Below are 288358 nucleotides of genomic sequence, written 5' to 3'. Positions count from 1 at the left end.
TGGATATTCTTTGTACCTCTTATGGCCAGTATAGATTTTGCCCCCCAGAAGGCACTAAAATGGATGAGAACATAATAATTAACTCCAATATCATGCTGTATTTGAAGCTGAAAATTCACTCTCTACTCTAATTATGTCCAGCCACACTGTCTTATAAAAGTTATCAGGCTCTTCAGTGATATAAAATGACAATATACTCCAATAATAAAATATAACAACATCAAGACGTCCCAAGGTTGAATATAAACTCCTCTCATTATTAAGTTTCTGGGAACATTTAAATTCAAATATAATGCCTCTGTGGTTAAGTGCACAGATCCTGAACCAGACTGCCTGACTTCAAATCTCAGTTCTTATACTAACTAGGTTTGTGATCCTGGCAAATTTAACTAACCTCCGTTTGCTTCAGTTTTCTCATCTGACAAATGGGAATAATAATAATATTCACTCACAGAATTGTTGTGAGAATTAAATGAATTAATATTTATAAAGCTTTTAAAGATATCTCTGGCAGCTAAGAAGTGCTTTATAAAAATTAATTATTATTTATCATTGTACTTGTAAAGTCCCAAATTTACATTTAAGGAGGAAAAAAAACACTCCTTCCTCCACTCCCCCCACCCCCGACCCCGCCATTTTATTATTCTGCTCAGTGTCAGCTAACATTGTTTTCAATCTTTAGGTGCTTGAGGAGATCCATTTAGTGACTTCATCCTAGACATTTTTATTGGGAAGCCTTTTGCTTCTGGCTTATAGGGCTTTAGTACCTTTGAAGTTAACTCGTTCCAGCCCAAAGTCTCTGCTGTACCTCACTTTTGTCAGCTTTATTGAACTATAATTTACAAACAACAAAACTCACCAATTTTAAGTGTATAATTTGATGAGTCTTGTAGCCACCACCACGACAATGAAATAGTCATTTCCATCACACCAAAAAGTGCCTCCATGCCTCTTTGTAGTCAGTATCTTTTGCCCAACCTCTGGGTCCTGACAGTTGCCAATCTTCTTTCTATCACTATAGTTTTGCCTATTCTAGAATTTTATTATTAAGTCGTAACTCATTGTACAGATGTACCAACCTTTTTCACATCATTAAAAAAAAAGGCAAATCATAGGCTTTCTCAGGCAATTGGGATAAAAGGACAAAGATATTCAGAAATCCTGTCTGGCTGTTCTGAGAGCTGAGGAAATCAATATCTTGTCATACCTGTAACCTATAACCCTTTTGTGAAGATAAATACCTTGTCCATAATGGCTACATTTCTGTCTGCATTCAAAGACACCCTGATTCTGTATTGTATGCCTGTCTTCTACTATGTATTCAAAAGCATTCTGCCTTGACACCTCACTGAACCGACTACGGACGCCTCCAAATATCCTTTTTTCTACAGACGCAGCTCCATGTGTCAGGAATTCCCTCCCCTCCATTGTCAGTCTGTCAAACTCTTTCCTGCTTTTCCTTTACAGCTCAGTTGAAATATCACATTCCCTGTCCTATCTTTCCCGATCTCTCTAAGTAGAATTAATTACTTTTTTCTTGGTGTCCTCAAAGCACCTTGTATATAACTCTACTATATCACTCATTTAATAACAATTTATGACCAAATTCAGGTACATCTCTATTATGCAAAAAGATAGTGTTGTTCAAGTTTGTTTCCCCACCTGTAAGTTCAGTGATCAATACCAAAGTAGACAGTCAATAAACGTGTGTTTAATGAAAGAAAGAAAATAAATAAATGAATGAATGAAAGTGCCCTCCTGTTGATATGCATCCACCGTAAATAATACAAGTACATGAATACAACTCATTGCTCTAATTGCCCAGAAATCTACTTCTTTGCACCCCATGGGTTTTTGGTAGGACAGAGAAATCTGGTAATGCTCTGATAAATCTTGCTGAATTTTAAGAAAACAACTGCTATCCACTGAAAAGTACACTTAATTATTCACAGTTCGTAGAGGTTCCTGTGACGTGACTAGCAACGAGCTCCTGGCCGTCAGACAGGAAGGATGCATTCGTAATTAAAATGTGGCCCATGCTGTCTCCTGCTGCCAGATTTCCTTGAGTAGTCACTAGAGATGAAACTCTAATTATGACATTTGAAGAAATAAAACTCTCTAGGGAAAGCAGCTTCCAAAGACAGACTGTGTGTCGACAGCTGTTGTGGAAATTACTTATTTTAACCTTTGCCATAAAAATTGTAAAACTGATCCAGCTCCTTTTCTGTGGCAGACGTTTGGGGAGATGAATTTGTAGGTGCATTTGGGGGATTAGCCTAAAGCCAAAACAGCATCATTTTGTAACAGAAGTTCCATTAAAGTTTCTTAAATTTCAGTGAACTTCTGTTCAGGAAGTCCTTTTAAATTCTGATGAGCTGACATTTGAATGTTTCTGTAGCAGATGGCTATCAGCTAAAAGAAATACACAATATTTTATTCTCACTAGATAAAACCAAATTTGAAGACGATAAGATTTTTAAAATTAAAATCTTAGAAGCTTGGGTCATAGATTTCATATATTAAAAAAGTGGAAATTCAAACTGACCTGGACTTAAAATCAAGTTTCTAGGTATAATGGTTTTTGGCTTAAAACATGCCAACAGAAGCAAGATTCTCCAAGAAATCTATATTATAGCCATTCAGATCATATTTTAAAATATTACATTTAATCAAGTCCTGTTTACTAATTATCTACATAATAATGGCACAATAAACTGAGAGTAGATGTATCCATCAATTATTCTTCTATAAATCTCTATTCAAGGATCTCTTTTTCTAGTAGATAGCTAGTCTGTGCTGAATATTCTACATTCTGAAAAAGATTTAGAAGAAGAATTGGTCAGGGTGCCTGACCTACAGAGATTTCACAACCCTGGTGGAAAGATAAAGTTAATACACACAGAGAATCACATATAGCTAAAACAGAAAAGAAACGTTTAAAAAACTACCTTGCCAAATCTCAGTATTTACAGATGATGACTCAGGATGAAGATTTTAAGTTCTTTACCCAAAGATACACCTAATTAGTAGCAAGGTTTAAGACGTGTTTCTATCAGTTCTTCTCGTTGTGTTGTAATGCTGTATATATTCTGTTGCTTCTGCTTTTCTGACTGAACCCTGACTGATACAGAATCCAAGTTTTTATAACAGTGCAGCCTACACTCCTCCTAAAAATGCTTTTTTTTTCTATTTTATTGTGTTTTACCATATTAATAAAAGGGTAGACTTGAATATATGAAAGAACTTAAAATTCTCCCTTTCAAAATGACCTTCTCACCAAAATAGAGAGCCAAGATGCCTCATAAGTCTCTGCCTCGCTCAACTGTATTATCATCAACCACTAGTAAATAACTCCAGACAAGTAAAGTGCTAGCTGATTCAGAGCTTAATGAATAGCTTTATGGGCCCTTCTCGCAGCTGTCATTCTGACAGTTTGATTGAATACAGCTCTTGCACCACACCAAGGGGAGCTGCCCACAAAGGGCACCACATGTTTCTGAGTGCTTCTGGTTGCATGCTTCCAAGACAACGCTGCAGTAAAAGCAACAGCAACCTGTTACTCTAAGGGGAAAGTAAACTCTGACCTCCTAGAATCTAATGCAAATCTTCTATAAAAGATTCATATATCAAAACTCATCTCTTCAAACCGCATGCCTATATAGCCCTATAGAATTAGATCACGTTCATCCTCTAAAATCTAATCACCAAATAGTTATTGAGCAATGTTTTAATTCATTCCTATGAAGCAATTAAAAATTTAAGAAGGGGACTACAGCATTAAACAACAGCTTCCTTTCAATTCAAAAGGTTATCTGTCAATCTTGTCTTGTTTTTCTCTGCATCTGTGTCAGGTCTTCATCGCTCAATCTACTGGTGTCCCCACTTGCCTGCAGACTCTTTCCTGTTGCAATTTCTGTGCTAATCCTGACGTATGTAAGAAGTAGATCAGAACCCTCAATCTCCCACCATCCCTTTCCTGGTCTGGTCTGGTCTGTTGTAGTTTGGATCTAACACTCACTGAGAGTCAGAATTCAATGTGCCAGCCAAGGTTCTGGCTTACCACATTGCTCTTTAGATATCTTCACTAGCAATGAAATTTAGGATGAATGTCCCCCAAGGTAACCCCTGAGATCTTATTTGCCCTCTAAGTCAGAGCTCGCTTTTCCTTTTGTTGCTTTAATTACAAGGCTAAAGCTCTGCCCTAGTCCTTCCTCCTAATTTCAAGCTAAGTACTCTAAGCTGAATAATTTCCAGCTAAATACTGCCTGCTGCTCTAATTACCCTCTCTAAGGCTATATGTTCTGCCATGCCGAGACACATACCTTTTCAAGATGCTATCCAATCCAATGTCCCAGCCTCCAAATTGGGTCATGGTGAGAATGGACTCATGCACATAAACTTCTTAAGTCTCAAGTACTGATCCCACCTTTATTCTCTGCTATAGTGCTTTCTCCCACCGGTACTATAGGTGCTGGATTTGTACCTGAGAATTTTATGACAATTTAGACATTCGTAATCAGCTAACCATTACCTCCAGTCACTCTTCCTGTGTAGCTATGCATTCATGTTTTGAACTGACTCAGTCCATGACTTCATTCTACAATTGAATAGCTAAACTACTTTTTTTTTAAAAATTTTAAAAATAATTTTAAAAAATTTTGCTGCGTTGGGTCTTCATTGCTGTGCACGGGCTTTCTCTAGCTTTGGCAAGCGGGGGCTCCTCTTCGTTGCAGTGTGCAGGCTTCTCATTGCAGTAGCTTATCTTGTTGCAGAGCACAAGCTCTAGGTGCACGGGCTTCAGTAGTTGTGGCACGCAGGCTCAGGAGTTGTGGCTCACGGGCTCTAGAGCTCAGGCTCAGTAGTTGTGGTGCACAGGCTTAGTTGCTCTGCGGCATGTGGGATCATCCTGGACCAGGGATCGAACCCATGTCCCCTGCATTGGCAGGAGGATTCTTAACCACTGCGCCACCAGGGAAGTCTCTAAACTACTTTTCAAAGACACAGGAGGAAGACAGATATGTAAGAAATCGACAACTTGAGGTGGGAAGAATCCATACAACAATTCAGCACTGTATTCCCCTTTTTGACTACCTATGCACAGTGCTAGGATCCACGTCTAACAGAGAAGACATCCATATAGCCTATAAAGATACAAAGTTCATATTTCCCAATCCATAGCAACCTAACGTATAAATAGGGTCATGTTACCAAAACTATTTCTCTGGCTTCATCACCATCTGCTCCATGGGAATCTAATTTACACTCAAACACTTACCTTGTGGTTCAGGAAGTCCCAGTAATCTCTTGTTAACTGCAGTAACATGTACTGTTTCCTTCTCTTATCTAGCTGACCGTGGTGCTATGCCCTGTCAATAATGATTCAAAAGGCATGAGCCCTGTTACTGATGTCTGCTGATACCAATGCCAACAAAAGTTCTAGATGTTTGTCTTGAGGTAGCCAGTGACAGACGTTAAGAGCATGTGTGTTGTTGACAAAAATGTCACAGCCTGTTTTGTGCTTGCTCTGGTGGTTCTTGTGTCTGCTCATCAACGCTTTCTTTTTATTTTGGAAACATTCTCTTCCACAAAGAAATGCTCCTCCCCCAGAACTAAACATGAGTTCTGAAAGATTACATATTCTTAAAAGCATCCCTATTTCCCCATCCCCCAACCGCCATCTACATGATTAGCTTGTCATTGGGTACCAACTCAAGTTAATACTTTACCTGGATTTTACAACTTGACACTAGATTAAGCAAAGGTCAGCTTTTCCCAAGAAATAGGTGATGAGGCCCCAAAGATTTCAACAGCATATTGTCTGCCATGTGGAAGATTTCCAATTTGCAGCAGTAGAGAATGATGTAATAATAGAGAAAGAAGAGGAGAGAAGAGATGTAGAGAGATCTCTGGCCTCAGTAAACTTCCTTGGCAAGTGTCCCGCTTCACTTCTGCCTTTCTTGCAGTTACTTAATTCTTCACTGAGATCATTTGATTAACTTTCCTATGATAATTCAAATTGGGTTTGTTTCTCTTTCATCAGCGAAAAAGGAAGGAAGGAAGGTAGAGAGAAAGAAAGAAAGAGGGAAGGGAGGGATGGAGGGAAACATGCAAAGGGTTACATGTTTCTGCTGATGTCAGGAGAAGGCAGTATCAAATCTGAGCCTCTTGTTGCTGGATGTAGAACACACGTATATCTGAACTATGGGCTCTATATCCTGAATTTATTTCATTACTGAAAACTTGGTATCGATACTGTTAAACAGTAGGCTCTCATTTCAGAGCTACTTTTTTTCCCTAAACAGTCTCACTCAGGTATTTTAATCCTCACCTTAGGTTTTAATTATGAATCTGTGCAAGCTGTGACATATTCAGAATCATGTACTCTATTTTCTACCATCCAAAACTGGCCCAGTGACTCAGACCAAATTATTGTACCTTCATTCTCTCTTACCTGTCTCTCAGAAAGCTTTTCAGCTTCTAATAAAAATTCCTAGAATCTCTATTTTGTCAATAAAAGCTGGGTTATCTGATCAGCAATATAGAACTACATGGAATAGAATAGAATCAGGTAGGGCTTCACAGAAGAGGTGGTAGTGGAGACAGTTCATGAAAAATGAATTTGATTGTGTGCCCACAGATAAAATATGAGATTTACTAGTTGAAAAAAAGAGTTTAAAATGTGTACACTCCTTCAGTGCATCTCAGAATTCCTCCCTAGAAGAACAAAAAAGTATATTTTAAACCTGACTGGCTAGACAAAATTCAATAAAACTTGCATCATTTCATTCACTTTGTTTGAGGTTTGTCCTAGTTTTGTAACAATAAATTTTGCCAGGAAAAATAATAACAAAATAAAAACTCTCAATCGTCTGATTTCTGCTAAACATGTAGGTTTTTATTAGCATTATAGATTTCCTGTAACATTCTCTGCATATGCTGTTTCACTGTATCTTTACTTCATTTGCTAGAGCATAAAGTGGAATATAGATCTGCCTGTAGCTCCAGGAATGGGTGGACAAGTGAAAACAATCTGTCACTGTGTCCTTTTGTGAATGAGACATTGATATAAAACAGGCAAAGCCCCAAAAAGTAATGTGCAAGTTGGGTCAGTTTACAAAATGCATTGCAAAGGAGACATCCCATGACTTTTTGGGAAAAGAATCAAGAAATGGAAATAAGAGGATTTCATTTTTCCATCTGAGTGCAGACAATCGTAATTAGTCATCTCTCTAACGTCTTCACCTTCTTACTTGATGTCATCTGATACTCTAAATGTTTTGTCTTATTTTTCCCTAAGGGAAGTATTAAAAACATGTTAATGGAGGCGGAGTCAAGATGGTGGTGTGGGAAGACACAGAGTTAGCATCTCCCCACCACTAGGGCACCTGCCAGCAGCTGGTGGGGGACTCTGACACCCAAGGAGACGGGAGGAACCCCAAAGTGAACTGGTAGGATGTACGGGGACTCAAGGCAGAGGAGACATGGAGGCCAGACAGGATCAGCGCACCTGAGGCCAGGGAGGTCAGGAGAGGCAGGCAGGAGGGACTCTCCAGGAAGAGTGGGAGAGGAGAGGTGGGCAATCGCCTGGCCCACTCTGGCCGGGGAACCTGCTGAGCTCCCAGGCTGGTTCCCCCACTACAAAGCCCCATCCAGCCCACGTGGGTCCTGCAGGCATAAGAGGGAGTCTGGGGAGATCAGGTGAGGCAGGTGGGAGGGGCCTTCGCAAGCCAGAGGAGCAGGAGAGGAGAGGAGGGCGTTTGCCCCACCCATTCGAGACCAGGAAGCCTGCTGGGCTCCCAGGTGATGTCCCTGCCCTCTGAGACCAGGGGTGGGGGCCACGCCTGGGCCCCTTCTGTTCCTTGAGCTTAAGCCCCACTCCCCAGATCCCCTAGGGCCTTTTCCAGCCCTGTGGGTCCTAAGCATTGGCCCTGCCCACTGCCTAAACCTCACCTTTGCTTAGGCCCTGCCCTCCACAGCCAAGGCCTTCCCCCCCCACTTTATTTTTCTTCTTTTCCCTCCTCCTCTTTTTTACTATTGTGGTACCAATGTACCTTCCGGTTGTTGATTCATCTATATTTTTATTTTTATATTCTTTCTAACATATCTGTTAGTTTCCTGGTCTAATTTTATTTTTTAGTTTGTTATTATTATTTTTTTTGCCACTCCATGTGGCTTCCGGGATCTTGGTTCACAAGCCAGGGGTTGGGCCGAAGCTCCTGCAGTGGGAGCTCTGAGTCCAAACCACTGGAATAACAGAGAACCTCAGATCCAAGGAATATTCATCGGAGTGAGGTCTCACGGAGTTCCTCATCTCAGCACCAAAACCCAGCTCTACCAAATAGCCTACAAACTCCAGTGTTGGAAGCCTCAGGCCAAACAACCAGTAAAACAGGAACACAATCCCACTCATAAAAAAAAAAAAAAATAAGGCAGCAAAAAATATATCACAGATGAAAGAGCAGGGTAAAAACCTACAAGACCAAATAAATGAAGACGAAACAGGCAAACTACCTGAAAAAGAATGCAGAATAATGAAATGCAGACTCTCAGAAATAGGATGGAGGCACAGATTGAGAAAATACAAGAAATGTTTAACAAAGATCTAGAACTAAAGAACAAACAAACAGAGATGAACAACACAATAACTGAAATGAAAAATACACTAGAAGGAATCAATAACAGAATAACTGAGGGAGAAGAATGAATAAGTGAGATGGAAGACAAAATGGTGGGAATAACTGCTGAGGAGCAGCATAAAGAAAAAAGAATGAAAAGAATTGAAGGCAATCTCAGAGACCTCTGGGACAACACTAAACTCACCAACATTTGAATTATAGGGGTCCCAGAAGAAGAAGAGAAAAGAGAAAGGGTCTGAGAAAATATTTGAAGAGGTTATAGTTGAAAACTTCCCTAACATGGGAAAGGAAATAGTCATCCAAGTCCAGGAAGCACAGAGAGTCCCATACAGGATAAACCTTAGGAAAAACACACCAAGACACATATTAATCAAAATAACAAAAATTAAATTCAAAGAAAAAATATTAAAAGCAGCAAGGGAAAAATAAAAAATAACATACAAAGGAATCCCCATAAGCGTATCAGCTGATTTTTCAGCAGAAACTCCTCAGGCAAGTAGGGAGTGGCAGGATATACTTAAAATGATGAAAGAGAAAAACCTACAACCAAGATTACTCTACCCAGCAAGGATTTCATTCAGATTCGATGGAGAAGTCAAAAGCTTTTCAGACAAGCAAACCTAAAAGAATTCTGCACCACCAAACCAGCTTTACGACAAATGCTAAAGAAACTTCTCTAGGTGGGAAACATAAGAGAAGAAAAAGACCCCCCAAAACAAACCCAAAACAATTAAGAAAATGGTAATAGGAACATACATAGCAACAATAACCTTGAATGTAAATGGATTAAATGCCCCAACCAAAAGACACGGACTGACTGAATGGATACAAAAACAAGACCCATATATATGCTGTCAACAAGAGAGCCATTTCAGACGTAGGGGCACATACAGACTGAAAATGAAGGGATGGACAAAGATATTCCATGCAAATGGAAATCAAAAGAAACCTGGAGTAGCAATACTTGTATCAGATAAAACAGACTTTAAAATAAAGACTGTTACAAGAGATAAGGAGGGACACTACATAATGACCAAAGGATCAATCCAAGAAGAATATATAACAATTACAAATGTTTATGCAGCCAACATAGGAGCACCTCAATACATAAGGCAAATGCTAACAACCATGAAAGGAGAAATCAACAGTAACACAGTAATAGTAGGGGATTTTAACACCCCATTTACACCAATGGACAGATCATTCAAACAGAAAATAAATAAGGAAACACAAGCTTTAAATGACACAATAGACCAGATAGATTTAATTGATATTTATAGAACATTCCACACAAAAGTGGCAGAATACACTTTCTTCTCAAGTGCACATGGAACACTCTCCAGGATAGATCACATCTTGGGTCACAAATCAAGCCTCGGAAAATTTAAGACAATTGAAATTCTATCAAACATCTTTTCTGGCCACGATGCTATGAGATTGGAAATCAATTACAGGAAAAAAAATTGTTAAAAACACAAATACATGGAGGCTAAACAGTGTTCTACTAAATAACCAAGAGATCACTGAAGAAATCAAAGAGGAAATCAAAAAATACCTGGAGACAAATGACAATGGAAACATGACAACCCAAAAACTATGGGATGCAGCAAAAGCAGTTCTAAGAGGGAAGTTTATAGCAATATGATCCTACCTCAAGAAACAAGAAAAATCTCAAATAAACAATCTAACCTTACACCTAAAACAATTAGAGAAAGAAGAACAAAAACAAACCCTCAAATTTAGCAGAAGGAAAGAAATCATAAAGATCAGAGCAGAAATAAATGAAATAGGAACAAAGAAAACAATAGCAAAGATCAAGAAAACTAAAAGCTGGTTCTTTGAGAAGATAAACAATATTGATAAACCGTTAGCCAGACTCATCAAGAAAAAAAGGCAGATGACTCAAATCAATTGAATTAGAAATGAAAAAGGAGAAGTAACAACTGACACTGCAGAAATACAAAGGATCATGAGAGATTACTACAAGCAACTATATGCCAATAAAATTGAAAACCTAGAAGAAATGGACAAATTCTTAGAAAAGCACAACCTTCCGAGACTGAACCAGGAAGAAATAGAAAATATAAACAGACCAATCACAAGCACTGGAATTGAAACTGTGATTAAAAATCTTCCAACAAACAAAAGCCCAGGACTGGATGGCTTCACAGGTGAATTCTATCCAACATTTAGAGAAGAGCTAACACTGATCCTTCTCAAACTCTTCCAAAAAATTGCAGAGGGAGAAACACTCCCAAATTCATTCTACGAAGCCACCATCACCCTGATACCAAAACCAGAAAAAGATATCACAAAAAAAGAATATTATAGAACAATACCACTGATGAATATAGATGCAAAAATCCTCAACAAAATACTAACAAACAGAATCCAACAGCACATTAAAAGGATCATACACTATGATCAAGTGGGATTTATCCCAGGGATGCAAGGATTCTTCAATATACACAAATCAATCAATATGATACACCATATCAACAAACTGAAGAATAAAAACCATATGATCATCTCAATAGATGCAGAAAAAGCTCTTGACAAAATTCAACACCGATTTACGATAAAAACTCTCCAGAAAATGGGCATAGAGGGAACCTACCTCAACATATAAAGGCCATATATGACAAACCCACAGCAAGCATCATACTCAATGGTGAAAAACTGAAAGCATTTCCACTAAGATCAGGAACAAGACAAGGATGTTCACTCTCACCACTATTATTCAACATAGTTTTGGAAGTCCTAGCCACAGCCATCAGAGAAGAAAAAGAAATAAAAGGAATACAAATTGGAAAAGAAGAAGTAAAACTCTCACTTTTTTGCTGATGACATTATACTATACATAGAAAATCCTAAAGATGCCACCAGAAAACTACTGTAATTAACCAATGAATTTGGTAAGGTTGCAGGATAAAAAATTAATACACAGAAATCTCTGGCATTCCTATACACCAACAATGAAAAATCAGAGAGAGAAATTAAGGAAACACTCCCATTTACCATTGCAACAAAAAGAATAAAATACCTAGGAATAAGCTTGCCTAGGGAGGCAAAAGACTTGTACTCAGAAAACTATAACACACTAGTGAAAGAAATCAAAGATGACATAAACAGATGGAGAAATATACCATGTTCTTGGATTGGAAGAATCAATATTGTGAAAATGACTATACTACCCAAAGCAATCTACAGATTCAATGCAATCCTTATCAAACTACCTATGGCATTCTTCACAGAATTAGAAGAAAAAATTTTACAATTTGTATGGAAACACAAAAGACCCTGAATAGCCAAAGCAATCTTGAGAAAGAAAAATGGAGTTCGAAGAATCAGGCTCCCAGACTTCAAACTATACCACAAAACTACAGTAATCAAGACAGAATGGTACTGGCACAAAAACAGAAATATAGATCAATGGTACAGGATAGAATGCCCAGAGATAAACCCACACACATATGGGCACCTAATTTATGACAAAGGAGGCAAGAACATACAATAGAGAAAAGACAGCCTCTTCAATAAGTGGTGCTGGGAAAACTGGACAGCTACATGTAGAAAAATGCAATTAGAACACTACCTAACACTATACACAAAAATAAACTCTAAATGGATTAAAGGCTTAAATGTAACACGAGACAGTATAAAACGCTTAGAGGAAAACATAGCAAAAACACTCTTTGACATAAACCACAGGAAGATCCTTTTTTGACCTATCTCCTGGAGTAATGGAAATTTAAAAAAAAATAAACAAATGGGACTTAATTAAACTTAAAAGCTTTTGCACAGCAAAGGAAACCATAAACAAGACAAAAAGACAATGCTCAGACTGGGAGAAAATATTTGCAAATGAAACAACAGACAAAGGATTAATCTCCAAAATATGCAAACAGCTCATGGAGCTCAATACCAAGAAAACAAACAATCCGGTTAAAAAATGGTCAGAAGACCTAAATAGACATTTCACCAAGGAAGACATACAGATGGCCAAGAGGCACATGAAAAGCTGCTCAACATCACTAATTATTAGAGAAATCCAAATCAAAACTACAATGAGGTATCACCTCACACTGGTTAGAATGGCCATCATCAAAAAATCTAGAAACAATAAATGCTGGAAAGGGTGTGGTGAAAAGGGAAACCTCCTGCACGGTTGGTGGGAATGTAAATTGATACACCCACTATGGAAAACAGTATGGAGGTTCCTTAAAAAACTAAAAATAGAACCACTATATGACCCAGCAATCCCACCACTGGGCATATACCCTGAGTAAACCATAATTCAAAGAGAGACATGCACCACAATGTTCATTGCAGCACTATTTACAATAGCCAGGACATGGAAGCAACTTAAATGTCCATCGACAGATGAATGGATAAAGATGTGGCACATATATACAATGGAATATTACTCAGCCATAAAAAGAAACAAAACTGAGTTGTTTGTAGTGAGGTGGATGGACCTAGAGTCTGTCATACAGAGTGAAGTAAGTCAGAAAGAGAAAAAAAAATACCGTATGCTAATGCATATATATGGAATCTAAAAAAAAAAAAAAAAAAAATTGGTACTGATGAACTAGTTGCAGGGCAGGAATAAAGAGGTAGACATAGAGAATGGACTTCAGGACATGGGGTGGGTGGGGGAAGCTGGGGCAAAGTGAGAGAGTAGCACCTACATATATACACTACGGAATGTAAAATACTTGTATGGTGGGAAGCAGCAGCATAGCACAGGGAGTTCAGCTTGGTGCTCTGCAATGACCTAGGGGGTGGGATACGGAGGGTGGGAGGGAGGCTCAAGAGGGAGGGGATATGGGGACATGTGTATGCGTATGGCTGATTCTCTTTGTTGTGCAACAGAAACTAACACAGTATTGTGAAGCAATTATACTCCAATAAAGATCTATTAAAATAAAAAAAAACATGTTAATGAAACAAAACAGATAGATATTGAGGTATATGCTACTTCCTTGGTTAAAAAAAAAGAAAAAAAACTCTAATGGAATTCCTTCATTTATATAGGATCATGTTTCCTCCTTAGAATGGCATATACAACCCTTTCCAAGCTGGGCCTATCTTCATTTTCAGCCTTTTTTCTGCTTTCAGTTCCCCAATGCACATTTTATATTTCCATGATTTGCACTTTCTCTGTTTTTTTATCCCCAGAATGCCTTTCTCCACTTTCCCTCCTAAGAAACTCTGCATTATCCTTCAGACTCCACTCATGCCTTACTTCTTCTGCATAGTCTTCCTGATGTCTCCCCCCAGGAGGTAAAGTTTAACACCCATTCTGTCTGTGTTCTCACTGCACGTTGATCATACCTCTACTGCAGAATTCATGAAAATGCCTGTGGGCATCTCTCAATCATCAGCCTTTATGCTGTTTCAAGGCTGAAAAAATGTCCTCCGTTCAATCAGTTCTAAATATTTCTAACCCCTATTTCAACATGTGAAATGTCCTCAGATCCTCTGGTTTGTCGGAATCAACTTGTCCTTGTTACTTTAAATAAAATCGGTACTCTATAATGAAAAACTAAAGCCAGCATCTCCCTGGAAGGATTTTTGGGGTGGGGTAGAGCTTATCTGTCTTCTTAGCATCTGTTCTGATTTTCTCTTTGCATTGAGTTCTCCATCTCTTTTCTACCTTTCTCCTCCAGTTCATGCTGCCCAGTTGCAGCACTACACCCTACTAGACACTGCTCTGGCCACTTTACTCCCCAAAGCATACTGTTTCAAGGCTATGTGCAGTCACTTCACCAAATAATCCGGGAAAGGAATATTATATGGCTTTACCACAAGTGTTAACACATGAATATTTTAAAAAACAAATTCTTCACAGTCCCTGGATCATTCCCACTACTTCTACAGAATTTCCACTGGTCATCCTTTCCAGTGAGGTCCAACCTCCTGCCTTAATATTGTGTGTCCTCTCTTTCTTGATTTCATTATTTATCCTCCCTAGTCGAAGCACCCTCCAAGCCCCAAAACTTTTGCTCATATAGCTCTTTGGCTTCCTCCTAACTATACCGTTAGAACTATCATGCTACTGTTAGAATTGTCATCAAGGTATTTTATGAAATAAAAATCTATGTAGTTGTTCTAAAATGAGCTTCCATATAATTTTATTACCCCAACAACAAATGTAATGAGTATCTGATTATCAGACGCTGTGCTAGACTCAAGGAATGCGATAGTAAATAAAACAATGATACTCCTCACAATGACTTGATAACCTTGCGGAGTTCTGTTCATTTTTGATAACTGTAGTAACTGGCACATAGTAGGAGAATAATAAAAGGCAGTATAGGAAGTAAGAAATGGAGTCCACTTTTCAGGTGGTTAAAAGTAACATGGATTTTATCTGGAATCACGTGAAATATGACTAAAGGCAGAATAGTATGGTTAATGAACTTTACAAGTCCCATCCTAACGTCCAGTTATCTGATTCTTTTATTCACCAATTCTCCTAGACAAAAATGCAACCTGATGAATAGACAGTAGCTTCGGAATTTTCAGTAGTGAATTACACATTAATACAATGGAACTATGGAAAGGACAATATCTTTAAGAAGCATTTTAAACATCTTATTAAACAATTACTGAAATCATTATTTATTTATTTATTTATTTTTGGCTGCATTTGGTCTTCGCTGCTGCGAGTGGGGGCGACTCTTCGTTGCGGTGCGCAGGCTGCTCATTGCAGTGGCTTCTCATTGCAGTGGCTTCTCTTGTTGCAGAGCTCGGGCTCTAGGTGCACGGGCTTCAGCTGTTGTGGCACACGGGCTTAGATGCTCCGCAGCATGTGGGATCTTCCTGGACCAGGGATCGAACCCGTGTCCCCTGCATTGGCAGGCGGATTCTTAACCACTGCATCACCAGGGAAGTCCCTGAAATCATTAAAAAATTTACTTTCTTTTAAGGAATTAAAAAGCATAGATAAAACTGCCTTATAAAAAGATCATGAAAGATGGCCATATAAAGCTTAAGCTGATACTTATCTAATAATAGTGTAAATCATTCCTTGAAAGCCTTTATATTTTTGAAAAGACACCTTACTGAAAATGAATTACGTATTAAATCAACTGAGTTGATTTAATTAATTTAATAATTTCTAGTGTAGTTATATCTTTGAGAAAAGACACATAGCTTTCCATTCTCTGTATTTTGTTAAGAGTTTTCATTATTACTGTCATCATACTAATTGGCTTTTTAGTATCTGGCAAGCTTTATAATAATTTGGGATTTTTATCTGAAACTGTAGGTATGCCTTTGTCCTTGCTGTTATTGTTCATCCAAGGGATATGGCATCAAGCCTTCCTAACTCTCCTTCATCTGAAATGTTATCATAGGACACAGGGTCAACCTACCAAAAGTTAATGAAACTTAAACCTCAGGTCCCCTCAAATAAAGGGGTCCTTCAAGGGTCCTAGCATTGGATTCATATGGTCACATATTTTTTGCAAATTTTGCAAAAGCAGGATATTCTAACCTACTTATACCTACAGATAATAATTCCAGTTCAAGTGCTATTTCTTTCCATTCCAAACCTCCCTGTCTCTGGAATAACCAGAAAAATTGTAGAGTTTGGCTAAAAGGAGTTGAATCAGAGATATATTTAGTTTGGATTTGTTGGTATATATAAGTAATTCAGAGCCACTTCTGTTTATAGTTAAGGTATTACTAGCTATTTTGTGTAGAAACGGAATCCAGAAATATTCCTACTGTCCAGTGTGCCAGCTAATCCAGGTTGTATCATGAAGATCCAGGATCAGAATGATATTGCAGTATGAATATAACCTATGATACCCAGCATCAGATTACATGGGAGTAGAGAAAGAAAGATGGATTTAAATGTGTGGAGCATCTGTGCAGCTGGGAGGTAGATTGTTGTTGCTTTTGTTTTTTGTTTTTTTTTCCTGTGTCAGGCAATTTTTCATAGATGATGTATAATCTGCCTTAGGCAAGCTGAGTGTGTATGATGTACTCATTTCTATGTTTGGTACAAGCATGCACCCAAGGGGCAATAGGGGTAGCACCAAACTGATTGGACTCTGCATTGCAGGTTACAGCAACTGGTCAATAAATATTAGTTATAGGAAGAACATTTTGATTGGAATGAGCCCCTCTGAGAGTCCCCAAATTAGATAATCTCAGAAGAGATAGTCAAGGACTTCCTAGTATGGTAAATAAATTCCAAGTTTTGACCATCAGTTTTGTTGTCTGACTTATAGTGAGAAGTTGAGAGACAGGAAGATACATTTGAATTGTAATAAAGAATTTCAGAAGAAAATGCCCTGAATTATGGACTCAGTAACATATTATGGAGGACAATATTTTGGAACACATGGACCTTCTAGCAAATGCCCCCTCATACCTAAGGTTATCTGTAGAAAAGATATGATTTTCCAGAACCTTTCAGTGAGTTATAATATGAGGTCTATGAATAGGGGACTCACTCAAATAAGTAAATATGTGTATAGTAAATCTCATTTTGCTCACCGTGGTGCTTTATGTTCTGACTGCTGACAATGCAGTATATTGCTGGTTCATGCCCTTCTAGGAAAAGAAAAAAATAAAGTTCAACCATTAGGCTATAAATTCAAAATTAATAGAAAAATGAATTATTCATCTATATTTATAGCCTGTGTATAAGTATCTGGCCTTTGCCATTGTAGCTGTTTTTCTTATGTGAATTAATAATGGATAAAAACCTACTTGCTTTCAAATGCCAGAACCCTTTCGACTGGGTTTTTTTTAACTCTAAATTTTAAAAAAAGTATTAAGAAGGCTGGTGTACCATACATCACTTCTGATACCCTCAGGCTGTAAGATCACAAAACTTTCATCTTTAATGCCATTAGGCTGCAACATTACTAACTCTGTAAGGTAGATTTCAGTACAATGTCTTCCTCCTGGCTAGAAGTGGTCACTGAACATAAGATTTATAGGAATATACGTTTATAGGGATATAAAATGCTCTGAAAGTTACTACTAAAGACAACAAAAAAAAACAATTTTAGGATTTTTATTTTTCATACTTTATAATGGAGAGCTTTGGCTCCATCGTGCAATGGATACAGCATTAGACCTCTATAATGGAGAGCTTTGTACAGTGAAATAGCTCAGGATTCATTAACACCTCATCCTTGGGAATTCAAACCAGTATTTTAAAATAATAAAATAGTTGCAAAATTCTTCATCTGGTTAATTGCATCTGCCCCCTTATCTACCTATTAGACAAGGTGTAAAGGAAGGAATTTGTGTTTTGGATCTGGCTAGATCCGTTTAAATCTTGGCTCTCTCACTAATTAGATGTATGGTTATGGTCAAGTAATGTCATCTCTAATACAATTTTTATCAGCTGAAAAATGTGGATTATAATGGAGAACCTGGAAAGAATTTATACGGGTTATATATAATATAGCAATAAATTGATTATTACTAAAGCCTCAGCTCAGTTCCCTCTTTTTTTAAGAGCCTACTCTATTCTTTCCAATTTTATCTCTGCCAAATAGGGATACATACCTCCTCTCAGGCCCCTTGTAAAAGTGTTATGACTTTGTGGCATTAGTTTATATGGAAGGAACTTCATAAAAATAGTTTATCATGGTTATCACATGTGCTGATCAGTTGTTATAGAGAACACTCTTCAACAGATTACCCATATGCTCTCTATGAGGACCAATAAGAGAAATTCATTTCTGATTTCTCCTCCAGAAATAGATTCATCCTAAACATTTGGATGGGTTTTTTTTTTATCTTATGGACACTATGAATTATAGTATTAATAGTGGTTCACTAATTTAAAGCCAAATTACCATCCACGTTTAGCAAATATGTGTAAATTTACAATATATACACTGAATACTAACGTCATCTTCAAATCTATTTTATTTCCAACCTTAAGTCTCATCTGTTACTTAAATATTTTTATATTTTTTATTTACTTAATCCTAGCCATTCTAAATCCTTTTCATAACAAAGTAGAATATAAAAAATAAATCAGCAAATATGACCTTGTCTAGTCCAGAGTAGCTGTCAAGATTAAGAAACAGTGCATCTGGTGGCCCTATGTTTTGTTACTTGTCAAAAGTTAAATACTCAGTAATATATACTTTAATAGTATTTGTGTTTTTATATGCATCTCAATTCATTCAACTTTCACATGTGATTTTGCTCATTTGCTTCACTAAGTTTTGTCTGAGGGAAACTCAGTGACTTTTTAAATTCCTCTTAGAATTTAGCACACTTGTGTATTTTTAAATAGGTAAAATGGAACAATCCAAGATGACGAAAATTTAACTAAATTGTAGGCAACAAACTTATAGTCAACCAGACTTATTCAAAGTTGGCTGTGCTAAAAAGACAAAAACAAAAAAAATTTTAAATGCCCTTGCGTAGGGAATGTGAGAATGTACTCTCCAGGATGCCAGAATCTCCATCATTTTTTTTTTAATCTTAAATCTGGCTTGACTCACATATTTATGTTATCTGTTGGCCCTTAAGGGCTCTTTATATTGGCGATCTATAATATTATTGCTAACCACAGAATAAAGCTATATATAAAGACATCACTTTAAAGGAGGTCATATTTTTTGATCTTCCCTCATGTGCCAATCTATTTATCTCTGGCCTCGACTCCACTGTTGTGTTTCCCATGAAGAGAGCAGGGTTTTGACATATAACAGAGAAGTGGAAAGACTCTGCTGCATTGATGTGGGTAAAGGGAGCAAAAAGGAGTGGGACAAAAAGATAGAGCCACAGCTGGGGTTCCTTTCAGGGAACAGCATGGAAATTTTGAGGGCGGGGACCAGTCTCTAAGAGAAACCTCATACATGAAATGAAGCTGTAGCACATGAATGATGGAGGAAGATGACTAGAGAGATGAACTGCAGGTATCTTTCAAGGAGTTAATTAATGAACCCATGTGGCCCTGGAGTTTTGTGTGTGTGTGTGTGTGTGTGTGTTCTTTCTTTAGTAACAAATTCAATTACTTTAATCAATATAGAGCCACTCAGTTTTCTATTCCATCTTGTGTCAGTTATGGTAAGTTGTGCTTTACAAAGTATTTGTTCATTTTTTTTTAATATGTCCTTTTATTTTAATTACATTTGTTAACATATAGTTGTTCATAATATTACCTTTTAATCTTTTAACGTCTATTGGATCTCTAATAATATCTGCTTTTTAATTTCTCATATTGGCAATTTTTGCACTTCCTCATTTTTCTTGATCAATGTAGTAGAGGGTTATGAATTTTGTTGATCTTTTTTTAAAGATCCAAATTTTCACTTTGCCAATTTTCTCCAATATAAAACAATATGTTGTTTTATATTTCACAGATTTCTGCTCTCATCTTTACTATTTCTGTTCTTCTACTTTGATTTTACTTAGCTCTTCTTTTTCTAGCTTCTTAAAATAGAACTTTATGTCATGGCTGAGTAAAATTTTCGTTAAAGAGTCAAATAGTAAATATTTTAAGCCTTGCAGAGTGAGGATATTATATATGTGTATATACAGTATACATATATATATAATATATACATTTAAAAATTTTTAAACCATTCTTATTTGGTGGGCTATAAAAAGATCCCTACCAGGATTTGGCTCATAGGCCATAGTTTGCCAACTCCTGCTTTAGATCACTAATTTTATGCCTTCCTTCTTTTCTAATATAAGTATTTAAAGATTAAAAATTTCCTTCCAAGCACTGCTTTAGCTGAATCTCACAAATGATAATACGTTATAATTTCATTATCATTAATTTTGAAATTTGTTAAATTACCTTTTTGATTCCTCCTTTCACCATGGTTTCTCTTGAAGTTCTAAAATTTCCAAATATTTAGGGGAGGTTCTAGATATATCATTCTTACTGATTTTAAGTCCATGTGGTCACAGATGCACTGTCTCAGTTTTCAATCTTTTATAACTTATTGAGATTGTTTCTATGGCCTAGCATATGTCATAATCTTGTTGAATGTATGCTTCTAAAGAATGTCAATTTGGTCAAAATGGTTAAAGATGTTCTGTGCATTTACTGATATTTTATCTGACTGTTCTCTCAATTACTGAAAGAAGTGTATTAATATCCCAAAATATGATGTGTATTTATCTATTTTTTTCTCTTTATATTTGTCAATATTTACTTTATATATTTTGAACCTCTGTTTTTAGGTACATACACATTTTTTATTGTTTTGTTTTTCTGCTGAATTAATCTGTTTATCATTTAGAAATATCTCTCTTTATCTCTAGTAATAGATTTTGTCTTCATCATCTGATATTATCCTTATTATTTACTTGATATTTCTTTTTGCCTCCTCTTAATTTCAATCTCTGTGTGTCTTTATACTTAAAGTACATAACTTCTAAACAGTGTATATTAGTCCTTGCTGGGTTTGTTTTTCCTTTCTACTCATATCTACCTGATAATTATAGTAAATAGTGCATTTACATTTATGTAATTATAGATATGAATAGATTTATATAATTATAATTATGGTTGTATTTATGTTTCCCATTATAATAATTGTTTTCTGTTTGTACTATCTTTTTGTTCCTCTGTGACTCATTTCTAACTTTCTTTCATGTTAATTGAATTTCTTTTAGAATTTCCTTTTAAGTTGTCTTTTCACTCTTTGCTATTAATTTTTAGTGATTTCTTTCTGTAATGTTTCCCAAAGTAATTAGAGTTAACATTAGACCTCTTCATATAAAATGAAAGGACCTTGAAATCACCCACTTTGTGCTATGGTTTCTATATGTATTACATCTACGTATGTTACTAAACACATAATATGTTACAATGTTGTTTTAAATAATCATATATATTTTAATTAAATAAATAGAAAAATAGTCCTTTATGTTAACCTATATATTTACCATTTATGTTACTATTCCTTCCTGAAGAGCAAATTTTTATCTGGTATTATTTCCCTATAGCCTGAAAAACTTTCTTCAGCATTTCTTGTAAAGTAGACCTGATAGTGGCAAATTCTGTTAATTTTAATTTATCTGAAAATGTTTTTATTTTACATTTATTCTTGAAAGACATTTCACAGTATATAAAATTCTGTCTTCTGGCTGCAACTGTTTCCCATGACAAATCAGAGGTCATTTTTATTGTTATTTCCCTATATATAAGATCTGCTCTTTAGATTTTGTGTTTATCTTTGGTTTTCAGCAATTTGTCTTTTTTTTTTTTTTTTATAAATCTATGTATTGTATTTACCTTTTTATTTTATTTTTTTTTATTTTCAGCTGTGTTGTGTCTTTGTTGCTGCACGCGGGCTTTCTCTAGTTGCGGCGAGTTGGGGCTACTCTTAGGTGTGGTGCACAGACTTCTCATTGCGGTGGCTTCTCTTGTTGCGGAGCACAGGCTCTAGGCACACGGGCTTCAGTAGTTGTGGCACATAGGCTCAGTAGTTGTGGCTTGTGGGCTCTAGAGCTCAGGCTCAGTAGTTGTGCAGGGGCTTAGTTGCTCCGCGGCATGTGGGATCTTCCCAGACCAGGGCTCGAACCTGTGTCCCCTGCATTGGCAGGCGGATTCTTAACCACTGTGCCACCAGGGAAGCCCAGCAATTTGTCTTTCATGTGCCTGGGTGGTGTAGTTTTCTTTCTTTGTACTGCTTATGGTTTAAAGTTTATATGAAATCTGTGAATTACTGTTTTTCATTAACTGGGGAAATTTGGGCCATTATTTTTCTAAATATTTTCCCTATCCTCTCTCTTTCCTATTTCTAGGGCTTCAATTATACATACGTTAGGCATTTGATGCTGTCCCACAGATCACTGAAAATTCACTCCTTTCCCACTCTTTTAGCTCTCTCTTGTTCTGTTTGTATAATTTCTATTGATTTATTTTCAGCTTCACTGACTCTTACTTCTGTAATCCACAATCTTATGTTAAGACCTCCAAGTTTACTTTTAATTTTTTCAGGTATTACTTTTTAGGTCTAGAATTTTAATTTGGTTATATTTTATGGTTTCTATTTCTGTGTTGAGATTGTCTGCATTTTCACTCATTACAAGCATATTTTCCTTTACATTCTTATATGTAGTTATAGGAGCTGATTTTTAAATCTTTATATGCTAGTTCCAACATCCTATGTCATATCAAGGTTGGTTTCCATTGATTGCCTTTACTTTTGAATATAGGCCATGATTTTTCATTTTTGTTTAAATGAGTTGCTATTTATCCCAGCATCTTTTATTGACTAAAATATTCTTTCTCTAGTGCCGGGATATATTATTATTATAGCATAAATTCATAGCTATAACAAGGTTCACCACAGGTATATAATTGCCAAAAACTTGGAACTTATGTATTTCATATTTTAAAAATAAGTAAAATGAAACTACATCAATCAGATAACAAGATTTAGATTCACTTCTTCTCTGAGAATTCATTTTAAAATATTTGAGATCTAGTTCGTTTGCTTAATCTCCTATGGAAATCTTTTTATTCTTTTGATCATTGGACCTAAATCTCAAAGCATTTTAAAGATTTATTTTCTCTTCAGCACTGACCTCAATCCTTTGTTTCATACTTGAATAATATTTTCTATTCAACTCCAAAATGATATCTTTCTTACAAGTACATTTACAGCTTCTAATACAATGCAGGGTTTAGGGGAGAGAGGAAGCAAAGACCATGAAGTAAACTCGGTACTATGCTTTTTATGGAAAGAAAATTTTATTAGTGTCTGTCATTTTACACATGAGTAAAATTAAGTTGTTAGCTCTGATGGCAATGGTAAGAGGTAACACTCATAGAAAGCTTACCATATTTGAGGTACTTCTCTAAACATATCATATTCATTAATTCATTTAAAATTTTCAAAAACTGTGTGAAGTTGGTACTATAATTATCATCTCTATTTTACTGTTGATGAAATTGAGTCTTAGAAATATTAAATAATGTGGAGAAACAAAGATTTGAAATGAGGTAGTCTGAATCACCACTCTATCATTACCTAATTGCCAAGAAGAAGAGGAGGAAATGGAGAGGGAGGAAGAGAGGAAATTATTCAAAGTAGAAACAGAACTGTAGCATCAGTCTTTACAGTGTGTATTTAATTGTGCCCAAGTGCTTCCCCAAGCTGCAAAATAATTCACATGCCAGAGTGAAGGGATGGCTGATGACAAAAAGTTCAGCAAGACCATGAACATGGATATGTGGTTCACATGGGAGATAAATCTCTATGCTAGAGATTGAACCTCATAAAATCTTAAAATCAATAACTCATTCTACTTGCTATAAACCCTCACTTAGCAAGCAAATTTCTAAATGTAATTTTTTCTTCTCTATAATAATTAAGAAGAGTAAAAAAGTGTAACTTTCTAACTAAACACCTAAATTTTTATCACAAAATAATTACCACTTGTTTAAATATTTTTAAATTGTGTGTGTGTTTGTATATGTGTGTATGTGTGTACATGGGTTTGACCAAAACACTTTGCTCAGTGCTTCCATGAAAAAAACACCATAGAGGTCCTATAGTATAATAATTTGGGAAGAAAAATTATAACAACTGGGCTCTCTTTAATCCATAAATAAATGGGTAGACATTTAATGCACATTTTAAACAGTTTTTCTCTAATATGTTGACAAAATTAACATGTATTGTCCAATTGTATAATCAAAGTCTTAAAAGAGTAAAGGAAATTTCTTCTACAAAAGAATATCATTTATGTTTTGCCATAATATATTTTTCTCCAAAGCTGTTTCCAATTTGTAATACAATGTGGTATTGTGTTTATGTGCATGAAATTGAAATAAAAATCTCATTTTAGTTTTAAATGAATAATTTTATCTTTAATTCTAACCTTGCTGCTGGTCAAATATTTGATAATAAAATTTACTTATTTCTAGGGACACAGCAGATAGTATATCTCCCTGATGATTTATCTTAAGTTTTCTGAATCCATAAGTATTAATTATCTATGCAAAGAGCTGATTTTTCTGAGAAACTGTGTTCATCAATTTCACACATTTATTCTTCCCTATAGAAATATTCACTATGGACTTTGGTTAGCCTGAGAGAAATAAAAAGGTTGAATTTCCCCACTTACGAACACCACAGGAAGGTCATTTTCACCTACCTATCTCAGAACATCTCTACAGAAACTTAATAATGCTTAGTCCAGAAAAAAAAAAGTCTAAAACAGCTGATAAATTGTTATTCCTTTAAGGCAATCAACGACTTAATCTTGGAGAGTAAAAAGAAATTCTGATTTAATTTATTATGAAATCCCTACATTTGTTAGAAAGATGCAGGCCAGACCAATGTTTATGAATGTCTATTTGGAAAATGCATTTCGAAATTGCACAAATCAGTAGAAATATATTAACTTTGACCAACTAATTTTTATCAATTCAATATTATTAAGCATAGTCAAAAATGTACTGTAGATTAATCTAATCTGCAAAACAACTGTGAAAGACAATGCTATCCATGAAAACATTAAGGAATAGTATGAGTAAGATGCTGAGTTACTCTATTCTCCTGATTTCTAGTGTACTAGGATTTGCTATTTTAGTCCAGGAGAAAACCTTACGGCCTTTTGGTATTTGACTGAACTGTAGATACTAAAGCGACTCTGGCATTGCTGAGACAGTCTGTTCAATCTGCATTCTCAAAGCCGTGTCTATATTAGAACAAAGAAAAGCTAAAATACATGATTTAAAAAATTAAAAGCTCTGTTCCTGCCCTCGTCCGTCACGCTTACTAATGTAATGTTAAATTCAAACCTACGAAATTGTAATTTGGCTGATTAAACAGAGAATGTCTTACTGTTTACAATACCTATGAAAAGATCTGCAAAACAGACCAATTATTTTAACACAATTACTAAGATAAGTGTTCAAATTATTATACTTCAGAAATAAAGTTATTTTCAAACTTTCTAAACCATATTCTTTTAAAAATTGAGATATAATTGACATTTAATATTATATTAGTTTCAGCTGTACAACATAATGATCTGATATTTACATATATTGCAAAATGATCACCACAATAAGTCTAATTAACATCAATCACCACACATAGAGATTTTTTTCATATGAGAACTTTTAAGGTTTACTCTCTTAGCAACGTTAAAATGTACAATACAGATTTATTTTCCCCACTCCCTTCAGTGAAGTTATGTCATATATCTGTAACAGATTCTTTAAATTTTTAAAAATTTTTAATAAATTTATAACCTCTTCACTCACTTCTACCATTCCTCCACCCCCACCTCTGGCAACCACCAATCTGTTCTCTATATCTATGAGCTTGCTTTTGTGGGGTTTTTGTTGTTGTTTGTTTTTTGGGTTTTGTTTTTTAATGTCCACGTATAAGAGAGATATGGTATTTGCCTTTCTCTGATTTATTTCACTTGGCATAATGCCCTCAAAGTCCATCTGTGTTGTTGCAAATGGCAAGATTATGTTCTTTTTTATAGCTGAAAAATATTCTGTCATATATAATATATATATATTATACATACATCTTACACTTTATCCATTCATTCATTGATGGACACATAGGTAGTTTCCATATTTTGGCTATTATAAATAATGCTACAATGAACATGTGAGTAATTTTATCTTTTCAAGTTAGTATTTTCATTTTCTTCAGGAATACCCAGAAGTGGAATTGCTGGATCATATGATAGTTCTGTTTTTAATTTTTTGAGGAAACTCCTTACTGTCTTCTATAGTGGCTGCACCAGTTTACATTGCTACCAATAGTGCACAGGGTTCCTTTTTCTCCACATACTCATCAACAATTGCTATTTCTTGTTTTCTTTGATAATAGCCATTCTAACAGGTGTGAGGTGATATCTCATTATAGTTTTGATTAATAATGGTGATTAATAATGTAGAGCATCTTTTCATGTACTTGTTGGCCATCTGTATGACATCTTCTTTGGAAAAGTGCCTACTCAGATCTTCTGTCTGTTCATTAATCAGATTGTTTGTTTTTTACTGTTGAGTTGTATGAGTTCTTTGTATATTTTGGATATTAGCCCTTTATCAGATTTATGATTTGCAAATATTTTCTCCCATTCAGTAGGTTGGCTTTTCATTTTGTTGATAGTTTCCTTTGCTGTGCAGAAGCTTTTTTGTATGATGCAATCCCACATTTCTTTTTGTTTTAGTTGCTCTTCTTTTTGGTGTCAGATTAAAAAAATCATCATCAAGACCTATGTCAAAGAGCTTACCACCTATGTTTTCTTCTAGACGTTTTATGGTTTCAGGTATTAGTGTTCAAGTCTTTAATCCATATTAAGTTAGTTTTTGTGTATGGGGTAAGATGGTGGTACAGTTTCATTCTTTTGCATGTGGCTGTCCAGTTTTCCCAACACCATTTATTGAAGAGACTCTCCTTTCCCCATTGTATATTTTTGGCTCCTTTGTCATAAATTAATTGACCATATATATGTGGATTTATTTCTGGGTTTTCTATTCTGTTCCATTGATCTATGTCTGTTTTTATGCCAATACCATACTGTTTTAATTTGTATAGCTATGTAATAAAACTTGAAATCAGTGAGTGTGATGCCTCCAGCTTTGTTGTTCTTTCTCAAGATCACTTGGGATATTTGTGTGTTCTTTTTTGTGGGTCCATACAAATTTTAGGATTATTTGCTCCATTTCTTTGAAAAATTCCATTGGAAATTTTATAGAGATGGCATTGTACCTGTATATTGGTTTAGGTAGTATGGACATTTTAACAATGTTGATTCTTCCAATCCATAAGCACAGATATCTTTCTATTTATTTGTATCTAATTTCTTTCTTAATGTCTTGTAGTTTTCAATATAGAGGGCTTTTACTTCCTTGGTTAAATTTATTTCTAGGTATTTCATTCTTTTTGAAGGAATTGTAAATGGGATTTTCAAAATTTCCCTTCTGATAGTTCACCATTAGTATATAGAAATGCAACAGAATTTTGTGTATTGATTTTGTATCCTGCAACTTTACTGAATTCATTTATTAGTTGCAAGAGTTTTTGATAGAGTTTTAGGGTTTACAATATATAATTTTATGTCATCTGCAAATAGTGACAATTTTACTTCTTTTTTTCCAATTTGGATGCCTTTTCTTGCCTTATTGTTCTGGCTAGGACTTCCAATACTATGTTGAATAGAAGTGGGGAGAGTGGGCATCCTTGTCTTGTTTGTGACCTTAGAGGAAAGACTTTCAGCTCTTCACCAATGAGTATGATGTTTGTTGTGAGCTTATTATATATGGCTTTAATTATGTGGAGGTACATTTCCTCTATAACCACTTTGTTGAGAGTTTGTATCATAAATGGATGTTGAATTTTGTCACTGTCTTTTCTGCACTTACTGAGACAATCATATAAATTTTATCCTTCATTTTGTCAATGTGGTGTATCACATCTTTGATCCATTGATTATTCAGTAGCATATTGCTAATATCCACATATTTGTGAATTTTACAGTTTTCTTTGTGTAATTAATTTCGAGTTTCATTAAATTGTCATCAGAAAAGATCCACGACATTATTTCAATCCTCTTACATTTATTAAGACTTGTTTTGTGGCTTAATGTATAATCTATCTTGGAAAATGTTCCATGTGCGCTTGAGAAGAATGTGTTTTCTGTTGCTTGTGGATGGAATTATCTGTGAATATCTGTTAAGCCCATCAGATCTGATGTGTCATTTAAGGCTAATGTTTCCTAATTGATTTTCTGTCTAAATGATCTATCCATTGATGTAAGTGGGGCATTAAAATATGCTACTCTTTTTGTATTGCTGTCTATTTCTTCTTTTAGGTCTGTTAATATTTGTTTGATATATTTAGGTGCTCCTATATTGGGTGCATAAATACTTACAAATACTATATCCTCTCATTGGACTGACTCTTTTTTCACTATATAACACCCATTTTTGTCTCTTGTTACAGTCTTTGTTTTAAAGTCTATTTTGTCTGATATAAGTATAGCTGCTCCAGCTTTCTTTTGTTTTTTGTTTACATGGAATATCTTTTTCCATCTCTCAGTTTTCAGACTGTGTGTGTCCTTACATCTAACGTGAGCCTCCTGTAGGCAGCATAGAGATGGGTCTTGGTTTTTTATCCATTCAGGCACACTATGCCTTTTGATGGTAGAATTTAGTCCATTTACATTTAAAGTAATTATTGATAGGCATATACTTATTTCCATTTTGTTAATTGTTTTTGGCTATTTTTGTGTTTCCTCTCCATTCTTTTCTTCTTCTCTTCCTTTGTGATTTTACTACTTTCTTTTGTGGTATATTGATTTTCTTTTCTCCTTACCTTGTGTGTATTTTCTATAGGTTTTGCTTTGTGGTTACCATGAAGTTTACATAAAACAACTTACTTCTATAACAGTCTATTTTAAGTTGGTAACAACTTAACTTTGATCCCTTTCTAAAGCTCAACATTTTTACTCTCCCCTCAATATTTTATCTTTTTGATGTAATATTTTACATGTGTATCCCTTAACCAGTTATTGTGGTCATAGTTATTTTTATGACTTTTTTCTTTTAATCTCATACTAGCTTTATAAGTGATTAATCCACCACCTTTAGTATATATTTGCCTTTCCAGTGAGATTTATTCCTTCCCTGGACACAATCTTGCCATAAATCCCATCTCCACCAAATGATCCACAATTGGGAGAAAACAAAACCCAGAGCCTCTCCCTGAGGAGCAGAATGTTCAAACTACACATGAGACACTTCAGCTTTTGGGACCTGCATCTCAGGATTGAGCCCCAAATCATATAACTTGAAAATGAACAGGGCTTTCATTCCAAGACCAACAAGATTGTAGTGACCTGTGAGACAGTTCTTAAGTGCTCATGTGCTCAGACTTATCCACCCCAGATCCCGTCTCAGAGGTAGCCCATTGCACCTAGACTTAAAATGAAGAAGACTCACCTGCTTGTATTAAAGTGGCAGCCTAAAGGGCAGGCAACCCATTTAACACACACATCTAGGAGGGTGCTGGAACACTCTCTGGAAACAGAAACTGGCAAGGGCCATTTTCACATTCACCCTTTGCCCTCCTCCAGAACACCAGTGTCTCTCAGAAGGGAACTTTTATATGTATCTTGAACCTTGATCTCTGCAGCTGCCATCCAGGGGATGCCTCTTGAGTGCCTGGTTCTGGAGACCAGGGGAGCTTGCATTCCTGGTCCCATGGGACTGTAATAATAGTTGTCACCCAGAAAGGAGCTTGTACCCCTGTCTGGTGCCCCGATTTTTAAAGTTACTACCAGGGGACACCTCTATATTGCCTGGGTCTCATGGCCAGTGGGGCTTACGCTCATGGGTTCCACAGGACTGTAATCAATGGAGAAGAGTTCTTAAATAGCTACCATCCCCAGGGTACAGCAAGAGGCAACAGGTTGAGGAGACAGGTCTTTCTGTGTAGGAAGCTGAATAGCTAATCAGCATGACTGTGGCCTGGGGGGCAGGCTTCTAAAATTAAAGTTATATCTACAGGATAACTATAATCCTTTCTAGAGATCTTGGAATGTGAGTGGTATCTTCACCCTCTCCCTCTGCTATGTTCTAGTGTGCCAGTGTCTCCTGGAGGGGAGTTTTACACGTGGTTGGTACCCTGGTTTTTACATCTTGCTCCCCAGTATTTTCAGATGTTGACCAGGGGACACCCCTTCGTCACCTGGCAAACCAGGAGGGCTTGCACTCCTGGCTCCTATGGCATTCTGGCAGTTGAAGAGACAGTCCGTGGCAGGCTGCCACCCCCATGGCACTTTGCAGACAGCAGATGAGGCACATCCCCCATTCTCTCTGTGAAGGAGGCCTCTCGACTTGTCCGGGAGCTTCAGCAGGAGGGGCAGACTTCAGGTCTGGGATACATCTAATGGACTACAGAGCTGCTCTCAAGAAATTTAGGCTGTGGATGCCATCTTGGCTCTTGCTCCAGCTTGCCGGTAGCTCCCAAAAAAAGAGCTATACACTCATCTGGAGCCTCAATTTTTGCAGCTGCCACCCAGGGAATACTGCCAGATTGCCCTGGCCAGCAGGGCTTATGTTTGTGGACTAACAGGACTGTATATACTTGTATACTTTTAAAAGATGCTGCCTGAGGGTCTGGCTTCCAAACAGCCTGAATTTAGGTACTGAGATCCTCCCCTTAGGAATACAGACAGGTCTTGACACATCCTCAACTACTGGGAGCTATTAACAATATAATAGGCTGCCTGGACAAGCACAGCTTGGTCAAGTACCTTTGACCACCAACATATACTTTATATACTTCCTATACTGTATATTTTTGCATGTAAGTTATAATTGCCAATCAATCAACTTGTCTAAAATATTTATTTCCTTCCTTGTAAGACTGATGTTCACACATAGGTAACGATAGAAATACTACCAGGAAGTACGGTAATACTGACATTCCTATATATACATAATTATTGAAGCCAAATTTTTAACAAAATGATTAAATTAGTTTAAAATATTCCCATGATATTATGATCATTAGAGATGATAGTACTCAGGCCAAAAAAAGTAGTTAATTTAATGCATTCATACTTTGCTCATGTCAGTATAAATTAATGTAATGTAATACTTCTGAAAGGAATATGATAATATGTAGCAAAAAGCAAAGATTTTTATGAGTTTTGCTACAGCAATTCCACACGAGGAAATTTCTCCTAAGGGAATAATTCAACAAAAGCAAGAAGGTATGTGCTCAAAGAATATTCAGTGCAGCATTATCTATAGTACAATAAATGTTCAACAATAGGGAAAGGCTTACTAAATTATGCTACATTAACATAATGGGATATTACACAGCTATGAAAAATGATGATTATAAAAACAAAGAGAAGACAACTGTTTGTAATACAATTTCAAGTTGCAAAAAAGAAACCATAGGTTGTAAGTTATACTTGACATCAATTACGTAAAATAAGCTATTTGCAAATAACAACAGGAAAATAATAAGCAATAATGAAAAACACCTGCTATATTAGGATAGAAAGAGTCAGGGTAATTGCTTTTCATTTTTTCCATTGCATTTTATTAGTAGTAACAATGGTGATCATAGCAATGAAAATATAAACAGCAATAAAACATCCAAGGTGAAAAGCCACATCACATTCAGAAAGCTGAAACACTTTTAAAGATTTTTAAAAATAGACTTTATTTTTAGAGCAGCTTTAGGTTCATAGCAAAACTGAGCAGAAAGTACAGAGAGTTCTCATATACCTATACCTTCTGCACCCACACATGCACAGTCTCCCTCAGTATCAACATTCCCTACCAGAGTGGTACATTTATTATAATCTGTGAACCTACATTAACACATCATTATCACCCAAAGTCCATAGTTTACATTGGGGTTCACTCTTTGTGCTATATATTGTATGAATTTTGACAAATGTATAATGACACGTTTCCACCAATAAAACATTATACAGAATAGTCTCAGTGCCCCTCACATTATGTGTTCTGCATATTCAATCCTCCCCACCCCCACCCTCTGCCCATCTAAGCTCTGGCAGCCATCAATCTTTTTTTCTTTTCTTTTACACTGACCAGTTTATTATGAAGGATACAACTCAGGAACAGCCAATGGAAGAGATGCATAAGATAAAGCCGCAACCACAAAAACTCTGATCGTTTCAGTGTCTCCATGCTTTTGCCTTTTCCAGAATTTCAAATAGTTGGAATCATACTGTATGTAGCCTTTTCATATTGGCTTCTTTCACTTAGTAATATGCATTTAAGGTTCCTCTATGCCTTTTCATGGTTTTATAGCTCATTTCTTTTAGCGATGAATAATATTCCATTGTATGAATGTATCACAATTTATCTATCTATTCACTTACTGAGGGACACCTTGGTTGCTTCTAAGTTTTGGCAATTATGAAAAAAGCTGCTATAAATATCCATGTGCAGGTTTTTGTGTGGATATAAGTTTTCAGCTCTTTGGGGTAAATATCAAGGAGCATGATTGTTGGATCATATAGTAAGAGTATGTTTAGTTTTGTAAGAAACCACCAAACTGTCTTCCAAAGTGTGTGTACCATTTTGCATTACCACCAGCAATGAAAGAGAGTTCCTGTTGCTTCACATTCTAACCAGCATTTGGTTTTGTCAGTGTTCTGGATTTTGGCCATTCCAAGAGGTGTGAGGTAGCATCTCATTGTTTTAATGTGCAATTCCCTTAAGTCATATGATGTGGGACATTTTTTCATATGATTATCTGCCATCTGTATGTCTCCTTTGTGAGGTGTCTCTTAAGGCCTTTGGTCCATTTTTCAATTGGATTGTTCATATTCTTGTTGAGTTTTAAGAGTTATTTGTATATTTTGGATAACAGTCCTTTACCAGATATGGCTTTTGCAAATATTTTCCCCTAGCCTGTGGTGCATCTTTTCATTCTCTTGGGCAGTGTCTCTCACAGGCAAGAAATCTTTAATTTTGTTGGAGTCCAAATTATCAATTCTTTCTTTCATGGATCATGACTTTGGCATTGTATCTCAAAGTCATTGCCAAACCCAAGGTCATATATATTTTCTCCTATGTTATCTTATAGGAGTTTGAAGTCTATAAATCACTATGAGTTAATTTTTGTAACACGTATAAGGTCTGTGTCTGGATTCATTTATTTGTGTGTTATGTCCAGTTGTTCCGGCACCATTTGTTGAAAAGATTATCTTTGCTCCATTGTATTCCCTTTGTTCCTTTGTCAAAGATCACTTGACTGTATTTATGTAGGTCTATTTCTGGGCTCTATTCTGTTCCAATGGTCAATTTGTTTATTCTTTGCCAATACCACACTGTCTTGATTACTGTAGCTTTACAGTGAGTCTTGAAGTCAAATAGGGTCAGTCCTCCAACTTTGTTCTTCTGCTTCAATGTTGTGTTGGCCATTCTGGATCTTTTGCCTCTCCATATGAAGTTTAGGATCAGTTGGTTGATGTTCACAAAATAACTTACTGGGATTTTCACTGAGATTTCATTGAGTCTATAGATCAATTTGGGAAGAACTGACATCTTGACACTATTGAGTCTTCCTATCCATGAGCATGAAATATCTTTCCATTCATTAGTTATTGATTTCTTTCATCAGAGTTTTGTAGTGTTCCTCATATAGATTTTGTACCTATTTTGTTAGTTTACACTTAAGTATTTCATTTTTTGGAGTGCTACTGTCAATGACATTGCGTTTTTCATTCCAAATTGTACTTGTTCATTGCTGGTATACAGGCAAAGCATTTGACTTTTGTATGTTAGTCTTATATCCTCCAACCTTGCTATAGTTGCTTATTAGTTCCAGGATTTTTTGTTGTTGATTCTTTGGGATTTTCTACATAAATGATCATGTTATCTGAAAACAAAGACAGTTTTATTTCTTCCTTCCCTATTTGTATTCCTTATATACAATGTTGAAAAGCAGTGGTGAGAGGGGACATATTTGCCTTCTTCCTGATCTTACAGGGAAATACTCAAGATTTTCATCTTTAAGTATGATGTTAGCTGTCTTTTTGTAGATATTTTTTATCAAGTTAAGGAAATTCCCTCTATTCCTAGTTTACTGGGAGTTTTTAATCATGAATAGTGTTGGAATTTGTAAAAACCTTTTTCTGCATCTATTGATACAATCATGTGATTTTTCTTATTGATTGATGGATCACATGAATTGATTTTTAAATGTTGAAATAGATTTGCATATCTGGGATAAATCCCACTTAGACATGGTGTATAATTCTTTTTGTACATTGTTGGATTCAGTTTGCTAATACTTTGTTGAGGACGTTTGCATGCATGTTCATGAGAGATATTTGTCTGTAGTTTTTTTGTAATGTCTTTGTCTGGTTTTAGTATTAGGGTAGTGCTGGCCTCCTAGAACAACTTAGGAAGTATTCCCTCAACTATCTTCTGAAAAAGATTGTAAAGAGTTGGTATAATTCTTTTCATAAGCGTATTTTAGAATTTATCAGTGAGCACCTGGGCCTGGTGCTTTCTATTTATAAAGTTATTAATTATTGCTTCAATTCTTTATTAGATATAGGTCTATTCAGACTGTATATTTCTTCTTTTGTGTGAGGTTTGGTAGATTTTATCTTTATAGGAATTGGTCTGTTCATCTGGGTTATAAAGAGCATAAAGCTGTTCACAGTTTGCCCATTTTTCAAATGGGTTGTTCATTTTCTTACTTTTGAGTTTAAGAGTTCTTTGTATATTTGGGATGACAGCCTTTTACTTTTAAACACTTAGAGCCAGATGCGAGCATGTGACTTTTGCTAAATTAACCTCTGAAAGAATGTATTCACTATGGATATCTGGTAAAGTAGTTGCCTATAGGGGAATTCCCTGGCGGTCCAGTGGTTAGGGCTCCACACTTCCACTGCAGGGGCCACGGGTTAGATCCTTGGTTGGGGAACTAAGACCCCCACATGTTGCGTGGCATGGCCAAATAAATAAATAAATAAAAAGTAGTTGCCTATAGAAAGGGGGCAGTTAGAAGACATGGGTTACATTACCAGTTCTAACCTAACTTAGTTGGTGAGTTTTCATAAGTCACTTACATCTGAATCAATCCCATACATGTGTGAGTTCAATTGATGATAATGATCACTCTAACCCACAAATTTAATAAAAATTACAATCTAGTGAAAAAAAGTTTATGGGACTCAATATTTGGCAAATGATATGTGGCGTTGCTTTCCAAGTCTTTCCTAGTTTGCCACACAACACACTGAGATGGTTACAATGACTGTATGCCTATCAAGGGTGAAATTCTGACAGATGTTAGAAACCCAGTAGGGGCCTTAAAGCTTCTTATACTGATAGACACATATGCCTGAAGTCTCAAAACAATAATTTTATATTTTTAGTATTTCACATCAGTTTTCTACTATCAAGGTTTTAAGTATGATTTCTTAAGAAAGCACTAAAGTAATATTACTACACTGGCCATAGGTTATGCAATAATGAATAATTAATGATAAGTAATGAATAATCATCACATATACTCAATTGTTTACTACTATGTAATGGGGACCAATCTGAGAGCAAATCAATCACTAGTCCCTTATTTCACAGTGCCTAAAAAGGATTGATCATAACAGGCTGTACAGAGCTTAATGCATCACATATAAAAGTTTTAATACTTATAAAAATTTTAATAAAATAAGGAGTTTCGATGAAATAGTACCTTTTAGAGTTAATATTAAATCAAATCCTTATTTTAAATTCAGACTAGTTAACTAATTAATGTGGCCTAGCCTGTATGTGATCTTTCCTGGAGAATGTTTCATGTGCCCTTGAAAAAAATGTGTACATTGCATGGAATGTTCTATATATATCTCTTAAGTCAATCTGGTGCAATGCATCAATTAAGTCCAGTGTTTCCTTACTGATTTTCTGTCTGGGTAATCTGTCCATTGATGTAAATGAGGTGTTAAAGTACTCTACTGTTATTGTATTACTGTTAATTTCTCCCTTTTTTTCTGTTAATATTTAGGTTATATATAAGTTAGGTGCAAATGTTTATAAATGTTATATCCTCTTTTTGGATTGATCCCTTTATCATTAAGTAATGTCCTTCTTTGTCTTTTTTATAGACTATGTTTTAAAGTCTATTTTGTCTGATAGGAGTATTGATGCCCAAGCTTTCTTTTTGTTTGCATTTGCATGGAATATCTTTTTTGATCCCTTCACTTTCAGTCCCTAAGTTGTTAGCTCTGAAGTGAGTCTCTTATAGGCAGCATATAGATGGGTCTGATTGTTTTCATTCATTCAACTGTCCTATATCTTTTGATTGGGCATTTAGTCCATCTCCATTTAAAATGATTATTGATAGGTATGTACTTATTGCCATTTTGTTACTGGTTTTCTGGTTGTTTTATAGTTCTCTGTGACTTTCTTCTTCTTTTAGTCTCTTTCCTGGTATTTTGGTGATTTTCTTTAGTATTATGTTCAGGTTTTTTTCTTTTTTCTTTTTGAGTATATATTGTAGGATTTTGGTTTTTGGCTGCCATGAGCTAGATTTTATATGTGTGTGTGTGTGTGTGTGTGTGTGTGTGTGTAGATATATATAACTATATCTATATATACACATATATATTAGTTTTAAGCTAATAGTCATTTTTAAGTTCAAACACATTCTAAAAGCTCTTCCGTTTTTACTCCTCTCTCCACACTTTATGTTTATGATGTCTTATTTTGCATCTTTGTGTGTATCCTTTAGCTGTTTATTGTAGTTATACTTGATTTTATGACTTTTGTCTTTTAACTTTCCTACTAGCTCTTTAAAGTAGTCAATCTACTGCCTTTAACATATACTTGCCTTTAATCAGTGAGATTTTTTTCCTTCATATATTTTCTTACTCCTTGTTATAACCTTTTCTTTTTCACTTAAAGAAGACCCTTTAACATTTCTTGTAAAACTGGTTTAGTAGTGATGAACTTTTAAACTTTTTGTTTGTCTCAGATATTCTTTATTTCTCCTTAAATTCTAAATGATAACCTTGCCAGGTAGAGTATCCTTGGTTGTAGAGTTTTTTTTTCCTGCACTTTAAATATATCATGCCATCTCCTTATAGCCTGCAAAGTTTCTGCTGAAAAATCAGCTGATAGCCTTGTGAAGGGGGGGCTCCCTTGTATGTGACTCTTTGTTTTTGTTTTGTATTTTTGTTTGTTTTTGGTGCCTTCACAATTCTCTCTTTAACTTTTACCATTTTAATTATGATAGTCTTGGTGTAGATCTCTTTGGCATCTTATTTGTGATTCTCTGTGCTTCCTGGGCCTAAATATCTGTTTCCCCAAGTTAGGGGGCTTTTCAGCCATTATTTCATCAAATATGTTTTTGAACCCTTCCTCACCATCATTTATTTATTTTTTTAAAATTCATTTATTTATTTTTCTTGGCTGCGTGGGTCTTCGTTGCTGCACACAGGCTTCCTCTAGTTGTGGCGAACGGGGGCTACTCTTCATTGCAGTGTGCGGGCTTCTCATTGCGGTGGCTCCTCTCATTGTGGAGCACAGGCTTTAGGCATGCAGGCTTCAGTAGTTGCAGCAAGCGGGCTCAGTAGTTGTGGCACGCAGGCCCTAGACCATGCAGGCTTCAGTAGTTGCAATGTGTGGGGTCAGTAGTTGTGGCTCACAGGCTCTAGGGCACATGGGCTTCAGTAGTTGTGGCATGCAGGCTCAACAGTTGTGGCTCACGGGCTCTAGAGCGCAGGCTCAGTAGTCATGGCAGATGGGCTTAGTTGCTCCACGGCATGTGGGATATTCCTGGACCAGGGATCGAACCTGTGTCCTCTGCATTGGCAGGTGGATTCTTAACCACTGTATCACCAAGGAAGTCCCTCAACATCATTTATTGAAGAGACTGTCCTTTCCCCATTGTATGTTCTTGGTATCTTTGTCAAAGATTAATTGACCATAAAGGCAGGGATTTATTTCTGGCGTCACTGGTGTGTTCCATTGGCCTATATGTCTATTTTTATGCCAGTACTTTGCTGTTTTTATTACAATAGGTTCGTAGTACATTTGGAAATCAGGTAGTGTGATGCCTCAAGCTTTGTTCTTTTTGTTCAAGAGTGCTTTGGCTATTCAGAGTCTTTACTGTTTCCACATGAATTTTAGGATTGTTTTTTCTATTTCTGTGAAAAATGCCACCAGAATTTTGATAGAGATTGCATTCAGTCTGTAAACTGCTTTGAGTAGTATGGACATTAATCATTAAATTACTGAAACTAGTACGATAATGCTATGAACAACTTTATCCAATAAGCTTTAAAATTGATGATATAGGCAACTTCCTTGAGACACACATTACTAAAACTAATTCAGGAGGAAATTAAAAACTTTAATAGTTACACTGCCACTGAAAGTAATGAAAAAATAATCACTTTTCCACAGAGAAAACCTCAAGCCTAGATGGCTTCACTGGTCAGACCTATCAAACACTCAAGAAATTATTTCAGTCATATATGATATAGTCCAGATGATAGAAAATTCCAGAGTGTTATTCCCTAAAACATTTAATATATTTAATGTGACCTCTAATGCCCAAACCTGACAAAAACAATGAGAGAAAAGAAAATTACAAGGCTACCTCACTTATAAATACCAATACAAAAACATTTAAACAAAATATTAGCACATTGAATTCAGTAATATAAAAATTAATAGTAGATCATTAGCGTAACCAAGTTGAAAATTATATGACAGTAAGAAAACAACTTAATTCATGGGCAAATGTAAACTTGGAAATTAAAACTGAAGAGAATGGATTATCTTAATGTGATAACAGGTATTTGGAAAACCTAGATTAAACATTATATTTAACAGTAATATAATAGAAATTTTCCTTTAAATTTTGGAGATAAAAATATTTTCTTTTACTGATTCGATTTAATATTATTCTGGAGGTTCTTGCCAGTGTAATAAGCAAAGAAAAACAGATAAAAGATATAAAAACTTGGAAGGGAGTAGACAAAACTGTCATTTTCAGATGATAGAATTTATAGAAAGAAAATATAAAAGAATCTACTAAGAAATTATTCAAATTAATAATACTATGTAGAAGTTTGTGGATCAAAATCAGCATGAAAAAACAATCGTATTTCTATATACCAGCAACAAACATAAGATAAAAATCTTAAATATGGCTTATTTACAATAGAATCAAAAATATTGAATACTTGGGAATATATCTGATAAAAAGGTGCATAAAATCTTTGAAAAAATTATAAAACTTTATTGTAAAGCATAAATAAATATAGAGATAATATTTTCATAGGAGATTTAGTATTTTAAAGATGTCTCCTCTCCAAATTGGTCTATAGAATTAAGACACTTCCAATTAAAACACCCACAGGAATTTGTGAAACATAACAAGCTGATTCTAATTTTATATGGAAATGTAAAGAGCCCAAAATAGCTAAGAATATTTAGTGGATAATGTTGGAATCCCTTAGGATCCTTTTTTCTATTTTTGTGAATCCCTTGGTTCAAGTTCACTTTCACTTCCACTAGCCAGCAACTGCAATTCTTAGAAGACTTTCCTTGTCCCAGTACCCATAGAACAAGAGAGTCAGGGCAGCCATTAAGCAGTGTCAAAAACTGTAGTAGCATGAAAGACCAGCTTCTTTGCCAATGCTGACATCCATGAGACACAGTAGGCACAATGCCAAGGGCCCACAATAATTTTAGGGGTCTGCAAAAATGTTTTAATTTTATTTTAAAATCAGAAGAATAACATTAATATAATTATATGAATATGTAATAATAAATCTGGCCTGGACTGTATTCATCTTTCCACTAATGGAGCCATAAAAATATAAATTTAAACAATTTTAATAGAGAAAGGGGTTTATGGTGGTAAAAGTACCTAGGGCTCACAGTCATAATGTGACCTTGTTCTTTGCTCTGGGTCCCCAAAACTCTGAAGAATAAATTTTAATGCAAAGTTTTACCCTGTGTTTTCAGACTAAAGCTATCCTCTATGCACCTCTCCTTCCCCATTTTTTTTCTTGTTCTGTTTCCTTACTCCTATACCAGTTTCCCAATCCACTTCTGCTGAACTCTAAGGCAACACTCTTTAGAAAGAAAAATCAAATGGAAAAACTTGCTCTAAAAGATAACAATAAAGATAAGTATAGACAATAGACTAATAAGAAAAAAACTAGAGTCCAAAGACTGACTAACATATATGTGGACATGTTTTTTAATAAAGGAGGCACTGAGAGCAGTAAGTCTATTTAATGAATATTGATAGAAATATTAGGTATCTATACTTGGCCAAAGCAACCTAAAAATTATATTCAAGAGCACCAAGACTTTCCTCAAGAAGAAGAACAATGTGTGGAATTTATGCTATCAGATATCAAGACTTATTAGACTGTAGTCAGTAAGACAATATAGCATAGGCACAGGGAGAATAAACAGACCAATAGAAGAGACCAGAAACACACTCACGGACATAAGAAAATACGGTGTCTAATGTAGCTGGCACTGCAAATCAGTAGTAAAAATATGCGGTATTCAATATGTTGTTATAATTTGGTAATTAAAATGTGAAAAAATGAAACAGAATTATTGCTTCGTGCCAGATTCAAGGACAATATTTTTAAAACTTGTGACAAAAGTATAGGAGAGATGTTTATGACTAGTATAGGGAAGAATTATAAAAGCTCAGTAAGTATAAACAATTAATAAATAAAATCTGACAACAGTAACAAATTTAAAACTTCCTATTCATAAAATAATACAACAGAGGAAATTTTAAAAAGACAAATCTCAAAGTAGTAGCCAATAATTACAACTATTATTACTGACAGAATTGTGGCCAATATATATATGAGGATATTAAAAACCATAACCTGATTATCACTTTTCTATTCTTTTTATGGCCAATATTTAAGTTTAATCTTTTTTTTGAAACTGCATAAATTGGTTATTATTATTGTTTTGCAAACCAATTGTTGTTAGATTTTGTTTCCCATATAAGAAAATATATCAAAAGGAAAAAATCAAATAAGCTATTTGAAAAAGAGGAGGTAGGATCAAAGATGTAAAAAAATATATATTTTACAAATGAAGCAAACAGACATATGCAAATGTGTATGATTATTGCTAAATACACAATCACAAATCAAAAGCACAGTAAAATATCATTATATTTTATATTTCACTGGTAAAAAGTAAAAAGTTTGACTATACCGAGAAGTAAAGTTTTGATGCTGTGGAGACACTTATACACTACGAGCTGGACTTTATATTGTAAACCACTTTGGAAAACCCTTTGACATTACCTAGTAAAGTTGAAAGTATGCATATTAAATGAAATTTTAATTGTAGGTATATTCCCTTGAGAAATTCCTCCACATTTACCAAGAAGGCATGCATTGGGAACATCGTTTATTATAACAAAACACAGAAACAAATCCACAGACAGAAGAAAAAAATTGTGGTATATTTATATAATAGAATAGGATACAGCATTTAAGATGAATATACCTAAACTATATCTCAACATGGATAAATTCACAAATATAAAGTTAAACACTATTTTTAAAAAAAAATCAAGTCATAGAAGGATATACCAATTTCCTTGACTGAACACCAGTTTCCTTAATAGAAAATAGACATAATAATACCTATCTAATAGAGTCATTGAGATTAAATGAGACTTTATTTTCAAGGCACAACATATGCTTTCAAAAGCTTATATATTTTAACTTCATATTATCAAGGATATAAAAATATGAGAACTATTTCTATTTAAACTAATTTTAAAATTGTATTGAAGAAATGTAATAACTTTAGAATCACTTTAGAAGCATCTGCTCATATGTATGATTGATATGGTAATTTTTAAAATTTCTTATTCTTAGATTAATACAATCTTCTAAGTACCTATACTTTTCAAATACGTAAGTGTACTTGAAAGAAATAAAACCATATTTCCTTTAGCAATATAACAAATATCAAACTTTTTACTTATCCATGTAGATCTACTCTTTTTTTAGTCCAAATTATGTCTCACTAAATCTTAAAGGCTACTACATACATAGTGAGTATAGGTTATGATAAAATCAGAAAATTATTATGAGTGCATTATAGGACATAAAATTTTGGATATATAGAAAAATCTCTTTATGTAACAGTATAAAGATTTGGAGAGAAGGGGTAGGTATTCATCTTCCTGTGATGATTTATGGAAAATATTGTACACATTGGAATGATTTCAAGGAATTTTAGTTTTGAAAACAAAAACAGTTATCTGTACCACTGGAATCATGGAAAGTAGTACACATAGAAATTGCAAATCTTTTATTTTTCCTTTATTAAAAAAATTTATGTTGTTTTTTCCAGTTATGTATGTGATGCCTATAGAGGTAATCTTCTAGAGCAGTTAAGGGCATGGACTTTGCAAGTAGAGAGGCTTGCGTTTAAATCTGACTCTAGTCTCAAAACTAGAATGACTTCGAACTAGTTATCTAAATAAGTTTCTGACTTTGGAAAATAATGCTGGAGGGAAGAGGAGTTAGCATAACACCAAGCACATCATTGGTTTTTAGGCAATGATAGATATTTTTAAAAATTAAAGAAATAATTAGTCTATCTAATAATAACAGCTGTATTTTTCTTTGTTTTTTATTTTCAAATTACTTGAACAAAAACAAATATAAAAAGAGTTTACCCATTTTTCACATACACCCACCCCCTGACTCTGATAACCGCCAATCAGTTCTCTGTTATCTATAAGCTTGGTTATTTATGTATTTCTATCTTTCTTTCTTTCTTTTCCACACAACAAGAGAGATCATTGAATATTTTTCTTTCTCAGTCTGGCGTATTTCACTTAGCATAAGGCCTTCAAGCTCCATCCAAGTTGTCACAAATGGCAAGATTACATACTATTTTATGGCTGAATAATATTCCATTGTATATATATACATCACATTTTCTTTACCCATTCATCCATTGACAGACATATAGGTTGTGTCCATATCTTGGCTATTGTAAATAATGCTGCAATGAACAGGGGGGTGCATATATCATTTCAAGTTAGTGTTTTTGTTTTCTTTGGATAAACACCCAGAAGAGGAATTACTGAATCATATGGTAGTTCTATTCTTAATCTTTTGAGTAACCTCCATGCTGTTTTCCATAGTGTTTGCACCAGTTTGCATTCTCACCAACAGTACACAAGTGTTCCCTTTTCTTCACATTCTCACCAAGACTTGTTATTTCTTGTCTTTTTGATAATAGCCATTCTGACAGGAGTGAGATGATATCTCATTGTGATTTTGATTTGCATTTCCCTGATGATTAATAATGGAGAGCATCTTTTCATGTACCTGTTGGCCATCTGTATGTCTTCTTTGGGAAAATGTCTATTCAGATCTCCTGCCCATTTTAAAATTGGAATGTTTAAGGGTTTTTTGCTATTGAGTTGTATGAGTTCTTTATGTATTTTGGACATAGCTCCTTACCAGATACATGATTTGCAAATATTTTCTCCCATTCAGTAGGTTACTTTTTCATTTTTTGATGGTTTCCTTTGCTGTGCAGAAACTTTTTAGAACTTTGTAATTCCACTTAATTATTTTTGCTTTTCTTGCTTGGGTTTTGGGGTCAGATCAAAAAAGCTCATCATCAAGCTCAATCTCAAGGAGCTTACTACCTATGTTTTCTTCTAGGATTTTATGGTTTCTGATCTTAACATTGAAATCTTTAATCAGTTTTCAGTTAATTTCTGTGTATGGGGTAAGATAGTGGTCTAGTTCCATTCTTTTACATATAGCTATCCCATTTTCCCAACACCACTTATTGAAGAGACTGTCCTTTTCCCATTGTATATTCTTGGCTCCTTTGTCAAAAATTAATTGACCATCTATGCATGGATTTATTTCTGGGCTTTCTATTCTGTCCCGTTGATCTATGTGTCTGTTTTTATGTCAATACCATACTGTTTTAATTACTATAGCTTTGTAATATGGTTTGAAATCAGGAGTGTGATGCCTCCAGCTTTGTTGTTTTTTCTCAAGATTGCTTTGGCTATTTGGGTCTTATATGGTTCCATACAAATTTTAGGATTGTTTGTTCTATTTATGTGAGAAATGCTATTGGAATTTTGATAAGGATTGCATTGAACCTGTAGATTGCTTTGGGTAGTATGGACATTTTAACAATATTCATTCTTCCAATCCATGAGAATGGAATATCAGTCTATTTAGGTGTGCCTTGTTCAATTTCTTTCATTAATGTCTTGCAGTTTTCAATATACCTTTCTTTAACCTCCTTGGTTAAATGTATTCCTAGATATTTTATTATTTTTGAAGCAATTGTAAATGTTATTTTTTTAAAGATTTATTTTTTAAATAATTTATCATTAGTATATAGAAATTCAACATTTTTTTGCATATTGATTTTGTATCTTGCAACTTTACTTAATTTTTAGTTCTAACAGTTTTTTGATGGAGTCTTTAGGGCTTTCTATATATACTATCATGTCATCTGCAAATAGTTTCAATTTCACTTCTTTCTTTCTTATTTGAATGCATTTTATTTCAATTTCTTGCCTAATTGCTCTGGCTAGGACTTTCAATACTATGTTGAAAAGAAGTGAAGAGAGTGGCCATCCTTGTCCTATTTATGATCTTTCTGGAGAGGAAGGGCTTTCAGGTTTTCACACTGAGTTTAATGTTGGCTGTGGGCTTGTCAAATATGTTCTTTATTATATTGAAAAGTATTACCTCTATGCTCACTTTATTGACAGTTTTCATCATAAATAAGTGTTGAATTTGTCAAATGCTTTTTCTGCATTGATTGAGATAATATGATTTTTATCCTTCATTTTGTTAACGCAGTGTATCTCATTGACTAATTTATGAATGTTTAACAATTTTGACATACCTGGATTAATCCCAATTGATCATGGTGTATGATCTTTTTAATGTATTATTGAATTCAGTGTGCTAATATTTTGTTGAGGATTTTTGCATCTGTGTTTATCAGGGACAGTGTCATTTAATTTTCTCTTCTTGTGGTGTCCTTGTCTCTTTTGGTAACAGGATGATGCTGGACTCATAAAATGAGTTTGAAAGAGTTCCATCCTCTTCTATTGTTTGGAAGAGTTTGAAAAGGATTGGTATTAATTCTTCTTTGAATGTTTGGTAGAATTCATCAGCGAAGCCGTCTGATCCTGGACTTTTGTTTGTTGGGAGGTTTGGGACTACCCATTCAGTCTCCTTAATAGTAATTGGTCTATTCAGATTTTCTATTTCATTATGATCCAGTCTTGGTAAGTTGTATCTTTCTAGGAATTTATCCATTCTCCTGAGTTTCCAATTTGTTCTCATATAATTGTTCATAGTAGTCTCATAATCTTTTGTATTTCTGTGGTATCAGTTCTAATAACTCCTCTTTCATTTCTGATTTTATTTATTTGAGTTCTCTCTCTCTTGCTCTCACTCTCACTCTTGCTCTTTTATTTGGTGAATCTAGCTAAAGGTTTGTCAATTATGTTTATTTTTTCAAAGAACCAGATCTTAGTTTCACTGATCTTCTATTCTCTTTTTAGTCTCTATTTCATTTATTTCTGCTCTAATATTTATTATTTCCTTCCTTCTACTAACTTTGAGCTTCATTTGTTCTTCTTTTTGTAATTCCTTCTGGTGTAAAATAAGGTTGTTTGAGACTTTTCTTGTTTCTTGAGGTAGGCTTTACACTATGAATTTCCCTCTAAGAACTGCTCTTGTTATATCCCATAGATTTTGGTATGTTACATTTCCATTTTCATTTGTCTTAAGGTGTTTTGTATTTGTTTTTTGATCCATTGGTTGTTCAGTAGCACATTACTAATCTCCATGTATTTGTGAATTTTCCAGTTTTCTTCATGTAATTAATTTCTAGTTTCATAACTTTGTTGTCAGAAAAGTTCCTTGATATTATTTCAATCCTCTTAAATTTATTAAGACTTGTTTTGTGGTCTAATATATGATCTATCTTGGAAAAGGTTCCATGTGCACTAGAGAAGAATGTATATTTTGTTGCTTGTGGATGGAATATTCTGTAAATATCTGTTATGCCCATCAGGTTTTATGTGTCATTTAAGGGAAATGTTTTCTTATTGATTTTCTGTCTGGATGATCTATTTATTGATGTAAGTGGGGGTATTAAAGTCTTCTACTGTTATCATATTGCTATTAATATTTGCTTTATATATGCAGGTGCATACATTTTTACTAATGTTATATCCTCTTGTTGGATTGACTCCTTTATCATTATGTAATGCCCTTCTTTATCTCTTGTTACAGTCTTTGTTTTAAAGTCTATTTTGTCTGATATAAGTATAGCTACTCCAGCTTTCTTTTAGTTTCTATTTCCACAGAATATCTTTTGCCATCCCTTCACTTTCAGTCTGCTTGTGTCCTTACATCTAAAGTGAGTTTCTTGTAGGCAGTATATAGATGGGTCTTGTTTTTTGTTTAATCTATTCATGTACACTATGTCTTTTGATGGGAGAATTTAGTCCATTTACATTTAAAGTAATTATTGATAAGCATATACTTATTTCTGTTTTGTTAATTGTTTTTTGGCTGTTTTTGTAGTTCTTCTCTGTTCGTTTCTTCTCTTGCTCTCTTCCTTTGTGATTTTATGACTTTTTAAAGTTGTATGCTTATATTTCTTTCTGCTTTCTTTTGTTTATATAATATAGGTTTTGCTTTGTGGTTACCATGAGGCTCACATATAACAACTTATATCTATAACAGTCTATTTTAAGTTAATAACAACTTAATTTTGATCCCATTTTAAAGCTCCACATTATTAATCTCAACCCAATAGCTATTTCTAATGACACATTTACTATGCATAAGTCACTGTGATGAGCAATTTGTGTCCATTATCTCACTAAGTCTTGGGGAAAAAAACTGTATCAGAAAGCTACATTTATTATTTCTATTTTACAGAGACACAAAAACAAGTCTTAGATAATATTGTTAAATAAAAAACTAATTAAAAGAGCTTTCTCTCCCAAATATAATCATTGATAATATTTCAAAGTAGTTTCTTCAAAACTTCTGCTTTTCACTAAATATTTTCATGTATACATTTTTAATGTTAATTAAGAGTCTTCTAAACATTTTTAAATTACTTAAACTTCTTAATGATGGATATTTAAGGTTTTTGAATATTTTAGTCTCTAGAAATAATTTTGCAATGACCATCTTTGTGAATAAAACCTTATCTTTATCTCTATCGGATGATGTCCTTAGGATAATTAATGAGAGGAGTTATATTTTTCATTTTTTAAGATTTTTGATTCAAATGGACAATTTTTTTGTCTGGAAAGTTTGTACCAGCATATAATATTTAATGTGTATATTTTAGAATATACATATAGGTGTATATGGAAATAGATATATAATTTTAAATTAGCTCAACATGTTTGTAATATTTATTTTTTGAGATGAGATTTGTAGACACAAGCCAATCTGGTATATGTGAATGAAAATTTCAGAAATCACTGCTAACATCACCCTACAGAAAATAAGCTTTCAACTCTCTGTTGGGATAAAAACCACTGAAGCAAATAAAATTTCTCCTTTCATAGATTAGGGAAGTAAACTGGTCCAAACAGATAAACAAAAAGCATCTAAGCTAATGAAAGAGACAGATGCCAGATAAGAAGGTGAGAGTATTGAATTGAAGACTAATGTTTTTAGGCTTTAAGAAACAGATGACTAGAAATTATAAGACTTCTTTTTCAGGGCTGTCAGGGTGAAAGTCCTTATAAATAATCATTTTCTCTTTTGTAAAGTTAGAAACAGAGGATTACTTTGACTGACAGCCAAAGAAAAGAAAGGATACTGAAGAAAAGGGAAGCATATTGATAGTAGGAAATGACTAAAAAAAAAAAAAAAGGCTGATTTTTGAGAAAAGTGTTTAAACTTCAAGAAAATTAAATAACAAGGAATAATTAATTAATCTAGAGAATAAAGAATAAAGATTAAGAGCCAGCAAAGGTTATGACCACCCATAAGGCAGCACATCATTTTTTTTATTCAATACACTAAATATTTTTTGATTACCTAATAGATGCTGAGCAGTGAATTAGACCACATTCTTCCTAAGCCATTGTATTGTAGAGTAGCCTATTCCTTCTTAAGGAACCCAGGGTGAATTCTTGTACTACCTGTGGAGAACACTGTGGGTTTTTCACTGTATGATGCATTTCCTCTATGAATCTCGGTACAAGAGTTAAGGAGAAATATCTTCTCAGATACTGGAGGACTGTACAAGAGTTAAGGAGAAATATCTTCTCAGATACTGGAGGACTGTTTTTTTCATTCTTGGGTGGTAAGTGTCTGAGTAGATAAACCCTTCTGCCTCTTCCAAACAGACACTGAAGGCCCACTATCCTCATTTTACAGATGTGGAAACTGAGATCTAGGGTTAGTTTGGTGGTTGCTTAAAAAGAAAATCATTAATTAGAGATAGAACTGGGTCAAAGGCCAAGGTTTTGACATCCAAGTCTGTGTTATTCTTAGTAAACTAAACCAGTTCTTTTTAAAGCCTTATCTGTCAAAAAAAAAAAAAAAAAAGCTATTTGAATCACTTATAGTAGATAGGCACACAGGGCTTTCTTTCTGGGGAAGTCATCTGGAATGAGATAGGCAGGTATAAATATCAAAAACAAATAGACCTGTTTTCATGTAGAGGGGAAATCCAAAGCAGGAGTCCATCTGTGAAATGAGTCAATGTGGTATGTGAGACCAAGAATGGGAGATACTGCAACACTGACAGCTCAGATGGACTGGAATTTCATCCATGGCACACTGCATACTGAGCCTGCAAGAATCAACATAAATTCCAGGACTGGGTAAATGGTGAAGTAGAGGTGGTTGACTTAACCAACTTGACCTGAGATTACAGTTGAGTTTAGAGACGCAAGGTAACAAGTGATACCTTAACTATAAGACTGGGAAAGGCAGTGGATGACTATGCACCATTAACAAGGAGAAGAATAAAAAATAATTTTTTGAACAAGCATACAGTTTGTATTTAAGGATTTTTTCAAAGATTCTTTTAATGAGTGAGGAATATTCAAATACATGCATATAATTTTTCTGTAGTTCATCAACAATACTGATCACTAGGGCTTCTTCAGAAGATTCTGATAGGCTATTCACTTGGCCTGAATAGCAAAATGTATGAAATGGCATTGCCTAAGGGCTTTATACAGAGAAAAATTTAAAACATATCCAGCTGCCAGATGGAAGATGTGTTTGCAGAGCTCAGAAAACTGCTGCAGAGCAAACACTGCTGAACAATAGCAACTGGGGCCTGCCTTGGCACTAGTTATCTATTTGCATTAAACAGGGCACAGAAGAGATATTGCTATGGTCTGCTAAGTGTTAGTGCTGGATTAAGACCTATTGTAAATTATGAAAAACACTACAACACAAGCAGCTATAATGATTTAAGAAAATATGACTGCTGCTGTTGTTTCATCTAGGAGGATGGCACTTATAAAAATACAAATTACTTCATATAACTGATTTCTGATCTACATGGAATCATACAACCGCATCATGCTATCATGTTTTGCAATGATATATACTACTATCTTTGGCCAGGTTTATGGAAGTAGTCTCAGAAATTATCTTTCCTCAAGGTATCAATATGTAAGAAGATAGGACCTTGGTTTGTGCTTAATTTGCCTAATTACCTTGGATTACTCTACGCTACCAAGGGTTATTTCTGAAGTCAATTTATACAGATGCTTTGTGTGATATGGGAGATATAAAAAGAATGTCTCCAAAATAAGATATGTAGAAGAGAAGCACAGAAGTTGGAGTCAGACAAAGGAAAGGTTTTTACCACTCTGTACCTCATTATTTATTGATCTATGAAAACTGATAATATGTAGTTCACATAGTTGATGGGATAATTTAATTAAACACCATAAAAGAAGGCTCTGATCATAATCTGGCTTATAACAAGGTAGCAATCATGACAAAAAATATTTGATTATTGTTAAAAAGTTCCTCTTAGACCTAGAAATATAAACTATGAGAAAGGAATGATGGTCTCTCCACCAGAATACCCACAGAGGGAAGCTGGCTACTCTTTACCACTCTCCAACCTCTACCCCATATCACCTGCATATCTCAGCATTAAGTTATGGCTTATTTAACCCCATCTGGGGAATGATTTATGCACCCCTGCAGGCTAAACCCCATCTAGTATGGACACTAGTCAAAAATGTATTAATAGTTTCCTTCCTAGCAAGTGGAATATGGAAATAGTTCACAGCTGCCATCAATGCCTGATGAATGAGTTTCTGGAGGTGTTCAAAACCCCAGATGCCTGTGAGAGCATCGTGCTGAAACTTTTTGACCTACACCAATGCTGTGCAGTATCTCTGCTTGACTAACTACAGACTAAACTCCCTCTAATAGGCTGGGAATACTGAGTCTCTGACCTTAGTTTGCGGTCATTACCCATCCTTCTCACAAATGTCCCCTCTGTTGTTTTCAAATTCATAAGGTCACACAAAATGCCTGCTCTGTTTAGAACAGAATTTTTTGGAACTGATGTCTACCTAGCTTAGATTTGAGTTTAGCCAGTGTCCCTGAGTTTTATGATACTGGATTTACACAGCCATTCACTCCTTCCTCACCTTATACTTGCACCTTGTCTTGGTTGTACTCTCAAATCCACATAAACTGTTTCCAGCTCACATCCATCTGGTTACTGGCTTTCCATTCTTGGAAGAGCTCCTCGTGTCAATAATGCAGCCCAGGCCTACAGTTTAAGTCACTCTTGGTTGCTTTATAATGGCTCATTTAGCATAAAATTCATGCAATGGGGCAAGTTGTGGCTTCTACTTCTTATGAAGTAGTTTGCTTAGGTTAACAAACTGGTTTTCCACTGAGACTAATTTCTTCACTTCTATCTTATGCTCCATATTCAGCAAATAAAAGAGTTTAAATGAAAAGAACCACAGTGTTCTCCACACGTAGTACAAGAATTCACCCTGGGTTCCTTAAGAAGGAATAGGGTACTCTACAATACAGTGGCTTAGGAAGAATGTGAGAACATGTATATGTAAGCCAACAAAGAATAATGTCTGACCTGTGTCCAGAAAAATAAAAGGCCCAGAAGTGTAATATGCTGCATTATAGAACATTATTGAAAAGTCTAAACTGTTCTTTAGAAAAGTTTTATTTTCCAAGTTATTTATACCTATTCATGCCATTTAGACTTCCTAACAAAACCTGTTGGGCCACACACTACTCACCTGCATAAATTTACTTGTTAGAAGCATCCAAATTAGGCATCATTAGGCAGATTACACTTTTAGAGTTTAAGACACTTGAAAATGTTATTTAAAAATAACCTGTAATAATTTTTAAGATATCTCTATTATAGGGGAATGTGTAAAAGAAGTAGAAAGAGGTAAATATCTCAATTTTCTAAAAAGATAATGGATAGATCTCAGTAGTGTGGACCTAAATAGATATATATTAGTTATAATGAAACAAAAACTAAAATAATACATAAGTGGGCTAGGAAAAGTCAAAAAGAATGAGCCTCAATTAATTGTAGAATAGATTAGTAAATATTAATTACAACTCATTGTGTCACATTCTGGGGGTCCCAATCTGGTCTAGCCCCGAGCATTGCTCAATAGATTATTGGGTAGGAATGGGCAAAGGACTTGAATAGACATTTCTCCAAAGAAGATACACAGATAGCTAATAAGCACATAAAAAGATGCTCACTATCACTAATTATTAGGAAAATTCTAATCAAAACCACTTCACACCCATTAGAAAGACTATTATAAAAAATAATAATAAAAAGGAAATAACAAGTGTTGATGGGGATGTAGAGAAATTGGAACCCTTGCACATTGGGAATGTAAAAAACCACTGTGGGAAACAAAAATTACCACATGAGCCAGCAATTGCTCTTCTGGGTATATAACCAAAAGAACTGAAATCAGAGACTCAAACAGATATTGGTACACAAATGTTCATAGCAGCATTATTCATAAGAACCAAAAAGTAGAAACAGCCAAGTGTCCACTGACTGTCCCTCAGTGGGTAAATAAAATGTGGAATATACACACTGTACTATTATTCAGCCTTAAGAAAGAATGAAGTTTTCGCACCTGCTATAATGTGGATGCACCCTGAAGACATTACACTAAGTCAAGTAAGCCAAACACAAAAGGACAAACGTTGTATGATTCTGTTTCTCTGAGGTAGCTGGAGTGGTCAAATTCACCGAGACACAAAGTAGAATGGTGGATTCCAGGGGCTGGTGGGGAGGGAAAAATGGGGAGTTATTGTTTAATGTGTATAGAGTTTCAGTTTGGGAAGATGAAAAATGTTCTGGGGATGGATGGTAGTGATGGTTGCACAACAATGTGAATGTATTTAATGCCACTGAACTGTATACTTAAAGATGGTTAAGACGGTCAGTTTTATGTTATGTATATTTTACAATAAAACAACAACAACAAAAACAACAACAAATAGATTATTGGGTGGGAATAGTTATCTCTGCAAAGAAGGGGTATGCCTTATCTGCAAAATGAGTGAAGTGGCCAGTCATGTCCTTGTATTTGTCCCCTATACCCTGATTATTCTCATTATCTTTCTTCTTTTTGTCCATATTTGTAGCCGAAATCATGCTGCCTGGGAACAATAAGGGGTCACAACCTATTTCCATGATGAAAAGAACAAGGAGGGAAAAGGTAATTAGTCATATTTTTTCTTTTTCCTCATTCCTCTTTGTTGTTACATACTTCCCATAGTGTTTTCCCTCTCTTTTTCTTATTTATTTTGTCTTCATTTACTTCTCCATCTACCTACTCCTCCTCTTCTTGATCATTTCTTTTCAATCATCTTCATCAATACCTCTTCTTTTCTCTCTTTTTCCATTTCTTTTCTTCTCCTCCTGAACAACGGCAAAAGTATGTATCAATCATTAACAAGCTTGGAGCAAGTATTCAGCATCTTCATAGGATTCATAGGTCAAGATATCAAAAGCCCACCACTAGGAATATTTTAAAGTCTTTGTGAATAAACATTGTCAGCTCCCTCACAAGACCACCAAAGAAACCTGTTAACCCAACTGAGTTCATTAAGCTTATTGAAGCAAGGGAGATCACCACCTTAATAGTTTCAATAATGTCTTAAAGGGGAGAAATTAGGGAAGGTTTTTGTCTTTGGAGTCTGAGCTGAAGTAATTTAATGAAATTAATTGGGGTTGGGAAAAGTTTGTGACATATCATTTAAAATTGTTGCAACAGCAGGTTGAAGGTCTTAAAGCAAATCTTGATAATCAAACTATTGCTCTCATAAGCAAGCTGTGTGTCTAAGTAAATGAACTGTTGTGCAAATCATTCACTCAGATATGTAGTTTAGTCTGTAAAAATTTATTCAAGCAAAAAAATGAAATTATTTACTGATTTGCCAGTTTATCTTTTTGGTTAAAAATTTCCTGAGCAAACAGTTAAATCATATTGACACAGATGGTCTCAGTTGCTAGTCCCAATAGTTAAATTACGTGGAGGCGATGGTCTTAGTTCTTACACAAGGAATGGTCTTAGTTCAACACAAAGAGACTGGATTTCAGAAAAGTAGTGAGTAAAGACTCCTATGATATACTCTGGAAAGAAGGTAAAATATAGGCTGGACAGTTCTCAATCAGGGAAGGTCTTGTATACTGGGGGCATTTGGAAATAGGTATAGGGAGTGCTATTTGCATTTAGAGAGTAGTGTCAAGGGATGGTAAATGAACTGCAATTGCAAGGCAGTCTCACACAACAAAGAATTGTGGAAACTAAAATACCAGTAGAGCCCATATTAAAAAGTCAATGGCTGGATAATAGTAATTTTAGGTAGAGTTGCAGTTGTTTTAAAACCACACTAGAAGACAGCAACTTGTCATTTTACATTAGTCATCTCCATTAACATGTCAGCAAATACTGTATTTTTTTCAGCATTCTGAAAAAGACATTAAGGAAGGACTAGGAAAAATGAAATAAAGTTGGAAGGGATAGCTACTATTACAGGTGACACAATCAACATTCAAATTTTTCTCAAAGAAAAAAAGAATAAAAGAAATGGGAAACTTAACAGAGATAACATATAGATTCAGTATATACCCACCAAAATGAAATTAAGTCAGCTTCTAAAGACCATGCTTAGAAGCAGTTTAAGCAAGGAAGATTTAAAGATTTTGGCAGATTACAAAATCAATATATTTGAGCACCAATTTCAAAGCATATTAGGAGAATTGTATTGAATTTTGTACATTATATTTTATGAGAGATATTAGCAAAACAAGGTGAAGCCAGGAGAAAATAACCAAGATGATGAAGGATGTGATGAAGGGTGTGGAGACCACAGCATATCCAAACTGTATGAGCAATTACTAAAATAATCAAAGACTTTTAGCTTGGTGATTAGAGAAACAGAAGTTAAGGAGAAATTGCTGTCTTCAATAATATATTAAGGGGACTTCCCTGGTGGCGCAGTGGTTAAGAATCCGCCTGCCAATGCAGGGGACATGGGTTTGAGACCCGGTCCGGGAAGATCCCACATGCCGCGGAGCAACTAAGCCCGTGCGCCACAACTACTGAGCCTGTGCTCTAGAGCCTGCGAGCCACAACTACTGAAGCCTGCGCGCCAAAACTGCTGAAGCCTGTGCGCCTAGAGCCCATGCTCCACAGAAAGAGAAGCTACAGCAATGAGAAGCCTGCACACCTCAACAAAGAGTAGCCCCCGCTCACCACAACTAGAGAAAGCCCGCGTGCAGCAACAAAGACCAATGCAGCCCAAAATAAATAAATATATTAAAAAATATATATGTGTATATATATATATATATATATATATATATATATATATATATATATAAAGAACCATCATCTTAAAAGAAATGTTTGACATTATTCGAGTCTTGAGACTCAATGTGTGGTCCACCTACCAGCAGAATTGGCATCACCTGGGAGCTCCTTAGAAATGCAGAATCTCAGGTCTCACCCCAGACTCATTAAACTAGAATCTGCATTTTAACAAGATCCCCAGGTGATTCTTTGTGTCTGCGAAGTGATTAGAGAAGTGTTTCCCAAACTTATCTGAGAGCAATAATCACCTGATGTGTGTGATAAAATACAGATTCCCAGAACCAAACTCAGACGTTCTGGTTCAGAATTTCCCAAGGGAAAAGGCCAGGTAATTTATAGGTTTAGCAAGTGCAAAGGGTGATATTAATCACACAAATTTGGGAAACTCTATTCCCATTCACAGAAATAGACCTAGAAAGACTACCAAAATCAGATAGATTTTGACTACAATTTCTAAAACTTTGTCCTATCATAAGAATAAGCTGCTTTGGGAGGTAATAAGCCCTGCTCATAGAGCTATTATAAGCAGAGGTTGACCATTTGTCAGAAATGACAAAGGAGGGAAGCTTATTCTTTGTGGGAGGTAGAACTTAATGAGTATATGTTTCCTTCCAAATATAAAATCTAGATTCTTCTAAATCCAGCTGTGATTTCTCAAACAATTTGTAGAGGCACACTTAGTAATAAAAGCCAGAGGCAAATCCAAGAATAAAAAAAAGTTGACCCCCATTTCTGTAGTGCATTCCCACTGATGCCTTTCATGAGCATTTGCTGGTAATTCATCTAAACTGTGATCCCAATGACACCAGGAAGTGAAAATAGATCCACAGGTTCCAGGAAGTAATTAAGGGTTTTTCTACTGAGCTCAGCTTGAATTAACTTCATGGGGTCTTGCAGCTGCCTAGATTTTTCACACCAAGTTATGTCATGGTACATAATTTGATGCTGTAATTTATTCACAGTTAATTCTTATTAAATGAAGCCCAGTGGCAGTTTTACCGTAATAAGGAAGAAAGTACTGCTTGTTTTATTGCCAGAAAAATGTTCACTGAGGTGAAAATCAAGACTCACCTATGATCAGTTAATATACAGGTAATTGTTATGTGGAGTTCTCAAATTGAGCAGCTACAAGAGTTCTCAAATTGAACTTCTATGAAATTCCACCCTTATTTCTCTTTTATTACTCTGGTTATTTGAAGATTAGATTCAATTAGAGTTTTGCCCTTCTGTTTCAAATTCTAGCACCAAGTTACACCGCTCACTCAGAATTTTGCAGCAGATACTGTAACAGAATCAGACAGCCGTCATTTCAGTCAGCCATGCTCTCTCTTTTTTATGTACGAAAGCTATTATAGAGGAAAAAATAGTTGCTCTGAGTAAGGAAGGAGAGTGGAGCAAAAGGGAGAGGATCTGACGGGTGTGAAAATTGACTTTGCCAGTCTAAGGTGTGGACCTTAAATGCACAACCTGTTATTCCATGCAAGTACACATCACTTGTGTGAGTATGAGATTTGTGTTGAAGGTATGGCTATGACTTGACAGAAGTATAAAGAGGGGAGAGGAATTATATGAGGTTCTGTGGTGTTCAAAGTCATTTGCTGATAACTTTTTTTTAAGGAACAGTCTTTTTCTTAAGTTTGAATCTAAGAAGTAACACTCAATTCGGTCTCATTGCATGGCATTACCACTCATCAAACATTTCATGCTAGAAATCTCCAAATCGTTCTCAGTGCTTTTTCTTCCCCACCCCATATTCAAATACTCACCACATCCTCATTATTTCACCTATTAAAATGCCCTTTAAAACAGTACATTAACACATTTCTGAGCACCAAGTATGTGTTGAACATAGTCTCACACTAAAGACTAAGATACCCCCTAATCAGCTAGCCCGCAAATTATATAACAAGCCTTTATTTCCTCTCCCTCTTTTAAATCTTTCTTTTCCTCAAGAAATGAATTTCTACCAGGATGATCTTTATGAAAGATCTGACTCTGATAAAGTCTAAATGACTCCCAACTGGCTGAAATGCAAAAAGTTTCCCATGTCAGTAATCATGAAAATTGCCTGAGTTCTTTTGAAAGACAGGGAAAAATAGAGAAAAAGGAAGGAAGGAAGGGAGAGTTTTACTCAGGCTGCTATAACAAATTACTTTAACAAATTGCCATAGACTGGTTGGCTTAAACAACAAATATTTGTTCTCACAGTTCTGGAGGCTGAGATGTCCAAGATCAAGGTGCTAGCAGATTTGGTTCCTAGTGAGAGACCTATTCCTGGTTTGCAGGTGGCCATCTTCTCATTGTGTCTTTACATGGCAGAGAGTGAGAGAAGCAAGCTCTCTCTTCTTACGAGGGCACTAATCCCATCATGAACACTATCTCTCAAAGACCCCCATCTCCAAATAAAATTACATTGGGGATTAGGCTTTCAAAATATAAATATGGCGGGGGGAGGGACACAAACATGCAGTTTATAACAGAAAAAAGAAAGGAAGGAAGGAAAGAAGGAAGGAAGGAAGGAAAGAGGGAGAGAGGGAGGGAAGGGAGGAAGGGAGGAAGAGAAATCTCCAGGCCCCTCCCTTGTCAATTCTTATTTGGTAGGTTTGGAGTGGGGTCAAGAAAGCTGATTTTTTACCAGTATCCTTGGAATTCTTATGATTAGGCATGTTTAGGAAACAATAAAGAATACAGCCAAAATATATACCTTGGCATTCAAACTTTCCAATCTACCCTGACCCGCCATCTACATAGTACTTCACATTCTTTAAGGTACTTTGTCTTCCAGTGCAGTCATTCACAATCTTGTCTGCAAACCAAAATAACTGTGAGGCTTGGTAAATAACCCACACATGTAGGTCTTATCCCTGTATCCCTGGAGTACATGATTCTGTAGATCTAGTGTGTAGCCCACGAACAGCCTAACAGGTGATTTTGATCACAGCCAAGATTGAAACCTGCTGCTCTAACCACATCACATTAGACTACCAGCCTTCACTCAAATAGCTAGTCCCTTTCCTTTCACCATGATGATATTTTCTTCTGGCTGGGGTACTCTACTTTTCTCCGTTTTCCAACCTGGGAAACTAATTTTCAAAACTCTCTTTAAATTTTCACCTCCTCTTTGAAGACTTTTGTTTCCCCCATCTCAGTCCACAAAAGATTCCCTCTTTTGAGTTTTCTTAATTTGCTCACATTGCCAGCCTCTTAGTGCATGGTCTCATATCTATTAGAATAAAATTGCCTCTTCTAATAGATTGTGAGAGCGCTCTTTCCAGAGATGATGACATTTCTTCCTTATATGCCTTGCATACTAGCAACACATCTGGAAAAGGGATGGAAAGTAGAATGGAAGGAAGGGGGCAGTCATTGAGAGGGGGTGCAATGGGGGGCATTTGGGGTGCTGGTACTATTCTTTTGATTTGTGTTCATTTGTTTATATATGTTTTACCTCAATGAGAAATTTAAAAGAGAGAAAGAGAGATGGAATAAAATTGTCCACCATAATGAAGATGAACCCATGGTTCAGACTCAGAAAGGAGGCTGCCTGGTTACTTGTCTCTCTTCTGTATTACACTTTGCCCTGACATCATCTTTAGAGAAGCTGAGGTCTGTGTTTCTCTACCTACTGGTTGCCTCTTTTACTGATTAGAGGCATGGAATTTATTACACAGTTTTTGCCAGTCTGGTGTGTCTTTTAACACAGAGTCAGGTTACTATTAAATAATTATTTAACTGAATCAAAAATTCTGAATATGATCAAATTCTGAGTCAAAAATTCTGATTTCTATGACTTTCATGCCTCCACAACAATTTAGTAGTTGTGAACTTCAAATATGTTATTCTGTTTCTGAGGCCAAGGTTTCCATAGGATGAAATTGATTTTCATTCATTAAATGTACTATATGATAAACTCTAGTACTATATGCTAGACTCAAGGTTCAACACTGGAAATCAGACAAGCTTGCTGCTCTTAAAATCCTTACAGACTATTAGAGGAAAGAATTATTACAATATAGAGTAAGAAGTATTACAAAAGCCCCCTTGGGAGTGTGCATATGCATCAGGAAAGATTATTATCTCCTGTCCAACCCACCTCACATCAGAGTCCTTTTGGGAACCTCTAAAGAGATATGTACTCTTTGGCCTCATCTGGGTGGCAGGAGAGGAAGAGGGACAAATCATAGAATGGAAAGCACATTGTAAAATTTAAAGCCTTGGGAAAGATATGCTGTTCCTCTTGTAATGTTGTCTCTTGACTGACTTTCGACTGGTGGTTGCCTATTACATTGGCCATTCACTACTTCAACTAATTTTTACTGAATCCCAATCATTTGCAAGGCACTATGTTAAAGACTAAAAATAAAGCAGAAAAAAGACAGTTCGTCTCTGCCTTTGGAAGATCACAGGAAGAACAGACAACCAGGAAATCAAAATAATGTGGCAAGTGCTATGATAGGGAAGTAGAGATTGTTTGCATGTTCATTTCTGAGAGAAACTGACCTAAACTTGGTAAGGTGGGGAAGTCTTTATCTGAAGGATAAAGCGGAATTAACCAAGAAAGGAGGGGAGTATGAAGTTCTGGGACAGTGATTTGGCCAGAGGGAATAGCACAGGCAAGGATCCAAAGGAAAAGAATGTGACAAATTCAGGGAACTGAGAAAAGTTTAGAATGTATGTGGGGAGATAAATGGTAACTTCGAAGGCTGCAGAGGCAGGCATGAACCTGTTTGTGATGGACTATCAAAAGCTTTGTAAACTTGGTTTCAGAGTTTTGATTTATATTCTGGAGGTAAACAGAGATAGCAGAACCCCTTTTAAGTATCTTAAGCAGCAGAGTGATATTATAAGAGTTATAATTAAGAGAAAAATATCACTTTAATTGCAGTTTGAGAAGTTCACTGTGGTTAGGGCCAGATTGGGGCAGGAAGGTAAACCAGGCTTCTCAGCAGGATATACTCACCACCTAGCAGATGGTGTGCTTGGGTATGAGTGAAGGCACCAGATAAGCATGGTGCATTCTTTTTAAAATTTTTGTTGTAGTATAGTTGATTTACAATATTGTGTTAGTTTCAGGTGTACAGCAAAGTGAATCAGTTATACATATACATATATCTACTCTTTTTATAGAGTCTTTTCCCATATAGGCCATTACAGAGTATTGAGTAGAGTTCCCTGTGCTATACAGTAGGTTCTTATTAGTTATCTATTATATATATTGTAGTGTATATTGTCAATCCCAATCTCCCAATTTATCCCTCCCCCGCTTATTCCCTGGTAAACATAAATTTGTTTTCTACATCTGTGTAGCATGGTACATTTTCAAGAAGTAAACATTTTATTTAGAATTTGGGATAAAATAAGTTTTGTGTTCTGTATTCCTAAGAAGTTTCACCACACACCTGTGCATACAAGTCAGCAGAACCTTGCTCTTCTCAGACAGCCAAGCTTATAATTTTCATCATGAAAGTTTGGAAAGTAGGACATTTTATTTGTAGCAACAGATTAGAAAACTTGCCATTTTTGTCTAGTCCCTGAGGCTTCCCACAAAAAAACAAAAAACCCAAAAACAAAACAAAAACTTGAAAGCAAAGATGATATTACTTCTCAGCCAGGATTAGTGACTCGGTACTAAGCAACAGACATCAACATAAAAAAACACAGGATGTACTGAGATATTTATTTAAAGTATAGGCTTTATTATTGAGGAGATGCAAATGAGACTAAATTCCAGGATCTGTTGTGTGAAAAAAAGAAACTGAACAATTACTGCATGAAACACTTTTTCAGCAACATTTAAAAGCCAAGCATGCAAATTTTGAAGGAAAAATCATCAGAAATTTTGGAGCTAAAAAGAAATGTCTTGACTAGGAGCAAAACAAACAAACAAAAAAACCCGATTAAAGAAACAAATGAAAAATTGTCTGATACTGCCTTCAAGATCAGTTTCAAAACCTTCTTGGAAAAAAATCTCTCATATTTAGAAGTACATTTAGAAAAGTGCTGTGCTGCAGATATGGCCAAATCTATTTGAGTCAAAAAGGGGAAACCAAATAGTTCCCTTAGAGACCTCACCAACCAACACTTTTTAATTTATTCTAAACATAAGAACAATTTGTTAAGAGACTGAGGTAAACCTATTTACTTTTGCAACTGCTTGAAAGAATATACCATAATGATTTGGCTGTTTTACTGGCTGGAAAACTAAGTAATTGAAAAGTACTTGTTAGTGAAGTCATTATTATTGTAAAGACATTTTCCACAATTTGATGAGTTTTTTAGTAAAAATGAGTTTTAAATTATATGTAGAAATTTCCTGGGTGAATATAAGATTATTTATGATTTCTGATTTTTCTGTGAGCCAAGAGTTGTCCCAGAATACTCGGTGTCATCAACACAGTCTGAAACTATTCCTGTTGTTCCTTCACTTCTTATCTTAAGCATCTTAAAGACCTCTAGACATTAAATAAGTAAAACACATAAACCCTACAGATAGAAATAATTTAACAATTTCTAACATAAACCTAAGTAATTATGTTTCCTTCTCATGCATCTGCAGAACCACTCCAACAATTAGTGCTATGATAGCAACAATCAACACAGGGCGTGGGTATTACACTATAGGTAAGCTATACCAGGGCAGCGACAATGTTATTACAGGAAGACTTAACTCTGAAGAGGGCTAATGAGAGAAGGCATGAAAGTGACAGAATAACTTATGTATATGCTTTAAAAGTTTATAAGTGATTTGGACTCTAAAAGTGTCCAGATCCAAATTTTAATTCATGAGGATGAGGTTAACCACTCCTCTTCCACCCCACTCCCACCCAGTCAAGCAAATTCTCTGACATCAACTGAGTGTCCTACAATTCAACTCAATTCTGACACTATCTACCCAAAGATAGTGTCACATTCCACAGGTTAAGTGTTCAGTCCTACAAGACTGCTCTCCCTCCCCTGCTTCCGATGTCAGTTATAAATCCAGGATGTTACCTATACTTCTGACCAACTGGCTATAAATCAGAGGGTCCCAAGACTCCCTCCTTGGGTTCAATTAATTTGCTGGAGTGGCTCACAGAGCTCAGGAAACCCATTTACTCACTAGATTGCTTGTTTATTATAAAAGGATATAACTCAGACACACAGTGAGATGAAAGAGATGCATCAAGCAAGGGATGGGGAAAGGGCATGGAGCTTCCAAGTTCTCTCTGAGCATGCCACTATCTCCAAATCTCCAAGCGTTCACTAACCCAGAAGCTCTCCAAACCCTGTCCTTTGGGGGTTCTATGGAGGGCTCATTACATAGGCATTATCCATTAAACCACTGGCCATTGGCAATTGAACTCAATCTCCAGTCTCTCTTCCCTCCCCAGAGGTGACCAAAAGTTCCAACCCTCTAATCACTGGTTGGTTCTTCTGGCAGTCAGATCCCCCCATCCTTAGGGTACCTAAGGGCTTTCCAGAAGTCACCTTATTAACATAACAAAAGACATCTTTATTGCTCTTATCACAGCAAATTTCAAGGAATTTAGAAACAGTGAGAAATATATTTTGGTCATCTGAATGACCAATATATGTTTCTTATAAATCACAATATCACAAATTTGTAGAGGTTTTGTTTAGTTTTGTTTTTTTGCTTTTTTTTGTTTTTTTTTTTTTGGTCGTGTTTTACTTGTATAACGTCTAGATGTATATAGGAGTCTTAAGAAAAGAAAATGAAGGCGCTCAGCATTGACATGGCTCTGAGGACTTCCACATATTGTGGAGTTAAAAAAGCACCTGTTTTGGAACACTAGGGACATGGTATTTCTATCAGTTTCTTTTATTTTCAGTATAAGCCTATTTTCCTCTTTAAGCCAGTGTGCCAAGGGACCCTTGAGCAATTGAATGCACAGGCCCTGGTGACCTTTTGGCCATTTGTCACGTAACTCCTTTTTCAACTACAAAGCTACACCACAAAATCGTAACTAGAAGAACATGGTACCCCCGGGTTGGGCAATTCCATTTCAAGAAATAATTTATGTAATTAACAATAAGGAAAAAAACAAAAAATGTGAGATATTGTACAGTTCTGTACCCAAAAAAGTTTTTGAATGCCTTTTACTTCATAGTATTTCTATTAGAGCCTAGTGGGGGCCTGACTCTCAGTGCCTCAACTAAGAAAAGTTATAAATTAGCTTGCCTGTAGACAAATCTTTTTTTTAACCCTACCTTTCTTAAAGCAAAAGGAAGTCTTTACTGCTCATATGTAATATCTGATTATGCTATATTAGGTGTAGCTTTTGACAAATTCATTTGATTAATGTATATCTCTGGAATTCTGAATCTTCTCTCACTACCTTATTTTTTTTTTAAATGAACCATCTAATTCATTTAGCATTTAGCAAAGGTAAAATTTCCTCTCCTGTGATCTTGTCTGTTTATGCCACTAGACTATTATTTGAAGGCAGATACTTGAAGGCATGTGTATACAGTTGACTCTTGAACAACAAGAGTTTGAAATGCATGGGCCCACTTATACACAGATTTTTTTCAAAGGATATGTACTACAGTACTATAGGATCCACAGTTGGTTGAATCCACAGACACAGAACGGCGTATACCGAGGGCCTACTGTAAAGTTATACTTGGAGTTTCAACTGTGCGGTGCCCCTAATCCCTGCATTGTTCAAGAGTCAACCGTGTATACATGTATATACAGTTTTATATATATATATATATATATATATATATATATATATATAATATATGTATAAAATATATTTATAAAATCTCCCAGCAGAGGTCTCACACAGAATGGCTGTGCCAATAAATTTTGATGAATGAATAAATGAAACAGGAAAAATTAATAAAAGAAATGTCTAAAGTATTGCTGAGTTAATGATACCTATGAAAAAGTTATTTGATATGCAAATTAGTGATTATAAGGTACATTACAAAGAATACCTAGGATGCTATTTTGTTCCAGTGGTTGATAAAATTTTGTCTTCTATGAAATCATCCTGAAAAAATAAATTGTGATTATTATTTCTAAATGACTCAAAAAATGGGAATCCCACAGACATTACTGGGGGGTGGGGGGGGATGAAAGAAGTTTCACAGAAATAAGAATAAACAAACAAAGCTCAAAATTATGATTCAAGAAAATTATGGTGGTAGTAGAATGTCTGAACAAATTATCAACTTTGTCTTGACTTCTGATGCTAAGGAATCTATATTTCAGTATACATAGTAATTTGTACATACAAGGCATTTCTTTCTCTGTCAAGCAGATTATGGAGTTCTTAAAGAATTTTCAAATGCAATCAAATTGTTAGGGTTCTGCTGTCAAAAAAATATATTTATGAGAGTGAGAAAACATGCTCCCAAATTGCCCTGAGCTTCCATTTCTGATATCATTCTACATCACAACTTTCTTCTTCCCTGTGGGTATCTCCTCCACTAGAACATAGACTCTAGTGGAAACTATGCCTGATTTTAATTTGTATCACCAGCAACCAGCTAATGCCTAGCTCATAAGGGGTTAAGTCAGTAGATATCTATGGAATGAATAAATGAAAGAATGAATGGGCAAAACATACCTCTGTAATATCTGTAGAGTTCAATTTCAAGTTTATGCACCGGCAGATGAAGCAAGACTACTGGAATCAATCAGAAATGAAAACTATATTCTACTATACCGCCAGAATTCAAGACATTTGCTGTGATTCACATGGACCTGAGCTTTACTGTCTCATTTCCCCTGCTATTGGGATTTCAACATGGTGAAGGAAAATTGAACACTTACAGGAAAAATTACTAGGAGACCAAATATGTGCAATAATATAACCACAAAATGAAGAGTAAAAATTTAGGCTACCTTATCTGAAATTATTATAAGTAAACATTTTGATTAAATAGCAATGCTTTTTTCAAATGGGAAAAAATGACCCACACAAGCTTTATATTATAATTTTCCAGCACTTTTCAATTAGTAAATCATCTTTTAAAATTAAAATTAGCAAGCATATATTTGATACATAGAGAGATTCTACATATAGTGCTATATATAGAGATTTTATTATATATTTGATAAAAATGAATATCAGATAAATATCATTTGAAGTTCATAAAACCTTTTGAGATAGCTGAGTCAGAAATATTATTATATTTACAGGTCAGGAAAATGAGTGTTAAGTTAAATTACTTGCTCACCTATGCAGGACCAAGATTCAAGCATTGATCCTGTCTCTACTCGGGTGAGAAGAAGCAGCTTGCCTGACCATCAATTTCCAGAGAGCTTATAAAAGGTATGTGGGAGGGAAACGGCATTTAGGTCTGACTTGCACCCAGACCTCTTTCCTGTGTGCTTGCTTGACTTGCCTATGTCTCCATGGCTTCCGATCCACTGAGGGCACCAGTTCTCTCACTCTTTGCATACCCATTTATCTGCTTTGGTCATACCCTCACCCAGCCTCAACCACAGCCCTGAATTAATTATACTAATCGTTTTGCTTCCAACTGGGAAAAGTAATCAGATAGTCTCCTGAGATGCTGGCATCCTGGACTGTCCTTGGGATCAGGTGTAGCATGTTCAAGATCAGTCCGGAGGCTAAGTTGTTTGCTGTTCCAGGGTGGAATCCTGGCACTGAACCTAGCTGTCTGCCCTCTGAGTTTAGGCACCAAAGATGGAGGCAAGCATTCCACTGGCACATCTGTGCTCATTTCTGAGAGTCTCAGGAAAGGGCATGACGCTACTCAGCTTCCTTCTGCAGAAACAGAAGCATGGACTTCAAGACATCCGTCCAATATTCATCAGGGACACAAGCCATGTATGTGCTATCCTCCTATAACCTGGAAGCCACATAGACTATGCCGGCTTCCTACCTCCCCAAGGATAGTCTTGCCTACTAAAATATATAAAAACAGAGTCACAATGTTTGTCAAGGAGGTAGAATCATCGTGAACCATAACAACTAGATTTGCTCCGATGCCCATCCCCAGGGCTTTGCCCCACCACTTAATCAGTGCCTTAACTTGTCCTACTTGCCTCCCTACCACCTCCTTCCAACACCATGGACCTCAGCCCAGAAGGCTTCTTTCTATGGTACCTTGTATCAAGGACCAGAAGCACCTGCCCCTACAGCTAGACCATGGGAACCTCAGGCAGCAGTGGGCTTACATATTATAACCCTCCTTTTAAAAAAATTTGTTCTCACTTCATCCTTAAAGAACCTGTAGTGAATTTTCAATATGAAAGTTAGAATTCTCAAGATTTCACAGATGAGAAAGTGGGCTTCAGAAAAATTGGAAAGAATGTCACAAAACGATTTTAAGTCAGAGCCTGAACTTAAATGTAGACAGTCTGATTTCCAGCTCTGGGGCAAGGGAAGGGGAGTAGGGGGGCCAAGGGTTACAGAGAATAGAGGCTTTACCTCCACAAGCTGATGCTCTGATACTCACCGTCTTAGGCAGTGACAAACACTGAGGAGATCTTTATTGTCATAGGGATTAAAGTTCAGCAATGCTGAATTAGAGGTGACCCGCTGGTAATGGCAAAAAGCACCAAGACAACATTTGGACAGTTTTTAATCCTGGTTGCTTTAGTCTTGGTGGACTGTTAGTGGAACCACACAGGGAGCGACCACAGATCAAAGGGCTTCAGAACCAGGACATATTGGAGAAATTCTGGTTTTCCCTCCAACAGCCTCCTTTCTCAGGAAAAACTCTCAAACATTTTGTGACAAGGATTTTTGCAGAAAACGGAGCATATTCAGTGCCTCCCAATTACCCAAGAGCCCAGTTCCCAAACATGGCTTCCAAGGCCTTTGTGCTCTGTCTCTGCTCACTTCTCTGCCTCATCTTTCACCTCCAGCTCCACACTGCAGTATGAACTGCCTGCAATTCCACAAAAGGTTTGTGTTCTCTCTTATTTCCAGGTCCTTGCTCAAACTTTCATTTCTGTCTGGAACATTCTTTTCTATTCTCTTTCTTCTTGTGTCATCTTTCACAAATACGCTTCGTCATTATTATGTTTGGAAAACCCTTCTGAATTCCCCTAATAACACATTAGTTAGCCTGATGTGTCTTTCTCTTATCATACACTGTACTGTACCTTCTTTGTAATGACATCACTCACTCAAAGGAAAGCTCCAGAAGAACAGAGATCATTTTCAGCTGCTAGAAATATGGCTGGCATGTAGTATGCATTCTAAAAATATTTATTGATTTAATGTTGAACTCTTGCTGTTAAAGAGAATTTTAGCTCCAGAGTTATCTACATTTATAAAAATGGGAATAGTAGCAAATAGGAATGGAAATAGAAGGATAGAACCAGAATAAATGGCAAGTTAATATAGAGTAGATTTGAAGTGGCCTTTGTGCTGGATATTCTGGTTGACCCCTTCCCGCTGCACACTCCACCTTAATCAACCCTGCTCTGGGTTCCAGGAGGCCAAATTTTGGGGACCATACATACCATGTTCTCTTACCATCTGACTTCCTATTAGGTTCTGCCAGTGGATGCAGCAGCAGGAGATTATGAGGCAGCAGGAATGACTGATAAATTGAGACATTTGTCTTCTTGGCTCCCTACTTTCCAGGCTGAATCCCAGCCATTTAACTACCAAAGTGACCATCTCCTACAGCTGCATGTCTCTCCCAATTCAGGGACAGAGGCTAAGGCTTAACCACCAAGTGTGAATTCCTCCTTACCCTTCCGCCCACACACCTTTGTAAACAGTTTCTTTGCAGTGTACCATCTTCCTACAAGGACCCTAATCCATAGAGCCTTACATTTTGTGAGATTTGGACTTAACTCTGCAGGAAGTGAGAACCAAAAGCTTTTAGAATATAAAGATATCCATACATTTCGAATATTAGCAGAAGAAAATAACCTATTACACTACAGGTTCCTCAGGAGCAGAGCCTTTGCCTTACTTGAGTCCATAACCAGTGCCTAGAAGAATGTATGATATACATGGCCTACAATACATACGTATTAAATAAGTAACGTCAAAAACAATTGATCAAATCTGTGTAGCCTAAAGCTTGAATTATAATCAAGTGCAGACAAAGCATTTTCTTAAAGAGCCCCTAGTAGTAACAAAACAGGTAGATTCCAGAGAAATCCTATAAACTAAAAGCAGGCAATCTAAATGAGTACTTCCCTGAGAGAGCAGGACCTGAAAAGGACCTCTTCCCGTATAGGTATTGTTCCAGCTCTCATACAGCCATCTTACCATGTCCACAGATAATTCCTTCTCGGTGATTAACTACACTAGGACAGTGCTGCAGTGAGCAGTTATTGCTTTACAATCCATAAGGACAGACTTGGAATTGAAGGCAGCATTGTCAGCAAGGCACCACTTACCTCATCCTGCAGATATCACTCTGATATCAAAAGGTGGTTGACTTCGATAAACTTTCCAAGTATAGAGCCTATAAGGGTATTTTGAGAATCAGGAAGCCTGCAAGACAGGTACAAGATGCCAAACAGAGCTGAGGAAGTGAGGGGGAAAATAGGGAAGAGAAATTAAACAAAGAAAAACACTGCTGGATCTCCTGAGCAAGTTCTTCTACCTCCCCCTTGTGGCCATATTTTCCTAGAACTAGGATTTTTTTTTTTTCCCCCCTCAAAATAACATTTATTAGTATTTAGGTCACATTATAAAAATGAAACTTGTTTATTGCAAAGAGAATAGAAAATTCACTGGAGTGGATAGGTAGAATACCATGTGAAAATGTGTAAATTCTGCAACCGAGTTTTAAAAATGAATTAATGTTTCAACAAAGGCTTAACCAAGAACAAAGAGATTCATCCAGAGTTTGACTGGTACAGAGTGGCAAACTTCATCTTCATAGAAACTCATGTAATTCTCATGATAACCCTTAACAGTAAATATAATTGTCCCCAAATTAGTAATCTAAGAGTGGATATGAAAGCTTTCACGTATTTGGTGCCTACTGTGTTCTATCTAGCATGTGTAAGAATTCTGCATAAACTCATTTAATTCTTAAAATATCCCTATGGGATTAGGTAAGAATAGCAATTTTTATTAAACTTCCCAAGGTAACGTAGTTTATACATTACAGAGATGGAACTTTAACCTGATCTTTGAACTACAAATTCTCCCGTATTTCCGCTATACCATGTTGTTTCATCATATTCTTTCTGAATTCCCCTTTACTTTCTACCAGTATTTCTTAAACTTGGACTTGCACACCTCCAGTAGGGATACCTATGACCTCTAGGAGATTCTCTTACCTTTATACTCTTCTATATATCTTATACCTGCCAAAGATGAGGTAGAGACTCTCCTCTTGACCTTATGCATTAATTACACATTCATGTTAATAATTAGTGTGATAATCAGAATTAGAAAGTACACATTGTTCTCTTTAACACTCCCCCCCTCCCCAACTCCTAGAGTAGGGAACACTCTATGGAGATAATGGTGCAGAATTATTCCCTTTAAAATTATAGTAGACGCATTTGGATTCAGTAAACAGTGGGAGTTATCAAATTTTCTAAGTTCAAAGTGGAATAATAGAGAGGTGAAGAACTTGTGAATTACTGAGTTTGGGGGCATACTTGAAAAAAACTACAAAATCACATATAGCTATTCGAAACACTATATAATAAAGAGGGGATAAAGGAATGTATTATCTGCTAGTTTATCTCTTTTATCTACACCAGAGACTCTTAATTCTCATTTTCTAGGACTTCTGGGTGTGTTTAAGTCTGCCAAATTATCTCATAAACTTTAAATGATAACTATATATTAATTAGCATTTTAAAAATATGTTATGCAGTTTATTGGAAGAGTTGTTATGGGCTAGGTGGATGGTAGTAAAAGTAAAAGACATGGGAGAAGTTATTATCAAATTTCCAAATGTTTAATAATTTATTTCTTCAGTGCAACTGATCACCCAGTAATGCATAAGAGTCAAATTCTGCTTGGGTTTCCTTCCTGGCTTTACAACTCACAAGATTGTGACCTTGAGCAAGTTATTTATCCTATCTAAGCCTCTTATCCCACATTTGTAGTGATGACAACAAAAATCTATTGTGAGGAGGCTCAAATAAATGAACAATGCCCTTAAGCACTTTAGTATAAGGAAGTTTCAACTGATGTTTGCTCTTTGTACTTGAGCTTGAAAATTACTTCACCCAAAATTCACCTTCAAGAGAGCATCTACTAACCACTGGCTAACAGTGGTTATACCATGGCTGGGATCAAAGCCAGGAACACTCTGGATAGCAGTATTTCTTTGGTGGATTTCTGCTAATGAGACTCCTTTTCATGCTTTCAAACCTTGATAATATATCTTGTATTTGTATAACAATTACATGTTTTCAAATGCAATTGTATACATTTTCTTATTTGGTTTGACAACCAACACTTCAGCTCCATGGCTACTGTGCTCTTTCTGTGGCCAGTCCTGCCACTGCATTCTGAAGCTTTGATTAAGTCCACGTTTACCCAGTACATGAAGTTGGATCCTAGGCTGGAATTTGGAAAATCACCAAAAGTACACATGGCACCTCCCTGACTTTTGCCTCTAAACACCCATGTATTTGCTAAATACTTGCTGGGCTATGAGATAACCTCCAAGAGGTTGCAGATTAAGTGTTTGACACTAATATTCATTGTGTAAGTTAAAAATAAACTAATATTATAGCATTTGTCTGATTACAAAAGCAAAGCAACTATAGAGACATATAGAAAAGAAAATAAAACAATCCTTTTGTTGGTGAGAGTAGATAGATCCTGTTAACATTTTAATGCATTTCATTTTACTGTTTTTCTATGAACATTTGTGGGTTTGCTTTCTTTTAAACAGGGGGATTAAAACACATAGAGAATTTTCAATCAATCAATAAGTAAAAATATACGTATCTTGTTACAGAGTCTTCTCAGACAGTGGATGTGATTATCTGAGGTTGCAAATTCAAATATAAATTATTCTTACAAATGACGCTAGTACTGAGGACCCTCGTACCCACCACCATCAGCACTCAGGACCAAAACATAGTTGTGTTAGTTTCCTCCTCTGTGTCCTCACAGTATTTTTGTCATGTATTCCTAACGGTAACAAATCTGTCTCTCTGAAACTATGCTGTGAGCTCTTTGAGGACAGCATCTATGGGTGGTTTATCTTGGGGAGATAATTCAGTGTAATAGTTAAGAGAGAGAATTCTGGAGTAAGATTGCTTGGGCCGGTTTGTTAACTCAGCTATCTGACACTTGGAGAGTTACTCAGCTTCCTCATTGGAAACTCCAAAGGCTTGTTTCAAGAATAAGATGAGATAATCCACATATGAAGAAGTTAGTCCATAGTAAATGTTCAGTAAACATAACGTTGTACATCCAGAACCTGACATTGAGCATAGCATGGAGAAGGTTCCAAAAAATTGTTGAAACAAATATTTTCAGCGTGAGCAATAATTATGAAGTTGACATCTAAAAGGTCTGATCCAGGCCTGTCACTGACTAGTTATGGGATTTTGTACAAGTCAATATCTCTGGGTTTTGTCTTTCTCATCTGTAACATGGGAACAATGAGCATTTAAAAAACTCAAACTGTAACAAGTGTTTTATAAAGACATTATGCTTGAACACCATGAATAGATTTTCCTGAGAATGAATTCTCAGAAGTGATACTAATGAATCAGAGACTATAAATGCTTTTGAATTTGGTGGGGGGGTACATTTTACCTCTCTCCTTTCCAGAAGGGCTATGCCAATTAGCAAACTCAGTAGAATTGTAACAGAATTCATATTTTACTCTCACCAAAAAGAGGACTGTTATTTTTTTAATGATTTGACCTGTGTGATGTTTTCTTTGGTTCTTGCCATTTTAAAAGATGCTTTTTTGTTGCTGTTGTTACTGTTGAGGTTCAGCTTTTCAGGTTTTTACAGATGTATCGACTATTTGTATTTTTGACTTGTTTGTGCACTTTCTCTTTATATCTTTTGTCTATTTTTCTATAGAACCATTCAATACTTCCTTGTCAATGTGTAATATCTCATGACATATTAAGAATGTTAACACGGTGTTATATTTTCTAATTATTTCTTTCGAGATACTGACATAAGAATGTTTACAAAATAGAACAGAAGAAAACACTAAACCATAAAGCTCTTAACAAACATTAGCTTTAAAAAAATAATCTCAAAACCCTAAGTACAAACCAAATTTAGATTTCTAAAACTCATTTCTGTTAGTCCTTATATCCCAGAGAGTTTATGGCCTTCTATTTATAAACATTATCTCATTAGGAAAATCCAAAATTTCTGGGGCACACATGAAAAATTTTGTGAAAAAGAGCTTTAAAATTGTCAAATTTTAAAGTTGTCACATTACCTTAAAATAGCCTGCTTTTGCAGTTAGAAGCTTGAGTGAGTTCTCACTGATTAAAGTTAAGAACCTCTTAAAAAATGTAATGAACCAAAACAGTTGTTCTAATATTAAACATTCTCTCAGTAAATCTTAGAGGTTTAGTACTGAACCAAAATAACCTGTTTTTTTTCTAAATTCAACCATTTATTTTAATGCATTTTAAAAGATTTTGAAACATTTTGGCAAAATAGGATTAGTTTTCTTTTTCCTCAGGGTTACCCCCCACCAGAAACCCCAAAACAAAAAACCCAAACCAAAACAAAAAAACCCGTAACTTATAAAGAGAACACTTGGCTTTTATTTTTTAAAATAAACCACTTAGTAATTGGGTTTCTCTCCTGAAAAGTCTTCTTTCTGTTAATGGATTTTTTTGTAGCCCTTAGTTCAGTGCTATTAGCGAGAGTTTTATTCACCTTCCTTTCTCTGTTGCCAGAATACCTGTGTTTTACGTGTTTATGATCCCATGAATTAATCTTGGGTTGGGAAGAAGTATTGGTTTTTGTATTCCTAGAGCCAGCACAGGACTTGGTCCATTACAGACACTAAGTAATGTTTTATTGAACTGGGTAATGGTAAAAATACATACAAGATCCAAGGTATGAACTTACCTTCTGCCTTCCATATCTTCTGAGGGCAGAAAAAAACAATTTTAAAAATGTTTAGCTAACATTTTCCAAATTGAGATTCCATGGAGTAGTGTTACAGGAGATTTTTGTAGGTCTCCACATGTTCAGCAAAAAGAAAATTAAGTATTTGGGAAACATTGCCTACTTTAGGAGATGCATTATGCACCCATGTACCTATGAAGCCTCTGAAGGGATGCTGTGGCATAAAAAAGGCGACTATTTCATACACACCTCTTTCAGTTTCTAACATAAAAAGATGTTTGATTGCTTCATTTTAAAAGTTACAAGAAGATATTGCCTTATGAAAGAAGAACTGAGAGCTAAAAGTGAGGGTCAGTAGAGAGAAGTATAGGTGAAGAAGCAAAGTGAACTCATTAAATTAATTAATAAGCAATAGAATTGACTTGCAGAAAAAAAATCAGTAATATGGAAAATAAACTGGAATTGGATAAACAAGAATGCAAGCTAAACAGATAGATAAATATGATGAGATAAACATTATGATAAACATTTTGAGGAGAACCAAGATTTAACCTATGACTCAAATGAGCTACTCTTGAAAATTAAGACCAAGATATAATTTAAATACTTCTGGGAGAAAAATGAATAATAAACTGGAAATTACACATTAAATGACTTACCAGTTTATGTGAAAAACACATAATCAAATAAACACATGATCAAATAAATCACACCCAGATTTATCCTGGGTCTTGGAATTTTTAACTACTTATTTTGGAAATGTACAAACATACACAAAAATAAAGTGAACAATATAAGGAAACTTCATGTATCCATTACCCAGCTTCAACAATTATAAACATTATTTTAGTTTTTCTTTAATTGTATCCCCTTTTCCTTTTGGGGGAAATATTCCATACTTTTTGTCTATAAATATTCAATACACACCTTCAATAAATAAGAACAGATTTTTTTATATAACCACCATAATATTGTCATATCTAGCAATGTTAATAGTAAACTCAATTTCCCTTTGACCTGATCATAAAAATACAGGGAGGTTAGACAACCATCTAACTGATTTCAGTTAAAATATCTTACCTTTGAAAAAACAAAACAGAGAAAATAGAAAATACCTTGTATACACATTCTTAAGACCCATCTTAAAGTATTAGAAGGGACTGTGAAAGTGAGGGTCCCTGAAGCCCAAGCTTCTTTACCTTCATGGTAAATTTACCCTTGGCTGGAATCTATATGCCACTCGACAGCACCCTGTTAAGAGGTGGCAAGGTTCCACAGGCTGTGTGATTATTCCAAGAGAGGTAGAGAACAGAAAATCTGTCTTGTTACTGCCTTTCCCTCAATATCTAAGATGATGCTTCATACTAAAGGATACTTAATAAATATTAAATGAATGAACAATGGCAGTAGAAACCCCCCAGACTCAACAAAGATTTCTATGCCTCAAATATCTCAGAACTACTGGATCTGAAGCAGCAATGCTGGGAAGAACTAGGAACTTCTCAGTAGTAACTAGTAAGGACCAAGTCCTAAAACAAGACAAGAGCCTGCTCCAATTCTTTGGCACAGCATAGGACCCAGACACTTTAGTATCACACCAGAAAGACTGAGCCCAAATCATGAAACAGAGTGAACTTCTTCAGGCTGGCAAGGCAGGATGAGGGTTTAAATTCTGATTATCTAGATTAAAAGGAAATAAATATTATTTTTCCCACACAGTTGAGGAGTCAGGCTAAGATTCCTAACTTCTTCTTTTATTTTTTTTTTTTAATTTTTAAAATTTATTTATTTATTTATGGCTGTGTTGGGTCTTCGTTTCTGTGCGAGGGCTTTCTCTAGTTGTGGCAAGCGGGGGCCACTCTTCATCACAGTGCACGGGCCTCTCACTATCGTGGCCTCTCTTGTTGCGGAGCACAGGCTCCAGACGCGCAGGGTCAGTAGTCGTGGCTCACGGGCCTAGTTGCTCTGCGGCATGTGGGATCTTCCCAGACAAGGGCTCGAACCTGTGTCCCCTGCATTGGCAGGCAGATTCTCAACCACTGCACCACCAGGGAAACCCCTAACTTCTTCTTTTAGATTGAGTGCTTCAGTTATGTTAGCCATTGCCCCATATATTATTCCATTTACTGTTATAGTGAGCTTCTGATTCTAGTACACAGGGGTTGGAGTCTCAGGTTTTGATCTCAGACAGACCTAATCAAATACTGGCTCTTCCATTTATTAGTGTATGACCTAAGGGAAGATTTATAACAGCCATAATCGTCAGTTTCCTAGTCTTCAAAATATGAATATTGCTACTATCTGTATCACTGGCTTATTGCTATGAAATAAGATGGCACATAGTAAATTTCAACATGTATTAGCTAAAGTTATCAAATATGTATATATAGAGAAAAAATGATACAGAAAATAACTTACCAAGGACATCGAGGTAGTAAATACACAGAAAAAATTTAAGCACAGGTTTTTTGGTCCTATGGCTAGTTCTCTTTCCAAAGTCGTTAAAAATAAACTCCAGAGGAGCTTCAAGATAGCAGAAGAGTAAGACGCAGAGATCACCTTCCTCCCCACAAATACTTTAGAAATACATCTACATGTGGAACAACTCCTACAGACACAGACTGAACGCTGGCAGAAGACCTCAGACCTCCCAAAAGGCAAGAAACTCCCCACGTACTTGGGTAGGGCAAAAGAAAAAAGAAAAAACAGAGACAAAAGAATAGGGACGGGACCTGCACCAGTGGGAGGGAGCCGTGAAGGAGGAAAGGTTTCCACACACTAGGAAGCCCCTTCGCAGGCGGGGACTGCGGGTGGCGGAGGGGGGAAGCTTTGGAGCCGCGGAGGAGAGCGCAGCCACAGGGGTGCAGAGGGCAAAGCAGAGAGATTCCCGCACGGAGGATCGGTGCCGACCAGCACTCACCAGCCTGAGAGGCTTGTCTGCTCACCCGCTGGGGCGGGCGGGGGCTGGGAGCTGAGGCTCGGGCTTTGGTCGGATCGCAGGGAGAGGACTGGGGTTGGCGGCGTGAACACAGCCTGAAGGGGTTAGTGCACCACAGCTAGCAGGGAGGGAGTCCGGGAGAAAGTCTGGAGCTGCCGAAGAGGCAAGAGACTTTTTCTTGCCTCTTTGTTTCCTGGTGCACGAGGAGAGGGGATTCAGAGCGCTGCTTAAAGGAGCTCCAGAGACGGGCGCGAGCCTCGGCTATCACCGCGGACCCCAAAGACAGGCATGAGACGCTAAGGCTGCTGCTTCCGCCACCAAGAAGCCTGTGTGCGAGCACAGGTCACTATCCACACCGCCCCACCCGGGAGCCTGTGCAGCCCGCCACTGCCAGGGTCCCGCGATCCAGGGACAACTTCCCCAGGAGAACACACGGCGCGCCTCAGGCTGGTGCAACATCATGCTGGCCTCTGCCGCCACAGGCTCCTCTTGCATCTGTACCCCTGCCTTTCCCCAGCCTGAGTGAGCCAGAGCCCCCGAATCAGCTGCTTCTTTAACCCTGTCCTGTCTGAGTGAAGAACAGATGCCCTCAGGCAACCTACACACAGAGGCGGGACCAATCCAAAGCTGAACCCCGGAAGCTGTGCAAACAAAGAAGAGAAAGGGAAATCTCTCCCAGCAGCCTCAGGAGCAGCGGTTTAAACCTCCACAATCAACTTGATGCACCCTGCATCTCTGGAATACCTGAATAGACAACGAATCATCCCAAATTGAGGAGGTGGACTTTGGGAGCAATGATATATATTTTTCCCCCCTTTTTCTCTTTTTTGAGTGTGTATGTGTATGCTTCTGTGTGTGATTTTGTCTGTATAGCTTTGTTTTTACCATTTGTCCTACAGTTCTGTCTGTCCGTTTTTTTTATTACTTAAAAAATGTTTTTTCTTAATAATTATTTTTTATTTTAATAACTATTTTATTTTATTTTACTTTATTCTTTTTTGTTTTATTTTATCTTCTTCTTTCTTTCTTTTTTTTCCTCCCTTTTATTCTGGGCCATGTGGAGGACAGGATTTTTGTGCTCCAGCCAGGCGTCAGGGCTGTGCCACTGAGGTGGGAGAGCCACATTCAGAACACTGTTCCACAAGAGACCTCCCAGCTCCACATAGTATCAAACGGCAAAAATCTCCCAGGGATCTCCATCTCAACACCAAGACCCAGCTCCACTCAACGACCAGCAAGCTACAGTGCTGGACACCCTATGCCAAACAACTAGCAAGACAGGAACACAACCGCATCCACTAGCACAAAGGCTGCCTAAAATCATAATAAGGACACAGACACCCCAAAACAAACCACCAGACGTGGACCTGCCCACCAGAAAGACAAGATCCAGCCTCATCTACCAGAACACAGACACTAGTCCTCTCCACCAGGAAGCCTACACAACCCACTGAACCAACCTTAGCCACTGGGGGTAGACACCAAAAACAATGGGAACTACGAACTTGCAGCCTGCAAAAAGGAGACGCCAAACACAGTAAGTTAAGCAAAATGAGAAGACAAAGAAACACACAGCAGATGAAGGAACAAGGCAAAAACCACCAGACCTAACAAATGAAGAGGAAATAGGCAGTCTACCTGAAAAAGAATTCAGAATAATGATAGTAAAGATGATCCAAAATCTTGGAAATAGAATGGAGAAAATACAAGAAACGTTTAACAAGGACCTAGAAGAACTAAAGAGCAAGCAAACAGTGATGAACAACACAATAAACGAAATTAAAAATTCTCTAGAAGGGATCAATAGCAGAATAACTGAGGCAGAAGAACGGATAAGTGACTTGGAAGATAAAATAGTGGAAATAACTACTGCAGAGCAGAATAAAGAAAAAAGAATGAAAAGAATTGAGGACAGTCTCAGAGACGTCTGGGACAATATTAAACACACCAACATTCGAATTATAGGGGTCCCAGAAGAAGAAGAGAAAAAGAAAGGGACTGAGAAAATATTTAAGGAGATTATAGTTGAAAACTTCCCTAATATGGGAAAGGAAATAGTTAATCAAGTCCAGGAAACACAGAGAGTCACATACAAGAATAAATCCAATGAGAAACACGCCAAGACACATATTAATCAAACTATCAAAAATTAAATACAAAGAAAAAATATTAAAAGCAGCAAGGGAAAAACAACAAATAACACATAAGGGAATCCCCATAAGGTTAACAGCTGATCTTTCAGCAGAAACTCTGCAAGAAGGGAGTGGCACGACATATTCAAAGTAATGAAGGAGAAAACCTACAACCAAGATTACTCTACCCAGCAAGGATCTCATTCAGATTTGATGGAGAAATTAAAACCTTTACAGACAAGCAAAAGCTAAGAGAATTTAGGACCACCAAACCAACTTTACGCAAATGCTAAAGGAACTTCTCTAGGCACGAAACACAAGAGAAGGAAAAGACCTACAATAATAAACCCAAAACAATTAAGAAAATGGTAACAGGAACATACATATCGATAATTACCTAAATGTAAATGGATTAAATGCTCCAACCAAAAGACATAGATGGGCTGAATGGCTACAAAAACAAGACCCGTATATATGCTGTCTACAAGAGACCCACTTCAGACCTAGGGACACATACAGACTGAAAGTGAGGGGATGGAAAAAGATATTCCATGCAAATGGAAATCAAAAGAAAGCTAGAGTAGCAATTCTCATATCAGACAAAATAGACTTTAAAACAAAGACTATTACAAGAGACAAAGAAGGACACTACATAATGATCAAAGGATCAATCCAAGAAGAAGATATAACAATTGTAAATATTTATGCACCCAACATAGGAGCACCTCAATACATAAGGCAACTACTAACAGCCATAAAAGGGGAAATTGACAGTAACACAGTCATAGTAGGGGACTGTAACACCCCACTTTCACCAATGGACAGATCATCCAAAATGAAAATAAATAAGGAAACACAAGTTTTAAATGATACATTAAACAAAATGGACTCAATTGATATTTATAGGACATTCCATCCAAAAACAACAGAATACACATTCTTCTGAAGTGCTCATGGAACTTTCTCCAGGATAGATCATATCTTGGCTCACAAATCAAGCCTTGGTAAATTTAAGAAAATTGAAATCATATCAAGTATCTTTTCCGACCACAACGCCATGGGAGTAGATATCAATTACAGGAAAAAATCTGTAAGAGTTACAAACACATGGAGGCTAAACAACACACTACTTAGCAACCAAGAGATCACTGAAGAAATCAAAGAGGAAATCAAAATTACCTAGAAACAAATGACAATGAAAACACGACGACCCAAAACCTATGGGATGCAGCAAAAGCAGTTCTAAGAGGGAAGTTTATAGCAATACAATCCTACCTTAAGAAACAAGAAACATCTCAAATAAACAACGTAACCTTATACCTAAAGCAATTAGAGAAAGAAGAACAAAAAAACCCCAAAGTTAGCAGAAGGAAACAAATCATAAAGATCAGATCAGAAATAAATGAAAAAGAAATGAAGGAAACGATAGCAAAGATCAATAAAACTAAAAGCTGGTTCTTTGAGAAGATAAACAAAATTGATAAACCATTAGCCAGACTTATCAAGAAAATAAAGGGAGAAGACTCAAATCAATAGGATTAGAAATGAAAAAGGAGAAGTAACAACTGACACTGCAGAAATACAAAGGATCATGAGAGATTACTACAAGCAACTATATGCTAATAAAATGGACAACCTGGAAGAAATGGACAAATTCTTAGAAATGCACAACCTTCCGAGACTGAACCAGGAAGAAATAGAAAATATGAACAGACCAATCACAGGCACTGAAATTGAAACTGTGATTAAAACTCTTCCAACAAACAAAAGCCCAGGACCAGATGGCTTCACAGGCGAATTCTATCAAACATTTAGAGAAGAGCTAACACCCATCCTTCTCAAACTCTTCCAACATATAGCAGAGGGAGGAACACTCCCAAACTCATCTATGAGGCCACCATCACTCTGATACCAAAACCAGACAAAGATGTCACAAAGGAAGAGAACTACAGGCCAATATCACTGATGAACAAAGATGCAAAAATCCTCAACAAAATACTAGCAAACAGAATCCAACAGCACATTAAAAGGATCATACACTATGATCAAGTGGGGTTTATCCCAGGAATGCAAGGCTTCTTCAATTTACGCAAATCAATCAACGTGATACACCATATTCACAAACTGAAGGAGAAAAACCATATGATCATCTCAATAGATGCAGAGAAAGCTTTCGACAAAATTCAACACCCATTTATGATAAAAACCCTCCAGAAAGTAGGCATAGACAGAACTTTCCTCAACATAATAAAGGCCATATATGACAAACCCACAGCCAAAACTGTCCTCAGTGGTGAAAAACTGAAACCATTTCCACTAAGATCAGGAACAAGAGAAGGTTGCCCACTCTTGCCACTATTAGTCAACATAGTTTTGGAAATTTTAGCCACAGCAATCAGGGAAGAAAAAGAAATAAAATAAATCCAAATTGGAAAAGAAGAAGTAAAACTGTCACTGTTTGCAGATGACATGATACGATACATAGAGAATCCTAAAGATGCTACCAGAAAACTACTAGAGCTAATCAATGAATTTGGTAAAGTAGCAGGATACAAAATTAATGCACAGAAATCTCTTGCATTCCTATATACTAATGATGAAAAATCTGAAAGTGAAATTAAGAAAACATTCCCATTTACCATTGCAACAAAAAGAATAAAATATCTAAGAATAAACCTACCTAAGGAGACAAAAGACCTGTATGCAGAAAATTATAAGACACTGATGAAAGAAATTAAAGATGATACAAATAGATGGAGAGATATACCATGTTCTTGGATTGGAAGAATCAACATCATGAAAATGACTCTACTACCCAAAGCAATCTACAGATTTAATGAAATCCCTATCAAAGTACCACTGGCATTTTTCACAGAACTAGAACAAAAAATTTCACAATTTGTATGGAAACACAAAAGACCCCGAATAGCCAAAGCAATCTTGAGAAAGAAAAACAGAGCTGAAGGAATCAGGCTCCCTGACTTCAGACTATACTACAAAGCTACAGTAATCAAGACAGTATGGTACTGGCACAGAAACAGCAATGTAGATCAATGGAACAGGATAGAAAGCCCAGAGATAAACCCACACATATATGGTCACCTTATCTTTGATAAAGGAGGCAAGAATATACAGTGGAGAAAATATAGCCTCTTCAGTAAGTGGTGCTGGGAAAACTGGACAGCTACATGTAAAAGTATGAAATTAGAAGACTTCCTAACACCATACACAAAAATAAACTCAAAATGGATTAAAGACCTAAATGTAAGGCCAGACACCATCAAACTCTTAGAGGAAAACATAGGCAGAACACTCTATAACATAAATCACAGCAAGATCCTCTTTGACTCACCTCCTAGAGATGTGGAAATAAAAACACAAATAAACAAATGGGACCTAATGAAACTTAAAAGCTTTTGCACAGCAAAGGAAATCATAAACAAGACGAAAAGACAACTCTCAGAATGGGAGAAAATACTTGCAAATGAAGCAACTGACAAAGGATTAATCTCCAAAATTTACAAGCAGTTCAGGCAGCTCAATATTAAAAAAAAAACCCAATCCAAAAATGGGCAGAAGACCTAAATAGACATTTCTCCAAAGAAGATATACAGATAGCCAACAGACACATGAAAGAATGCTCAACATCATTAATCATTAGAGAAATCCAAATCAAAACTACAATGAGATATCATCTCACACTGGTCAGAATGGCCATCATCAAAAAATCTACAAACAATAAATGCTGGAGAGGGTGTGGAGAAAAGGGAACCTTCTTGCACTGTTGGTGGGAATGTAAGTTGATACAGCCACTATGGAGAACAGTATGGAGGTTCCTTAAAAAACTAAAAATAGAACTACCATATGACCCAGCAATCCCACTACTGGACATATACCCTGAGAAAACCATAATTCAAAAAGAGTCATGTATGTCAATATTATGACATAGTATGAGTGTGTTTCATGTTTGGTAATTGAAATCATTGTTGCTTTTGTTGTGGTCATCCATGTACAATGCTTGGTGTCAGTCTATTTATCTCTTGTAAAAATAAAATACAGTGTGTGTGTGTGAAAAAAAAAAAAAAAAAGGGTCATGTACCAAAATGTTCATTGCAGCTCTATTTACAATAGCCAGGACATGGAAGCAACCGAAGTGTCCATCAACAGATGAATGGATAAAGAAGATGTGGCACATATATACAATGGAATATTACTCAGCCATAGAAAGGAATGAAACTCAGTTATTTGTAGTGAAGTCGATGGACCTAGAGACTGTCATACAGAGGGAAGTAAGTCAGAAAGAGAAAAACAAATACCATATGCTAACACATATATATGGAATGTAAAGAAAAAAAAAAAAAAGATCATGAAGAGCCTAGGGGCAAGACGGAAATAAAGATGCATACCTACTAGAGAATGGACTTGAGGATACAGGGAGGCGGAAGGGTAAGCTGGGACAAAGTGAGAGAGTGGCATGGGCATATATATACTACCAAACGTAAAATAGATAGCTAGTGGGAAGCAGCCGCATAGCACAGGGAGATCAGCTCAGTGCTTTGTGACCCCCTAGAGGAGTGGGATAGGGAGGGTGGGAGGGAGGGAGATGCAAGAGGGAAGAGATATGGAAACAAATGTATATGTATAACTGATTCACTTTATTATAAAGCAGAAACTAACACACCATTGTAAAGCAATTATACTCCAATAAAGATGTTAAAAATAAAAATAAAAATAAATAAATAAATTTCTGTTGTTTAAGCTGTGAAAAAAAAAAACTTTATTGCTAAAAATGCTAACCACCATCTGAGCCTTCAGCAAGTTGTAATATTCTGCAATAGAAACAGAGATAACTGATCACAGATCACTATAACAAATATAATAATGATGAAAAAGGTTGAAATATCACCAGAATTCCCAAAATGTGACACAGAGACAAGAAGTGAGCAAATGCTGTTGGAAAAATGGCACCAGTGGACTTGCTTGATGCAGGGTGGCCACAAATCTTCAATTTGTTTAAAGAAAAGAAAAAACACAATATCTGCTAAGTGCAATAAAGTGAAGCACAGTAAATGAGATGTGCCTGTATATACAGTGGAATATTATTCAGCCACAAAAAAAGAATGAAATCTTACACTTGCTACAACATGGATGGACCTTGAGGGCATTATGCTAAGTGAAATAAATCAGAAAGACAGATAATGTGTGATCTCACTTTTACATGGAGGAATCTAAAAACAACAAACAAACAACAACCCACCTCAATTAAAGAAAACAAGCTTATAGAACAGATTGGTGGTTGCCAGAGGTGGGAGGTAGGAGAAATGGGTGAAGAGGGTCAAAGGTACAAACTTAAGTCATGGGGATGTGTAATGTACAGTATGGTGACTACAGTTAATAGTACTATTGAAAGTACTAATAGTACTAATTTGAAAGTTGCTAAGAAAGTAGATCTTAAAAGTTCTCATAAGAAAAAAAATTTTTCGTGTGGTGATGGATGTTAACTAGACTTATTGTGGTGATCATTTTGCAATGTATACAAATATCAAATCATTATGTTGTACACCTGAAACTAATATAATGTATATCGATTATACCTCAATTTAAAAAAAAGAGAGAAAAGGAGGTTCTTTGGGGTTCATGCTGTAGTTTGGAAATAGATGAGAACATTCTTTTTCCTTAAAAAAAACAAAACAAAACTCCAGTTTAACAGTTGCCATCTTAAGACATCTAAATTCTGCCAGTATTTGATATTTCTAATTCTCTAAATTTTTAATAGTCCTATTATTTTATCATCTTTCCAAATATAACCACTGAGGTAAATTTTATCACAGACCAAATTTCCAAAGCCATGCCTCATCGAAGTGTTGAGTATTTTGTCTTGCTGTTTTCTCTAATTGCTTTAGGAGATAAAATAAAATCATTGTGAATAGATTTTCTGGAAATCAAGCCTGGAGAGTGGAGCTGTTCAACAATTCTTTTCATGGTCAATATATACTGTCATACTGTATTTTTCCTCGAAGCAATCACCACATTGGCTTCTGGCTCACCTTACCCTTCCCAAATCAGATTTCAAAAAGATTAAACTGAAATGATCTGTTCGGAACATTTTATTTCATCACCCAAATAGGTTGGCGTTTCTTAAGAGATTAGGTTCAAGTTTTAATGTATCTTCATAAAAGAGATGTCTTCACGTTAACTATACTTTCAGAAATACTTCCTAGGCTTTTTAGCAATCCTCATAGTTTATCTGTTGAAACGGCTGGCTGAGAGTTGCAAACCTGTTTGCTAAGAAAATAATCAGATCCACTAAAGTAATAGCAAGTAGTTGGTTCCTATGAACTACATTCAAGTATTCTTGAGAATTCTCAAGAATTTAAAGTACCTTAAAGTGTGCATACTTATCTGAAACAGCGTGGTGCCCCTTACAAGTTTCTTCCAATACACAAAAGAGTCCACTTGGGATCCTAGCAGGCAATACAGAATCAGAGGTCCCATTCCAAATGTAATATATCAGTATTTAGATAAATGGAACCCATGCTCCTGGTAACATTTTTACACATAAATTATTAAGTCTCACTCTAAACCACAGGAAATTTTTCAAGTGTTAAATATATAAACCTTTCAGACCCCATTTGCCCAGAGTGTTTAAGATTTCTCTTCCAGTCCTTAAAATATGATAATTCTGTGTCCCTTCACTCTCTTTTAATTTTCTGCATGCATCTTGATGTCTATCTGATACTCTTCTTGTTTATTTCCTGCCTCCCCCTTCACCTAAAATTAAACTCCATGAAAAAGCAGGAAATCTGTTTGTTTTGCTGTTGCTTTTTGTGCCACACCTTAAGCAGTGTTTGATCCTTAGAGGGTGCTTAATAAATATTAAATGAATGAACCTGTAAGTACGGTCCTCTGACTCTCCCTAAATGTCTGTGACAGAGGTTAGCTGCTCTAGTAAATCATTCATAGACAGAGATCATGCCTATTTGGGTAATAACTGATTTTCAAAATAAGTTGTTCTGCCAAAAATAAACCTGCTGAAAGATAAGCTGAGGCATATTAAAACTTTTAAGAGGTCATCTGGGCATTTAGTCATTCCGATTGGTGGTGTCAAGCCGGAAGTGGTTAGGGGAGCTCCATCTACAAGACCCAGGGTAGAGACGTATAAAGTGCAGAAGCATAGAAAGGAAATTATTTGATGGGCTATAACTTAAAGCCTAGCTGGCTATTTGTGATTTGTTTTCCTTAACATTTTGATTTCATAATCTTGAGCTATTTACAGGCTTAGATTTTGGTTTGCTTACGTAGACCATCATGGCATTAGAGCCACATTAGTCTAATAGCCTCCTTGTTTAATTAATTTAACACTGCATAATTAAAAATAAATTATAAAAACAATCTTTTCCATGAGGAAAGGAGGAATATGAGCTAGATAGTTTCAGAGTCACGATGAAAATATTTTTCTGACAGGTATTTCAATAAAGGTGTTTTTATAAGTGAAAGTATTGCTATATAATTTAGGTATCTCAGATTAAATTCTCTCAGGGTAAACTGGGGTCACAATATACAAAGAATTTTAGGCAGTGTAAAGGGTTTAGGTTTTCTGCCTGCATTGGCAGTAGTTGAAGAATTTTACGAAGGGATAAAACTGTATGGTTTTGCGTTTTTAAAATAAGTCCACCATGGCTCCACCCTGATTAAGGAAGGAAGAGTAAGTGTATAAGAACCCAGATTGGAAGTTTAACGAAGAAGCAAAAGTGAGAGATGATGGCGGGTTTGTTCTGCTTCTGTGCTTACCAAGCATTCTTCAGATTTTGATTTGCCTGCTGACTTAATGAACACATTCTAGAAATGCCAGTACAAGAATGCTACTTTATTTAAAATTTTAACTTTTCTTTTAAAATTAATATGTCAGAATTCTGATTTTATAATCAGTTTGATGAATTTAATTACTGTGATTCTACTTGTGTTGGAAAATAACATAAAATTCAGGTTTCTGAGATCAGAAGAATGATGCTCACCCTCTGGACATTGACAAATTCAACAGGATAATGATAATGGCACCTTATAAAGGCTTGTGAGACTTCTCAGCCTCCATAATTATGTGAGCTAATTCCTTATAATAAATTATATATATACATATATATATGTATATATATATCTCTCCTATTGGTTCTATTTCTCTGGAGAACCCTGATTAATACACTATTTTACTGCGATAGACATTTGGATATGAAGAATGCTGCTCTGGACATTCTTATATATGTATTGTGGTTCAGAGGTTCCCCAGATTCTTAGAGTAGAATCTCTAGGAGTGGATTTCCAGGTAAAAGAGTATGAATATGTTCAGTTGATTACACAGGTTAAAACCTTTTTCAAACAATCAATTCACACACTTACCAGCAGTGGATGTGAATTCCCATTGCTCCACATCCTTGCCAACACAAGGCATTGTCAATTTATTTTAGCATTTCTGATTAATTGTCTTAGTGTCAAGATCTTAGAAGTTTTAGTTTTCATTTCATAGGAACCTTCTTTTGTTTTTTTCACAGTGTTCATTACTTCTTCTGCATTCCTTTGCAGAAATAGAGATAATGCCCACCGCCCTCCCTTTATTTTAATGCTTTGCCTCAGGGTTAGAAGATATTTTATCAATAAATTTCTTTCACCTTTACTTTTCATTCCTCCTGTGACACCACCCCTTTATGGGATATTGACTATAAGCCTTTGTAGTGCTTAATCAGTATACACGATGGCAAGAAGACATACCGCAATATTTAGGGTTGTCCCTCCCCCTGGATTCCTGTTAACAGCTTCTTTGGATGGTTCTCTCTTCACTTGAGACATGCTTTCTCTCATCAAGACAGTAACAAAGACCAAGAAATAATCTTCATAACTAAATACACAGAACTCATGGAACTCCTTCCACATCTCCAGTGGCTCAAGTTCCACTCAAGTACACCTGTTCCTTTAGAAATGTGTAGCCAGTACTTCTTACACAGTGATTGCCATACTTCAGCTTATCACTTTGCATTGTTCCAATGGTGTGATTTTTTGAAATGTATGATCTGATCATTTGAAAAATCATTTTAGAGCAATTCCCAGATAAGTAATATTATTGATACAAAGAAGCAGAAAATTTCGAGATCAATAAGAGAATTTAGAAATATTTTACTATTGACTTTTTAAAATACATTTGACCTCATGTTACATGTTTATGCACTAAGTAGAAATTTATATTGCCTTTTCCATTTAACATTTTGAGTACAGCCTTTCTCATGCCACTAAAAATTCTTCCTAAATATTATTTTAATTCATTATATCAATATATATCACCATATATTTAATCATTCCATTTTTATGGGAGATTTAATTTTCTCTACTATATACAATACTGTAATAATAATCTTTGTGGATAAATTTAACATTTAATATCGTTTTATTGGAACTAGAAAACCTGGTCAAATGGTATAAACAATTTTTAAAATTTGGTACATGATGCTGAAAGCTTTTCCCTAAGTTTTATAGCCTTGATGTTTCTCTTAGTATGCAAGTATCTGTCTCATGCCATCCTTCCCAAAATTCAATACATTAGGAATAGAAATGTATTTTGTTTTGCATTATGTACTTTTAACAATGAATATTTTCTGTTGTTAAATGTATAATGCCCATTACCATTTACTCTATTGAGAATTATCTGTAGCATTGTACTGACGAAGCCTCTCCTAAGCTGGAGTTCTGGAAGGCAGGACTATGGTGGAATAGACTCGTATAAATGTAGGCTGTATCGTCTGGAGGCAAAAGACACCTAAAAGACAGCTTTTAGGAATGAAGCTTAGGTTAAGAAGTCAGATGAAGTATAAATCTAAGAGAGGCCAGGCAAAGAATTGTGCTTTTTTGTGTGTTCTCTTGGATCACTTGTTTTGGGAGAAGCCAACTGCCATGTTGTGAGATCATGAAAAAAATCCCATGGAGAGGTCCATGTGATGAGGAACTTAGATCTCCTACCAACAGCCACATGAATGAGCCATCTTGGAGCAGATCCTCCAGCTACAAACAAGTCTTTAGATGATGACAGCCCTGATCAATATCTCAACTGAAATCTCATGAAAGACCCTGAGTCAGAACCACCCTGCTAAGCAGTGCCTGTATTCCTGACTCACAGAAACTGGGAGATAATATATATGAGTTGTTCTAAGCTACTAAGTTTTGGGAGTTTGTTATGTAGTAATAAATATCTATTTTACCTGCTTTACATTCCTCCATAGCACTTATTACTATCATACTATATATAATTTATTTATTTTGATTGTTGTATAACTTATCATTTGTAGAGCATAAACATATGGAGAGAGAATTCCATCTGTTTTTCCTACTGATATATCTTCAGCATCTACAATTACAGTAATAATATTTATAGTAATAGTAACATAATGAACATTTATTTGATAAACAAGATGTCTATTAGGTATCTAAGGAGTGATTTCAAGTAGGCAATTAGATACACAAATCCAGAGGTACTAGAGGAAGTTATGGCTTGGATAAAGGTTTGGGAGTCCAAAGAACACTGAGAATGTTCTTGGAAATGAATGATGCCACTAGCACTATAGGTAGAAAGCAAAAGCTGTCCCAGGTCACACCTCTATAGTACTCTAACAGTTAGCAAAAAAGAGATGACCAAAAAAAAAAAAAAAAGACTGAGAAAGAGCAGCCAGTGGTGAAGAAGAGAAAATTATCAATTGTCAGAAAGTGACAGCAAGGAATAAAAAGAAAACAATAATTATAGAATGTCTGCTATTTGCCAATCTAGGCACTTTAAATACTTCACTTCAACCAGTTTTCAAAATAACTCTGTGAGGTAGGTTTTATTACTCACAGTTTGTAGGAGGAAACCACTTGGAGGCTCAGTACTTGCCCTTGCTCACATTTCCAAGAAGTAGTGGAACTAGGAGTTAAATCCAGATCAGAATATCATGTCTCTCCACTAAATCATTCCTGGGATTGGTGTATAATATCCATCTATTCTGAATATGTGACACTGTGTTATCCTTCTAACAATCACAGCGAAATTTTTTTCAGTTACTATGATACAATCACATATAGAAAAGTACCAGGCAGCTCAAGGTTACAAGCAAAACGTGAAATGTTACACCTCAAGAAATATCAGGTTTCCCAGAGGAACACTTTGAAGACAGTAGATACTTGACTTTCTCACTTACCTTGGCACATTCTGTGACTTTACCTGCATGCTGGAGTTCACCTGAGTAAACAGCATAAATTTTATTTGGTGAAGGTGAAAGCCCTAGTCATAAGTAATGATTATATCATACTAAAAGTGTAGTCAAGCGTGATGTTTTTTGGATGACTAGCAATTGAAATTATTAATCATTTAATTGAAGAATTCACTTCAGAGAAACTCGTGAACAGAGCTCATGCTAATATTGTCCTGAAGGTTCTTGAGCCCATTCTTGAGCCCATCCAGACATTCATTTTCATCATATTCCAAGATGTCAACAACAGCGAGATAGACTTTTAGTATAAAATGCTGTGATATTTTCAACGTAGCAATTTGCAACCAAACAGACTTCAAACGTCCATGCATGAGTGATTTTTCAAGTGGGTGACAGAATGACTAAATATGTTAGAAGTATCTCTGCAGCATTCCCAAAATTTATATGGCTAACCCTGAAGCCATTCTTGAGCCCATCCAGATATCCAGATGTAGCTTCCCAAGGAACCCAGATATGCCTCTGTTTTGAAAACACTACATATATGTATAGTACATATATAAAATGGGAGAAAGTAAGTCTCTGCTTAAAAGTTATATATAATACTTACATATTGTAAACATATAGTATGAATTTTATACATACACATATATATATATATATATATAATGCTAAATTCCTAAATTCTATTTCCGACCTAATTTATTTCTGAAAGAGCCTCCTAACAGGTTTCTGGTCACATTCTCCTCAAATTTACCAAGTGCATGGCTGCCAAAATTTGTTTTCAAAAATGCAAATATGGCTATCCACAGTATCTATTCAAAACCCTTCAACACTTCCCTTTTGACTCCAGGGTAAAATTCAGGTCCCTAATGTAGCGTAAACCATTCATTATGCATCCCCTGCCTTGTGTTCCAGCTGCATCTCTCATTACTTTCACTCTACCTTGCACTGTATGCTCCAACAGTTTCACACTATTAACAATTTTCTACTCAAACAAGTCTGTGCATTTACTCATGCTTCTTCCTCTACCTAGAGCAGCTTCTAATTATCTTCCCCTACCTGACATTTGCTTATCCTTTAAGATTCAACTCAGGCAGCACACAATCCTGGAATCCTTCCTGAGCTTTCCAGAACTGGTTGCAGCAAAATACAATTTACACATCCTTATCACTTTTAGTGATGCTGCAACTACTTATTTAGGCATTTATATCCCTTACTAGAAGTTGACCTCCCAGAGCTCATGATAAATAATTTTTGTTCTCTATATTCCCTGCCTAGTGTTAGAAATTTGGGGTGTGGTTTTGGTGCTGGAATACGAATACTTATTCTTCCTCCCTTTATAGAGTTTCTGCCAACAGAGCTAAATATGAAAGTGGTAATACCATAATAAATAATGAAGAATAAGGTTTGTTAATGTAAGGTAATTTTTTATTCTTCCAAGTGCAGGGGTTATCTGGTAAATGCTGTTGATGTGAAAGGATTAAGCCTTGAAGAATATATGGCACTTCCTTTGCTCTGTTTCTCTGGATCTGAAGTGGCCATCACTGTGGATGAGGATGGTACCTACTTTGTCTACTTAGCCAATGGCAGAACACAGGGAACCAGATGACAGCTGGGCCTGCTGAGGTAAGCCTTGCCGGGGGCTCTAACCAAATAGATTCAGAGAGTACCAGAGGGGAAGTAGAACTTAAGACCCTGTATTTTATATACAGTAATCCCACACTCCAATTGAATGAGTCCCAGTGAATGTCTCAGGCTTTGAACAGTTTAGTAATTCCTTGTCCCTTGTGAAGGCTCTAGAAAGCTGGTTAGACAAAGTGACCATGTTTGTTCCTTCTTGCTTCCTCTTCTATAATTCCTAATTTGTGTGCTCCCTATTAATAATACATCCTGATATTTTTATAACAATTTATAATATTCAAAGTTTCCTATACATTATGTCATATAATCTTCAACAAAACTCAGTTGTTAAACATTAATATGTCTATTTGCAGGTAGGAAATTTGAGGATGATAAATGTAAAATAATTAGCCCTGGTTATAAAGCTAATGAGCAGCAAAACCAAGAAAGTTCCCAGGTCATCTGAGTGTGAAACTATGATATATTCAACCTGGTAATGTGCAACAAAGCATGCTTGCAATGCCTATGCATGAGTGTTTCTCAACTCTGGTGACAGTAGACTGAACATGTTAGAAATACCTCTACAGTTTTCCCAAATTTCAGGTAGCTGTACCTGGGGCCATTTTTGAGCTCCTCCAGTTATCTGGTTCCAGCCACCCAAAAAAACTATTATGCCTCTGTTTTGAAAACTCCTCATATGCATAGTACACATATAATATGGAAGAAAAAGAATGTAAGTGAAAACAAATAGTCTCTTGAGGCTCTTTATTTATGAATGCATTTAAGTCAAGAATCCCATGTGTAGCCTAGTTATTTCAACATAGATTTCAGACAAGTTCCTACTGGCCTGTGGGACTAAAGGTTTGGATCTAAAATGTTGTTTACAGGAGAGACTGAGGATTCCTTTAAAAAATCTCAGAAAAGGGAAGTCTCAGTTTCCTAAGGACTGAAATTTCCCTGGGGAATCTCATCCTGAGAAAAGAGAAAGTACGAACAGGTTTAGAATTCAAGGAGAAGGTCTTGCCACTTTTGCGGACCTTGGGATTCGACTTCAGAAGAGAAGGAAAAGTAGGATCTGGGGGCTCCTTCACGTTGTTAATCCTAACCCACCAGGGCATGAAAGAAGCCAGAAACTTAGAACAGAATCTCTGTCCATGAATAAAAGCTGTAGTTGAAGTGAGAATCTTCCTACACCAGTGGTGTTTCAGGGACGTGAGTTAGCAAACAAGATGTAGGATAGTAAGAACGTTCCTCACTTGATAAGAACCCCCAAGTGATCTTATCAAAGAGTTAAAAGTTTGAAGCACAGTTTAGAAAGTCAGCAAAATGTGTAATGTTATTTTGATATATTTTCACCAAAAATGAGTAAAAACATTTTAAACTGTCACTTAAAAGGAATTATTACATGTGGTGGGAAACATGTTTTGTGAAACACCTAATTCTGTGATATACCAGAAAAATAAGTATAAGAATAATAAGAAAAGATCTTGAATACCTTCCATCTCAGGCCTTTGATACTCAGATCTGCCTGGTCATCATTGTGACATAAAAATGTGTTGAAGATCTTGAGAAATATGTAGGCCCATTAAAAACAGTTGTGAACTGACAATCTTCTAGCCTAATTATAAGACTGTGTTTCCCCTAGAATCTATGGCTTTCATCAAATATTCACCTCTTTGTTTGCCAAGGTGTGTTTTTTGCTTTTTCTCAACCTACTGATAGAGATATTTAATAATTTATAGTAAAAAATGTGTAAAATCATAAATTGGTATAAAACAAATGGAAAACATAATAGACACGAGCTACAATTTACATTAAATCAGCAAATTAGGAATTAGAGACAGTGGAAGAACCAACCAAATAAATAGTCATGGTTCTTTTTCTGTAAGATAAACTATCACCTACCTATCAGGAAAAAAATAAACACACTTGTTGACTGCTAATCTATATTACCACCAGGGATACTATATTCTATTAATCATCTCCCAAGCCTCCTTGGCTGTCCTTCTGAACTTATCAGTTATTACAACAATTGCAGTCTTCTTGCTGCAGCCTTGGCACCCTCTCATCCCCATTATTATTAACTAGATAAGCTTGTGACCATCGACCAGGGATGGTGGTGCCCATCCATCTAGTGCATTCCTGAAGGCCTTGGTGAATGGTATATTCCCTAAAGTTTCCCACTAGAACCTGTGATAGATCTTCTGGCCTCACATAATTTTTCTGCCCCAACATGTCCACATCCCTGAGCCTTTTAATCCCTTTCAACACTGTTGGTCACACATACCTCCAACTGACTTCCTGGAAGGCAACTTTCCTGATGTAATAGATAATCAGAGGGAAATTTTCATTATAAAAAAGAAATTTTTACATTCAAAAACTTAACTGTCCTCCTGTTGTTTTGCTGTTGTTATAACTAAATAAACCAATGCAAAACAAATTGCATAGGTTAAAAGTGAATTGCATTATGATTACTGTTTTTATTGTTTCATTATTTATTATACCCTTTTAAAAATATTTTATTAATGTTTGTATTTTACAAACAAGCCTGATGGTCCAGTGTGACAATTTTTGAAGACAGTATGTGAGAAGAAAGAGAGAGATTCTAGAGTTAGACCTATGAACAATTCCCATATGGTTAGTGATGAAGAATTACAATCTTCTTGGTTATTTCACTGTACCAGTACATCAAGGGAGACAAAAAGAAGTTCTTTCACTACAAGGGAAGCTATTTATACATGGATTTTCATGCGCTGGTAGTGCAAGTTGTATTGATGCATTGCATGTTATCTGTGGTAGGCAAGTTAAAATGCAGCAGTGCCTCCAGAAAACGTGGAAGGACACTTAACTACAAATCCCATGTATTCGACAAGAAAAGGTGCTGATTATTTTAAACATCTATCGGAATTTCAAAACAGAGTGAAGCTTTTGGCAGGAAAAGGTCACATTCAGTGGAAAATCTGAAAATCAAGTTACTGAGCAACAAAACATATTGCTTAGAAGAAGAAAGTTACACAGTTGGTGAGAAACTAAAAATGCCAGCACATAGTGAGTAACATAAGGTCCAGTAGGAGAAATTGAAAAGGTTCCACTCTCAAAAATATGTGGCAATACAGTGATGACATATCACATAATATTGAATAGGTTTTGTGTAATGAACAGAAAAACAAGAGCTTTTCTATCCAGGTTGATGAGAGAAAAGGATTTCACCAATAAATATCATGCTACAGCATTTGTAAGATTGGTGAACATTGGAGGAATTCAAGAAAGATTTCACTGCTGCAATAAGTTGCCCAAGCTAACAAAGGTCAAAATACATTTAATGTTTTGTTTTCACAGTTGGAAAAAAATAAAGATTTATGTTGGAGAAATTACATTGGCATTTGCCCTGATGGTGTCCCATCGATGGTTGGCTCCATGAGAAGTTTTCTCTAATTGTTAAAAAAGAAAATGCAAACATTGTCTCAACACACTGATGTCTGCAGAGAGGTGAAGATGAAATAAATTACATTCTGCTTGATGCTGCAGAAATCAGGCTTTATTAAGCAAAAACAAGTTTACTTGAAAATGTTTTAAAAACTGTAAAAACCTGGGGAAAGAGCATGTAAATTTCCTCTAAATGCAGACATCTGTTGGCTTAGCAGAGAAGAGTTCTCAGTATGATATTTGAACTAAAATATGTATTGTAGGGTTGCTAGTACTTAAAAAAAACCGTTGCTGGATTTTGCTGAGTGCTTTGAAGAAGAAGAATGCTTCAGAAACTAGCCTACTTAAGAGATATTTTGCTTCACATGAACTAGTTGAACACAACTGAAAAATTGTTGGACTTAAAAGGAAACTGAATTTTTTGGGGGTGAGAGGTGGAAATTTCATGTGGTAGAAGAAAATGTTGTAATGTTCCACTGCTGCTGGGGTTTGAAAATATAGGAAGGGAATCAAGTTATATTGAAAAACACCTAGGAAAATTGCAGGAAAAACATGAACAGCTTTTTCCTTCCTGTAACACATACGTATGACTGAATATGGTACTTTCTCTGAACCTTCTGCTAAGCCTGATAACTTGACTTTGAGAGGAAAGAAAAGAACTTTGTGAGCTGCAGACTGATCTGATACTCAAGAGGATATTTATTCACTCGCTTTAGACAAGTTCTAGATTTCTGTGAATAAAGAGCAACCTGCCATTCATTGGAAAGCAATGAACATCGTGCTAAAGTTTTCAGATTTTGACATGTGTGATCCAGCTTATTCATTTAGCAATCCTCAAGAGGACAGAAATTATCTTATTTCTATTGAAAATGAAATCTGTGTGTGCTCATCTCAAGTTTCATTCAGAACTGAGAAATCGTGCAGTAAAAATGAAACACAGATTCCACGTTAAAAGATAAAAGCAGTCTTTACTTCTAGTTTCTAAAATAACACTTCTATATATATATAAGCCTATAAAAGAGAATAAGAAACCAATACATACATATGTATAATTTTGCAACTGCTAGAATTAAAATAGAGCTAGGGTTAAAATTGACATAATCGCATGTCACTCAGTTTTAAAAAAGAAATGATCAAAACCTTGCATGAAATTGTATTTAGAATATATATTTTATCATATTATCTTGTCTTATGGTTTTAGTAACTTTACTATATTCAACATGGTCAATAAATTTTCCTGTTGCAACTTGCATTACTTAAATTAACATTATCTTTATTTAAATTAAATTTACAAATCTACCTTTAGAAAATTAAATCTTATTTTGACTTAAGCCAGTTATTTAACACAGGCAAACTACAGCCCACAGGCCAAATCTGGCCTGCATGAAAACATGTTTTCACAAATAAAGTGTTTATTGAAACACAGCCATGTCCATTTCTTTATGTATTATCCATGGCTGCTTTTCCTCTGAAACAGCAGAATTGAACAGTTGTACAGAAACTATAAGACTCGCTAAGGCTAAAATATTTATCATCTAGCCCTTTACAGGAAGAGGTTGTTGGTCCGTTTTTAAGAGAAGCTTACTATGTTTGCCTTATGAGTTTTTAAATCTTTGAAAAATAAAGAAAAATCTAAGCTAGGCTTAAAAATCTAGTTGGATTTTTTTCCCCAAGAGTTTTGGCTATAAAGTCATTCTTGATTTAAATAGAGAAAGGCCTGATTAGCAGCTTGTATAATAGAAATTTGTGCAAAGACTTTTAAGCCTACTTAGATAAAATTTTTGAAAATCAAGTAAGAAATTTAAGAAAAGGAAGACCTGAAATTTTCTTTATCAACGCTACTGACTTGCATAGAGTTTATTTCCTGTGTGGGGAAGGGGAACTACAAAGAAATAGGCTAATAATTTAGCCAAATAAATAGATCCACAGAAAAATATCATTCTCTATTCAAAAGAACATTGGCAATTATTGTAGGATGATCGCATCTACTTACTGGTAATCCTAAGGTACCATGAACTATTGCTATAATACGTTTTTTGCAGGGATTTCCTGACACCCTACTATATTTCGATAGTTCCTCTAGGGTAAGAAGATTGAGAAATGCTGCTCCAGAGGTTGTGGAACTAGACTGTAAGGGACCCAAAGAATCAGCTGTCAGTGAGTGGGATCCCCTCCCACCATCCTCAAATCACTGATGCACAGCCTGCCCTTCAACTGTCCTGGAAATATGTAAGCTTCCCTTTTATAAGAGCGGAGATTGTGGACCCAGGAGATGGACATGCATGGAGATGAAGGTAAGAAGAAAGAACCTCACCATCCCACCATAACAAAATCTGATAGAAGCACTTGAGAACGTCCCTAAGGGCAGCACCTAAGGAGGAATTCAGCTTTCCTGTTACAGAAAGAAAAGAGCATTCCCCTGACCAGGAGAGGGAATGGGGCAGATTATGAAGTATAACAGAACTGAGTCAATTCCTACCTCTTAACTCCCTGAGTGCAAGGATGAAATGAAACACAGAGACAAAGCAAGAGAGAGAGCTGAGAAGACGTAGAAAGGTAGAGTGAGGTGAGAGGGTTCCAGAGCTTCCCCCTGCAATACTTTCTGAGACTGGTCACATGGGTAAGTCATTTGCAATTAAGGGCTGAACAGCACCATATTGTATCATTATTTTCTTGGAGGGTTGGTGGGGTGGGGTGGCGACCAGAGGTTCCACAATTCCAACTCGGTAGTTGGATCTTAATGACTTAACTTCTCACAGCTGATACCAGCCAAGTCCTTGTCAACAAATGCAAATTACAAATACTTACTTAGCTACAGACTGACTTCATTTTGAGTCATATTTGTTTACTCTGTCCCGTTTGAGACTCTGAACAAGTTGCTCTGGAAAAATAGAAGAGGGAAAACAGTAAGAGAGAAAGAGAGAGCTGGTAAATTTTGGAAACAGATCCCAGAATTTTAATGATGCCAATAAGAAGGGAAGGCATGTAATTTGTAAAGTACCCACAGGGCCCTAAAACATGATTAGTCAAGCACATAGTAAACATTTTCAAACCTTTTCTTAATTGTAACAGATGGTTGAGCAATAAATTTCTATTTCAAGCTAAAGGATGTTCTGCAAATATATCTGGCTGGAGCCCAGGCTGGCCAGCATAGTATTGCATCGTTCAAGGAAGCTGGAGTCTGTATTACAGAGCTGTTAGAATTGCTCCCATTAGCTGCCTGAGTGGAACTATTATTGAAGCTGAAACCCTTAGTATTATAAAATTTCAGGCCTAAAAGGAAAAAGCCTTCCATATTCTTCTCATTTTACAGATAAAAAAAAAAAACAAAAACAAACAAAAAAGTAAAATCTAGACAGGTTAACTGATATTCCCCAAACCACAAAGCTAATTAATTTCAGAGCTGGAACCCAAACTTGAAACACCCGGTTTTTATTCAAGTGCTATTTCCACTCACCATTATGTGTGATGCCACCAGCAATAATGAACCGCAAAGAGACTAAAAACTTGTCCAAAGTCTCTCATAGCTAGTTTGTACAAAATTTTGTATATGTCCAAATCATCTCACTTCAGGTTCTATGATTTCTGCACTAGATCCCATATGACAGCTTATAAAATAATTCCCAGGACTATTAGTTCTCTGCATGGGGCAGAGAAAGAAACATTGACTTACGAATTAAATTGACCTAAATGCTAATCTCAATACTGTCACCTGCTAGCTGTGTGCACCTTAGCAATATATAGGATCTCACTAAGTATCAGAATATCGGTTAATCATCCATAAAATGGACATGTTAACACCAACATCTTAAAGCTGTTACGAGTTTTAAATAAGAATATATGTAAAATACCTAGCACTGTGCCTGTCATATACCAAGTACTCAGTAGATACTAGTTGGGTCCATTTTCCTCTATGTCTACATCAAAATGTTCATGTTCCTTAGGATATATGTTGCCAGTATGTCATTAATTTGAAGTGGGGAGAAGAAAATTTTCTACTCTGTACAAACCACATCATCCACCTACTTAGATCTTCAAGTCAGTGGTGGGGACTGAACTAGGGAGGGTGAACAGGAAAGTGAAAAGGGTATATCTAAAAAACGTGCACCTGCTCACAAGTGAAGGGAAACAAGAGAAAATATATAGGCGTTCAATTCTAGTGCCGTCTATTTCAGCCCCTGTAATTAGTTGTAATTTATGATAAGACCTGCCCCTGGGAAGTCTTTCAAACACCAACTATACCCCAAGCCTTCTAACAGAAATTCATTTCATGTCCTCACTCTCAGCCCACTTATACATCTAGAAGAAATACGGATCTCTCATCCAGCAGTCAGATGTGAAGGCTTGTGGGGTGAGAAAATAGCAACAAGAAGACATGTAGTCTGGGTATCTCTGGCAAGGAGGTTAGGAGAAGTGGGCTCTTACTCGGGGTACCCTGAACTTGGGTGTCTTTAAGCTGTTACTGCCTTATCAAAAAGCCAGATGACAACCTCAGAATCCTGACTCAGTCAAGTTGCCATTATTGTTCCCATTTTATGGATGAGTAACTGACCCTCTAACCCAGAGATTTATATATTGCAAGTGACAGAATCAGCTTGCAAGTGACAGAATCAGTCTTCTGATTCTGATCAGCTTGCAAGTGACAGAATCAGTATTGCTAGGGCATACGTTCAAGAAACGGGAGTCCAGGCTAGGTCATCAGAGCAAGAGTTACAGAGAAAGTTCCAGGAACTAGAATCAGACGACCCAGAAACAAGTGGCAACCATTGCCTGCCAAGGGGCTTTAACTTCTACAGGGCTTGTAGAGCTAGTGAACAGACATGAAGAATGTCAGCAACATTGGCCAAAAGCAAGCAAAGGGGACCCTAAGCAGAGATTCCCTCTTACGCATTTCGAATGTGGGCCTTTGCACAGGCTGTTTACCTGGAATAGTCTCATCTCTTCTTAAGTAATCTGAGATATAGATACAAATAGCAATGATACTAGAGAGTTTTATCTTTGTTCCATGGAGGAAAAAATACTGAAGTTCTTTTAGTTAATATGCACAGAAATCATCTGGATATATCAGATTGTAATGCAAAAACTTCAGGACTTAAAACAACACAAAATATCTTACGGTTCTTCAGGTCAGAATGCAGACGTGGGTCTATATTCAAGATGTCTACAGAGCTGCATTCCCTCTGGAGGCTCTCAGGGATAATTTGTTTCCTTACCTTTTCTAGTTGCTAGGGGCTACCAGCATTCCTTGCCTTACTGTCTCTTCTTCCATCTTCAAAGCACATCACTCTAACCTCTACTTCCATCATCACCTCTCCTTTCTCTGACTTTGATGTTATTGCTTCCCTGTCATAAGGAGCCTTGTGATTACATTGAACTCACCTGAGTAATCCAGGATAATCTCCCCATCTCAAAATCCTTATCGAGTCACATCTGGAAAGCCCCTTTTACCCTGTAAGCTAACATATTCACAGGTTCTAGAGATTAGGACATGGACATCTTTGAGGAGCATTATTCTATCTACCAAACAGTTCTTAATTTTTTTAATTTGGAGTTTTAAAAACCTATTCCTTTGTTTTTATTTACCCATCATAGCACCTTTCTTCTAATATCCCATGTTAGAAACTTCAAAACCAGCAATGATTACTCCCTCTCTTTCCTTCCCACATCCAAACTCTAAAACATCTCAAAAATTTTCTCTCTCTATCCCATTTGTATCCTTATTTCTGACTCTTTTTACCTATTGCCTGGATTTTTTCAAAGGCATCCAAACTCATCCTCATGCCACCAGTTTCTCCCTGCTCCAACCCATTTTGCAAAGTTCTTCCAGTTATGACTTAACACACAATTGTAGGTCAGACCCGTGTTTAAAGACTCCAACAGCCACTTATCATCTAACAGGGTAAAGTTACAGGGTAAAGTTACCCCACCTCAATTTGGCAATAAAAATCCCTTCACAGTCTTGCTGCAAACTTCTTCTCCTTCCAATTCCCTTTGATCTACCTTACATACCAGCCACACAGAACTTCTATTTCCCAAAGAGGTCTGTGAGCATTTGAAAATGCTTTGACTTTACTCATTGTGTTGCTGGGTGCCCTTAATCTCTTTCTCCAGTTAATGAGATTCAAGTCAGCCTTTTCATATAGCCACCGAGATACTGCTCAAATGCACCTTAGTTTCTCTGAGAATCTTTTCTCTAAATGCTGTACGCTACCAAATTACTCATTCCCATATATGTCCACGACAATACCTAGTTCTCTTTAATATTGCATTTATGACACTGTACTTAATTAGTTTTTATTTTCATCATTGTATGCCATTTCTCAAACTAAGAGCTCACTGAAGAAGGCAGGGACTGAGTCTCATTTTTATTTCTGATCCAGTGCTTAATACAGGCCTGGATCAGAGTAGGTGCTCAATAACTTCTTTGTTCTGAGTAAAACTGGGACTCAGACTGGTTCTTTGCACAACAGTGGATATGGGACACCTGGAAATCAATTTACTAGTACTGATATGCATTTTCAGTTTTACTTGGAATAGATTATAATACATAAAAAGAAAGAAAACCATTTCTTACTTTTACTTTTTTTCTTTTTCTTTTTGCACTGATATTTGGAGAGATAAGGAAATGCAAGACAAGGTACACCTGTTCTGATCCATCCTAAGAGCTAGATCTGACCTGGATAGAAAGAGCAACAATGGGAAGAAGCTAAAGGGATCATAAGAAGGAATATTATAAAACTTCGGGAAAGGAGTGCTGATTTAGAGGTCCTCATGGTAGAATTTCACAGAGGTAGGTGCAAAGCAATTGTCCTACACTACCGTAGTCTGTGGGATGAGAGGGTTAGGAAAAAATCTTTATTCTGACCAAGTAATAGGGGAGGACATGGCACCCAGCAAAATTCCACTCTTACAGGAAGTCCCCTCAGTCATGCTGATGCAGAGGGCCTTCCCTTAAGTGGCTTTTGGGCATCAGATCTTTGGCAAATAGATCAGAAGAACATGAAATAATTTATTCAGAGATCATATAAACTCCTTTTGGGGGATTCCCAGAAATAATTGTGTCTACTTAGGAAGTATTAAGCAAGTTGAGGTTCTGCCACCATGAAAATTAGAGCTAAGAGTCATGGGAAACTGAGTGTTAAAGTTCATGCAACCTCATACTTACCCAAAGCTGGTGAGACCTGAGGTCATTCAGGTTAAATTAAAAATTTAATGAATGAGTGAATAATAAATGCACGACAGAACTGAAGTCAGTGTTTGTTCACTTTTACCAAAATGAGGGTTTTATTTGTAGTACCTGGTCTATCCTTAGTAGGAAATTATGAACTTATGTTATTGAAGGTCTGTTTCAGATACGAGTTAGTTATTTTAAATGTATAATTCAATGGCTGGCACATATTCTATGTTCGATTCCTGAGACTGTCGTCCTTGCCTAAAATTAACTGCATCTTTTATAACATTATACAGCAGTATTTTCATCTGTGGAGCAATAGTATAAATGAACTCCAATTTATCCATTACATAGTATAAAGGAAAGCTAGATAAGTAATGTGATTGTTTTACTAGGAGATGAAGAAGCTGTATCAAATAAAGCATGATGATCAACTTAGCCTTGCTGTTAACTGAGGGGAAAAACACAATAGTTTAGAGTTAAAAAGTAAATGGAACATTAATATAGTGTATCTATTCTGTTGTGTAACTGCCTATGAGATGCTAAGTTGAAATATTGTCTAACATTTTGCCAGTAGGGGGAAAAAATAACAGCAGATGGGCCAAGCAGAAGGCAGAGCTAAATCATTTTGTATTCTTTCAATGCAGTTTTTTTCAGTTTCATGATAGATAGGACTGTGATAGATAATCCTACATCAGAAAATGTGTATCAGATATTCTCGTAATTATATTACACATGTTTCTTTTAGGGCTACTTTTACCAGTAGGATATTAAAATTAAGATCTTTTCTGGGAGGGATGGATGAAATCAGGAATTCATGAGTATTGTAAGAATTATGTAAAGATGGTAAAAATGGAGAGGCTTCTACCAGGAAACTGCACACTGTGACGCCACTGCCCTGCATTTGATGTAAACCGATTTTACCCATGAAGATGTTTATTAGTTGTCATGTACCAACTCTGATCTTGTTCAATTTGTCATCAGGAGCTAAGTGGTATAACAGCAAAGGCAACAGATGTTGGGAATGACAAGCCAAATTATTAGAAACTCAGCCAATAATTTCACCTCAAAAGTAAATGGTTTGACTTTATAATCTCCTGAATGCATTTCTTTCATAAGCGGTATACGGATTTGCATTGTTGAATTGGAATGCCATCTGTTTCCTGGACGCAGGTAACCTTGGTTCCTGCCCCACATGATAAGTCCACTCATTACAGTTCAACTAGCATCTCTTGTCATTGTAAACCACTTCTTCCAACTGCAACATTCTCAATCAGGATCATAATTGGAAGACAGATAACATTCCCCCAGGAAATTTACATATTTTAGTAGGCCCACCTCAGATCCAAAGCTTTGAATTGCACATTGTCCAGCATATTTTAAATGGTACAGAAGTATGCTTATAAAACATCTTCTGTAAACTTTTATACTGAGACACACTAGTTTATTAGTAACGGAAGCTAGTTTTATTTAAATAATAACACCTTATACTTGATTACTCTCTGCAAAATATATATTAATTCACATTGATTGTAACAACCCTGTGATCATTATTCATAATTTACAGAGGAGGAAATCAAGACCTTGAGAATTTAACTAATTTATTTTTCAATTCTTTTTTTTTTTTAATTAATTAATTAATTTATTTATTTATTTATGGCTGTGTTGGGTCTTCGTTTCTGTGCGAGGACTTTCTCTAGTTGCGGTAAGTGGGGGCCACTCTTCTTCGCGGTGCGCGGGCCTCTCACCATCGCGGCCTCTCTTGTTGCGGAGCACAGGCTCCAGACGCGCAGGCTCAGCAATTGTGGCTCACGGGCCCAGTCGCTCCGCGGCATGTGGGATCTTCCCAGACCAGGGCTCGAACCCGTGTCCCCTGCATTGGCAGGCAGATTCTCAACCACTGCGCCACCAGGGAAGCCCCTATTTATCAATTCTTACTGAGGATTTTCTGGGTGTTGGACAAGAGAGGCACCAAGGATATGCCTATGAATAAAACAGACATGGATTCAGTACTCATGAGTCTTAAATGTAATAGCAGAGACAGGAAATAAGTATGCTATATTATTAAGTATGGCAAATTCTGTGAAGAAAATAAGAGAGTATCATCAGAGATCACAGCAGGATGGTTTAATTTAGACAGGAAGGTCAGGAAAGCCTTCTCTGAAGAAGAAACATTGAAACTGAAACCACAGGGATGATTGGGAACCTGGGCAAAAAGTAAAAGGAAGAAAGGACTAGGCATAGATTTAGGAAGGCTTTAGGTGAGAAGGAAGTTAACCCTTTCATGGGGGACTAGTGTGCTGGTAAACCAAGGGAAAATTGACATAAGGCAAAACTAAGTAGGAAAACAGGGGACATATTATGAGGTCACATTAATGATCTACCTGACTTGCCCACTGTCACATAAGTAGAAAATGGCCTCACTGAGAACAGAAGTTGTCTGTTGATTTTTATTCTAATTCTAGTTCTATTTCCATTCACCTCTTTATGGTGCTTTCTTCACTGGAGAGAGAAATGAGGTGCTCACATAGGATCATAGATGTGTACAGGTGAATAGATGTTGCTATGAAAACAAACAAAAACAACAAAGCAGCTCATTGCTTCATGTCTGTTACCTGAAAATGTGTTTGTTGTTTCTGTTTTCTTTTGTTTGGTGGAGGACTTCAGTTGGTGGTGTGATGATGCATTGATGAATAAGCTTGTTTTCCTGCCGAATTAACTATTATAGGTAGAATAGTTACTTTACATGAGCAGCTTTTTGTCATTGTTACTCTGGGCCAGACAGTTAATTTCTTTGGGGACAAGTTCCTTCACCTGTAAGAAGAGAAGGCTGAAAGAGGTTTCTAAGAGGTCTTTATCGATTGCTCCTGGCAGTTATCTGCCAACCACAGGGGAATCAGCCTTAAGATGCAAACCTTGGTGAAATCATTGAGCCTTTGTACCAGTCCATATCAAAGCTTGTTCTACCTCTTTGCTTTCTGTAATGGGAATTAAAAAAGCATTTCTGACTAAGCTGATTGAGGTGGATTTCTCTATTTACAGGTGAAAGCATTCACATATGTATCTTTTCTATTTTTTTTTTTTTTTTTTTATTATTTATTATTTATTCTTGGCTGTGTTGGGTCCTCGTCTCTGCGCGAGGGCCCCCTCTAGCTGCGGCGAGCGAGAGCCACTCCCCATCGCGGTGCGCGGGCCTCTCACCATCGCGGCCTCTCTTGTTGCGGAGCACAGGCTCCAGACGCGCAGGCTCAGCAGTAGTGGCTCACGGGCCTAGTAGCTCCGCGGCATGTGGGATCCTCCCAGACCAGGGCTCGAACCCGTGTCCCCTGCATTGGCAGGCAGACTCTCAACCACTGCGCCACCAGGGAAGCCCTATCTTTTCTATTTTAACATAGATTATCGCTATATTGTGTGTGTTCTGGTGTATTCTGGACTTACTAATACAAATTTCAAAGGCATCTTTTTTGAGCGCTTAGAGTGCAAAATTTTATGCTAGGCAAAGATGAATGAGGCATATGGTCTTTTCCCTAGAGGAGCATAAGAACATAAAAGGGAATAAATGAATTATACAAATACCGGTTATCTAATGTAGAATACATATCTATTTTGAACATATGTAAGGTACCATGCCTAGTAATCCTACTTATGCCCTATTTTCCCCTTCCATGTTTTTTGTTGTTGTTTATAATATTTAGTAAGTCAAATCCATGTCTTAATTGAGCCTGCAGATATTTTGGCAGGAAAGGTATTTCATTTGCATTGCACTGTAAAACAGTAGAATTCTGAAAGCTGTAATACTTAGTTTCTTTTTTTCTTCTTCTTCTGCTATGCATTGTAATTCTTTTCTCTATTGTAGTGGATTGAATAGTATCTTCAGAAAATTTACATACACCCAAAACCTCAGAATGTAACCTTATTTGGAAATAGGAATTTTGTATGTATGATCAAGGTAAGAACTGAGGAGATCATATGGTAAGGGTAGGCCTTAAATCCAATGAGAGTGTCCTTATAAGAGACAGAAAAGGAGACAGATACACGGAGAGGAAAATGCAGAGTCAGTCTCTAGGGGCAGAGATTAGAGTTATGTGTCTATAAGCAAAAGAACACCAGAAGCTGGAAGAAGCAAGGAAGGATTCTCCCCTACAGCTTTCATAGGGAGTGTGGCCCTGCTGGCATTCTGATTTTAGGTTTCCAGACTCCAGACATATGAAAGAATATATTTCTGTTGTTTAATATACCAAGTTTATAGTAATGTGTTATGAAGCCCTAGAAAACAAGTACAACAGCCATTCTGTTTAAATGTTACAATTTGGTTTTAGCTGTGCTTTGGGATATGAGAGGGCTCTATGTTCACCTTAGACAAAGTGCTTTAAGAAAGCTTGGCTTCTCACTGCTTGAATAACCACTACTAGTGAGAAATGATCATCTATATAGAGTGTAACAGTTGCCAGAAGCAAGCAAGAAACAACAGGAGGGACTGAGGTATGTCTGTCTGAGGTGTGACAGGTGATTTTCTATTATATTCTGGATATTTTGTCTATTATGTTAGGAGACTCCGGCCTTACTTAAATCTTTTATTTTAATAGGCAGTCACCCTGTTTAAATTTAGCACACAGATCCTCGCCTACTTTTGTGGGCTGTGGTTCCAATAATGACAACATTTTCAGAGGCTTTGAAGTGTGATTTTGGTTGGCTTGGTTGCTTTGGTGCCTCTGGGGTTCCCACTGGTACTCTCATAGGGGAAAGAGTTTGCCTTGATGCCTCTAGGTTTGGAGAAAAGATCTGAGGCCCACAGAGCACTCTCACGACAGCCGCTATTACGGCAGGATCCCCAATCACCAGTGTCCCCTGGCCGCCCCCATATCTCTCACTGAGGGAGGGGAGTCTCAGCCCTGGGATAAAGAGACTTACTTGTCCCAGCCACTTGTGTCAAAACCCCTGGCCAGTGCCACCAAGCTTCTGGCTGTCTCTGGGTGGAAAAAGGGAGTCTCAGGCCTAGTGGGAAAAGAGAGAGCTTCCCTGGCCACTTATTTTCAGTAGGGCTCCCAGTGGATTCATCCTTTGTGGACGCTGCCTATTCTAATGATGGTGTCTGCTGGGCTCCATCAGTCTGGGTGAGGAATGAGCCTAGCTGGGCTGTCTTCTATTGCCAGATTGAGGGTGGGACATGCCAGGCACGAGTTGCCTTCTTCAGCTGGGTGGGAGTCGTAAGAGGCCCTGCTGCTGTGTCGCTCCTCTGGTCCTAGGCTCCCTAACCAATTCACCTTCCTCTTTCCACCATTCAGAGTTCTCTTTTGGTTGCCTCTTGCATCATTTCCAGATTTACAGTTGTACTTAGCGTGGAGAGGCAGGCAGAAAATGTCTGTTATTTTAGGCTTTTAGACCTAAAGCTTCCACTTCCCTCAGGGGGAGACAGCAAGAAAGGGTGTCAAATTCCCAGCCTTTAATTAAAAAAGCAAAACTACTAAAAAAATTAATGGTTAAGTTATAAGACAGAAAAATATGGGACAATGATGGCTGAGCTATTATTTCTCACCGGAGAAGAAATTTTTAAAATGAAAATCTCTGGGCTGTGGGTGGAAGATGAGCTGAGGAGTAGCCAGGTATGGTACTGAAGGGCGTCTCCAAGACTGGGCCCCGAAGGCACCTCCAGCTAGCATTATGAGAGAGGGTACAGGAGCCCACAGGATGTCTGGTGGCTCAATAATAGAGGAGAACTATATAACCCCTTCAGAAATAAGTAATTATAATAAAGCTGAGACCCTGAGAGACCACAGCAGGAGTTCCCCATGTCACATGGGCACAGTAGAGCTGGAGCTGGTTGGCTTTGGCCCCAGGGAGGCCCCACCCCTTCCCCAGGCCTCAGAGATAGACAGGAAGTTAACTGGGGATACAGAACTTTAGACCCTCTATCCTTAGACCCTCTATCCTATGATAGAGGTTTCCCAGATTCAGAGTGTTCAGCCCAACTACAAACATGGACACCTCAGCAGATACTAGACGACGGGATAATAAAGGCCAACAACGAGTTGGGACTCTGCATTTCAGTGGATATGGGTCTCTATTTCTTGTTAATTTCTCCTGATGTCCTGATGCCATGTATCTACCTCTCCCTACACCTAACATTCCCCCTGCCTTGAGACACAACTATAGGAAAAAGTGAAAGGGAAAAAATATATATCAATTTAATGAAATAATACTGAAGTGACTAAAAACAAACCAGAATTTACTGAGTTTACCTAGAATAACCCAAATTAAGTTTCTCTGCCATCAAGTTAAACAGTAGCTTAAAACAGAAATTAGATTTAATTCTAGACATGACACCTAGCCCTCCTATTTTGATGTGCAGTCTGTGGACTGCCTAATTGTGTTACTATACAACAAAATGTATACAGAGTCAAAATAAATTAGTTGTAATAAAACAAATATATTTGCTATAGATAGTCTTACCCACCTATAAAATTGTGTAGTGTATAGAAAGTAACCCTGAGTCTCTGTATATCCTCTAACAACACTAATATTGTGAATGATTTTCTCCCTTTTCCAATGTGTGATGATTATATACAATATTCTTTAAGCAATTTCTTACACAGACTAACACGTTTTCTTTTCCTCACTTCCCAAGGTGATATAATTGCAAACAGAACTTTAAGAAAACTATACACAGTAAATTTTCTAAAATGAAAAAATAGAAACACCCTAAACTTTTAAATATAGAGGAATAATCAAGTAAATTGTGAACTTGTGAATTATTGTCAGTTACTAAAAGTCAGAATTTTAAAAAAATTTTAACAGTGGAAAAAAACACTCAGGTTACATCAATCTGGCAATATTGTAGAATGTTAAACATATAATATGCTCTGTAAAGCTGTGAACTGCTTCTTTTCAGTGTGAGGATATTTATACTTTACTTGTCTGGGTCAAGTACATTTGTTCTTCATCCACACATGAAAATCACCTCTTCACTGATTGTCAGTCAGAATGAATCAAAATCACCCTCCTTTGTGCTTCATCTCTGCTCTGCACTTAGGTTTCATTACACTTGTGGCATTATCTTATTTCTAATCTTGCTGTGTCTTACTTACCTTTTATCACCAACTACTAGCACTGAGATTATCCCACATTAGTTGCTCAGTCCTTGTTTGTTGAATGCATAAAAAAGGGACAGGGACCTGATTTAAGATCACATATTCAATACAAGTTTCTTGGATAATTGAGGGGTTTAACACCTTAAATGGGAATTGTCGATATTGATAAACACTAAGAAGAAGAAACAAAGGAAAAAGGAAACTGAGATTGATTTCAGAAGTCGCACACAAATTTATTGAACATTCATAAAATGAAAGCTTCAGAAAATGCCATGGAAGCTCGAAGGAGGATATTTTTCCTTCTTGGATTCTGTCAAGAGTTCAATTGATTAATTAGAGAGCTGTCACACCAGCAGTTTATCTTAAAACTGAACTACTCTTATCAGCAAATTATTTGATTAGCATTAAAGTCACAAGGCTGCATTTCACTTGAATTATTTTTCCTTTGTTAATTTTCTGGAGAGGAGAAAATTAGTCAAAACAAAGAAAAAGTTGTGTAAAGAGACAAATCATTGAAACTCCAAGCGCCATTTATTCCTGTTATTTATCAGGAATTCAAATTAGGCTTTCACTAATACTTCACCTCAAAACTCTAATTGTAAGTCTATACCCTGACCAATATGATAAACGTAATCTGGGATTTAGTTCTTACTCTCAATATGTAGTACTTTAGCTATTTTAAACTCTGTTTGTGTTGATGGCTAGTTCAAGTACTGCTAATAATGGAACTCCATTACAAAATCTTGAGTCTTTCAGTATTTGTCATGAGTCTGACTAAAGAACTCTCTGAAGTTCTTGCATTAGACAGGATTGAGGAATTCTATAGATTGGGTTCATAGAAAGCTGACAAAGCAATAAGGGTTAACAAATCCTCCCTCCTTCACCCGAGCCAAATCCCTGTCATGAAAATTGTCTTCTCAACCGTAAACTAACCAATAGCATGAACCAACCGTACTTTAGAACCTTCAAGAGAAATCTGAAGTAAAAGAACAAATAACCTGGGACATTTAGAACTAGAATTTATTTCTGCTTCACTTTATGCCCTTCCACTTCCTTCTGCTAAATTACACTTTAAAATCACCTCTGAAGAATGAGACTCAACAACACCTACATTTGAATACAAGTCTAGCCTCCGGACAGATGCCCCATTGCAATCTTACTAAATGTTTTGTTTTGAACTTATCAGCTCTGAATTGCGTTGCCTCTTAGGTTCCTGCTGCCTCCATGAAAGTAATAGATGGACTTCAGTCATTATTTAACCCAGTGGTTCTCAGTAGGAATAATATCTCTTTCCAGGGGCATTTTAGAAATTTGTGGGTGCAATCTTTGAGTTGTTGCAATTACTGGGGATCTGACTGGTATTTAGTGGGTGGGAGTCAGAGATGCTAGATGCCCTATAAAGTGTGGGACAGCTGCCCAAAATGAAGACTTATCTCTCATCCTCTGTAACTTGCAAATATCCCTTAAAGACCAGTGGTTCTCAAACTTTAGCCTACATCAGAATCACCTGGAGGGCTTGTTAAAGCACAGAGTGCTGGTCACTCTCAGTTTCTGATTCAGTGGGCCGAGGATGGGGTCAGGTAATCTGCATTTCTAACAAGTTCCCAGGAGATGCTGATGTTGCTGGTTCAGGGACCACACTTTGAGAACTATAGCTCTAGATAGGTAGTTATGTAGGTGGGAAATCGATATTTTTCTGAGTCAGAAAACTAGCCCCATTTTATGTATAAAAAGCTATTTTTGCATGGTTTTAATATACACTGAATATTCTAGTGCTACTTAAGAGATTTAAACTTCATTGTGATCGGGCTTTAACAAGAGTTGTTTTAACATTTTTGAAAATCCTATCACCAAAAATTAGTCATTACCAGGGTCAATGCCAGCACCAAATACCACACACCTCTATCTGCCTGCACTTACAGATTTCACAAGTAAATATGTAACAGAGGAGACTTGAAACTTTTTTTAATAAACTTAGAACCAAATATTATTCAATTAGTAAAGAGATATAAAAATCAGAGATCTCTCTGCATTTCATTAATGTAAATTATTTCAAAATATTTATATACACCCTATTACAGCACAGATGTAAAAATTATATATTGAAATCATTAACTTGAGTATGCTAGTTGGCTTTTAATCTTAGTCTAATATTATTCTCAGAGATCTATTGCCCATCTCTACATCCTTGTCATTACTGTTTATTTTTCCAATCTGTCTTCTATGCCCACCACATGTCAAAATATACAGTTTCTAGGTCCTTTCAGGTATTCGAGGCCCATAGAAGGATTTCAAGATAGGGCATACTTCTTCTATTACTACCATTTTCCATGTCATAAAATAAAGAATTATTTGGATATTACACTAAAAGATAAGGCCCATTTCATTGGCAATTATAATATACTCCCTCATTGTATCTATTTCTCTGTCTCTAATTTACCTTGTCATGTTAACATGTTTTCAGTTAAGGTCATTCCTCTCTTTTCCCTACCATATACAGATAAGTCTGACCTGCTTTTATTGCTCTTCTTTTATTTTTCTATATTTCTATAGAATGGCTTCTGATCACCTGATAGACACCAGGCGTTTGGATAAGTCCAAACATTCACTGTAAGCAAGTACAATTTTACGACCACGTCAGTATGTCCTTCCATAGAGTCATACCTGAACATTTGCCTGTTGAAATACACATATTATTTCATTAGAAATTCCTTTTCTTAAAATTTGTCTTTTTTAAAGATAGGTCTTTTTACCTATTTTGCTGGTAATCATACCTGTTGTAGGTTTATTGTATATGAATTTCATTTCAGGAATAAAAAGGGCATTAGAAATATTTGTTATAAAAGGGGATGCTGGCTGTAATAAAGCTGAGAACACTGACCTAGTCCAATCTCTCCAGTTATTTTTGTGGAAATGCAGGTTCACAGGGAAAAACAAATATATTTACCTGAAAACCCACAGCTATTTAAAATCTGAGTTTGCCAATTTCAAATCCAATGAACCTACAACCAGAATAAAAATAATGTAGTTGATTTGTCCTTTTCCTCTTTCAGTGTAGAAGGCAAGAATTTGAGTACAGAGATTTATGTAATCTCTGATCATGGATTATAACAGCAACTGAATTTTCTTCATGGCTTCAGGTATAATGCTTCTAGGGAAAAGTTTTTGTATCAGTTTTCTCCATCTAAGATCTATACCTCCACAGGTTCTTATTTCAGCCAAAGAAATTGTGTTGTAGTTGATCCCTTTTTCATTATAGCATAACTTTGCTCTGCTTTCAAATGCAGGAAATTGGTTCAGGCAACATTTTGAAAGGGATACATTTCCCGGGAAAAGGCACAGAAATGGAGGCAATCATCTTTAACTGACAGAAAAGAGTGGTGAACTCAGAAAGGCTGAGAACTTAATCAGTACTGAATCAGACTAAGCACAATGAAGTACCAGATCGTTAGATAGCAGCTTTCAAAAGTGCAATACTTACAATCCAGGAGGAGCCTGGGTGCTTCGAAAGCTTGGCTCAGCAATTATTAAGCGCTCCCACTGCACACATCATGGATTGCTGAGAGCTGGTCAAAAGTTTACTACCACAGGATGCAGTAATTGAATATGTCTTTGTATGTGACCTGGGGAAATGAATCATTTTCAGCAGCTTATATATTTTAAACTTATTACTTTAGCCTTCCACAGAATCAGTGCCACCGCATTGGTTTTATTGCTGTTATTTTTGTTGTTATTATTGTTTTATGGTTATAGTTTTTGTTGTTTGTTGTTTTATGTTGCTCTCTCAGCAATAGGGTCATTCTAAGAAAGAGTGCCATGAAATTAGGGCAGGAAAAAGCTTTAATCATTCTAAGGAACCACAGACTTTTGTTTTCTTCTCTCTAATCATAAGAAAGGTGTAACACATCTAGGCTCTGCTTTCATCTTCTCTGCCAGAAAACTCAGAGCCCAATTTGGAATACAACTACAGGAAATATTTGGGCCCTCATTGTAGGCATATTTTTCTTTTCTTTCCCACCCTTCTAATTTTTTTTTCTATTTTATTGTGATTTTATTGAATTAATTGTTGTTTTAGTCTACCTGGAATACTCTCTTGAAGGATATTGGAGAGTGGACAAATAGACTTGCTTATGTAGGATCATAATGATTGTCCTATAGGCAACTACTTTGATTTCAATTGTGTGAGATTTTGTTTCCCTTTCAAAGTTTCCAGTTATCTGGAACCTGAGAAAGAGATATACTTTCTTAGGAAGAGTGAATACCTGAGAGTATTTGGTTGGAGCATTCAGAAAAGATACCCAGGGAAGAAACATGAAGTAACAGAATAGATTTTATATCTAATGAAAGAATACTCTAGAATAAAATTACAATAAATTAACAAAGATCTTGACTCTGAAACTTTGCAACTCCTTTAAGGAAAGCCAAGGTTGTCATGAGAGAAAGTAACAGCATTGTTAGTGGAACTGTCTTTGAAGAACATTCCAGGCAGTGGATAGAGGTCTCAAGGTGGGAGAGCACTTGATGCATTTGAAGAATAGACAAAATCAGGGTGGCAGAAGTATAATGAGCAAGAGTAAAAGTAGTATAAGATTAAGTTAAAGATCTGGACACAGGGAGGGTTTAAAAAAGGCAGTGGCATAATCTGATTTGCATTTAAAAAGTATTACTTTGGCCTCCATGTATAGAATAAACTGTGTATTGAGACAAGGAAGGTGGGTAAGAGAAGAAACACATAGGAGACTGTTGCACCACTCCAGGTTCAAGACGATGATGGCAAGGACTGCTGTAGTATCTGCAAAGGTGGAGAGAGGGGGTTGGATTCCGGATGTCTTTTGGAGATAGAGTTGACTTATCATGGGGACAGAATGAATACAGGATAAGGGAATAGAATGTCTAAAAATAATTCTCTGGTTTTTGGTATGAACATCTGAATGGACTGTGTTATTTAATTTGATGGGAAGGTGGAGGACATTGTGGGAATAGGGTAGGAAAAGTGATGACTGGTTCTGTTGAGGGTATACTAATATTGACATGCCTAAGAGGAGATGCCAAGTAGTTCATTGGATAAATAAACCTGACATTCATATATGAAGTAAAGATATTCATTCTGGAGTCAATGTCATGTACATGGTTTTTAAGGTCATAGTACTGAATGTTGTCACCTAGTGAGAGAGTGTAGAAAAAGAAAATTTAGAACAGAGCCCCATCTCTTCTCCTCCTTTTACCCCTTCTCTCCTAGGAACAAGCTAAGGGGGAAAAAATATAAAGAAACTTGTGTCCTATCAGGTCCTGGGATTGTGACTGAGTGGATGATAATTCCTCATCACTCACCTGTTATTCCTGCAAATTCTGTTAATTGATTCAGTGGTGGATTTCCTTGATAACTGGATTTTAACCTTATCTCATGGGGGTTTTTAGTGGTTTTAGTTTTCGTTTTGTCGTGTTTTTGCTTTTGCTTTTTTGCATTGCATTTCCTACTCATTTCAGCAGAGAAAATACTCAAAATCCATAATTCTAATTTTCCCATTATTGTCATCATTGTCTTTGGACAAAATGAACAAAGACCATGGAATCAGAAAAAAACAGCAGGAGAAAGGAGTCACAACAATATAAAGGAAATTTTAAAAATAGATTTATATGAGGTTTTCAATATTTTCAGAGTATGTTCATCTATGCTTTTCCTTTAGCAAATATTTGGGGTAGGGGTATCTGACATATCCCAATATCTCAGGTATCATGTAGACACTGGAGATAGGGATAAGCCTTCAAAGAGCTTATGTTGTGTTATAATGTATTGTACTTTATCTTTCAGAATAGTATACACTTTTTTTTAACCACCATTTAACAGGTACAGCAGTAAGGCTAATCTGTCCAGCAACACACAAAAATTGGAAGAATTAGTATAAAATTTTATATAATAGCTGGGTTTAAGAGTTGAGTTATTGGGTTCTCTCTCTCTCTCTCTCTCTCCCTATATATATACATACATATATATATATATATATATATATATATATATATATATATATGTATGTATATATATATATATATATATATATACATATATATATATTTAGTAGGCAGAATCTGGAGTTGTTTTATAGAATAAAACCTCATTTTATAAAATTAAACAGATTTCTCAGTTACAGCCAGAGTCATTACAAACTAAAATCCATATCATTTAAAAATAAGTCCAGAAGAATGAGGCACACAGTGCTTTCAATCTTTTCTAAATATAACAGAAGAGTTTCATATACATCTTCAAAAAATGTTAAATGAGATTTTACGCCCAATTAATTGTTGAGGAAAGAAAAAGAAACGGACATTTTTTTGAAAATTGAGAGACAGTGTAAAATCCTGTTCTAAAAGAGGTCCCTGCACAATTAGGTTTAGTACATCACCTGACTGTGTGGTTGGAGCCATCCTTTAATAGAGATGAAAAAGAGGAATCTGGTCTAGTCCTAGGATAAGGGCTAAGTCTTCAGTAGGGATAGATGTTAAGTACTCTGGTTTATTACATTCTGTTTATTACATTTTGAATACCTTAAAATGACAATTTAATATAGCTGAAATTATAAGGCGTGTATTTTCTGCCAGCCACTTTTTAGTGAAAACCTGTGAGACATGACCAGAGATCAGAGGTTAAGTCTTTATTACATATGGAAACTAGAATGAATTTCTAAAAATGAAAGGGTAACTCCCAGCTGTGAAGAGTTTTATGTTTGTTTTTAACAGACTTTTTACTCCTAAGCCATGACTCATATTCAAGGGTCCCCCACTTCAGAACAGACCCTTGAGGCAGTGAGTTTTAACTCATAAATTTAAGAAAACATTGATTTGTTGCAACTTTTGAAGAAGTCATAAATATAAGCTTTATGTGACCTTAGCCAGGATAGGGAAACACTGGTCAATCAGGAAACACTGGTCAATCATGACACACTGACTTAGTGGAGGATAAGAACCTTCCATAGAATATCACAGCCAAGAAAAAAGTTTCACCTGATGAGGTGTTTTTATATTTGTAGCAAAAATAAATACAAAATATTATATTTCCTGGCTTTAAAAAATAAGAACAGGAAACATAAAGCCTGTATCTTTTAACTCTCACTGTTATGGGATGATTCAACCAAAAAAAAATACATTACTGATATTTAAGGGAATGGGGGGAAACAGAAGCAAAAGAAAAAAAGAGATGAGTTAAACAAGAGGGTGAAGGTGGAGATAGAGGAGAGAATCCAACTAAGAAGCAGGAAAGAGAGAGGAGAAAAACCAGATGCTTAAAAACACAGAACGTGTTTATCCTTAAGATTAGGTTTTGCTGAACATAACAGAAAATGCCAAAATAACAGTGGCTTAAACAAAATAGATATTCATTTCTCTCTCACGTAAAGCCTAAGCAGGCAGGACAGCTCTAGCCACAGCCATCAGCGATTCTGGCTCAATCAGTCCCATTGCCCTGCCCACCACAATACGGTACCATGTACTCCAACATGGGTGCTCACGTGCTCCTCCATCAAGTCCATATTGTAACCACTCTTTGGGAGTAAGGGATAAAGAAAAACATGGCCTCTTCCGTTAGTCAAGTTTCCTTGAAGTTGTACACTTTCCTTAGTCATTTGGCCAAACCTAGATGTAAAGGAGTCCAAGAAATGTAAAAGTTATTTCAAGTTTAAAATTGGCGTTTCTGTTCTAAGTAAAAAGGAAAGAATGGACATTTCTATAGACAATTTAATACTCATTTACCCCATAACCCATCATTTATTCATTCTGTCTGGGATCACACAAATTAGGGTTTTTTGAAGTTATAACAAACTAATATCTCTCAATTCTTCTGAACAGTCAAATTTTTCTGTTTCTATGTTTAATCATTAAATAATATTTTGGAAGTCAATTTGTATCTTCCCATGAAATTTTGAAATTTTTCTTCAGATTTGGAAAGGAATTACTTGAGATTTATAAATTTATTCTGAGGCTTTTACATTATTCAGTCAATTTACTATGCTCATATCCTTAATATTTTCTTTCTCCCAGAATTCCAATTTATAATCAGAATCTGTTGGTATGATTAGCTAAGGCATCCAAATGTCATGTATTCTTTCAAAAAAGACAAATTATTCAATGTAATTAAGTTGTTACTCCTTTGTAAGGCACTGCCTGTAAAAAAATAATTAAGGAGGAAATGTCATTTTAAATCCATAAACCCCTATTTAGAATTAAGGAACTAAAAGCTCTTCCTCCTATTGTGAATGACTCTAAAATAATAATGTGTCAAAGAAAACATACACTAAGAATTGCATTTTTGTAGTATTTACCAATATTGAAATGCATAATCAAATTCTGATAAATAGGATGCTACAGGACTTCCAAGGCTAGGTCATAAAAGTTGATATGGTTTCTACCTGGCTGTCTCTTTCTCCAGGACATGAATGATTGTAGCCCTGAGTTGCCACGTAAGAGTCCAGCTAGTCATGCCACTATGTTGGAGAGATTATGAGGAGAGATACATAGAGACAGAGCAAGATGCCCAAGAAGCCCGTCTTGATTGTGGCAGAGACACTGAGGCTTGACATACCATCTTCTTTTCCAGAAACAGGTATGATCTAAGATGGGACTGTATGTGACAGTTTATTAAATCCATTCATTTGCTAGCTATTTCTGCTGATTAACCTGATTAACTTATATTCATATATTGTGTAATGATCTGGGATCCATCTCTGGAAAACTCAACATATGAGATCAAAAGCTAAAGACTTGAATGTCACAGGCAGTGTATTTATTTTCTTCAGAATATAAAGTTATAAAGCATTTTGTTCAATGAACAAAGACTTTTTGAGGCTTTGTGATTTAATTACTTACAACAAACTCCTACTCTCTTTTGGAAGAGAAAGAAACATGACACATAGAGGAGATTTAAATCCAATGGAAATAATAATGTGCAGTTCCAAAGCCCTTTATAGATATTATTTTATTCAAATGCCACAGCAGTTCTCTATTCCTACTCTAGAGATGAAGAAACTGAGGTTCAGAGAAGCTAAGTGTATCTCTGTTCAAGCATCACTTCCTCTACAACCACCCTGACTAAATCAAGTCTCTCTATTATGTTTATGGTACCACGTTCCTCTCCTTCATAGTGCTTATAACATTTACAATTTGAATTCATTTATGTGATTAGTTAAGTATTAAATTTGTTTTCTCCACAAGCTTGTACATTTCACTGGAGCATAGACTGTGTTTCTTTTTGTTCACCATTGTAATCTCTAGCACCTCTCACATGACTAGTTTAGTGTAAGTATTCAGTAATATTTTATGAATGAATTAATGAAGTTATACTCTCCATTATTATTGAAATAACATCCAAAAAGCACCAAACCTTTGAAGTGAATCTGGACTTCCAAATCTGTAGCTCTTCAAATGTTTTGAAAGGACTTTATCTCAGGGCTATACATGATGAAAAATCATGCAATCTCACCAGATTTTTAAAATGCTCTCCCACTGAGCTAAAATTCAAATTTTTAAACTCAGTCACCCAAAAGAAACAGATAATTACTAATAAAACATAAAAGTAAAGGTTTGTTTCAAAGAAAATCTTTTCATTTATTCAATGATTTATGTATTTCTTTTCCAACAAATACTTTTTGTACCTCCTTGTATTTAAAATCACAGTAAGTGCTATAGAAAATAGAAAATTAAACATAATATGCAATCCCTATCTCAGGGTCCTCATAATCAGTTTTAAGAGACTAGAAAAACATTTGTCACTTTTTAAAATGGAAGATGATAACAAATGATTAGGTTCCAAAAGTATTGTGCAGGGAATTAGTCCTATTAGGCATTCATTAAAGACTGAAGTTGTTAGATGTAGTTTCATGAAAAACGCCAGAGAAACAGAATAAATCATGGATTTCTTGTGGAAACTGCACATATGGCTGAGGCATCTAATGGGTGGATGGCAGTGCAGCTTGAAACGGGAATTAGGTGATAATGATGGAGGGGTAGGCAAAGAACCAATCATGAAGACCCTTAGGTTCTCTTAATCCTGAAACCTATTGGAAACCATGGCATAATTTTCTCATTAGTAAGTCATCTTGGAACTAATGTAGATGATAGAATGGGATAGATTAGGGTGGCGATGGCTTATAGGAGACAAGGAGATAAGCTATGAGTATTCTAGATAATATAGCTATGAAACATCAGAATATAAAAGTTATAATTCTTGGTTATTGAGTGAATACCATGAGGTGGGAGTTGAGTAAGTTGTGGAAATATAGTATAAGTCCTAGGATTCTTGTTTCAGAGGTTGGGAAGAAGATGGTGCCATTTATTGAAAAACAAAAAGAACGGTAAAGCATGCAAATTTATGAGAGTGGATAAATCATTCAGTTTATATACATATGAATCAAGTTAGTAGTGGAAATGTGAATGGTAAATATCCATGTGGCAGTTGAAATTTAAAAAAATAAAATAAAATAGAAAAAAATATAAATAGACCACACAAGCAAAAGGATTGATACAAAGTGGAGCAGGAAGAGTGAAGATACCATTTGAACATCATCAACACATGGAAGGTACTCAATGGCAACTTTAGAGTGAGTCACACAGGGTCAGTATGTATCAATAGTTTGAGAAGATCAGAAAGATGTGGACATAATTGGAAAATACCAAGAGTTACGGCTTGAACAGAACTAGAGGAGATTGAGAAGGATTGGCCCAGATATGTGAAGAAAAACTGGTGAGACTAATGACACCCAAAACAGGGGAGGACAGAGTGTGCAAAAGAGGAAATAGTTAACAGTGTCAAGTGCTGCTAAAGTTCAAATAACATAAGAAAGGAAAATAAAGAGGTTGAATTTGGCAATTAGGAAATTATTGGTAACCATTGTGAAAGCAATTACAGTTGGGTGACAGATGCAGCAGGTAGGTTTCACTGGGTTGAAATGGAACTGGCAGGTGAGGAAACCAGTTCTTCAGTGAGAAGAGATTAATTTTCAAAAAGTTTGTCTATAAATGCAAGGTGAGATATAAGCTAGTGAGGACTGTGTGGCAAAAGGAGGATCTTTTTATTTTAATATAGCAGAACTGAGAAGATGTATTTGCTGGTGGGGGTAGGGGGTGTTAGGTACAAACTGGTAAAAAGAAAACCATTGAATGAACAAGATTCTTAAAGAATTTGGAATGGATGGGATCCAAATTACAGGTAGAGATATTTGTTTTGAATAGAAGACTGTGAAATTGAAGGAAAGTTGTTGAATGTGGGACTCAATGTCATAAATTTGTAGGAGACGGCAGAGGAAATTCCTGCCTGGTGCTCTCAATGTTCTCAGTAAAACTGAAGTTACAACAGAAAGGATTCAGCAGTAAGTGAAACAAGAAAGGGAAAAATGAATTGGTGGGCAAGAAGCACAGAGTTGTACAGGGTGGGAGGAATGAGGAGGTAGAGAAGATGAGGATCTTCTATTTTGAACGTTGGCAGAGTTGATATTAAAAATACTTACCTAATAGAGCATGAATCCTATCAATTAGAGTGGACAGCACTCAATCAAGAATGTTGGAATTGGGTCCTGGAAGCTCTCTCTGGGCCAGATTTTAACCCTTCCTTGTATCTTGGGGAAGTCCAGAGTGGTCCCACCATAGTGGCTTTGTTAGCTAAGTCAGTGGGTATGGGGAAGCCTTGAAATAGCAGTTATTTTTCAAATTGTATGCATTTATTTCATTACTTTGACAATTGGTGTGGTCATACGTGTACAGTGGTCCCTTGGTATCTGAGGGGCACTGATGCCAGGACCTTTGACAGATACCAAGATGTTCAGGTCCCTTATATAAAATGATGTAGTACAGCTGGCCCCCCATATCTGCGGGTTCTGCCTGTGTGGGCAGAGGACCAACTGTACATATTGACTGAATATCAGTCTTTGGTACTGGCCAAGGAAAACAAAGACAGTCAGGCCTGCATATTTTGGTTTTAACCCGTTTTCTATGCCAATGGGCAAAGAGGTACCATACACCACAGTGGACAGGGTTGGTCTAGAAAAAAATGTTTATTTGCAGTTCACTGATTAATTCAAGATCTTTACTCCAGATTCCAAATAGACAGTTGGTGAGGAAGGTTATTTTTTTAATTTTATGACTCACCAAAGTTTATCTCTGGATGGAGGGGATTGGAATAATAAAGTCATAGTCATAATAGTAGACATTTCTTATCTACACCACCTCAACCAGACATTCCCACGGTCACACTCTAAAGCTTGTGATTATCAAGTATATCATCAGCACCAAAGTTTTTATTTCTAGCATCCTACCCTAGGATAAATATATCTTGATGTCTTAGCATATTCCTTCTATATTCCCACTCCGAGATTATTTGACTACATTGGGACCTTCAACACACTGACTCTACCATTCTTGTTTTATTATTCACTCTCCTAACCCATGTCCTCACTTGCTTCTTACCCAGCTTACACTCCATAACCCAGCATTAAAATAATCCTCTTGCACGTATCTGCATTTTCTTTCTCTTCCTCTCCCTCTGAAGAACTTACAGTATAAAACCCCTACTCCTATTAATCAAAATTTACCTGCTTCTTCCTCTGTACTTGAGCAGCTAAACGTATTGGGAGAAAAAACACAATCATGCTAATTTGTCACACTTTAAATTCCAAATAAAATCCTGTAGCAGATTTTACCATTGCTGGACAAACCTACAACATTTCCCTAATTTATTTACTCTCCCGCTCTACCATACTTCTAACCATTTCCCATACTTCCTTCCCTCCTGCTTTCTCCTTCTCACTTTCAGCTGATGCCCTTACTTCTCACTTCACTGATGATGCAACATGTACAGCAAAAACTGCATGGAGTCAAATTAGCCTTGAAAATTTCTTGGAATGTTCCACATTGGAGACTGATACATCCTCTCATAAGAAGTCTAATAAAACCCGTTTTTCCTCTGGCATTGAAGCTTTCCTTAGTTTGGTATCAGATAAAGTATATAGACTACATTCACAGTCCATATTGTACCCAAAATATCTGTCTTTAGACATTATAATCATCCTTTCTACAGCTAGATGCTCACTCTATGAGAGCTATGTGGGAAATGACCTCAGCTGGGGGAAAGATCATATTCACCTCTCCTAGCTCACTCTCACTCTGGAGCTTAAGTTCATGGAATGAAGTGGTAGGACAAATGTTTATACTATATAAATGTATATTTCTATAGCTTCTTAATCTCATGTTTTGGAGAGAGGGAGCTGCTGAATGTGAAATGTTAATTCACATTATATAACAGATGTATGATGTGACCCCACCGAAAAATAAGATCCATTTTCTGTTTCTTGTTAAATTTGGTAGTCTATTGAAAATGCTTAACAGAGTGCCTGGCATCTAGTAAACAATAAATGTTAGCTGTTATCAGTAGTGTTAATATTCAAGGGTTTATGTGACAGCCAAGTGGAGAGGACATATGAATATGACAATAAATGGTGGCACATGATAAATACTAAATAACAATTATAGGTGCTTAGAGCAGAGTGATCACCATAAGATGCTTCCTTAATGATTAGATGTGAAATGTTATGCATAAAAATGGGTGAGATTACAAGAAGAAAGCTAGCAGCTGTGAACCAACAGTTCAGATAAGATACAGGACAACATTGGCGATAATTTCCAGACCATTTCCAGAAAAATAAGCCACAAAATCAAAGTTTACATGCATATGTTTTATGGTTTCCAAGAAATATTTACCTTCATTCTCTATCTCATTTAATCTTCATGGAACTTAGTTAATGGAAGGACAGGTATTCCTATCTTCATTCTGCTAATGAAGAAACTGTCCATTGGAGAGTTTGTAACTTGCCTAGCTTCCTTCCACTCGGTGGTAGAGCCTGCACCAGAGCTACATAGTGGTCCTTCCGACTCTAAATCCAGAGCCTTAGCCGTTGTATTCTTCCTGTTTAGCCCGCAACAGTAATTCAAAGAAAATAAAATGTGTTGTGATGGTAAGTGTCAGGCTTAATATATTGCTTAAAGTACTTTGTTGTGTTGACAAAGTCCATTTAAAAAGAATGTGAAAACCTTTAAAAGTTGTGCAACGACCAATACTGTTATCCCATTAACTAGACACGCTGGTATCATCTTAATTCAAATATTTGTAAGCAGAAAAGAGATGCTCATTTTTATTCACAACGCCTTTCCTATACCATCTGGCACAAGCAATTTCCTTTTGTGTGCCTTTAAACTGTGTTATAAAGAAATTAATTTTACCCTGAGGGCTTTCACTATGAATCTCACAACTTTCCTTCTGGTTATTTCTCAATTTCATCATCAGTAACAAATTGTTCTTATGGGGGGAATTGTGCTTGTCGATTTTTCTAGTTTAGCTATCAGATTTCTCATTAGGTCTTGCCACTAACAAATGCCTTTGTTTTCTTTCCAAAGTTGTCGGCAGCTATTATAATTATTTTATCATAAGAACACAGTTTAAATTGGTGTGTAAGTATTAATTGGAAAATTACCTTTTCAAATTAGTTTATAATGAGAACGATTATGTTTACTGTCACTTAGACAGTGGCAAATAAAAAAGTCAATTCAACTAAATATATGTTATTAATAATTAAAATATAAATATCTGTCTTGTAATTGTTTAATTACATATTTCTTGCAGAGTTTTCTTGATGACGTCAGCAGGTGATTAGAAAAATCTGCTGATGCATAACCTCAGCTTCCTAAAGATCAGTGGTCTTTGGGAGATGAAAGACAAAATAATAGAAAAATGCTGTCACTTTTATTAATTCTTTCTTGATTCACTACTCTAAATTGGGCTCAGGTTTGTCATCAGGGACATAAAGGTAGACAAAGCACAGCTCCTGGCTTCAAAGAGGTCAGTCTAAAATGTCACAATATCAACAACTACCAGTTAGTCAACATTTTCTGAGTAATGAACAGAATTCCAGGTTTTTTCACAAAGTACATAATATTTTCTCATTGAAATATCATATCAACCCTGGAAGGAAAACGCGTTGTAAATAATGTGAAGTTCACAGAACTCACTTATTAAAGGTTACACTAGACCTAGGAAGTAACAGGTGGATTCAGGATGTGAACTGATTCAGTCTCTTTGTCTCTGTCTCTGTCTTCTCTCACTATGATGAGATAAGAGCCATACTGGTGGTGCAACCACCATGGTACAGAAGCACAGAAGAATCACTGCCTCACCTTTCTTGGCCAATGCTGCTAAGAAAGACCTGACCTTGAGTTAGTCAAAGAAAACCCTATACTCGCTGAGCTCACCATTTTTCTGACACACACTGTCATCAGAACACGTCCCAGAGACAATGTTGTCCATGGCATCCCTCTTCACAAATCATCAGGCATTACTGAGGCTTTTGGTCAAAGCTTCCAGATGTCATTCTGCTCTGTCTAAGCCTAGAGCCATGACCACTTAAACTCCCACTGCAGTATCATAACCAATCTTTAGTTCAGGTAAACAGGCATTTTTGAGCCCCAACTCTTGTGCCAGACACTGAACTGGGAGATAGGGATAAATGGAAAATTGACACATGATGTCCACCCTCAGAAATTCTAAGGGAGAATGCACTACAAGCTCATTTTTGATGAGAATGAAGAGCACGAAAGAAATTTATTTGGAGATAAATGGCAAAAAATGTTTTCTTTATTAGAAATGTCCAAAACTTAAACATTGTCACATGTACAAGGATGTTCTGCCTTGGTTGGCATCGGGTGGAGTTTAGGAGGGGCATCTAAGTAAAGAAAGTTTAAACATTTAAGACAATTCCTAAAAATATTTATTTAAAAATTGAGTTAGAGAGGCATCTCTTCAAAGTACAGACTGAAGTAGGCAGATTAGATTTAAAGCCTAGTTTAATTTTATCAGTTTCAAACTTTGGTGCCAAATCATTTATCTACTTCTCCTCGACTCAGTTTCTTCAACCAAAAAAAAAAAAAAGTTAATAATGACATCTATGTTTTCTTGCTGTATGTGTGATGCTAGAATGAGATAATGTGTTAAGTGCTTAGCACAGTATCTAGCATGTATTATCAAGGCAAAGTGTAGACATGTAAACTTAGAATGTGTATTAAATTTTTCAAGATACATGTAATTTACCTTCAGAGATTCTGAGTCATGTAGGGTCAGAATATAGGATATTGGGCTGTTTTGATAATTATTTTAGATAAAAGTATCAAATATTTATATGCGGAAAAAGGGATTAGGACTCAGAAATGTTAGTTTTGTAGTCCTGTGATTTATGAAGCATCAGATAATGCTGCTTTTTGTTTTTTTAATCGCACGGTTGTTATGCATTTTTTAAGCTGGAGACCTCACATACTCAAAGTAAACCCACGTATACATGCCTTAGACCAGCATGCCCTTATATGCTGATGTGACTGCATCATAGTTGTTCTGTAAATGCCCGTGGCGCTATTTGAGGTGTGGGTTTCTCACAGCAGGAACCATGACTTCTCTCTTTGAATCTTTAGTGTCCGGTACATAGCAGTTGCTCAGTAAATACTGGTTGGAGAGAAATTGGTAACTTTTACCCATTTAAACATTTCATTTTGTCTGATATGTACGTACAGGATATAACTCAGTTTCTAATCACAACATAATAGTGAGAAGTACTGAGAAAATCACACAGTTGGGGAATTTGATGCAATTAGTGTCATTTTAAATTCACGAACACAGTGATCATCGGCCTCTGATAGATATTCACTTACACTCTGCAACCCTACTATGTTTCTCCAGGAAGCTTATTTTTCTGTTATCTACTCAGCAACGTACTTTTCATTACTTTCACCTCCCCCCACAACCACTTTATTGTGGTTGTCTTGCCTCATAATTCATAGATAAAATAGAATCGAAATTTGGGAAACCCCTCCTCTTCCTATCGCTAAGTCAACAAACCTACCTGACTCTGCGTCTATCTTCTTCTACCCTCCGGATGCAATGGAGATGGTATCTCCCTCGCCACGCCCAGCCCAGTCGTTCCTACACATGTACTCTGAATCCCTTTGACGCTCCCCTTTTCAAGGACTTTGGTTCCTGATTATTCTCCCTCTCTTCTGCATCCTCCATTGCTCCTTCTATACTGAATTATTCCTACTGGCATACAAAGATTGTCCACCATTGCTCGTCTTTAAACAATATTTCCTTACCTCCTCTTTCCCTGTTCCCCATTTCCCTGCTCCATTCATAGCCAAACTTCTTACAAGAGTTGTCAACACTCACTGTCTACACTTCTCCCAGCTGCTCACTCTTCGATTCATTGCTGCTTAGCTTCTGTCCCCTCCATTTCTCTAAAACTATTCTTGTCAAGGTCTGCAGTGCTTTCTGTTCTCACTAGACCTTCAACAGTGGACCATTCCTTCATGAAATACTCTTCTTTCTTTGAATCTACAATACCTCTTTATCCTGACTTCTCTGTCTGCATACTCCTTCTGTCTCCTTGATCTTTCTCCATTCTACAACCTTCTCTCTACATCCTTTCACTAGGTGATCTCATCCATTCCCATGACTTTAAATATCACATATGCACCAACAACTCCCTAGTATATATCTGTAGCCAGTTTTTTTCTTATCTCTGACCCCATGAATCTAAATCCATTTAACATATAAAAAAAACAGAACATCATGTTTTTCCCTGTAAGATTTATTCTTTTGTCTACCTTGCCTATATCAAAAAAAAATGGCATGACCATCCACCCAAGCTCTAAAGCCATAAATCTAAACATCATTTTTAATGCCTCCTTCTTGTTCATCTTTTATATTCAATCTATCAACAAATACTTTCTTATCTTGAAAATGTATCCCTTCCTCTCCTTCTTCCCTGCTACCATCCAGCATCAGGTCGCTATCACCTCCTACCTGGACGTCTGCAATAATCCTCCTACTGAGGCACTGTGCTTTCTTATTTTACCCTTAGTCCCCAATGCCTTCTTCACACATCAGCTAGTAACTTTTTGTAAAAACCCAATCAGATTATGAGACTCCTCTGCTTAAAACCCTTCTATGTAATTCCATTTTGTTTAGAATGAATATAAATTGCTTATGATGGCCCACAAAGAACACTATGATCTCATTTACATCTATCAGCTCGTTTCCAGTCATTCCCTGCCTTGCTCACTATACTTCTTTCAGTCCATAAGACCAACAAGCTCATTCCTTCCATAGGGGCATTCTGTCTCTGGAATGCCCCCCTTCTTGCTCTTTATATGGTTAAATACTTCACATCCTCAAATACTGCTTTCTCAGAGAGAAACTTCAATCATTAACTGATCATCTTACTAAGTAGCATTACTCACGTCTTGTTAATCATCATAAAAAGCACCTCTTTCACTTATCATTTTCTTTGGTCAAGTTCATCAGTTGACTTTCATGTTGCCAATCCAATGATCATTTCTTAATATTCTACTTGCTCATGCTGTCAGCAGCATTTGACACAGTTTATCAGTTCCTCTTCCTTAAAACATCTTACTAGCTTTTGAGTAGTGGTATACTGGAGCCCACTTTGCAAGAGACAATGTTAATTTTTTTGGAATTTTGCAAGCCTATTATTAAATAATTCATAGCTTAAAATAGGCCTTGGTAAAAGTATTTGCACTAAAGAAACTGGCAAGCACTACAGATCAGGGCACTGCTCTTTTAGTTTTCTCCTGCCTTGCAAAATTTTCCTGATCTTTCAACGTTGGAGTGCCCCAGATCTATCAATTCTTCGACCTGTTCTCTTTTTTTAGCTATACTCACCCTCTAGCGGATCGCATCCAGGTCCATAGATGTTGATGTTGACAAAATTTATGTCTACTTTTTGTTGACTACAAAATGTATATCTCTAGCTTTGGCTGTTCTACAGAATGTCAGATTCCATCTATCCCCAACCGCCTTGTTAACATCTTCATTTCAGTGTCTAATCAAGCATTCAAGCTTAATATTCCGAAAGCAAATTGTATGCCAGCTCTCCCCAAATAAGCCCCTCCATGAGTCTTCCCCATGTGTCTGGCCAAAATCTTAGAGTTGTCTTGACTTTTTTCTTGCTCTTACACCCCATATCCAATCCATCAGCAGCTCTTTCTACCTTCAAAATATACTCTGAATCTTGCCACTTCTCATCATCTCCACTGCTTTGAAGTACTATAATTTCTTACCAAATTTTTTTCAATAGCCTCCTAACTAGTATCCCTACTCCGCCAGCCAACAATCTATTCTCCACTCATCAGCACTAAGGATTCTTGTGGCTTTCTGCCTCATTCAGTGCAAAATCCAAAGTGATCCCTGTAACCCACAGGTCATATCCAACATGGACTCTGGCTATCTCTCTGACTTTGTTAACCATCCACTGGCCTCCCCATTCCCTAGGCTCCAGACACACTGGTCTCATTGCTCTTCCTTTAAGTTCTAACAACCTTCAAGTAAGAGCCTTTGCTTTTCCATCAGGCTAGGATATTCATTGCCTGGGTATCTGTAGGGTTCATTTCCTTCAGTTCTTTACTCAGATGTCAGCTTATCGGAAAAGACTTCCATGATCACCTCCAATACTTCTATTTTCCGTTTATAGTCTTTATCAAAATATGCTTTAATATTATATTATGTGTTTAGTGTGATTCCCTCCATTAGAATTTAAGCTCCAAGTGGGAAGAGACTTGGTCTGTTTTATTTACTACTGATTTCTCAACTCTTAGAACCATGCCTTGCACTTAGTAATATTTACTGAGTAAATGATGACTAAAACATTTTTTGTGTGTGTACTTGTTTACTTTTGCTGGGATATAAGCTCCAGCTCCATGAAAGCCTGCCAAAAAGATTATATACTATCACAGAAGCTGTTGATAAACCCCTAATATACCTGCTTGATACTTCCACCCAATTTTCCCAGCAGAACCAAACTCAACATGTCAGAAATGAACTCATCATTCTACCCATCGAATCATGTCTTTCTGACTTTACTGTTTCCATTAGAGCAATGTGATCCTCTCAGTCATGGACATTTAAATATTTAAAGCCACCTTTCACCTTTCATTCTTCTCCCTTATTATTAGGTCTTACATCAACAAATGCCAAATTTTAAATGATTACTTCTGTGAGGACTGTCTGCCTCTTTATTCTCACTGCCACCACACTAGGTCAGACTTTAATCGTTGAACTGTTTCAGTCATCTTCTAAATAGTCTCTTGATTTTTATCTCTGAGTGATTTTTTATCCTATTTTTAACTAATTAATCACTCTAAATCATATCTCTTGTACTCAAATCTTTAAATGTCTAAAATTATCTATTTTAGCTTCAGTGACCATATAATTTATTGTCCAAACAGGGACAGTTTTGAGAGTGAAAGGGACACTATTATTAAATCCACTGGGACAGCAGGTATGGTCCAGAACTGTTCAGGAAGACTGTGGTCACTTTAACTTTCACAGGGACTGTTGATTGCCTACTCAATAATCATGCCTCCCTTCTTCTTTCTGAAAGAAAAACTATTTTTTTGTTTTCTGGAATTCACTCCTCCTCAACATAATTTAGTTGATACAAATTAAGTCGTCTTAGCCAACATGACTTTTGTCAGTAATTCATCTAGGAAGAAGCATGTGATGTAATTTTAGCCCATGAAATATGAGAGATAGTCTGCTTCAGGGAAGGAGATTTTTGAAAGATGTTTCTATACATGTATAAAGATGGTTCTTATTCCTCTGATGGTTCATGTCTTGTCTGCATTTGTTGCCTGGGACTATAATAGGCAACTTGTGATCATGAGGTAGCTGGCAGAGGACAAAGCTGATATCCTAGCTTTAGCAGAGAGAAAAATGAAAAGAACTTGGTTCTTTGATGATATAGTTGAGATACTGAATTAACCAAACCCAGGATACCCTGAATCCAAAAGCAGGGTATTTTTCTGCTAATGTGAGATAACAAATTTTCCTTACTGTTTAAATGAATTAAGGCAGAGTTTTCAGTTACTTGCTGCAGAAAGCATTCCCATTTGATGCAAGCTAAATACAAATCTCTCTTTCTGGCTTTCAAGATTCTTCAACTTATGTCCATGTCCTCCCTGATCTACAACCTGTTTCAATACATTTCACTTATGAGCCAAACTGGAAGGCAGTAATCACTTTTTGGAAATATTCTTTGATTTCCCATGACCGTATCTTTGTATAGGCTGCCCCTCATTTCAGAAACAACCTCTGTTCATTTACGCATACTAAAATACGTAGGGCCCACTCATCTCAGATATTATCTCCTCAGAAAGGTACCCTGATTCCTGAAACATCTTATCTTTCTATCTTTTGAATTCATGTTGCAATAATGAGCATATTTCTTTCGTGATGTAGATTTGACCCCATCCTATAGTATGATGTACAATTCTTTTTTTTTTTAACATCTTTATTGGAGTATAATTGCTTTACATTGTTGTGTTAGTTTCTCCTATATAGCAAAGTGAATCAGCTATATGTATACATATATCCTCATATCCCTTCCCTCTTGCATCTCCCTCCCACCCTCCCTATCCCACCCCTCTAGGTGCTCACAAAGCACCGAGCTGATCTCCCTGTGCCACGCGGCTGCTTCCCACTAGCTATCTGTTTTACATTTGGTAGTGTATATATGTCCATGCCACTCTCTCTCTTTGTCCCAGCTTACCCTTCCCCCTCCCCGTGTCCTCAAGGCCATTCTCTATGTCTGCGTCTTTATTCCTGTCCTGCCCCTAGTTCTTCAGAACCACTTTTTTTTTTTTTAGATTCCATATATATGTGTTAGCATACGGTATTTGTTTTTCTCTTTCTGACTTACTTCACTATGTATGACAGACTCTAGGTTCATCCACCTCACTACAAATAATTAATTTTTGTTGCTTTTTATGGCTGAGTAATATTCCATTGTATATATGTGCCACATCTTCTTTATCCATTCATCTATTGATGGACACTTAGGTTGCTTCCATGTCCTGGCTATTGTAAATAGTGCTACAATGAACACTGTGGTATGTCTCTTTTTGAATTATGGTTTACTCAGGGTATATGCCCAGTAGTGTGATTGCTGGGTCATATAGTAGTTCTACTGTTAGTTTTTTAAAGAACCTCCATACTGTTTGCCATAGTGGCTGTATCAATTTACATTCCCACCAACAGTGCAAGAGTGTTTCCTTTTCTCCACACCCTCTCCAGCATTTACTGTTTCTTCATTTTTTGATGATGGCCATTCTGACAGGTGTGAGGTGACACCTCATTGTAGTTTTGATTTGCATTTCTCTAATGATTAGTTATGCTGAGCATCCTTTCATGTGTTTGTTGGCAATCTGTTTATCTTTAGAGAAATGTCTATTTAGGTGTTCTGCCCATTTTTGGATTGAGTTGTTTGTTTTTTGATATTGAGCTGCATGAGCTGCTTGTATATTTTGGAGATTGATCTTTTGTCAGTTGCTTCGTTTGCAAATATTTCCTCCCATTCTGAGGGTTGTCTTTTCATCTTGTTTATGGTTTCCTTTGCTGTGCAAAAGCTTTTAAGTTTCAGTAGGTCCCATTTGTTTATTTGTGTTTTTATTTCCATTTCTCTAGGAGTTGGGTCAAAAGGATCTTGCTGTGATTTATGTCATAGAGTGTTCTGCCTATGTTTTCCTCTAAGAGTTTTATAGTGTTTGGCCATACATTTAGGTCTTTAATCTATTTTGAGGGTTTTTTTGTATATAGTGTTAGGGAGTGTTCTAATTTCATTCTTTTACATGTAGCTGTCTAGTTTTCCCAGCACCCCTTCCCTTATTGAAGAGGCTATATTTTCTCCATTGTATATTCTTGACTCCTTTATCAAAGATAAGGTGACCATATATGTGTGGGTTTATCTCTGGGTTTTCTATCCTGTTCCATTGATCTCTATTTCTGATTTTCTGCCAGTACCATACTGTCTTGATTACTGTAGACTTGCAGTATAGTCTGAACTCAGGGAGCCTGATTCCTCCAGCTCTGTTTTTCTTTCTCAAGATTGCTTTGGCTATTCAGGGTCTTTTGTGTTTCCATGAAAATTGTGAAATTTTTTGTTCTAGTTCTGTGAAAAATGCCATTGGCAGTTGGATACGGATTGCACTGAATCCATAGATTGCTTTGGGTAGTATAGTCATTTTTACAATGTTTATTCTTCCAATCCAAGAACATGGTATATTTCTCCATCTGTTTGTATCATCTTTAATTTTTTTCATAAGTGTCTTATAGTTTTCCACATACAAGTCTTTTGTCTCCTTAGGTAGGTTTATTCCGAGGTATTTTATTCTTTTTGTTGCAATAGTAAATGGGAGTGTTTCCTTACTTTCTCTTTCAGATTTTTTCATCAGTAGTGTATAAGAATGCAAGAGATTTCTGTGCATTAATTTTGTATCCTGCTACTTTACCAATTCATTAATGAGCTCTAGTAGTTTACTGGTAGCATTTTTAAGGCTCTCTATGTATAGTATCATGTCATCTGCAAACAGTGACACTTTTACTTCTTCTTTTCTGATTTGGATTCCTTTTATTTCTTTTTCTTCTTTGATTGCTGTGGCTAAAACTTCCAAAACTATGTTGAATAACAGTGGTGAGAGTGGGCAACCTTGTCTTGTCCCTGAACTTAGTGGAAATGGTTTCAGTTTTTCACCACTGAGAATGTTGTTGCCTGTGGGTTTGTCATATATGGCCTTTATTATGTTGAGGTAAGTTGCCTCTCTGCCTACTTTCTGGAGAGTTTTTATCATAAATGGGTGTTGAATTTTGTTGAAAGCTTTTTCTGCATCTATTGAGATGATCCTATGGTTTTTACCCTTCTTTTTGTTAATATGGTGTATCACATTGACTGATTTGTGTATATTGAAGAATCCTTGCTTTCCTGGGATAAGCCGCACTTGATCATGGTGTATGATCCTTTTAATGTGCTGTTGGATTCTGTTTGCTAGTATTTTATTGAGGATTTTTGCATCTATGTTCATCAGTGATATTGACCTGTCGTTTTCTTTTTCTGTGACATCTTTGTCTGGTTTTGGTATCAGGGTGATGTGACCTCATAGAATGAGTTTTGGAGTGTTCCTCCCTCTGTTACATTTTGGAAGAGTTTGAGAAGAATAGGTGTTAGCTCTTCTCTAAATGTTTGACAGAATTCGCCTGTGAAGCCGTCTGGTCCTGGGCTTTTGTTTGTTGGAAGATTTTTAATCACAGTTTCAATTTCACTGCTGGTGATTGGTCTGTTCATATTATCTATTTCTTCCTGGTTCAGTCTTGGAAGGCTGTGCCTTTCTAAGAATTTGTCCATGTCTTCCAGGTTGTCCATATTTTTGGCATAGAGTTGCTTATAGTAATCTCTCATGATCCTTTGTATTTCTTCAGTATCAGTTGTTACTTCTCCTTGTTCATTTCTAATTCTATTGATTTGAGTCTTCTCCCTTTTTTTCTTGATGAGTCTGGCTAATGGTTTATCAATATTGTTTATCTTCTCAGAGAACCAGCTTTTAGTTTCATTGATCTTTGCTATCGTTTCCTTCATTTCTTTTTCATTTATTTCTGATCTGATATTTATGATTTCTTTTCTTCTGCTAACTTTGGCATTCTTTTCTTCTTCTTTCTCTAATTGCTTTAGGTGTAAGGTTAGGTTGATTATTTGAGATTTTTCTTGTTTCTTGAGGTAGGATTGTAGTGGTATAAACTTCCCTCTTAGAACTGCTTTTGCTGCATCCCATAGGTTTTGGGTCATCATGTTTTCATTGTCATTGGTTTCTAGGTATTTTTTGATTTCCTCTTTGTTTTATTCAGGGATCTCTTGGTTATTTAGTAGCGTATTGTTTAGCCTCCATGTGTTCGTATTTTTTACAATTTATTTTGCTGTAATTGATATCTAGTCTCATAGCATTGTGGTTGGAAAAGATACTGATACAATTTCAATTTTCTTAAATTCACCAAGGCTTGATTTTCCATGAGCACCTGAGAAGAAAGTGCATTCTGTTGTTTTTGGATGGAATGTCCTATAAATATCAATTAAGTCCATCTTGTTTAATATGTCATTTAAAGCTTGTGTTTCCTTAATTATTTTTATTGTGGTTGATCCATCCATTGGTGAAAGTAGGGTGTTAAAGTCCCCTACTATGATTGTGCTACTGTCAATTTTCCCTTTTATGGCTGTTAGCATTTGCCTTATGTATGGAGATGCTCCTATGTTGGGTGCATAAATATTTACAATTATTATATCTTCTTCTTGGATTGATCCCTTGATCATTATGTAGTGTCTTTCTTTGTGTCTTGTAATAGTCTTTATTTTAAAGTCTATTTTGTCTGCTATGAGAATTGCTACTCCAGCTTTCTTTTGATTTTCATTTGCATGGAGTATCTTTTTCCATCCCCTCACTTTCAGTCTGGATGTGTCCCTATGTCTGAAGTGGGTCTCTTGTAGACAGTGTATATGTGGGTCTTGTTTTTGTATCCATTCAGCCAGTCTATGTCTTTTGGTTGGAGCATTTAATCCATTTACATTCAAGGTAATTAATGATATGTATGTATTGATAGGTATGTTCCTGTTATCATTTTCTTAATTGTTTTGGGTTTGTTATTGTAGGTCTTTTCTTTCTCTTGTGTTTCCTGCCAAGGGAAGTTCCTTTAGTATTTGTTGTAAAGCTGGTTTGTTGGTGCTGAATTCTCTTAGCTTTTGCTTGTGTATAAAGATTTTAATTTCCCTGTCAAATCTGAATGAGATCCTTGCTGTGTAGAGTCATCTTGGTTGTAGCTTTTTCCCTTTCATCACTTTAAATATGTCCTGCCACTCCCTTCTGCCTTGCAGAGTTTCTGCTGAAACATCAGCTTAACAGCTGATCCTTATGGGGATTCCCTGTATGTTATTTGTTGCTTTTGCCTGCTGCTTTTTATATTTTTTCTTTGCATTTAATTTTTGATAGTTTGATTAATATGTGTCTTGGCATGTTTCTCCTTGGATTTATCCTGTATGGGACTCTCTGTGCTTCCTAGACTTGATTGACTATTTCCTTTCCCATGTTAAGGAAGTTTTCAACTATAATCTCTTCAAATATTTTCTCAGTCCCTTTCTTTTTCTCTTCTTCTTCTGGGACCCCTATAATTCGAATGTTGGTGTATTTAATGTTGTCACAGAGGTCTCTGAGACTGTCCTCAATTCTTTTCATTCTTTTTTCTTTATTCTGCTCTGTGGTAGTTGTTTCCACTATTTTATCTTCCAGGTCACTTCTCCGTTCTTCTGCCTCAGTTATTCCACTATTGATTCCTTGTAAAGAGTTTTTAATTTCATTTATTGTGTTGTTCATCATTGTTTGTTTGCTTTTTAGTTCTTCTTGGTCCTTGTTAAACATTTCTTGTATTTTCTCCATTCAATTTCCAAGATTTTGGATCATCTTTGCTGTCATTACTCTGAATTCTTTTTCAGGTTGACTGCCTATTTCCTCTTCATTTGTTTGGTCTGGTGGGTTTTTACCTTCTCCTTCATCTGCTGCGTATTTCTCTGTCCTCTCATTTTGCTTAACTTACTGTGTTTGGGGTCTCCTTTTCACAGGCTGCAGGTTCGTCGTTCCCATTTTTTTTGGTGTCTGCCTCCAGTGGGTAAGGTTGGTTCAGTGGGTTATGTAGGCTTCCTGGTGGAGGGGAGTAGTGCCTGTGTTCTGGTGGATGAGGCTGGATCTTCTCTTTCTGGTGGGCAGGACTGTGTCCGGTGGTGTGTTTTGGGCTGTCTGTGAACTTAGTATGATTTTAGGCAGCCTCTCTGCTAATGGCTGGGGTTGTGTTCCTGTCTTGCTGGTTGTTTGGCATGGTGTGTCCAGTGCTGGAGCTTGCAGGTCATTGAGTGGAGCTGGGTCTTAGTGTTGAGATGGAGATCTCTGGGAGAACTCTCGCTGATTGATATTACGTGGGCCTGGGAGGTGTCTGGTGGTCCAATATCCTGAACTCATCTCTCCCACTCAGAGGCTCAGGCCTGACACACCTGGATGGAGCACCAAGACCCTGTCAGCCACATGGCTCAGAATAAAAGGGAGAAAAAAAAGAAAGAAAAAAATAATAAAATAAAATAAAGTTATTAAAATAAAAAAAAATTTTAATATTATTAAAATAAGAAAAATTTTAAATGTAGTAAAAAGAAAAAGAAGAGAGCAACCAAACCAGTAAACAAATCCACCAATGATAACAAGGGCTAAAAACTAAACTAAGATAACCATATAAATCAGAAACTAGTCAGTCGCATACAGCAAACCCCAAATCTACAGTAGCTCTCAAAGTCCACTGCCTTAATTTTGGGATGATTCATTGTCTACTCAAGTATTCCACAGATGCAGGGCACATCAGGTTGATTGTGGAGGTTTAATCCACTGCTTCTGAGGCTGCATGGAGAAATTTCCCTTTCTCTTCTTTGTTCTCACAGCTCCTGGGGTTCAGCTTTGGTTTTGGTCCCACCTCTGCATGTAGGTCACCCTCTGGGGTCTGTTCTTCAGCCAGAAAGGACGGGGTTAAAGGAGCAGCTGCTTCGGGGGCTCTGGCTCACTCAGGCCAGAGGGAGGGAGGGCTACAGAATGCGGGGCGAGCCTGTGGTGGCAGAGGCCGGTGTGAAGTTGCAACAGCCTGAGGCGCTGTGTGTTCTCCCGGGGAAGTTGTCCCTGGATCTCGGGACCCTGGCAGAGGCGGGCTGCACAGGCTCCTGGGAAGGGAGGTGTGGATAGTGACCTGTGCTTGCACACAGGCTTCTTGGTGGCGGCAGCAGCAGCCTTAGTGTCTCATGTCCGTCTCTGGGATCCACGCTGATAGCCACGGCTCGCGCCCGTCTCTGGAGCTCCTTTAAGCGGCGCTCTTAATCCCGTCTCCTCATGCACCAGAAAACAAAGAGGCAAGAAAAAGTCTCTTGTCTCTTCAGCAGCTTCAGACTTTTTCCCCGACTCCCTCCCGGCTAGCCGTGGTGCACTAGCCCCCTTCAGGCTGTGTTCACGCCGCCAACCCCAGTCCTCTCCCTGCGATCCGACCGAAGCTGAGCCTCAGCTCCCAGCCCCGCCCGCCCCAGCGGGTGAGCAGACAAGCCTCTCGGGCTGGTGAGTGCTGGTCGGCGCTGAGCCTCCGTGCGGGAATCTCTCCGCTTTGCCCTCCGCACCCCTGTGGCTGCGCTCTCCTCCGTGGCTCCGAAGCTTCCCCCCTCTGCCACCCGCAGTCTCTGCCCACGAAGGGGCTTCCTAGTGTGTGGAAACCTTTCCTCCTTCACAGCTCCCTCCCACTGGTGCAGGTCACGTCCCTATTCTTTTGTGTCTGTTTTTCTTTTTCCTTTTGCCCTACCCAAGTACGTGGGGAGTTTCTTGCCTTTTGGGAAGTCTGGGGTCTTCTGCCAGCGTTCAGTAGGTGTTCTGTAGGAGTTGCTCCACATGTAGATGTATTTTTGATGTATTTGTGGAGAGGAAGGTGATCTCCACTTCTTAGTCCTCTGCCATCTTAAAGGTCCTCCCAACAGAGCCTTAAGATAAAGTTTTGTTTAAACACTGCTCTTTTTGTGTAATTATCTAGCAGAATTATTGAAGTAATCTTCAAAGGAGCCACTCCATTCTCCATTGTTACCAAAGACTGACATTTTTATAATTCTCTTTCCTGTTCTCTTTGACACTTTTATGAAAATCCTGACTTGACCTACACTTCAGATCTTCTTCAATGTGTTCTTTGAGTTAGTTTTCCAGTCCGTTGGATCAAGGAGTTTTCCTTCTTCATATTTTACAAAGAATTCTCCCTTTTTTTCCCCCTTTGTGCTTTCTAGTTTCACTCACTCATTTGGTGCCTGGGGCAGAGGCTCTTCAGACCAGAATCCATAGTGTAAAATGGCTGCCGACCTAGTATGTACAATTCTAAATCTTACCCCTACACTTACTCTTCTCTGTATGCTTGCACCTGACTGTAAACAAAAGGAATGTCACTTGCCATCTGGTTCTACAAAGATTAAGTCATTAGCCACTGCAGTCACTGACCTACAGTACAAAACAGGCCCTCAGATAGTTAGATGTATTTCAGGAGAAATTTTTATGAACCTTGATGCTTGCATCTCGACTTACAGCTCTTACATTGTATTTTTTTTTCCGTTGACATGACACAGAATTTTGCATATGCAGGAAATATTTCTTAAATTGAAGTTCTGAAAATATTTCTTTATCTCTAGTTATAGTAAGTTAAATAATATATTTTTATAATTTCAAGGCACTGCACTTGAATCACTTTCTTGTCCTCAAATCACTTTTTAAATTGTTTTTATTGAGCTCAAGAGTTATTTTTCGTAAGTTTATTTATTTTATCTATTTATTATTTTTGGCTGTGTTATGTCTTCATTGCTGTGCATAGGCTTTCTCTAGTTGTGGCGAGCGGGGGTTACTCTTCATTGCGGTGTGCGGGCTTCTCATTGCAGTGGCTTCTCTTGCTGCAGAGCACAGGCTCTAGGCATGCAGGCTTCAGTAGTTGTGGCATGTGGACTCAGTAGTTGTGGCTTGCAGCCTCTAGAGTGCAGGCTCAGTAGTTGTGGTGCACGGGCTTGGTTGCTCTGCGGCATGTGGGATCTTCCCGGACCAGGGCTCGACCCTGTGTCCTCTGCATTGGCAGGCAGATTCTTAACCACTGCACCACCAGGGAAGCCCTCAAGTCACTATTTTAAAATAAAGAATAGAAAAAATGAGTATTTAATGATCAACATTTTTTTTTTGACTGGCAAACATACGCTACAAATAATGCAATACTTCTTTTGCACACATCTGCCCTAGGTAACCAGTTGGCCAAAGTAATTATTTTATTGGCAGTGTATTTCTACAATAAATATCAGACACTTTAAAGAGATATATGGAAGCTTGCCATGTATGATGCCAAATTCCTTATTGAATTAAAAGGAATAGGGAGAAATACAGAAACATGTATCAGTTTATTGTTATACTTCTTACTCAGATGAAATGCCTCTGATTTAGCATGTTGTATTTCAAACAGACTTGAGATTCTGTTCCTGTTCCATTTACTTTATTTGAAAAAATTGAACTTAGCAAAAGAGTGAAAGGCAGGGAGAGGCAGGAAAGGACTTACTTACATTGACTGAGTGCCTAATGTATGCCAGGTACTCTGTTAAGAACTTTTTGTACATTTTCTTATTTTATCCTCAGAACAATCATATAAGGCAGGTATTTTTAATCTCCAGTTTACCAATAAGAAATTGGAAGCACAGAATAGTGCTCACAAATACAGTTATTAAATGATAGAACCAGGATTTGGAACACAGGTAATTGATTACCTAAATCCAGGTCACCTTTACCAAATATACTGGTAACTTAATATTTTTGGATTAAAAGTCAAAAGCTATGTTTAATAATACAGAATTTTTAGGACATAAATTGAGGAACTCACAAGTTTGTAGAAGAAACAAATGCCCATAAATAATATAATATAGAGAAAAATCCAATAAGACCATAAAGAATTCAGAATTGAAGTGCTAAACTCTCTGAATTTAGATTTCCCTAAAGGAACTGGATGTGGATAGGTTATTTACAAAATGAATACAAAGAGTACAGTGAGAGGGTGCAGAGAGTGAGACAAGGAAGGGCAAAACACCAGTAAATTGTGCATTAATAAACAGATACTCTGGGCAACTGATGCTTAATCCCACTGGGAGCCTCTGAGGAACTACTCCACCAGCAGATGGGGGAGCTGGAGTAGTTATCTACCCATTCCCATTGCTTAGAGTTTGAAGATTATCCCTGTGGGGTGTTAAATCCCCAGCACTTCTGGGCTTCCTTGCACTCCAAGCACTGGCACTGGAGAAAGTCCTAAGGCAGAGAAGCAGAGATGCAAGCCCTTGAGATGGAAAACTGTCAGATGCACATGCACAGGTACAGGATGCGTCCACCACTCAGGGGAGATGGGGTGAGTAACAACACGGTCAGCCACATATGGGAATGTAAAGGAGAAAATATTTAAGGAATACTGAGGGAATCAGGGCAGGCATCACAGAGGAGATGTCATTTGAACGAGGCATTGAAGAATGGATAGAATCTAACTCAGCTAGGTCTGGCAAGAGGTGAGGAAGAAAAGCAGGAAGTAGAGTTGAGTTTTGTTCAATTTCAGTCTACCCTGACCACCCAGTTTAAAATTGCAACCCATCCTTCCCACCATTCCTTCCCGCAATTCTTATCCCCCTTCCTTGATCTACTGACTTCCCATAGCATTTATGAAAACAATACATAATTCACTTATTTTTTATATTTACTGTTTATGGTCCATACCACTCACTTCACTAGAATACAAGTTCCAGGAGGAGAGGAATGTTTGTCTATCTTGTTCACAAATGTATCTTAAAGGCTTAGAACAGTGCCCAGAACTTCAGAGTAGTTTTAATAAAAATTTGTTGGATGAAAGAATGAACCTGATCATTCAGCTCTTGAGTTAAAGGATGGCTATCTCTAAGTTTAAGAAGATGGAGAATCTGAAAAGAGAAGAAAGTATGAGAAAAGAATTAATGAATTCAGGTTGGGGCCCCATCGAATTGGACATGAATATACCAGTCATGTTTTTCAGTGCCCTGAGGAAGGAAGAAGGGCAGGAATCGATGCTCAGTTGGCACTCTGTGTCTTTGCTGTTTAACTTGATATTCAGCATCGTACATTTGGTACATTTTCAAGGATATTTTTTCTCAGGAAACCATCTATATTTATAGTATCAGTATACTCTGGCGGGCACAATAATCTCACATTTTTCTGGCATCATCTATCCTCAAGGGCTTCTAGGATTTTGTGCTAAAATGTTATTTCTCTTATAGTTTTGCATTTACTTCTTTAAACTGAGAGCATCTGTCACAGGAGCTGGTACTGCTTAGCAGCTCCCACTCACTCAGTAGTCCTCTTACCATCACTACCAAACTCAGGAATCTGCTTTCCCTGGGACTCATTTTCTGCCCTAAAATGTCACCGGATTCTCCTCTGACCCCGCATGCTGGGTGGAACTTGGGGATACAAAGTCTTTAGAGGTGAACATTGTCCTCTGACTTTGTGTCGTAGGCAGTCTTACAATCAAGATTATTCTAGCCAGTACTGACACTAATGATAGTTCTTGGATGATCAGATAGAAATAATAAAGGTTCATGTGATAGCCAATGTCTGTTTCTGACGTTTAAGTTTACACCTACTGTGCCCTGACAAAATGAAATTCATTTGTATAGATTACCATAATTTGGAAATATTCTTAATTGTATTGAAGTTTACCTTTGTGCTAATGATGAAGAAATGGTTTGTTAAGCAAATTAATAGAGGAAAACCATTGTGAACAGAATACTTAAAGTTTATAACTAATTCAAAGAAGAAATTACTTTCAAGCAACCTCAGTGGTGCTTTAAAAGCATCATTTACATTTATATGTAATACCTGGGATGATAGGCTAATTACAGTTGTTTTTATTTATTCACTGAGCCTATTTCTCAAAGCGTTCTCTTAAACTACATTCTCATATTCTATTATCTAGCTTCCTGGAAAGTAAAACAAATGGGTTTTTTAAATATCCAATACTTTAGATTCTTCCCTAACTCTGCTTCCACCCAATCAATGAGGTTTGCCAACAGTGAATTCACCAGCCATGAAGCAACATCCTCAAATTAAAATGTCAAAAGCCCAATGCTGTAAGTTTCAACATGAAGAAATTTCAGGTTTTATAGCATTGTTTGAAAAGAACAAAGAAGCACTGAGTGAATATTATTTAAGCCAGATGCTAAGAGCTCCCTCGTGTAGTGTAACACAGTGAGGGGAGCCATAGTCATATAAAGCAATCCTTTGAAAGAATCTTGTGCCTTTAGAAGATAGAGGAGCAAAGAGAAAAATGACTTTCTTGAAGTGTCTTATTGTCTGAGCACTGATATCTCCATTGCTTATTTCACACTGCAAACTCTAATGTCTTTTTATCCTGATAATTACTAGTGCTAAAAGGCATGTCTTCTGAATATTGTGTGGCTATGTTCCTCCCTCCAACTATGATTCTGCCTCTGTTTCAGCCAGAAGTTCTCTGTATTTATCTATTATACTTTGTATGAGATTGTTTGAAGAAAGAACTTGAAAAACATGTCTTCAGTGTTTGTCCTAGTAATTAGTGTGATGATTTTAGTTTTTGTGTTTTAACTCTACAATGTAATTGTATATAACATTACCAGTTGGTATATAGATTCAGTGAATGAGTTTTTCTACTAAGAATAGTTATTCATACTAATTTTTCTTTGCTCACATTTTTTTTATTCTACAAAGAAAATAGTTGCAAGCCAAAGACAGATGGGAAATAGAAAGGCATGCTGAGGACAATTACTGACCGGCACACTGGGGTGAAATTAGGAGTACAAATGGGTCAGGCTTACACAGGGCTGACCAGCTGTGTCTATGCTGATATTAGCTCCAGTATCTACTAAACAACTGAGGAAGGCAATTCATTTGATTATGTTTGGCTTACACTCTCTTCTGTATTGTTACATCTGCCATTGAGACCCCCTACATTGACTGGCCCAGAGACTCTCTAGTTCTATTTCTCCAGAAAAAATGTTTCTTGTCTCCTACAGGATGTGGAGGAAAGTTAGGTAACTGAAACACCTGAGTCGGGTTGACAACCTGGAACAATAGCTGGTCTTCATGTACATTTTCAAATCATTCTCTCATTTTTATTTACTCCATCCACTTAATCTCTCCCAAACTTTTGTAACTAATGCTTCTAATTCTTTAGGTCTTTTCAGAATGCTATGGCAAAAAAAAAAAAAAAAAAAAAAAATCTTGATTCTCATCGTGTCTCTCTCTGCAAACTCTTTTTTTTCTTCTTTAATTAATTTATTTACTTATTTATTTTTGGCTGTGTTGGGTCTTCGTTTCTGTGCGAGGGCTTTCTCCAGTTGCGGCAAGCGGGGGCCACTCTTCATCGCGGTGCGCGGGCCTCTCACCATCGCGGCCTCTCTTGTTGCGGAGCACAGGCTCCAGACGCACAGGCTCAGTAGTTGTGGCTCACGGGCCCAGTTGCTCCGCGGCATGTGGGATCTTCCCAGACCAGGGCTCGAACCCGTGTCCCCTGCATTAGCAGGCAGACTCTCAACCACTGCACCACCAGGGAAGCACTCTCTGCAAACTCATAAATTTGAATTTGTTTATTCTGTTAAATCACATGCTATTTCACCACCCATTTCCATGTTCATATGTTTTAGCTTAGAGTTAGACATTATCTAGAGTACATATTTAGAGAATGTGCTGCTGTGTCTTGTTCTCCTTACTGTTTGTGTGTGATTCTCCACAAGGAAAAAGAATTGAAACCTGAAGTTGAGTGTTCTCTCTTAAGAACATCTGAAGTTAATTAAAACAGGAATGAGGCGAATAGCATTCCAGGAATAGGCAACAACATGGTTTCTAATAGCTACTGTAAAGCATGTATGTGATAGGCAGAAGACTGCCTCCCTCCCCGCAAAGATGTCCATATCTTAATCTCCAGAATCCGTGGATATGATACAAGGCAAAAGGGACTTTGCAGATGTGATTAAATTAAAGATCTTCAGATGAGGATAGTATCCTGAGTTATCCAGGTGGGTCCAATCTAATCACAAGGGTCATTAAAAGGAAAAGAGGGAGGAACGAGACAGATCAGAGAAGATGAGCAGAAGCAGAGATCAGAGAAGAGCAAGATTTGAAGAAACCACAATGCTGGCTTTGAAGGTGGGGGGATAGGCCACAAACCAAGGAATGCAGGTGGCCTCTTGAAGCTAGAAAAGTCAAGGAAATAGATCCCCCCCAGATACTCTGAAAAGAATGTGCCCTGCCAACATATTTTGGACCTCTGATTTTCAGAATTGTAAGAGAACAAATTTGTCTGGTTTTAAGCCACTAGGTTTCTAGTAATTCTTCAAAGTAGCAATAGGAAACTAACTAAATATATATATGTGTGTATATATATACATATATATTAATATATACATATGTGTGTGTGTGTCAGTGTGTATAGGAAAAATATAGGGAGGAAAGGTAAGTATATAGTCAGGTGGAAAACAGTGAAGAGTCTGGTATATCAAGCTAAGGAATTTAAATTTTATCCTGAATGATATGAACATTGAGAGATTTTAAGCACAGGGATCTCACAATTAGTTTCGCACCGTGAGTTTTTCACTCCAATAACAATTTGGATGGAGAATAAATTGGAGGGGTCAAAACCAAAAGCACATAAGTCAACTTGGAGACTATCTCTGTAATCCAGTCAATGAATGCAATATTCATTAGCTAAAATTATCAATAGGAATGGAGAAAAGGTAATAAACTGAAAATATACTAGAACGTCTGATTAGATATGGAATACTAAATAAAAAGCAGGATTCTAAATGACTCATTAATTCTGTGATAAGGAGGATGCTTTCATTTTTATTTTTTTGAGAATAAAGAACGGAAAAGAAGGATTGGGTTTGGTAAATATAGGAGCTGGATTTTAGATATTCGGTGTCTGAGGTACCTATAAGGCTTACAAGTAAAAACATTCAGTAGCAGTTGGATACGTGGTAAATGGATTGGGCTTTTCAACACCCAGAGATGTATAATAAATGACAAAGAGGAAGAAAATATATGAAGAATAATTTAGAGAAACTTCCCACACCTTTTAACTTCATTTAGACCCATGAATTTAAATAATATTTATAAACTAATGATTCTGAATATATAGCTCTAGCTCTAGTCCTTATAATCTACCTGAGCTGAATCCCTACTCAACTGTTTTCTAGACCATACTACCTTAACATCTAAAGACATACTAAGTCTTATCCTTTATCTATCTAGGTTAATAGAACTATCACTCCTTGGTTTCCAAGCCAGAAACCTCATGTCATCTTCAACAACTCCTGTTCTCTCACTCATTATATCAAATCAATCAGCAATTCCTGTCAATTTTACTCAAATATCTCTGGAACCTATTCTATCCACTCTATCCTCACTGCCATTTCTTTGGTTCAGACTCATATAAAAACCTTCAATCCATCCACTGCACTGGCACAGAAGAGACGTGATAATATCATGGTTCCAACATGGCTTTAGCATCAGGTACCCACAGGATACTTTTGAGGCAGGAAAGAGCCACCATACAGTGAGCATTCTGAGGTATCATAATGAGCTCTATGTATGGATGCTGAAAAAAATAAATGTATTGAATTCCCAATAATTATATTTGCAAAAAAATGTAGAGGACTAGATTGAGATAGTAATGCATTTTTATTTTTAAACGTGGGAAATCACGTGTCTGCATGGAGGTTGGATCTAAGCTCACCTAAATTGACACCACAATTCATTTCATGGCATACATCCAAAAGTCAGGCACAGTGCATGCAAATAATTATTTGAACTCCATATGACTAGTCACTCATTTTGTGTTCATTTTAGAAGCATAACCTAACACATTCTGACTGTGTTTTCATATACTGCTATATCTGCCCATTTAATGGCAACACAGCAATTATAGAAAAATAAAGTGGTCAGTGGTATCCAAATAAAGGATAGATGAAGCCAAATGAAAAGGGAAGAGAATATCACAGCATTTTATTTTAAAACCCAAGTTTCAAAATGCATCATCTCCATGGCACATTCTGAATGTCAACAGTCTCTGTATTATGGTTTCTTTATTTGACCCTAAGGTGGAGCTCAATATTAGTTTCTCAGCAATGTATTATCTTCTTAATTATTTTACTTTCATGTAAGTTATTGAACATAGATGTCCTTGCACCTAGATTGTAAATGACAATAAACAACTAGTACATCAAAAGGCTTGCGTTACTTCTAATAAGTTTACAGTACAATCCACCAAATGTCCATTATCTACAATTATTTTTCTTCATGGTCATTTCTTTTGGGTCTATTCTAGAATTCATGCTGATAATGAGTTTTTTAATACTAATTTTATATGACACAGGGTCATATTTGAAAGCTTTTTATCAAATAACTGGAGATGTAATCTTAAATACACCTCATCAATACAGCTGTCTTAAATCTCTGAGAATAGTGACAAATGAGACAATTTTTGACTTGTATACCTGCAGCTGAAACAGAGTGGGTGTTTTAATGGAGCTTTTAAGTGGATAATAGACATGCAGTGAGCATTCTGAGGTATGATAATGAGCTCTATATGTGGATGCAGGACTATATTTTTCACTGTGTTTCTGCACAAGAAAGCATTTGCAATTTATAAAAGAATCAGGAGTCTATTTACATGGCCACTGGGATGTGTGCTAAATTTCCTTATGTATTTAAATATCCCTATTTCCACACCCACTACAACCATTAATTAGTTTACAGATTCATTAAACTGTATAATGTGTTCTTATTAACTGCCAAAGAAATCATGTCAAATTAGGTGTAGATTTTTATGACTTAAAAAAAAAAATCACACAATAATGCAACATGCTCAAGATGTTTGAATCACAAAATGGGTATGAGGAGAAAAAAAACTTTAGATAAAAATCTTTCACCCAAGACTTCAAATTAATGCATTTAATGTTAATGTACTCCAATTACAGGAAAGCACTAGCTTTGATTTTGGGGAGTGGTTTGATGAAACTACATCTAGATTCTCTAATTGCTAAAATGTAACAGACCACACAAGTGACTGCAAACAGAATACAAGGAGCCATAGAATCCTGACAAAGCAACAGAAACTCCTGCTCTTGCAAATCTTAGTGTGGTTAGTATAAAAGAGTAAGCGAAGGTACAAGTACTTTGACAATAAAATATTCTGATTTCCTAATAAAATCAATAATTGATTTCCTGCAAATAAGATAATGTAAAAGCAAATATACAAGAATTTTATAATGCCTTATATTTCCCATTATATATACCCTACAGAAGGTGGGAACATGATTTGATAGAAACAGCATGGACTTTGGTACAGACAACTCTGGATTCCCATCCTATCTATGACACTTCCTAGCTCTATAGTTGTGGACAGACTATATATCCTCTTTATTTTTGGTCTTCTTCTTATTAAAATGTAGCAAGGGGTGTACTTTTGACTCAGCTGATGAGCTGACTTCTATTTATAATCCTATGGAGTCAAGATATTCTGAAGGGCTCTCTAAATGATAAACAACTAGATATTTTATGTATGTATATAATCTTTAAAGCATTACTGGACTCACAAGAAATTTTAAAAATTCAATATCTTCCCCTAAAAATTTTTTTAAATAGAACTAAAACCAAAAGGTTTGACCTTGATTGTATCTGAATCACACTTGGGGCCCTCCTTCTCTTTTATTGAAGGGTAGCACAAGTTCACAGCCAAATAGCTCTAAAGTCCAGTCCTGTAGGGTATAAGAAATCCATCAGCCTTCCTTCATTTCATCCTACTTTCTCTGTCCCCTTTAGTGCAAACTGGCAGTGTCTTTCCTGGTATAATTCCATCTCTATTCTTGGCCTCTGCTGAGGTGGTTGATTGTATCCATGGTTCACACCCACACTTAATCTCCTTATCAAAAAGTCATTCAGACACACCTTGGTATTCTTGTTTTTTGTATATATTTTTTGTAGTATGAACAGGCTGAGAATTTTCCAAATCTCTAATTTCTCTTCCTTTTTGCTAAACAATTCCATCTTCAATTTATCTCTCACCTGTCATATTTTACTATAAGTAGTCAGAAGGAATCAAGCCGTTCCTTCAACACTTTGCTGAGGAGTCTTCTTAGCTAAAAGTCCAATTTCATTGCTCATAAATTGTATCTTCCAGAAAACACTAGAACACAAATATAATTCAGTCAAGTTCTTTGCTACCTTATAACAGGGATTGCCCTTTCTCCATTGTCCAGTAACACATTCCTCATCTCCATCTGAGACCTCATCAGAATGGCCTTTACCATCTGTATTTTAACCACCATCCTGTGCATCATTATTAATGTATTTTTCAAGACAATGGAAGCTTTTCCTACACTTCTAGTCATTCAGTTCTGAGCCATTACCAGATTGCCTTTCAAAATACCTTTTTAGGGAGATTGCCTCAAGATGGCGGAGGAGTAAGACATGGAGATCACCTTCTCCCCCACAAAAACATCAAAAATACATCTACATGTGGAACAACTCCTACAGAACACCTAATGAATGCTGGCAGAAGACCTCAGAGTTCCAAAAAGGCAAGAAACTCCCCAAGTACATGGCCATGTGGCTGACAGGGTATTGGTGCTCCAGCCAGGGGTCAGGCCTGAGCCTCTGAGGTGGGAGAGCCAAGTTCAGGACATTGCATCATCAGAGACCTCCCGGCTGCACGTAATATCAATCAGCAAGAGGTATCCCAGAGAGCTCCATCTCAATGCTAAGATCCAACTCCACTCAATGACTAGCAAGCTCCAGTGCTGGACACCCTATGCCAAACAACTAGCAAGACAGGAACACAACCCCACCCATTAGCAGAAACACTGCCTAAAATCATACTAAGTTCATAGGCACCCCAAAACACTGCCCCAGATGCGGTCCTGCCCACCAGAAACAAGATCCAGCCTCATCCACCAGAACAGAGGCACCAGTCCCCTCCACTGGGAAGCCTGCAAAACCCACTGAACCAACCTTACCCACTGGGGGCACACACCAAAAAAAAGGGAACTATGAACCTGCAGCCTGTGAAAAGGAGACCACAAACACAGTAAGTTAAGCAAAATGAGAAGAGAAACACACAGCAGATGAAGGAGCAAGGTAAAAACCTACCAGACCAAACAAATGAAGAGGAAATAGGCATTCTACCTGAAAAAGAATTCAGAGTAATGACAGCAAAGATGATCCAAAATCTTGGAAATAGAATGGAGAAAACACAAGAAACGTTTAACAAGGACCTAGAAGAACTAAAAAGCAAACAAACAACGATGAACAACACAATAAATGAAGTTGAAAATTCTCTGGAAGGAATCCATAGTGGAATAACTGAGGCAGAAGAACGGATAAATGACCTGGAAGATAAAATAGTGGAAACAACTACCACAGAGCAGAATAAAGAAAAAAGAATGAAAAGAATTGAGGACAGTCTCAGAGACCTCTGTGACAACATTAAATACACCAACATTCGAATTATAGGGGTCCCAGAAGAAGAAGAGAAAAAAAAACAAAAGGACTGAGAAAATATTTGAAGAGATCATAATTGAAAATTTCCCTAACATGGGAAAGGAAATAGTCAATCAAGTCCAGGAAGCACAGAGCGTCCCATACAGGATAAATCCAAGGAGAAACACACCAAGACACATATTAATGAAACTATCAAAAATTAAATACAAAGAATAAATATTAAAAGCAGCAAGGGAAAAGCAGCAAATAACATACAAGGGACTCCCCATAAGGTTAACAGCTGATCTTTCAGCAGAAGCTCTGCAAGGCAGAAGGGAGTGGCAGGACATATTTAAAGTGATGAAAGGGAAAAAGCTACAACCAAGATGACTCTACCCAGCAAGGATCTCATTCAGATTTGATGGGGAAATTAAAGCCTTTACAGACAAGCAAAAGCTAAGACAATTCAGCACCACCAAACCAGCTTTACAACAAATGCTAAAGGAACTACCCTAGGCAGAAAACACAAGAGAAGGAAAAGATCTACAATAACAAACCCAAAACAATTAAGAAAATGGTAATAGGAACATACATATCAATAATTACCTTAAATGTAAATGGATTAAATGCTCCAACCAAAAGACATAGACTGGATGAATGGATACAAAAACAAGACCCGTATATATGCTGTCTACAAGAGACCCATTCAGACCTAGGGACTCATCCAGACTGAAAGTGAGAGGATTGAAAAAGATATTCCCTGTAAATGAACATCAAAGGCAAGCTGGAGTAGCAATTCTCATATGAGACAAAATAGACCTCCAAATAAAGACTATTACAAGAAACAAAGAAGGACACTACATAATGATCAAGGGATCAATCCAAGAAGAAGATATAATGATTGTAAATATTTATGCACCCAATATAGGAGCACCTCCATACATAAGGCAAATGCTAACAGCCATAAAAGGGAAAATCGACAGTAGCACAATCATAGTAGGGGACTTTAACACCCCACTTTCACCAATGGATAGATCAACCAAAATGAAAATAAATAGGGAAACACAAGCTTTAAGTGACACATTAAGCAAGATGGACTAATTAATATTTATAGGACATGCCATCCAAAAACAACAGAATACACTTTCTTCTCAAGTGCTCATGAAACATTCTCCAGGATAGATCATATCTTGGGTCACAAATCAAACCTTGGTGAATTTAAGAAAATTAAAATCATATCAAGTGTCTTTTCCAACCACAATGCTATGAGCCTAGATATCACTTACAGCAAAAAAACTGGAAAAAATACAAACACATGGAGACTAAACAATACACTACTAAATAACCAAGAGATCACTGAAGAAATAAAAGGGGAAATAAAAAAATACATAGAAACAAATGGCAATGAAAACATAATGACCCAAATCCTATGGGATGCAGCAAAAGCAGTTCTATGAGGGAAGTTTATAACAATACAATCCTACCTCAAGAAACAAGGAAAATCTCAAATAATCAACCTAACCTTACACCCAAAACAATTAGAGAAAGAAGAACAAAAACCCCACAAAGTTAACAGAAGGAAAGAAATCATAAAGATCAGATCAGAAATAAATGAAAAAGAAATGAAGGAAACGATAGCAAAGATCAATGAAACTAAAAGCTGGTTCTCTGAGAAGATAAACAAAATTTATAAACCATTAGCCAGTATCATCAAGAAAAAAAAGGGAGAAGACTCAAATCAACAGAATTAGAAATGAAAAAGGAGAAGTAACAACTGACACTACAGAAATACAAAAGATCATGAGAGATTACTATAAGCAACTCTATGCCAAAAAAATGGACAACCTGGAAGACATGGACAAATTCTTAGAAAGGCACAACCTTCCGAGACTGAACCAGGAAGAAATAGATAATATAAACAGACCAATCACCAGCACTGAAATTGAGACTGTGATTAAAAATTATCCAACAAAGAAAAAAGCCCAGGACCAGATGGCTTCACGGGCGAATTCTATCAAACATTTACAAAAGAGCTAACACGTATCCTTCTTAAACTCTTCCAACGATAGCAGAGGTAGGAACACTCCCAAATCAGTCTATGATACCACCATCTCCCTGATACCAAAACCAGACAAAGATGTCACAGAAAAAGAAAACGACAGGCCAATATCACTGATGAACATAGATGCAAAAATCCTCAACAAAATACTAACAAACAGAATCCAACAACACATTAAAAGGATCATACATCATGATCAAGTGGGGTTTATCCCAGGAATGAAAGGATTCTTCAGTATACACATATTAATCAATGTGATACACCATATTAACAAATTGAAGGGTAAAAACCATATGATCATCTCAATAGATGCAGAAGAAGCTTTCAACAAAATTCAACACCCATTTATGGGTGTTGAAAGTAGGCATAGAGGGAACCTACCTCAATATAATAAAGGTCGTATATGACAAACCTACAGCCAACAATATTCTCAATGGTGAAAAACTGAAACCATTTCCACTAAGATCAGGAACAAGACAAGGTTGTCCACTCTTACCACTATTATTCAACATAGTTTTGGAAGTTTTAGCCGCAGCATTCAGAGAAGAAAAAGAAATAAAAGGAATCCAAGTCAGAAAAGAAGAAGTAAAACTGTCACTGTTTGCAGATGACATGATACTCTACATAGAGAATCCTAAGAATGCTACCAGAAAACTACTAGAGCTAATCAATGAATTGGTAAAGTAGCAGGATACAAAATTAATGCACAGAAACCTCTTGCATTCCTATATGCTAATGATGAAAAAATCTGAAAGAGAAATTAAGGAAACACTCCCATTTACCATTGCAACAAAAATAATAAAATACCTCGGAATAAACTACCTAAGAAGAGAAAAGACCCGTATGCAGAAAACTATAAGACACTGATGAAAGAAATTAAAGATGATACAAACAGATGGAGAGATATACCATGTTTTGGATTGGAAGAATCAACATTGTGAAAATAACTATACTACCCAAAGCAATCTACAGATTCAATGCAATCCCTATCAAACTACCAATGGCATTTTTCACAGAACTAGAACAAAATATTTAACAATTTGTATGGAAACACAAAAGACCCCGAACAGCCGAAGCAATCTTGAGAAGGAAAAACGGAGCTGGAGGAATCAGGCTCCCTGAGTTCAGACTATACTGCAAATCTACAAGAATCAAGAGAGTATGGTACTGGCACAAAATCAAAAATAGAGATCAATGGAACAGGATAGAAAGCCCAGAGATAAACCCACGCACCTATGATCAACTAATCTATGACAAAGGAGGCAAGAATATACAATGGAGAAAAGACAATCTCTTCAATAAGTCGTGCTGGGAAAACTGGACAGCTACATGGAAAAGAATGAAATTAGAACACTCCTTAACACCATACACAAAAATAAACTCAAAATGGATTAAAGATCTAAATGTAAAGCCAGACACTATCAAACTCTTAGAGGAAAACATAGGCAGAACTCTCTATGACATAAATCATAGCAAGATCCTTTTTGACCCACCTCCTAGAGAAATGGAAATAAAAATAAACAAATGGGACCTAATGAAACTTAAAATCTTTTGCACAGCAAAGGAAATGATAAATAAGATGAAAATACAACCCTCAGAATGGGAGAAAATATTTGCAAATGAAGCAACTGACAAAGGATTAATCTCCAAAATATACAAGCAGCTCATACAGCTCAATATCAAAAAATCAAACAACCCAATCCAAAAATGGGCAGAAGACCTAAGTAGACATTTCTCCAAACAAGATATACAGATTGCCAACAAATACATGAAAGGATGCTCAACATCACTAATCATTAGAGAAATGCAAATCAAAACTACAATGAGGTTATCACCTCACATCATTCAGAATGGCCATCACCAAATATCTACAAACAATAAATGCTGGAGAGGGTGTGGAGAAAAGAGAACACTCTTGCACTGTTGGTGGGAATGTAAATTGATACAGCCACTATGAAGAACAGTATGGAGGTTCCTTAAAAAACTAAAAATAGAACTACCATACGACCCAGCAATCCCACTACTGGGCATATACCCTGAGAAAACCATAATTCAAAAAGAGTCATATACCAAAATGTTCATTGCAGCTCTATTTACAATAGCCAGGACATGGAAGCAACCTAAGTGTCCATTGACAGATGAATGGATAAAGAAGATGTGGCACATATATACAATGGAATATTACTCAACCATAAAAAGAAAGAAAACTGAGTTATTTGTAGTGAGGTGGATGGACCTAGAGTCTGTCATACAGAGTGAAGTAAGTCAGAAAGAGAAAAACAAATACAGTATGCTAACACATATATATGGAATCTAAAAAAAATTAAAAAAAAAAAAGTCATGAAGAACCTAGAGGCAAGATGGGAATAAAGACGCAGACCTACTAGAGAATGGACTTGAGGACATGGGGAGGGGGAAGGGTAAGCTGAGACGAAGTGAGAGAGTGGCATTGACATATATACACTACCAAATGTAAAATAGCTAGTGGGAAGCAGCCGCATAGCACAGGGAGACCAGCTCGGTGCTTTGTGAGCACCTAGAGGGGTGGGATAAAGAGGGTGGGAGGGAGATGCAAGAGGGAGGGGATATGGGGATATATGTATACATATAGCTGATTCACTTTGTTATACAGCAGAAACTAACACAACAATGTAAAGCAATTATACTCCAATAAAGATGTTAAAAACAAAAATCCCTTTATAGGAACATTGGATTTTTCTAGTATGCACCTCAAAAATTCTTCCAGCCTCTACTCACTATCCAGTTCTAAAGCCACTTCCACATTTTCAGGTATTTGTTAGAGCAGAACCCTACTTCTTGGTACTAGTTTCTGTCTTAGCTCTGGCTGCCATTATGGGAGCTCTATACTCATGACCTCATTCAAAACTACTTCCTAAAGGCTCCACCTCTAAATACCATCACACTGGGGATTAGGAATTCAACATATGAATTTGGGGGGGGACACAAACATTAAATCCATAGCACTGCCATAATACCCTACCATAAAATTTATTGATTTGTACTGTTATTGGCTGTTCATTTATCTGCCTTTTTTGTTAGAATGAAGAACAAGATTTTTGCCATTTTTATGGTTGTATTCCATGCATCGAGCATAGTGATTATTGGGCCCAGATAAATATTTATTGAATTGCAGAAGGAATTAATATGTGGAATAGAAAGATATAGTTCTTTTTCTAATAGAATATTTTCAATATTTATTAATACTTCTCTAAAGGGCAGCAAATGCAATTTTATTATTTTACACATTTTCAATGAATTCACAGTTCTTTTCATTAATTTATAGTTTGTCATACCTTTTACTGAGAAGAGAGAAATTACTATTAATTTATAGATAAACTCAAATCAGATGATACCTCTTTCAGAAGTTAGTGCTAGCATTCAGACCAAAATCTCCTAAAAATCAGCATTCAGCACATAAAAATGATTCCTTAAAGTGCTTAGTATTATGATGGTTCTTTCTGTGGTGTAGACAGAAAAAAGAACTCTATATTTTTAATAAAGAATTCTGTAACTTAATGGGGAATGTGAATGATATAATTAGCTAAAATCCATACAGCTATTATTATTGAAAAAAAGTGTTCTCATTTTTCAGAAATAACACACAAGACATTGAAAACACCATTTTCCAGAATTCATTTTTTCCTTTTTCCTTCTCTAAGATTATTGAAGTGTTGAGAACTGGTGAATAATTGTTTTATCTTTCATTCTAAACTCTACCCAATGCAGACTACATAAATTCAAGCCTATTATTCTCATAGCATTTATTTCATATTGATGTCAGTTTACTGATTCAAGAACATTTAATTGAATCTGTTGAATAAAGGAGATGAAGCATTTTTGGAAATAGGAAATTACACTGATATTGATAAACTATAAAGAATCAACTTATAGGTGCCTCCAAGGTCTGACATGAGAGTAATTAGTTCCATTTTATTAATTTCTAATTCTGCTTTCTGTTTGTAGCACAGGAAGCATTTTATCAATAATGAAAGATATAAATAAAAATTAAAATCTCTTGCAATCCCACCTCACTAAAATATCCTTTGTTTTCATATTTTATGTTCTCTTTATCATAAGAAAACAAATTTTATGCATTTGAAAGTAGTGCACACTTTAATGTTTTTTGCACTTGACAGTGTGTATAAACATTTTTACATGTTGCTGTTCTTCACAACAATACGTTTTAATGGGTGGTTTATAGTCTACAAATTGATATCCTGCTTTTTACTGAACCATTTCTCAGTTTCAGACATTAAGCTGCTTTCAAGTTTTCACTATTATATTTAAGTTGGCAATGGGTACTTTTGCATGTGATTTTTCTTTTTTCCTTAAAATAATATAGTCTCAAAAATATCAACAAGAGGTCCAAAAACTTGAAAATTTTCAAACTTTTTTTTTTTTTTGCTATTTGGTTTTCAAAATATTACTACAATTTATACTCAGGGCAGTGTGCATTAATGCAGTAGTTTCAACACACACTCACTTGCACATATAACGTAATTTAATAGTTGTAAGAAGATATATCATTTGATTTTACTTCTTTAATAAATAGTCACATTAAACTTTGTTCCCTATGTGATTATTGGTATGTGGATTCATTATCCCCTTCTGGACTGCAGCTCCCTGATATAAGGACTCTTAAGACAACGACAAGGTTATAAAGGAAGCTAATAATCCTCTGAAGGGAAAATGATCCCATCCCTCTTTTAGCCCCTTTCCAATTTGCTGGTTTATTCTTCAACTATGTCTGATAGGGATTTGTATTATACTTTATTCTTTTTTTTTTTTTTTTTTAAAGTGGAAACTGACACAGGGATTCCTTTTTTTTTTTTTTTTAAATATTTATTTATTTATTTGGTTGCACCGGGTCTTATGTACTTATTTATTTTTTTATATTTATTTTTGGCTGTGTTGGGTCTTCGCTTCTGCGCGAGGGCTCTCTCCAGTTGCGGCAAGCGGGGGCCACTCTTCATCGCGGTGCGCGGGCCTCTTCACTATCGCGGCCTCTCTTGCTGCGGAGCACAGGCTCCAGACGCGCAGGCTCAGTAGTTGTGGCTCACGGGCCCAGTTGCTCCGCGGCATGTGGGATCCTCCCAGACCAGGGCTCGAACCCGTGTCCCCTGCACTAGCAGGCAGACTCTCAACCACTGCGCCACCAGGGAAGCCCTATACTTTATTCTTACCACAAAATCACTAGTTCAATATTTTCTGATGTTGGGACATGATATGTATCATTCTGCATTTCATCTTATAGAGGAAGTAGGGATACTAATTAAGTTGGGGACGTGGGTAGGTGCAAGCTCTATAATTACAGAATAGCATAGGTGTTTCTATTTGACATATAATCTAAGAAATCATATCAGTAAAATATGAGGAACCCCTGAACTTAAGAGTACCACTGAGCTTATTCATGATTGTGTCACTTTAAGGTCGCTATTAACGCTTTGATTCTAAGGGGACTTTTTAAATGTATTAAATGCTAATTTTGTAAAAAATAGCTACTATGTATCAAGTGGTATATTTTTTCTATATACCTTATATCTAATTTTGCCAGTAATCCTATAAAATAGATATCCATTTTCTCCACTCTACAGGTTAGGAAACTAGGAATCAGAGAGGTTAGGTATCTTGTCCAGGTCCATGTAGTAAATGGCTAAGGTGAATTTCATATCCAATGTTGTCTCTCTCTACAGCTATGATCTTTCACTTATACTGAGTTATTTAAAAGGGTAAGTATATTTTCTTCTTTAAACCTTAATTTTCTATTATAAATTATACTTTAACATTAGTATATTTTAAGATAACGAATAAATTATAATCCATGTAATCAAAACTCTCAAGCAGTTTCTATTTCTGCTTATAAACCGAAAAATATTTCTTTCCATATAAATTTTCACCTGAATTAAAAAAACCCAGTATAAATAAAAGCCACTTTAGGGGCCTTATCTCCCAATGCTCTGTTACACTAACTGTACTTTCTGGGTAACAGGCTCATTTGCCATTCTTTGAACATGATTTACACCTTCTTGCTTTTGCACCTTAGCTTATTTTCAACTGCAAACCTCCTTCTCCAGCTATTAGGGGCATAATCCAAAAGATATCTTCCTTATGACAGATTTCTTAATTACTTCAGTCAAAGTAACTCCTACCTCTTTGGAATAGCTATGCGACTTTGTTCTATGCTCTTCTACTTCATTATTTTTATTCCACACAGTGTATGGAAAGAACATGGGCTTTGAAGTTGTACAGGCGTGATTCAGTACTCTTCCCTAGACTAAATTATGTCACTTTTCTAAACATTGGTGTGTCAGTTAACTACTGCTGTGTAACAAATCACCCCAAAGCTCAGTGTCTTAAAACAGTAAGGATTTCTTCTTGCTCTTCAGTCTGTGAGTAAGCTAAGTGGTTCTTGTGGTCTTGGCTGTGCTTACTTATGTATCTGCAATGAGACTTGTATCAAGGAGGCAGCTTTACTGGTCTTGGCTGGAGTCTTTCATGTATTTGGTGGTTGGCTAGCAATAGATGGTGTAGAGAAGTCTCAGGACCGCTAGACTTTTTTCCACATAATTCCTCATCCTCCATTAAGCTAGCCTGAGCTTTCTCCACATGGCAGTGAGCATTCCAAGAGAGAGCAAGTGGGTGTCTTAGAGCCTAAGCTCAGAAATGACAGTCACTTCTACCACATTCTGTTGGCCAAAAACTAATCATAAGGGAAGTTCAGATTCAAGTGGTAGGAAATAGAGTCCGCCTCTTAAAGGGAGGAGCTGCCAAAATCAGCATAATGGGAATATCTATATTTCAGAGCTGTTAAGAAATAGGATATCTGATTGAAAAGTACGTAGCAAATGCTTTAAATATATATGTATACTCAATACATGCTAAGTTACGTGTTCCTTACACATCTCAGCCTGCCATACCGTGCACAAAGTCCACAAGAAATACCAAATGAATGGATTATAGAAATATATAATTTAGAAGACTTTCTGAAAAAGATTTTTAAAAAACATTTTAATAAAAATATGCAATTAAACAGTTACACTATTGCCTCAAAATTATATTAAATTCAAGTTATGTAAAATATATAGCAAAATAAAAATTGATGCTAAAAGTCATGACAACTTTAACCATTTTTCTTCAAACTTCTGTTTCCTAATTTATATTTTTATGTCATAAAAAGTGGGGATTTTGAAAGGAGGTATTTGATCATTTTCAATATATAATTTGATCAGGACCATTTTTTTTGGCAATAGATTTTCTTTTATGGGAAGAAAATAGAGTATATAAATTCTGCATCACATGCTGGGAGAAAATCAGTATGGCTACACAATTCTCATGCTTCAAGGATTTTTACTATAATAGAAATCTACAGGAACATAACACCTTCGAACTTCACTGCCTCAATGTGTCCTAGGCAGACATGGTGAGAATGCATTCTTGTGAGTTTTACTTGCTGAAATAAAGCACACATTGTGTTTAGTAGCCAAACAAATGTGCTGATTTTACTTATAGTTTTAGAAACCACCTTATTTTGTCAAAGAGCTTTGAAACAATAATCTGAAAAAACTAGTATTTCCAAGAGAAAATTGAATATATATATGTTTATATATGTAGTAAAATTCAGGGCCCAGATTTGACTCATATAAAAATGAATAAAATTTCTCTCATTCAATAAGCAAATATAATCCCCTATGATAATGAAACTTCCCTAATTAATCTCCTGTTACAGATTTATATGTTTCTATAGAACCCTGAGCAGGTACTTCAGTGTTTCTAACATTTGATTGTCATTTTATCTTTTATACACGTCAAGGGCAATTTTCATACATGTAAAAAAAAATACGCAAGTTTGAATGTTCTATATACAATATTTAAGCTTTTAAAATTAGTGTTTCAAAGTTATGAAGTGGTTCAAAAAACTCAGACAACAATATTGAATAATATAATAAAAATCATGTGCTCAGCACCTAGCTTTACCATATTCTCACATTATTCCATATTTGCTTTAGTTATACTTGGGGTTTTCTCTAAAATTTTTCATATTTCCATTACCTTCATTCCTTCCCACAGGTAATCTACTCTCATTAACTCAACGTGTATCATTTATAGTTAGGTTTTCTAATATTTCCATTTGTATTTATCTCTAAACAATATATACTATGATTTTGCAGAATTTTAAACTATATAAATGGTATCATATTATAGGTATTATTTTTCAAATTGCTTTGTGAGCTTTATCCATATTAATATGTGTTGCTCAGGTTTGTCTGCATTATTTTTGTAATATTCTATTTTATGACTATATCGCACTATTTATTCTCCCGTTGATGGACACTGCAATTGTTTCTAATTCCTCCCCTTTTCAAACAATGCTGCCAAAAAGTCTAGGACATATCTCCTTTTGTACACATAGAAGAGTTTCTCTGCTAGAAAATGAGCTGCTGAGTTATAGGGAATATACTCCTTCAACTTGACTAGATATTACCAGTTCACAATTCATTTGCTGTGGTTGAGAGTTCCCATTCTCCACATTTTTCTTTCTATAATAAGTTATGTGCTTTCTTATTATCATATAATAACACCTGTAATATGTCTCTTAACTCAGACCTCAGTGTAATACTCAACTATGGTAATTGCCAGACTCCTTATCAAGATCATGGATCATGATTAAACATATCAGTTGGTCTACCATGGTTTGCAGCAAGGAAGATGTTTATTTTGTGAGAGGAAGAAATTGGGAATGTTGAGAATGGGACCTCTCTCTGCTCCCATATGGAAGGAATGTTTGATTGGTTAAAGACTGACTATATCCAGATGAATCCTCTGCAAATAAACATACGGATCTCACAGGGCAAGGTTCTTGGTATTTTGTAGCCTGGGAATCAGTAGTTAAGCATTCTTACCCCTCCACTCCCAAGTTCTCCTAGAAAGTCTATATATTGAGAAGCTCCTCTTGTCTTTGGAATGAGACACCTTTGGTATGTGTTGTGTTACAGTCCAGGAGACACCAGATTTTGCCCTCCTATCCCCCAGAAAGTGATGTCTATTTTGCCTACTGTTCTGATTTTGATCTTCCAGGTAGCATCAAGTTTGTCTGATATTATAATGATACATTACAATGATATATCATTATAATGATATAATGATACATTAACCTCTTCAATTCCCAGTAGCCTCATTTATTCCAGGAGAGACAACTGAGAATCAGGGAGGGAAAGCATTTTCTCAGAACAGCGAGAAACTAGCAAACCATAGACTGTAACCCAGTCCCTCTGCTTCTTAGCAAAATGTTCTTTCTCCTATACCATTCTTCCAAAATGACTCCCCTTAGTTGCTGTAGTTTTTCCTCTGAGATTTTATTGACATTTGCAAAACTAGGTTTTGTAATGTATTCCTAGAAATAATACTGTGTAAATATGGACTTTAGTCTCAATATTATATAGGTCCTCTGCATTCAGTATTCTACCCCCTGTCGAGTCTTACAGCCACAGAATTTCAAAGCAGGAAAGGATCCTCAAAAAGTTGGCTCAACACTACCAATTTCCAGATAAGACAAAGGTGAAAAATTAAATATAAAGAGGTTATTTGCCCAGTGTCATACCGCTAGCAAGTGGCACTACCACTATCATACTAATTTCTTCTAATTGTAACTGTAAAGGACAAAATAAAACTCAGCTACAAAATCCTATTAAACAGAGATGACTACTATTAAAATATCTTTGTTTCTCCAATCTAAGTATCCATCAGAAAAATTTATAAAAGAGAAATAAAGGGTTGCCTTCTCCCCTGTATGAATTGTTTATATCTGAACCATAATACATTTTTAATTGAAGACAAAGACAAATCTTCGGGTGTCCAACTTAGGCTGACTTACATTACAGTATGTCACAAGTTAGGCCACGCCTCTGTGTTTTTGCCTATCTGTGTTTTGCTCCCACTGCCTGTATCCCCTTTTCTCCTTTCACCTCCAACACTTCATCATCACCCTGAAGGAAGAAAACCTAACCATATTGCCAGACACAATTTGTTTCTCCTCCTCAATTAAGATTTTATTAATTACTCAATAATAATTGACCTCTCCTATCTTTGTAACCCACTGTAGCTTGAACATATACTTGTCATCAAATGAAGCAATTTCTTTCATCTTTCCAAGTATATGTCTGTACCTTGGGATTACAGACTAATTCATCTTTCTTTCCTCAGTACTTAGCAGAATAGGTGTTCTGTGACTATTTGTTAAGGAAGGAGAAAAAGAGAGGAGGAAGGAAAGAAGGATGGACTCTGATAAACTGGAGCCAGACTATGGTAAGGGACAATGGCTTTTCAGCAAGAGAATTGTTTTTATGAGTAGAAGGAACTGGTCTGAAAAGAGATGGGCCCCTTTCAGTGTTAAGTTTTTATTTGTATCCGTTCTAACCCAGCTAGGATTGTGTATACGTCCAGAGAGAATAAAAAGGGCTGTGTGTCAACTGAAAGGTCTGTTTCACTAGACTCAGTAATGATTTGGGACCCAAATAACTCTGCTGTGGAACACTTCTTTTTACAACTGAACATAACATACTTCACAAGTGCAGAGGTACTTGCATATTGGCAGCAGTAATACTGTCTCATGCCATCATAGGTCACTGGACATGATGCTGTTAAAATAAGGGCAAAAGAGTTTTGGAGCAGCAGCTGGGAAATCCCTAGTATACTAGCAACCTTGGCTGTGACATCAGCAAATCTTGAGAGTGGCTGGTTTTCAATAAATTGTGGTGGTAAAAATGGTCTGATTCGAAGGCCAGTGAGAGGTATCTCTGCTTAGAGCAGAGATGTGTCATCTTGGAGCAGCATTTCTGTAGAATTTTTGAGGCTGGTGGTTGTGGAATCCTGACTCAGTTAACAGAAATGAATTAGCTAATTAATTTCTTAACAAATTCATTCATCATATATTTGCCTAGTGCCTTACCTCTGTGTAAGTCATAGTCCTAAGTTTTTGCAAGTGCTGGACACACACTAGGGGACAAAACATTTGAATTTTCTTACCTCGTGGAACTAAAATTTTAGGAGGAGGAGATAGGAAATAAACAAGTAGATGAGTAAATAAGTAATGGAATTTTAGGTATTCATACCCAGCATGGGAAAGAAAGGAATCAAGAATGACTTCTAGGTTTTGGAGAATGGTTATGCCATTTACTGAAATGTAGTAATTTTTTGATTTTTTAGTGAGCAAAACCAAGTGTTTGGTTTTGAACATGTAAATTTGAGTTGCTGACTTGATATTAATGGAAATGTTGATTAAGCAGTGGAATATAGGAGTCTGGAGCTTGGCGCCCAGCAATGAACCTCCACTGCAACAAGCATGGAATTAGGGGTAGGAACATTGGTAGTGCAGCCTGGAGCAATACGTACAGACTGACAGCAAGTGGCTGCCTGGACTGATTCATAATCCATATGTCCCCGTCTCTTGTGTGTTCCCACATATGTTTGAGGATGGTTAGTCTGAAAGGAAAGGACCTAGAATTGTTGAGGAGCATGTGGGAGCTTGAAGCAAGCAAGATTTGAGTGCTCATGTTGATGTGCTCACATTGATACCTACAAATTAGTAAGGTATGGCATATTCCCATAATAGATGTACATGCAGAGTGCTATGTAATTGTTTAACAGTGTCCCAATGTGATTATTTACTTTCACTATATAATTCACAATTAACATTTATTAATGTCAACAGACTAGTGGTGTTACATCAGTAGAGATGGGTGACACAATGGGAGGGTACTGGATTTGGAACCAGTGTAAGTAATCTTTCTTCAATGAAGAACTTGTTGCCTCAGCTGCTGGGAGTCCTAATGGCAGACAATCCTCAGCTGTCACCACCTTCAGGGGTTGCTTCAGCTGCAGAGAACCATGTTTCCCCAGTTCACGCCCCTTCCCAGGGTGGCCCACACCCAATGTGGAGAGTCCGTGTAGGCAGACCACGGAGAGAGCTATGGCTGAGAAGCCCAAACTGCTCTCACACGGGATGTTAGAGACTTCCCAGCCCAGGCATCAAACATGTGAGTCAAGCCTTAGAGGTGACCTAGCCCCAGCCATCACCTGATCACAACTGCTTGAGAGACCCCAGGTGAGGATTGACTAGCTGATACTAGTCAACCCTCAGGTGAACAAAGAAATGAGTGCTATTATTTTAAGCCACTGTTTTAGGGTGGTTTGTTCACAGCTACAGATAACTGAAATTATGATTAAATTATTTTACTTCTTTCAGCCTCAATTCCTCTATCTATGGTATGGGAATAATTTTATTAAAACTTCCTGAACCTAACTCATGAGCATGTTGTGGAAATAACTTTAATAGTAATGTAAACTAGGCATTAGAGGAGCAATTTACTACAATTATCACCTTAAATCATCATTAACTTGGAAGGGAGTGTACAGAATACCAAAAAAGCAGGGCTCTTAATTTCAAGGAGCAATGATATCACCTTTCAGTTCACAATCATTTGTCCTAACCACAGAAACATTTGTGGCATTATCTATGGAATTTTTTTTAATATAAATAAAGGATCTGGAATGGGAGGGGTGGAATGGAAATCAAGAAGTGGACTTAAAAGCGATAATGTAACATTTACTTTTGTTTAGTGCCTCTGTATAGCTCAGATCAGCAGGCTATTTTCAGGCATATTTGTAGAAGGCACAATTTTGTCCACTCCAGCTTCAAACCTGGAAACTCGGCACTTAACAGTTAGCCTCTTTTACACTCACTAAACACGGCCTGCCCCGCACCCTGTCTTCTCTTTGTTCTCTTCCCCTATATAATTTGAACGCCTATATCTCCAACTAGATATATCTTTAAAGAAACAGATCCAGAGATTTTTTTTTTTGTAGTTGTGCCCTAAGAGTAAACATCATAGCACTTCGTAAATAGCAGATACCTAACACATGTTTTCAAAATAGATAAATATAAAATCCAACAGTGCAAATATAATTTGAAAGATAATAAAGGATCAATGAGTACTTACTACTAAGATGCTTTTCATTTAATTGAAAGTTGAAAATTCAGCTATCAGTTTAACCTGCTATTTCTTTTCTTTTTTGATTTTCTAGATTCCAGGATTTTCCCCTAATTGTTAGTACAGCCTGCCAAATAGTCCAGTTCTCCCCTTCTCCTTGTGCCTTTCCAGGCACATTTTGAGATTGCATTTCCTGAGCCCCTTGTCATAAATAGTTGTGGTGAATTGTGAGTGTAAGTGATGTGTGTCACTTTGGATGGAGCATTTTAAATTCTGGTTCCAGACACTTCCAGAGCTCTTGTTCCCTCTAGCAGGTATCTACAAGATTCTAGGCAGTGGCTGCTCCATTAGGCTGGCTTCCTTACTGACTATGAAAAGAAGAAATGCCTCCTCCCTCTGCAGTGGATATGTAGCATGAACAAGAAATAAGTCGTTGTTTTTAAGCCCTTGGTAATTTTTGTTTATTTTTTTCCCCCACAGCATAACTTCCTGATATAGCCATTCTGATAGAGCACCTAACGCTTAGTGACCAGACCTGATTGATCGGTTTGGCAAAGCCTGAGAGCAGAAGAATCACAGCTCAGGTATGATTTCTTTCCTTTTCAGTTCTTTGTCAGTGGAATATAAATCGGTTTAGTAATTCAGCACTTAACTTGAGACGCCAACTTATTACCATAGAGACCACAAGTCAGCACTTCTAATGACTGAATCATATGCACACTTTAGTCTTTCCAAACTCTACATTAAATTCTGTTAAAATAGCCTATAGTATCCCAAATTTTATCTGGCATTATCTTAGGTGGGTTCCCCAAAGAGTAGACTGAGACAGAGATTTGTGTGCAGTAAGTTTATTTGGGAGTGCTGTGCAGAACACCTGTGACCTAGTGCAGAAAGCAGAATTGGCCAGAGGGAGAAGCCACACTGCGATGCAGTCACAAGGCTTCAACTGATGGCATGGGGAGCTCTTTAGATGGCCCTTTATAGTTGTCCTGGTTGAAGCAAAGGGGCTTTTGTGTCCCTGCATCAACAAGTCATTGGATATGGGCCAACACAGAAGAGGAGGCGTAACTTTCAGCTGGGCGGCTTCCTTCTGTGGAGGACAATGCTGGGGAGAGGCTCAGCTGTAAGCCATCTGCAGCCAACACTCCTGGCAACTGGAGGATCTCATGCCTCGTCCCGAAGGAGGATTCTGCGTGGTATGGCACAGCACCCACTATAAGAGTAGTATATATTTCTAGTAAAATTATTGGAAGCCTGTACAGGGTTATCTCCTATCAAAACCATTACCTCCTTGTTTTGTCCCCAAATGATCTGTCCACTTGGACTGTTGTTTCCCTATCTCCAACTGTCAAAGGCATATTTTTCCTTAAGGATTCAGCTCAAATACCATCTAGGAAAATCCTCTGAGGATGTATCTCTTGATGATGTCCCCAGCCATGATTTTTTTCTTCTTTTGGGCTTCCCTGGGACTCTGCACCGATCCTGTGTTACAAGTTTGCCTTATATGAGGAAAAGGTCCTTTAAGTGAATGACTGTAGGGTTGCTTCTCAAACAAGGCATAGAGAAACTAAAATGGAAGATGGTGGGGTCGCGGGGAATAACAGGAGGGATTCCAATGGGACACTCTAGTGCCATTTGTTTTTCTGGGGTCCCACACAGATGACACTATGCCTGTGAGTCCCAGACTATCTTGTTGACCCATGTTGTGTCTTGTAAGTTAGAGCCTTCTCTCTTTTCACCATATTCTATTGATTGTTTCCCCAATATTATTCTTAAAGTTCTAGTCAAGGATTGTTTAAATGTTCCATTCTTGACTTGGCCTTATTTCAGAGCCTTAAAGGGAGAACAGATCATTTCAATTCCGTCTCAGGCTTTCTGTCCCCGCTCCCCACCCGACTCTATCCGCACCCACAGCTGAATCCTGCACGGTGGTTGTGCTATTACTCATTGAGGTATTTGTCGGAGGGAGAGGGAAATGTCAGAGAGTAAAAGTCTGGGCTGTTAGGTCTAACTGTTACTTTACAAGTAAAAATCCTACCTACAGAGTCAACCTCTGATAATCTGTTTTAATTTTTATTTTGCAGGAAAGCAATTTCTTTATACTTTGAATTAAAATCATTCATATACCTATTTTATTTCCTCATTAGACCTTAATTTATTTGAGATAAAGAATAAATTTAAGAAAATCATCAGAAGCCTTAATTTCCCCATTTGCAAAATGAGTGGCTATAATTCTTCCAGGGCCCTTCCATCTGTAGAAGTTGCTGATTTGATGTGAGTCAGCCTAAAATGATAGGATGTCACAATTCTAGAAAAGTTGAGAATACCTTATCTCGTTTCCATATTAGTTTGCTGGCAGATATGCTGCGTACATCTTTTTATTACTGTCAAGTAAAATAACTGCTCTGGAATAGAGGGCGAGAATAACACAAAGAAAGTAAAACAAAGAAATTTCACAACAGCCATCATCAGGAACTCAGGGGCAATTTGACTTACAGCAGCTTGAAATTTTAAAAGAAAAACAGAAAATGCAGTCTGTTTTTTCATTTGCTTTCTGTTTCTTCTTTAAACAAGCATACTCTTATCCCCCCAAAGATTTTCCCCTAAAGAGAAAACACATTGCACAGCTTGACCTCTAATTTAAATCATAATTAAGCTTCCAGTTAATCCCCCAGTGTTCCGTTAAATCCCCTTATCCTCTTAAACAGCATGACCCCAGTTTTATTTTCCCTAGACATAAAATGCTGAATTATAGCTTATTTATGAGTTTCATGAATAAGACTAATTTGATTGCTGTTTGCAGAGAAATTCTCACCAGGTTATTACACTTCTAGATCCCATTAACTAATAAAAAATATACAAAATAAAAATTATTCTAAATTAGTCTTCCAAGCAGAATCGCTGGCAACATTTCTTTCTATAAAAAGAAGACGCCACCAACCAGCCCAATTAGAAAACTTTCCTCCTGTTGTCCCTGCTCAGCACTACTACCTATGCTAAATCCAATCTATTTTTTATTTTACGGGTCAAAAGAGCAGGACTGGGGAAAGTATATGGCGCTGAGAGCTCCGTGAGACCAAAAGCTGTAATGTTCATTCCATGATAGATTCCTCAGCCTTCTGAATGTCACAGTGGTCGCTGGTGGTATTACACAAAAAGAACACTGCAAGCCGGAAAAAATTTTCAGTGTTAGATCAATGAAATAATCACCACCATTAACTTGCTGAATCTTACAATATTGACTAGTTTGTGGATTATGTCTTATAATTCAATATTTTCCAAGTCTTTCTTACTTTTTAAATTTATTCTTTCCCTTTACCTTCATCAGAAAGCAGCAAATGAATCTCCTAAATTTATTCATATTCAACCAATATTGTCTACTATGTGCTATGTCACAAAGATATGTCACAATAGGAATAGAGGTCAGAAGAAAAGTCTGGATAAAGGGTTAAGGGATTACAGAAGAGGTTGCAAATAAGTCACCCAGAAACGGATAAGATTTGGGGTTTGAAGTATAAGTAGAAATACACATGGGGGTAGATATAGAGAAGGGATAAGCATTTCAAGTTCAGCATGGGCAAAGATACAAAGAAGAGAACATCAATATTTCAGGAATGACAGAAAGGTCTTTAAGATGGCACATAAAATTCTCCATAATCTGGCTTCTGTGCATCTCCTACACTAAATCTTGCTACTTCTTGCCTCATACATTATGTTTATCTTCTATGCCCTTGCCTGTGCAATCTATTCTGTTTATAATGCCTTTCACTCTTCCTCTGGTTAATGTTTTTATACATGTCATCTCTATTCAACTATGGACTCCTTGAGGACAGGCCCACATCTTATTCATCTTTGTATCCCAGAACATAGTACAATTCTCAGAATAAGGTAGGCATTCTATAAATGCTTATTGAATTCATACATTCATTCATCTATCCATTTAAAAAGTTATCGAACACTTTTTTTTTTTGTCATTGGTTGGTGCTTGGTTTACAGTAGTGAACAACAAATGACATGGTAATCTAAGGAAGAAGCTGCAGGAGATGAGTCTAGGAAAGCAGGTTGAGAATAAATTATGAAAGACCAGGCATGCCACCTTAAAGAGGTTAGAATTAATTCTGTAGGCAATTTTCACCAAGTTTATACAGAGTAAAGAGATATCATATTTCTGATATAGAAACATATATATTTTGTAGGACATTAGAGACGGCAGAGACTGGTGGCTAAGTATTGTTGAAGTAGAAATTTAAGTAGGAATTTGAATAATGTAGAGAGGAAACGTTGATTACAGAGGGGCAGATCTTGTGGGAAAAAATCTAAGAGTGAAATCTAGTAAGAATTGAGTTGGTAGTAAAGGGAAACCAATGGAGGAAGGTCAAGCAGATGTGTGTGGATTTGAAATAAAAAGTAATAAGGGACCACTGTGAGAGGGAGAACAATGAAATGAGAATGATATTTGAGAAAGGGGAATGAATAATCCTCCCATAATGGAAGGGGTGTGGCAAAGCAGAAGAGCAATGAGATGAGTAGCGTTGGCTATTAACCAGTGTGGAAGTGATAAAAGCCAAGGAGAACTGGAAAAACTGAGCAAATGTGAAATAAGTACATAGACACTGGATTTTACGAGTAGTGCATGAAAATATTTTCTTAAGAGCTAGTACCAGACATCTTTCTGTTTTTTAGGAAAAACTAATTGGAATGTGGAATGTGAGAATCTGAAAGCAAGGTTCAGCAGCAGCAAAACAAAGATCACTGATATGCTTCATAAAAGGTAAATGGGAAGACCTCCGCTAACCTGGTTGACTAAAATTCCCTTTATAAACTCATAGAAATACTGGGTAAAATATAACTATTGTCATGTAAACCATATATCAAGCATGGTAACAAAAAACAAAAAACAGAAAATTCTAAGTGCCAGAGACAAATTGAAAATTTGAAGAGCAGGCACTGACAGGCAGCCCTCCAACATTTATTTTATACTTGGCTATAGGGCTCAGAAGCCAGTGGCTGGGCTCTAATGTACAAGCACTGGCCCTTGAGTTTCACTGAGTCAGAGGAGCTGGAACTAGGCCCTTAGGTAAAACTCAGAGCCTTAAAGATCTGCCAGTCATTGGGATTGGAAAAACTCCACCTGCTAGCCTGGGGAAGAGGCAAGGAAATTTGTTCTTTGCCTGGAGCTTTGGATAAGGGGATAAAACAAAACATTACTTCTGAGCAATCAAAACCCCAGACCTGCAACAGATATAAATTTACAGTATCTGTATAATTCAGGAACCACAAACTGAGAAACAATCATTTACAAATGTTCCCAGATCTTTAAGAGCCAAAGAACCCTGGCAGAAACAAGTGTGTAACTGCTCTGAAAGGACACTTTCACAACTCAGGGCATAAGAGACTCCCATAAACAAAACAACCCCATCCCAGAACAGCACCACAGGAGGAAATAAATCACTATGAGTAAGAGTCACCCACTGCTGTAAACAGTAGAGTTAAGAACTCAAAAGCTGGAAATAGTAGAAGTACCTGAAAGAGAAGATAAAGATATCTAACTTGACTAAGGAGGCAAAATAATAGAAATCATAATGAAAGTACAGGCAGGTTTCACAAGGCACCAAACAGAACATGGAGTATTGAAAAGAATATTGTCATTGAAATGAAAATGAATGTGTTTAAGCAGATCCCACAAGTAAATGAATATAATCACCTCCTTTTCTATTCCTCACTTTAAATTATGCTCAGCTGTATTTCTTTCCAAGTTTGTCAGACAGGTTATACTTGGTGTATTCAAAATGTGCTGCTACTCAATACAATTTTGCAGTATGAACTTCAGTTCACCCCCTGGAACCAAAAATTAATCTCTCAACAAAATGAATCAACCTTTCCTTATTTCTGCAATGAAGGTAAAGTTCTTTCAGTTTTTTCCTTCTGTCCTAAATTCCAGGGAAAGCGGATTCACCGAGGTCCACAGAAGAACTACTGTAGGACTCCACAACTAGAAAAGTGCACCCAGGGAAAGATGGTCCCTCCCAATGCCCTGGAAGAGTAGAAGACCAGATCTTTTTCCTAGGTCTTGTTTTATGGCTTTTATCAGTGTCCTTGCTGGTGCTGCTGCCTTCTACGTAAGGACGAAGACTACACTAGCCAGCCAGTGTTAAAGCTTTCAAAAGCTTTTGATACACGGTGATGAAACAAGAACAGTGCTCTATTTATACTGTATCCACCCTACAGTCTATCTTTACTTCCAGCCCTAACCTCTCTACATTAGAGTGGTTTTAGCGACTTTGTGCCTTGGTGTTCGCCACTTCTCTGTGGTGATCTCAGGGACCAGTTCTAAGTCAGCCATTAGTGATTTCCTCAAGTCCATCTGTACTAACGGAAATTCCTTCGTGCTTCTGACGTGTTCTAAGGCTAAAATTGCTCTAGATCTCTCCTTTTATAAGGAATTTTCATTTTAATAATTACTTTTAGTAGTAGTTAGATGTGTTTATTTTTATAACTACCCAGAAGTTCTTAACCAGCAAGTGTATTTGCATATATTTTTTATCCATTTGACTTAAATAATATCAGCTAGTTATTAACTTATTAAAATAGTGCAAAGGCTAATAATGTCTGTCTTAACACTTATATTTTCACCCCAAAGAACTGTTTATCTCACAACTTGGTAAAATCCACATTAGGGTTTGTTGGCAAATTAAAATTCTTTATTCACAGTGATGAAGAGGACAGAGTTGAAAAGAAATGTATATTAAGACTGAATAGAATCAATACAAGTGAAGAGCTGTGGCGTGTAGATGAAGGAATCACAGCACACAAAGATAACTGCTTGACTAAATGACGTTAGGCCTGTAATGATTGACTTCTATAAGTGGGTGGGATGAGAGTAAACAAATGAATTCTTTCTTATACAAACAAAAAACTTCATAAAACTTTTTATTCTCTTAAGTAGAGAAAGAACTTCAAAACACTGGCTCATTCTTGGTAATTCTTGGTAGTTCGACAGGTGTTGAATATTGCAAAGCCAACCCGGGGTGAAGAAAACAACTTTAAATATACAACCTAAAACAGCATACTGGCCGCACCATCTTTTTATACATCACCTAGGGATAGATAGCACCACAGTGCACTATGAAGCCAAGCCGCTCCTAACTCATTAGTATCAATATCCTTAACTGTGAGTAAACTGGCCTTTTTTTTTTTTTTTTTTTTTTAAAGAAAAGTACACACTGATAACAGGATCTGTTACTACGAGTACTGGAGTCTATACACGAAGAGAAGTAAATATACTATTTAAGAGTACGTGCTCTGGAGCAAGACTGCGTGGGAACAGATCTCCGCTGCTCCGCTAACTACTTGGAATAAGTTGTTTAACCTGTGACTCAGTTTGCTCATTTGTAAAATGAGAGCAATATCACGGATTTCATAGGGTTGCTACGAGGATTTTAAAAAGCCCTTGGAACGCAGCCTGGCACATGAAACGCAATAAATATCAGCTGTTATAAGGTGTTCCCCCTAAAATTATCTGAAATGTTAGTTCTGCCATTGCTTATCATTCTACAGCTTTTCAGTGAAAGGAGGAGAACTCCTATTCGTCCAGCACCTACTATCGGCCCCACTCAATTTCTCCCCTGGGCGCTGCACAGCTCTGGCTGCGAGCCTATCTTCCCTTCCGGACGCTAAACCCGAGATGAAAAGACCCGCCAGGCTTAGTAGCCGGCGAGGGGTGGAGCCAGACCGCGACCTACAGTCCTCACAAGTTCGGTCGGCGCTGCCGCAGTCCCAACAAGGGGCAGCTTCCATTTTTGACTAATCTGCGCCAGCAAGGGGAGATTCCGGAGCTTCTGAAGCAGAGCGAGGAGACCGGTAGGAAGCCGCCCTGCCTCCGTTGCTCACAGACCACAACAGCCAGCACCTGCGAGTACCCCCCTAACCCCCCAAGGCCCGAGGGAAGGCGGGGTTTCCCGAACGCGGCGGCAGCAAAACCGGGCCTGAGGCGGGGCGGGGCCGGCGAGCGCGAGGCCCCGAGGCGGAGGTGCGGGGCTGTCCGAGATGTGCCGGACGCCGAGCTCCACATATGCCACCAGCTCCTTTAGTCCTCAGGCCCGAGCCGTCGCTTTCCCGGAGCCGCCACCGTCGCGACCTTCTTTTCTATCTCCCTGTCATTTTAGTTGTTTGATGGAAGAGAAAAATGGAAGTCAGGCATCTCTGAGGCACCAGCCAATGAAATAGACAGAGGGGGGTGGGGTCCTTTGCTCGCGCCTAAATTCAAAGGCATAAATAGTTCCTCTCCGCTGCAGAGCGCGGGGTGAGTGTTGTATCCGCTATGGTGGAATTCGCTTCGTAGCGCCCGAAGCGGGGCAAGGCTGGCCCACTCTCCGCCCTAGTGACTAGGAAGAGCTTTGGGGGCGCCGCAAGCCCAGGCGGCCTGACGCAGCGGTGAGGCAGGTGCGTGCGCGCGGCCGGTTGGGCCTAGCCTGGCATTCCTGGCTGGAGATGGGCGTCGGGGGCTGGGGAGCCGAGGAGCAAGGGACCTCAGACTAAAGTTAGTCCTAAGGGGTTCCTGGCAGAATGGCTAGTTCCTGCCATTGAAGTAGGGCGAGGAAGTGTTGACAGAAAGGCCTGGTGAGGCGAGGAAAGAGCCTGAGTGAAAGCAAAAAGCTTCATCTCTTTATGTGGGATTTATCTATTTAATAAATATTTACGACCCCCCCCCCCGCCCCCATCCCGCGCCCTCGAGTCAGGGACTATTCCGGCATACAGCGGTGGACGTAGGCGAAGATGCTACGGAGATTACATTGTGATAGGTTGGATAGACGAGTAAATAAGTACTGTTTAGTGTCAGCTTTAAGTGCAATGAAGGAAAAAGGAAGCAGAGCGAGGGGGTGGGTAGAGGTGCTCTTTTATATAGGGAAGTCGGGAAGGACCCCAGTTAGGTGACGTTTGAGCAAAGACGTGAGTGTTGGAAAGGAGAGTGAGCCATGCCAGTATCCGGGAGAAGGGCATTCTGGGCAAAGGGGATGCGGTGTGAAATAATCAGCCTACGTTAGCTAGAGTATGATAACGGTGGAAGATAAGCCTGGAGAAGTAAGTGGTTGGCTTCCAGGTTGAATTAATGGTTTAATTAAGTTCTAACTAAAGACTAACGCCTGTATATTTTTAAGTTAAAGAAAGATACCTTTGCATCAGAGGAAGTAGCTTGGCATGTGGCTGTTTTATTTCTATAGAGCTGTCATTCTTATGTTTCAGTCTTTTACATTTATTATGATTCCAGTTTTACATTCCACTTATGTGTTGTTATTTGTTTTGTACAGAACTGCTTTGTGGCTTGCTTGATTTCTAGCAGAGATTTGCCTGTCTGAGTCAGTAGTGAAAATGCACATTAAGTCAATCATTCTTGAGGGATTCAAGTCCTATGCTCAGAGGACTGAAGTCAATGGTTTTGACCCCCTCTTCAATGCTATCACTGGTTTAAATGGTAGTGGGAAATCCAACATATTGGACTCCATCTGCTTTTTGCTGGGCATCTCCAACCTGTCTCAGGTAAAGTGTAAACTTTCTCATTTATGTGAATTTAAGTTTGAGGAGCCTCGAGGGAATCCTCATTGCACTTGGAGACTATTGCCAGTATCCTCTTCATTTGCATTTTTACGTGAACTATAACTCACCGCAGTCCTTTAAAGGTCGGTATTATTACTCCATATTTTAGGTGAGAAAATAAAAACTTAGAGGAGTTGCCTAAGGTTCATCTTCTTAAGATGTTTGGAGCAACACTGAAACTCAGGCATTCTCATTCCAGAGTTGTACCCTCACCCCATCCCTACACCCCCCCACCCATTATAATGCCTTTTCAGGACCTTCTAATGGGATTGGATGAATAGTGAAATTCTTAGACACTGTCTTTCCTTAAATCTTTCAAATGAGCTTTTGTTAAGAAATGAATAGAAAACAGATCTGTTCAGGGTTGAAAAAGTCCTATGGAGAAAGGTGCCCATTTCAGGTTGTTACCCATTTTCTTTGCTCTTCTTGCTTATGAATGCCACTGCCTATCCTTGGCTGCTTAATGGATACTACATGGGTGATTTTCCAACAGCAAGAAGAACATTTTTAGTGCTATTTTATGTAGTATGGGGTTTTGTAACTGAAACTTTTCCTTTATTTTAGGTTCGGGCTTCTAATTTACAAGATTTAGTTTACAAAAATGGGCAGGCTGGTATTACCAAAGCCTCCGTGTCAATCACCTTTGATAATTCTGACAAAAAGCAGAGTCCTTTAGGATTTGAGGTTCATGATGAAATTACAGTAACAAGGCAGGTGAGTGGCTACTAAATATTTGGTTACCTAGAAACTTGCAGGTCTGATGTGCATTTTGGCAATGTGACTACTGGAGAGAGAAAGTTTATGAGCAAAATTGATGGATCAAATACTGACTAGATTCCTTAAGAATATCTTCCTTATGTTACATTTTGATCATGCAAATTCCGCCATGTGCCAAGAGGATTGAAAGGGATCTGAAATCCATCAGTCCAAGCACTCATGCTTAAATCTTGAACCACACTTGAGTCTTCTCTCTCTGTGCTGGAACACCTGTAGCTCTTGGGATCTTTCTATGTTCTGAGGTAACCCATTCTGTTTTTGGAAAGGTCTAATTAGAAAGTTATTCCTATATATTGAGCCAAAGTGCTGTCTTCAAGTTTTACACATTAATCCTAGTTTTCTTGAGAGCATCAAGAGCAAATCTAATTTATTCCATATTTCAACATTTAAGTGTTCTGTAAGTCAGTTTTCTAAGCTAAATCTCTAGGTCTTTCAATTGATATTCAGTTGTTCATAGGTCTTTCAGTTGTCTCACCACATTGAATAAAAATTTGCTCCAGTTTTTTATATCTTTTTTTTTTTTTTAATGCTTGGCACCTCACACTGCATATGCGAGAATTGGTCTAGCTACGACAGGATTAAGCAGAATTGTTGCTTCTTTCATTTTAAGTACTCTACTTCTATTTTTCTCAATATGATGTTGGAGAGTTCATGATACATTGTGAATTCATATCTGATTTACTTAAAATCACTCTAAATTGTTCATGTGTGTTATTACTTAGCCACATACTGCCAGTTCTGTATCTAAGCAGGTTTTTGAAACCAAGGGAGGCCCTTACATCTGTCCCTTAAAATCTTTTTTATTACAGTCAGACAATGTTTTCAGTTTGTCAAAGTTTTATTTTTAAAAATTCGCATTTACTCTTCAACTTAGCATTATGTAACTTAGATTTCCCTCTCTATTTTAATGAAAGCCTCTGGTTGAAAAAAAAAGGGGGGGATTGACTAGATTGGGACAGAATCCTGTTCTCTTTCATTAAGCATCTATCAAATAATAACCCTTTAAGGATTTTAAGTAAGTCTGCTACTAATCTACCCAAAATTCCTGTCCTCATGCAGTCCATATGCCTGTATCTTCACCATAATTTTGTTATAAAGACTGTCTCAAATTACTTATGGGTATATTAGGACTGTTGTTCAAATATATTAATAAATGATCTACCACCCTCATAATCCTGTCAGGAAAAAGGAGTGAATTAATATTTATTTAATATTTATTAAGTGCTTAATGTGTGCTGGGCATTGTTGAATGCACTGGGAAATACAGATAGAAAGAATGAGAAACATACCTTATCTTTAAGGACCTCAAAATATGGGTGAGACAATCATACCCAAAAAATGATAATGCAAGTGCTATAGTATAGTGTGAACAAGCTGGTATCTAGTATAAGTTGTTCCTATTAAACCCATGACGAAGTTCCATGGTTACTCTTTTTCTTTCAAGTATTTACCAGTCATATCTTTTACTAATCCCTTTTAGCATCTTGACAAGGATTGATATTAAACTATTTGCCTTTCATTTTCAGTTTCTGACTTCTTTTCCTTTGGAAATCAAAAAGGGGAGGAAGAGGGGTTAACCTCTGAGTATGGAAAATTGTAGAAAGAGGGTGATCAGGGATAGAAACTACAATCTACACATACTTGGAAACACGAAGCTAGAAGGGACCTTAGAGACCTAATCCACTGCAGGGGAGGTTAGGAGGCTTGTGCTTGGTTACATAACTAGTTAGCAAAAGTCCCTGGATTAGAAGCCAGTTATCCTGACTCAATCTCATTCTTTTTGACCATGTCACACTTTCTTTATTATTTATTTACCCTAGATTGATTTTGTTTACCATTAGTTGGACAGAACAAACATGAAAAATAATGTATTTGGGAATTTATCATCATAGCTCAAGATGTGTGTGTTCATTTATATCTTTTAAAATTCTTTCCTTTTTAGGTGGTTATTGGTGGCAGAAATAAATATTTAATCAATGGAGTAAATGCAAACAATACCAGAGTACAGGATCTCTTTTGTTCTGTTGGCCTTAATGTTAACAACCCTCACTTTCTCATCATGCAGGTATTTCGTTTGTGGTCTTTATGTCTCTTTCATAATAGTTTTGACATCTTTTATTTTTTAACTTACAAGAGAAGTGCTTCTGTTTGGATTTTTCATTTTTTATTTTACTATTAGGCTGCTGTTTGGGCACCTGTTAAGAAATGTGGGTTAGTTTTTTGTACTTACGTGTTCTAGTATATTGTATACATTTGAATTTTGAAGAATGTCTGGAAGTAATTTTCTTTGACTTATCCTGGAGGGCCATTGTTCCAAAAAAATCAAGAAATGTTCAATAATTATGCTAACATTTATTTATATACTTACCTGTCTTATAATTGGAGACTTCTACATCATTAATATTAACTGTCTTGGAAATATGGTCAAGTTAACTTTGTATCATTTAATAACCTATGTAATTTGTATCACTCGTGAGGAAGTGGGTAACAAAATTCTAGAGTTATAAGCTACCTTTGGTCTCAAATCTAATAAAAGAAACATCTTTTCATGTAGGTGGAAGAAATAACTCCCAAAAGATTGGTGTATTAGGATACAGCAGCTTCAGTGCAGATAAACATGTATGTCTTTAGGTTATTCTTTCTGTATTTTGTTATTATCATAGTAAGTTTGCCAATTTTATTTTCAGGGCCGAATTACAAAAGTGTTGAATATGAAACCTCCAGAGGTAAGAGTACTCTTTAAGGACAGTAAAAATAGTAATTACAGATATTGTCTTAATCTTCTAGGTAATCAATTTTTTTAACATAATTTTTTCCATTATTAAAATTCTTGGAAACATTTAAGAATGATTAGTAGAGAAAATAGTTTTGTTTTTTAATATTTAACACTGTGCCCCATTTTTTTTTTAAGTTATGTAACAGAAACCTTCTGAGCCTTACTTTCCTCATCTGTAAATTGGAGCCAATAATCCTTACCTCAGGGTCTGTTCTGAGGATTAAATGAGAATCCTTAAAAGAAGTAAAAGAAAAGTCTTAGGACCTTGTTAAGCAAAATTTTTTAAAAATTATTTTTTTAATTGAGATATTCATAAAGTAGTTTCAGGTGTACAACATAATGATTTTATATATATACATATATTTAATATATGTATATATCACAAAATGATCACAGTAAGTCTACTCAACATTTGTCACCACACAGGTAAAATTTTTTTTAAAGATGAGAACTTTTAAGATTTATTCTGTCAGCACTTTTCAAATATGCAGTACAGTATTACTAACTGTAGTCACCATGCCATACATTACATCCTCAGGACTTATAGTTTGTACCTTTTAACTACCTGTACTCATTTTGCCCACCACCCTTTCCCCACCTCTGGAAACCACCAATCTTTTCTCTGTAACTATGAGTTCACTTTTTTTTTTTTTTTTTTAAAGAGTTTACATATAAGTGAGATTATACTGTTTTTGTCTTTCTGTGTCTGACTTAATTTACTTAGCATAATACCCTCAAGGTCCTATCCATGCTGTCACAAATGGCAGGATTTCCTTTTTGTATGGCTAAATAATACTCTTTAATTTATTTATATATATAAATATCACATATTCTTTATTCATTCATCCATCAGTGGACACTTAGGTTGTTTCCATGTCTTGACTGTTGTAAATAATGTTACAGTGAACATGGGAGTGCAGATGTCTTTTCAAATTCGTGTCTTTGGCTCCTTGAGATAAATGTCCAGAAGTGGAATTGTTGGATCATATGATAGTTCTAGTTTTAATATTTTGAGGAGCCTTCATGCTGTTTCTCATAGTGGCTGCACCAATTTACAGTCCCACAAACAGTGCACAAGAATTCCCTTTTCTCCACATCCTCACCAGCACTTGTTATTTCTTGCTGTTTTGATAATAGCCATTCTAACAGGTGATATCTCATTGTGGTTTGGATTTACATTTGCCTGATGATTAGTGATGTTGACGATCTTTTCATGTACTTGGTGCCCGTTTGTATGTCTTCTGTGGAAAGATATCTATTCATACCCTCTGCACATTTTTTTCATTTGATTTTTTTCTATTGAGTTGTATGAGTTCTTTGTGTATTTGGTTATTAACCACTTATATATATGATTTACAAAAATTTTCTCCCATTCAGTAGGTTGCCTTTTCATTTTGTTGATGATTTCCTTTGCTGTGCAGAATCTTTTTAGTTTGATGTAGTCCCGCTTGTTTACTTCTGGTTTTGGTGCCTTTGCTTTTGGTGTCAAATCCAAAAAACATCATTGCCAAGACTGATGTCTAGGAGTTTTATGTGCCCGATACAGTATTAAAAGAAATTTTGCCTCTATAAAGTAGCCTTTCTCAACTGGTGTTCCATGTCAGCCTATAGAAAAAGATTTGAGTGAAATTAATTCATTACATACAATGGATTGCTTAGGACATTAAGACTTAATTTTCTCTTAGAGCCCCCTTGAGAAGAGTTGGTACAAAGGAATGAATGTTTTGTATAAGAGCAAAAGCTCTTTTGGTATTTTTTTTCTATGGAGAAGAACTAAGAAGACGACTGATAATTGATAATACTAGTCTGGTTTGACCATAGGTCACGCTTATTTTCTTTAGATAACATCTTAAGGGAAAACTTCTAATTCAAAACCTGCCAAATACATAGAAATCAGAATGGTTTTCAGAGAAATAATCCTCTTGAGATAGGGATTGATGGTGAGTAGAAGCTTCTGAAAAAGGAGTGCTAGCAAAATTGTCCTTCTTACAAAATTTTAATTAATATTTGCCTTTTTCAGAGTACTTCTCATGAATTATTTTACTTCATGTTTACTTCTCAGCAGTGCTGTGAGATACTATCAGTACTCTGCAGAAGAAGAAACAGAGGAACAGAGAAAATTAAGTTACTTTCCCAAGTTCTTAAAGCATGTGCCACAGTTGGAATGCAAATGTTAGGCCATGCTTCATCCTTGTAGGAACAGAATGGCTGAAGTCTCACTTGGAACAATTTTAAGTAGAAATTTCTAAAATGAAAACTGAATGTTGTTAGCCTTTACTTTTTCTAAGACTCGTATTTGAAGGAAAAGAGGAGGAAGGAATTACTGGCTTCAGTTTTAAAGATGTACTCGGGAACCTCAGTGTGGCATAAAGTTTGATTTTAGAATTTGAGTGAAGGCCAGGAATGTTTCTTGAATGTTAGGGTTATTAGCTAATATGTACAATTTTATGTACTTAACTTTTATGATCCATAATTTTGTTACGATACTTAGGTTAAGGCATTAAATAATATCCTTAATGTAAATTCCAATGAGACTCATTGTCTTGGATTCTTAAAACATTAATACAATCGTCTTTCCAGATTTTGTCCATGATAGAAGAAGCAGCTGGAACCAGGATGTATGAATACAAAAAAATAGCTGCCCAGAAGACTATAGAAAAAAAGGAGGCTAAGCTGAAAGAAATTAAGACGGTAATTAAATTTATATAAAATATTTTGAGAGAAGAGAGTACTTTTGCATTTAGAGTTTCTCTGCTGTAAAAAGGGAAATTTTACCACACACCCCCCTGCCTCTGCCCAGCCTTAGTTCAATTTTCCTTAGTCTTACATCCTACTTCTCCCTTTTAAATTTCTTTAATGGTACTTCACATACTGAAAGATATGATTTTCCTTTATTTTCCAGATACTTGAAGAAGAAATTACTCCAACCATTCAGAAATTAAAAGAGGTATTTACTATATATGTGAGGACAGCCAGCTAGAATGTCTCTCAAAATTGGTGATGTATCCACGATCATACACATGGGGATGAAATGTGTACCACTTCTCAGGAATTATTCTGGCGGATGAGATAAGGCGTTAGAGTTGGTAGTCCATACTCAGCCTTCTGCTCGTAGAGGACAATGTACTTCATATCTATTAAGTCATAATGGTTTTGTAAATAGATTGCCTGTCTTAATTTCAGAAAATATGCCAGATTTTAATTCTTTGTTGGAGAGAAGTAAGTCTAAATTTTCCTGTATACTTAGAATTGAATGGAATAATATTTCATAAAGATATGGCCCTCTCAGTGACTTTTCTTGGTAGAGTGAATAACTTCTCGGATAAGAGGGGGCTATCATTACAATTGCTGCTGTCAAGGCAATTGGTAAATGAAAGGTATTGAAACAGATGACTGTTTTCTCTATAATCTTTGCAGCTTCTGACATTGTAATTGGTGTTTCAGTGAAAGAATGTGTTTATAGCACATTGGTTTTAAATTATGTATTTAGGAATTTATTAAATGTTCATTAAAGTTTGATATTTCTCAAGCTCTCTTCTGAATCCATATAGTAGCATAGACATTATTGGAAAAACTGAAAAATTGTGATCTTGAAGGTTCTGCCTTTTGTATGTATGATTTAGTAGAAAACACTAGATCACGAGTTTAAACCTAGATGTCATGTTTGATTTTGACAAGTTCTTTCTAAATCTGATAATATGGAGTGGTCATTTAATCACCCTGAATTTGTTTCTTGAAATTAGGAATTTTTTGTTATTTTGTTACTTTGTCCCAGTAGGTCCTAATGGGAATCAAGTTTAGTAATGTGTGAGCAAATACTTATAAATAGTTACATGAATGAATGTTGGGTGGGCATCTTGGTAATACTACTACAAAGAACATTTAATAGTGTATCATTCATGGTTGTGTAGGTTGTATTTATATAGACTTCTTATTACTGCCAGTCTGTGAATCTTATGTCTGCATTTCTTTGTTAATCCCAACTGCCTGATTATATTTGAGAAGAAATAACCACAAAGGATTCACTAGAGATGGTATTATGCTATCTAACCATAGTTCTAATGTTATTTAAAGCTTCCTAAAATTTATAATCCATGATCACTCAGTTTAAGACAAAATCCATTACATCATGTAATGGGAAATTTTATACATGTTGCTGTATTTTGATTCTTTCCAAATTTGTTTAAAAATATGAATTTTGAGTTACACTTTACTGGTGATTTCTCTTTCAGGAAAGATCTTCCTACTTGGAGTACCAAAAGCTAATGAGAGAAATAGAACATTTGAGTCGTTTATATATTGCTTATCAGTTTTTGCTGGCTGAAGATACCAAAGAACGCTCAGCTGAGGAGTTAAAAGAAATGCAGGATAAAATTGTGAAGCTTCAAGAAGAATTGTCTGAAAATGATAAAAAAATAAAAGCACTTAGTCATGAAATAGAAGAGTTGGAAAAAAGAAAAGATAAGGTCAGGCATATATGTAAGAATAGAATATACACTCTGAAAAAAAAATTATATATTATACAATAACTATTTAGGATTTACTGGGCATTGTCTTCTGTATCAATTTCTTAATCTTGAAGTATAATAATGAAATAGCTTATAAAAAGTCAATAATTTATGTAGAAATTATACAAGAAAAGGACACCATGAACAAATGTGTAAGTACATTGATTGAATTGGGTGCATTTGATTATAGGAAATTGGAGGTATACTCCGATCTTTAGAAGATGCTCTTGCAGAAGCTCAGCGAGTTAATACTAAATCTCAAAGTGCCTTTGATTTCAAGAAGAAAAATCTGGCAAGTGAAGAGAACAAACGCAAAGAGCTGGAAAAAAATATGGTAGAGGTAAGCAAACGAAAAGTGTAATTTAATTCTAGTAATATACATTTATCCATTCTGTTAATATTTATTGAGTGTCTGCTATGGATCAAGGGTAGTTGTTTGGGGTAGGATGTAGCAATGGACAAAATACCTTGTGGGTCTTTGTTCCAGTGAGGGAAATGATGATAAAGAAGATAAATAAGTGAAAAATATCATATGTTATATAGTGATAACTGATGTGGAGAGAAAATAAAGCAGTGGAGAGGGTTGTAGTATAGGGGAGGTGGGGGTGTAGTTTGGGATTTTAAATTGGGTAGCCATCGAAGGTCTCATTGGGAGGGCTGTATTTCATTAAAGACCTGAAGGAGGTCAGAGAACAATGTAGATAAATTGGGAGGCTGTGGGGAAAGATGTTCCAGGCAAAAGAACAGCAATTGCCCTAAGTGCCTAAGGTGCTGGAAGAGTAAAGAGATGTGTAGCTGGTTATCACTAAGTAGTAGAAGTGCAGAAAGGTAATGGGGTGTAGGATCACATGTGGTTTTGCAAAACATGTGAAGGACTTTGACCTTTATTCCGAGTGGCATGGGAAGCTGCTGGAGTTGGCTGAGCAGAAGCATGACATTTTAATATTTTAATAGGACTATTGCTGTTTTGAGGATAAACTAAAGATAAATGGAAGAAGCAGGGAATCCCGGTAGTAGGTGTCCAGGTGATAGCCCTTGGATAAATGCAATAGAAGTTGGGATATTAGAGAAGTTGTGGGAATTTATGTGTATTTTAAGGATAGGTCCAGCAGACAGACCCAGTAGATTTTTCTTTTTTAATTGAAGTATAGTTGATTTACAATGTTGTGTTAAATTTCTGCTATACAGCAAAAGTGACTCAGTTATATGTATACACTTTTTCGTATTCTTTCCCATTATGGTTTATCACAGGATATTGAATATAGTTCCTTGTGCCATACAATAGGACCTTGTTGTTTATTCGTCCTGTATATGATAGTTTTCATCTGCTAATCCCAAACTCCGAACCCATCCCTTCCCCACCCACCTCCCCCTTGGCAACGACAAGTCTGTTCTCTATGTCTGTGTCTTCCTGTTTCGTAGATATGTTCATTTGTGTCATGTTTCAGATTCCGCGTATAAATGATATCATATGGTATTTGTCTTTCTCCTTCTGACTTACTTTGCTCAGTATGATAATCTCTAGGTCCATCCATGTTGCTGCAAATGGCATTATTTCATTCTTTTTAATGGCTGAGTAATATTGCATTGTGTGTGTGTGGGGGTGTGTGTTTGTACATACACACTACATCTTCTTTATCCATTCCTCTGTCCATGAACATTTAAGTTGTTTTCATGTCTTGGCTGTTGTAAGTAGTGCCAGCAGATTGGTTTTTGAATATGAAAAAGGACTGAAGGATAACTCCAGAGATTTGTCTTTGACAGTTTGAAATATGGTTACCATTTGTTGAGTGGAGGATAATAGGCTTGAGGAGCCAGTTAGACATCTAAGTAGAGATGTTGGTTTGATAGTTGAATATATGAACCTTGAATCCAGGTTAGAAATACAAATCAAAATACATATGCTGGCATGCCCCAGGGCTAGTGCTCAGACTTCTTTTATATACACTCATTTCTTAGGTGATCCCATCCAGCCCTATAGCCCTAAATACCGTCTATATATTGATGCCTTTCAAATCAATAACTAGCCTTGACTCCTTCTTTGAAGGACTCATTTGTCAAGCTATTTAATTGACATTTTTATATGGATGACTTTAAAAAGTCTAAAACTTAACATAACCAAAATAGAACTCTTAAATTTTCCCTACCTACCCAAACCTGCCTGAGTTACTGAATTTTCCTCATGTAAGTAAATGATACCGCTGTTAACCTAGCTGTTCACTCCAGAACCTGGAGTCCTCCTGAATTTTCCCTTTTCTCTCAAACTCTATGGTATCTAATTCATCAACAAATTCTGTTGACTCTAAAAGTATATCCAGAATACAGCCACTTTTCACACCTCCTTCACTGCTAACCTGGTTGAAGCCATCACCTCCCAGGAGGGATACTCAGTAGTGTCCTTAATAGTTACCTTGCTTTTACTTGCTCACTGTGCTGCAGCCACAGTTCCTCTAACACCCAAGCATATTCCTCAGAGCTGGCCAAGTATGCTGTCCCCCTAGTATTAGCATGATCACTCCTTTTGTTTCATTTAGGTTTCTGCTCAAAATATCATCACAAAAGGCCTTCCCTCATCATTCTCAAAACAGTAGTCCCATCATTTCTTGTCCCTTTACCTTGCTTTAGTTATTTGTTTACTATGTCTTCCACCTTAGAAATGTAGGCTCCCTGAGGACCCTGTGTCTTTAATGTCTAGAATAATGCCTGGTACATATCTAATAAATATCCAATGAATCATGAATTAAGTGGGCCAGAATTTCTGGTCACTTTCATGTAAATATAACTAGATTTTTTTTCTTTTTTTTTTTTTTCTTTCAGTGCTGATATCTTACATAGCATTAGATACCTGGTTACTAGAACTTAAAAGGTGTTAAGTGTTAGTAATGCTGTTCCCATAATTATTTAACACTTAAATTTATGGCCTTTAATAGCTTATAAAATATTTTCATATACATGCTCTTAATCCTAAAATCTCTACTTTTAAGCTTTGGGTAGGGTGGTTATTATTTCAATTTTATAGGTTTAGAACTTGATTTTTAGTTTTTTCAAGTGGTTTGTTTAAATTTGCAATGATGTTTTAGTTCACTGTCTCCCAGATTTGACTATAACATATGGAATGAAAGTATTATTAGGATAAGAGGTACATTTATCCTAAAAACTGAGAAAGGCTGAATTTCAAAATGGGAATAAAGTATAAAGTTATGATGGTTAAATTACCATGTTCACTTCAAATTGCTGTGAAATTTGATGACATAAAGGTATATGTGTTTAAGAAAATGGATGGTTTTCTAAAATATAATACTTTCCAATCTGAAACTCTTCCTAAAGGATTCTAAAACTTTAGCAGCAAAGGAAAAAGAGGTTAAAAAGATAACAGATGGGCTGAGTGCCCTTCAAGAAGCAAGTAATAAAGATGCTGAAGCTTTGGCTGCTGCACAGCAGCACTTCAATGCTGTTTCTGCTGGCCTGTCCAGTAATGAAGATGGAGCAGAAGCAACTCTTGCTGGTCAAATGATGGCCTGTAAAAATGACATAAGTAAAGCTCAGACAGAAGCCAAACAGGTAAATATAGACAGTAAGCACTGTGTGATTGCAGTTTTTATTTATTTTTTTATTTTCATTTTTTTTTGACACGCTCCTTCACATTATGCTTCGGCAGTTGTTATAAAATGTTGAAAATAATCAGATCAATATCAAGGAACTTGTTTATTGTTTACTATATTCTGTCACTGTTTAGCACCTAAAACAATGAAATTCAAATATGTTGATTGCTGACTACTGACAATGTTAGTTTAAGATGCTATAAAACGTAAAATACCTTTATAGATTAATTGAAATTATCAGTGCCATAAATGCTCTGTTCTGCTTTCAGCATTGTGTGGAATATTTGAGGTTAGCTTGTTTTCATCTTTTTGCTATTTTATTGACATCATAAAATTGAAGTTTTAAGCTTTAAAAGGAAAACAAAAATGTCTTCATTTCTATGTCCACCACACTTAGTTCTTTAAAACTTTGTTTCTGAAACTTTGTAATATCCTCCTTGGAAGTATCTCTACTTCCCATTTACCCCCATTCCAGTCTTTGGTTTCCCTACTCTGATTTCATAATCTTCAGTGGCTTTTCGATCTATTAAAATGGTTTTCATATTTGTTTAGATAGTTGTGCAGCTTAGAAGTCCTATGAACGCAGGAGTTTTGATGGCAGAAAGAAAAAATGTATATATACACATGCACATTCTTTTTTGTTTTTTAATGGAGGACTCATCTTTAAAAATATACACAGATGTGTGTGTATTAATCCCATTCAAGGTTTTCTATTATATATTTGCAGCTTTTTCATTTGAAGATTATGGTCACAAAAAAGATGATGGTCAGTTTTTTTTGTTAACTTATTTTATATTGGGAAAAGTCCACCATTTTTCAGTTTTAAAGAAGTATACACTCATTTAGATCTTAGAATAACTAGTTCATGGTTTTAAGGAATAGTGCTCAATTATATAAACTAGCATTTAAGTATCAGACTTACAGCTTTTAAATTTTTCTGTCAGTTTAGCTTCCTTTTCCTGTATGATTTTATTTCTCATTGTTCAGTACAGTTGTACAGTTCATTATACAACACAAATATACCTAAATGCAAACATGCATATCTAAGTGGAAAAGGAGGGAAGAAAGTGATAGAAATAGCTTTCTATTTTGTTTTTAATTTAACCAGCTAGTGACAGTTATTCTTTGATATAATTTTTGAGCTCATTGATGTCAGTTTTATAAATATTAAAAATATGGACTTAAATTGCAAATTATTTAATGATTGGAGCTTTTATTCATTTATATTCTGAGTAGTGTTTTGAGGTGAAAACATTGGGAAATGATTGATCTATTGAGATATTGATCCAAGTGACCAAACAGTTACATTTTCAAGGCCGATGTCTCTTAAAGCAATCTGAATCTGTGGCCATTTTATCACTAGCACTGTCTGCCTCATATAGTCTGTTACATTTTTCTGTTATAGGCTCAGATGAAGTTGAAACATGCCCAACAAGAATTAAAGACTAAACAAACAGAAATTAAGAAGATGGATGGTGGCTATAGGAAGGATCAAGAAGCTTTAGAAGCTGTGAAGAAACTTAGAGAAAAACTTGAAGCCGAAATGAAAAAGCTAAATTATGAAGGTTGGCCTTTAAAGATGTTAAATCATTAGGAAGTAGTGATTATTGACAGAAACTTCCTTAAATAAAGGAGATAGCAAGTAGGAAATATTTTATCCCATTAATATTAATGGGTATTAGTATAGGAATTATTTATAAATATAGTCACAAAAAATAAGTATAAATCAACCCTTTGAATTTTTGAAAGCTCAATACTGGGAATTTCCTGCTTCAGTCACTCTGAAGTGCCACTTGAAAACTCAAAAATGTTATTTATATATTTCTACATTAGTAGGTATCCAATTCATATGTTGTTCCTTGGCATGAAAATGGTGTTATGTGTTGGAAATATGTCTCCTTGACACTTGATAGAAATTTGAATGTCAAGCATGCTTTTATTTAATACTTACCAGAAGTTTGTATTTTGCTTTTAGAAATGCTTTGGAAATAGAGGTTACTAATATTTTCCTTAAAACAGTAGAATATTTGAGTTTTTAAAACTTGGTTTCAATTTACTTATGACTTATTGTTCAGAAAACAAGGAGGAATGCCTTCTGGAAAGGCGCAGGCAGCTATCTCGTGATATCAGTAGATTGAAAGAAACATATGAAGCTCTCTTGGCCAGATTTCCCAATCTTCGATTTGCCTACAGGTAAGAGAGCTAAACATTGAATTCTAACATCATGGTAATAACCAGGATATATTTTTGTATGAAAGTTATTATAAGCTGCTTTTCCTTAATTGATATTTTTTCCTTAAACGTTTATTGAATGTTTCAGATTTGTAGGCAGGGGAAATTCTTATGAAATTTAAGGCTACTAATGCCACTAATCTTAAAACCAAAATGAGGGGAATTTAATCTCAGTTGGAAAGTTCCTTTAAAGTTATTATATCATTAATATTAAGTAACTGTAAACATTAACATTTTACAGTTTGTTTTACTATATGGTCCTTTTATCATGGAATACTTAATATATGTATTACAAAGATTAGAACATCAAAGTTATTTTTGTTACATTGAAAACATGTATACTGAAAGATCTTTCAATTGATTTTAAAACAATAGTCTATTAAGTGTACAGTAGCATATTGTGTAAAACACCAATGTACATACCTTAATTTTAAAAGGCTTTATTACTAAAAAATACTATCAGCTGACAATGCAGGGTTGCCATAAACCTTCAATTTGTAAAAAGCAAAACAACAACAAAAAAACAGCAGTATTTGTGAAACACAATAAAAGGTATGCCTGTAGCTGGCTAGTCATCTGAGACATTTGAAAATTTTTGTTTCGTTAAAACTATATGATTCTTGTGCTATCACTTTAATGTATTGTCAGAAAGAGCTCTTGACTACTAAAGTACAACTTTTTCTATTTTCTTATCTAAGATTAATTTTTGTCCACTTTTCTGTTTTAGGGATCCAGAGAAGAACTGGAATAGAAATTGTGTGAAAGGACTTGTAGCTTCACTGATTAGTGTGAAAGATACTTCTGCAACCACAGCTTTAGAATTGGTGGCTGGGGACCGACTCTACAATGTTGTAGTAGACACAGAGGTAAATTGATTTTAATGAAAGAAAACCTACAATTGCTGTTTAGCTTGAAAAATCATGTGCTCCTAGTAGAACTGGGTACTTTCTTGATGTTTTAAGCTTCTCCTAAGGCTGGATGCTTATCTTTACAGGGTAAAACTATAGAGTTAATGACTTTTTTATTATGTTATTGATTATATTTGATTAACTGTATTCCATTCTTTATTATGGCTGAGTAATGCTGCCTCAGGAGCCCAGAATGCATATTATCAATCTTAGAATTTTGATTGTTCAGGATAGAGGCACTCAGCATTTATTTGATTATGGATTCCTAAACTTGTACTCATTCCATTTAAATGTTCTCTGTCATTAATATTTTTTTCATTTCTAATGCACAATGTTTTAGGTTACTGGAAAAAAGCTACTAGAAAAGGGGGAATTGAAGCGTAGATACACTATAATTCCACTCAATAAAATTTCAGCCAGATGTATTGCTCCAGAAACTCTGAGGGTTGCTCAGAATCTTGTAAGTCTTTTTTATATGTTTTATCTGCATCTTACTTTTTTTTTTTTTTTAATTACAGGACATTAACTTTGTCCTTTGAAGTAAATTGGGATTTAAATCATATATCAAAGCACAAAATTTTATTGTGATACCATGCTTAAAAAAGTTAAGATACCAAAGAGAATAAGTTGGCTTTTGTGAAATTAGATGGAGAGAGAATAGAAATGTTGGAAGACTAAAATACCCTTTGATATTTTAAAGTTGTAGTATTAAATGTCCTTATTTTATTTTCTAAATTTTTATTGGAGTATAGTTGATTTACAATGTTGTGGTAGTTTTAGGTGTACATCTACGTGATTCAGTTATATATATATATATATATATATATATCCATTATTTTTCAGATTATTTTCCCATATAGGTTATTATGGAATATTGAGTAGAGTTCCCTGTGCTATATAGTAGGTCCTTGTTAGTTATCTGTTTTATTTATAGTAGTGTGTATATGTTAATCCCAATCTCCTAATTTATCACTTCCCCTCACGTTTCCCCTTTGGTAACCATAAGTTTGATTTTGAAATCTATGAGTGTTTCTGTTGCTGATCTCTTAACTTCAAATGCATTTCCCATTTCTTGGCATTTGTACTCTTCTCTTCTCACAGTTGCTGGTTTTGATACCATATTTGTGTCTGGATGATTTCCAACTTTTACTTTATGTTTGCCTTTCTTGGTGAGCTTTCCCATTTGTGATTTTCTTGCTTCTAGTTGTGGACTCTTTTTTGGGTTTTTTTCCTGCCTAGAGAAGTTCCTTTTGCATTTGTTGTAAAGCTGGTTTGGTGCTGTTAAATTCTCTTAGCTTTTGCTTGTCTGTAAAGCTTTTGATCTCTGTTGAATCTGAATGAGAGCCCTGCTGGGTAGAGTATTCTTGGTTGTAGGTTTTTCCCTCTCATCACTTTGAATATATCATGCCACTCCCTCTAGCCTGCAGAATTTCTGCTGAAAAATCAGCTGACAACCTTATGGGGGTTCCCTTCTGTTATTTGTTGCTTTTCCCTTTTTAATGTTTTTCTTTGTATTTAATGTTTGTCAATTTGGTTAATATGTGTCTCGGTGTGTTCCTTCTTTGGTTCATCCTGTATTTGGTTCTCCTTGCTTCCTGTAGTTGAGTGAGTGTTTCCTTTCTCATGTTAGGGAAGTTTTCGGCTACATCTCTTTAAATGTTTTCTCAAACCCTTTCTCCCTTTTCTCCTTCTGGGACCCCTATAATGTGAATGCTGTTGCATTTAATGTTGTCCCAGAGGTCTCTGAGACTGTCCTCATTTTTTCTCATACTTTTTTCTTTATTCTGTGGCAGTGACCAGTGTTGTGGTGACCAGAGCCTGCACTGGATATTGAGCGGGGCCTCCACTTTCCTCTGTGGTTGTCATTGCCGTCAGGGGTAGGGTCTGCTCCCTATTTGTTAGAGTAGAAGCCCCCAGATGTGTTTCTGAGCTGTGTTTCTGATCTGCGGTGTGAGGTAGGCAGGATTTCTCTCCCACTGGGAGAGAAACCACTGAGTATTCCTCCTCTGGAGTTCACCTGTGATTGTGCTCTGTTGTGTCACCTTCCACCCACTGTGCGGGCTCACAGAGTACACTGTTGTTGGCCCTGCTCTCGTCCCCTCTTAACTGTGGGTATGCTGGCAGTTGGCCCTGGTGTCTCTACAGCATTGTTTTCACCAGGCCACCAGTGCAGATCCACTGAAGTCAGGTGCCAGGACTGCAGCAGTCATGCACATGGAGTTGCTGTGGGACCTATGGAGGCAGCTCAGACTCTGGCCTGGTTCAGCCCGCACAAAGCCCACAGCTGCTAAAGCCAGACCTGTCTCAGCTGCAGGAGCACTCGTCTGTTTGGATATTCTGCAGGCGGTAAATTTACAAAGCCGGCAGCAGAGGTGTAAGTCCATGGTTCACAAAGCTGCGAGGAGAGATTTCAGCTCTTCTTCCTTAGTCACACGGCCCCTGGGGCTCAGACCCACCAGCCTCTGCTCCTGAGTCTGCCCCTGAGTCTGCCCCTGAGCACATGAGCCTTCCCAGGCAGGAGGGCGCCGGGGCGGCGGTCAAGGTGCTCGGGCCCGCCCAGGTGGGAGGGGACCAGGGCCGCGGTCAGGATGCGGGGGCTGCCCAGGCGGGGGCCCCTTGTAGTGCCTGCAGCGGCAGGTGCCAGTGCGTGCGGAAAGAGGCTGCAGTGGCGGCTGTGCCCTTCGCACACCGCTCAACAGCAGCGCTTTGCTTCTGTGGTGGCTGGGGCTTCTTCCACGAACATTCCTGGCTGCTCCTGTCCCTTCAGGCTGACTCCATGCAGACAGAAGTGGTCCTCCCCCCAGGTCAGCTCTCCAAACCCCACATTCCAGCGCCCAGCCCCTGTCCATACCACCACACGTGTCTCAGGCTGGGGCGTGCAGGACCGTGGCACGGACCGTCCGTGTAGGTCTCACTCTGTCCTGCCTGTCACAGACTGGTTGCTGCACTTCCCTCTGAGCCCACGAAGCTCCCCGTCTGTCCCATTGGATCTCCCCACTGGTGAGGGTGTCTCCCCAGGTGTGTGAACCTCTCCTCTCCTTCAGCTCCCCTCCAAGGGTACATGTCCCGTCCCACTTCCTCTTTTCTTTTTTATGTCTTTCGTCCTGCCTGGTTACATGGGGATCTTTCTTGTCCTTTCAGGTGTCTGAGGTCCTCTGCTAGTATTCAGAAGGTGCTCTGTGAGAATTGTTCCATTTGTAGATGTATTCTTGATGTATTTGTGGGGAGGTGCGTTCCCCATCACCCTACTCTGCCATCTTCTAGAATGTCTTTAAACCTAAGTCACATGACTATCAGGTGGCATTAAATGTTAAATTTTTGATTTCCAAATAGAATTATAGAGCTTATAGATAAATACAAGAATTCTTCAGGTTTTTTCATGCCAGGCACACTTAAACTGGCCGCAGTGACAACCGTTATGGAAGGTATCCATCCGTCTTACAGCGATGCTTCTCTATTAGAGCTTTTCTAGATTGCTTACCAACCTCTGAACATACAAAGCAGGTAACCAGTATATGCAGTCAGCTGCTGAGATAGGTCTAAAGTGGTGTGGTTACTAGTAAACAGATGAGTACAAGGAAATACATTTAAAAGGCTGTTGTGGTTGCATAATGTTTGGTAAAAACATGAAGCCAATCATAACATTCAGCAGTGATATCAGTTATTGAGCAGGCATTCCAAGTGCATGAGTTGAAAAGAAAATTCCATGAAACCTGAAAATGCATGTATAATTAAGATACTAAATGGATAGTCACTATATTTCTTGAAATTGAGACGCCTTCAATGAAAATTGTTTAATATCAGAAGAAGAAAGATGAGTACAGAGTAATTGAAAGGTGGTATTTTTGGTTAGTATTTACATCCTTTACTTAGAAAAATCACCTTAGAGTCTAGAAAGTTTTGGAAGTTATTTTAGTCCTATGTCAAGTTCCAGTGTTAGAAGTCAATTGGGGTTTTAAGTAACAAAAACACTTCTACCCAGATCCCTCAGCCAGACCCATTTAATGGTAACTGCTATGTCAGAGGACACTGCTGAACATATGTTACATAGAGCTGCCTTCATTATGATTTCTGCTACTACTAAGCTCCATAAAGTATGCTAAGTTGTTCTAAAAATGTGGGCAGAGGTAGACATTATAAACAAAGGTTGAGAAAAGACAGTTGGATCAAAATAAAAGATTGAGGGATTTTAAAAAGATTTTTTTTTTACTCAATTATTGTTTTTATTTCTGTAACTGGCAGGTGGTTGCCTTAGCATGTTTTATTTGAATGAGAAAGTATTCACTTTGGAACAACCAAGTTAATAATTGAAGCAAAACATTTTATGTAATTGTGTTGATCCAGAAATTGATGTACTTTAATTAAGAAAGGATGTTCACTAGAGGGGCGGGATAGGGAGGGTGGGAGGGAGGGAGACGCAAGAGGAAAGAGATATGGGGACATATGTATATGTATAACTGATTCACTTTGTTTATAAAGCAGAAACTAACACACCATTGTAAAGCAATTATACTCCAATAAAGATGTTTAAAAAAAAAAGTGTGTTCAAATAATCCACTTTGAATTTAGAAACTTGGTAGTGGCTTCTGCTTGATTGAAACTCTCATAATGACTGGTATTCTAGCTAAATATTTTACTTAGATTTTTCAGTGTTTAAACTTGGAATTGTTTTTTTCTAAAAGTGTTGAGTTTTCTATAGCATTTTAGAAAATTCAAAAGGAGTTGTAGTGCTGGATAGGTATTCAGTTTCTGTTGTGGCAGTTCTTACTATTTTATAAAATAATATTTGAAAGGAAAGGAGTAATATGTATCATGACATTAACTATTTTCCCCCAGGTTGGCCCTGATAATGTTCATGTGGCTCTTTCCCTGGTTGAATACAAACCAGAACTTCAGAAAGCAATGGAATTTGTCTTTGGAACAACATTTATTTGTGACAATATGGATAATGCAAAAAAAGTAGCTTTCGATAAAAGGATAATGACTAGAACCGTAACTCTAGGAGGTGATGTATTTGATCCTCACGGGACGTTGAGTGGAGGTAGGTTTTATATCATTTTGTCCTCACAATTCTGTGTGGTAAATAGGATGGGGGCTTTTTTTTTTTAAACAGGAAATATTGGGCTTGGAATGACTTAATCCAGTGTTTTATTCCTAATCAGAGGATTGAGTTTTCTTTTGAATACCTGCTTTGTGACAGGTGCTTAATATTAATTGAGAAATTATACACTGTCATTGTCCTGAAGGAACTCATAGGCTAGTAATCAGTCCTATAGCTTTTCTTATTCATCTTAAGTCTATTTCCGTTTATTTTCTCTTGCTTTTTGTCTTATTAAGATATTCTAGTCACTGGGATATGAAGTCTTTTTAGTCAGTACATTTGTAGCTTAACTACCCACTTCTCCTTTAGGAAACATGTTAACTTTTAATTTGTGTATATGTTACTGCTCCTGTCAAAAGTAAAACAAAAAATTAAATCTGCCTGAATGCCTTAAGTAAGGAATTCTTAGATAATGACCATATATTTCTTGTCCTAATATTTGCAACACTGAGTTTCCAGATCCATGTCAAGTGACCATGTAATAAATAACAAACACTAAATAGTACTTACTGTGTACTGGGCAGTGTTGTAAGACTGTACTGTCCAATACAGTAGCTACTAGCCACATGTGGCTCTTTACACCAAAATAAGATAATTAAAATTAAATAAAATTAAAATAATTTCCTTAATTGCACTAGTCATATTTCAAGGGCTCAGTAACCACAAGTGGTTAGTGGGTAATTGGACAGTGCAGATATAGAACATTTCTATCATTCTATAAAGCCCTATTCTAAGGACTTTAAATGATTAGCTTATTTAATCCTTATAGCAACCATGAGGTAGACATTACTATCATCTCCATTATACAGTTGTAGAAACTAAGGTATAGAGTGATTAAGTAACTTGCTGGTACGTGGCAGAGCTCAGAATTTGAACTCAGGTGGTCTGATTACAGAGTTTGTGCTTTTAACCAAACCAAGAGACTTGGATGCCTCTTGAGATATCAAGTGTCTTTATTTCTAGGCCAAGAAAACAGCCAATATAATGAATTCCATGATAAAGTATCAAGTTCCCCAGTGTACAAGATGACTAGCATCTGCAGTTGGAAGATAGAGACCAAATATTTTTAAATATCTAAAATAGAAGAAACATTTTAGATTTCATTGAATTGGAGGTTCTTAAAATTCCTGCTTAAGAGATGGCAAATATGTAACTCCGTATCATATAAACAAAGTGCTCACAATAGCATTGCTAATTGACCTTTGCATCCTCCCATCAAGCCTAGAGTTTTCTTGCCAAGCTAACACCTCAGCCTGTTACTGCCAGACAGTTATAGTGCACGTAAGGTGAAACCAGTTTACGCTGCTACATCGAGTTTAGACCACATTATGATGTGGTAATAAACAGCTCCCAAATCTCAGTGGCTTACAAGTTTATTCCATAATTATGCTACATTAACTGTGGGTCACTTGTCTCTGCTCCATGTTATTCTCATTATGGGACCCAGGCTGACTGAGAAGTAAGTCCCTTTTTTGAACATACTTTTCTCATGGGAAGGGAAGGGGAAAACATGGTAAATTATGTGCTGCCTCTTAAAGCTTCCTTTCAGAAGAGGTACATTTCCCACTGATTGGCAAGAGCAAAGCACATGGCTAAGCCTGATGACAGTAGAGAGGGAAATGGGCCTGGGAGGGATGGGCCCAGTAGGCAAGGGCAATGATTATTTTGAATAAATAATCCATCACATCTACTTAGAAGTATTATTTGTTATCAAGTATGTATGCCCTAAGATTCAAATGATGAAGTGAATTCTGTACCTTCATAAACTTACTAAAGATTGGCTGTTGAATTATTTCAAGTATAATTCTCTCAGAAAAGTTTTTATTGCTTACTAAATACGTGGTAACTTGGTGTCAAAGGCCTGTTTCAATTTGCCTCTGTCAGGTGCTCGATCCCAGGCAGCTTCTATTTTAACCAAGTTTCAAGAACTCAAAGATGTTCAAGATGAGCTGAGAATCAAGGAGAATGAGCTACAGGCTCTAGAAGAGGAATTATCAGGTCTTAAAAACACTGCTGAAAAGTAAGACTTTGGTTGGATTAAGCTGTATTTAAAACTTTTCTTGGTCAAAGATTTGCATGGTAGAAGATGAAAGAAAATTTTATTTAAAGAAATACTTCTGACTTTTTTTAATAATAACCTTGGTATTATTGAATAAGTTGTGAGTTAATAACTTGTTTCTTTTTTTTTAATATAAATAGTGTCTTTGTTTTAAGAAATTGGGGAAAGCTAAAAGAAGGAAAGAAAAATCAGCCAAATATTCCTCTTTTTCTGCTGCAATCTACTCTGTTAACATTCTGCTGGGATTAGTGAGGAAATCCATAGATACTCTAGAGGTTGATGCCAGAGGATACTTGGGTCCTTGATTTGAAATGATGTAATATTATAGCGTCGATCGGGTGTCTGCACTAAGTTTTGCAGCATTATGGCTGTCCTGTAGATGAAGACTGCTAAGTTTCCTATGGAGAAGTTAAACAAGTTGATGTCAAAAGTCACTGCTAGAATTAAAGTGTTTACTTACAGTGTATTTTCTGTGTGGGTGTGGATATAGGTATGTGTGCGTACTTTTCAACATTACTTCTGTTTGTGTATGATACATATTTTGTGTATGACACAGTATGTGTATGATACATATTTTGTGTATGACACAGTATGTGTATGCCATTTTTTTTTTTTCAAAATTGGTACCATGCTATTTAATGTAACCTTTTTTTGTCACTTAACGTTATTTACCGTTGGGTGCCTCATGCCAAGTACTCTTCGAGGAGCTGGGAATATAGCAGGGGGTCAAACACATACATCTCTTCATCTTGTTTTGATATGTGTAGCTGGGGCAACAGACAATATAAAAAGTTAAACTGGTAAAATGTATGTTAGATAATGCTAAGTTCTAAGAAGAAAAAAGTAAAATAGTAAAGGAGATATGAACTATCCAGGGCAAAGAAAGAGGTGTTGAAATTTTATATGGGGTGGTCAGGGAAAGCCTTACTGAGAAGAAGACTGTTGAATAAATACCGGAATGATGTGAGTGAACTCGCCGTGTGGTTATCCAGGAGAACAGTCCTTACTTGCTGTAAAAACTTCAGGAGTATAAATGCCACAAACTTACTAAGGACAGTATTTGAGAGCTTAATTGTAATTTTTTTCTAGTCACTCTGAAGATGGCAAATGGGAACTGAGATAAAATTAAAATCAAACATTTTATTTAGAATTCATAATACTGAATAAAGCTTAAAAAAAGAGAGAGAGAGAGATAAAAACCTTGAAATGAGGGACTTTCCTGGTTCAAGCCCTGGTCTGGGAAGATCCCACATGCCGCAGAGCAACTAAGCCAGTGCACCACAACTACTGAGCCTGCGCTCTAGAGCCCGCGAGCCACAACTACTGAAGCCCACGCACCTAGAGCCCATGCTCCGCAACAAGAGAAGCCACAGCAATGAGAAGTCCATGCACTGCAATGAAGAGTAGCCCCCGCTCGCCTCAACTAGAGAAAACCCATGTGCAGCAACGAAGACCCAACGCAGCCAAAAATAAATTAATTAATTTAAAAAAAACTTGAAGTGTTTTTTTTTTTTTTGGTAAACTTTTGGCATTCATCTTCTGAAATCATCAAAACAGAATGGTACCAAGACTTTTCTGGGACACAGTATTATATGGAAAAGATTGCTACAGTAAGTCAAAGTGGCCATTCCAATATGTAAATTGTATCAAAATGCCCACTTTCAAACATTATATACATGTAAAGCCTGCCTTTTACCTTCATTAACATACATTAACCATAAAGTGAATGAACTTTTTCTGTGAGAAAGATACAAAAAGATTTCTCTGATATGTGGAGGCTCTGTCAAGTCAATGAGTTTGTGGTCACATTTGGCTTGGAACTGTTAACTTTGTTGAGCAATACTGGATCATTTATTCTGCAGAGTTGTCTTGTAGACTAATTGTGGCCCAGAGGTTAAGGAAGAGAAATAGATTTTGAAAAATGAGAGTGGAAGGGTCAACTAAAGCCATTCTTTCATAGATCATATCAGGAAAATAGCTTATATCTTTTTTCACATTTCTACACTTTACATTTTTAAATGAGTTGGAAAATGACTCAAGTTAAAATTATGGCTTTTTAATTGCTGTCAAGCAGTCTCAGACAAGAATACTCAAGGGAGTATTTATGTTTTATAAGTTGCTTCCTTACTTTGTCCTCAAACCTCATGAATTTCTAGTGACAAGTAACCTTTGAATTTACTGTAATTTAAAATTTCACTGCAGCTGAATTAGCGAAATACCTTCCAAAGAAATAACTTGAAGCATCCAGAACTGGGGGAGAATTATAGGGTTTGCAAAAAAAGTGCTTTGCAAATGTTTAAGTTCAGTACTGTGCCATTTTAAACTACCAGTCTCCTTACAAAATGTAGGGAACATTATTATTTTTTTTAACATTTGAAACTAGTGATTAATAGATAACAAAATTTTTGAAATTTTATATAATTGTTATGTATTTTATTTTTGTGATGGGGAGCTGTTACGGAGTTTTTCTTTTTGATAAGGATCAGTGGGAGGAGTTATTTTTAAGGAAACCTATTTATTCAAAGATTATTAGTATTTTCTAAAATTAAGAATATTTCTCTGGATAGTTACTATTGGTCTTGGTCATTTAGGGTTGTTTACCTTCAGTAACCAAGTCAAACTTGAGTTTAATTGATGCCTCAGAAATGTGGAAGTCATCAAAACGAGTCTTGTAACCAGTGGCATCTTATATTATGTTGTATGAGTTTGTTTTGGGTAAGAGCCTGTTATTTAAAAGCATGTCTCAAACATCAGAAAAACTGTTGTCATTTATTATAAACTTCTCTTTCTTAAGGTATCGCCAACTAAAACAGCAGTGGGAGATGAAAACTGAGGAGGCAGATTTATTACAAACCAAGCTTCAGCAAAGCTCATATCACAAGCAACAAGAAGAATTAGATGCTCTTAAAAAAATCATTGGTAAGACAAAAACATTCTGTGCTAATCTGTTTCTACTGATAACCTTACTTTAGGTATTTAGAAGCTCTCGTGTTTATTATATATTCATCTGCATTAATTACTTTAAATATTTTAATTTTAAAAAATATTTTTCAATTTAAGTATTTTAATAATTTTCTGTTAATTTGCCCTTTTTTATTGGGTTGCTCATAGCTTGTTTTTATTGTTCTCATACATAAGAGTACTGATTTTTTTATAGGTCACCACATTACAAATATCTTTTTTGTTACGTGCTTGTCTTTTAGCTTTATGTTTATAGTATTTTTGTTATACAGAATTTTTTAATGTGTAATTCAATTTATAGCTATCTCTGTCCCAAATTTTAAGAACCTATATTATACCTTTAATCAGAATTTAATTGTATATGGTAGTTTTAAATTTGTCTTGTTCCTTAGGACAATATTCACAGACCTATTTCCCCCACTAGTATTTTCATTCTTTTTTTTTTCTCTTTTATAAAATTAAAAATTCATCCATTTCACTCACCTCCCCCACCCCTGCCTCTAGCAACCACCAATCTTTTCTTTGTATCTACGAGCTAGGGTATTTAAGAGTCCACGTTATAAGTGAGATCATATGATATTTATCTTTCTCTGACTTATTTCACTTAGCATAATGCCCTCAAGGTCCATCCATGTTATTGCAAATGGTAGAATTTCCTTTTATTTTTATGGCTGAATAATATTCTGTTGTATGTGTATACCACAGTTTCTTTATCCATTCATCCATCAGTGGACTCTTAGGTTGTTTCCATGTCTTGGCTGCTGTAAATAATGCAGCAGTGAACATGGGGGTGCAGATACCTTTTCAAGTTAGTGTCTTTGGTTTCTTCAAATACTCAGAAGTGGAATGTTGGATCATACAATAGTTCTATTTTTAATTTTTTGAAGAACCTCCATACTGTTTTTCCATAGTGTCTGCACCAATTTACAATCCCACCAGCAGTATACAAGTGTGCTCTTTCTTCACATTCTTGCTAACACTTGGTATTTCTTATCTTTTTGATAATAGCCATTCTAATGGTCAAAGTGATATCTCATTGTGGTTTTGATTAGGATTTCCCTGGTGATTAGTGTTGAACATCTTTTCATGTACCTGTTGGCCATCTGTATGTCTTCTGTGGAAAATGTGTATTCAGGTCCTCTGCCTATTTTTGGATTTGGTTGTTTTTTTCTATTGAGTTGTATGAGTTAACATATTTTAGATATTAACCCCTTATCAAATATATAATTTACAAATATATTCTCCTATTCAGTAGTTTGCCTTTTAATTTTGTTGGTGGTTTCCTTTGCTGTGCAGAAGCTTTTTAGTTTGATATGTAGTCCCACTTGTTCATTTTAGCTTTTGGTGTCAGATCCAAAAAATCTTCAAAACCTATGTCAAGGAGCTTACCACCTGTGTTTTCTTCTAGGAGTTTCATGGTTTCAGGTCTTATGTTCAAGTCTTTAATCCATTTTGAGTTAATTTTTATGTATGGTCTTAGTGGTCCAGTTGCATTATTTTGCAAGTCCAGTTTCCTTCCACCATTTATAAAAGAGACTGTCTTTTCCCCATTATATATTCTTGACTCCTCTGTCATAAATTAATCGACCATGTATGTGTGGGTTTATTTTTGGGTTCTCTATTCAGTAGTTCCATTGATCTGTTTTTAATATCAATACTATACTGTTTTGATTACTCTAGCTTTGTAATAAAGTTTGAAAACAGGGAGTATGATTCCTCCAGCTTTGTTGTTCTTTTTCAAGATTGCTTTGGCTGTTTAGGGTCTTTTGTGGTTCCATACAAATTTTAGGATTGTTTATTCTATTTCTGTGAAAAATGCCATTGAAATTTTGACAGGAATTGACTTGAATCTGTAGATTGCTTTGGGTAGTATGGACATTTTAACAATATTCTTCCAATCCGTGAGCACAGAATATCTTTCCATTTATTTCTGTCTTCTTCAATTTCTTTCATCAGTGTTTCCTAGTTTTCAGTGTACATGTCCTTCACCTCCTTAGTTAAATTTATTTTTAGGTATTTTCTTTTTGATGCAATTGTAAATGGGATTGTATAGAAACACAACAGACTTTTTATATATTGATTTTGTATTCTACAACTTTGCTGGATTTTGCTTATTATTTCTAACAGTTTTTTGATGGAGTCTTTAGGGTTTTCTATTTATAATATGTCATCTGCAGATAGTGACAGTTTTACTTCTTCCTTTACAGTTTAGATGCATTTCTTTTTCTTTCCCAGTTGCTATAGGACTTCCAACACTATGTCAAATGAAAGTGGAGAGTAGGCAAGGATCCTTATCTTCTTCCTGATCTTAGAGGAAAAGCCTTCAGCTTTTTACCATTGAGTGTGATGTTAGCTGTGAGCTTGTCGTGTATAGCCTTTATCATGTTAAGGTATGTTCTCTCTGTACTCACTTTATTGTGAGTTCTTATCATAAATAGATGTTGAATTTTCTCAGATGCTTTTTCTGCTATTCAGATGACCATGACTTTATCCTTCATTTGTTAATATTATGTGTCACACTGACTGATTTGCAGATGTTGAACCATACTTGTATCCCTGGAATAAATCCTACTTGGTCATGGTGTATGATCCTTTTAATGTATTGTTGAATTCAGTTTGCTAAAATTTTGTTGAGAATTTTTGCATTTATGTTCATCAGGAGTAATAGCCTATAATTTTCTTTTCTTGTGGTGTCCTTGTCTGGTTTTGGTATCAGGATGATGCTGGCCTCACAAAATGAGTTTGGAACCATTTCTTCCTTGTCTGCTTTTTGGAAGAATTTGAGAAGGAAGGATTGGTATTAATTATTCTTTGAATGTTTGTTAGAATTCACCAGTAAAGCCATCTAATCCTGGACTTTTGTTTGTTGGGAGGTTTTTGATTACTTACTAAATCTTCTCACTAATAATCTCTTTTCAGATTTTCTGTTTCATCATGATTCAATCTTGATAGGTTGTCTTTTCTAGTAATTTATTTTTTCTAGGTTGTCTGGTGTGTTGGTGTAAAATTGTTCATAGTAACCTTTTATGATTCTTTATATTTCTGTGGTATCAGTTGTAACATCTCATCTTTTATTTCTGACTTTGAGTCTCTTTTTTCCTTAGGTCTAGCTAAAAGTTTGGCAGTTTGAAGAACCAGCTCTTAGTTTCATTAATTTTTTTTTCTATTTCTTTTTAGTCTCAATTTCATTTATGTCCACACTGATCTTTGTTATTTTCTTCCTTCTACTAACTTTGGGCTTTGTTCGTTCTTCTTTTTGATGCAGTTGTAAATGGGATTATTTAGTGTATAGAAACACAACAGATTTTTGGTGTAAAGCTGTTTGATATTTTTCTTGTTTCTTGAGGTAGGCATTTATTGCTATGAACTTTGCTATGAACTTCACTCATAGCTAGAACTGATTTTGCTACATCTGATGTAAGTTTTGGTATGTTGTATTTCCATTTTCATTTGTGACAAAGTATTTTTTTATTTCTCTTTTGATTTCTTGGAATGACATTTCTACAATGAAAAAAGTAGTATAGGAAATTGTCTAATCATGGCTTTTAGGGTTATATTTGTACCTAGGTCCTAACGCTTAACAGTGTATGTCAGTTGTGACCATAACATGCTCATTCTATCTTACTTTTTTATTTTTAAATTTATAAATTTAGAGGTAATATGTTTCCTATGCGTCATCCTAGACATGTTCTCACAGTGCTTCTCTACTTTAATAAGAGATTCCTTGAAAAAAATAAAGGAGCAAGGAACACTAAGTAAAAGCTTGCTTATGAAGTAAATTGTAAGCTTTCTTATAACTAAAATAAAAAGAAAATACCATAGTTACACACTCAGTTCTGATGTTAGGAAGCATACAGGCATATAAAAAGATGGTCTGTGATCTTTTTATAAGTTAAGTTGTAGGTAAAGTTTATGTTACTCAATTTCATGTGATTGGAAATAATTTCTTTACAGATCATTAGATAATTCAAGTATGGCTCTTAGGCGTGATCTGTGTTTCAATATACCATTTCTAGAATAAGGTTAGAACAGTTAATTTTTTTTTTAAACTCTTGGCTCCAACTTTCCATACCTTTTCTTCTATTAAAAGTTGAATTTGTAAGCCATTAATATCTATACCTGTTAATAGTTGTTGGAAGACCTCACATAGGCATATTTACCTGCTTTATGATGCAGAGGAAAGTGAGGAGACCTTAAAAAACACCAAAGAAATTCAAAAAAAAGCAGAAGAAAAATACGAAGTATTGGAGAATAAAATGAAAAACGCAGAAGCTGAAAGAGAGAGAGAACTGAAGGATGCACAGAAGAAACTAGATTGTGCCAAAACTAAAGCAGATGCTTCTACCAAGAAAATGAAAGAAAAACAACAGGTAATAACTTTTTTTTGAAATGGAACTAATCTTTTAACATCAGAATAGAACTGAAGGTGGTAGAGCACCATTGGTTGGCCTTGGCCTTATTCATCGGTATTTATCACAAAATCCAAAAGTGAGATGTACTTCTTTAGGAGACACATTACACAGCTTATGAGTCAAATTAAAATATGCTTTACTCTGAAACCCTGGAATTAAGTGTTATATAATTTTGAGTAGGGGTTGCATTGGCTTGCTAATATTGGAGAAAGAGCAAAGTTGCCTTTTGGTAAATGTTTCATTCAAGAGTAGACCAAAGCTCATATCATGTACGCAGAGCTGTGTCGTATCAGAGATTCACTGTTGACATTTCTGTTTGATCATCTTTGTGAACATACATACACTGTGAAAGAATGATGTAAGACCAGGCATGTTATATTTACAAAGTGCTATTCGATCGTAGACTGGTGATATCTGATTATATCTTTTGGATAGTGCCAAGGCTGGAATTTGACCTGCGTTTTTCTGTCTACAGAGGCTGTGCTCAATCACTATTCTGTACAATTTCACTTAAGTCTAACTTTGTTCATAGTTTTTGTTTTTTGTTTTTTTTAACCCACCTTATGATTCTTTCATAGCTTGCACAGTATTTTCTAAAGAACTAAAGGCTATAATGGGAAAGAAGAAAATTAAGAAACTAATTTTTTTGTCACTGAATAATTGTTTTAAAAAGGCTTTACCTCTGTTAATTTATCTGCTATGTAGAACTATATATTGTTTATCCCTATAGGAATAAAAGGATAAAGGATATAGTTTATACAAAGTTCTTTGAACCCATAAAAATTGTATGTACATTTGTCATTTTTTTTTAATACAGAAAAATAAATTTCCTTTCCCCTTTCTTCTTTGGAAGTAGCTTACATGTTTTGGTAGTTGAGTAACTAAGCTATGGGTCTTACTTGCTTGAGAATCTTACTAATTTTGTTGACATACATGTATTTATTTTTCAGTACTTAATAACCTATTGAATGCCCAGATGCTGTGTTTCTTATAGGAAGTTGAAGCTATCACCCTGGAGCTAGAAGAGCTCAAGAGAGAGCATGCATCCAATGAACAACAGCTTGAAGCTGTAAATGAAGCTATCAAATCCTATGAAGGTCAGATTGCAGTAATGGCAGCTGAGGTGGCTAAAAATAAGGTAAGATTTACTAACCATATTAGAGAAATTACAAATGTTAATCTACTTCTGAAATGGTGGCTTGAAGATGTTTGACTTTAGAGGTCTCAGTCTCTTCACTCCTGTCATGATGAGTTAAAATGATGAGTACCAATCCAGAAAGAGACCTGAAATAATATTACTAATTGTTTTGGTCCAGGTCTATTCAGAAGACAAAAACTACATAGTAATTTGACCAGGCAAAGCTTAAATAAAAATTATTAACTATAACAGGAGTTTGGAATGATGCAGCATTGATTTATAAGAGATAAAGAAAACTCTAAAGACTATACGAACAGCAGATACAGGGAACAGCGTTACCCATAAGGCTGAGGCAGTGCCCCCTTGGAAGGAACAAATCTGGAAAGGAGCCCCATTTTACTTGCAGGGCTGAGAACCACATCTACTTGGAGAAGATAACTGTGGCCCACTGGTGGTGGAGTTTGGTGGAGTACTAGGGGAAATCATGCATAGGAAAGTGCTACACAGGGGCACTTGCTGGGAAATAGCTTTCCAGGATGCCATGGGGAGGTGCCCAGCCTGTGGACATGCTGGGATGCCAGGGGAAGCCATGAAAGCTGCTAGCCCTTGCACATGACAAGCTTGCCTTTGAGAAAAGCACGTTGGACCAAGAAGTAAAGCCCCTTCCTTCTACAGTGTCCCTATAGCATCCTTTACTGATGAGGCTTCATACTGTTGCACCTGGCAAGGGAGAAATGTCCCCATCTCAGAAGCAGGAAGTAAAGGGTGGATTTGGGGCTGAGGGGCTTTCAAATGTTATAAAGACATTTCTATTACCTACAAATAATAGATATGGTCCCTCATGAATATTGGATACCCTCTTGACCCTTTTTTTAATTCTCAACTTGAATTCTGTTTTATTTCATATTATTTCTACTCCTACTTTTAAAAACTGAGATATAATTAGCATAACATTTATATTAGTTTTCTGTGTACAACGTAATGATTCAATATTTGCATACATTGTGAAACAATCACCACAGTAAGTCTAGTAACCATACATAATTACAGAATTTTTTTTCTTGTGATGAGAACTTCAAGATGTACTCTTAGCAACTTTCAAATATACAGTAGTGTTATTAAATATTGTCACCATGCTGTACAAAGTGTACCCACTTTTGTTTTTTCAATATAACTTTCATTTTTAAGTTTTCTGTTGTGTGGCTATATAGATACTGTTTTTGTAAGTAATATATCATTGATCTTCATGTTAACAAAAATATAACAGCTTTTAACAGGGGAGTTCCATCCATTTTACCTACATTATAGTAAAGTGTGTTTTTGCCTTTTGTCATCAGCTTTTACATTTTCTGTTGTTTCTCCCTTGAGATGATTGTTTTAATTGTTGTAGCATGCAGTGTTTTAGAAAGTAGTTCCTTCCTCTTCATTTTGTTTGTGGTTAAATTCAAGTTTTGTTTTGTTTTTTTTAACACATTATTTATCAAACCAATAGCAGAATAACAATTCTTTACTCTTTTTTTGAAGATAAGGGATAGAAATGCTTTTCAGCTTTGTGTTTTGTGTTGCTGATTACATTTTCTACAGTTTCTTTTCTGCCTTCTGACTTTTCTTTTAATCTCATTTTTCATCTCATTCCTCCATATTTTCTACCATCTTTCATGGACATCATGTTGTGGAATTTTTAAAAATTAGATGTCATGTTTCTAAAGAGAAATGTGGAAGTAAAATAAGCCACTTCTTCCTTAATCTAAATAAAGATAAAATCAAAACATGTACATATTTCTATAAAGAGGGCATCCATTTCTCTTTATGGAAAACTATAAAGTGGATCACTTAAGTTTGTAAAGGTTGTTCTTTCAGGCTCTACATTCTAAATTGTTTCCATTTGCTGATAAGAGTAACTAAGGACACTCTCAGGGAGCTAAGAAGAGAAATTGCCTACTAACTAATTAGGTTCAAACAAAACTAAAATTTTATTTTTGCTCAATCTTAAGTGATAGATTTCCTTGTTTTTTTCTTACCATTGTAAAGATTGAAACAGTCATACCTGCGATGCAATCTTCAACCTTTAGGCATGAGAGAATCTTCTTCATAAACACGATTTTGTCATGGGTTTTTGTTTTGGGTTTTTTAGATGAATGCTGTGATTTATCTTCCTCCTGCAAAGGACCTTTAGTGAGACAAATTAAACATTATAAGGAAATTAAAGCATTTATGGCACATTCATAACCTAACCATAATGTCAAGTATTGTTTACTGATCAAAATGATCTTGTTTTCTAATGAGCATGCCTAAAAAATTCCTAAATTTTTACTGGTGCTTTTCATCACTTACAGAGATATGTTCTTCCTCAGAGTCTTTTAGCTGGTTGTTCTACTTATTTGTTTTCCCTCTACCTAAATCTGAGTTGAGCTAGGTTTTTTTGTTTTCAGACATTTGTGTGAGTCTGACCGTATCTTTACCAGAAGGACTTTTAAGATCTAGCAAAGAGGTTTGAGGGGGGAGGAGGTGAGAGTTGATAGACTAAACCCCAGCTGTAATTATCACTTTGGAGGTTTTGAAGTTATTCAACCTTGGGAGGTAGGGGATAGTAAAAGTCAAAGCAAGAAGTTTTTCTTGGTGCCACAGATCCATTTCATCAAAAAAGTGTCTCTTCCTCTTCCATATCTTCGTTTTGATCCCTCTGCTAGAACCAAACACTCTGACTTCCTACTGCCACTGGTAAAGTCCCTATGGCTTACTTCTATAGAAGGGAAAGGAACAAATGCCAGCTTACCTGCTTCCACCCCTGTTCTTTGCCCCTCCTAATAAATGTCATTTGGGAGTCTGTCAGATTATCTTGTAAACTCCCCAAAATGCCACTTTTTTGAGAGACCTCACAGGTCGGAGTCCAGTAGTCCCTCCTCCCCAGGTGATCCCAATTACACTGTATCTTGCAGAAACATTGTTGCTTTCAGCATGAACAATACATCCCATCCTTTTTTTTTTTTCTAGTGGTGATACAAGTTTTCACTTATCTGTAAATTCATTAGTCATTTTAATGGGGATATAAAATGTAGAGGGTTAGATAACTACCTGTCTGTAATCGCATTGCCATCTTGCCCAGAAGTCTGTTAGATGATCTTTCAGTAAACTAAAAATGTCTCCATCTTACCTTGCTATATGTTGTCTTCTGATTATCTGTTTCAGGAGTTAGTAAATAAAGCTCAAGAAGAGGTGACCAAGCAAAAAGAAGTGATAACAGCCCAAGACAGCATAGTTAAAGCTAAATATGCAGAAGTAGCAAAACATAAGGAGCAAAACAATGAATCTCAGCTTAAAATTAAGGAACTGGACCACAACATCAGCAAACATAAACGGGAAGCTGAAGATGCTGCTGCAAAGGCACGTTTGTGTTGTTCGTTCTTACCCTTGATCAGATTTTTGCCTCTGGGTTGAGATATTCTGGTAACCTGCTCAATGAAGACCTTACTATAAATGGCAGAACTACTGTGTAACATAATTTTGAGGCTTACAACTATGTTAACTGCTCCTCAGCAATCACCAATAGGCAAAAATGTTTTATTTTTAAATTTAATTTCAGGTGTTTATTCCATCTCCAAGATGTTTTTAACCAAATATTGAGTGGTCTCCTATGGAAACGACTAGTTTTTATCCCCAGTTGCTCATAGAACTAATTATTAATGTATTAGTAGTAATAATATATATTCTTTACCTTATTGCAAATTGAATTTAGGGAACTCACAGAGAAATACACACAGGCAACTTCTAAAATAACGTCTTAATTGGTTTCTGGATGTCCTTATGAGGATCGGTTATAGTCAGTTTTAGCAGCCTCATTTGAAATCTGATGTTTTGCCAAGCAGTTATCTTTTTGAAGTTATCCCACAGTTTTTTGGTCACTCTTGAAGTTTCTTTCTTTCATGTGTCACAGTGCCTTAAGTACTTTAGAGAAAATACATGGTTTTGTAGAAATTCGTTGTTTAGTTAAGAGATTGCATTTATGTGGTCTTAGTAATTCACTCAGCATGTTTTCTTACTGGTGTGTAACAGTTTGCTGCCTTTTAAATCTTTTTAACGTCATAAAAATACAAGAGATTTAATTTCAAAAAGATAAGAACATACAAAACAGTCTTCCACCCTCTCTGAAAGAGCCATGAGTATCTGTTCAGGTTCATTACTTGGTTTAAAAAACATTTTTTTATGGCCACGTCATAATACCCTAGTATTTTATTAGTATTGCTTTCCTAGTAGCCTCCTATTAGTGGATTCACTGAATTATTACCAATGCTAATATTACTGTTAATGGTTTTATAATAATTGAAAATGCTAGTATTGGTGATTGCTAGGGGATTTTATTTACAGTTAAGGGAAGGGGGTAGAAAGAAGGACTTGTAAGTGGAACTGCTAAAAAGTCAAGGATTCTTTGAAATACATAGTTTATCAAATATTTATTGCATACTATGCCAGGCACTAAAGATATAAGAATGAGCAACATGAACACAGAATGTGTTCATAGAGCTTACAGATCAGCAGGAAAGAAATGATTATTTTACTTTGGATTCTAGTGGGGAGACTGTACCTATGGAATTAATAAGGATGATTGACGAGGATTAGATTCTACCAGTCAGAACCAACCTGGAACAATTCTAGTAGAAGAAAGTCTTCCTTAAGCACTATAATTAAAAATCTTTAATTGGTTATATTATATGAAGAAGTATTTTACTGTGCCTTGTCAAAAGAGGGTGGCAAGGGGATAGAGTCAATATTTAGGACAGTTTTTTACTTAGATTATAATTTCCAGAAGAATTATTAGATATCACTCAGGATTAGGCTTCCATGATTTTACCAAATCTGTGACTTAAGTAAGTATTCTTATAGGACTTTTAACTTTCACAAGTTGTTTTTTTGAAGCAATAGATTGAATTTGGTAAAATCTGGAGCCTCATCTGACTTATATTTCATTATAATGGAGATGTTCTATATATAGTATGTGTGTGTATACACACACACACACTTTGTAACTATTTCTCTTGAGTTGGCTCTTACTCTAATGCTTGAGTAATAGGAAGATCTTTTTCTGTATAGTCTCAAGTTTCTTACCTATCCTCCAGGTAAAAATATTCATACTTATTATAGGTTCACTGTCAACAGTGAATCTCATTTTTTCCAAATGTGTCATTGTGGGATTTTTTTTCCAAAATGTTTGGTTTAAAATTAGTAAATACTTAAGAAACTAATATTTAAATACAGGTTTGTAAGCAATGATATCATTCTGTTATCATTATTGCATGTGGCTAGGTGTCCAAAATGTTGAAAGATTATGACTGGATTAATGCAGAGAAGCACCTCTTTGGGCAACCCAATAGCACCTATGATTTCAAAACTAACAACCCAAAAGAAGCTGGTCAGAGACTTCAGAAGTTGCAAGAAATGAAGGAGAAACTAGGAAGAAATGTCAACATGAGAGCTATGAATGTACTGACAGAAGCTGAAGAGCGGGTAAGTCACTTTGCTATGACTATTTGGCCACTTCAGAATATGAGTAGCATTGATGGCTTCATATGACCCCTGAGGCAATTATTAGAGTCAATCTTTTACTTGATGCTTTTGATAACTTGTTTTCTTTGCGTTTTCCTTTTCTCCCTTTTCAGTTATTTCCTATTTCATTCTTTTTGCATCATCAGTTATATATTCTGTTTTACCTTGAATGACTTTTCCAACTCCTTTCTTATTTTTGGTGTAAATAAAAACAACATTTTTGATCATGTTAACTCTTCACATTTCTATCATTTCTTTCACTTGCCTTTTTGAAAGATTTTGAAAAATAGAGTACAGGTTTCCCCCACTGTCCAAAAGTAGCGCCAATCCTGTGAAACTATTCCTGTGAAATGGTATAAAGCAAAGAAGCAATTACCTTAGGGCACATCTTGCTAACAGATGCACAAAATAAACTGAGATAAAGCACAGATGCTCACAGACACAGTTCAAAGCTCTGGCGACTTAATGCTGAGATGCTTAGTGTTGTTCCCCGTGAGGAGCTTGATGGTGCCACTCTCCCTGCTCGGGGTGTGCGCTGCTTCTCTAAGGGCTCACTGCAAAACACATGCTGAACACTATTTGTGCTTTTTACCTTTTCTTGTAAAAGTAGTGGTGTACAGCAAACTTTCGAAAAGTGGGGGATACCTGTATCCTGCTGTCTGCCTCCTCACACAGTCACTCCATAACTACCGTCTTCCTTTGACTCCAGTATATGCTGGAAGCATCACATAAGTAAATGGCTAAAATTGTTATATACATAAACACCGTTTTACTAATCTGTAAATGCAGCAGCGTCTTCTCTGTTTGAATGCTCTCAGTTACTTGATAATGTTATCCATCTCCCCTACCTTTTATAGTCTGCATGTCGCTAGAAAAACCCAAAGGAGAAAGCAGTTCCTATTCTTGATGGCTCCATAGGAAATAGCAATCTGAGTAATTTTATATTATACCTTCTTTAATTCTGTAAAATTCTGTTTGAATTTGTATAACAGAGTTAATGAGAGCTCTGTAAAAATGGAAATACTTATGAGCTCAATCACTTTTAACAAATTTTTTGGTAACAGGTTTTTTTAAACTGTTATTGACATTAGTATCTACAGAGAATCTATATTATGTTAGATGCTGAACAGTCTAATAATGCACATGCTGTGATCTCTTTATAAAATGTTCCTGCTGGTTTACATTTCTCCATTAAAGCTTTGCAATATATGGCATCTTTTTGGAAAGGAAATATTTTGTCTGAATTTGAGCTGCTTAACATCATGAAACTTGTTTACTTTTACTTGTTTGCTTCCATTAGATAATGATAACTGGGGCTAATATTTTTTTAAAAGAATTTACTAACTCCCATCTCCTTACCAGAGAGGAAGGCTCTATTGTTGATCAGCAGCTGGCCTTTGTTTTTTGTTGTATTTTGTGTCACCACATATAGGAAACTATATGGAATTACGGCAAGGAATAGGATAAAAATATGGCCAAGCTCCTAAAGCCTCCTCTCCACAAAGGAGAGGGCTGGCAAGGAAACTAGCAAGACTGGCTGGAGTTCTTCAGGGAGAAGTTGAAGCTCCTTGAAATGTGAGGCTTTGAGGAGAAATAAGTTAAAAGGATTTTTAGAAAGTTCTGCTGCTGCTCATGGTTTATTCTCCCTCTGTTGCCTCCCTCAAAATTTTTTTCAGTAAATTTCTGCATTAACCAGGGAAGGCTACTTTGAAGATGTGATGTTTGAGTGGAAACTTGAGGCACCTGTTATGTCAGAAATAGAGGAAGAACAATGCAGGGGCCATAAGGCTACAGTGAGCTCATTATGTTCACGAAACTGAAAAAAAGAGACCATATGGCTGGAGCCTGGGGAGGAGCGTGATGCCAAAAATTCAGAGATAAATAAGATCCAATTTATGTAGGACTTTATACATCATGGTGAAGAATTAAAATTTTATTTGTGTCACTGCTAAGACTGACCTTGCTTCTTAAGCATGCAGGGCTACTTTTGAGTTTACGTATGACAAATTTTCCTTTTTGCCTTGGCTGCTAGGAAGATAAGGGAATATTAGTGGAGTCAAAGTATTTCAACAGTTTGTCCTATAAATTCTCAGTTATAGTAATTGAATTTTACATATAGATGATATATTTACTTTCCTTAATTTGGCTTACATTATAACTCAGTGTAGTATATCTTTTTGGTAAATAGGAGTTGTATATATTGCGTATAAAAATAATGAAATCTCTTTATTCTTGACTGAATTCTAGAATATAAAGAAAATTTTGTGTTTTCCCAATTAAGTATGCCTTTTATCTTACTAGTATAATGACTTGATGAAGAAGAAGAGAATTGTAGAAAATGACAAATCAAAAATCCTTGCAACTATAGAAGACCTTGACCAGAAGAAAAACCAAGCCCTGAATATTGCTTGGCAAAAGGTATTTGAACCAAAAATTGTATCATTTATTCTGTATGAGGCAAGGATGAAAGATAAAGTCAATAGGGTTGTACTCTAAGATGAATTTGAAATAGCTAATTTTTGTTTGAGGCACAGCTCAGACCTTAATTAAAACCTTGTAGGCTTTTTAAAGCATTTTGTCCTTTTGGACTTTACTACTGATTTGCAAAGGTAAGTTGTGTCATTCCATCATGCTCTCATAGTCTACTTCTCTGGTTCCTAAGCTATTAAATTTAAGCTATTAAATTTCTAATTTTCTAGATTTCTACATTTTTCCTTCTTACATCTTTTGCCAGGTCTGGGTTACTGTTTACCCTCTTTCCTTCTCATGAGATCATAGGTTCTAATATTGGACAGTATCTAGGTTTCTTCCAAGTATCTGCTGTAGTCCCACTCATCCTCTGCTTAAAACTGGAAGCATTATCTGTTTCACACTGGGGAAGCTCTCATTGTTGGAAAACCTCTCCAAAGGACCCCTTCAGTTCTTAGCTCTTCGGTTTCTCTTGCCTAGACTCACAGAGGTCAAATATTAGTTCTAAGAATGTTTCTATAGCAAGATTGTGTGTTCCTTACCACTTATAAATTAATTGCATTTCAGAATTCATAAGTATTAGGCATTCTTAGATTTTTAGCAAAGGATTTTTATACATGTTAGATTAATAATTACATAATTATAAAGTAATATTATTAATTTTATATAATTATAATTAAGAGCAATTCTGTCATTTTACATGAATTATCTTAATTCCGTAACTTTCATCATTATTATTTCTATTTTACAAATGAGGAAACAAAAGCTTAGAAAGGTGAAATAGCCTAATATCATAACAGTCAAAAGGTAGAAAAAGTGGAATTCTCTTTTCCTAATTAGAACTGAAGTTAAAATTGCCTTTTGTTGCTTTTTAAGAAGTAGAACTGGGTAATAAACAAGTTCAGTATTCATTTCCAGGATTCGTATGCAACAGAATCCCAATTACCATTTTTCTTTTGTTTTATGACAACTTTGGCAGATTTCAAGGTTCTTTACTATTATTTCTACTTCCCTGGCTGCATAGATTTGTCACCTTTAGGATAATTCCTTAGCCTCTTCTGTGAAGTTTTCCTATATCTACCATAGAAAAAGACTCCTCCTCAAAAGATTCCATAGTTACTATGCTGTTTGGTACTTTAACAAGCCTGGGCCTCTGGGATTTAACTGGCACCTTACCTCTTTTTCTCTTTTTAATGGCAGAACAATTATGTCTTTCAATTGTGTTGTTTTTCCTGCTCTACAACTTATTTTCAGTGTTCAGTCTCCCTGTAGTATTTGTCTTTTTAAAAATGCTTGCAAAAAGTTGGCCCCATTGTTCTTGCACAATATGTGGATTTAACACTAGATCTGAGAGATTCTGTCTTTTGTTTTCACCATGGTTCCTGGATTTAGTGTGAGTACAAATTTATCTTTTAAACTGATTTTTCCCCAGTCTCTAAAGTTCTCCCAAAGCAAGTAAATTTATTGAGTGTTTATGATATATGTCAGGCACTATTCTTCTATTAATTTTCTCACTTAATTCTCAAAGTAACCTAATGAAGTAGGTACTATTACTATCAGCATTACATTACTTCCTTATGGCTTCAAGTATAGTTGATTCACAAAGCCAGAGTATTTTAGGCACTGGTTGTGTTTCTTTCTTTTTTGTTTCCTTCTTAGCCTTATTGGATTTTCAAAATTCAGTTTATTTCCTATCTATATTCTTCTCTACCCATTGACTGATAAGTTTGTCTTTTCCCTTTTGGAGGAATTTCCACATGGGATCCATGGTCATCTTTGGGATTTAGTAGCATTTAGTAGTCTTAGTTTTGAGCTGCCTCTCTCCTGCCTGATCAAAAAATTTTTAAAAGAAAAGGGTGTTTATAAATACTATGCTATCTTCTATCTTTCTCCTAGAAAAGACAGTGGTCCTCTCCTCATTGTGATGAACCTTGCCTAGCTCTGGAAATCTGTCCCAGATAAAACTAGAATCTACTTTCTCTGTGTAGAACATTAGCATGTGTGCAGTTGTTCTTAAGATATGTGTTCCTTAGTAAATTTATATTTAGGAGACTGTTTATGTCTAGGAGATTTCCTTATTACTACAAATATTCATAAGAAGTGTATTTGCACTTGAATTTTATACTTGAAGGCAGAGATTTCCCTAGAGAACATGGATGTCAAATCCTCGTGTGTGTGTGCACATGTGTGCATGCATGTATACATTCTCAATTTTGTCTGCTGAACTCTCTAAGATTATTAGTCATGTCTTTTTGAAGACAGATGGCTGAATTCTCAAGTCATTGATCAAGTGTATATGCACAAAAATTACTCAGTTACAGTCTAGAATATTGGTCCTAAATCTCTGTGTAATCTTCTGCTGAGCCTTTATGGGAATAGGCCAAATAGCTTCTTTAGCCTTTTTCTTTTGGGGCTCAATCCTGTTCCTGTCCCTTGATACCTTAACTTCTTTGGCTTTGAGAAGAAGCATAGAAAAGAACCATTGAACCCCTTTAACAGATCTGGTTTGATTTCATGCCTCTTTTTCTCCTAGACTTCACCCTGATCTTAGGCTTCTTAAAGTTAGTTAGCTGATAACCACAGGCCTTACCATACCAGTCAACAGAAAACAAAGTTTTTAAGAGAACACTTTATGCCAAAAAGAGTTTTTGTTTTTCTTCTCCAGCTGAAAGTTCAATCTCCTATATTATCCAATTGTGTGTCTCTGAGGATTCCGGCAACCATGGCCTTTTGTTGTATCAAAACTTCATGGTAGAGTTAGAGGTATAGCTTCTAGTTTCCCCTGGAAGTTAGAGCAAAGCTCAGTAAACTCTTTCTGTAAAGGGACAGATAAGTATTTCAGAGCCATATAGTCTGTGTTGCAACCACTAGACTATATTGCTGGCAGCCACAGACAATACATAAATGAACGGGCATGGCCAGATTTGTCATATGGACCATAACTTGCCAACCTCAGAGCTAGGGTAACAGGCAACAAAATGCTCCTGCTGGTTTGCGTATATACACATCATTTGATTCTTCTTGGAAAACCTTCTGATATTTTAATATCATTTTTTTATCCAGGTGAACAAGGACTTTGGATCTATTTTTTCCACTCTTTTGCCCGGTGCTAATGCTATGCTTGCACCACCAGAAGGGCAAAATGTACTGGATGGTCTGGAGTTTAAGGTTGCCTTAGGAAATACTTGGAAAGAAAACCTAACTGAACTTAGTGGTGGTCAGAGGTGAGTGAGTAAATCCCTTTGCAATAATCCTCTTATTTTATTATAGTCCATCATCTCATTGCCTCCCAATTTTATTTCAGATTTGCTTTGCTATCTTTGCATGTAGAATTTAAGGAGCCTAATATGTGAGACTACAAATTTTGGTTAGAACATTTGATTAAAATAGTAGGCAACAAAGTAGAAATAAGGATTAGCAACTAGAAAACTAGACAAACTACATGAGAAACAATTACTTTCAGACATTGGAAAATGGATAACCCAGGAGATACCTGAGAGAAATGAAACAAAAATGCTGAGTCCAGTGTTTACCCTAGCTTTCTCCCTAGGAGCAATTTCTTGACTGCAGATGCAGGGAGGGAAACCCACACAAAGCCCAGTAGTCTTACTAAATGAAGGAAACAGATTAGAATTTGGGGAAGCCCCAGAGAGCTACACCTTAGCATTACATTTGCACTATCCCTAAAGTGAAGGCTATTTTAGACACCCCTTAGCAAAGGTTCATTGCAGGCCCAACTTGCTTTAAAGACAGACGACAACAAAGTTGAGACTGTAAACAACATAATCACAGTGTTCAGCATCTAATAAAAATTACTAGACAGAAATCGAGAAAATATGGTTCGTAACCTAGAGGAAAAACAGACCCAGAACTGACAGTTGATGAAACTAGTAGACAAGTAGGTTAAAGAGTTACATTAACTATTTACAAGAAAAAAAGAATGTGATGAGAGAAATGGAAGCTATCAATGAAGAATCCAGTGGAACTTCTAGAGATAAAGAATATACCTGAAAGGAAAAGTTTACTGCATAAGATTAACAACGGATTCGACAGAATAAAAGAAACATGACTCAATTTGAAGACATATCAATAGAATCTATTCAAGCCAAGCTTAGAAACACAAAACTGTAAAAACAAAAGGAGCTTCAGTGACCCATGGGGCAATATTGAGAGATCTAACATACATGTAATTGGCGTTTCAAAGGGAGAGGAAGAGGTAAAACCGAAAAACACTGAAAAAAATAATGGCCCCAGATTTGATGACTTCTGTAAACCCACATACTTGATTTCTGTGAACCCCAGGTAAGATAAACGCATATACCCGCTTCCTGCACATACAGTAACACAGCAAGTCATGCCATATAAAGTTGCTGAAAACCAGTGATGAGGAGAAAAATCTTAAAAGCAGTCAGAGGTAAAAAGGCATATTAAGTGCCAAGGAACAAAGAAGAATGACTTTAGACTTGTTAAAAACTATGCAAGCCATTATAAAGCAGAAACTAACACGCCATTGTAGAGCAATTATACTCCAATAAAGATGTTAAAACAAAAAAACTATGCAAGCCAGAAGTCTGGAACAACATCTATAAAGTGCTAAAAGAAAAATGTGTCAACCTATAATTCTGTATCTAGTAGAAATATTCTTCATATTGAAGGCAATATATTTTTTCAGAAAAACAAAAGGTGGAAGAATTTGATTCCGGCAGAACTGTACAAGTTAAAGGAAGCTCTCTGGTGAAAGGAAAATGATACCAAATGGAAACTTGAATCTACATAAATGAAAGAAGAGTACTGGAAATAGCATGTTCTGTGCTTCAGGGAAGTTTCTCCCAGCCTTACACAGTGATTCAGACAATCAGTATATTGAGAGAAACTTAGAAGGTCATTTGGCCTAACTTCTTAACTGCAGAGAGCCAAATAATTAAAACCTGAGAGAAAATTGTGAATATCAATATAATTGAAGATGCTTATTAATTTTGTATTTTTTCCCCTGCAGGAGGTACAGTCCACAGTTCTTGAATTGTTCTCATGTGCTCTATGCCGTCATGTAACTCTTCTCTTATGGATGTAGAAAATACTAAGACCTGTTAATTAATTTCTCTTATGAAATCTTTTGTCATTTTTATGAATAGAAGTCCACTCTTTATTTTTCATTATTGATAAAATTCCTAAATATTTTAAGTCAAAAAAGACAGCTTCTGCTGCCTGTCAATCAAAGTTGAATTCCACAGTTTAGATCACAGCATCTTTAATTGCTTTTGCCAACGTCCTAGAAAATTTTTTGAGGAAAATAGAGAATGTATGCTTATTTTCTTACTGGAACCTAAAAATTATTTCCATAATTAAGATGATATAAACTTATTTTCAGATATGCCACAATCCAGCATAGTAGTTTAACTCTTGGTGAGTTGTTTTTAAGCTCAGTGCCTTAAATGTTTGGTACAGAGAAAGACACTGAAAAGTAATTTTAGGTTTCTTGAGTGACCTCAGCTACCCTGTATAGCAGTAAAGATCAATTTGTTTGGTTTTTATTGTACTGTTTCGTTCATTTTCTTTGCTAGAAATTTTGGTTTCACCTTCCTAGACCCCCTCTACTTATACACACAATTTTTTTTCCCCACTTACATGTTTCGTAATAAATACCCTATTGGAATACAGTAAGCATTAGACTGACTATTTACTCCAGTGCTGCATGCCAGGAGATATCTGAAGTTACAGAATTAAGTGTGCTACAGATGTTACTGTAATTTTAATACTATTTTTAAATAATTCTAAACATTTGTATTACAATAAACAAGGCTTTTTAATGAAATATTTAAGAAAAATATAAATTATTATATTTCTTCATTCCAGACTAGAACAAAAACAGCTATAGTTAAAGGGGATATAGAAAAGAACTGAAAAAGAGTTTTAGGGAGAGAAAGAAAACTATTAACACTAATATGATCTTTTCTTAAGGTTAGGTGCCAAATATAACATCCAAATTATCTGACAGGAAAGAAGAATATATACCTGTTTTATTCAAAATAAAACTTGTTGAAGAGAGGGAAAAATGGAAAGCTAAAGTAAAAGAAACATTTTAATGAAACAAAAGTTTTCAAGTTTGAAACTTAAGATTCTTTTTTCTATAACTATCTTTCAGCTAAATCGGCACTATTCATAATAACAGGATAGCAGATTTGCTTCAGTGCTTTGGTAAAAAGTGGTAAAATCAAGTTCTGACAGCTTTTCTTTCGGCCTTCTTTTCTTAGGTCTTTAGTGGCTTTGTCATTAATACTGTCCATGCTCCTCTTCAAACCTGCCCCAATTTATATCCTGGATGAGGTAGATGCAGCCTTGGATCTTTCTCATACTCAGAATATTGGACAGATGCTACGTACTCATTTCACACATTCTCAGGTAAGAACCAAAAAAAGTCTCAGAATAGTTCTAGTGTTTGTTTTCTAAAACTCTTTTTTAGTAATCGTCAATATAAATAAGGTATTCAGGATTGAGGAATACTAAGGTGTTATGTATCTCTTTAAATATATTTCTATTCAAATGGGTATAGAAGGAAAGAGGGTTTTGTCTCTTATTAAAGAAAAGAGCCTGGAATTATAAATTATAGGTTGTAACATGAGGGAGAATCTAATTTTTTTGTAATTTGGAACTTTTTAGGGTAATTATTTTCTCTAGCTAGCTGCCAGAAGATGCACAATCAAAACAAGACTGTTTCAAGGATACACCTGAAAAATATATCAGAAAATCATGTGGCACTTGAATGGGGTACTCTTCATTCCTCCTAGAAAGTAGATTTATAAAACCCCTGAAGCTAAAAACAGTTTGTTTTTATTGAACTGTTGCTGCAGGAACTAAGGCTACCAAATATGATTGTATAGATAATGCATTGAACAATTCTGGGGGGCTTCACTTACCATAGTTATTATACACTGTGTATTTATTGTGGCAGTTTTTTAGCAGCTAACAGTGGCATTTAGCGCTAGCAACAAGACAGTGATACTAACTGGAGAAGATAGCAACAAGCAGCCAACCAGCAGAAGATAGTAACTTGGGTAATGAAGTACTCAAAGTAAAATTAAGAGACTCCTAAAACTGCGTATGGAAAGAATTCATTGAGGTGCCTAATAATAACTACTTGTCACTTGCATTTGAGGATGTGCATATGCATGGAGCCAAGCATTTAAAGCAATAAGAAAATCAAAATATCTCCAAATGATTCTTAACCTCAGTATAAAAAGAGTGAACTTCTTCAAGGATACTGCGAAAAGTACTTTTATGCTGTTTTTCTTTTTCCCTTAAGTTCATTGTGGTGTCCCTAAAGGAAGGTATGTTCAACAATGCAAACGTCCTTTTCAAAACCAAGTTTGTGGATGGTGTTTCTACAGTAGCCAGATTTACTCAGTGTCAAAATGGAAAAGTTCCAAAGGAAACCAAATCCAAGGCAAAAGGACCCAAATGATCACATATGGAAGTTAAAAGTACAAATTTATTCTTTCACCTTGACCTATTTTTTAAACATAAACTTTTTAAGAACTTGGGATTGATGTAATTTGTTCATATAAAAAATTTAGTATCATTTTGTTACCTAACCCATTTTCTCTTCCTTTATATAATCACTTATAAATGAGCATAAATTCCTCTGTTCTGAATTAGTGTTAACTGTGGTCCAATTACTGTGATTGTGATTTTATGTATGTCATCAAATGTTTTTTCTTACACAAGTCTTTTATATATTAGGGAGCCAGAGATACATATTTGGTGGTAAATTTTGTATGTAAAAGCAAAATTACAAAGAAACAGATGAAATTAAATTATAGGATAAATATAGCTGATAATCAGCTTTTAATAATTAGCTAATTCCTACGGTAATATTTGTGTGTTTTCTATTGCTAATAATGTCATTCAGGTAAGGAAGAATTATAAAGCAAGTAGCTGGACCAACAAAGGGAACACAAAGAAAGCTATTAGGCATGCACTGAGTTATTTGTGGTTAGTTCCTTGAGGACAATGCCAGATCCTTGATTTAGACTCAGATGGGAAGCAGATCTTAAAAGATTTCTGTCATTTTAATGATGTTTGAATATCATGTTTCTGTATGCTTAGTAATTGGTCTGTGCAGTCTTGTCTTTTTAAAAATCTTTATGAGTATTTTAATAAAAGCTTGGGAGAAAGGTATGTTGCATGCTGCTTTCTGTTGCAAGTTTATCTGAAGTCTAATATTTTCAAAAAGATTTTTGTCAGCCTTTTCATAATCCAATCAATCAATAACAATCTATTGGTGAGTGAGAATATAGGAGCCAATATATATAAATAAATAGATCCATCTGTTCTACCAAAAGGACTCAAAATTTGATGATTATTATATTTCTTAGTGTCCTCTGCTTTCCAGCTTAAAACCATGAACTTCCTTTAAGATTTCAAAAGATGGCGCTAATAAACAAACACCGTAAGAATACTGTATATGGTTCTTAGTATGTCCCTAGAACCATGTGTTTCAAACTCCAAATCTTGAAAGTTCTGACACAATCTAATCTGACCTTGGGTATGTTATTTTGGCCCCACATTTCTTAATACTTGAGTCTCAGTTCCTTTGTGGCATCCTTTTCCTAATGTATGCTCATACTTCCTGGCCTGGGTTTAATACTTCTCATCCTTCATCCTCATATCATATCTGAGCATGTCAGATAACACCCAGGTAACTGATGATACTGTGGGGCACATTGGAAAGACTGAATATGGAATTAGTTCTGTCCACTGTGGGAGGAGAAGGAGACAAAGCTGTAAATGCTGAGTTACAGGAAGTCCAGTGTCACATGCAATAGACGTAAGTATATTTCTTTTCAAATGTTTTGCAAATCGTTTGCCAAAAAGAATTACATCATCAGTTCACACTGTCACCAATATAGTATGCCTGTTGACTAAAACCTAGTCAGACCTGGCTGTTAATTTTAATATTTCTAATTTACTAGTTATAAAATGGTATTTAATTGCTCTTTGAATTATCATTTTATAAGTAACTTGTGGGATTGAATATTTTGCATATGTACTAATTTTGTTTCCTCTGCTAACAAATTTTCTATTTGTTTGTTTGCTTTCTGATGGAAATCCTCAAACATATTAAATTTTTGTGAGTAATATCATTATTCTTTGATTAGAGGGAACACATTAAGGGGAATGGGAACATTTGTTTCAAACATCTGCAATAATATGAGTAACTAATATTTATTGAGCTTTTTCTATACATCAGACACTATTTTCATTTGCACACGTTTTCACACTTAATCCTAGTAATCCTAGTAATAATCCAGTGAGATAAGTAACTGTTATTATCAGCACTATATAACTGAGGAAATTGAATTGAGCAGAGAAGTTAAGAAACTTGCCCACAGTGTTCATACAGTTACTGAATAGCAGAGCCAAGATACAAATCTTAGTAGTTGGTCTCCAGAACCTATTATACACTACCTCTCTGACAGCTCAAACATCTGCATTTATCGTACATAGTAAATTTAAAAGAGGTCTGGATGACTAGTATGCACAACATGTGAAAATTATCTTTCTTTAGGAAGAACCGCCAACATTTGAAGAAAGGATTCCTTGTATTTTTGTTTTGGTATTTCACGTATGCTAACAGCAAATGCAAAAGCAAAGACTTGAGAATCCCTCTTCCATATGGTGGAGTAATCTAACAAACAGGCCAATACTCCCACAGTCATGTCATTTGCAAATAAGAGTGATGAGAGCTGGTATATTTGCCTTGTCCCCAAAATTAGGAGCATTCAGTCTTTCATATAATGTTAGTTCTAGGCCTTTGGTAGATACCCATTATCAAGTTAAAGAAGTTCCCTTCTATTCCAAGTTTGATCATAATTTTGTCATGGATGGGTATTGAATTTTCTCAAATGCTTTTTCTGCATTGATATGACCAGATGACTTTTTCTTTATACCTGTTAATGTTATAAATTTACATTGCTTAATTTTTGAATATTAAACAAGCCTTGTATCCTTGAAATAAACCCCACTAGGTCATGATGTATATTTCCTTTTAGCTGTTGCTGGACTCTATTTGCTAATAGTTTGATCATGATTTTTGTGAATATTCATGAGGGGCATTGTTCTGTAGGGTTTTTTGGTTGTTTTTTTTTTTTTTTTCTTCTACTTTTTGGTTTCAGGGTAATACTAGCTTTATAAAATGTATTTGGAAATGTTTCCTCTTCTGTTTTCTGGAGGGTTGTATAGAATTGGCGTTAATTCTTTATTTTGTAGAATTTTCCTGTGAAACCATCTGGGCCTAGAGATTGGGGAGGGGGGGTGGTAAAATGAGTACAGTTTGTTTAATAGTTATTGGGCTATTTAAATTATCCATTTCATATTGGGTGACTTGTGATAGTTTGTATTTTTTGAGGAATTGTTTCATCTAAACTGTCAAATTAGTGTATGGAGGTTATGGCATTTCCTCATTATCCTTCTGATGTCTTCAAGTTCTAAATTGATATCCCTTGTTTTATTCCTGATAATGGTAATTTGTGTCTTTTCTCTTTTTATCTTTGTCAGTCTTGCTGGAGATTTGTCAATTTTATTGTCTTCAAAGATTTTCTAATTTACATTTTGACTATTGAATTTTTTTTGGAGTGTTTTTCTTACTATCCAAATACTTGGAGATTTTCCAGGGAGCTTTATTTTACTGATTTCTAGTTTAATTTTGTTACGGTCAGGGCTCATACTTTGTATCATTTCAATTTTTTAAAAAATTGTTAGAAAATGATAGATTTAAGTACTTCTATTAGAAAATTTAAAAAGATACAAATTCAGTGATCTAAAGTTCTCTTAATCTTTTTTCTAGATAAGAATAAAATAAACCCAAATTAAATAGATAGAAATAATAAAGTATAAAAATCAAGAATGTATAAGACAGAAGAACAATGGAGAAAATCAATGAAACCAACATCTGTTTCTCAAAAGAGCAACAAAATCAGTAGATCTCTAATTAGACCAATCAAGTAAACCAGAGAAATTACAAATCACAAATATCAGGAATGAAGGAAGAGTTGACACTATGGATCTTACCTTACTTAAAAGGATACAAAATTATGACCATTTTTATGCCAGTAAATTTGACAACTTAAGACAAAATAGAACAATTAGGAAAATAAAACTTACCAAAACTGACACAGGAAGAGACAAAACCTGAATAGCCTCACATTTCTGAATACAATTGAAATTATTATTAAATATCTTCCCACAAAGAAAACTCCAATCCCATATAGTTCCTCTTATAAATTTTTCCATTCAATGAAGAAATAACACCAATCAATCATAATTACACAAAGTTTTTCAGAAAGTGGGGGGGGGAGGGAATACTTCCAACTTATTTTATGAGGCCAGTGTTGTCTGATACTAGAACTTGACAAAGACATTACAAAATAAGAAAATAACAGGACAGTGGTCCTCATGAACATAGGAACAAAAATCCTGAAAATATTAGCAAGCCAAATCTAACAACATCTATAAAAGTTAAGCCATTTTCAAGTTTTTCAAAAGATGGTACTGACATATTTATTTGGAAAAACAAGCATACATGAAGAGTAACTAAAAATGAGTCATAGACCCAAAAGTAGTTAAAACACTTCTAGAAGACCATTTTGGTGGCCTTAGATTAGGCAAAGATTTCCTAGGACAAAAAACAAACCATAAAAAAAAAAAAGACAAATGGAACATTAAAATTGAATTGAAAATCTCTTCAAAAGATAACAAAAAGACCACAGACTAGGAGAAATTATTTGCAGTGTACAGAGTTGACAGAATTGAGTACAAGATGTATAAAGAACTTATAACTAACATTGGATATTTGCATGAATGGTGCAAAAGCAATGGTAGGTAAAACTGCTGTCACTTGGCATAAATCAAGGCAGTGCCACGCACTGTACAAGTAGTACTGATTGCATTCTTCACTGCCATTTATTTGAATTTTTTAAAAATGGCAGTTTCACTTGAGTGTATTTAATGAAGCTGTAAAAGTTATATCTCAACATCTTGAGTACATGTCTTCAATAACCTGAGTAATAAAATGAGAATTATGTATAAAGCACATATCAAAACATGATGGTTTTTTTCAGAAATGCAGTTATTTCAGTTGGGGTCTGAAGTAACCCTTTTCATGGAATTCCGTTTTTACTTGAACAGATAGACTAAGACAAACTATAGTCATTAAGTCTATGGTATTTGGTAGACATCTGTCAAAAATGAACAAAGTGAGCCTGTCATAAGAACCTGACATTTTTGTTGCAAATAATAAAATTGTAGCTCTCAAACGAAAATTAGAATTTTGGCAACCTTGTATTCCTCATTGTGGACTTTACATCTTCTCAATACTAAAGACTTTTCTGATAACACTGGTAGTAATATTAACACGTGGGATTTTTTTTTAGGTATTGTATTATGAAATGTGTTAACATTTTGAAGACCTGCATAAATCAGTGAATGGTATTTTCCAGTGACCAATGTGTGATGTTACAAAATCATGGATGGGTAAAATAGCCATTCTAATTACAGGAAAGACCAGTGATTCTAGTGTTAGAAGGTAGGAGAACTTTTGATACAGTTTCAGATTCCACATAGCAACTGGCTTAAGAAGCTGTCACTTGTTGCATTTTGTTGTTAGTATCAAGAAAGAATATCTACATTATCTAATACTCTTCCCCTTCCCAACTATGTATTTATTCTCAACTCTAGACAGGAAACTTGAATAAGTTGTATAAGTAGAAAGGGGTGGAGGCAGGATTTAAACTCAGACTGTCTAGCTGAAGAGCCATACTCCTAGCCATTATGATATAACAAACTGTAAGTTAGGTATACTCCTTGCTTTGTACCTGAAGCTGAGAGAACATTCACATTATTTTGCATAGGTGAGATTCTTATGTCACATATCATGCATGGGTGGGAGCAAGGAGTGATATATTTAAATCCATTGTAGAGAACAAAGATTGCAGATTAGTCCTAAGGGTTTAGTGAGATAGTATGGTTACTAATCCCTAAAGGTGTGACAGAATGGTAGGCATAAGCGGTCCCTTTTCTTGCCACCAGTTAAGGACCAGAGTTTTCTTCAATGGCCTGAGGCTTCGCGTATTATCCTTTACGACTTAATGCGGGTTATAGGATGAGCTCTGTTACCTGATGGTCATTAAGCATCTAAAGTTCTTTTAAATCTCAAGGCTCACTCTTGCTGCATTCTGTGTATTGGTCCTAGTGCACACTGCTGCCCTATTTAGACATTTTGGCATTCTAAGCCCTCTAATCACAGCCTATCTTAAACTGTCTTTCTGAAGGAGCCCTACCCCACCCAATCTGCAACAGCTGCCACTCCTGAACACAGCTTTCTTCTCTATCTCTACGTTTTTGCGCATGCTGTTCTCTCCACGTGGAAGTTACTCTGTACCATCCTACCGACAGTGTACCATTCCTCAAGATTCTGCTCAAAAGTCGCCACTTCTGTGGATCCTTCTCTATCCCCATCCCCTTCAAACAGCATCAAAAAATAGTCCAAAGTTGTAGTAACTGAACACGTCTTAGTTCTAGTAGATTATAAACTGCTGAGTGCATCTCTTTAGAGCTCATAACCTATTAGTGCCTTGATCTCAAAGATTATTTGCTTAATAAATGAGTATAAGGAATCATAAAAGTTAAAGATGGAATAGACCATGATATTAACTCATTACCACACTGTATGGATTATCAAACTAACTAGAATGAGACAGATTGACCCATATTCACTCTGAAAAGTTACTAGTAGGATTCTGTCATGTAACCATGCTTGTTAACGAAGTGTCACAGTAAAATTTTATAAGCCAGGATTTCATGCTAGAGAGTTTTTCCTCCAAAGAATTAAAAGAATTGATGGTATCAGCCCTTTTATATATTATTATCTATTATTTCCTATTCTACTGATACTTTTGTAGGTGTGAAAAGTATATAAATTGTCTAAACTATCGTATTCCAACGTTGAGAGGTTTTTATTTCACATCAACTTTAATCAGACATAATTTTAAATCCCTTAGTAACTTAGGTATAGAAGTTTGCTTCATTGTTAATTACTTAGGATTAAAAATCCACAGCAGATGTTAATTTGAAGAAAAGAAAAAAAAAAATCTAAACAAGACTTTTATCCTGAGAGTGCTTCCAGCTCAGCATAAGGAGGCAGGTGTTAAACATACTCTGACTACCCGTGCTTTGGGGGACCAGAAAGAGCATGAATAATTTATAAACAACTCCAGTACAGTAGCTTTATCTTCCACCCCCTCTCTCAAGTGATTTCCTCCAGGCCTACGTGGACCAAAACTGCAGTGTGCTGCCAATCCACGGCCTGTGCTCTTCCCTGGTGGGTTGCTGTTGAAAACGTGAGAAGGCGAAACGTAGATTCAGGATAAAGAGAGAAAAGAAAGGAAGAAAACAAGCATACATTGCACATCGTTTCACCTGTTACCTGATTTTAACAACAAAGTTGCTGTGATCATTCTCATAGATGAGAAAACAGAGGCTCAGAGAAGCTAATTTACCTCCTCAGTTAAGGTGCAGCAAAATCAGAATTTGAATGTGGCTCTAACGCCAAGGTTCATGATCTTTCAACTACACGACTGTTTCTAAAGTATTATTTTAAAATGTAAAAACTATTTAAAGGAAAAAAAAACTTTACACACAAGATTTACTTAAATATGTATAACTTTGAAATGAACTCCTTTTGCCTTTCATTCTCATAAAACTGTAAAATAACAAAAAATACAAAATGAGTACAAACCACCACAAAAACAAAGTTTAGCTCAGTATCGTCTAATTATGCAGGTAAAGGTGAAATAGTTAATGCTTAGAGCGAGACTCTGAAGAGCAGCATGTTAATGTGAATCTTGTAATGAATCATTTTCCCACCACTTTCCTCACTTCACCACTATAAAACCTTGTACGGCACGCTATAATGTCATTTTCTCATCACCTGCTGGGTGTACATATTAAGAACACCTTGGTGCTTTTATTTCATAGCCTATTAAAATACCTCTACTTCATGCTAAAGAGATTGTTTATAGAAGTATAAATGAAATCACCATGCAATGCTTAATATGCAAGCTGTTGAGATGAGGCCCAAATATTATGTATGTATTTTTAAACTTACCAAAATAAAAGCAAAAAATTTAACTGAAGGCATTACAGACCTGAGAATGTATCCTGAGATTGCTCCCCAGAGATCCTCAAATTGCAGTTTGAAAAAGATTGCACTATAGTATATCAAAGATATACTGACATAATTTGTATAGAGGATCATTATTCTCTAACAAAGGCAAGGTTCTTTTCACAGTAGCATTTTTACTAGTATTTCACATCTCTGTTCCACTATACTTTATGTAGGATAAAGCTTCTCCACCTTCCTGAAAGGTGACAGCTTCAGAACACCCTTCCTGCCTGTTATTTTGGGACTAAGGAAAGCTAGCTGGAATAGCTCTCCCATTGGGGGTCTAATTTTTAATTTCTCAAAGTCCTGTAAAAATGTCAAATGTAATGCAACCTATTTATTATGCCTCTTTCATAATGTGAAATTGATAATATCAAACTGATAGGATGATAGAAAAATTAAATTAGACAATGGTACATGTTTGTCCTTTCTTGAAACATATAAGGTACAGAAAACATGTTAAACCCTATTCCCACTAGCATATGGAGACAAGGTATGGAAACAACCTAAGTGTCCATTGATGGATGAATGGATAAAGAAAATGTGCTACACACACACACACACACACACAGGAATATTATTCAGCCATGAAACAGAAGGACATCTTGCCATTTGCAACAACATGGATGGACTTTGAGGACATTATACTAAGTGAAATAAGTGAGACAGAGAAAGACAAATACCATATGATCTCACTTACATGTGGAATCTAAAACAACAAAAAAACCTAAACTCAACAGAGAACAGATTGGTGGTTTCCCAGGGGTGGGGGGATGGGCAAAATGGGTGAAGAGGGTGGAAAGGTAAAAACTTTCAGTTATAAAATAAATAAATAATGGGGATGTAACACAGCATGGTGATTATAGTTAATACTATATTGTAATTTGAAATTTGGTAAGAGAGATCTTAAAAGTTCTCATTAAAAATTTTTATAACTAAGTATGGCAATGGATGTTAACTAGGCTTACTGTGGTGATCATTTTGCAATATATACAAATATTGACATTATATTGTATACCTGAAACTAATACAGTGTTATATGTCAGTTTCACCTCAATTTTTAAAAAACGAAGCTGGAAAGGCAGTCTAGGACTGGATTGAGAAAAGTCTGTTTGACTTTCAACTGTCCTCTTAACAAATTAATTTGAACGGAAAATTGATGCTAGAAAATCTAATCAGATATCAGGAGAATAAAATTGAAACTCCCTCCTAAAATATAAAAGGAAAACGGACAAAAATTATTCAAATGTGGCTGTAGCCCCATTTAGAAATTAGAAAATTTAGCACAATTCTAACAAGAGCAATAACCAGAGACATAATTAAAATGTTCCTGAATGGGAAAAAAATACTACAAAGGCAGGTAAAAGATGTTCCTGCATTTTAGGCAAAATTGTTGGAAAAGGAACCACATCTAAAGCTATCTAGGCCTTCTGATTTGCTTTTTATTACAAAGGCACCGTCTCAAACTAAACTGGAAGTCTGATAAATTCAAACTTGAATTCATGGTGTGAAAATTGTCAATTTACTAACTTTTTAACTCCAGGCACATTAAATAGACTACACTTTTTGGTGCCTCCCGCTCTGTCTAAACTACAGACAATGACAACAAACCTAACTCAGTAACCTGGGATGGAAATAAGGTTCCGCTTAGGTTCATAAGCCTTGGAGAGAGTCTGGGTAACAGAGCATCAGAATCAACAAGTCACTTTCAGGAGCCTCTCATCCTTTCACGCCTGCCTCAGGCACTCTCCTTTTCTTCCCTCCTGAACCTGTCCGCTCAAGTCTTGCTGACAAACCTGATTCTCCCACTTTTGCCTGGCCTTTTGGTGTTTAATGGCATGCTCTTGTAGGTAGATCCTTTGCCAGTATTTCTACAGGACAATTTTTCCCCAATACTATCTTTTTTTTCCCCAAAGCCCTGTTCCTACCTCACTTCCAGGTCCAGCCTCAGTCTCTTGAACTACAGCCCAGGCTAAGCCTTGTGTCCTCTGCTTGTCTGGGAAGGAAATTTGGACCTTTAGAATATTTTTAAGTAAAAATATTTTTAAGTAAAAATATTCTAATGAGGAATTCGACTCATAAATGCTTTCTTTCTCTAAAAGAACATCCAAACTTTGGGAGAATAATGCCAACTAATCTAGTTATTGCAGAATCCCTTAAAGCAATGATGCTCTCCAACATGTCACAGGGAACATTATCAAATAATCCAGATAAAAAGGCTTGTCGCACATTAAGTTTATAAATGTAGCAACTGCCACAATGGAAGAATTTCTTAGCACTGAATCTTTCAGGTGATCACAACAAATTAACGTGCTGGTGCAAAGACCTGTTTTAGCCGTGCGCAGGTTGTGACAGATTCCACTGAAATTGCAATGAGCAGTCTTCATGTTTTTACATTTTTTTTCCTGTGAACACATGCTCAGAGATATTTCAGTTCTAGTTTTTAGCTTCTCACCCAAATTATCATTCTTAATACAAATTCCTGTTTGCACCTGAAAGCACTCCATTTCAACTGGTGTTTTCTTACAGCATGTATACATTATTTAATATTAAAATGTTTCAAAGTGAGTTTATTAAAACCTACACCATCTTTTTGGTTGGTATGACTCAGAAAATACAGTGAGGAGGCTGCAATTATTTGGAGAGGGAGAGGCATCAGTTCGTAGATCACTTTTGTTAGAAAACATGGTGGGGGAAGTTATATGTTGAACACTTTGGCTATTTGCCATTTCCCAAGAAAGCAAAAAATGCCCCAAACCACATATAGCTTTTCCATTCTACACACATATGAAACAAAATTAGAAAGTACTAACAGTAGTGCAGGACTTTTAGAATTACACTTGGATATTCTCTCATTTTGAAACTTTAAATTACATCATTAAACTTATTTTAACTATTTTTTTGTTTATGTTTTTATGTGCTTTTTAAAAATTTATTTATTTTTATACAGCAGATTCTTATTATCTATTTTATACATATTAGTGTATATATGTCAATCCCAATCTCCCAATTCATCCCACCACCACCACCCCACCCCCAGCTTTCCCCCCTTGGTGTCCATACATTTGTTCTCTACATCTGCGTCTCTATTTCTGCCTTGCAAACTGGTTCATCTGTACCATTTTTCTAGATTCCACATATATGCCTTAATGTATGATATTTGTTTTTCTCTTTCTGACTTACTTCACTCTGTATGGCAGTCTCTAGGTCCATCCACATATCTACAAATGACCCAATTTCGTTTCTTTTTATGGCTGAGTAACATTCCATTGTATATATGTACCACATCTTCTTTATCCATTCGTCTGCCAACGGACATTTAGGTTGCTTCCATGACTTGGCTATTGTAAATAGTGCTGCAATGAATATTGGAGTGCATGTGTCTTTATGAATTATGGTATACTCTGGGTATATGCCCAGTAGTGGGATTGTGGGTCATATGGTAATTCTATTTTTAGTGTTTTAAGGAACCTCCATACTGTTCTCCATAGTGGCTGTATCAACTTACATTCCTACCAACAATGCAAGAGGGTTCCCTTTTCTCCACACCCTCTCCAGGATTTGTTGTTTGTAGATTTTCAGATGATTAACAGTGAGAGGTGATACCTCATTGTAGTTTTGATTTGCATTTCTCTAATAATTAGTGATGTTGAGCAGCTTTTCACGTGCCTCTTGACCATCTGTATGTCTTCTTTGGAGAAATGTCTATTTAGGTCTTCTGCCCACTTTTTGATTGGGTTGTTTGTTTGTTTAGTATTGAGCTGCAGGAGCTGTTTATATATTTTGGAGATTAATCCTTTGTCCGTTGATTCATTTGCAAATATTTTCTCCCATTCTGAGGGTTGTCTTTTCCTCTTGTTTGTACTTTCCTTTGCTGTGCAAAAGCTTTTAAAGTTTCATTAGGTCCCATTTGTTCACTTTTGTTTTTATTTCCATTACTCTAGGAGGTGGGTCAAAAAAGATCTTGCTGTGATTTATGACAAAGAGTGTTCTTCCTATGTTTTCCTCTAAGAGTTTTATAGTGTCTGGTCTTACATTTAGGTCTTTAATCCATTTTGAGTTTATTTTTCTGTGTGGTGTTAGGGAGTGTTCTAATTTCATTCTTTTACATGTAGCTGTCCAGTTTTCCCAGCACCACTTATTGAAGAGACTGTCTTTTCTCCATTGTATATCCTTGCCTCCTTTGTCATAGATTAGTTGACCATAAGTGTGTGGGTTTATCTCTGGGCTTTCTATCGTGTTCCATTGATCTATATTTCTGTTTTTGTGCCAATACCATATTGTCTTGATTACTGTAGCTTTGTAGTATAGTCTGAAGTAGGGAGCCTGATTCCTCCAGGTCCATTTTTTCCCCTCAAGAATTCTTTGGCTATTTGGGGTCTTTTGTGTCTCCATACAAATTTTAAGATTTTTTGTTCCAGTTCTGTAAAAAATGCCATTGGTAATTTGATAGGGATTGCATTGAATCTGTAGATTGCTTTGGGTAGTATAGTCATTTTCACAATATTGATTCTTCCAATCCAAGAACACAGTATTTCTCTCCATCTGTTTGTGTCATCTTTTATTTCTTTCATGAGTATATTACAGTTTTCTGAGTACAGGTCTTTTGCTTCCTTAGGTAGGTTTATTCATATGTATTTTATTCTTTTTGCTGCAATGGTGAATGGGATTGTTCCCTTAATTTCTCTTTCTGATCTTTTGTTGTTAGTGTATAGGAATGCAGGAGATCTCTGTGCATTAATTTTGTATCCTGCAACTTTACCAAATTCATTGATTAGCTCTAGTAGTTTTCTGGTGGCATTTTTAGGATTCTCTATGTATAGTATCATGTCATCTGCAAACAGTGACAGTTTTACTTCTTCTTTTCCAATTTGCATTCCTTTTATTTCTTTCTCTTCTCTGATTGCTGTGGCTAGGACTTCCAAAACTATGTTGAATAATAGTGGTGAGAGTGGACATCCTTGTCTCGTTCCTGATCTTAGAGGAAATGCTTTCAGTTTTTCACCATTGAGAATGATGTTTGCTGAGGGTTTGTCGTATATGGCCCTTATTATGTTGAGGTAGGTTCCCTCTATGCCCACTTTCTGGAGAGTTTTTATCATAAATGGGTGTTGAATTTTGTCAAAAGCTTTTTCTGCATCTATTGAGATGATCATATGGTTTTTATTCTTCAATTTGTTAATATGGTGTATCACATTGATTGATTTGCGTATATTGAAGAATCCTTGCATCCCTGGGATAAATCCCACTTGATCGTGGTGTATGATCCTTTTAATGTGTTGTTGGATTCTGTTTGCTAGTATTTTGTTGAGGATTTTTGCATCTATATTCATCAGTGATATTGGTCTGTAATTTTCTTTTTTTGTAGTATCTTTGTCTGGTTTTGGTATCAGGGTGATGGTGGCCTCGTAGAATGAGTTTGGGAGTTTTCCTTCCTCTGCAATTTTTTGGAAGAGTTTGAGAAGGATGGGTGTTAGCTCTTCTCTAAATGTTTGATAGAATTCACCTGTGAAGCCATCTGGTCCTGGACTTTTGTTTGTTGGAAGATTTTTAATCACAGTTTCAATTTCATTACTTGTGATTGGTCTGTTCATATTTTCTGTTTCTTCCTGGTTCAGTCTTGGAAGGTTATACCTTTCTAAGAATTTGTCCATTTCTTCCAGGTTGTCCATTTTATTGGCATAGAGTTGCTTGTAGTAGTCTCTTAGGATGCTTTGTATTTCTGCAATGTCTGTTGTAACTTCTCCTTTTTCATTTCTAATTTTATTGATTTGAATCCTCTCCCTCTTTTTCTTGATGAGTCTGGCTAATGGTTTATCAATTTTGTTTATCTTCTCAAAGAACCAGCTTTTAGTTTTATTGATCTTTGCTATTGTTTTCTTTGTTTCTATTTCATTTATTTCTGCTCTGATCTTTATGATTTCTTTCCTTCTGCTAACTTTGAGGGTTTGTTTTTGTTCTTCTTTCTCTGGTTCCTTTAGGTGTAAGGTTAGATTATTTATTTGAGATTTTTCTTGTTTCCTGAAGTAGGATTGTATTGCTGTAAACCTCCCTGTTAGGACAGCTTTTGCTGCATCCCATAGGTTTTGGATCATCGTGTTTTCATTGTCATTTGTCTCTAGGTATTTTTTGATTTCCTCTTTGATTTCTTCAGTGATATCTTGGTTATTTAGTAATGTATTGTTTAGCCTCCATATGTTTGTATTTTTTACAATTTCTTCCCTGTAATTTACTTCTAATCTCATAGTGTTGTGGTCAGAAAAGATGCTTGATATGATTTCAGTTTTCTTAAATCTACCAAGGCTTGATTTGTGACCCAAGATGTGATCTATCCTGGAGAATGTTCCGTGTGCACTTGAGAAGAAAGTGAAATCTGCTTTTTTTGGATGGAATGTCCTATAAATATCAATTAAATCTATCTGGTCTATTGTGTCATTTAAAGGTTGTGTTTCCTTAATTTTCCATTTGGATGATCTGTCCATTGGTGTAAGTGAGGTGTTAAAGTCCCCCACTTTTACTGTGTTACTGTTGATTTCCTCTTTTATAGCTGTTAGCATTTACCTTGTGTATTGAGGTGCTCCTATATTGGGTGCATATATATTTATAACTTATATCTTCTCATATTGATCCCTTGATCATTATGTAGTGTCCTTCCTTGTCTCTTGTAACATTCTTTATTTTAAAGTTATTTTATCTGATATGAGTATTGCTACTCCAGCTTTCTTTTGATTTCCATTTGCATGGAATATCTTTTTCCATCCCCTCACTTTCAGTCTGTATGTGTCCCTAGGTCTGAAATGGGTCTCTTGCAGACAGCATATATATGGCTCTTGTTTTTGTATCCATTCAGTGAGCCTTTGTCTTTTGGTTGGGCATTTAATCTATTCACATTTAAGGTAATTATTGATATGTATGTTCCTATTACCACTTTCTTAATTGTTTTGGGTTTGTTTTTGTAGGACCTTTTCTTCTCCTGTGTTTCACATTTAGAGAATTTCCTTTAGCATTTGTTGTAGAGCTGGTTTGGTGGTGCTGAATTCTCTTAGCTTTTGCTTGTCTGTAAAGCTTTTGATTTCTCTGTCGAATCTGAAGATCCTTACTGGGTAGAGTAATCTTGGTTGTAGGTTCTTCCCTTTCATCACTTTAAGTATATCATGCCACTCCCTTCTGGCTTGTAGAGTTTCTGCTGAGAAATCAGCTGTTAACCTTATGGGAGTTCCCTTGTATGTTATTTGTCGTTTTTCTCTTGCTGCTTTCAATAATTTTTCTTTGTCTTTAATTTTTGCCAATTTGATTACTATGTGTCTCGGCGTGTTTCTCCTTGGGTTTATCCTGTATGGGACTCGCTGCACTTCCTGGACTTGGGTGGCTATTTCCTTTCCCATGTTAGGGAAGTTTTCGACTATCATCTCTTCAAATATTTTCTCTGGTCCTTTCTCTCTCTCTTCTCCTTCTGGGACCCCTATAATGCGAATGTTGTTGCGTTTCATGTTGTCCCAGAGGTCTCTTAGGCTGTCTTCATTTCTTTTCATTCTTTTTTCTTTATTCTGTTCTGCAGCAGTGAATTCCACCATTCTGTCTCCAGGTCACTTATTCATTCTTCTGCCTCAGTTATTCTGCAATTGATTCCTTCTAGTGTATTTTTCATTTCAATTATTGTATTGTTCATCTCTGAATAATTGTTTGTTCTTTAATTCTTCTAGGTGTTTGTTCTTTAAATCTTCTAGGTCTTTGTTAAACATTGCTTGCATCTTCTCAATCTTTGCCTCCATTCTTTTTCCGAGGTCCTGGATCATTTTCACTATCATTATTCTGAATTCTTTTTCTGGAAGGTAGCGTATCTCCACTTCATTTAGTTGGTTTTCTGGAGTTTTATCTTGTTCCTTTATCTGGTGCATGGTTCTCTGCCTTTTCATTTTGTCTATCTTTCTGTGTATGTAGTTTTTGTTCCACAGGCTTGTGCAGGATTGTAGTTCTTCTTACTGCTGCTCTCTGCCCTCTGGTGGATAAGGCTATCTGAGAGGCTTGTGCAAGCTTCCTGATGAGAGGGACTGGTGACTGGTGGTGGGTAGAGTTGGATGTTGCTCTGGTGTGCAGAGCTCAGTAAAACTTTAATCAGCATATCTGCTGCTGGGTGGGGCTGAGTTCCCTTCCTGTTGGTTGTTTGGCCTGAGGTGACCCAGCACTGGAGGCTGCAGCCTCTTTGGTGGGGCTAATGGTGGACACCGGGAGGGCTCACACCAAGGAGTACTTCCCAGAACTTCTGCTACCAGTGTCCTTGTCCCTGTGGTGAGCCACAGCTGCCCCCTGCCTATGCAGGAGACCCTGCAACACTAGCAGGTAGGTCTGGTTCAGTCTCCTATGGGGTCACTGCTCCTTCCCCCCGGTCCTAATGCCCACAATACTTTGTGTGTGCCCTTCAAGAGTGGAGTCTCCGTTTCCCCCAGTCTTGTCAAAGTCCTGCAATCAAATCCCGCTAGCCTTCAAAGTCTGATTCTCTGGGAATTCCTCCTCCCATTGCCAGACCCCCAGGTTGGGAAGCCTGACATGGGGCTCAGAACCTTCACTCCACTGGATGGACTTCTGTGGTATAACTGTTCCCCAGTTTGTGAGTCACCCACCCAGCAGTTGTGGGATTTGATTTTTATTGTGATTGTGCCCCTCCTACCATCTCATTGTGGCTTCTCCTTTGTCTTTGGATGTGGGGTATCTTTGTTGGTGAGTTCCAGTGTCTTCCTGTAGATGACTGTTCAGCAGTTAGTTGTGATTCTGGTGCTCTTGCAAGAGGGAGTGAGTGCACGTCCTTCTACTCCGCCATCTTGCAACTATTTTTTATTTATTCTAAATTATAAGAAAAATGGATGTGCAGGGCAGAAGAAACTCAATTTATATTTTATATCTAAACATTAAAAAGAAAATTAGTCCTCCCCCTCCCCACCCACACTCCTGTTTCTAGAATAATGCCTTTGGACCACTTTTGTTTCAGTCTTTCTTTCCTAAATAATATTAGCAATTCCCTTTCCATTGTGCCAGTATCATAAAGTTTCAAGGTTTTATTTGAGCAGGTTTCTTTTTGATCTACAAGATATGGAAGTGACCTTTCTATTTAATTAGTTTAAGAAGAAATTCCATCATGCATTCTACTTCTTATTTGCATCCTCAGTCAAATATTATAATCCACCTATCGTTGTATAGTGGACTTCTCACAAGCTAGACAAGGCAAGTCAACTTTAGCCTACGACAAGACTCAACTGAATGATACTATACTGGTTCACACTTGTTTTTCTCTCATTGGTGATATTCTTTTATGTCACTCTTATTGTAAACATAGAACATTAGTTTGTCTCTGAGGCCATTCAATTATTTTTACAAAAGAATTCAAGGCAGTGTTTTGTGTCAAGTTTTCTGCTGCTTTGCATACATCTAGTTATTTAAGGTTCAACAATGAATGGCATAGCTTCTGTATACTTTGAACTCTGTTTAGACAATATTGAATCAATTTTGCCATGGTCCACTGACCCTGCCTCACTGCCCTCTGGGTAGAAAGAAAGAAAATTATATCCTGAGGGAGGAACACAACTCTCTAGGTCCCAGGCGTCTTAGAAAGGCTTTCTTGGTCGAAACACAAATGTGCATTTTTCCTTATTTATGATTGCTTCTAGGAGAATACTACATATGTTTACTTTTTTTCTTACTATATAAAATTTTGAAAGATTACATAAAAGATTTGGAAGGTATTGTGCAAAACATGAAATCACAGAGGATAGTGGTATTTATGAGTGTTTTTTATATTCAAATAATTCATCCATATTATTGATAAGTATATATATTCTTATGTAGTATACTTCATGTTTTAAAAATAATGTTTACGAGGATAACATTGTTAAGAAACTAGAAACCACCATAGTTTGTATCTGACCTGGTTGCTGGGACACAAAGGAAGTTATGTAAAGAAAATTGATTCAACTCAGAAAAAGCCTAGTGAATAATATGTAACTTCCCTGCTTGAATTATGCATGACTCTATTTTGTTTCCCAGTCAGCCACATCTGAGCTGATCATACACATTTATATCATTAGCCATCCATCTAAAAATGAAAGTAAGATTCTAAGAGTAATGAAAGTGTATAGTGAGGATGTCCAAGAAATAAATAGCCACCTATATATGTGTAAGCACTAGGCTGTCAGACACTTCTAATAGGTAAAGTAAATAAATTAACACCCCCCCCCAAAATCACTTAACAGTATACAGTGTATAACATGATTCTGCAACATAAAATACAAAGAATAAAGTACTTAAAATGTAAAGAAAATACACTTTAAAACTTTTAAAGCAATAAATCAAAATAAATCAATAAATCAAGAAAAATCAGGAATTAGGTGCTTCCTTTTCTCTCAGTATTTATGAAACAAAATAAACTTTATGAAATAAGAAAGATATGATTAAATGAAAGAAGAGCCTGGAATAAAATTGTGCTGAGAAGCAAACAAATAAAAAGAAACTGCATGAGATAAGAAAAAACATAATGATCTTAAAAAGCAAATAAAATAAAAATTTACATTAGGAACTGTTAAGCTCAGTCTGAAAAACCAAATCAATATTATGGAAAACAAATGTACTCTTTTAGTTATTGAAAAAATAAAAAAGGACATAAAAAGAGAAAAATAAGTGATTGAAAATAACAGAGTTTAGCCAAAAGGGGCCTAATACTCTTCCTAAAGAAGTGTCAGAAACAAATTTCCTAGAAAATAAAGATGTAAGGGAAGAATATTTTCCTGAAGTGAAGAAAGGCTTGAGCTTAAAAGGTTTCACTGAGTGTTTAATGTTTAATGTATCTATAAATAATATATAAATATATAAATTAAATGTAAGTAAGTAATGTATAAACATATGTATTTTTTTAAGTGTAAATAAAGAATTTCATTAGCATTTTGGCAAAAATGTCTTATGAAGGAAAAATCTCCGACTGGCCTTGATATCTCCTTCACAATATTATATATCAAAAGATACTTAAATAGAATCTACATGGAAAAAAGTCGTAACAGATGAATCCTACATTCAGTCAAATTGATAACCATTTGAGAAAGCAATTAAAATTGCATATAGTCCAAATTGTATTCCAGTGGTGCCTAACTTAAATGCTATTCCTTCTTTCTGATTTTTTTATTTGTTTGACAAACTACCTGAAAAGAATTCAAATTAGGTTAGGCTTACAAAGCGCAGTTGAGTTCCATAAAACTCATATAAGAAGTTATACAGCACAGTAATGTTTACTACGTACATTTCCACTAGAAGTCTACGTTCTAATTTTTAAGTGGTCACAAATCTGTATTTCATGCAAAATAAAATTTCTTTATAATCATAGTTTATTATAATTATGGTACCTTAAATTTATTGGGGCTCTAAATTTTATTAGAAGTATTAAAATGAAATTAGAAACAATTTAGCTCCCAATTTACTGACATACTATTGAAGAAAAAGTCAGCTCCACAGGCCAAATTAACTCTATGTGTGCATTTAAACATTAAGTGCATGCTGTTCAGATTGGTGCAATCTGGATTTAGGATCAAGATTTCTATGCCAAGAATTTGGGGACACACTGACTTAGCCTGACATAAACAACTCTGGTGTATTGCTAAGGTAACATTCAGAAATGCAGGAATACTGTGGACAGAAATAAGTTTCAGATATTGACAGCTAAGAGTTTATAAGTAACCATCATGTATAGCCAGGCAAACATATTCACATTTCACCTTGCATTCATAGGTCATAGAATAGTTTGTGCGAGTTTTATTGGCCTTTGCAACTTCATAAAGAGATGGACAAATTTTGACTATATCTGGTCAAAACTATTTTCTCTTTACAAAAATATGTAGTTCACTATTGAAAACACATATAAGACAATAAAAATCACTCACAATGTTATTACCCAGTTATAACCAATTCACATTGTCATGTATACACTTTTGGTATTTCTTTCTGTAGGTATGGAATATATACTCTTTTTTAAAAAGGTGCATATTTTTACAACTTTTTTTCTTGAACAACATATGTTGTTTGCAGATGTTTTCATGTTCTTTTACTATAAAATGTTAAATTATATTACTTAATGCATTCATAATTATAGTACATGTTTTTATATGACATCTCAATACTTACATGTGTGTTACATGTATACATATATGCTATAACTATGATGGAATGCATTTACATTCAGATGGCAAATAATTATGGAAATTGTTCATGATAGTTTGTAAAAGGGAAGAAAATGTACAAAAATCATGTGCCTTTTAAAAATAAATTGTATACATATACTATATATATATATGTATAGTGTATATGTTTGTGTGTGTATAAAATAGAAAAATAGATATTTTTAGCCAATCTAATAATTGTGGGTCTTTGATTGTTTCCAGATCTTGTTGTAAGTAACCTTGTGATGAACATCATTATAGGTAAATCTTTGCACACATCCTTATATGTTTCTGTTTTTTCCATGCCTGTTACATGACGCAGGTATCTAGTAAATGTTTGTTAAATAATTTTCAAAGCATTTATAAATTTAATTGCAAACATATAATTCTGCCTTTGATAAGACCTTTCCAACACTGAAAATATGTTAAATGTGACAGTAAATTTTACTACTTAGATTTTTGCTATGCCCTTGCAACATGTCTCTGTCCTTTGCCTATTTCTTCATGAGTCCATTGCTCACACTACTTCCAGTATTCTTCTAAAATGAAGGATGATCCAATTACGTCTTTCTTTTAAAACTATATATGTATTCCCTATTATCCACAAACTAAGTATCCAAGCACAGTGATATTGTAACTGTGGTCTCTGCTTCAGGTTCAGTCTCCACCACACAACTCCTTCACTCCCAGGTCCTTTGCTACAGCCATAACGTGATACACATGTTCATTCATGCCCCACCCCTCATGCAGCTCTTCTTCCTGATGAACTCTCATTCTTCGAAGCCCAACTTACGCATGACTTGCTTTGTCATGATTTTCTTCATGCTTCTAGGATTTTGAACATTCTTCTAGTATAGCCCTTATGACTCTGAACTGTATTTATTTATATTTCTAAATCCCAAAATTAGACCATAAACTACTTGAGTTCAAGAATAATATTTTCATCTATGTCTTCCTAGCACCTTAGTACAATTTGTGAATAATCCATTTTCTTTAGTATGGGTTTAGAATAAAGAAAGTAACTACAATGCTTCACATACTTCTAAACATTTTTAGAACCTAACTTTTTATCAGAGCAATTAAATACTATTACACTTTAAAGATTAGAACTGTTAGTCACTGACTTTGGTGTTTACGAAGTCCATTTTTGGCAAAGATAAACAAGACACCATGAATACCTGTAGTTCACCTATGTGTAGTCTCAAATAAAATGAATTCAAAATGTGGCCTCTATAATATGGTTTCCTTTTTCCTTTGCTCAAACTCTGTACTCCTCTTTGTGTGAATAGGGGATAAGCCCATAAACAAACAAATGAAATCCCACAATATTTCAGAAATATGGCTCATAATAACCTCAGAGTGTCCTAAGGGAAAAAGAATAAAATTTTTCCACGGTAGCATACTTTATGTAGAGTAGGGTTATTCAGTGCACTGTCTTGTCATGATATAACTTATCTATAGATAGTTTTTACTCTTGTCCTCCAGATTTATCACTTAAATGAGCTTTCCTGATCCATAAAAATTACTAGTAACCTTTTCATGCTCTGAATTTTCTCACCCCAGCCTACCTGGGACTCAGGTCAAGTTGAACTTTAAATAACAGTGCTGAATATGTTTTATGGCCTGCCTCAACATCAGAGAGCAGAAACATTTATATTATGTGTGAAAACATTTGACATGGCTATAAAATGCTGCTGGTTTTGGCATACTGGGGTCAGTACAAGATAGGTGTTCAGGAGGGCACAGGAAGTGGGGCAGGGCCTAGAAAAACTGACCCTGAAATAGGCTGATTTTTGAGAAGGCACTAGGGTGCACAGCCCTTATTCTGTCACCTGCAGATGCCAATTAGGCAGTTATGGGCACAGCAAGGGAAATCCAGATATGACAGAACCCCTGGAGTCACAAGGGTAATAAGGAAGCTTCTCATCAGAAAAGTACTGGGTAGCATTTTGTAAAAATCATTGCTGGGTTTAACTAAAGGCAAGACACCTCTGGGGGCTTTTTTAGCTGTTTGCCTTCTTTCTACACACACACACACACACACACACACACACACACACACACACACACACACTCTCCAATGCCTAACAAATCTTGTTCCCTGTAAGATACATAAAAACTTTTTCCAAATCCTTGGTGTTTTGGACTCAGCCCTCTTGTTTTTGCCTAAAGTTTTTTACTTTAATAAACATCTTGTTAAGTATAACATAGTAAAGAAGGGCTCACAAATCATGAGAATATAGCTTAATCAGAGTGAACACATCTACCCAGAGGCTGGGGACTGTCAGCTCCCAGATACCTGTTCAGGAGGGGAAACATTATTGGAAAGGGAGGTAGTCCTGGGCATTTACAGAACACCATTCTCAGGAAAGCAGAACATGAATAGCAAATAAGAAGGAAACTCAGTCCCAGGAACTGGGCCAAGGAGGAAGTGAATAAGGAGGGTCACAACTCAGAGTCTAAGGGACAACAGGGTTTATCACTGATCTACTAGGTATTCTGGTTGCCAGTGAAGCCTAGGGATTAAAACCAAGGGAAACCAATTCTAGCAGTTGTTGGGGAGCAAGAGAGTGGGCAATGGTGGAGGAAGAAGGTTCTGGGAAGTGGGGACTGAGGGAACAGAGGAGCAAAGAGGGAGGGAAGTGCTGAAATGAATTATGAATTACAGAAGGCATCAAACAACAGGCTTTCTCCATTTTTTTCCCCACTGGTCCAACTGCCAGTCTAGTACGGACATAATAAAAAGATTTAAATACTTTTTTTTTACTTTTTTCCCCAGGTCTTTTGAGATATAATTAACATATAACATTGTGTAAGTTTAAGGTGTACACGTGATTTGATATATGTACATATTGCAAAAATGATGATCACAATAAGGTTAATTAACACATCTATCATCTCATAATTACCATTTGTGTTCTGGTATGTGTGTGTGTGTGTGTGTGTGTGTGTGTGTGTGTGTGGTGGGAACACTTAACATCTACTCTCTTAGCAGCTTTCAAGTACAAAATACGATGTTAACTGTTGCCATCATGTAATATATTACATCCCCAGAACTTAGTCATCTTATAACTGGAAATCTGTACTCTTTGAACAACATCTCATCACATTTGGGGAAGCAATCTCCTCTTCCAGTTTTACAAGTTTGCTTCAGCGGGGAAAGACCTTCACCAGTCAGTTCAGCTTGGGATGCTGGCTGGGTCAGCTGGGAGCATTCACACACAGGCAGGGCTCTAGCTGGGCAAGGCTGCGGCCTGTGCTCTGAGGTGGGGTGGGGGGATGGCCACTTGCTGGGCTCCGTGGTCCGGTGGGCCCGCTGGCTATGCGCTGCAGTCAGCCGGGGCCCCTAGCTGGACTGCACTCACCCTTGATTGAGCAGAGTCACAGACTGTGTTCCCTGGCATGGAGGTGCCCTGGGTTGGACAGTGTAATTGAGTGGGGTTGCATGCCTGTCTCCAGAATCACTCCTTGGTTGGGGGCCTCCGGCTGTGCTCCCCTAAAGGGTGGTGCCATTGGCTGTGCTCCATGTTCAGGTGTGGCTGTGGGTAGGGCTGCATGACTAGACAGCGCCTGAGGCTGTGCTTGGAGATCAGGCAGGGGCGGCACCCTGTCGTTGGGCGGGGCCTCAGGTAACCTGCTGGGCTCCCTGATCTGGCAGGGCCTCCAGCTGCACCCTGCGGTTGGGTAGGGCTGGAGGCTGTGCTCTGTGGCCTGGTGGGGTCACTGGCTGGGCTGCCTGCCTGGGTGAGGCAGCAGGCTTTGCTCTGCATTTGCAAGGCCTTAGCCTGGGCTTGGCTGCTGGGTGGAGCTGTAGGCTGGGCTCCCCCATGGTTGGGCATTTGTAATATTGTGATTTATAATAGGAAATATGTATTTGGTCTTTGTCCGCATTCCTGGCACAGAGCTCCTAAACCCCTTTCTGCTAAATGACGAGAATCCTAAATGTGTTTTTTGTTATGTTAATGAAGTGACTTTTAGAAAGCCCCTAGGTAACCAAAGGATGAAGGACTGGTTCCAGGGGAACCAACCTTGTGATTAGAGTGTTGGAACCTCCTTTCTGGGAAGGGGAGAGAGGCTGGAGACTGAGTTCAATAACCAATCAATCATGCTGATGTAATGAAGCCGCCGTAAAAACCCAAAAGGATGCATGTGGGAGAGCATGCAGGCTGGTGAACAGGTGGAGGTGCTGGGAGAGCTCAGAAGGAGCACGTGAGCTGTGACCCTTTCCCTGTACCTGACCTTATGTATCTCTTCATCTGGCTGTTCATTTGTACCCTTTATATTTTTTGTAATAAACCAGTAATCTGGTAAGTACACTGGTTTCTTGAGTTCTGTGAGCTGCTCTGGCAAATTAATCAAACCCATGGAGGGGGTCGTGGGGACCGCTGATTTATAACCAGCCAGTCAGAAGCACCGGTAATGACCTGAACTTGTGATAGGCATCTGAAGTGGGGGCAGTCTTCTGGGACTGAGCCCTCACCTGTGGAATCTAATGCTATCTCCAGGTAGATAGTGTCAGAATTGAGTTAAATCTGTGGGACATTAGGTCAGTGTCCATAGAGAACTGAGTTAATTGGTTGGTGGTGTTGGAAGACACGCTCATTGAAGGGGTACCACAGGCTGGGCTCTAAGGCTGCCTGTTCAGGCTCCCTGCTCAGGTGGAGCCGGGTTCAGGCTCCACGGCCGGGCAGGGCCTCTGGCGTCTCCTGCAGGGGCAGGGCTGTAAGATGGACTCCTCGTCTGCCTGGGCTCTCTGACCAGGCTTCCTGGTTGGGCAGAGTGGAGGCTCTACTCAGCAGTTTAAAACCCTTTGAATATGTAATATATTTTAATCCACATTCTTATTTCAAACTCAATTATTTGCCACTACTCCCTCAGACAATGGGCTTAATCTGCTCCCTCTGTTTGTATTTGTTCCTATAGAGCCCTTCGAGATGAGAACTCTGAGCTGTATGTATTAAAACGAGGAAGTGGAGAGAGAATAGGATTTACCGTATCTCACTGAAACATACTTAGAGAAGCCATAATCAAGAGGGAGGCTTAAGCAAATCTTCCACAGAGCTGTGCCCCTCCTTATAATCCACAAGACTTGGTAGGAGCTGCTAAGAATACGTTTGCTTTCAGGACAGATAGGATCACGAACTCCTTTGTTATATGGCAGGCCTCTGACTCTTACTATTTTAATGAAAATGTAACAAAGAATAGAATTTGTGATTTTTGCTCAGGGTAATGATCATATGTTGTTCTGACAAGATTTTTGCATAAAAGAACATGGGAGGCAATGAAGAAAAGCTAGATTGTGCAGACACCGTTCAACAGGACACTCTTCGCATCTGATATGACAAGTAGTGGTACTTCTTTAGAAGGATGGTTTTCAAATTGGGTTCCACAGGGTTCCTTAGATATACTGCCACAGGGTTGAGAGAAGCTAAGAGGCTTTGAAATCCTGTCCCGAGTCTATCAAAACAGTTTCAGTTTTTACTATTGGGATTATTTATTTTGTGGAAAGGGTGTGATCCTAAAAATATACAAATAGATTTTAAAAAGTAAAGCACTACTTTAGAAGAGGTTTGTATAGTGTTTAACCCTGCTGTGTGTCTGTCTGTCTCCTGTCTTAGTGTACCAAGAAGGAAATAGAAATGGGAAAGGAGAGATTTCTGTTGTCATTCCTTTCCTGTCAGAAAGTTGTGACAGGAATACCTGGGGACTCTGGGGACTCAATTTAGATCAGAAGGGTGGTGCAGGGTGTGCTAAAGATGATGCTACCTAGAAATAAAAATTACCATGAAAGTTAACTCAAAAATTTAACTTACTACTTTATCATATGTCAGAAAGTCTGCTAAATGCTGAGAGCACTAAGACGAATGAAACAAGATCCCTATCCTGAAAGGACTTATAATCTAGTTTAGGGATTTCTAATTTTTCCACAGATCTGTGGATAGGCATATTTTTTCTGCATTTTAATTTCTAGATCTCAGCCCAGTTCTTGGTATACAGCTGGAGTTCAGGAAATATATGTTGAATGCATGATTCCCTTTGCACACCTGAAAATAATTCAGTTGTCCCTTTGGCTCATTTCAGCTTGGTAATGTCACCATTACAAAGCTTGTCCTGATAGCCTTCCTAAAAACAACTGGTCACTAAGAAACTGACAGTAACGTTTTCACCCAGTACATTCTTCTAAATGGAAAACACACGAGGATTCTACTAAAAGCACCCACATGATGGGATCAGAGGGGTTATACTTGGTCCAGCCGGGGACACCAAGAATAGCACAAATGTCATCTATTGACAGTGGGTGAGTTTGATAATGAGAAGATATGGTGGCAGTATGGAGAAGCAATAACACATTATAACCATTAGTAACTACAAATTACTATGCCTGTCAATTTCACAGATATTGTATCCTCATTGAATCCTAGCAACAATCATGTAAAGTGGTGGGTGCTATTCCAATTTTATAGCAGAGAAGCTGCAGCAACAACAGATGAAGTAACTTGCTTAGAATGATTGTTAGTAAGAGATGGAATAGAGAAAGATTTTTTTTTAATTTAAATTTTATTATCAAGATTAAAATATTCATGTGAATTTGAAAATGTAGAAATTATAGGAGGTGTGGCCATTATTAAAAGTTAAATTGTTCCTTTCTATTATGAAAAGTATTCAATTTAGAATTTAGTGCATCATCAAGGGGTAGTTTTACAGCCAATGTTCTTTCTTGTTATAATGCATTTAAAAATTTTAAAGTTGTGCATAGAGCATGTAGATGCTATTATGTAATTTACTATGATATATAGATGTTAAAACCATTTTTGCTATAAAGCAATTCTCAAAAATGACTAAAATTCTTAGCATTTAAGAAGTCATTTCACTGAGGAAGAAAAATAATACAGAAAAATTAAAAGACCTTTACTCTTTGTAGTAGAAATGTCAAAGAATTCCATTTATTCATAAATAGGTCAAATGAATCATTTGTCAAACAAACCACTTCCAGTCCTTATTATGTCAAGGAGTGATGAAATCATTTAATGCATGAGAAGAACAGAAACTACAGGATAATTCAAATCCAACCAAGTAAAAAGGGCCTAACAAGAAAAAAAACTATTGAATGTTCCTTACAGTTATTTTTTAGGTTTCTTAAATGTCATGACCCTAATTTATCAGAATAGTAATGACTTAGTAATACATAACATTCTTTTGTGATGTTCACATTAATCTATTTCTAAATTTTTCAAACTTCAGTTTTTTGAGGTTTGAATTCTAATTAAGATGGAGTAAACACAATCCACCCTATTTCTCCCAAACTTATTAAAACTAAAAACCCTCATCAAAATGCATAAAGGCACTAACTGAGAACTCTCAAAAGTAAATAACAGCAAGCAGATTTGGGAGGTAAATAAAAAACATGAAGAATAACTAATACAGCTTTGAGTCACCTGTTTTGTTTTTTTCTTCTCCCATAACTCCCATGATCTTAGGTTTTAAGACTTCCCAAATCTGTGAGTATAAGCAGAAAAATCACCAAGAAATTCTCTCTTTTTCTGTCCAGAGAATGAGGAAAGGGAGCCCCATAGAATAGTTGTACAGGAAATTTCAGTTTGTTTTTTGTTTGGTGGGGGAGGTGGGTTTGTTTTTATTGATATAATTTTGGTTTATAGCATTATATAAGTTTCATGTGTACAACATTATATTTTGACTTCTGTATTCACTAGCATGCTCACCATCCAAAATTAAATTGCCATCTGTCAACATACAGTTTTCCCCCTTTACCCATTTCATTCTCCCCTCAGCCCCTACCCCTGGTAACTACTACTCGGTTCTCTGTATCTATGTGTTTGTTTTTGTTTGTTGTGTTTTATTTACTTTTGTTTTTTGTTTATTTGTTTATATTCCACATATTAGCAAAATCATACAGTATCTGTCTTTCTCTATATGACTTATTTCACTTGTATAATACCCTCAAGATCCATCCATATTGCTGCAAATGGCAAGAGTTTATCTTTCTATGGCTGAGTGGTATTCCACCGTATAAATGTATACCATATCTTCCTTAGCCATTCATATCCATTGATGGGCACTTAGGTTGTTCCCATATCTTGGCTATTGTAAATAACACTGTGATGAACATAGGGGTGCATATATCTTTTTGAATGAGTGCTTTCATTTCCTTCGAATAAATACCCAGAAGTGGAATTGCTAGATTGTATGGTAGTTCTAGTCTTAATTCTTTTGAGGAAACCCCATACTGTTTTCCCCAGTGGCCGCATCAATTTACATTCCCACCAACTGTATACGAGGGTTCCCTTTTCTCCACATCCTCGCCAATACTTGTTATTTCCTGCCTTTTTAATAACAGCATTCCTAGGAGTGTGAGGTGATATCTCACTGTGGTTTTGATTTGCATAGGAAATTCCAGTTTTAAAAGAACTCACCCAGCCCAGCCCTATGCAAGCCCCAGTCAGGAAGCTGCACTTGCATAGCAAGTATAGGAGTTGTGGCCACTCAGGCACCTAAAATTATGAGATAAAATTCTTCTTTCTCATAAAAAGAACTCAGAAAAGAAGTTCCTGTGGTCCAAAGAGTGTGGGGGAAATTCAGGTTATCTTTCTCTCTCTTTTTTCTCTCACCAGTTTGCTGCTGAGGTAGACCCAATAAAAGGAAGTGAATAACAGAACAGGACACTAAAACTTCAGCCCAGTGGCTAAAGGGTCAGCAAAAAGGATCTCCTGAAGTCAGAGAGTATGGGGGAAATCACAGAGAGGAAGGATCTGTAGTAAGGGATCCCTAAATCTGTGTATAAAGCCGCAGGCTTATCCTCTAAACTGCATAAGCGTGGAATTAACCTGAGATGTGCTGTTACACTGGAGTTTAAACCACTGATGAGTTCCCAGACTGGCACAAGTAGCACTGTATAAACTTTGAAAACTACATTGACATGTAAACTATAGCCCACAAGATACAGGTTAAGACTTGTATCTGAAACTAACGAGGTTGGTTGCTGCTAAAACAAAATGCCAACAACATTCTCTGAAGAATTTAACAATGATATTCAAAGAGTTCTGGATACGAGTGAAAAGTACTTGATATACAAGTACCTGTAAAATCTTAATAAAACTCACAGATGCTAGAAAATTCACAGATGCTAACCCTGAGATGACTCAGATGCTGGAGTTACCAAACAATTTAAAGCAGAAATTATAACCATGCCTCATGAAGGGAAAATATTCTTGAAATGAATGGGAAGATAGAAGTTCTCAAAAAAGAAGTAGAAACTATAAAGAAGGAAAAAAATGGAAATTTTAGAACTGAAAAATACAGTAATGGAATTAACAAAAAGCACATATAGCTTACTTGCATAATGGATATGACAGAGGAAAGAATTAACTTGAAGACAGAACAACTGAAATTTTCCAAACTGAAACTTTTTCAGACTGGAAAATTAACATATACGTCAGTGGAATCCCAGAAAGACAGAAGAGAAAAATCAATGCAGAAAATTTATTTTAAGAAACAATGGCTTAAAATTTCCAAAATTTGGTGAAAGATATAATTAAACAGATACAAGAAATTTGGTGACATCTAACCAGGATAAATGCAAAGAAAACTACATCCCAATACATCATAATCAAACTACAAAAACTAAAAATGAGGAAAAGAATCTTGAAATTAGCCAGAGGAAAGCAACATATCACATATAGGGGAATGCCAACTTGAATGACCTCAGATTTCTCACCAGAGACCATGAGGGGTGTAAAACAGTGGGAAAATATCTTTGAAGTTCAAAGAGAAAAATTTATCTTCCCAGAATTCTATATCCAGATAAAATAGCCTTCAGAGATAAAGGAGAAATAAGGACATCTTAAGATGAAATAAAACAAAGAGAATTTGTCTCCAGGAGACCTTTTCTAAAAGAAAGAAGTTATGTAGCCAGAAGGATGACATTAGAGGGAAACTTGGAACTTCAGAAAGAAGAAACACAGAAACAGTAAATAAATATACAAAATAAACTTCCTTAGTTCTTTAAAATGTACGACTATTGGAAGCAAAAATTATAAAATTGTCTGATGGGGTTTTTGATGGGTCTTCTGATCTTAAACATACATATCTTCTCCAAAGCGCCACCCCCATCCCAACTTGTCAGCCTCCAAGCCTTTCTTAGCCATGGCCAAAATTGAAAAGCAGCATACTGATGAATGAAATAGGAGCATGTTTAGTGTGGATATTTTACATTTGATAGGAGGAATGAAAACACGAGCTTTAATTTCATTTAAAACTTCTCCAAAAATAATCCCTAAGAATTGAATTTGTCTTTCTGTTAGTAGAACTTATCAATATTAAGAAGCTAGGTACTTTTTCACTGCTCCTTCTTGCCTAGTCTTTCTTCTTTAGTTTATTACTTTCTTGTTCATGTCCTATTCCCGCCCCGCAACTTCCTGTCATGTATAATGCATGACAACTACAAGATAAAGCGGGTAGGGTAAAGACACCTATATAGCCATAAGGATTCTACATTTCACTTGAAGAGGTAAAATATTAACTTTAAGTAGACTGAAAAATTAGGTGTGTATATTGTAATCCCTACAGCAATCACTAATGAAAACTAAATAAAGTCATACAATCAAAAAGCCACATAAATTAAAATGGAATACTAAAACATATTCAAATAATCCACAACAAATCAGGCAAGAAATAGAAAAAAAAAAAAAGATGAAGAGAATAAGAAAATGGTGAGCCAAAATCCAAATATATCAATAATTACATTAAATGAAGATAGTATAAACACAACAAAAGACAAAGATTTTCAGACTAAATTAACAAAGAAGACCCAATTATGTGCTAGGAAAATTGTGTCCTAGAGGAAGGTAAATAGCCAAACATTTTATGGAATGATGGGTAAAGAGTCTGAATTAAATTGATGCCTGGAAGTCTGAAGTGTCATCATGATCTGTCAAAGTGGGGGCATATGGAGGCCAGGTAATAAATGAAAACTGGCTCAAAGGATTCACTGGGTGCTTGAACCCACCAGTGGTCATTTTCCTGGTCCCAAATGCAGTCAGAATAGACATCCTTGGTAATGGCACAACACCTACAATGGACGCTTGGCCTGTGGGGTAAAAGGTGTTCCGGTGTGAAATTCTAAAGTGAAGCTTCTGATACTGTAAAACTCCCTTCCAACACAGCAAATCAAAATTAATACTACATCCCATTTGACTGGTGGAGAGTCACGCCACTCAACAATCTACAGAATACAGAGTTGGTGTTTCCAGCCAGTTTTACACTTTCTTCGCTAGTCTGGCCCCTGCAATATAACCCGATGGATTCTAGAAAATGGCATTAGACTATGGCAAACTCAACCAAGGAAGAGCCCTAATTACAACTACCATGCCAGGTGGGATATCTTAGCTTGAGCAGATTAAAATAGCCCCAGGTACACAGAATATAGCCATTGATTTATCAAACCCACTCTTTCCCATAACCATCGGAATAGGGGATCAGAAATAGTTTGAATTCAGATAACAGGCAACAGTATAAATTTAGAGTTTAGTCTAACTTCTTGCAAAATACCATGTTGATCCACCGTATCAATGACCGCATGCTATTTGGGCGAGATGAGTGAGAAGTGGCTAGCATATCAGAGACCTTGTTAAGATACCTGTGCTCCAGAGAGTGGGAGATAAACCCTAACGATTCAGGGGCAGGCCACATCAGTGAAACTGTAGTGGGCACGGGCATTCCAGGACATTGCAAAGTAAAAGATAAATTCTTGCATCTTGCACCTCCCAGTACAAAGAAACAGGCACGATGACTGGTAGGGCTCTTCAGATTCCAAGGGCATTCAATAACCGGGAACACTGTACTGACATGTACACCAAATGACATGGAAGCTTTGAGTGGGACCCAAACAGGAAAAGCTCTGTAGCGAGGCCGGGCTACAATGGAAGCAGCCTTGCTACTTAAAACAAACCAGGCAGACCCTGTGGCATTACCAGCTGTGGGAAACGATACCATGTGGAATTTATGACAACCTCCCAATGGGATACTCACAACCCAGAACCATAGAGCAAGGCCATACCACCTGCAGCAGAGACTTTAATATCTTCAGAAAAACAATTCCCCGTGCGCCCTTGCTGAGATGGAGTGCCTACCTAAGCGCAGGGTACCAAGTGACTCTACAGCCTCAACTGCACAGCATCAGATCAGTTCTCTCAGACTCGCCTGAAGTCAGTTGGGCCCCGTAACAGTCCTTTTTAAGATAAAAATGCTCTATCAAGAATCAAGCACAGGGCTTCCCTGGTGGCGCAGTGGTTGAGAATCTGCCTGCCAATGCAGGGGACACGGGTTCGAGCCCTGGTCTGGGAGGATCCCACATGCCGCGGAGCAACTGGGCCCGTGAGCCACAACTACTGAGCCTGCGCGTCTGGAGCCGGTGCTCCACAACAAGAGAGGCCGCGATAGTGACAGGCCCGCACACCGCGATGAAGGGTGGCCCCCACTTGCTGCAACTAGAGAAAGCCCTCGCACAGAAACGAAGACCCAACACAGCCATAAATAAATAAAAATAAAAATTATTAAAAAAAAAAATACTGACTTTAAAAAAAAAAAAAAAAGAATCAAGCCCAGGTCCCTGCTGAGCACACGGCGCCCGGAGCCCGCCACTGTTACACAGCGCCGCTCCCTCCTGCCCGTGCCCGCACCTGCGCAACCTCAGAAGACCACGGCAAAGGGATTTCCCCACAGCAAACTCCCCCGACCCAACGGTCAGAGTCACCCTGCGACGGCAGCTGTCCCATGGGCCCGGCAAAGACAGAGGGACGAGGCTTGGTCCCAATGGGGGTGCGAGCGCAGAAACCTCTGAGACCTGGTCACGGCAGAGGCCAGCACGGGCGAGCACGGGAGTGCATCCCCTTCCAGGCTGCCCAGTGCGCCGGGGGCCAAAGCCCCAGGGTACCGGCGGCGGCACAGGCTTACCTCTAGCAGGGTCAAATGCCGCCGCAGCAATCCAGCAGCACGGGCTTAGAGCGTCCGGGGGCAGCGTCTCCTCCGAGCAGCTGCGAGGGGTCTTGAGTTCGTCCCGGGAGCCCATCGCTGCCTGCTCCTCGAGCCTTCCCCGGCACGGCGTCCGAGCACCCATCTTGCTTTTGACGCAGCCCTGCCGCCGGCACCCCGCGATGGGGGAGCTGGCTCCTTCACCCACGCCTCCCCGTCAGGAAGTGTCCCCCTCTTTTGAATACCCCGAGTGGCAGCTGAGGGCCGGGCCCAGGGCCTGGTGGGGGCGATGCGGTGGAGTGTGGCGCTTCCCAGGAAGGCAAACAGGAGCCCTCAGGGTGCGCTTTGTAGCTTAGCGGGGAGTACGGCCCTGCTGGAGGGGCAGGGAGAGGACGCGCTGGGCGCGCTAGGTGTCAGGGAGGCTCAGAGAAGGGCAGAATCGGGCCCGAGGTGCTGCCGCCACGACCACTCTTCCTAGAGGAAGCCCAGTCTTGCAGGATCTCGGGGGATAGAGTGGGGGGGTGAGGGTCGGCATAGGAGTCCTGGGATGAGAAACACCTGGGTGCCCTCGGCCTCAGCAGCCCCGCATCCCTGACTCTTCTGGTTCACAGGACCTGACCACAAGAGGCCCACAGGGCAAAGGGGTCCGTGCTTGTGCCCAAGAGTATGGATTTTTACTTACCACTGCTGAGTGAGCTAATATTGCTACCGATGGCGCCGCTAGAATGGAGAGTGCTGGTCTGCTGTGAGGGAGACAATGAGTATCAGCTGTGGCTCTGAGAGCCGCTGCAGGGGCTGTAGTTCGTCCCACTTACTTTCCTCTGCTATAAAGTTCATTTAATTAGAGAGGTCTGCTAGAATCCTATGGAAGTTGCTTGCAGATTGTTTATCGAGAAATTGGATGTGATTTGCACAAAGGGTGGATTTGGTGGACACTATGATACGTCCCCCGGATCTCCCTTCAGTGCAGGACTTATGGCCCCAATTGTTGGAAGTGCTGCTGGCTGACAGCTTTCAGCTGTCCGCTCTTTCAGGGTTGACCTCAGCTGCAGGGAGTGACCTTGCTCAACGTTACATCCCTGCCTGGGAATCACATCCAGTGAATGACTGAAAAAATTGTATGGAGGCCTGGCCATCTTGGCCCAACTCAGGACAACTCTTAAGGGGTATTTGAGCTCCAGAGAAACTTTTGGAGTAGGTGGAGGTTGTCACTGGTCCTAACTCTTAGTTTGACCTTTCTCTCTGCTCAATCCTATTTCCTTTTCGTCCCTTCTACAGGGATTGTCCCCAGGAAAGCTCCTTGATAAGCACTCAGCAAACTAAACTCAGTCTTACAGTCACCTTCTGGAGAAACCCAGCCTGTGACAATACTTCACACTCAGTGTGAATTTTTCTCTTTTGCATTTGTTAATTTCTGTCATATTCTTCTAAAATTATTCCTGGGTAATTTCATGTCTGTGTCTTTTTAAGCTCTAGAACAGAGAAATTTAGGACTGAAAGAAACAATACTGGCCATCTACCTAGTTTTTTCTTGTGTACAATACTTTTGCCCCCTATAGCGTTCTCAACCTCAACTTATGTTTGGATATTGTCAGCGGTATCCTGAGCAGACAGTCATGCATTACTCTGATGTTTACAAAGTCTCCTCCTTTTGTCTTCTAACCATTTGCCTTTGTTTTGTTTATTAATCCACTTCCATATGACAGTTTTAAATAAATGAAAGCATCTAGCATGTCCTCTGCTGAATCTTCTTGAGGCTAAATAAATCCAGTTTCCTCAACCATTCCTCATATGTTTCAAGATCCCTCACCATCAGAGTTCCACCTCTCCTATAACCTTGGTAAATTGCTCATCCCTAAGCATAGAGAGAACTCAATTTTTTAAACTGTTCGCTCATTCCCCTTATCAAAACATCTTGTCCAGAGTGGGTATTAAAATACAAATGAACAAACAGTACAGGAAAGATGATACTTCAAGTTATTTAATCCTTTTCAAGTACTAATATACTTAAAAAGTATCCAAACCTTTTTATTTAATCCTCCTCTTCCTCAAATATAATGGCTTGCCTATAAATGTTATGGTGGGAATTCTGGTCCCTTTGTAGGCCTAATATGGTTTATTAATGGTATCGTTACTCTGTGAAATGATTTGACAAATCAGAGGTAATTAAATTTTTCCTTCTTTTAGTTAAAAGCGGGTGACTGATTTTTATTCTGATTGTCATCACTAATGGCAGTGCGGGATTTAGCATTCTGTGCTCTGCATCAAGGACAGCAAAAGGGTGAACTAGCTGCCAGTTTGACTGACATTTTATGCAAATGACATGAAGCAGTATAGCTCTTGTACAGAGCTCATTGAAAATTATAATTGTGTATTTAAAAATGTATACAAGCCGTATTTTATATTGGCAGCATGTGTTTTGTGGTGCAGGTAACACACGACAAGAAACAAACATCCTTAAATTGCTAAGGAAATGAGGCTGCTGGCTATGTTAACATACTTAATTTTTTTCTTTTTTTTTTGAGAATGAAAAGTGTCCACTTCAATGATAAATTCTAATTATTAAATTCTGTTTTTAACTCCGAGTTCCATAGAGGGCTGCAGTCCACATCTTTTGATAACTTAAATGGCAATTTGCTTTGGAAGCTACAATGATATGAGGCTTATGTCATTAGGAAGAAAAGCTCATTAAATTAATTCCCAGTTCATAATTTACTTTAGGAAATTATTAATGTTGAAAAGATTAGTTGGGAGGAAGATTGATGAGTTTAGTTTTCTCATGGAACACTGAGGTTGTAAAAAAAAAGTTAACTGATTTATCATTTTTATATTGTGTGTACTTCTTATCTTAATGAGCAAGGTGACTTTTGGTTCACTCGATTTTTATTACTTTATAGTTCCCTAAGAGAATAAGTTTCCTTCTTTGCCGAGGAGCTGTATGGCATAGTGGATATGAGCATAAGCTTCAGAATCAGAAGTTTACATTCCAGCTCTGTTGCCTATTAGCTACGTGACCTTGGTCCAGTTGTATTTTACCTTTATCAGCCAAATTTTCCTCATCTGAAAAATGAGAATGGCAGCAATAATCACACAGTAGCTACTCTCATTATATTTTGGATGGAGCAAAGTTCAGGAGCTTTGGTGTAATCAATGTTCTCTTCATATAAGAGAAAAATGACTCTAACACAGATATTCATTAAAACTTAGAGAACAGTAAAAGAGGAAAAATTCAGGTATTCTGACTCCAAAGGCCATTTTTTCCCGCTTCTTAGCCCAAAACATAACAGAGTATCTAGCTGAGAGAAGATTTTTTGATAACTCTAGAGAAAGATGCAGTATATTTTTCTTGGGGGCTTCAGGGAGAAAAGCTATTGGTAGATTATACAGTAAATATTAGACATAAAGTAATCTCAGAATGAGAAGGGAAGGAAAATGAATGCTGATTTCTTACTGTGTGCCAAACTCTGTGATATCACCTCCATGATTTTACAGCCTCCTTGAACTTTGTTCAGTGTCTGTGGGAACCTCAGTCAACAACCACATAGGTATGTCTTCCACGAAGGCCTGCACTTAATACCTTTGTTGCTATAGCCCAAGGCTCCAAAGTTGTCCTAATCGTTGCTACAACCTCAGCTACTTCCAGGGAGCCACCAGTCTTGCTGAACATTCTGGCATTCATAAAGCACTTTGTTAGCTAGCAAGGGCTTTGCCTCCAAGGATGGCTGGAGAGCACTTTCAGAAGTGATGTCTTATGATATTCTCAGGTGCCTATTCCTCAAGTGGTAGTTCTACTACTGTCTTGGATGTTTTTCTCTTAAAATACATAGCATGCAAGCCTTCCCAGAAATGAGATGTTTCAAGCTGTTACATGGTTCATATAGGGGTTTCTTTTATGGGGACTCTAGAACCCACAGAACCAGGATCCAACCTATAACTTAAATGTCTAATAGGTTATTTCCTCCTTACCAAGTTGCCTCTTAAGTGAATTGTAGCAATTCTGCTGTAAGATAAATATTGAAAGTAAAATATTGGCCTCATATTTAGAAGGTAACATTTTATAAATTTGGGGTACCAGTTCAATTTACAAACATGGTCTCCAAAGCAACAGTGGCATAAACTCTCAGTATATATCTATTGTATTAAATTTATAATGCTGCTTTTCAAAATCGGGAATAATCAGAGGCACCAAGAGATACACAGGGATCTCAGAGAGGAAATTTTGTTGAAAGAAAACAATAGATCATAGCAATAATATCTTTTCAAGGTACAGAAAAATGGCCTAAGATACCTTAACTGGTTTCTTATCTGAGGCTCTGAGATCTCAATTGTGAAAGATATTTTATTGTGGAGAATAAAAAGAAAATATCCCAGAAGCTCTAGTGAGTTAAAGGGAAAGGCCACTGACTGAGGCAATCAAGGTAAATGATGCGTGTATGATGATGCCCAAGGCCCAGACTGAGAACTAGAGGGACCCAAGGTTTACCGACTTCAAGGCAAACCTAACAGCTTAGCCAGTGAGCTGGAAGGTCTGTTGAGACACGTAGTAAATCAAACCCAATTAGTTCCCAATGCAGGTAGTACAAGTGGGAAGTGACTTTCTAAAAAACCTGCTTGTTACAGCAATGTGGGTTAGTGGCCTTCTTTCACTTTAGAAGAATACTTCTTAAATGAATTTTGGCTTGACAACACCCTTCTTCTGATTCTGGAGGGAAAACTCTTACATGAAAGGTGAAATTATTTGAATCAGTCACTCAGTCCTGCTGATTGCCTGTGGACAAGGCCTATCCTCAGATCAGAAAACGGAATTCTTATGTCTGATTACAGTTTTATTATAGGAACATTCATATATATTTTAAAAACCTATCAAGAAGAAAATAAAAGACATAATCATATTACCTTGAAATAAAAGCTGTTAATCTTGAATAAAAGCTGTTAATATTTTCTTCTAGAAACATCATAATTTCATAATAAACATTTTTTAAGCAAACTTTGCACATATCCACTATTATTTCCTTAGGATAAATTACTAGAAGTAAAATTTGGTGGTCATAGTTTATACAGAAGTTTAACACATCGTATTTATCACAAAACTGCCCTCCAGAAGGTTGTGTCAACTAAATATACTACCAGCTCTTTCTATCAAAGTATTAATGATGTAGTCTTCTGCATTTCCTCTGGGAAAAGCCAGGTAGCTCCTTTGTGGCAGAGATAAATTGGCTCTCAGGAGTAATGGAAACAAAAGGGCCTGAACTTTGGAAGTATAGAGACTTTATTTTGGATCAGAGACAAATTACTTGTGATACTACACTTCAGGAGAAACTGAGACTGGAGATTTGGGAGGACAAAATGAGGATTGTTTGGTGAGCTACTCAGCCCTACCTGGAGGACTGTGTGTGTGTGTGTGTGTGTGTGTGTGCAGTGCACACAAATGTTGTCTACCCAAAACATGGAGGGTCTAATGGTTTGAACAGAGGTGTTCCTTTTATTTTCCTAAGTTTCCTTTCCTAAGTTTTAGATAGAGCAAGAGATTATTGTAATATGGTGTAATTTATTGATAGACTGATTTTATAATTGCTTATTGAACACCAAATGAAAATATGGGTGTTCCAGATGTTATATCAACTAATATGAAAAAGGACTCATATTCTTCTTCTCTCTGCTTTGTTAAAGCATTGTATGAGAAGTTGACTGCCATGCAGAGATGCCATGTCCTTTGAAGAGGGTAACAGAATTGGAGGTGCATTTCTGGAAATGAATAGTGTAGCTTCAGTAATGGATAAAAAGGGCATAGACAGAGTTTGAATGATTTTGGCTTTGAGCAAAGAGATAACAGATTGTATTAAATAGACAGGGACATTGCATTGCTGAGGATGAGACGCTGGGGCCTATTAGCTGAAGCAGGAGTATCTACAAGTAAACTAGGAGTGGTCTCCTCTAAGAACTTTGCCGGTGGGAATGCAGAGGTGTTTTCGTATTTTATAGACCTATCCAGTTTATTTATAACAAGAGTTTCTGTCCTCAAGCTTTGAAAGATAGAGGTAGTAAAGGGGGTAATAAGTGGCAAGTGTGATACGATCCCTGTCTTTAAAGTTCAAGGCTGTGAATGAGGAAGAGAGGGTGGTAGATAGCACTGAGAACAGGCTGGATCAAAACACCAAAATGTTTTAATTTTATATATTTAAAAATGCATTTCTCTGATTATAAAAATAATGTAGCTTATTATTAAATATTTTGAAAAAAGCAAAGTATAAAGAAGCTAATAAAAATGATTCATAATCTCACAAGCCTTTTAATTCAAATGCTTATACAAACACATATTGTTAGTGCATAACTATTTTGCCTTTATATCTTAATTTGGAAATGTGTAACTGAAGAGATAACAACTCAGATAATTACTGTCTTAGTTTCAGCAAAAGTTTGCAGAATAAAGTTATTAATATCTTACTGTCCGTCTCTGTGACCTATGATTCTCACAAAATTATTGGAGGTGTTATTCTCACCTCTGAGCTAAGAATTTTTTAATGTAAAATCCTTTGTTGTGGATTTGTTAACATGCAGTTGAGCATTGTCTAAAATGGTATTTTTAAAAAGAACGTCTTAAAGATGCACGCACAAAGTGAGTGGTTTACCGAAACATCGGCATCCTTTTGTTTAGAATCATTTGCTAATTGGCAATTCAAGGTTAATACCTCTGGAGACAGAAAAGTAATTGATCTAGTGTTAGGCGAGGCTCAGCACAGCTGAGAGGTTTCTCTGACCCACTCTCATAAAGACTCTTTTAATTGTTCCAGAGCTAATGTTGCTATTCTCTATTTTCCTGATATATATAGTATACACATAAATAATGATAGTAAGAAGTTCATTCATTCAATATATATCCAGAATTTAAAGCACTGTTATAAGTTAGTTTTCATTTTTTGGAGACATTGAACTTTGCAAGAGACGGTGTTTCTCCTTTATTGGGGACCACAAGGAAGCTCAAATCAAATACGTATCATACCTCTTGTACGTAATGGCTGGCACTTCGGGTTTAATCTTTTTTTTTTTTCTTTTTAGTTCACTGTGCTATACAGTAGGTCCTTGTTGGTTATCTATTTTAAACATAGCAGTGTGTACATGTCAACCCCAAACTCCCAGTCTATCCCTCTATTAAACTTTGGGTTTAATCTTGTCCTGTCTTTATTTCTCTGTCTTTATGTCCCTTTCCCTCATTTCCTTGTCTATTTTGTTTCATTTGTTTACATGCGAGATTAGCCAGAAATTAAAGTTGAAATCCCAGTGACCTAACACAACCATGGTTTATTTCTTGCTTATGTACATTATAGGTTGGTGTAGGGCTTTATGCCATGTGTCAGTTACCAGCCCAAGGTAAAAAGTTTTACCATCTGTAGCTTTACTGTCTGGAACATGCAGTCACTTTGGTCATTATAGCAAGGGAAGAGCACCTGGAAAGATGCACATGCTATTTTCACTGTTTCAGCCACCAAGGGACACACTTCTGTTCACCTTTTTGTTGCTTTATTGACCAGGCCTGGCTGTAAGGCCCTAACCAGTAGCAAGGGAGCCAGGAAGTACAGAGGTTCAAATGCAATGTTTGGTGAGCATACTGTCTGTCTCAGTGTATTTTCGACAGGATTTTGAGAGGTATTTTTAGAATGAGGTAGGTCATAAATAATATAAGTATTGTCATTTTGTAGGTCAAAATGGTTAAATATCAGCAGTTTTATATAGTTCAGCCTAATAAATAAATAAGTGCATAGTGTCATAAGCACTTTACTGAGTCAGCAGTGTCCATTCCCGTAAGAAGAGACTGCCTATTAGCAGGAGCGAGCCTGCACACAAATAACTGCACTTAAATTGGAGAAGGAGATACATGCAAAGCATGAGGGCATTAGAGAAGGGTGACTAGTTATGTAAACACCTGTTAAGGGAGGTGTCAGGTGTTAATTGTTGGTGGTCAGCATGAGAAGTAATTTCTAGACAGAAGGAATGACAAGCAGAGAGGCAGAGAAATGGAAAAAAAAAAAAAAAAAAAAAAAGTCTAGTTTAGAAAAGCCCAGTAACATAGGAAAAGTAAGAGAAAGGCTTGCTTGGAATGAGGTCATAAATGTAGGTAGGATGAGGCTGAGATGATTTTTGTATGTCATGCTAAGGAATTTTTACTTTTTGCTGACAGCAATTTGAAGTTACTGAAGGCCTGGTGCGATAGAATCAGAACTGTCTTTAGGGGCTAAGGAAGGAATTACACTGTACGAAATGCTGGATGTTTTAAAGTGGAGAGTTTCTTGGGTACTTTTGTGTTCCTTTCCAATGTGGACACATCCTTTAAACTTTATGCAATAAAATCTCCCAACCTTAATCAAATATCACGAAAATCGAGGCAAGAAAGCAGATTGATGGGTGTGGTGTAGACCAGGTCTCTGGCTAATATCGAGGAGGAAAATGGCTGGTGAAAACATCAGCCATGTTCTAGATTATCACCTGAACCTGGTCCACTGACATCTTCTAAGGGTCAGAGGTTTAGAGGTGTCAGAGTCTAGATTTGTGTTCTATGTGAAAATTTTCTTTATATTAAACTTGAACGTGACCACTGAGTCTTAATGTTTGAATAGGCCCTTGAGAAACCAATTTATTCTCAAGACAGATCATTCGATTAAAGAAACATGAAAGCGTTTTGCTGTTGTTTGCCATTACAAAGAACAATACTTGAAAAATGGGAAGAAAAAACAAAAAACAGAATCTGGCTAGCAATCCCAAACAGAACCTCTTCAATTTTTAACTAGAATATCTATAATGATACATGACTCACCCTAATGGGAAAAAATGTTATTTAAAACTATAAGGAGGAAATAAGCTGCTGTTCAATGGATACAGAGTATCAGTCACGCAGGATGAAAATGTTCTAGAGCTCTGCTGTACAACATTGTGCTTATGCTTATGTACAACATTAATGCTGTACACTTAAAAATTTGTTAAGAGGGGATATCTCATGTTATGTGTTTTTTACCGTAATTTTTAAAAAGATGCTCAAAATCATTAATCGTCAGAAAAAATGTAAATCAAAACCACAATGAGATATCACTTCACAACCAGTAGAATAGCTATAAAAAAAAAAAGGAGAATACCGTATTAGTGAGAATGTAGAGAAATTGGTATCCTGGTACATTGCTGGTGGGAATATAAAATGGTGGAAAACAGTTCTCAAAACCTAAACGTAGAATTACCACCTGACTCAACAATTGCATTTGTAGGTATATATGTCAAAGAATTTAAAACAGGACTCAGGTATTTGTATGTCAATGCTTACTGCAACATTGTTCACAGTAGCCAAAAGATGAAAACAACCCAAGGGTCTATAAGCAGATGAATGGATAAACAAAACGCAGGATATATATACAATGGAATATTATTCAGCTATAAAAAGGAATGAAGTTCTTGTACATATTGCTACATGGATAAAACTTAAAAACATTGTTCAAAGTGAAATAAGCCAGACATAACAGGGCAAATATTGTATGATTCCACTTATATGAAATGTCTAGAATAGGCAAATTAATTGACAAAGAAAGTAGAATAGAGATTACTAAAGATGGGAAGAGGGAGGAATGGGGAGTTATTGCCTAATGCTTAGAGTTTTTGCTTGGGGTGATGAAAAAATTTTGGAAATAGTGATGATTGGTTGCATAACATTGTGAATGCAATTAATGCCACTGATTTGTACACTTAAAAATGGATAAAATGGAAAATTTTATGTTATATACTTCACTACAATAAAAAGTTTTTTTAATTAAAAAAATAAAATAAAATAAAATAAATAAAACTATAATGAACAATAACCACTCTCACATTTTAATCTCTGTGTATTTGGGAGACAATTCACATCAGCAAGAAAATAAATCTCTATACGCACCTCTTCTATGAAAAAGTTTAGTAGGAAAAGTGAGCATGAAAGTGATATGTCAAAGTCTTTGCCAGTTCAGAATAATGACACTAATTAATCTTCCTGAAGGTGCTTGAGCTGCAGAATCAGGAAGTGAGGGGGGCTGTCCTAAGTGGGAAAGTCTGAGGACAAGCAGCAGCCTTAATCCTTCACTAAAGTCTGCTACACATTCAAAAGCCCGTGTGATGGATGATTTACAGTCTTTCAGGAAAGTTCCATCAGCCTTGTAAAGATGTGGGAATTCTTCTCAGTACCTGGCAATAGTTTTGTTGTTATTTGTGGTGTGACTTAGATGTCAACTAAGATAACCTAATATTTGAGATTGAAATTAAAATGTCTCAACATCAAATTTGCCTGTCCTAGGATCACTTAATTATTGTCTAATCTCTCCGGAGATTCAAAGTGGTATGGGGGAGCTGGGTTTCTCCCCTCCAGCAGAACCATTCACATTATGGTCTACAAAGATGTCCCCTGTAACATGAATAGATAATGCTTTCCCATCAAGCACTCTCAACACAGATGATATCACTCCCAAGAGGGTGAAAATTTGTTCTTTTTGATGGGGGGCAGGTAAGGGGAGGAACAAAAAATCTTACTCTTTTAGGTATGAAGCACAGATATATGTACAGTACATAAAAGACACACAGCATATCTGTGGTATTAAAATTTCATGAGAAAGCAATAAGGAAAAAGACTGCTGGAGGCTCCTGACTGTTTTACACGTACATAGAATATGCCGTGTATGGCGTCTCTTGATGTGCAATATGGTGGCCCAGGGTGAAAAGGGGAGAGATTTATGACTTTCCTGAGTCATGTTAGGCTCTGAGCATCTGCTTCCCTTGAATTGAATAACTTTATAAATCATCCCTCTATGGCATGCATTGTGTCCCCCTTTCTTCCAGTGTCACCCTAAATTTGAACGCCATTCCTTTTCTAATCCCTTTAAAAGAGGTAGGAAAAAACCTATCATTCTCCTATCTGCTCCTTGGTTCATAAACTTAAGGTCTATGGCAATTTCAAAACTGGATAAAAATAAAGAGATGTTGTATTCTTCATGTAGCCCTTCCTATTCTCCTTATCAGAAGTGAGTTCTCTCATCTCTTTACACCCTAGCAATTATTTCTGCACCTCAAAAATTATATTCTTTAGATCAATTATTGCACATCTTTTCTTACTCTTCCTGCTACAGCCCAAACTTCCTAGTGTCAGAAACCATATCTATTCATCATCATAGCCTCTTCCATGCCTTGTCTGATGCCTTAGCTAACATAGCAATCAACTCCATATAAATCTGGGTGTGGGGAGAGGTGGGTGGAGTTGGGAGCAAAAGAAGCTTTTAATAATGTCAAATTTGAGATGAATAATGACTCATAAAAAGGTTATATTAAAAGGTAGCCATTCTACTCCAAAGTACACGCCAGATATTAGGAATTATCCTGCTTATGATAATCACAGTAGTCTCCCTGGGGCTTGGTATTCTCTCAAAATCTTCAAATGCATGTTTGCAACCACTAACCAGCAAGCAAAAGATTTCCCTAAAACTAGAACATCAGAAAAGGAATGAAGAGAATGACTGACTTAAAGAATGTGAACCCAGTGTAGCGACCTGTAAACACCACAGAGATTCAGCAAAAACTTAAGAGAACTTTAGAGCAGTAGCTGGGAGTAATGCCAATGCCAAATTTTGATCACATCTCAGACTGAGAGTCTCATCAAAAAGGGGGAATTGAGGGACTTCCCTGGCGGTTCAGGGTTTAAGACTCTGCGCTCCCAATGCAGGGGGCATGGGTTTGATCCCTGGCTGGGGAAATAAGACCCTGCAAGCCGCACGGTGTGGCCAAAAAAAGGAGGGGGGGATTGATAAAAACAAGACAACAGGCCCCAAATGGAGTCACTTATGCTAAGCCCCACCTCACCAAACTGAGACTTAATTACAGTTTCGGCTCTCCCAGAAATGCAATCTTAAACCAGTCAATCAGGAATCGGGTCATCAGCTCTAGTTAAATAACCTGCCCGATAGACCCCATCCCTTAAAGGAAAGTGACATTGCTGCCAATCTACTTTCTGCTAGTAGAACATCCTTGTTCCTGCTCCCTTCCGCCTATACTCTCCTTGGAGCTCCTTTCCATCTGTTAGATTGGATGCTACCTGATTCATGAATCATTGAATAAAGCCAGTAAGATCTTTAAAATTTTTTAAAATAAAAGTAAAATGTAGCCATTCTGTTAGGGAAGGAATAGTGTATATTTGTGATCAAACTGATTCAACTCAACTTTAGCTATAAATGATAAGAGTGAAGATAAAATGTAAAGATGAGAAAGGTAAAGAAACATATGTGCATAATTCTTCAAACAGTAAGTAACAAAGAGATATACAGGGAGACTTTGGGTGGCAGACACTGAGCAGACATCCACGTGGTGTTGTGGGCAGTTTCAAGGGAAGAGAGTCCAGCTCTGTGCTGTATAGGAAATTAGCTTTATTGATGGCTCTTTATATCAATTTGATCTACCTCTAATATCTACCGCATTTTAGTCCTGTGTCTCTCTATATTGCTTCCCCTCAAAGTCTGCAATCTTCAGAACCCAATTCTCATTTTCTCCTTAGTTTAATTAATTTAAATACATTCAAGGAGTGTCTTATATGTTTCAGGCTATTTGTAAGGCATGATGAGTACACAGGAGTACAAGACACATCCCCAGCCTTCAGGAAGACTTCACAGAGGAAATGGCTTTGAACATGGCTTTGAAAAATAAGTTGAAAAATAAGTTTGAAAAATAAGATCAGGAAAAGAAAGGGAAGAAAGGTATTTCAGGCCCAGGGAATAGCACGTGGAAGAGCTCAGAGTCGGGGCATGAACTATGTGCTCAGGCACTAGATTAACACCGTTTGCCTAAATCACGCCGGAGGTATGAAGAGGAGAGATGTTTGTGGGAACTCAGCGAGGACTTATGCTCTATTGGCTGCCTGAGAAAAACCTGCCTTTCAGAGTTCTTCGTTTCTAGTGAATCTCCGCTTCCTCTGCCTTGCAACTCTAATCCTAAATGTTCCTTCGGTTAGTTCCTAATCCTAATTAAGTGGCATTTGGTATCTCAGGGGAGAAAAGTCATCTCTCTTTTACAGACCAATAATTACTATGGTTAATTAGCTTATATTTATAAAGACAATGCATGCCTAATTACATCAAATATAGCTCCTACTTAATCAATTAATTATTGAAGCAAACATTTTGGGACATATACTCTGTATCTAGAATAGTTTAGTTATTAAGCCTGTGGACTCAGGAATTGAACAATTTATTTACCATCTCTAAATCTCACTTTTTTTTTTACAGACCAATAATTACTATGCTCAATTAGCTTATATTTATAAAGACAATGCATGCCTAATTACATCAAATATAGCTCCTATTTAATCAATTAATTATTGAAGCAAACATTTTGGGACATATACTCTGCATCTAGAATAGTTTAGTTATTAAGCCTGTGGACTCAGGAATTGAACAATTTATTTACCATCTCTAAATCTCACTTTTTTTAACGTTTACAATGAGAATAACTGTATTTATCTCACAAGATAGTTTTGAAAATTAAGATAATTCTTATTACACATTTGTGTTGACTGCTTTCCATTTTCTGTCTCCCCTCTTTGCTCTGACTGACCCATTCTCTATCCTTTTCTACCCTCTTCTATGCCCTAAGGCTGATCCTTACACATTGCATCACCCAGACTCCCTGGCTGGCTAGTTTCTGGTTGCTTCTGGTCAATGCAACACACTGAAAGGAGACAGGAGAAAAGGAGAAGTAGTTGGTCTCTCTTCTTTGCTTTCTCTCTGCTTAAGTGTCCGGGTTCTGGCACATTATGGCAATAGATCTGACCCTCCTCCTTCTGTCCCACGGCCCCTCCTCCAGGGTGCCAGCTCTTACTGGGCCATTGCAACACTATTCTTCCTTGTGTCCTTCAGGCCTAAGTATCATAATGAATGGCTTTTGCCTATTTCTACTCCTGGGTGCTTCAGCATCCATGGTTAGTTCTCTTAACTTTGCCCAGTCCTCTGTAAATAGTCCCTTTATTAAAGACGCTTGAGTTGAAACCATCTGAGTGGAATTTCATTTCTGGAAAGGACCTTGATTGATGTGGCATGTTACCAATTGTGTGTGCATCTTGCACTTAGTTTATGCTCACTAAATAAATATGAGCTATTTCTATCTTCATTCATTTTTTTGTTAGTTTTGTTTGGTAAGTGTCTTTTCTGTGCTAAGTTCAATAAACATTACTTAAATGTATTGTTACCTCATTTGGTCTCAAACATCCACATTACTCGGTGGTTTGTGGGTCTGAGACAGACATCCATCAATCTGAGACTTAAACCATGAAGGCAATGAACATTTCTATGGAGACCTTTCTCCTCTACGTTTCTGAACATATTAAGAAATAGAATTTGGAAGGATCAAAACATCAGCTCTATTTTTGGTAAATAATCAGCTACTAGGCTTACTGCAGGGAGGAGCCAGGAGAGGAGAAGGTAATGAATATATGAACATAACCTATATGTTCCTTACAGAAGCCAGTGACCCTGGTGACCTTCTCCTATTCAGTTAAGGCCTTCCTTCTGTAGGGAGTATGAGTGAGGGGGGAGAGGACAGAATAGTTTCTCCTAATACTTTCAAGAGAATAATAGTATTCATTTCATGGTCAGATGCAGGGATCATGGAGTGAGGAAGAGGATTGTTCTTCCTATAATCAGGAATTGAGGGAAAATACTTTTAATATTCAAATTGTCTCAATAAGAAAATGCCTGTTGGAAATCTATGTTCATTGAACTCAACACTAATGAGTTGGTGGCCATCCAGACTGAGCTGGAAATTGCCCGTTGGAACCGATGGAGACTTAAAATTTTATATCATGGTTTTATACCACCATCTTTCTTGTACACCATAGGATGTTCTCCTCCACCACTCCTGCTCTGCCTGTGACTCTGAGGCATTGTTGCTGAGCTATTTCATGCCCAAGGGTACAGAGACTACACTCTTTTCAGAATATCAAGGAAAGTAGGTTCTTGGGAGACCGTGTTCCACTCTGTAGCCAGGCTAGGAAAAGAAACACATCTGTTGGTGATGACAATGTTAAAGGTGACAGTGATGCAGGAAAAGACTCTAATTCCTGAGGCAAAGAAGTTGAAGGCAGAACTTGGAAAAAGAAGTGGCCTCAAGCTCAAAACTGCAAAGTCTACAAGGCTGTCTGATGCTTATCCTTGAGAGCCTGAAGCTGTCTTGCACTTGTGCCTCCTCTGGGCGAGAAAGTGCACGTTTCCAAATGCTGGAAGTGGGTTGGAATCCTTGAGGTTCCCTCTGACCTATATTTTGTGATAATTCTTTCAGGAATCAATCATGAATTGCATTTCTGCAATTCTGTTTGAATTGGCGGTTATATAAAGGATATATGCATTCTTCCCACATTGATCCAACAGACTATAAAAATAGACAAAGCTCTTCTTTTTTGTTTGCTTATTTTTTGGAAGTTGAGTAAATGTGCCAGAGCTGATCAAGTGTACGAATGAATGGACACAACTCTTCTTGGTTGTAAAATCTTCTGATGTCTTGTCTCTGTTTTCATTATCAATTGCAGCTCTGCTGAATAAAATGTAAAACTCTCAAATTTATTTATTTTTTATTGGTATAAAAAAATCAATATTTCAGGCCTGAAATCTCATGACAATAGCACATAACTTATCTTCTTGAATGAGCAAAAATGTGTAATTATTTTATCCCTAGTGTTTCCAACACTGAAAATTTATTCTTACCTAACAATTTTAGTTTAAGGGCTTGAAATTACTTAATCTCTACATATAGCATCCCATTTGCACCGTATATTGATTCTGGTAACTTTTCACACCTATTGATTATCCAATTTCCCAAATTAATTTGAACATATTAAATAAAGGTATCAGCAAACAAAAATATATTAATTTTTAAATTATACAAAAAACATGAATGTACTCACAGAAGTAAAAATTCACTCTAGCAAAAGTAAATAAAAAAAAAAAAACTAAAGTCTCTCATCATCCAGTTCCCACCCTTCTACAGTATTATTTCCTTCTTCGGCTATTGTTAATAGTTTCCTCTGTAGGTGCTCTGAATTACACACACATACACACATGTATATACATATAGGTGTATATATACTCACAAATACACATTTTTATTAAAAATATTACTGCAATGAATACACTGTTATGTAACCTGCTTTTTTCATTTAACAATACTATGTAGGACTGTCTCTCATTCTTTTAAACAATAGAATGGTATTTTATAGAAAACCTATTCCTCTATTGATGGGTATTTAGGTTATATTTAATTTTTGTTTTTATTCACTCAATCATTCAACAAATTTTTATTGATTTGCTCTTATGTGCCAAATTTCTTCTAGGAGCTCTGGCTAATAGTGAACAAAACAAATAGAGTCCCAGCCCTTCAAGAGCTTAGATTCAAGTCAGGGGAAACAGAAAAAGAGTCAACAACTAAATGACATAATTACAAATTGTGTTAAATGTCATGAAATTAACAAAGAGGGAACAGAGATAGAGATTATGGGTGGGCCCATGTTAAATAAGGTATTCAGGAGAGACTTCTGTGAAGAAGTAATATTTGGGATCCAAAGGACAAGGAAGAATACATTTGAAAAGTGGAGAAACGAGCCTTTCAAGCAAGGCAGTAGCATGTGCAAATGCCCTGTGGCAGGACATTGACGTGTTTTAAAAAGGAAAGAATGTCAGTGGTCTAGGGGATGCTAGAGAGGCAGAGAGTGCTACAAGCTGCTCCAAAGGGACCAGATAGTGAGGACCAGATGGTGCAGCACCTTATATGCCACAGTAAGATGTTTAGATTTTATTCTACACAAAATACGAAGCCATTAGGCAGTGACTTGACATAAAATTATGTATTTTTTCAGCTTTATTGAGATGTAATTGACATATAACATTATATAAGTCTAAGGTGTACAATATTATGATTTAATACACATATATATTGCAAAATGGTTACCACAATAAGGTTAGTTAGTTACCATATTGTGTGTGTGCGTGTGGGGGGGGGGTTGAGAACATTTAAGGGCTACTCTCTTAGCAAATTTCAAGTATATAATATAGTATTGTTAACCATAGTCACTATGCTTTACATTATATCCCCAGAACTTATTAATCTTATGTTAAATTTTTTTCCCGTTTGACCAATCTCCCCATTTTGACCACCCCCAGCCCCTGGCAACTACCCTTCTACTCTCTGTTTCTATGTGTTTAGCTTTTTTAGATTCCATGTATGAGTGAAATCATACAGTCTTTGTCTTTCTCTGATTTACTTCACTTAGCATAATGCCATAGTGTATTTTTAAAGCTCTTTGACTACTATGTATAGAATGAACTAGAAGGAATCAAGAGGGGAAAACAGGAAGGGCGACTACAGCTAAAAATTGTGGTAGAACTGACCAAGTACAGTAGTTGACTTTTCCAATTCAGCAAGGCTCCAAATTATGGGATTTCCAGTCAGCGTGCAGGCATGAGGCAGAGAACATTTCATATGCTATATTTCATTCCCTCTCTGTATGGAGATAGGCTCTCTGTAGCCTGATTTTGCTAACAGGTTATGTTATGTCTCAGAAGTGCATTTTGAGAACAGCGACAAAGTAAATAACTGACGCTTTGGGATTTTTTTTTTTTGTAATAAGCCCACACATGCTTTCTAGGTCTCTGAGTTTCCAAATAAATATAAAGAGTATGTTAAAAACCTCACCTTAAAATTTTGTTTAAACTGTAGTAAAATACACATAACCTTAAATATATCAACTAACCATTGTTAAGTGTACAGTTCAGTGGCACCAGGTACATTCACATTGTTGTGCAACTATCACAACATCCATCTTCCGAACTCTTTTCATCTTACAAAGCTGAAACTCTGTTCCCATTAAACAATGTCTCTATTCTTCTCTCCCTGAAATCTCTGGGAAGTACATTCTACCTTCTGTCTCTATGAATTTGACTATTCTAGGTACCTCATATAAATGAAATTATACAACGGTTTTCCCTTTGTGACTGGCTTATTTCACTTAGCATAATGTCCTTAAGGTTCATCCATGATATAGCACGTGTCAGAATTTCCTTCCTTTTGGAGGTTGAATAATATTCTATTGCATGTAGATACCACTTTTTCTTTATCCATTCATCCATCAATGGACACCTGTGTTGCTTCTATCTTTTGACTATTATAAATAGTGCTGCTATGAACATCGGTGTACAAATATATCTTTGAGTCCCTGCTATAAATTCTTTGGGGGTAAAAACTGTGTATGTTTTGGTATTGATTTTTCTATAATGATAGCTCCAAATTTGTGTACTGCCTAATGCAGTATCAAGTTAGAGATCCTGAAAATGAGGGATCAAAGGTGTAACCGGTGAGGGGGAGACAATGTGATACCATAAAAGCTGCACAGAATGGAAAGTCAGCACAGCATAGGTAAAAGTCTAGACCCAATTCTTTGTAGCTTTTTGATCTTGGGCAAGTTAACTTTTCTGAGTCTCAGTTTTCTCATCTGTAAAATGGGATTAGAATGCCTGTCCAGTGTACTCAACAAAAGAGTTGTGAGGATCAAATGGGAAAATGTAATTAAAATTCTTTGTAAATTTAAAAGCAAAATGTAAATACGTAATATTAGTTGATAATTTAGCAACTGTGTATATCTGAAAGCTCTCAGTGTTCATTATTAATATCCTTTTGTCATATTTAACAGATCTATCAATAATTTGTCATTATAATTTTCATGCAATAACTGCACATTTTTAAGGTGTCCAGTTTATTAAGTTTTGGCATATGCATACTGCTATGAAACTGTCATTACAATCAAGAGTATGAACATATCCATCGCCTGCAAGAGCTTCCTCATCTCCTTCATAATCCCTCTGCCCTGCTCTTCCCACCCTCTACCGTCACCAGAAACTGATGATTGGCTTTCTGTCTCTATAGATTTGTTTGCATTTTCTAGAATTTCATGTAAATAGAATTATTCACTGTGTACCCATTTGCCTCAGAGGATGGGGTTGTAATGCCCTATTTCCCTTCTTACTCATTTAGATGATAATTTGTGACCCCCATCTGACCCCACTGACTTCCTCAGAAAAGAAAACCAAGGGGAGATATAGGGGTCCAGAACATCCCGAGACAGACCATTAACACCGTATGTATTTATAGCCGTATCATTTAAATGGCAAGAACACCTGAGTCATATTTTAAGAGAAAACTACTTTGAGATTAAAGGGAGAAAAGGAGATAAACTGACAAGAGTGCAAATGCGAAGGTACAAGAAAGTTCACTGCAACTTGAAATAGCAAAAAAGTAACTGAAAAGAATTTAAGTGCTCATTAATAAATGACTGATTAAATAACTTACAACCACGTAAGGACATACTCTGCATTCATTTCTGTTAGAAGATATCATGACTTTAATTTTTTTAAATAAAGCAAGCTGCAAAATAGTATGCATGATATGATTTAATCTATATGAAATTATCCACAGTAAAGTCTCTACTAATGTAAACTAACTACAAATGTAAAATGCATTCTGGAAGGATAACCACCCAAATGTTGATACTGACTCTTCTTATAGTTGGGTGATGAGATTAGTGGTAGTGATGGTGAGGGGGGTTTCTTTTTACTCTGTAGCACTTAAATTTTCTACAAAAACTAATATTTTCTTTGAAAACAGGAAAATCAATTTAACAAAGTAGTTCCTGAAAAGCATTAAGAAGTGTTGTTGTAACAGCCAGATCTATTCTCAGGCATTAAATTTAAAGCCATAAGCATAGAAAAGTATTTACAAGGGATTATATATAAAAATATTAACAGCAATTATTTCTGGATGGTGGATCACCAGATGGGTTTCTTTCACTTTTAAAATTTCTGTATGATAGACATTAAAAAAAAAAAACCCTAACCCTGTATCAGTGATAATGATAAACATCTTCCATTTTGAAAGTAAAATAGCATGAAAGAGCATTCTAACCTGTATCTCAAGTCAGTACTGTATCTTTGGATTGTGGTAAAGGGAAAAAAATTTTTTTAACTACTTCTGATATAATAATGGATGTATCTGTGCCTCAAACTTCTATTTCTATTAAGTATTTCAAGGATTCTCTAAATATAATGGTTATTTTTGTCACAGAAATGCCAGCAGTTGTCACAGCATGGGAAATCAATATCAAACTCTCTAATTACTGCACTAAGAAACTCATTCATTGTAATGAATCCTCTACTGTTATTGAAGAACTAGTGAATTTAAGAAGAGAATCTATTCTTAGTCAGTTATTGACCCCAAACTGCCAAGTCATTTAGGACTAGAATATGGGGCAAATAAAGAAAACTTGTTAAAGAAGTTATGAGTATGAATAGGCATTCTCTACTTCATTTAAACCCATAAAAAGATTTTTTAATATATTGAACATGGAAAGACATTATAAAATGAATGAAAACACTCTGCCAGGCTGAAGAATTTGAAAAGGTGTATGACTAAGTCAGCCTTAGCTTCATTTTTTCCTGAATAAAGCATCAGGGAGGTGTAAAATTTTAAATCATCTTTTGGCAGATACAAAATTGAACAACTATATTAGAAAAATTTCCAGAACTTAATGGTATATTCCTGAGAGTTATGACATATCTGAAAGATAATATCTTCAAGGACAGGGACCATCCCTTAATTACCTGGAAATCTTAGCTTCTTGCTAGGGAGAACTGTTAAATGACTGCATAAATGAATGGTGAATTTATTGACTAAATATCTAATCTGCTGACTAGGTATTAGAGTGGAGTAGTGATATTGCCAATATTATTAAGGTGTTATCTCCTTCAGTCTACTCTAATAGAGCTATCATTCTTTCTATTCCATTGAAACTATTTCTGCCACGATTACCAATGGTCTCCAGTTTGCCAGATCCAATGGTCCTTATTTTACTCAAGTGTTTAATAGTTTTTGACAACTAAATGGCTCTTTCTTTCCTGAAATTATTTTCTTTGTTTCTATGATGCAATTTTATCCTGGTTTTGCTCTCAGTCTCCTTTGTTGGCGTCTCCTCTTCCAATTAATCTGTAAATACTAGTGGGCTTGGCAAACAACCTTGGCTCTTTCCCCTATTTTTCTCTTCTCATACCTCCTTGATTTCAACTACATACTGACTACTTCCTTATGTACCTTTACAGCTCTGATCTCTTTCCTGTATTCTAAACTCAGCTACCCAGCTTCTACTTGACATCTCCAGCTAGATTTCTAATATGCATTTCAAATTTAACATATGCCCTAAAGAAAACTTCTGATTTCTGACTCTGCCTCCAACCAAAACTACCCTTATTCCCAACAAAAGATACCACCCTCCACCTAATTTCTTGAACTGAAAATGTAGAAATCATCTTTGATTCTTTACTTTCCCTCATTGTCTCACAACCAACCCACCTTCAATTCATGTTAGATAGGATTGAAAACGTATACTAAGTCCTCTATTGACTCTCTGCCTCCAAACTATCACTTTAGTTAAAGCCATCATATTTCTCCTACGCTGAAACAACAGTCTACTAACTGGTGCCCTTGTTTCCACTCCTTCCATCCACTTTTATCCCAACCTATTTTCCATAAAGGAAGAATAGCATTGTAAAGATTTGAATTAGGTATTGTTGCTCTGCTTAAAACTTGCTATGATCTTCTACTTCACTTACAATAAAGTAAAAGAACCTTACCAAAACTCAGAAGAGCCTACATGATCTTGTTTCTGCCTACCTTCCCAGCCTCATCTTCTATAATTATCTACTTACTATGTTCTTTAAACCCATTGGACCACTCTGTTCATCACATTTGCCAAATGTGATCCCACCAAAGAATTTTGCCTTTGCTAACATCTCTATATATAAAATGCTCTCTTCCCCCATTTCCCTTTTTCAGGATAGGCCTCTATCTAATAATTAGATAATAATTAGCTTAGATGTTAGATTCTCAAAAAGCCTCCATGACTAGAATGAAAGCTCCATGAGAGCCAGAATTATAACAAGTTCATATTCCATTTCCATTAAATTGGTGAACTTTATCATACTTATTTATAAGAAAGCTTCATACGAAAGAGAAAAGAAAAGTCTTTGAACTTTCATTCATTCAATATTTATTTATTTCCAGGCACTGTGCTAGGCACTGAGTATATGGCAGTGAACAAAACAGACTTGATGATCACGGCTTTCGCGATGCTTATATGTAGACACAGATATAGAAGGGTATAGACATAAAACACACACACACACACAAATATAATTACCAAGTATGATTATTATTATGAAGGAAAATAATAGGGTCTATGAGAGAGAGAATAACTCTGGATGAGTTGGAGATGAGATCATTTAAATTGGGAGGGTCAGAAAAGTCTTCTATGATTAAATGAAATTTCAATTTAGATCTGAGAAATAAGTAGGAGTCAGAGGAATAAATAGACATGTAGATTGGGGGTCCAGTAAGGCAATTACTGGGGCTTTACAAAAATCTTATGACAAAATTTCATATTAAAAGCTATGATTCATACAATTTAGTGGTGATAATTAATTCTAATTAATTAACTTTCTTATTCTTAGCTTAAGTGCCTTTGCTCCCAAGGTGACTTCATTGTGATTCTTCCACTGGAATTTGCCACAAACTCCACACAGCATCTTTGTGGTCTGCCATAGAGTCTGGCAGATTTTACTGCCTTCATGGCAGGACTTCTTGAACCACCACCTGGTTCTGTTGCAGATTTTCCTATTCTGGGCCCTACTCAAAGATGGTAGTTTTTTTGTTTTTGTTTTTACATTTATAGTATGTGGGCCTGAGTAGTATTCTTAGGTATCAAAATGCTACTTCCAGAACCCAAAGTGGCTTGCCAGGCATTGGGCTTCCTCCTTTGTGGGAGAAGATGCACCATGTCATCATTTGTTTTTACTTATGGAAGAGATATCACCCTGTGCCCCTGACAACTGCCCTACATTTTTACAGATGTGGCAAGCCATTGAATATTTGTAGGACTATCTCCTATTCACTGGAGAGATATAAAATAAGAATAAATAAAAGTATTAAGAAGAAGAGAAAATAATAACTTTTAAAACTACTTAGTCATATGGAAAAATTGCTATGTTAGCACAGTAATTGAATTGTCAGTATAAAATGTCATTTACACTGATTACAACTCTAAAGTATGATGTATGAAGACAGGCACTGGATGGTAAAATATGACAAATAGATTATTTAGGGAGGGTAACTGTGGCTTATTTCCCCCTAATATTTCTTTAATTTCTTCTAAAACCAAAGAAGAAAATACCTTCCAAATACACGTCTTTGTCAAAACAGCAGTAAGGGCCTCGCACATTAAGTTTTGTGAATTATATTCTTGCTAGGCTAGTCCATATTTCTTTTATTTATCTCTTTCTTTACCAATTCACAATACTTGTGCTTCCTTTATTAATTTGCAGTATTATAATAGCACTTTACAGGTCCTATGACGTTTCTGATTGGCCGTTGGCTTGTTTTGTTTTGTTACATGTCCTTTTTGGGAGTTGGTCAAGATTTGGAGGAGGTGAGGAGACAAAGACTCCTTCATTTTCTCTTTGTTTTTTGTACCTGCCTTAAATCTCTATAAAATGCCTGCAGGTAAGTGTCAAAGTCATTTCATTATCTATGATTTGCTAGAGTTTTCTTTTTGCTCCTGACACCACTAGTCTAATGAATCAGCTACATTCTATATCTCCAGGTGCTAAAGATACTGGTTTTGTGAATTGACCCTGTGCCATTTGCCTGGGGAAGATCCTCCCGGAGATTCTGGGACCATATGGCCAGGCTGGGGCACAGGTTGAAGGAATTAACTCTTGCAGAGAACCCTTAAATGACCCCAGTGATGTTCATCCATGAAACAAACCCTTTAGTCAGGTTGTTAGAAACCTCACTCACCACCTGTGATCATGTGATGATGATGTGACAAGAATTATATGATGGCATAGTAAGTGCTGAATAATGACCTGGAACCTCCTGGCTGTGAGGCATATGGAATTAACCTTAATGCTTACAAACTCAAAATGTGACACAATGAATTTCATAAATGCTAAGAAATTTTAAATGCCCAGATTATCCCAGAATCAGGTCCTCTCATTGACTGGACTCAGAAATGACTTTAGTCAAATGGAAGGGGGAAGCTGGAGGAGATTGGTCTAATGTTTGCATCTCGGTGCTGAGACTGCTTGCTGTTGATTCTGCTCTGACCTAGGTACCTTAGTTTCCCAAACCTGATCTTACTTCCCTATAAATGAAAAGGAAAATTTAAGAAAAAATATTGAGTATCTACCATGTTACAATGACTACTAAGTACATATTTCATATAATGTTATTTTATTTTCATCACATTCCTGTCTGCTTGGCTTCATAACATCCATGCTGGTGGTGAAAATGAAAGACAGACATTGGTTAGAGTTTTCTAAGTAAGTGCAGAGCTGGGATTTGAACTCAGAGCTCTCTGTCTCCAAAACTGAACATTTGACATACTGTGTCCTCTTCTACAGCAAGAACTATACCCTTGCTAGGTGTCTCTGAGCATAGGTCTCTGGTCAATCTGAACGTTCTCTGTTGAAGGATGCTTACGTAGTTGTTACAAGGATGTAAGATCACATGTTTGCATTGGGCCCATTTTGCTTCCAGATACAAAATCCTCTATCAACCTCCCTTTGGAGGGATGGGATGGGTAACCAAGGCAGTGGGGATTTCACAGGCCTTGCCACACAGAGGCAGTGTCTCTTACTCAGGTCTCTGGTGCTCCTAGCGTCAAAGGAGTATGCTGAGTCCACAAGGGACAAGCAATGGTGGGGATCTAGTTAACAAGCAGTAAGTCAGAAAAGACACAAAAACATGGAAAAGGGCCAGGATCATATATTGAGAATTGGAGGACAGAGCCAAAGAATAATAGAAATATGACACCAAGAACACAGAGGGCTAAGTTCAGTGGGTAAAGGAAGTTATCCTAAAGTAAATACCTGAGACAGATATCTTTGCGGGCAACTTGCTTTTACATTGTAACATGAGACATGAAAGAGCTAGCTACATTTAAAAAAAGTTTAATTGTGATTTAAAAATCACATAACAAAATTTAACACCTTACTCATTCTTAAGTGTATAGTTCAATAGAGTTAAGTATGTCCACATTTTTTTTTTAGTTGGAGCAAAATTGCTTTACAATGTTGTGTCAGTTTCTGCTGTATGATGAAGTGAATCAGCTATATGTATACCTATATCCCCTCACTCTTGGACCTCCCTCTCCCTCTTTCCCTCATATCTAGGTCATCACAGAGCACCAAGCCGAGCTCCCTCTGCTATACAGCAGGTTCCCACTAGCTATCTATTTTACATGTGGTAGCGTATTTATGTCAAACCTAATCTCCCTATTTGCCCCATCCTCCCCTTCCCCCACTGTGTCCACATGTCCATTCCCTACGTCTATGTCTCTATTCCTGCCCTGCAAATAGGTTTGCGGCAGATCTCTAGAGCTAACTTTTTTATCTTGCAAAACTAAAACTCTACACCTATTGAACAGTAACTTCCTATTTCCCTCTCCCCCAACCTACCATTCTATTCTTCGTTTCTATGAGTTTGACTACTTTAGGTACCTCATAAAAGTGGAATGTTACAGTATTTGTCTTTTTGTGAATGGCTCATTTCACTGAGCATAATGTCCTCAAGTTTCATCCATGTTGTAGCATGTGGCAGAATCTTCTTTTTAAAGCCTCGATAATATTCCATTGTATGTATATACCACTTTTTCTTTATCCATTCATCCATTAATGGACATTTGGTTTGCTTCCAACTTTTGGCTATTGTGAATAATGTTGCAGTGAACATGGGTGTGCAAAAACCTGCTACATTTTAAAGACAATGAAGGGTGAGCATCTAATTTCAGAAACACCAAACAGCAGGACTCACGTCCACCACCACTGACACAGGATAAGCACAGAATTTATCTTCAAGAATCTGAAGAAAGTTATCCCTAAGAAACTAGGCAGATAGGTGAACACATTGATCAGTCAATATATACTCTATACTTATTGATTGGCTATGTATCAGACCCTGTGCTAGGCATTAGATATATAGGAATAAACTGGATTCATAAATTCTTTGACTTCACGTTTCTTAAAGTCTGGGGGTGGAGTCAGAGGGACCTCTCCAGGTAGGACTGAAATAGTTCTCTTTTCCCTCTGCCTTTAACACATGCATATCTATTTCATGGCATATGCCAAATTATTAGGATTATTATAGCTGAAAATTGGTCCATTTTGTAAAACTTTTATTGAGGTAAACTTGATATAAAATGAAATTCACAGATCTTAACTGTAAAATATGATGAATATAAATAAATGTGTACACGCATCAAAATATCATTTCAATTAAAATACAGAACATTTTCATTGCACATTTATTATTTTGATGTCTTCCTGATGAACTGACCCCACTATCCTTATTAAATACCCTGTTTATTTCAGGTAATACTCCTTGTCTTAAAGCTTGGTTTGACAAGTTTGGTTAATTATAAATTATGTAGGATGGCTAGGATAGTCTCTCAGTATTCATCTCACAACTAAGTATTTAACTCAGGCCAACTGACCTAAGCACAGCAGACCCAATACCCAGGAGGAGAATGATCTGGGAAATTCTTTCCCTTACCATAGGTAAAGTTAAGAATCTTCGTGTGCCTTTTGCAATCCCTCCTTCAATTCTTCAATTTCACTTTCTGTCCTGTGCTTTTATGGCTCTAGGCAGCCTACTTCCCTTTGTGTATTCAACCCCATACTCGGTTTGATAGCTGAGATGGTGTCTCTGACTTTGTTTTCATCCCTAAACATGATCATTTGTACCTTTAAGCTCAGTTGCCTTCTGGTTTCTCTAGGTAATTGCTCTGCTAGATTCAGCCTTTGCTTGTGATAGCAAACTAGTACTGATCTAAACAGACAATGCAGCTTCAGCAGGACCCCTGGGAGGAAGGACTGCTGCTAGAGACATTCAGCCCTCAGTTTTGGTGAAGAAGCACAAGGATAATCTTTATCCCAGGCTTTATTTAATTACAGTCCAAATTTAAGCACACATCCCAGTTTCCATGATTGGCTCTGAGTGTTTCCCAAGCTTCTCTTAGAAACACATCTATAAACCTACTTTTAGGCTTGATCACTTCTGTTCCTGCCTCTCTTATCCAATTTGATGTTGATTCTTAGTAAACTCTTTCAGAGGGTGATTTTATGTCTAAGTTCTCAGAGTAATTTATTTCATTTCACAATAAACAAGTATTTTAGGGACTTCTACTTTGTTAGCCATTCTGCTAAACAAAAAGTTCAACAGTTAAGAGAAAAGATATACATGTAAACAATCATTGTAATGAACTTTGAAAAGTCCTTTATGAGATAAACATTAAGATGGACTGATCTCGATAAGCATTAAAACTTTTTAGTGATGCAACTTGCAGATTCCCAAGGAGCCTAATACAGCATGTAATCAATGTAAAAGGACAATGCCAGAAGTTCCTAAAGAATATACAAAGGTGATCTAAGGAGTACATAATTCAAAACTTCCAGAAGACTCTTCAGCATTCTATGAGTGTGAAATATACCACTAATGGACAGAAATAAACACATCTAAACCTGTTTATGTTATTTTTCTTGGGGAATCCAAAGCTGCAAGACAGAAACTGTACATGTAAGGAATGGCTTTAGAACATTTTCTCACACCATATACAAGAGTAAACTCAAAATGGATTTAAGAATTAAAGGTTAAGAGCTGAAACGATAAAACTCCTAGAGGAAAACACATAGGCAATACACTCTCTGACATCAGTCTTAGCAATATTTTTTTGGATCTGTCTCCTCAGGCAAGGGAAACAAAAGCAAAAATAAACAAACGGGACCTAGTCAAACTTAAAATCTTTTGCACAGTGAAGGAAACCATTAACAAAATGAAAAGACAATCTACTGACCGGGAGAAGATATTTGCAAATAATATACCTGATAAAAAGTTAATATTCAAGCAATTATACTCCAATAAAGGTGTTAAAAAAAAAAATCCGCCTGCCACCGCAGGGAACACGGGTTCAAGCCCTGGTCCGGGAAGATCCCATGTACCGTGGAGCGACTAAGCCCGTGCACCACAGCTACTGAGCCTGCACTCTAGAGCCCGTGCTCGGCAACAAGAGAAGCCACCAAGATGAGAAGCCCGAACACCGCAATGAAGAGTAGCCCTCGCTCACTGCAACTAGAGAAAGCCCGTGCGCGCAGCAATGAAGACCCAACGCAGCCAAAATTAAATAAATAAAATAAATAAATTTTAAAATATAATAAAATAAAAAGGCCTCCCAGACCATTTAACAAAAAAAAAAAAAAAAAAAAAAGGCAGAAGACCTGAATAGACATTTTTCCAAAGAAGACATACAGATGCTCAACAGGTACTTGAAAAGATGCTTAACAACACTTAAGATATACTTAACAAATATCACATTTCCCTCATGATATTTGCATATCATGAGGGAAATGCAAATCAAAACCACAATGAGATATCACCTCACACCTGTCAGAATGGCTGTCATCAAAAAGACAAGAAATAACAAGTGTTGGCAAGGATGTGGAGAAAAGGCAACCCTAGTACATTGTTGACAGAAATGTGAATAGTTACAGCCACTATGGAAAACAGAATGAATGTTCCTCAAAAAATTAAAAATAGAACTATCATATGATCCAGCAATTCCACTCCTGGGTATATATCCAAAGAAAACAAACACACTAATTTGAAATGCTATATGCACCCCAATGTTCATAGCAGCATTATTTAAAATAGCCAAGATATGGAATCAACCTAAGTGTCCATGAACAGATGAACGGCTAAAGAATATACATAAAACTCAGCCATAACAAAGAATGAAATTTTGCCGTTTGTGAAAACATGGTTGGGTATTATGCTTAGTGAAATAAGTCAGACAGAGAAAGGCAAATACTGTAATGTTTTCCCTTATATGTGGAATCTAAAAAATGAAACAAATGAACGGATATAACAGAAACAGACTCATAGATACAGAGAACAAACTAGCGGTTACCTGAGGGAAAGGAGTGGGTGGAGGGTCAAGATAGGTGAAAGGGATTAAGAGGTACAAACTACTAGGAATAAAATAAATAAGTAACAAGAATGTAATGTACAGCACAGGGAATAAGCCAATTTTAAAAAATAACTTTATATGGTGTATAACCTATAAAAATATTGAATAACTATGTTTTACACCTGAAACTACTATAATACTGTAAATCAACTATTGTTCAATTTTAAAAGAAAGGAATGGCTTTGTGTTAAGTTGCTAATTTGAAACTGCTTAGAGTTCCTTTACTCTGGAAGAGTGTGATGATGCATGTGATTAAAATTCTGCAATTCTTCTGAGTGTCTTTGTGAAATCATAAAATATACAAGGACGCTTCATGTATATTGAAATAATTGTTCTTAAGCAGAGTGAATTACTTTGAGCAGGTCAAATGTGAAACCCAATTCTTTTCAGAAACACCAGCAAGTAACTCCAAAGAAATACAATGTCTACCAATTTCCCCTCCACTTCTAACTACACATTATTGTGGCATGCATTTTCTGTTATACAAGTTTATGATTTCTGTTTTACTCTGAGATAATAGTTGTAGCTTATGGGCAATGCCACACTCCTGAGGGAAGGATTAGCTCTTGAGGAAGAAACTAGGACTGACAAGTATATCCTTAGAGAGGCAATAGGAAATTCCTAACCATAACACGCCCAAAAATCTTAGAGGGAAAAAATTGTAACTCTAAGGACAAACGTGAAAAAATTGACAGACATATGCAAAGTCATTGTCATATATTTTGAAACGTCATTTTTCTATTCGTTCTCAAAAGGGAGAAAAATCACATTTCTTGATCAAAACAGAAAAAAGAAAATATGACAATTCTACTACCCATCTCTTGAGGGGATAACTGTGCACTTGGATATATCTTGTGAGGTCTGTGTATAAGGAGTGAAAGAAGGAGAAACTGTAGAGATGGGCAGTAATCAGATCACTAAGACCAGATTTGCTAGCCTACGGAGTTTGGATTGTAGGTAAGGGCATTACTGGCATGGCCAACTTGTGTTTCAGATCTCTTTCAAGGTGGATTGATTGGGTGAGAATCTAGAAACAGTTAAGAAAGATGTGTAATGTCTAGATGAGGAAATCTGAGGGGCTACTTTAAAGAGAGGAGAAAGTAAGGGGATAAAAAAGGTGTGGACAGGGAGGGGAGGTTGATGGAGTGAGCACAAAGCTAATTGAGAGGTATTTGAAACCATTCTTCCAGTGCTGCACTTAAGAATTGGCATTTAAGAAATTGTATTACATGTCAATCTTCTGCCCTGTACTCAGGCCAGTGGGCTCATATTCTTTTTTATGACACTTAGCAGATTCTAAGTGAATCTAACTCTTCTCATTAGAAATAAATTTTGAAATATGCAAATAGGAAAAATGATAGTTTAACTGGAGTAAATATCACCATTGGTAATCATTTTTTCATTGTCTTTAGACTAAGGCTATTAACGAATTTATTACTCAGTAATGATTCCTTTTTGCTCTTCATTCAATCGTCTACTGTTGAACACTTTCTAGTCCCTGTGTAACTCTTGGTGGTGATGGAAATTGGTAGATATCATTAATTTTGGATATGGTCAAATATCTTAAATAATATTACTAAAATACTTCCCACAAAATACAAAAGATAATAACTATTTCCTATTCTGTTAATGTTCCAAACATAACAAGAGTTTAAACTGGGAACTCAAATTAAAGTCTCACCTGGGAGTGCACAATTTAGTTCAATTTGTGGGATAATCTATTTTCAAATGCATTATACTTAAGAGAAACATAATAGTATGGATTTATAATAAGTTAATGAAAATGTTAGACTTTCATATGTTTGTATTCTGGAAATATTTTGACAGTCTTAAAATGTCTATTCTGAAATATATGATATATGCAAAAATATTTATAATTTGTAGTTACAGAAAAAAATTTGTAAATAAAACCCCACCAATCCAAAATTAGCAGGTGAATTTATCAAGGTCACTGATACAAGGTCAATATAAAAGTCAATTGTGTTTCTAGATACTAATAACAAATATTTGGAAAAAGTAATAAAAATATAATTTAATTCACAACAGCATCAAAAACTCAAATTCCAAATATCGAACAATATTTAAGAATCCCTTATCAAAAAATACTAAAACATTGCTGAAAAAAAGTAAAGATTATCTAAATAAATGGAGATATGGGTCATGTTTGTGGATTGGAAGATTCAGTAGTAAGATGTAACTCTCTCCCAAATGATCTGCAGCTCGGATGCAATCACAACAAAATTCCCAATAGAATGTTTTGTACAAGTTGACATGTTGGCTCTTCTTACATTGGTTTTCATATCCTGTTGTTTTTCTAGATTCTTAAGGTGGCCTCTCAGATCATTAATTTTAGATCTTTCAGAATATAATCAATTTTGGTACATATTCTGCATGCACTTGAGAAGAACGTGTATTCTGTTATTAATGAATGGATTGTTCTATAATTTTGTATTAGGTAAAATTGATCGATACTATTCAAATCTTTTATATCCTTACTGATCTTACCTTTACTTATTCTATGAATTATTGAACTCCCTGGTTACAACTGTGGATTTGTCTATTTAGTCTTTCAGTTTTTGCTTCATCATTCCAAGGCTCTGTTTTTTGGTGCATAAGTGGTATCCTTTGACTTCTATATATTTTGGATGCTCTAGTTAATGATTTTATTATACCTTCTCCTTTCTCCCCTCCTTCTCCAGTTTTTAAGTTGTTATTTCCTCATCATCTAAACTTATAACATTCACATAATATTCTCCTTCTCTTGGTCTTACATCTTGTATTTGTCTTGGGTCTAAAAATAAATATATTCAAAGCTGACAATCTGACAATAAGCTCGTGTGATAGTTTTCCCAGTCTTTTTGTTTTGCTTTGTTTTTTGGTTGGATGTAACTCTTTCCTTATAAAGGGTTCATAAGTGTTATTCTCTGAGTGCTCGTATATTTAAAATATTTTTCTAAATCTTAACACTTGAAGAACAGTTTGGCTAGGTATAAGATAACTGGCTCACAATTTCTTGCTGAGAGTTTTTTAAAAATAAAATTTCAGCTTTGCTTTGCTTTGTATGTTGCTGTTTGTAAGTCCAGTTCCAAACTATTTGCTTCCTATGATGATTTTGTTCTCTTTACTTTAAGATCCACATTTTTAGCAGGATTTCTTAGAGTTAACTGTTCCTGGTAAATTCTCTCAGATTACACACTGGGCTGTGTATGTATAGAGATTCAGGTTTTCCTTTATTTTTGGAATATTTTCTTGGACTACAGATTTAAACATTAGTTTTATTGTGTTGTTTCATTTTTCTTCAAGGATTCAATTTTAAATATGTTGGAACTTATTTTTCCATCTTTTATTACTATCCTCTCTCTACTTTATTTTGTCTCTGAAATTTTCTCATTATATGTTTAATAAAATCTATTCTCTCTAGTATACCTTGTAATTTATTCTTAATTTCTTAGAGATTAATTTTCATTTTCTTAAATTTTTTAAGGCATTCAACAAACCTTTCTTTCTGCTCTTTTCTGTTATTTTCTGTAAATTTTTTGGTTATGCATTTCTTCTTATTTGCACATAATTTTGTTTCAGAATATTCAATTTAGTTGAAATGTTATGCCTTTCTCTGATTTGTGGTCAGTATTTTGGGAAGAATTTTCATTAGCTGAAATGTTTTGATTTGAAACTTTTTCTCCCTATGTTAACTTTATATATATGTACTATGCTATTTTCTGCTAATTTTTAAATAACTTATATTCCCCAGAACATAAGTGTCATGTGTAGTACATAAGAGGTGTAGAGAGGAGACCTTCAAGATGGCAGAGGAGTAAGACGTGGAGATCACCTTCCTCCCCACAGATACACCAAAAATACATCTACCTGTGGAAAAACTACTACAGAACACCTATTGAATGCTGGCAGAAGACCTCAGACTTCCCAAAAGGCAAGAAACTCCCCACGTACCTGGCTAAGGCAAAAGAAAAAAGAAAAAACAGAGACAATAGAATAGGGACGGGACCTCCCTCCCTCCCTCTCTCTCTCCCTCTCTTCCTCCCTCCATCCCTCCCTCTCTCTCTCCCTCTCTTTCTCCCTCCCTCCCTCCCTCTCTCTCTTCCTTTCTTCCTTCCTTCCTTCTTTTTCTTTCTTTCTTTCCTTCCTTCCCTCCCTCCTTCCCTCCCTCTTTCTTTCTTTCTTTCTTTCTTTCTTTCTTTCTTTCTTTCTTTCTTTCTTTCTTTCTTTCTTTCTTTCTTTCTCTTTCTCTCTTTCTTTCTCTCTTTCTTTCTTTCTTTCTTCTGAGCCATGTGGCTAAGAGTGTCTTGGTGCTCCAGCTGGGTGTCAGGCCTGTGTCTCTGAGGTGGGAGAGCCGAGTTCAGGACACTGACCCACCAGGGACCTCCCAGCTCCACGTGATATCAAAAGGCAAAAGCTCTCCCACAGCTCTCCATCTCAACGCTAAGACCCAGCTTCACTCAATAACCAGCAAGCTACATTGCTGAACACCCTATGACAAACAACTAGCAAGACAGGAACACAACCCCACCCATTAGCAGAGACACTGCCTAAAATCATAATAAGGTCACAGACACCACAAAACACACCACCAGACGTGGACCTGCCCACCAGAAAGACAAGATCCAGCCTCATCCACCAGAACACAGGCACCAGTCCCCTCCACCAGGAAGCCTACACAACCCACTGAACCAAACATATCCACTGGAGGCAGACACCAAAAACAACGGGAACAACAAATATGCAGCCTGAGAAAAGGAAACCCCAAATACAGTAAGTTAAGCAAAATGAAAAGACAGAGAAACACACAGCAGATGAAGGAGCAAGGTAAAAACCCACCAGACTAAACAAAGGAAGAGGAAATAGGCAGTCTACCTGAAAAAGAATTCAGAGTAATGACAGTAAAGATGATCCAAAATCTTGGAAATAGAACAGAGAAAATACAAGAAACATTTAACAAGGATCTAGAAAAGTTAAAGAGCAAACAAACAATAATGAACAACCCAATAAATGAAATTAAAACTTCTCTAGAAGGAATCAATAGCAGAATAACTGAGGCAGAAGAATGGATAAGCGACCTGGAAGATAAAATAGTGGAAATAACTACCACAGAGCAGAATAAAGAAAAAAAGAATTGAGGACAGTCTCAGAGACCTCTGGGACAATATTAAATGCAGCAACATTCAAATTATAGGGGTCCCACAAGAAGAAGAGAAAAAGAAAGGCTCTGAGAAAATATTTGAAGAGATTAGAGTTGAAAACTTTCCTAATATGAGAAAGGAAATAGTCAATCAAGTCCAGGAAGTGCAGGAGTCCCATACAGGATAAATCCAAGGAGAAACACGCCAAGACACATATTAATCAAACTATCAAAAAATAAATATGAATAAAAATATTAAAAGCAGCAAGGGAAGAAAAACAAATAACATACAAGGGAATTCCCATAAGGTTAACAGCTGATCTTTCAGCAGAAACTGTGCAAGCCTGATGGGAGTGGCAGGACATATTTGAGGCGATGAAACGGGAAAAGCTACAACCAAGATTACTCTACCCAGCAGGGATCTCATTCAGATTCGACGGAGAAATTAAAACCTTTACAGACAAGCAAAAGCTAAGAGAATTCAGCACCATCAAACCAGCTTTACAACAAATGCTAAAGGAACTTCTCTAGGCAGGAAACACAAGAGAAGGAAAAGACCTACAAAAACAAACCCATAACAACTAAGAAAATGGTAATAGGAACATACATATCGATAATTACCTTAAATGTGAATGGATTAAATGCTCCAACCAAAAGACACAGGCTCGCTGAATGGATAAAAAAACAAGACCCATATATATGCTGTCTACAAGAGACCCACTTCAGACCTAGGGACACATACAGACTGAAAGTGAGGGGATGGAAAAAGATATTCCATGCAAATGGAAATCAAAAGAAAGCTGGAGTAGCAATATTCATATCAGATAAAATAGACTTTAAAATAAAGAATCAACATTGTAACACTGACTATACTACCCAAAGCAATCTAGAGATTCAATGCAATCCCTATCAAACTACCACTGGCATTTTTCACAGAAGTAGAACAAAAAATTTCACAATTTGTATGGAAACACAAAAGAACCTGAATAGCCAAAGCAATCTTGAGAAAGAAAAACGGAACTGGAGGAATCAGGCTCCCGGACTTCAGACTATACTACAAAGCTACAGTAATCAAGACAGTATGGTACTGGCATAAAAACAGAAATATAGATCAGTGGAACAGGATAGAAAGCCCAGAGATAAACCCACGCACATATGGTTACCTTATTTTTGATAAAGGAGGCAAGAATATACATTGGAGAAAAGACAACCTCTTCAATAAGGGAAGGTGTGCTGGGAAAACTGTACAGCTGCATGTAAAAGAATGAAATTAGAACGCTCCCTAACACGATACACAAAAATAAACTCAAAATGGATTAAAGACCTAAATGTAAGGCCAGACACTATAAAACTCTTAGAAGAAAACATAGGCAGAACACTCTATGACATAAATCACAGCAAGATCCTTTTTGGCCCACCCCCTAGAGAAATAGAAATAAAAACAAAAATAAACAAATGGGACCTAGTGAAACTTAAAAGCTTTTGCACAGCAAAGGAAACCATAAACAAGAGGAAAAGACAACCCTCAGCATGGGAGAAAATATTTGCAAATGAAGCAACTGACAAAGGATTAATCTCCAAAATTTACAAGCAGCTCATGCAGCTCAATATCAAGAAAACAAACAACCCAATCCAAAAATGGTCAGAAGACCTAGATAGACATTTCTCCAAAGAAGATATACAGATTGCCAACAAACACGTGAAAGAATGCTCAACATCACTAATCATTAGAGAAATGCAAGTCAAAACTACAATGAGGTATCACCTCACACCAGTCAGAATGGCCATCATCAAAAAATCTACAAACAATAAATGCTGGAGAGGGTGTGGAGAAAAGGGAACTCTCTTGTACTGTTG

At 36.5% G+C, this 288358-nt stretch overlaps 1 protein-coding gene and 2 long non-coding RNA genes across 12 annotated transcripts; 1 reads left to right on the top strand and 2 right to left on the bottom strand.

Moving 5' to 3' along the window:
• Nucleotides 1-14880: 14880 nt before the first annotated feature.
• Nucleotides 14881-76229, bottom strand: LOC309665085. Its single transcript, XR_014266204.1, has 2 exons — nucleotides 68421-76229; nucleotides 14881-17207 (listed from the first exon to the last, which is right to left on the bottom strand). It is a non-coding gene; the product is annotated as an uncharacterized lncRNA (long non-coding RNA).
• Nucleotides 76230-167475: 91246 nt separating this feature from the next.
• SMC2 (structural maintenance of chromosomes 2) lies at nucleotides 167476-220019 on the top strand. 10 transcript variants are annotated; one of them, XM_082471179.1, is made up of 25 exons: nucleotides 167476-171596; nucleotides 173045-173273; nucleotides 173895-174044; nucleotides 176050-176172; nucleotides 176795-176833; nucleotides 179464-179574; nucleotides 179786-179830; nucleotides 181116-181349; nucleotides 181582-181731; nucleotides 184719-184952; nucleotides 186399-186558; nucleotides 187069-187186; nucleotides 187953-188091; nucleotides 188474-188593; nucleotides 192970-193174; nucleotides 195119-195254; nucleotides 198088-198212; nucleotides 202431-202624; nucleotides 203661-203804; nucleotides 206994-207188; nucleotides 209106-209306; nucleotides 211647-211763; nucleotides 214878-215038; nucleotides 218066-218213; nucleotides 219115-220019. In XM_082471179.1, the coding sequence occupies exons 2-25, from the start codon at nucleotides 173106-173108 to the stop codon at nucleotides 219271-219273; spliced, it is 3576 nt and encodes a 1191-aa protein (XP_082327305.1). In that variant the 5' UTR covers nucleotides 167476-171596; nucleotides 173045-173105; the 3' UTR covers nucleotides 219274-220019. The 10 variants fall into 10 exon arrangements, with proteins under 10 accessions (XP_082327305.1, XP_082327304.1, XP_082327303.1 ...); XM_082471178.1 differs by lacking the exon at nucleotides 167476-171596 and adding an exon at nucleotides 171622-172038; XM_082471177.1 differs by lacking the exon at nucleotides 167476-171596 and adding an exon at nucleotides 171622-172169.
• Nucleotides 184798-285476, bottom strand: LOC309665079. Its single transcript, XR_014266195.1, has 3 exons — nucleotides 252895-285476; nucleotides 205852-205974; nucleotides 184798-184909 (listed from the first exon to the last, which is right to left on the bottom strand). It is a non-coding gene; the product is annotated as an uncharacterized lncRNA (long non-coding RNA).
• Nucleotides 285477-288358: the final 2882 nt, after the last annotated feature.

The sequence above is a fragment of the Balaenoptera physalus genome, assembly GCF_965194825.1.
Source record: "Balaenoptera physalus genome assembly, chromosome: 7".
Classification (NCBI taxonomy): Eukaryota; Metazoa; Chordata; class Mammalia; order Artiodactyla; family Balaenopteridae; genus Balaenoptera; species Balaenoptera physalus.
Note: the sequence above shows the minus strand (reverse complement) of the source record. Positions and strands in the feature narration are given on the sequence as shown.

Coding starts and splice junctions, on each gene's coding strand:
- SMC2 (XM_082471179.1), top strand. CDS start 173,106: ATGCACATTAAGTCAATCATTCTTGAGGGATTCAAGTCCTATGCTCAG. Junction 181,350..181,581: donor TGGAAAAAAGAAAAGATAAG/GTCAGGCATATA, acceptor ATTTGATTATAG/GAAATTGGAGGTATACTCCG. Junction 195,255..198,087: donor CTTAAAAACACTGCTGAAAA/GTAAGACTTTGG, acceptor CTCTTTCTTAAG/GTATCGCCAACTAAAACAGC.